Source organism: Delphinapterus leucas, chromosome 19 (assembly GCF_059928025.1).
Source record: "Delphinapterus leucas isolate spDelLeu-1000000601 "Yukka" chromosome 19, BTC_Dleu_Yukka2, whole genome shotgun sequence".
Lineage (NCBI taxonomy): Eukaryota > Metazoa > Chordata > Mammalia > Artiodactyla > Monodontidae > Delphinapterus > Delphinapterus leucas.
Window position 1 is genome coordinate 10,004,418 of NC_143147.1, and position 288,358 is coordinate 10,292,775.

The following is a 288,358-nucleotide window of genomic DNA, read 5'->3' on the forward strand; positions in this document are numbered from 1 at the left end:
TGATCTTGCAGCCTTCAGAGTCATTTACAAAAAATCTACCACAAATACTTGCAGACTATTTGGATTTTGGATCAAATCTTTTAAAATATGAAAGATCGGCGTGCCTTTGGAATACCTTTGTGTGTGTGTGCACGCATGTGATTAGTTATTCAATCAAATACCATCTCCTTACCCATCCACAACATATAATAAAACATAGAATTACCCACAAGTTGGTAAAATATATTTTATTTGTTCATAAAAAGAAATAGTATGAATTACCAGAATTTCATTTTCCTAGAAACATCTTTCTCTGTGTAAAATTAATTTGTGTTATACATAGGACAAAATACTTGATTTAATTTTTTTTTCTTTTTGTACATATTGGTTATTCTAACATCCAGGTTATAGAGGACACACTGCTAGAATGTGCAGTATTCCAGATTACTGGGCTGAATGAAACTCAGTCATAAATTAATGTTACAAAAGTGAGGAAAAAAATCTAACCACACCTTGAAGTTTTACTGACCATCTTTCTTGATCAACTGAAAAGAAAAAGGACATTGACTTCCATGTCAGCATTTCAGACACTATGCGTTTCTAGTTTAGCGGAACCTTCCATTTTCCTTTCTCATGAAGATATCCTGGTGGGATCTGAAACTGCGTTTCTCCAAAGGCCTATAATGTACCTGTCACTCAAAATGACTTCGTAGGAGGATCCCATGAAGAAGACAACTTTTCTTCCTTCATCTTCCAATTAAACGTTTATGATGCAGTTACTACACCTAAACACCCTTCCAGGTACCACTTACCAAGTACGAACACCTCAAAGACAGTGTGGGCTCGACAGGAACAATAACAACCTCCAAAATTTTTGTTAATCTTTTTGTTTGTTTTTAAACAAACTGAGAGGAATAAAGTACCCCATGAATATCAGAGCTTTTCCTGTAATGCGGAAGAAAACCGAAACGTGTTAGGACAAATTGCCAAACCAGAAATGGTGTTTGTCTTCTAGCAGCTAAAAGGTTAAGTCGGTGGCCATGCAGACTTCTCCAGGAGGAAGACACGTGTGCCCTGTAATAAGTATCACGCGATGGGGTGTAACCTTGGGGCCGATGCTGACTCAGGAGCCGTCAGGAACCGTAAGCCGTCAGACTCCTCGGAAGAGATGCACAGGAAGTCTGATTTATTTGTCTTCCACAGAAAAACTCGCTCTAGTCCTTCAGTGCTAATTATCGACATCTGTTTGGATTCAAGGATTTGACCCAGAATAGAATCTTGACTCACTTCAGTGTTCATGACTAAATGACCCTCCTTCTCTCTGAGGATTTCCTGTTTTAGTTTTAAGGCAGGGAATAAACAACTTAATCGAAAATGGTCCAGCTTAGAAAGGCAAGCAGGGCCCTGGAGGGGAGGGAAAAGTTCATGTGCATTTCCCCACTGCTTCGTGGCAAACCCTTCTCTGAACTTTTTTTTGCAAGTTGACATCACGCACCATGTCAGAGCACGAGAGTGGACAGAAAGCGGACAGGGCAGGATCAGGTGGCAGATGGGGGCTGGCTTTGACTTTAAGCGATGTCATGCTGTAATGGAAAAGAGGTGTTCCCAGTTTTATTTCTAATGAGCCTGCTGATTGGAGAAATGCACGATCAATTAGCACCCTTCTGAAGATGTCTTCGACACCCAAGCAGCAAGAGGGAAGAGCCATGCCATGATCATGGGCGTTCCCCTAAGTGCAGGTTCTACACGGCTTGGTAGAGGCAGTAACAAAGCTATGAAATGCACACAGCATCTCAGGAATGCACAGAGCTCCCGCCTCCAGTCCCCGTGCGCCCATCCTCCTATACCTTAGCTTTGCAGCTAAGCACGAACTAGCTACGTCGGGGCTAAAACTTGTGGGCAAAGACAGACCAGATTATCAATAAGACATCCCTTAAAGACCAGTGTTTTGTTTCACTGGCGAGCAAGTCATCCCATAGAACATACCAAAGTGTCCTTTGTAAATATCACAACCCAACCATTTTGACAATATCTTCCCACATATTCCTTAGTGAAAGTATAACACAAATGACAATTCTTTGATATTGCTATACGGTTACCCAGCTGCCACTAGCTGGTCATCACAAATGACCCCTCCAGTGCCCCCTCCACGAAGAGGTAGGTGAGAGAGTTCTTCATCAGCAGCAACAGTGCTGGCACCCCTTCTGCCAGGGCCCGGCTAAAACAAGGGGCAGCGGCCCAGGCTCGAGCGCTTACAGGCAACACGGGCCAGCGCTCCCAGTCTCTTTACAAGAGCCTCTCCTGGTTCTCGCTGTTTGCCTGTTGGCTACAGACCGTGTTGTCTGAGATGAGCTAGGAATTCCAGGGAGGGGAGTTCCAGACATCACACAGGGGCTGGCTCTGCACCTAGTGGCAACTTGGTAGGCTCAGAGGGCGTGGGATGAACCTGGCCCCTTCAGGTCTCGACACCCGGCACCCTTGGTTCGATCCGGTGGTTCTGCTAGCCTAGGGGATTCTTTGGTGTGTCAAAGCGGAGCCGTCTGCCTGGAGAAGGGAACACGATGCACTCGCATGCAAATTAGAAGGGATCGTCTTTATTTCTAAAGCAGCACCCGAGCATCTCAGACGCGGGACCTGCAGAAGGGGGGACTGATATCTGCACACACTTCAAGCCGGTTATTGAACCAGGGATGGGGCAGAAGACGAGGCAGGGGCATCCTTCAGAATCAAAAGGTAAAGTCAAGGGCCCTGACAGGCAGACTCTAAAAGGATGTGGATGTCCCTGCCAAGGTAGTGATTCCCCCGTGTGCTGAGCGGACTTGGGGGGAAAACCTAGCGCTGTGGTTTGGAGTCTACGCCCTTGGATGTGTCAGCATGTCAGCGAGGAAGCTGCTATGTGAAGGTCTGGCAGCTCAGAGCTCCCACAGGTGCCCAGGCAGGAAGGGAGATGGAAGCTTCCGTATGAGGAGGTGGGCAAGTGCATCCAGACAGCGATCGAAGGCTGCATACCCGTAACAACGAAAATCTCAAGTTGTGCTTTTCTTCTTTTTAAATACAATGGGTAGAAAGAAAGAAAAAAAAAAAAAAAAAAAGGAAGCACCATCCATTGTGAGGACAAGAAGAAAATATTAGAAACACTTTGGAATGTTAACAGATTATGTGACTCTCTAAAGAGCGTGGCTAGGCAGCTTAGTGAATTAATTGCTTATGAATTAAAAATAAATTATTATAAAATAGATTTCTGTACATTTTACATACATATAATCTCTCTCAATATTTCCTAAGCCCCGGGTGGGGAGGGGGGCGGGGCGGGAGGGTCTGATCAGTCCCAGCCGAAGTCGTGGCCAGTCATCTGGTAGAACTTGCGGTTGAAGGGCCGGTAGAAGTCGCGTAGCCGCCGCAGGACCTGGCCGTCGATCTCGGGGTGGGGTCTGCCCTTGGTCTTGCCCAGGCAGTGAGGGCGGCCGCTGCCCTCGGCCTTCTTGAGGCAGGGGAAGCCCTTGGTCTGGTTGAAGTAGAAGTGCTTGTCGGAGATGATGCGCTTGAGGCCCAGGAAGTCCTGCACGCGGCCCAGCTCGCCGGCCGGGTCGCGCACCAGCCGCTCGCCGCTCACGAAGAGGAGCTGGCGGGCGGGGAAGTGGCGCAGCCAGCGCTCCAGGTGCTCGGCGTACAGGCCGATCTGGATGGCGCTCCACGCCCGGTCCACGAGGCCCGCCGTCCGGTTCCTGAAGGCCAGGCTCTCGAAGCTGGGGATGTCGGGCCGCTTGGACAGCGTCTGCGTGTAGTCCGAGACGGCCCTGGTCACCGGGTCCCGCACCACCACCAGGAGCTTGGTGTCCTTGGACATGGCCGAGATGCGCGCGGGCGCCTCGCGCGTCACGAAGTAGCTGGGCGTCTTCTCCATGGTGATCTGCCCCTCCAGGGTCCTCGGCATCAGGTCCCTGCGCGGAGCAGAAAGGCACGTTAGGGCCTGAAAACTGAGCTCCTTCCCAGCAGAGGGAGGGTCTTACAGACCCGGAGCCTGAGTTGAGGTACCCACTGCTCCGCTTACTAGATGTGTGACCGTGATCGCGGAGAAGTCGCACAGACGCAAGGCTGTGGACCCCTGGTTCCTCGCGGACATACTTAATGGGAAATAATAACACTACCGATCTCCTACGGTTGTTATGATGATTCAACGTATTAATATACCTCAGCAGCTTAGAAGAGTGCCTGGCATAGGCAGGGAGACTTGTATGATATCTTTCTTAGCATAATTTAAACATAACTACGTAGGCAAAACTGCTCTAACCTACAGGAAAGCTAGGACATGATATTTGGACCAAAAAGCAGTTCTGTGTGGTGATTAGCACTAAAAATCACAGGCATCAATGATGTAAGACTGCGCCTGATTTGCTCCCTGAGTTCCAGCATCCAAATATGTGAAACGGCAGTGATTTCCACCCACTGCATTCGGTTGTTGCGGGGTTGGTAAAACGGAAGCATTTAGCTTAACATTTAAGCACTGTGGGCTTGGACCTCAGACCTCCTGGGTTTAAATCCCAGCTCGGTCACTTATAAGCTGTCTCATTTTCAGCAACTTACTTTCTGGCCTTCTCTCCTCAGCTGTAAGAAGAAAGACGATAACACCAGCCGTATGGGAGTTTAATGAGGATTAAGACAATTAATGATCATAATATGCTTTGAACGCGCCTGGCACACGTCACATATTCGATATCCACTGGCTGCGGCTACTACTCCATTATTACGGTCATCATGACCGTGTTCAGCACACAGTTCACAGCACACAGTAGGACCACGCTGAACATGTATGTGTACACGTTGGTGTGTGCACATCAGAAGGAGATGGTTACCTAATGGGACACTAAGTAGCGGTCACAGATGTACGATCTTCCATTTGCTGTGGGATAGAGATTTCTGATTGATTCCAACCTGGGCCCAGAAATTGGAAAAAAAGACAATTTCCACATCATTTTTGACCAAATATTTACCTCTCAGTAGGGCATTCTGAACTTCCAGCTTCAAGCCATCCCTAATCTACTGAGACCAAAATCCCTCTAGGGAGACATTTATGGAAATGATGATATAAACTCTATTGCAAGAGGCAGAAAGGGCAACGGGCTCCTCCTTCATAGCTAGTTAGAGGAAGCATGCTTCTCCCCGAAGGACTGCCTTGCAGCCCTGCAGCTGCCCCCGGCTTAAGCTAAAGCTGGATTGACCCACTTTGCCCATTAACCACTTAGCCTGTCATCAGGCTAACGTGATGAAGGATTAAAGAGGGGCCCGGCTCTCAACTTATTTTGCATTTCACTCAAAAGCAGATCGAGTTTGATCAAGTCCGAGTTGTTTCCAGTGTTCAGCCATTTGTACCTAGACTGAATCTATAAGAAAGGGTTTAATATTCAGAATCCAAGTGCTACACCGCTATGACTTAAGGAAACCCAACCCGCCAAGTTCTCCAGGGCCAGGGCAGATGGAGTGGGTTTGGGGTCTGTCTTCAGAGGGTCTAAACGCGTAGGAACTTTGAATGAACCAGAGAAGTTCTAAAAGCCTTATCATTCTGATGTTCTCCAGTAGCAAAAGTTGCCCTAATTTTCTTTTTCTGCTTCTTTTCTTTCTTCAGATGGCACGCCTCCTCCCAGGGTCCAGCAAGTGAACTTACTGTTTGAACTGGCAAATCACACAACAATATAGAGGAAGGTTATTGAAATGGATGTAACCCAACGCACTACAGCCGAACAGATGCCAAGACATTGACACAAAGCAGATGGTGGAAGTGAATGAACTTGAACTTCAGAGAGGGGACAAGCTGCAAGCCACATTGGGTTGGGGTGGGCCCATCTCCCCCTTGGATTGAGGAAAACTAGGAAGAGTCAGGGAAACATCCGGTCCCCTGTTTCCCTCTCCTGGGGGAGAATGTCCTCTTGCTTGGTTACAGAAATACCCCACATATGCACACTATTATAAATGAAATAGATAACCAACAAGGACCTAGTGCAGAGCACAGGGAGCTCTACTCAATATTTTGTAATAACCTATAAGGGAAAAGAATCTGAAAAAGAATATAGATAGATAGGTATAGATATATGTATAAGCGAGTCACTGTGCTGTAACCTGAAAGTAACGCAATGTCGTGAATCAACTTTACCTCAATAAAAAAAAAAAATACCTGCACGTTTCCTGACCTCCAACAGCAATCTTTTTTCTTAATTCTAAAAATCTACTTTTTAACCTACATACAGTAAACAATCATTCTTGGTGTCCAGTTCCATGACTTCGGACACATACATAGAAATCTTTAACAACCAGCATCACCGGTTCTATCACTCCGAAATCTTCCCCTTGTGCTGCCCCTTTCCAACGAAGAGCTTAAAGCAAGCTCCTTCCACAAGGCAAATCCCCTTACAAATAGCCCGAGGCTGCCCAAATCCTTGTTTGGATACCCTTGGGAGGAAAATCTTGATTGAAAAGAGAAAATGGTCAATAGAGACTTAGACATTTTGACATCACAGATCTATTTCCTGTTGCTTAAAAAAAAAAAAAAAAAAAGAAGAAGCTACAAGTTTTCATGAGGGTGAACATCCCTGGCCACATGCCTGCCTTTCCAGGCCTCAGCCTCCTGGTCTGTGAATTAGCACCGAAGAGGAGGTTGCATTCTGATAAACTGCTCTGAGGACGATCCCACTGTGGTGTCAGGTTGGTAACTGGCCAGGAAGCCGAAATGCTGCTTCACTTTTAGCTGCTCCCAAAGCCCACGTCCAGCCCCTGAGAATTCAAAAAACAACAGAGCAGCCAGGAGAAACTTTTACACACAGAAGAATCAGGATTTCTAGGAAGGTTACACCTCTCCTCCCCAGCCTGGAAACAACTAACTAAATAAACCTCCACAGTCCGAAATCCACGTGGGGAAGAAGGATGCCCGCCCCCACAGTCCGAAATCCACGTGGGGAAGAAGGATGCCCGCCCCCACAGTCCAAAATCCACGTGGGGAAGAAGGATGCTCGGCCCCACAGTCCGAAATCCACGTGGGGAAGAAGGATGCTCGGCCCCCTTTTCTTTGAGCAGCTGATAAACCCGCAAGTATCAGCAGGAAAACTCCAAAACGCTGGGATCCCCAGAGACGCAGGGAGGGGTGGGGCTGAACAGGTAGAGCGCAGAAGATTTTTAGGTGAAAATACCGAGTGATACCGTCATGACGGATACGTGTCATTATGCGTTTGTCAAGCCCACAGAACGGACATCTCCAAGGGTGGGCCCTGCTGTATGTAAACTATGGACTTGGGGCGATGATGACTGATGTGTCAGTGTAAGCTCATCGTAACCAGTGGACCACTCTGATGGGGGAAGGCTGTGCTTCGGGGGGAGCAGGAGACCTATGGGAATGTGGTTGAACCCCAAATTCACGCGCCGGTGCTCGGTTTCTGGAACTTTGAGCTTTCTGCTTGATTTTGCTGTGACCCTAAAACTGCTCTAAAAAATAAATAAATAGAATCTGCTTTAAAAAAAAAAAAAACAGCAACCCCGACAACCCCGCGATCCCTTCTCTCCTTGGCTTCCTGTCTGTGAAGGATGGTTTCCTCCTTGGGAAGAATGGGGTCGCACACCCTTGCACCCTCAGCCCGGGCCTCAAGCGCAGGTGCAGCACGCTCATTGGGATCCTTTCCTAACCCTCACCTTCCTCTGCGGCTCCAGTCGAGGGCTCTCCCTGGGATGCTGGGATCACGGCACCTGTGACCACTCAGGAAAAAAGAAAACCCTTTCCTCCCAGGGAACACTGAGGGCTGTCAAAAGTAGCACATCTTAACCTGTGACAGGCAAGATCAGGGACTAAACAGCCAACTTCCTGCCTTGAAAATACATGCCAGAAAAACTCAGAAAACGAACAAAAAATAACAAGTCTTCTTTTATGAAAGGATGCCCTTGGGTTCCTGGGATCTGACTGCTCGGATGCCCAAGCCCCTCCCTCATCCTTTCCTCCTCCAGAGGCCTGGCCCACCCTGCCTGGTCCCCAAGGAAGGCAGTTAGGCTGAGGTTAGCTGAGTGTGTCAATCTCCCCATCACAGAGGCCCGGGAAGCACTCAGCTGGCTAACTTGAAAAGGGCAGAAGGGCAGCTGGGGGGTCGCAGGGAGGGGGCATTGCCAAGGAGCAAACTGCAAAGCTGCCGACAGTCCCGAAGGTGACAGACACTGGCAGGGTCGGGGGCGAGGAGAGGGCACATGTCCCCAGAAGCTAGCGGGTGCTCTGGGGTCCCCAGGGTCATTAGAGATCTAATCAGGGGGGTTTCTGTAGTGACAAGTGTGCGGGAAGCTGGTGTCACCTCTTCTGAAAGCGGCCGTGCTCACCATGATACCACCGATGCCACACGGCTGTCACCTCTTCTGAAGGCGGCCACCAATGCCGCACGGCTGTCACCTCTTCTGAAGTCCCATCTACCAGCCCTGAACATCCACCCCAAACTCTTCCCCGGGGCGGTGCCTTTCTACCTTGTGACCTTATAAATTACAGTGGACTTCAGGGGGAGGGGAGGGGGGCAAAGACAAAGGTCCAGCCTTGTAGCTTCCATCCCGACAGAAAGATGAGACACCCAGGGATGAGAAAGGAACTCTTCCTGTAAACTTGACTGCGGACAAGGAGACACCGGCAGCTCCTGAGACTTGTAACTCGAGCTTAAGTTGTAACCCTGGGAAGTTTCTTCTTTAAAGCAGTTTTCTTCCCAGGGGAGGAGTGGGGGGGGGAGGAAGATGGGGATCAGCTCAGCCCCTTCTTATCTGGAACCTTCTTCCTTTGTAGGAAGTCTCTGAGCCCACCAGATCGGAGCTCCCCTTCAAAGGGCCACATCTCCATAAATAATTATCTCCATTTGGGTGAGATGTTTGCATATCAAAGAACTCCTCTGGGAGGGTTTCAAATAATTTAAAATGAAATTGTAAATAGTCTGTTGCTCTCTGTGTCTCTCTGGTCCCCAGGAGCAGCTGGGCTCCCGGAAGTGATGTCATTATTCATTATAAAGTTTACTGGGTCTTTTTACTTTCTTTCTTTCTTTCTTTCTTTTTTCTCTTTTTAAGGTAATGGGTAGGAAAGAAGAAAAATAACAAAGGATGGACTCCCCCGGGTCCCCTCCTTGGCCAACCCTCTCTCCTTTCTCCCCGCCCAGCCCCCAACCCCACTGCAAGGATTTGGCCTCCATTGTCCTAGAATTTCAATACTGCTCAGAAAATGAAAAGCCTTTGAATGCCATAAGGGGGTGGGGCTCAAAAGAGCATCTCACTCCTCTGGGTCAACTCAAGATTCCTTTCATTTTGGCAGAGTCCTCTGTTATAGACCCTGCTTCACAAAGGCCTGAGTTCCTGTTCCTCGAAGGGGCTGGGGGGCTGGGGGGGGTGGAGGGAGAGTTTCAATTAAAAGCTAATAGCCTTTTGTGTCTGCGCTCTGTGGGGCGTTGCTCGTGTTTATCGGACCTCACTGTGTGCGGGCACAAATCATGTGAAATCAGAGTAATCTGTGTCCCGTTTCCTGAAAAAAAAAAAGAAAAAGAAAAAAAATGTTTTTTCATCAACAGAAGAAAGTTTTCTGGGAGGCACACTCTCTCTAAAGTAAAAGTAAAATCAGCCCTGCCATTGGGCAGACAGGGCAGAGCAGGGGACCCAGAAAGGGGAGAGTAGGGCACCAGATGCAGAGGCGGAAAGGCTGCCGCTGAAGCAGTTCTGCCCCTTCCTGCTTTGGCAGATTCTCCTCTGTGTAGACCTGACCTGCTCATCAGAGATGAACTCTGATCAGTGCGGGCTTCCCGTCTGGAACCGTCTCCTTTTCCCTGGGGGCGGTGGGAGCCCCAGCTCTGCCTGGGTTACCTCCCAGGCAACAAAGGGCCAGCCCTCAGGCTGTTACACTGGCTGGTGTGTGTCACAGGCTCCGGTAAATCCTCTCCCAGCTCCCTGCTTCATCCCAAGAAAGTCTGCCTACCCTGTGCCCTGGGCAACGAGGTGCAAATGTTTGTAAACAGGCCCTTACTCCAGAGCTTCTGAGCCATTCCACACCACCCGTCAACACAGCGCGGATGAAAATCACTTCCCCACCAGGGAAGCACCGCCCCCCCCCCCCACACCGCTTCTCCCAGGGCAAGGGGAGGGACTTCCTGGCCCAGCGAAAGCCCTGGGCTCTGGTTCCTGCCCTGCCACTGACAAGAGCCTAAGACCTCGACGAGGCACTTTGGGCTCAGTTTCCTGTGTATAAAAATTAATGGAAAAAAAAAAATTAATGGACTGGGGGACTTCCCTGGTGGTGCAGTGGTAAAGAATCCACCTTCCAATGCAGGGGACACGGGTTCGATCCCTAGTCGGGGAACTAAGATCCCACGTGCCACGGGGCAACTGAGCCCATGCGCCACAACTACTGAGCTCTCACGCCTCAACTAGAAAGCCCGAGTGCCACAAACTACAGAGGCCACGCGCTCTGCGGCCCACAACTAGAGAGGTGACCCCGCGCCACAACAAAAGAGCCTGCATATCACGACTAAGACCTGACGCAGCCAAAAAATAAAAAATAACAAAATAAATATAAAAAAAAATGGATTGGTTTAAAAGGGGGTTCTTAGGCTCTAAAATTCTGTACGGGGACCCTTACAATCTCCATCTCTCCCTCCCCACCCTCATGCCACCCCCTGCTCCTCCAGCCAGCCATAGGTTGGCACAAGTTGGTAAAGGAGAACCTATATAAATATTCGATGATTGAATTGGTACAAAGTGTACTTCAAAGTGTACCTTGGGGGTACAGATCAACTTCAAGAGTGCAATTCAGGTGGAAGTCAATGTCAAGGGTATCCTAAAACTAGGCACTCACTCGTTAGGCAACCTGGTGCCTGGTGGAATAGAAAGGAAAGTAGGGTTCAAGGTCAGGCTGTGTGTCTTCAGGCAAGTTGCCTAACATCTCTGAGCTGTCTCTCTGCATTTGTAAAATGGAGATATTTGTCCTGCTTTAAAAAAAGAAAATGAGATTCAAATGTAGTTCATATGTGAATAAGCTCTTAAAGCAGCAAAACCCTTCCTATGGGTAAGGTGGAATGAACCCCACTTATGTCCCCTCTTTATTATCTCCTTTGACTTATGGCTCTAAATAGTAGGGATATTTCTAGGGAAATATTGCTAAGGAAAAAGAAATTCCACATTGGTTCTTAAATTCAAAGTCTCCTGTAAAACAAATATTTGAAAGAGTCTCCATTTCCTGAAATTCTTCACTTGTGCTAGGAAGGATCCCATGTTTGGACCTTCCTTCTTAGTTCCCTGGTAGGACCTTGGAGACCAAGAAAAACCAAACTCCCCTTCTTGGGTTGACATCACTGAACGGATGTGATGATCCAAGCCAAAGGGGAGCAGGAAATGAGGCAGTGTTTCATATGAACACATCCTACTTTGGAGGGTTCTTTCTCTCTCTCTCTCTCTCTCTTTGCTTCCTTCCTTCTTTCTCTCTTTCCTTCCTTCTATCCTTCTCTCTTTCCTTCTCTCCTTCCTTCCTTCCTCCTTCTCTCTCTCTCTCTCCCTCTCTTTCTTTCTTACTTTCTTTCCATGGCAGAGAATGAGGTTTACCTGAAGTAAAACAGCCCGTTTAGGGGCAGGGGTCCATCCCTGGCTGATGAAAAGAAACAACCCAACTGCGGAAACCAGATTCACAGAATGAAGAGTTGATATAATCCATTACCTTCCTGCTTCCTGACTGCAGGGACAGTAGGAGTTTGGGATGAGAGAGAAATCCCAGTCAATCCTCGACATAAGTCCAAGACAATGGCCCCATCCCTCTCCCTGCTCCCCTTCAACTTTACAAACAGAACTCTACTTTATGGTTATCAACTGAAAAGTTGATATAAAGTATAAAGTAAATTAGGTCAATAAAAACCCCAGACGTAAGTTTGAGTTAAGCTAAACTGAAGGGAAATGAGAGCAAAAAAACTTCCCTTATCACAGGCTTTAAATAGCTCGAGAACATTTTAGAGAAGTAAAGAGGTGCTTTCTAGAGAACATCCTTGGGAGTGTATAAACCTGGAGACACTGCTGACAAAGAAAACCCTGCAGTTTCTTATTTGTACGCCGATAACCAGCAGCAATTATTTCTTCCCAGTTGGTCTGATCTAGTGCTTGAAGCTGATCGGAAGGTGTCTAGAGAAAGGAAGTGACATGGCAAGGCCGATGGAAACTCTGAAGACACCCATCAGGACTTGCCCGGTGGTGCAGTGGTTAAGAATCCGCCTCCCAATGCAGGGGACACAGGTTCAAGCCCTGGTCCGGGAAGATCCCACATGCCGCATAGCAACTAAGCCCGTGCGCCACAACTACTGAGACTGCACTCTGGAGCCTGCGAACCACAACTACTGAAGCCCATGCGCCTAGAGCCCGTGCTCCGCAACAAGAGAAGCCACCGCAATGAGAAGCCTGCGCACCACAAGGAAGAGTAGCCCGCACCCACCGCAACTAGAGAAAGCCCGTGCGCAGCAACGAAGACCCAACGCAGCCAAAATAAATAAATAAAATTATTTTAAAAATAAAATAAAGACACCCATCAAAGTGCCCTCTCTCCTACTCTTCTGGGGTTTCTCAGCTTGTGAAGTACGGAAGCTTTCCAGAGCCAGTTTTCAGGAGGAGAAAGTCGCATCCATTCATTATCACGGTCACCATTTTTTTATAAAAACTTAGTGCATCTGTAACAGATTACTATAGAAAGTCCAACTTGCTTGTGTGTTTCATGTCCAAAGATAGGACAGATGGAAAGTCTTGGAGGCTGAAGCTCTGCTCAAGTGTTCTGTATTACTTGAGCACGTCTCATCAAGATTGTTCAAATTCTATGAGAACTTCCTGATAGATGGTGAGTCTTAAAATTTCCAGCGATTCTTCTGTGCTTGAGACAAAGCGTTCCCTCCCCCCCACTCCACAACTCACACAAGGGAACAAAACTGTAAGCACCAGGGAGATCAAATAACCAAATGGGTAGTGAGAGGGCTGCTAAGAATTACAAGCAAGATTAGCCTTTTACCCTGCATTAGCCCCAGTGAAAAACTAACCCCGTAACTATTTTTAAGCCCTAATGACGATTTCTAAGAACAAAATGTTTGGTTGAATCTTATGGCCCGCCATGTTTTGTTTTGTATTTATATGGACGGTGAATTGTAAAGATTTTTATCTTCAAAGGAAATACAAGAACAAAACCCAGCAAAACACCCAGCATGGGAAGCACTGGAAAATAATCTGCTGGATGAACACATAAATGAATGAATGAAAGGAAGGGAACTAGCAGTGCTTAAGGCTAATGACTAGAGGTCACAATGCAAATATGTAAAGAGAATTGGGGGCAGTCTGGGATAATGAATTACCATTTGGGCCAGGTTTGAAAATGGTGACCATCTCAGGATCCTAATGCTCAAAGGAGTTAATTCTAGAGCAACATTTATGTATCATCCTACCCATTATATTATGTGACACAATTACATTACGAGGCCGTACACATAAAGAAGGTCTTGACCTTGAGTGCTAAGCTACAGCAAAGAACAAGTTCCTTATTTCACCTGTGGAACAGAAGCCAGCCATGAGCGCCTCTCACTTTCGAACTTTGGATGCACCACCTCTTGGGGCCGGTAATAAACCACTTTCTCTAAAAATGATAAGTGGTCGCTGTTAACAACAGTAAGAAAAAAGAAATGACTCTAATGAGCTGATGTCTATTCATTGTCATTTTATATATTATTTTGCTTAAATTATTAAAATTCATTTGCATTCATCAAATGATGGTGGGGTGAGATACTCCAAATGTCTCTCCCCTGGGTCTCAAAAAGAAAACAGACCAGGAACGTGGACGTAGTCTCTCTCACGGATGGTTAAGGAATCAGTGAAATGGCACGTAGCTATCATTCACGGGGATGATTCTTGCCCTCCAGGGGCTTACTGTGTATTTAGAGAGAAATTCCACAAGCAGAAAGTTTGCCAATACATATTGCATTGAAATGTGGAAAAGAAGCACCCAGACATCATGTCCTTTGGGACATCTAAAGCTTCCTTGAGCTGGTCCCAAGGGCGGGTGGAAGTGAAGATATCAAGAAGAGAAGATACCCGAGTGTAAGAACATAAGACAGTGATTGAAACATTGGGCTTGGACTGAAGTTTGTTTGTGGAACGGTGAGAAATAAGGCAAGAAAGATTGGAAAGCAGGTTGGAGTGGTCCCTTTTCCCCTCTGCTCTCACGATGTTCAACATGACATTCAAGCTCCCTGCCCAGGTGTCTCCCTGCTTTTCCCTAAGGACATGCTATGTCCCCTACCTTCCTTTTTCACCCTTCACCCCAGCCATGGGCAAGCAGAGCCCTCCTCCTTCTAGTACATTCCTATGGCACTCATTCCTTCCCCAGGCTGGGCTAGCAATTCTGCTCCCCTCTTAGGACCACCACCCTCCCTGCAAATACACACATGCGTGTGCGCGCGCACACGCACAAACATTAGCATAACCTTTCTCTAGCTGCTATTATAGACTTCGAGGGGGTTGAGGACTGGGCTCTGCCTTATTTGCACTGTGGCCAAAATATATGGCTCTTAGATGAATGAAGGGTAAATGAATAAACGAACAAACGCCAGACAGAATTTGGATTTGATCTCAGAGGCAATGAGAAGCCACATCAAACGTGGAAGGTGAGTGGCTTCAAGACGTATCAGGAGTGGGGGAGACTGTGCTTCCCAGCAGCGTATTTTAAACAGATCTGGGCTTTTAGCTGGTGATAAATTCCATGAGGCTACTGGGGACTGAGACAAGAAGATGTAAAGAAATTTGCAATAGGCAGAAAAGATTACTGGATCTCTCCAGTGGAAAACTGTGCCATGTGTTATCTGGAGCTAGCCTTTTTATTGCCTTTGAGATATTCTGCAACTCTGTAAATTATAGGCAACAACATAGCAAAAGGCAATGTAAGTCTGGACCATAGGCATGCAAATAAGTGCTTTCTGGTGGAACTTCTGTGGGTTTCCTTTTCCACCTCCCACTACATGGAAAAAGCCAGTTTCCACCTATTTGTAATCCATCTCAATGCTCCTTTATGTCAAGGAAACTTAAGTTCTTTTGACTTCTCCTTTGGACCAACGGTAACATCTGTCTGGTTCTCATTAATATTGGGCTGGCCAAAAAGTTCATTCCGTTTTTTCTGTAACATCGTATGGAAAAACCCGAACCAACTTTTTGGCCAAACCAATAATAAGTAAAATAAAATCTTTAACGTGCTCATTAAAGAAATATAAACCTTAACATTATAACTGGATGAGAGTGCTGATTTTACCTTTTGCTTTTAGAAAACTACCCTTTACCAAAAAGGCTGGATTAGCCATGTGCTTTTTACGAGTGCTATCCAAAAGAAGATGTGGTACATAATAGACAATGGACTCAGCCATAAAAAAAGTCATTTGCAGCAACATGGATGGACCTAGAGATTATCATACTAAGTGAAGTAAGGCAGAAAGAAAGACAAATGCCATATGACGTCACTAATCTGTGGAATCTGAAATATGACACAAATGAACCTATCTACGAAACAGAAACAGACTCACAGACGTAGAGAACAGATTTGTGGTTGCCAAGGGGGAGGGGGGGTATGGAGTGGGAGGTTGGGATTAGCAGATGCAAACTACTATATATAGAATGGATAAATAACAAGGTCCTACTGTAGAGCACAGGGACCTATATTCCATATCCTGTGATAAACCATAGTGGAAAAGAATATGAAAAAGAATGTATAGATATGTACAGCTGAGTCACTTTGCTGTACCACAGAAATTAACACAACATTGTACATCAACTATACTTCAGTAAAATAAATTAAAAAAAAAAATAAGAGTGCTATCCACGCCAGTGGCTGTTACCCCGCAGCATCCTCTTTATATAACCCCGTCCCCAACTTAGTACCAAGAACAGCCATGCTTTCTTTTGAGCAAACAGCTTGTTTGAGTGATTTGTGTAACTGAGGTGTGTCTGTCTGTGAAGGCTGCCATGGAGCTGAGGGTCATGTCCACTGTCATTTGAGAGACATTTCTTAGGCCAGTTCCTGGCTCCATTTTATGGCCCCGCTATCGATTCTCCTGTCTTACTCTCACATTTTATGTGTTTGTGGCCCTTTCGGTATCATTCACAAGCCACCTGGAGTATGTGTTCAAGAAGGGCAGATACACAATAAATGCAGTTCCGCAGATCTGAGTGGGAAAGCGGTGTTGGGGTGAAAACCACAGAACGGCTGATTCGAAGACACGCAGACGGAAGGAAAAAAGAAAAGTTGGTAACAGGTTTGAGACGAGGAAAGACCTTCAGTTTGTAAGCAAGATGTACTGAGGGCGGGGTCCTTCTGTGTTCTGAGTTCACCCACAGAAACTGTAGCTTCCCACACAGTGTTCAGGGTGAGACTCAGAACACAAGGCCGGTGTTCATCCCAGAAACGTTATAAACAAACGAGGGTTTAGGTTTTTGTGTCCGTATGTAAAAAGCAGAAACGGAGAGCAGGTGAGCACCACCCCAGTTTCTAAGCTAGAAAAGGTTTTCTGGGTCCAGGCAGGTCAGCCTGGGGTGGGGTGGGAGCTTTCCTGGGAGGCCAGTCGGAGGCCGGGGGCCGCGAACAATGGCCACCTCTCCCTGAGATGCTCAGCGCTATTCTCCATTCACCCACAAAACCAAATAAAGACCTTTAAGCTGCTACTTTCCCAAATGAATTCACTTCCAAATCCCGGGCTGGGAACACGCAGCACTAAGCCCGTGAGCAAACACCCGCTAAAGGAGAGAACAAGAGACGCTCTCTCGGCTGCCCCATTAGCACGTTTGGGAAATTAATCAACTCCCCAACCCCTTCAAAGACATTGTTTCCCTGGGCTGGCTGAGTGCACATCGATTAACTTCTCACGTGGAAGCAGGTAGGACGACCAGCTAACAAAAAGAGGTGTGGAATCAACTCACTGTATAAAGGTGCCCAGAGCTGATGCCCCAACCATCTTCTTTTATTCTTTTTCTTTTTTTTTTTAAATGGAAGTATAGTTGATTTATAATACTATATAAGTTATAGGTGTACAACATAGTGATTCAGTATTTTCATAGATTATATTCCACTTAAAGTTATTATAAAATATTGGCTAGGGCTTCCCTGGTGGTGCAGTGGTTGAGAGTCCGCCTGCCGATGCAGGGGACACGGGTTCGTGCCCCGGTCCGGGAGGATCCCACATGCCGCGGAGCGGCTGGGCCCGTGAGCCATGGCCGCTGAGCCTGCGCGTCCGGAGCCTGTGCTCCGCAATGGGAGAGGCCACAACAGTGAGGGGCCCGCATACAGCAAAAAAAAAAAAAAAAAAAAAAAATATTGGCTAGATTCCCTGTGTTGTACAGTGTATCCTTGTAGATTATTTTATACATAGTAGCTTGTACCTCTTCATCCCCTTCTCCTATCTTGCCCCTCCCCCCTCCCCTCTCCCCACTGGGAACCACTATTTTGTTCTCTGTGTCTGCTTCTGTTTTGTTATATTCACTAGTTTGCTTTATTTTTTAGATTCCACATATAAGTGATACCATAAGTATTTGTCTTTCTCTCTCTGACTTATTTCACTCAGCATAATGCCCTCTGGTCCATCCATGTTGCCGCAAATGGCGGGATTTCCTTCTTCTTCATGGCTGAGTAATATTCCATTGTATATATACTGCATCTCCTTAAGCTGTCCCCATGAATCTGGAATTCCAAGAGATTTCTTTACGAGACAAACAGTGTCTGTCCAAGGAAGGACCCCCTTTCCCGGGGCCCCGCTTCCTCGGAAGAGAGAGGGTTTTCCTCTTACTCAGAACAGAAATGGGTCTTGTTAATGATCATGCCAGAATGTTACCCTCACTGACAGGCTGCAAGTCCCAGAGCTGTGCCCTCAGAGCAGGGTGCTTCCACTTGTAGGGGTTACAGAGAATTTGGGAAAAGAGCTGGGTGCTAGAGTGCACGTGTGTGACATGCATATGAGCCTCAGCACCCAGGTTCAGGGGGATTACAGACTCGCGGGGGCCATCCATGGGCCCAGGTGGAGAGCCCCGAGATGGGTCATCAGCAATGCGCCAGCCATGAGCCAGCTGCTCGACCATCAGAAGCCCAGACGAGGTGGTGTGTTTGGCAGTCAGCGTACTCGGCACGGTGGACACGTGTTCTCCATCCACCTGTGAGGTCAGCATCACAGTTAGGACCCCCAAGCTTCGCTCACCCCCCGATGCTTTGCCTGAACTACCTCCAAATGGGATACGCCTCTGTGTTTTAGTGACATCGATATGATGAGCTGGCATGACAGTGGTCTGCACGTGGTCCTGTAAAGCCACAAAGACACGGCCCACTGTGAGGCTCAACAGGGAAGCCAGTCTGCCTCCAGGCAAGAGTGACTAGGCCTCCTTGTGATCAGAAGATGCGTCTCTCTCTTCCTTGGCCGTTATGAGGTCAACTCTAAGACCCGCGCGTGGCACTTCATCCACCGGAAAGGACTGGGCACTCAGGCTCTCCGTGGGGTGTTTGCTCCACTTTAGAGCCAGCAGAGTGAGGCTGAGGGTGGTTAGATGGAGTTGCCCCAAGTATTCAGCCACGACAAAGCAAGGACTCGGGCTTCAGAAGGTTCAACTCCGAATGTCACGTTCATCCCGGCTCTCAGCAGTTCTAAGAACCTCCAGGATTAAAATGCTCAAATACAGCAACCATCTCTCCAGACCCATCTGACCCATCTATTATCACCTACCCCCTTTCTAAAGAGGCGTCCATCTCCCCTCTTTTTCAGACAATAAAAAAAAAAAAAAAATAGGGGCTTCCCTGGTGGCGCAGTGGTTGGGAGTCCGCCTGCCCATGCAGGGGACACGGGTTCGTGCCCCGGTCCGGGAAGATCCCACATGCCGCGGAGCGGCTGGGCCCGTGAGCCATGGCCGCTGAGCCTGCGCGGCCGGAGCCTGTGCTCCGCGACGGGAGAGGCCACAACAGTGAGAGGCCCGCGTACCGAATAAATAAATAAATGGGGAATTATAAGGGTAAAAATTATAATGGAATAAACATAAATATATATATAAACATATATATATGGAGAGAGAGAATTTAGAAAGTGAAAGCTAAATGTCTCACTGGTTCCCTGCACTTCTGCCCTTTAGCCTCTATTTTAGGAGTTCATTTTTCACCCAACCCAACCGAAACAAATGATATGTGGGATCTTCCCAGACCGGGGCACGAACCCGCGTCCCCCACATCGGCAGGCGGACTCCCAACCACTGCGCCACCAGGGAAGCCCTAGCCCTGGTTTTTTTCAACAGTATTTGTCTCGTAAAGAAATCTCTCGAAACTCCAGTGTCCTGCAGGAGAAAAAGCACTTGCCCTCCAATCCTATAGGACCAACATCACAGACCAGGGCGGCTCTATACGGCTCGCCCAAAAGGCTTTGCTACCACCCTGCTGGGGCCAGGGAAAGAATCAAAATTTCTCACAAGGTGTTTTCAGGTATCTCGGACAGAGGAGCTGACCTGAGGCTACACCCGCTCTGCCCTCCTTCTTCCCTTTAAACAAACCAGGTGTGTAGAAGGCAAAGCGAGCTGGTTCTAAACGTCCAGAGGGCAGAAGTCACGACTCAATCCATCTTTAGAAGCAGTGAGACACAAAAGCTGTGCCAGGCTGAACAACCCACTCCAACCAAGAAAAACAGGCTGATAAATTAGTCTTGGGAAGCCACCGAGCAGAGCCCCCAAGAATCAACTCAATAGGCTGCCTCCTGTTCTAGCCCATTAACTATTTGAGATTACCATCACGCGGGGAGTCGCCTGTCAGCTGGAAATTAAATTAGCCTGGCTATAGACCAGGAATGTCAAGTGGAAAATATCTGATGAGCGATCCTGGGGAAAAACTCCACCACCAAACCCCACCCCGCCAAGCAGCATCCTTCCATCCTCCAAGCTGGGCCCTTCTGTGCAGTGGCTCTTCTGAACGATAAGAAGCACAACACAGCCCAAGGGGTGAGACTTTCCTGGTTCTGGTCTTCAGAGAAACGCACAGTCCACTGGGGTCACTCCTAGTAAAACAGCCAAAGAGGCGGCCTCATGAGACAAAATGGTAAGAAATGTGGCATTCAGAAAGAGACAGAGTGAGAAATGTTCAGATTAGAAAGAAAGGAAGGGGGAGGGTGAAGAGAGGGAATGGGGGCAGGGGATAAACACACATGTGCACCCAGCATCCCTGGGGATGGTCTGTGCGGAGGCATACGCTCCAGTGAGGGGGCAGCAGGCCCTACCTGCACCTTCAGAACAGGTGTGTGCTTGCAAAGCTACCTTGTAATTACCAGGTTTGGCATTTGGCTGTGGCAGCCAAGCCCTGAGCAGCTTCTAAGATTGTTGGAACCCAGCATCCGAGGGGCTGTTGCTGCGCAGGTCCTCGAGCTGAGAAGTGGAATTTCTAATTACACGGCATTGGGCTCTACCCTAATGACGGGCTCCATCCAGGCAAGCAAAAAGCACCCAGCTTAGAGGATGTGGGTCCCCGAGCACATCCCAAGAGGATCCCAGCCTTTGCCTATTTTTCTGGGGGGTGGGGCATATTCTCTGATTACCAGCAAAAGCAATTCCTATTTCACACTATTCAGTGGCACTTCGTAAATACCACTTCCAAGCTGAAATGCTTGCGAGAGAGAGAGGAAAGATGCATAATGAACCATACTAGTTACCCTTTGAAGTCATGATGTTAAAGGCTCACTCACCAAAGCCCTCAGTCCCCCTGACGCTGTCCCACTCGCCTTCCTTTCTCCCCTGCTGGTCCTTCCCTGCGTCCACGACACTTTTTCACATAAACCTCCTTGGCTTTTCACATGTGTTCCTTCTGCCAAGAAGACTCCCCCTTTCTCACATGGTCTGTACACGAACTTCTATTCATCCGTCAAAACCTTGTTCTGCGTTACCTCTTCTCTGAAACCTTTCCAGGAAAGATCCTTCCCCACTTCGAAAGATTTATTGACTCCTTCCTCTGCAATATTTCTTTGCCTTGAGCATCCTTCTCTTTTTGCCTGTATCACACACCGCATGACTTTATTTAGCCGTCTCAACCCCCGACTTCACTCACGAGCTCTGTAGTCAATATCCATGGTGTAGGCCAGGCCCTGTCCCCGCCCTCATTTATGGAACCCCCAACTGGCACCCCTTTACACTAAGAACACACTAAGAACACAGAGAGCTTCTTCTCTGCCCCTAACCTGCCCTCTTTCTTTGATCTCTGATCACAGTGACTTCTCACAGGGACGTGATCCCATCCCCGGGCCCCCAAGATGCCCTTTCTCTTCCTTCCGATCTCTACCCAACATCACCTCTTTAAAAAGGCCTAAAATAGCCCTTTTCTCCCATCACCCTCTCTCCCACAACTCTCCATCCCCTCTGTCTGTTTTATTTCTCTTCATGGTTCTGATCACTGCGGGAGACCTTCTATTTTTATTAGTTTGTTTGTGTATCAGTCTCCTGCCCATCTCCCTAGTAGAATGTAAGTGTCAGGAGGGCAGGATCAGTTTCATCAAATAGGCACTCAATAATAATCGTGAAATGAATAAATCTCTGCATCCCCAGAGCCTGGCACAGAGTAGCTGCTCAATTAATTGACAAAATCAATATGTAACTATAAGAAGCAAAACTGACATCATTGGCCATTGTAATCCAGGGACACCACGAGCTGAGTGAAATCAACTGGATTCGTCCCCAATTCTCTGTCCCCACTGCTGGTTTCCAATGGACACAATCCCCAGGGGTGTCCATAATGTCTGTTTCCCCCAGGTTATCCTCTTGATAGACTCCACTGAGTAGAGAAAAGACAAAGGATTTTACTATGAAGACAAAACAGCACCAAATCTAAATTAGAATGTAACTGGCAAGCAACCAGCAGCTGGAAAATTCTCTACGGAGGTCACATGCAATAAAAATAAGTGGGACTGACTAACCCAAGCACACCGCTGAACCTGAATGGTGCAGTCACGTGGGGAGCATCTCTACCTGCAGCCCAGACCGCTGGGTCCACTAGTGCTGGGTCCACAGCTCCAGCTCCTGGGACCCGTCCCCCAACACAGCTGGGGGCTGAGCAACCACAGAGGACACACACCCATAGGTGCCATGCCCTTGCACTTCCCATCCCCCCCAACCAACATCTCCCAAAGACACCATCTGGGGTAAGATGAGGTGGTTTTGATCAGAGGCCTCCAAATGAATGCAAGCTGAAGTCTCGAAGAAGCTGGCACACATTTCTCCCTGGCAAATGCTCCTTTAACAGAACACAAAAAACCACGAGCCTGTTCCGTACTTCTGTTTCCAGCTGGGACTGGAAGAAAACAACCCTAAAAATGTGAGTGACAGAACATTCCACCAGAGGGGACAGATGGGGAGAGACAGGGCCAGTGCACAGGGCCCACCCCCGCTCACATTGGCACCCCCCTAACCAGGAGCCCTTGGTCGGGCTCTCCTGAGCTCACCCCTTGGCCTCTCGGATCTGTTTCTTCTAAACAGAAGCAGCCCCTGGATCCAAGGGAGATGCAGTTCCAAGCCGGGATTGATCAGTAAGTGCCCCCTCTTCTATAAGCTAACATGGGAGGCTCCCAAGCTTAACTCAGTTCCTCCATGGTGAGTGATGGGACTAAAACTAAACCGCTCCGGGGATGCTGGCAACCAGGAACCCAGTGTGCTTCTCTCAACTTGCCCAGGATTCTCAGACAGCGGCCAGGGTCAGCCCCAGGGAGTCGGGGCCACGTGGTATCTTTCTCCCCTGGTTTCCTCTGCTCGCTCAGAAGTCCCCCCACAGAGGAATGACAGGGCTCTCCCCGACCCCCAGCAGAACTAGGGACCAGAGGAGGAGGTGGACGGCCCTGCCTGCAGACTGTGGCCATTTGGTTCTTACCGGCATCCGAAGCCCAGTTGGGACCTGGGAAGAAGGGCCCTCTTTCCCCCAGAGCCCTGTGGGACAGTCATTCAAGTCACCCAGAGAGGCAACAGGGAAGAGGGGTGTGTGGGTTCTGTCACGAGTGAGGAGGCGTGGCCTGTCCCTTCTCCTGAGCACCATGGGGACACATGCTTGTCCTGGAATTCCAAGAGCCTCATAGAAACCATCAAGTGGGGCTGGGTGTTGATCACCCCAGAAAACCATCTATACATTTTCTTGCTTTCTCTGCCTTGGAAAGACCGAAGCATTTCCTTTTCTTCAAAAATACATTCATATGATTCAAATGCATAATTCATGTCACGTCTGAATTTCTTCAGTATGGGAGGCTCTGCTGCCCCAAAAAGCTTCCAGTGAGCTGAAGACCCATCCTCAACATAACATTCCACCTCCGAGCTGGGCTCCTGGGCCCTCTCCCCATCCCCCCGCATGTCCCCATCACTTGGCCAGGCCTCTCTCTGGGCCTTTCCCACAGAGCTGCTCTGCCCTGAATCCTTTTATCAGCTTTCTGGGACAATCAGCCAGCCAACTCCTATCCATACGTCAAAGCCCAGCTCAACAGTGACCTCTCCTCTGCTCCCATGGTATTTCTCACTTTGTTCTATATTATCTCTCACTATGGCCCTTTAAGGAAGATCGTGAGCTCTTTGTGGCGTCTGATAACGGGTTAACATCTGATTCTCCCAAGTGCTTTCATACTGCTTGGCCCATCCTAGTTGTTCCAGACTGTCTGGTGAATGAAATTAAATCATGGAGGAAGGAACGGTAGACTCCACGGTATCCCATTAGGACCGCCATCTAGACGCTCTGGTCACGACTTGGCGAGAAGGCTGCGTCGTTACTGCCTGATGTTCACAGGCCCCGTAGGAAGAGAAGGTGGGTATTAAGTGTCCTGGTAAAAGCTACGTAACTTTATAGGAGAGGAAGTGTGATAAGAATGAAAAACTAGTCGAGAGTACACCATCCAGGATCCCACTCTGGTGTGAAACTGTTCACCTCCAGATCGTGGGAAACACCTTAGCCAGACACACCCCTAGACCCAGAAGCGAGGTGAGAGGGCCGCACAAACAGGAGTTCGGATTTCGCCAAATACGAGGAAGGGTCCTTGCTAAGTGTGTCAGGAGATAACAAGATCGTTCGAGCAAGCAGAGTGCGTGGAGGGGAAATCCAGATCCTCCTGTAACTTAAGTTTTGTACAAACAGGTAAACTAATCCCCCATCTCTCTCTGTAAAAGGTTCCACTCATCTCCTTTCCCAGCGACACCTAATCTGAAAGTTTCCTTCGTTTCCGGTGCTGTAAAACTAAAGAACACTTTTAAGTGTCCCCCCTTGGCCCCGACACAAAGAGGGGGAAATGCATGTTTAAAAAAAGAAAAAAGCAATTGGCTTTGTTTGCAGCTCAAGGCTGCCAATGTTTCTTCGTGGCCCTGCTGTTACTTCTCAGGATTCCGTGCAGGGCGAGCAGTCAGCCTGGTGTGATGATAACACGCATGCAGACCACAGGGGTGACTCTGGACCAGGCAGAGTGCAAAACAGCTTTGCCCCTTTATCCAGCATCATCAGACATCCTGCTCCGTATAAACAGCACAGCGACGAGTGCTTACTTTTGAAAAGAGACATAATAATCTTCTTGGAAAGCTGAACCAGCAATTAGCCTGCTGGAAGCCCAGCTAAAGAAGCTTGTAGCAAGACCCAGCTTGAAATTCTCACCCATCATCCCAGGAGCAAAGGGGGTGCAGACACATTACATTTGAGACGATGTCCCAGTGGCACAAGTATGGAATCTAACTCCCAATAAGAAGGGGCAGCTGGGACTTCCCTGGTGGTCCAGTGGTTAAGACTCTGCGCTTCCACTGCAGGGGACGAGGATTCAATCCCCCGTCCGGGAACTAAGATTCCACATGCCGAGTGGCCAAAAAAAAAAAAAAAAAGAAGGGGCAGCCTGTTCCAAGGGGTAAAGGTGGACAGACAGAGTCCAGGGTCAGGGGTCAAACTCTTGAACTGCAAGTGACCTTGGAGACCTGTTCTGATAACGTGCCCCGCACCGGCATTCGACAAACACCCCTCCTCAGGTTATCAGTTGGCACTGAATGAAAAGAGGATTCTGTACTCGGGGGAAACGCTAGGTTCAACACAATTAAACAGATTTGGGGGGTTTTCTTTGGTTACAGTACTTATCAGGGCCTTTACTGTGCTAACATGCAACCATTTTTTCTACATCACCTATTAATCCTTCAGAACTTTCTTTCACTGAAGAAACTTGAGGCAGTGCTTCTCAAAGTGTGATCTGTGGACCACCTGCCAAGGGTCCTCGAGGAGATAAAGATAAGGTCTGAGAGTAAGTGTTTAAAGCTATTATAAGTCCTTTGACGTGGCTACAAAATCCAAGGCCCTGATCAAGGAACTCACTGGGCAGGGGATAGATCAGTGTGGGTGTTGGCACCAAAGAGATAAAGTGACTTGCTTGAGGTCACAGAGTGTCCGTAGCAAGGAGCTGACCCTAAGGCTTGCTGACAAGAGGCCACAAGGAAGGAGAGTCTGTTAAAGAACTAAAAAAAATTTTAAATAGGAGGAGCATCCATTAAAAATCATTGATGATGGTGATTCTGATTCTAAATGGCACCCAGCCAACAGACCTCCGCGCATCCTCTCCCAGGATCCCTACAGAGGTGTAAAATGAAAACTAAGTAGAAAAAAGGCTAATGCCAACATCGGACGAGAATGTCCATGAGGAAATTCAAACCTGAAACAGCACATACCTGAAGGAAGGGGGCATTGAGCTGGACCAGGCAGGTGACAAATGACAGAAGCAGGCCAAGTGTGAGACAATAAGGAACAGTGGAAACTGTGTCCAAGGAAGAGAAGATGCCTCCGGTCACAGACACAGCTGTTCTCCAGCTCCAGCCAGCTGCTGCCATGAGAAAGGCAGGCCTAGAACTGTCAGATCCCTTATCAAAAAAAGAAAATCGCGGTGGCGGGTGGGCGGCAGGGAGGAGGGATAGTTAGGGAGTTTGGGATTGACATGTACACCCTGCTATATTTAAAACCCAAGGACCTACTATAGAGCACAGGGAACTCTGCTCAATACTCCGTAATAACTTAAATGGGAAAAGAATTTAAAAAAGAATAGATACACGTATATAACTGAATCACTTTGCCGTATGCCTGAAACTAACACATTTTTAATCAACTATACTCCAATACAAAATACAAATTAAGAAAAACCCAGAAAATCTGATTTGTATGTGAAATCTGCAAACCTGTCAATATTGGCAATGAATTTGCATGTTTTTAACACCCTAAAAATATTCAATCAAGGATTTCATTTATATTAAGTCCAACAACAGGCAAACCAATCCGTGGTGGTAAAAGGTAGGACAGTGGTTATCCTTGGGACAGGGACGGTATTTGGAAGGGATCTTAGGCATGGCTCTGGGGACTCTGGAACGCCTGTTACGTGGGGATGCAGGCTGTGAAACTTCATCAGCGTGCACACTTCTGATTGGTACACTTTTTTATAGGCATGTGAATAAAATTTTACTAAAAAATATATATATAGGCCAGATATATAGGTAAAATAATATGATGTCTGTATTTTCTTCAAATAATACAGAAAAGACAGAATACAGCACTTCCTGGAAATGATGGAGGGAAGTCTTGGGCAAAGTAGAAATTAAGGCCACACGGAGAGGTGATTGAACCAGTGGAAGTCCTACAGATGCTGCGATTTCTCTGGAGTTTCCCCCTGTGTGTGGAGAGACATGTTAACCGATGCCTGAAGTTAGAGGACGTCATTCATAAGGACCAGAGCACACGGGGCTCCTGGCATGGGTCAGGGCTGGTGACCAGCAGGGCTGGCGAGCTATAAGGTCCGAGTTCTGGGCGAGGGTAGGAACTCAGTGGGCCAGGGCTGCTCTGGGATAAGACCGTCTCCTGCCAGCTGCTGGAGACACTACCAAAGTGGGTGTCTGCACAGTGGGGGGAGAGGGTGTTTAGGGTGTCAGATGACACAGCAGATGAAGAGACCATACGAAGTGAGTGGAGAGGGTTTCTGTATCATCTTGAGAACTAAGAATCTGAGTGCCCTGCTCATGGCGGGGCGGCTTCCAGGGACAGGTGAGAGGGGAGATGGGCTGGCAGACGAGGAGACGGAGGGAGCTGAGGTCAGAAAAGGCGCATCAGATATACAGATCTCATCGCGGGAGGAAGGGCTCCAGGGATGACGCCAGAGCCCCGGGTCGGCGCAGGGGTGACGGGCATGAAGACTACCAGCCTCAATGCAGACATCCTTGCAACAGAGACGGAGTAGAGAGCGAGTGTAAGCTGGGACAGAAAAAGAGAGAAAAATAGAACCTTGGGGATATTTTATATGGAAAACTCTGTGTTTGAGGGGAGGAAAGAAACAACAAAAGACATGGCTTAAACTGGTCCGGAAGGAACATCTTGTCACATTTCAGCCACGGAGAGAAGCTCCATGTTGTAGAGTTTGAAGGGCCCTCAGGGAGGCACTGGGTTCAGGACGCTAAGCCACCTACAGATACAGCTGTATGGCCTTGGCCATCTCTGTGAGGTCCCCTTTCCTCCTCTGCAGAATGTGGAAAATCACACAGGAAGTATCACTGCTAACATGAAATGCGAGCTGGCCACTGGCCTGCACACAACAGGCCTCAATCGCTAAGGCGGAGCTATCTTTTTTTCCTATTACATCACCTAGGAACTGACATTCCCTCTCCTTCCTCCTTCTCCTTAGCTCTCTCTGGAAGGTTCCCGGAAAATAAAATACAAAATCACATTTCTTAATTTTGACTATTGAATATGTTATCACACGTACTCTCGTCTCCTTAAAATGGTTTTTAGATGTATTAGTGGTTCAGGAGGACTAATGATTATTTTTAGCCAGTGCCGACCTTGCTTTGAGACCTCTTTGAAGCCTGTAGAGTTTAGTTCACCGACTAACGGGGCACCTCAAGGACAAGTTCACATCTCTTGAACCTCCTTGGGACCTCAAGTGCTGCCCGGGAGAGCCCTTGCTAAAAGTAAATGCTCAAACAGGGCATTTTTAGGGCAATGATACTTTCTGTATGACACTATAATGATGGATACATGTCATTATATATTCGTCAAAAGCCATAAAATGTGTAACATCAAGCGTGAACCCTGATGTAAACTATGGATTTTGGACGACAGTGATGAGCAGTGTAGGTTCATCAATGGTAACAAATGTGTGGCTCTGGGGCTTTAGGTTGAGAGCAGGGAAGCTGTGTCTGTGAGAAGCAGGACGTATATGGGAACTCTGTCTTTTCAATTTTGCTGTGAATCTAAAAGTGCTCTAAAAAAATTAACTCTATATATTTTTAAAAGCTAAGTGCTCAACAAATCCTTGCTGGAATAGGTTAAAAAAAAAAAAAAAGGTCAACGCGATTTATAAGAATGACTTCGACTACAGAAAGAGACTTAAAATGGTCACCTTTCCCTTCCTCCATCAAGTATTTCAAATCAATGACAAAGTGATGAGACCTCTCTACCTTGCTCTCCCACCCTCTACCACACACATTTGGGCATCTATCTGTAAAAGCTCTTCGGTGGGACAGGATGTTTATTTCTTTGTGTATCTGTGTTAACTGGCAGCACCAACATATACTGTCTGGAGGCTGGAACAGTCAGATGGAGGGCATCAGGGACCCAAGGACCAGCACACGTGAGAGGAATGGTTGGGCTGAGCCAGGACGGGTTTCCAGCCAGAGGGGAGGATGGGGAGGGAGACGCCTTCCCGCTGGGGGGTGGGGCAGGCACCGGGAGTGATCTGGAGGTTACAGTTCTCCAATTGTTGGCTGGGTGTGTCTTCTCCTCCAGGGAGACTACTTTAATGAACATGTGGACAAAATCCTGCATTTCTTCAACATCTCCTGCAGCAATAAGCAATATCTTAAGTGAGCTTCCTGCCCTTTTAAGACAGGCCATCTCCTGCACCTCCGAAAAAACTTCCGGAGGACAAGGCTGCCTTATCCAAATACACAGCAGAATTCTCAACGCCACCCTGTAAAGCCCACCCCGAGAAGAGGCATTTTCGAGCTGGGATTCTGCCTGGACAGCACTAGGGGAGGGTCAGCTGGTCAGTGCCCCCTCCCCCAAGCCTCCCACCAAGGCGGCTTCCAGGTTGCCCGGGGAGCCATGCGTTACCACTCTGGGTAGGGGCAGAGGGAAGGAGGGCGGGCGCCCCGGGAGTGCGTGTCTTCGAGGGTCCTAGGGGAGCAGCGGGGATGGGCTGCGGAGGGACGGGCCCCTGGTCTCAGTCTAGCGGAGATTCAGGAATCGGAAGGGGGCTGAGAATTATTTGCTTTTCCTTTCCCTCCTCTCCGATCCGTCGGACTCTTTCCCACTTTTTCTCATCCCGTCACTTAACGGGTCACATTATGGGAACTAAATTATTTTTGGTTATCTTGAATTTGGTTATTTTGGTTATTTTGAATTTGCTGAATCGCATTTTAAGTACCCTTTATAGAAGTGGGTGAATTGAGGATTATATATTTCTTTCCCCAAAAGAGAAAAAGGTGAGGAGCGGGGCTAAGGGGCGGAGGGGGAGAAAGAAAAGAAACGTACCGGTTGAAAACCGACCCCACCCTCTTCCACGCCCAAAATATGGCCCTAAAAAGACAAAGCTTCCAAGTCCGGCTCTGAAGAATTCATTCATTCAGACCCACGTCCGACGCCACGGTTGCAGGGACGGGATAGTCTGACTCCGTCCTCACTGCTCCACCCAACAGAGGCAAACGTTCAGAGAAGAGACACAGAGATCAGCAGATAAGCCGGCCTTGGAGAGCGTTTCAGCATCCGCTCGCCTCCCGGACAGGATGCGCAGCAGCTGGGAAGCCGGGCCTGGTCCGGGCGGGGCGCGCCCCTCTGCCCGCCCCTCTGGGCGGGGCCATCGCGAAGACGGGCTGCCATTGGTCTCCTGACAGCTGCTAGGGCCAATCAGCGCGGGGCCGGGCCCGCCGGCATCACCCTCTGCGAGCGCGGGATGCTAGGCCCAGCTGCGCCCAACAGGTGAGGCGGGAGCGCGGGGCTCGGCTGGTCACGTGGTCGCGGCTGGCGACCCGCGGAGCGGAGGGGCAGCCAGGCCGCTGGCCCCGCCCCCGACACGAGGCGGCACCGCCATCTGCCTCCTCGGACCAGATGCGGGGGTCCCACGCGACCCAGGGGCCGTGCTGACTGGTCCCCGAGGCATGCCCGCCGCGGAGCACGTCCCGCGCCCTCGGCTGCGCGTCGCCCACCCTTACAGAGCCGGGAGTCCGCGCGGACGCCCCTCTGGCTGCCGGAGAGCAGACACGTGGCCCATCGCGCCTGCTGGGCCATGTTGGACACTTCTGTCACCAGTGCCTCCCTCCTGCCCCCATTCATTAAATCGAGTGTGCGTGAAAAATCTGCTTCTTCTACTTCTCTTCCCACTATGTACGTGCGGTTTTTTTTCCCACTCTCCATTTGTTGCCCCAAGCTTCGTATTGCCCAGAACCATCTTTCAGCATTTTGTGGGTTTCTAAGTAAGTGTAACCCTGTTAAGTATTGTGGGCAAAGATCCGGGGAAAAAACAGGGATTCTGAATCATGTGCCCCCAAGTTGCTTGCTGAACGCACATGGAATCATTCACAGTCAAGTCAAAGGGGTTTAAAAGTGACCCCTTGGCACAAAACAGTCTAGCTTGGGCTGAAACGCAATTTACAAAACCAGAGTCTTATTTTAACACATTTGCTATAGGTACTTAGGGACAAAGATATTTTACGCCAAGAGTTTATCTGTTCTGTAACAAATGTATCAATTTAAAGTCACAGTGAATACGTATGTGTATACACACATACATACTTTTAAAATGCAGGTAGAAAATATGAATGCCTTGCTGGCAGTACTCTTTATACCAGCTCCCTCTCCCCAGATCTGGACTCGTAATTTTTAAAAGCAGCTCTCTTTGGGAGGCAACAAACTGCATTCCAACTTTGCTATTTTAAAATGCTTCATCCATGACAAAATGAAGCACATTTTCTTAATGCCCCAGTAACTTAGGCTATTTTTAATATTTTTCAAGTCACAGACGTATATTTGAAGGAATACTTTCAGATATAATATAAAGGAAACCAATGTCACCCTTATCTATGTACAGAGAAAATTAATCGGGGATATTATTAGCACTAGCAGTATTTTCACACAGTCTCTTGGCTGGAATGAAAAGTATTTATTATCATATTAGTAGGCTAGTAATTGCTCCTCGCATCCTAAACTTTTCCCCAAATCTAAAATCAGAAAGGAACATACGCTAATACCAGTTTTATTTGATGTTAGTTTTATTTTGGTATAGTTTGAGAGGAACAGGAGAGCTCTAACAAGGTAATCTTTTAAATATATATATTTTTAATGTTTCATGCTCTACTCCCGAATAGTTTTCAAAGATATCAGTATCTTATTTCTTTCCGGTCATGGTAAATGTTTTCATTTGAGGTAGGTAGCATATTGTACTCATTACCCTTGAAAATATGCCACATACTTGGGGAATTCATTTTGCTGCGATTCCTGACTATCCCGACAGCCTAGCACTGAAATTTCCCTTACTGTCTGAAATCACTGACTGTTAAAAGAGAGAGGTAGCACCCTATCTGGAAACTAAGTCTATTCACAGCAAAGGAAGTGCTCATTATGCTGTGCCTTTAGAGTGGACTTTTTGTGTTTCTGTCAATCAACTTAATTTCCATGTTCATAGAATTGAGAGCATAAAGTATTGAAAAACTACTGACATAGAAAGCGGTGAGCAGGCAGCCTTGGTCACGTATTTCAGTCCTGAAGCTTTAAATAAATGCCACTTCCCTGATTCATAACAATAACCGACTGGTGAATCTTTTTTTTTTTTTTTTTTAAATTCCTGGTGTGCTTTTAATTCTAAATAATTTTAGTGATTCAAAGGCTTATCTTATATAATCAGAAAACCTTACGTTCTACAATGTTTTCAACCAAAAGGTACATCAGCATAGATATTTGAAATGAGGTTTTTTGTGACATATTGATTTTTCAAACTATCTGAAAGCTTTTCTTCAGACAAAAAGTAAACACACCAAACCAGAAAAAAACAGAAGCTGTGACAGCTCACTTTAAAATGGCAAGTAATACAACTTTAGCTGGGAAGAATATCCTTTATAAATATTAGTCTATATTAAATTGTAAATTTTCAATAATCAGGCTCCATTAAAAAAGCAAAATCTAGTTTAGTAGCTTAGTCAAATTGCAGTATTCTATTTTGATACATATATTTTTAAGACATGGGCTGCAACCTGATTTTTAGAGACCTGTTCAATAATAGCATATCATCTGGAAGATAAGTGTAATTTAATTCATGCACTTCAGCGTTTTATTCACCTAAAACAAATAGGTTGCTATTTAATATTGACTATTTTATTAACTCAGAGCATCTGGGAAAACACTTATGATTAGGTTAATTTATGTTATATTTTCCCCTCAACTTGTAAAAGATTAATCAACCATTTTATGGTCTAATTTAGGTGCCTAATTGAAAACAGAGTCCAACACATGCTACACTGTCTTGCTAATAAATCTTGACAGCTTTGTAACATGATGGTTTGTATTTCAAATTGTTGCATATAAATGTAGATTTTTGATCTTCACCCAGCAGCCTGAAGTGAGCTGCATACTTGATTTAAACTCCTGGACTGAAAAAATGCAATTACTTCAAAAAGGATTATCCCCAATCAGATCTTATCTTAAATTTCCCTTAGGGAAGACTCAAACAGTCTTTGCCACCAAGTTTTTAGAAATAGAGTAGGAAAAGAGGGGAGAAATTAGTTTTCTCAGCATTTGTTAAATTTAAAATGTAGGGAAAGTTCTCTTTTGAGACAGAGATTTCTAAAGTCACTGGGTTTCAGATTCTAATTCTAAAGAGCTCTATCCAAGTGTTAGTTGTAATTTTTGTAATTGTCTTCTGGTTAATAAATACAAGTTTTCAGTCTTGATTTGAAGCGCTGTACTTTTTAAAATGAATAAATTCATTCCAAGAGCTTTTGGAACATCTCATTTAACCCTGTATTCTCCCATGTCTCCCAGCCTTAAAAAGGACACATAGAAGAGAATAAATTTACTCTCGGTGGGGACCCTTGCCATGTTTTCTCAGCCTTTATACTTGAGGATATTTTTGTCATTTTAATGACTCCAAGCTCCCATCCAAGTACTAACCAGGCCCGACCCTGCTTAGCTTCCGAGATCAGACGAGATCGGGCACGTTCAGGGTGGTATGGCCGTAGACTAAAGTAAATGACAAAGTGAGCAACCTTCACTGAGGTCACTGGAGGTGCAATAGAAAACTCAAAAAAAACCCCAAAAAACAAAAACAAAGAAACCCCAACAACTCAGTTTTGAATTCATCATATATGACCAACATCACGTTCTGTCATTTAAGCAAGGGAGAATGGCCCAGAGTGACCTCTGGAGCAGGATTGCCTGGGTTGGTGTATCAGCTTTGCCGCTTTCTAGCTGTGAGATCCTGGGCCAGTAGCTTAACCTCTCTGGGCCTGTGCTTCTTCATCTGTAAAAGTACCTACTTCACAGGATGGTAATGAGGATTAAATCTGCTAATCCTGTAAAACTTGAAACAGTGCCTGGCACATAGAGAAAACATTCAGTAAGTGTTAGCTACCAAGATGACTAAACCACACACACACACACAGCACCTTTTTTTCATGTGGCCACAGCATTAAAGTGTCAGCTTAGTTTGTACAACCAAAAATGGAAAGGAGAGTCAAGGTGGGAAAGGAATTTCTGCCACTGTAAAGTCTAAGGAATATTTCTATATAAAAAAATAGTAATTCCACAATATTTGGCTAACGTAAATCTCAAACTGAGGTCATTAAATTTGTGAAAATCTACCAAACTTAAGCCAAATCAAAAAGAGAAACTTATTAAAGAATGTATATACTTAATTTTAGACCATTCAGAGTTTAAATCAATGTTGAATGCCTAAATGTACCGGGTGGGTGTTTCTCCATCTTGGTATGTGTGAGGTTCTCCTGAACCTGTTTGTCCGTTTCTCAGACACCATCACCCCCTGCAACAGAAGGTAAGGGCCAGTTTAAACGGAAGTCCTCATAAGCCACTCCGTGGGGTCCTCGTAAGTACCTGCTCAGTTTGGGAGGCCTGATTCAAGAGTGAGCTGGATGATGAACTGGAAAAGTAAACCCGGAAGAGTTGTCGTCCCAGACTAAAACAAACTCGGGTTCCAGGGCTGATGGACCGTCTGATTTTTGCAGCGGGGGAAGGCAGCGGCAAACCGCCCACCCTCTGGCCAGTGGCGGGTCAGCTCTGCGTGGCCACCACGATAGGCTCCAGCCCACTGCGATCCGTCCCATTGGGGCTGATGGCGTCTAGTTCTGCCACGTGGAAGGAACTACAATCAACTGGGGAGACTTCAAGCAAAGCCGCCCAGGCCCTGGGTTACTGGTTAGGCCCGGAGCCGGGCTGTGTATCAGTCGATGAAATTTACTAACCACTCGTTCAGACATAGGCAAGATCTCATTCTCCAGCCGACGACGACGCTGACCCTCGGATTCAACCATCCATGCCCGTAGTTGTTTAACGCCTTCAAGATGTCTCTCCTGTCTCCTATTTTCTAGCGTGGAGGACTTGCTTTAACTACTTGTTTCTGAACGGCAACTCTGGCTAATTATTATTTATACTCTTCTCCAATCTGCTGCCTGATTGCACAGATGAAGCCGAGCCGAGCACCTCTGGCGAGCAGCTGGGCTGGGCCCCGCGGACTGAACTCTGGGGTGGGGAGGGGGAGGAGGGCGAAGCGTGCTCCCTAGACACCGGATTTTAGGAAAAGCCTTCTGGGTCAGGCTTCTTCTCCGGTGTGTCTGTTTTTCAAGTTAAAACGGCCGCCTTCAAAATAATTAAGTCCACACATTTGCCCAGACATCCAGAATATTCTAAATTATTTTAAAAGTTGTAATTAAGCAGATGGCATTGAAAAGATTCTTTATCCTTTTTTCCTTAAAACAAAAACAAAAACAAAAAACCACTAACGCTGCGGCCACGCCCGGCGCGGCTGGAGCAGCCCGGGATCGCAGCTCTGAGGGCGAGCCGCTGCGTCTGCAGTTCGCTCCTCCAGCCGCGCGCTCCGCGGGGTCACCGCCGCGGGCCCTGGGCCTCCGGGCCCAGACAGTCCGGATCATCAGGGTAGGGAGGCGGCTCGGGAGGAGGATGCACTTCCCGCTCCCCGCGGCCCGGCCAAGCCCCAGCGGCCCCCAAGCCCAGCCGCCCCGCGGGCCGCGATGCGAGCGGCCCCGGGCGCCGGTCCCGCCCGCCCGAAGCTCCCGGGCTGCGCTCCCCGCTGCAGGCGCGCCGCCAGCCTTTCCAGGGCGACTTCGTTCTTTATTCTGCGTTGTTGAGTCGATCAGAAGGAACGTGGCAGGTGGAGGGCGGCCGCCTAAGAGACTGCGCGAATCTGCCTGTGGTGACTTCCACTGCCCAACCCAGGTGCTTCTAGAACCGCCCGACATTAAGGATTCAGTTCTTTTCCTGCCAGTTCCTCCCAGGCCGGCCCCCACTGCGTCTGATCTCAGAAAATCTCCGGCTGCCTCCGGCCTCCGGTGGGTTCTACCTGTACGGGCACCAGTTACAGCCTGACGTCCCGGCCCCCGGCATCGCCATCCGAGGAGGAGGATTGGTGGTGGCAGAAATGACAACAATACGATCGATGACAATAGCTGGCAATTAGAGAGGCCCCCATCTGCCAGCCAGGCAGGCACCTGACCCGCGCGTCGGAGAACCGGGCCGCCCATTGCACAGGTGAGAGCAGTGAGGCCCGCGCGACAAGCCAGCTGCCAGGGCCGGGACGTGGACCCAGGCTCGGGCTCCAGAGCTCGAATTCGCAACAACCGGTGTCGAGGGCCCGGGGACAGTGGGAAGGGTGACTGTCACAGCTGGCTAAACCTCGAGACTTGGGCAACTCCTGACAATAATAAAAACATTAGGACAAAAGGGAGGGGGAGGGCGAGGCTGGGAAGAGAGCGGTTTTAATCCGCTCGGTCAGCCCCCTTTTATCCTCCAAGCTCTCCCGGTCCCCAAAGAGGGGCTGCGGGCAGGGAATGGGGTTTGGTTCGACTCTCCCCTTTTGTTTTCCGAAGTCTCCACCCTCTTGGAGGCTAACTGGGCCTGGAGGGGTGCCGGGGGCTAGAGGAAGTCACGTTTGCGGGACTCGGAGATGGTGACCGGGGAGAAGGGGTGGGGGCCGGTGGCCTGGCCCCTGGTTGGCGACGGGATTTCCCAAGGCCCGAGTCTGGACCGCGGGCCCACCCGCGCCCCACCGGAAACTCGAGCGACCCCACAGCTCACCCCAAAGACTGCGGGAAGCCTTGAGCAGGGGTCGTGATTATGACCCCGAGGGGCCGCTGTCCCTTTGGAACCGAACCCACAACCCGACCGGAGAACCGACTTTACAGAAGCCCCGATCTCTGGGCAACCCGCATTTCTCAATCAATGGGCTCCGAATATTCTTTGCACCCTTTAGTGTCAAGGGCCCGCGGAGACACGCCTCCCTGCCCTGGCTCTCTCAGCACCCCGGCCTGGGAGGCGGAAACGGGAGGGCCGAGCCCCAGGAGCCGCTAAGCCTTCAAAGCCGCGCGCCTCCCGCCGGCTGCAGTGCGCGCCTTTGCCCGACAGGGACCAGCACCGCTCCACGCGCCACGCGCCCGCTGGCTCACCCTCCGGAGCCCAGGCTGCCCGGCCGCGAGCCGGTCTGACCCCCTTCGGAAGGTGAACAGACTCCCCTTGGCCACCGCAGGACGGCGTTGCTCTCACCCCATCCCCATCTGGGCAGCAGAAGCTGCTCTAGAAGTTGGTCTGGGGCGGAGACGGCGACCGGCGGGGCGCAGACCGTCCCGGATCCGAGCGGAAAAATAAAATGCGAACGACGCTGGCTGGATTCCTCTGGGCCGCGGCCACAGTCAGAGGGGTCGCGCGCTCCCCTGAGCACCGTCGCAGTCACTGCCCTCCTTCTTTTAGGAGAGATCGCCCGATTAATCTTTGGGCACCGTGGGCCGCTGAGCCCCCAGAGCTCCTCGAAAAGTTTCTCCGGACTGTGGTGAGAGCGGAGCCCAGCGCACCCCGTACGTACCGCGCTGCGGGCCAGCACCGCGCGGTCGTTGCTCGGCCCCTCCCGGACCCCGGTGGTCCGAAGCTGTACCCTTGTCACTTCCACCAGCACATGCCACGTCTCCCTCCTCTGCCCGTCGGGATCGCGGCTGGCGCCCCAGGCCCCAGCCCTGGCCCTGCCGGGGAAACTCACCGGTACCAGGCGAGGCCCTTGTCGTAGCTGCGGTCGAAGAAGTGGGGCTCGGCGCCCACGGCGCGCACGTCGGGGTGCACGCGCAGGAACTCGAGCAGCGCCCGCGTGCCGCCCTTCTTCACGCCGATGATGATGGCCTGCGGCAGCTGCTTGCTGCCCGACCCGCTGAAGAAGCTAGAGATGGGGCTGGGGGAGTCCGGCGCCTCGGGACTCTGCTCTTCCTGGCTCGCGGCGCCCTCGGCCGTCTCCCCGCCAGGAGCCAACTGGGTGGCTGGCGCCGCCGGGAACGGCAGCCTTGAGGGAGGTCCGTCGCGACCTGAGGCCAGGGCCGGCGGGGCGTGGGCGGCGCGGGACCCCGAGCCCAGCAGCAGCAACCCGGGCGCGGCGGCGCACGAGCCGGAGCACGAGTACAGGAACATGTAGAGCCAGATGCAGAGCATGGCGAAGAGCAGCGCGAGCTTCCTTCTCACCGGTGGCGGGGGCGGCGGCGGCTGCGGCAGAAGCCGGCCGGGGACATCGAGGCAGGATCGGCTGCCGCTCAGGCGCTGCCCCATGCGCTGCCCGCGGGCGCGGCGAGGGTCATGGCTCAGCACATGGCGCGGGTCCCGCCGGAGCCCTGAGCGCGGAGAGAGTACCCTGGACGCCGAGTGGTTCGGCTTATTGCCCCCGCGCGCCCGCGGCCGCCGCTGCTGCTGCTGCTCTTCCCCAGGTGGCGGCGGCAGCTGTAGCGGCGGCGGCTTTTGACATGCTGCCCGGAGGAGCCGCAACTGGAACGAAAGTCGGGTGGCGGCAATTGCTGGTCGGGGGCTGCGACGCCGCGCTCGGGGCCAGCAGAGCGTCTCACTCCCGCGCCCGGGCCCCTCCAAACGGTGCGCGCTGCACGGCCGCTCGCCGGGGCTGCCTTCCCGCGGTCCTGCGAACCGAGCCTTAACTGCAGCCCCGGCGCTTCCCCGCGGAGGCTGCGAAGTAGAACTGCGCAGGAAGAGAGCCGGGGACCCAGGCAGAGTGGGCGGGCCCGGCCACCGGGAGTGACGGGTCGCTCCACCTACCAGAAACACGGAGCACCATGCAAATCCAGCCGCTCCGCTGAGGGTTCGACAGCCAACCGGCTCACGGAACGTGGGGGTGTGGAAAGGGTTTGGAGCAGTGGAGAGCAGTCGGGGGTTGCTATTGGCTGAGGCAAGGGGCGGGCTCCGAGGGGCGGAGCCAGGGGGCTGGTGACAGGAGCAGCTGGAAGGAAGGATGCTGGAGAGACCTAGCGCTGCGCCCCGGCTCCCGCACGCACTTCCGCACTTGCTCCCCAGGAGCCAGCCTTGGCTGTAGTTGTCCCTGTGTGGGGACGCGAGTCCCCATCCAGATGTTTCGCGGGCGGGATCGTGGTGTGTGCGTGTGTTAGAAATAGGGAGGGCGGTGGAGGAGCGAGAGTCAGGCCGGAGATGCCCGCCCACCCCACGCCGGGATTCGGAGGGGGAGGCCCTTCCGGGACTGGCACCGGTTTAGGAAGTTTAAGTGGAAATCGCTGTCAAACTTTTTTTTTTTTTTGCGGTACGCGGGCCTCTCACTGTTGTGGCCTCTCCCGTTGCGGAGCACAGGCTCCGGACGCGCAGGCTCAGCGGCCATGGCTCACGGGCCTAGCCGCTCCGCGGCATGTGGGATCTTCCCGGACCGGGGCACGAATCCGTGTCTCCTGCATCGGCTGGCGTACTCTCAACCACTGCGCCACCAGGGAAGCCCTAAGTCTTTCCTTCTTATTCTTTGCCAGGAGTTGATCTCTCTCCAGCTGCCGGTTAACTGGGGTCGGTGTAAACCATCCTCAGGAAAAATTCTTCCCTCGCTTCCGAAAGTGCTGAGGAAAGAAAAGTCGCGAGAAAGAAGGGAGAAATTAACAAGGAGTTAAAGGCTGGGGGAAATTTTCCTGGTCAAAAAGTGAGTGTGAAAGTCACGTGTAGAAAGTTTTGTCCGGATATGAGGGTGTTGAGGACGTTAGGTGAAGAAAATGTTCTCTCTTCCCATGAATAAATATCAAAGCCAACATTCGCCTTCATTTAGGAGACGGTTCGGTTTGCTGGCCTGTTACACGAATTATTAGGTGGTGTTTTTTTTTTACCATCGATGTTTTTTTCTAAGTCAAACGTCAACTCGGAGCAAATCGATCCCCGAGTTGCACCTCAAGTCCACTCCAAGCCTGTCTCCGGGGTTTTCCTCCGCAAAGTGACTCTCCCGGTCGGGGCGGGGACCGCACTCCGCTGCATTCTTGCCCCGCGTTCCGGTTGGAAGCTCGAGTGCTCCAGTCACCCCGGTGGCACTCAGGAAGTTCTGGATGCCGGCGACCCGGAGGGGCCAGCGGGCCTCCCACGCCTGGCCCCGCGCGGTTCCGGGACAGAACGTTCCTTCCGATCCCGACCCCCGCGCGGCCCCCGGCTGAGCGCTGCCCCCGCTACCTTCCCGGTCCGCGCGGGCGGCGGAACCACCAAGCCCCGGGCACCCTGCTGCGCTGTCCCCTCGCTGTCCCCTCTCGAGGTAGTGTCCCGAGTCCCGCAGTCCCGCCCCGGGCCCGGTTCCCCTCCGTCGGGAGCACACAGAGGAAGCCCGTAGGCCGTGAGCATCTCTGATCGAGAGAGGGGGCGGTGACCCGGGAGGGTTTGGGTGACCCTGCGGCCCCCCACCGGGCCCCCGCGCCCAGCTGTGCTCTGCGCGACCCCCTGGTAACTCTCAAGCCCAAGACATCTTCTTATAGGATGGCTGAGGGGAAAATAATTTAGGAGGAGGATTTCCTCCTCCTTTTATATTCGCAGGGAAATTTTCTTTCCAGTCCTCTTTTCCCCTCTCCTTCTTCGGAAGTGATTTATCTACCGTTAGTTTTTTAATTACATTAACTTATTATAAGTTTATTTTAAACTTCTAAAACATGAGAATATATTTCTGAGCGTTAGCTTAGACGGACTTTTTTTTTTTTTTTAAGCGACAGGGAAAATGTTAGTGTCTCCGAAGGGTTTCTTCAAATTCACATTATTTCGGGGGGAAATGAAGTCCCTCCTATCCTGAGGCGGCTTAGAGTTTGTGGACTTCTGTGGATTTGGGGGGAGGGGAATAGTGGTTTATGATTTGTGCGTGTTCAGGCCAATTGTAGCTCCCACATGGCTAACTTCAGGCCTGGTTGGGTGTGAATGCCATGGTTTAAATTTTTTTGTTTTTTTGATAATCCTAACAAAAATGGTCCCTGTCCTGCGGGTTAGCAAAGTCCAGTGTAAAAGAAAAAAGAGTGAGCGAGTCCGCCGGCTATATTTACGACTTCTTTTTCCGGGGGTGAAAGGAAGGAGAGAGAAGAAGCAAAGACATGGGCATCGGAAATTGCCCGGAGAGTTCCGCGGAGCCCAGCGCCCCCCGGGCCAAGTCGCCGCCGAGGCCACCCGAGCGCGTTCGGCCCCGACCGCCCAGCAATCGGCAGCGCGCAGAGCTGGGCTCCGCGGCCTCATGCGCACGGTGATCCGGACCTGAGCAGCGCCCGGCGGACCGTTACGTGGGGCGGGGCGGGGCGGGCGGAGCGGACCTGCACAGTGACCCCGCGCTCTGACCCTTCCGCCCACTCGCCTGGTCCGCTCGCTGCGCTCTGGAGCCCAGAGACGCGCCCCGAAATCTCCAGGCGTGGGGGCCGCTGCAGGTTCTGCGGAGGCGCAACCCGAGGCCAGCCTGTGCGGAGTTGGTGGCGAGGCTGACCGTGAACCCAGCTGGAGCCTCTGCCCGCAATCATGGCTCAGCAGTCAGGGGTGTCCCACGCCCGAGCCTGGCCGTCAGCACAACGCGGCCACCCAGACCCGGAGAAAGGGTTCCCTTGGATAAACTTATTCAGAAGTTTTGCCCTCGAGAAACCCGCAGAGGAGCGAATTGAATTTGAGCACAACTGTAGGGTTTATGTTTTCTTTCGGTTGGTTTGTTGCGCTTACCTAATGAGGTGCTCGCCTCGGGCCTGGGTCGGGCTAACGTGGCAGGCAGCCCCTCTCCCTCAGAAACGCACAGGCCGCCTCAGGGGCCACCTCCTGTCCCTCTTCCCCCAGGTCCTGCTGCCCACGACCCCCGTCGGGTCACTCTCTGGCCCTGAAATTCCCCGCCTGTAGAGTAGGATACTTGAGCCGAAAGATGCCCACGATCTCTTCCGCCTGAAGGTTCTCTGGTTCTGGGCTCAAGCCCCCGCCGCTCCGCCCATCGACCCTCCAGCTCCCCCGGGGGCCGGCCCCCCAGCTGCCCGCCGCAAGGGTCGCGCTTCCTGGGCTGCCTGAGCTGATGGCCCGGAGCCCTGTTCCCGTCACCGAAACCCTTGTCCCCCCCGCCACGACTCCGCAGCGAGGCGGGCCCCGGGTTGGCGACTGCAGGCTCGCTCCGCCCTGTGCCCCACAGCGCCCAGATGCCCGCCCGCAGGGGTCGCTCCGACGGCTGCGGCGGTGGGGAGAGGGTCGCGGCGCCCCAGTGCCCAGAGGAGGGAACCTGTCCCCGGCGCGCCCCGGACCCACCCTCTCCTTGCGGGGAGCTGCCGGCCAGAGGCGGGCCTTTGCCCGGGCCCGCAGCTCAGGCTGGCCAGGCAGACGCGGGATCTGACACCGCGTGGCCTGAGGGCTCCGCCGAGATGAAACCCTTTCCCAGGCTGCGCTCCAGCTGCACCTCGGGGACCGTGTGCCCACCGGGCTTAGTTGGACACATTGCCTCGCGACGTCGCAGGCGCGCGGCCGTCTAAGAGGAGCCCTCTGCACATCACAGAAGAGGGATGATGGCTCTTGTCTTATGGATAAAAGAAGTTTGGTGCCCAGATTGCTTTGGTGGCTGGTGTCCAGAGGAGTCAAGGTCGTGTGCTGATTCCGGCTCCCTGGCCCTCGTGGCCCCCTGCTCTGGGCCCACAGCTTCCCTGGCCCTCGGCCAAGGGGCAGGGCGTGGTGGGGAGACTGCAGAACAGGTATTTATGCCCCAGGATCCCTCTCCACTGGGTCATCAAAGGCTGGTGGCTTCCTGTCCAGCAAGACACAGCTCCTGCTGGGAAGTCCTCCCACACAGCCTTGCTGTCACCAGGTTCTGGAACGGCTGTCCGCCTGGCCTCTGCGGGCCTAGGGGGGTGACGACACCTCCCCTTTCCAGCGTCAAGGCACATGCCCTCCCTGTGTTCTCCCCTCCAGCATCTTTTAAGTAGCTGCCACATTACCCAGCAGGAGCGTGCCTTGTCTTTCCTGCCAGGACTCTGACTTTGGTACGCCAGGGCTGCATTACTTTCTCTCATCTGGTTCCCAACCACTTACCGGCTGTGTGACTTTGAATAAGTTCCACACCTCTTCTGAGCCTGAGCTCCTCTCCTACAGAAGCCTTCAGCCCCCTCTTCCTCCCCTAAGCTCTCCTGGCCGTGGAAATGCAAGGCCAATCCTCCCTTCAACCTTCTGGGCCTGAGCTGCTGAGTTGCGGGAAGAGATGGTGCCTTAGGGATGGCTGGTCCTGCTTCAACTTCCCCACCGCAGCCTTCCACGGGCACATAAGGGCACAACTCTCCTAAATGTCCCCAGGAGGCCCACTTCCCCAGCTCCTGAGACAGCGTTTCTTACCTTTGATCCCTCCAGCATTTCTCAAAGCCTCTTTGAGAACGTAGATGCTGACTGGGATTGTCTACACATTCCTACCACCAGACATCCACGCACATTAGCACTCACCCAACTCCTTCCTACCCCTCCTTCTTCCCTCTCGTTGCAGTGGAAGAAGCTGCGGGCCAGCCTGACACACAGTGACCCCCAGTACTGCTCTGGACCTCAGCCCTTCTCCCCTCCCATCTCCTTGTCCCTGACACCAGTCTCTGCGGTGTGGACACGGATGTGCCAGCCAGACCCCGTTAGTGAAGGACGCGTTGCCCCAGCTGCGGGAGTGCTGTCAGCACACGGCCTCCGGCTGTCAGCACCTCCAGACTGAGGGCCGGAAGTCACGCCCCTTTCCAGGAGGGCCCCATCCAATGACGGAGCAGGGAGAAAAGGCCTGGTCGTCCCAGCAGGCTCCCGGCATCTCTGAGGGCTTCCTGCCCAGTTGGCAGAGGACGAGGGGCCCGTGTCACAGCTGGGATCGGCCCCTGCCCAAGCCTTCCCCCTCCTCTTCCTTCTACAGGTGTTGGGTCCCAAGGGCATCGCCCAGGAACCCGACCTGACCTGTGTCCCTCCCTCCCTATGGTATGGTTCAAATCAGTATCCAAACACACTCCTATATATGTATATACACAGTGTGTGTATATATATATATATATATATTTTTTTTTTTTTGTCTGTTTGTTTTTTGCTCCTTTTCAGAGCCAAACACACGTGCAGGTCCTACTTTCTCACCTCTTATTTCCTCTTTATAATGCCAGTTATTCTTTTCTAAAAATATTTATTTATTCGGTTGCATCAGGTCTTAGTTGTGGCATGCATGTGGGATCTAGTTCCCTGACCAGGGATGGAACCTGGGCCCCCTGCATTGGGAGCACGGAGTCTTACCCACTGGACCACCAGAGAAGTCCCATCTTTTTTTTTTTTAAACAATGAACAGCTTATGCATACACTGAAAAATCTGTAAGAAATACAGAGTAGAGTATGACTCTCTAACCCAGATCCTCAAGTTTCTCTCTCCAAAGGCAACCACTGTTGCTAAACATTTTATGCAAATACAAGTAAACGAGTATACATTACTGTGTCTTTTTTTCTCAAATGGGAGCATTAAGTAAATAGTAATGCCATGATATGGGTGATCATTCCATGTCAGTGTGTGTGTGTGTGTGTGTGTGTGTGTGTGAGCTTTTAAAAATGCTAACTATAGATAACTTCCATTTGAAAATGAAGGAGTTATTGAAGTAATAAATGTCTCTTTATCCCTGGGAGTACAGTTTCCTAAAAGATTCTGCTAAAGTTAAGAAGAAAATAAAATAACTTTCTAAACTACATATCTTACTTCTAGACAGTATTTATTGACTCCTTGCTTTGAGAAATAATTAACACACTTATATTTGCTTTCACCCTTTCTAAGTTAAAAAAAAATTAACTAGTGTATACTTTATTTCATGTTGTCAAGAAGAACAGACACCAGAGGGCTCACACACACTCCCCCTTTCCTCCTTCCCACCCCCACTCCCACCAAGTGAGGACACGGCAGCAGGTGGCCGTCTGCAAGGCAGGAAGAGAACCTTCACCAGCCACTGAATCGCCCGTCATCTTGATCTTGGACTTCCCGGCCTCTTCCAGAACTCTCACAGTTCCAGGATGGTGAGAAAACAATGTCTGTCGTTGAAGCCAACCAGCGTATAGGATTTTGTCACAGCAGCTCGAGCCGACGAAGACACCCTGCTTCCCCCGGAAGTCAAATCCAGTGGACATGCTTCTGTCTGAATTTTCCATGAGGTCTAAGCAGCATTAGATTCGGGTGACCATTGGGTCTTCCTTGACAGTGCTCACAAGCCACCAGCGTTTCCCCAACACGCGTATCAAATCCTCACCCTTTACCGCAGCTTACAAACCCTCCCTGCTGCAGCTCTGCTGACCTTCCCAGCTCATCTTGCTCTACACGCCGATGACCATGACAGCCCAGCCACACCAGCCTTTATCAGCTTCTTAAATATCCCAAGTCCCCCCTCCCACGCCCATCACGTGCCCTTTGCGCATGCTGATTCCTCTCCTTATAATGGCTCTTTCCCTCCTTTTTGCATGACTGGGCTCCTACTAATCCTTAGTTTTCAGTTTAAATATCACACCTTCAGAGCCCTTGTCTGATCATTTTATCAAAAGTAGGTCTTCTTTGAGCCCAGCTCCACTTCGTTTCTTCCCAGCACTTTCAGTAATTTATAACTGTTGTCGTTATTTTGTTTGTTCATTCACTGTATCACTGTACACCCCACCGCCCTTGGCTAGGAACATACTTGCTTTGTTTATCACTGAACACCTGGCATAGGGCCCTGGGTAGGCTTTCAATGTGTATTTGTTGAATAAATGAATTAGTCTGTAAGGACTGAATTAAAATGCATATAAGGTGTCTAATAACGTGCCTGACACATTGTACAAGTTTGGCAACGATTAAATTCCACCTCAATGAGAATGAGGTTATTTCTACAAAGGTGCTAGGTGTTATTGGTGAAAATTTCAGCAAATTCCCATTGTTTTTGGAAGAAAAAATAGATACACTTTATGGAACCCTTGGAGCAGTGGTTCTCAAAGTGTGGTCCTTGGACCAGCAGCAGTAGCATCACCTGGGAATTCGTTAGGAAAGAAACCCAAAACTCTGGGGGCTGGGGCCCAGTAGTCTGTGTTGTAACAAGACTCCCCCAGTAGTTTCTGATGTGTGCCTGAGTTTGAGAACCATTGCCTTAGCGTATTTTTTTTGTTTTGTTCTCTTTCTATTTTGAATTGTGGTAAAAATACATAACATAAGCTTTACATCTTAACCATTTCTTAATGTACAGTTCAGTAGTGTTAGCTACATTGACACTGCTATGCAGCCAATCTCCTGAAATCGTTTCATCTTGCAAAACCCAAACTCTGCTCCCATTAAATAATAACTCCCTCTTCCCCCTCCCCGGCCCCTGGCAACCACCATTCTACTTTCTCTTTCTGTGACTTTGACTACTGTAGGTACATATTTAAGCAGAATCATACAGTATTTGACCTTTGGTGTCTGGCTTATTTAACTCAGATTATGTCTTCAAGGGTCATCCATGTTGTACCACGTGTCAGAATTTCTTTCCTTTTTGAGGATGGATAATATTCCATTGTATAAACCACATTGTTTATCTGTTTATCCATCAATGGACAGTGGAGTTGCTTCCACCTTTGGGCTATTATGAATGATGCTGCTACGAGCAAGGGTGTACCCATATTTCTTCAAGACCCTCCTATCAATTATTCTGGATATCTACCCAGAAGAGGAATTCCTGGATCCTACGGTAATTCTCTTGTTTCACTTTTTGAGGAACCGCCATACCGTTTTCCATGGCAGCTACTCCATTTTACATTCATACCAGCAGGGCACAAGAGTTCCACTTTTTCCATACCTTGTCAACACTTGTTATTTTATTTTTTCTGATAGCGGCCATCCTAATGGGTGAGTTCACTGTGTTTTTTTCTTTTTAATTTGCATTTCTCTAATAATTAGTGTGCTTTAGAGTACTTTTACACGTTTCTAGGATAACCTTTTTGTAGTTTATAGGCCCTGTTTATAGGATGGCAGAGTACCTGTCGCAACACAATGGGGAATTTTCAGTCACTTCAACGTTTAATATTAAACGTAGAACCCAAATCCAGATTCCTTATCAATGCCCTTAAAATCCTGACCTATCTGTATTTTTCAGCCATCAAAATAGGACCTTTTTTTTTTTTTTTTTTTGTCCCACTTCTACCATCACAGCCGTAAAGGCTGACAAATATGCATCAGGTCTGCACTGAAGCCCACCTTCACAGACTGCTCCTTCCTTCAGGCAGAGAGAGACAGCATGGGGCTTCCCTGGTGGTGCAGTGGTTGAGAGTCCGCCTGCCGATGCAGGGGACACGGGTTTGTGCCCCGGTCCGGGAAGATCCCACATGCCGCGGAGCGGCTGGGCCCGCGAGCCATGGCCACTGAGCCTGCGCGTCCGGGGCCTGTGCTCCGCAACGGGAGAGGCCACGACAGTGAGAGGCCCCGCGTACTGCAAAAAAAAAAAAAAAGAGAGAGAGACAGCATGTCTAGAAAATGGTAGAAACCGCACCCAGGAGTGCAAATGTCCTATAGTCAATTGCTCAGGGGATTGAAAGCGCTTTTGAAGTAGCAGGTGGCAGCCTGAGAGCCTTTGAACCAGATCCTCCTTACTTATTGGCTGGAGAGGAATCCTGTTTTAATTGAAGAGAAAATCTTCAGAGGTATCTGGGGACACCAGTGCTTCTTATAACTTATCTCCCAAAGGTCTGTGTACAGCTCTCAGGTATTTCAAACCGGTCCCTCTTCAAGTGGCGGGAAGTAACTGAGTACAGTGTCGTGTGGACTCTAATGTCACATCCACTTCACTATGGACGCTTTCTCCTCTTCCATTTCCGACCCTTCTTTCCACTTTTCACTTTCTCCCTCTGGAGATCACCTCCATAACCTATTCCTCATCTCCGATTCCCAACAGTCCACAAAGAGGCTGAAGTAACAGATAAGTGAGTTTCCCGTTGTCATAAACGCCACCAGCCATTTCCCTGGCTTTGCTAAGTGCATTACTGGAAAAACTGGCCTTAGGAGGAAGATGGGTTTCCTGTTGACTTCCATTAGCGCTTGATGAATTTCTTAACTTTGAGCCTTTGGGAAACCCGTTTGAAATAGGAACGCCTGGTACTTTTTGTGAAGTAAGAGTATGAGTATAAAATAGTGATGCTGACTTCCATTGGCCACCCATGACAATTAGTTATGACATTGAAGGTGGGCTTTGTCTCCATAGCGGTCTGCCCACCTCTCAAAATTCCAGGGGCCAGTATCAGACTTTCAATCCCGTATCCATCTGAAAGGTACAACAGCACAAAGGTGAATCTACCTAAAAAATGAGGTTGGTTTTTAAAACCCAGAGCTGCCTCTTACTTGGTTTCCCTAAGACTGCGTCCCGAGGAGGTTACCAGTATGCTGAACGTAACACATTGTTCTGGAGTAAAAGCTCTTTGTGGAAACTGTTTGACCATCAGTTCAATGAGTGTTTAACCTGCAGGCTCTGCTCTGCCCACCTTGATTAACTGCGCTCACCGACACCGATTTCTACGTGTCACTCTTCCGCTCGAAGGCTTTCCGTGGTTCTTGGTTGTGCGCACCTCACTCAACTCTGACTTCATCTGGACAAGGCTGTCTGGTTCTGTCACCTGCCATCCTAGGGCTCTCTGAAAAGTTACTAATGTCTCTTGCCTCAGTTTCCGTCTGTAAAATGGGTTGGTAATGCTGTCAGGGCTGAGAGCAATGCCAGACCCGTGCTGGCATTAAAAGGATGCTAGCTCTCCTCGTCACATGTAAATAAATGACTGTCACAGCCCTCTCCCTTGCCCCACTGCTCTCCTCTGTCCTGTCGCTCATGATGGCCCGTGATTCTCAGATGAAGAAGCGGAGAGGGGGCACCTTCGGAACCTCTGGGGCTGAAAACACACTCAGATGTTCTGATCTAACTCACTAGGGGGCACTCTCCCGCCCTCCACCCCCACGGGCATTCCCTCATGAGAATCACGTGAGCCCCTCCTGTTGAGATACCCGTCCTGAAGCTTGGCGGATAGTTTAGACCAAGCCTGGCCAGGTTAGAAAGGACTGAGAGGCTGAGTGAACAGGAAAGCAGCAGGCGCCACTCTGGGCTAGTGGGTCGCTGTTGCCAGATCTCCCGATTTTTCCCAGCAAAGCTAGAAAACTGGATCTTTATGTGAAATTGCCTGCATTTTATATGTGAGGAGATTTAAAAAGTTACAGGTTTGAAATAAAATTTAAGAACAGCCTTGGGGGTCATTAATATCTGAGCCAAACACAGGTAGTTCAGACGGAGGAAATCCAACTGCCAACCTCTGACCTTTACAAACCCCTGTTCCTTCCAGAGAGCTCCTGAGAGCAAGAGGACTTCTGACTCTTGTTTACAGACGCGAGCACTGATTTTCAGCAAAGCGAAGGTCATCTAAGCTGCAGCAAAAGGGGCCAGACAGAGCTTGATCCCCACTGCCTCCCTCCCCACCACGCAAGAGCCTCCCAATCCAGCCGCCTTTGGGGAGACGCCCAGACCGCTTGCGCATGGCTCACGTTCCCCTATTTATACACATCACCATCCATACACCAACTCTCCCACTTCGTGTAAACCCTCCTCCAACCCTGCCCTGGCGCCAGGCACCGTCCCAGACTGATAGTCGGTGGCCAACGAATTCTTGCTGCTCAAAGTAATTAAAGTAATTAAGCACGTTGGGTTACTGCATTAGAGTAATAGCTTACTTAATGGCCACTTAAATACTCTGTAATGTCAGTCTGTGGTCTGCTTTGGAGCCCCCAGATTATAAAGTAAGTGAGTTTCTGGATTTTTCACTAGCTCAAAGCCTTCGCTGATTCATCTATTCATGCATTTATTTGTCCTTTCTTGAGCTACCCCTGTGGCTAGGCCCTGTGCTAGTAACAGAAATGCAGTCCATGCCTTCATACAGCTCACAATCTCCAGGACCATCTTGATAGCTTTAAGTGTAGATATTATAAAGGTATCTATTCATTATAAAAGTGAAAAGGACAGATTAATTTAATACATGGATACACAGGGGGAATTCAGTTGGAAACTGAGACAGCTGTACACAAGGAATCTCTTCTCCCACCCCAGGCCTCCTATTTGGTGGCTCAGAAACAAATAGTTGTTTCCTAAAGCAACCGAGGAAGCCTGAATGATTCCTGCACAGACTTGGCACCAGAGGAGCAGAGATCCAGAAGAGACCTTGGTGAGCCTTTGCCCCATCCAGGAAGGAATTATTGACCTTTGAAGGCAGCATTTCATGACCTTCCATCTGTCTTTGGCCTCAAGGACTCCTGAGTATAAACACAGGTACTACCTAAGTAATGATTCAAGCAATTAGATCCCATTGGGTAATTCCAGAGAAAGTTTGTTTTGGTGAATTCAGGCTTGCCCTACAAGAAATAATAAAGGGACTCTTTCAGGTTGAAATGAGAGGATGCTGGAGAGCCACTTAAAGCTGGATAAACAAATAAAGATCTTTGATAAAAGTAAATACATGGGCAAACATAGGAGCCAGTATTATTGTTATTTTCTACATGTTTTAAAAGACAAATGCGTAAAAATCAAAGTAATATGATGTTGGACACACAGTGTATAAAGATGTAGTTTGTAACAACAGCAACATTAAAGGGGTGGGTAAGGAGTTGTATAAGAGCAGAGTGTGTGCTACTGAAGTTAAGTTGACAGCAATTAAAATTAGATTGTTATAACTTTAAGATTTTAAATGTATCATAGTAACCATGAAGAAAAGATCTATAAATATACACAAAAGTAAGTAAGAAGGAAATCAAAGTGTGTCACTACAAAAAAATCAACTAAACATAAGAGAAGGTAGCAATGGAGGAAGTGAGGGACCAAAAAATCTATAAGACAGACAGAACACAAATAGCAAAATGGCAGATGTCCTTCCTTATAAGTAATTACATTAAATGTAAATGGATTAGACCTTCAAAAAGCAGATACTGGCAGAGTGGATAAAGAAAGCGTTATCCAACTATGTGTTGTCCAGAAGAGCCTCACGTTAGATCTAAAGACACAAATGAGTTGACAGTGAAAGAATGAAGATATTCTATGCGAATAGCTAAACCAAAAGAGAGAGTGACATACTACCATCAGACAAAACAGACTTTAAATTTAAAAACTGTTATAAGAGACAAAGGAGGACATTATATATTGATAAAAGGGTCAGTTCAGCAAGATGATATAACAATTAAAAGCATATGTGCATCGAACAACAGACACCCTCCCCCCAAAATTTGTAAAGCAAATATCGACAGAAGTAAAGAGGGTTATACAGTGATAGTTGGAGACTTCAAAACCCCACTTTCAATAATGGATAGAATCGTCAGACAGATGATCAATAAATATGGGAACAGAGGATTTGAACAACAATATAAACCGACTGGACTTAACAGACGTACAGAATACCCTACCCAACAGCAGCAGAACACACATTTTTCTCAAGAGCATGTGGAACATTCTTAGGATAGACTGTATGTTAGGTCACAAAACAAATCTTAATACATTTTAAAAGACTGAAATCATGCAAAGTGTCTTTTCTGGACACAGTGGAATGAAACTAGAAATCAACGGTAGAAGTAAAATAGGAAATTTTACAAATATGTAGAAATTAAACAGCACATTCTCAACAACCAATGGGTCAAAGAGGAAGTCATAAGGGAAACTTAAAGATACCTTGAAACAAATGAAAAAAAAAAACCAAAAAGTACAGGATGCAGTGAAATTATCCCTTATTAATACTGATGCAAAAATCCTCAATAAAATAACAGCAAGTGAATTTAGCAGTATATTGAAAGGATTATACACCATGACCAAGCAGCGTTTATTCCTGAAATGCAAGGGTGGTTCGAAATATGAAAATTAATCAGTGTAACACATTCCATTGATATAATGAAGGAAAACTAAAAATAGAACTACCATATGACCCAGCAATCCCACTGCTGGGCATATACTCTGAGAAAACCATAATTCAAAAAGAGTCATGTACCACAATGTTCACTGCAGCTCTATTTACAATAGCCAGGACATGGAAGCAACCTAAGTGTCCATCGACAGATGAATGGATAAAGAAGATGTGGCACATATATACAGTGGAACATTACTCAGCCATAAAAAGGAACGAAATTCAGTTATTTGTAGTGAGGTGGATGAACCTAGAGTCTGTCATACTGAGTGAAGTAAGTCAGAAAGAGAAAAACAAATACCGTATGCTAACACATATATATGGAATCCAAAAAAAAAAATGGTCATGAAGAACCTAGGGGCAGGACGGGAATAAAGACGCAGATCTACTAGAGAATGGACTTGAGGACACAGAGGGGGGGAAGAGTAAGCTGGGACAAAGTGAGAGAGCGGCATGGACATATATACACTACCAAACGTAAAATAGAGAGCTAGTGGGAAGCAGCTGCATAGCACAGGGAGATCAGCTCGGTGCTTTGTGACCACCTAGAGGGGTGGGATAGGGAGGGTGGGAGGGAGGAAGATGCAAGAGGGAAGAGATGTGGGGATATATGTATACGTAGAGCTGATTCACTTTGTTATATAGCAGAAACTAACACACCATTGTAAAGCAATTATACTCCAATGAAGATGTTAAATATATATATATATAATGAAGGAAAAAATTTTAAAAACACTCATGATCATCTCAATTGATGCAGAAAAAACATTTGACAGAATTCCACACACTTTCATGATAAAAAGCACACAATCAACTAAGAATAGAAAGGAGCTTCTTCAACATGATAGAGGCTATATACATAAAGCCCACAGCTAACATCCTAACCCTAGCCCCTTCGAAGGGAACTCAGGGCACAGCTGTACAGAGTCGCAGCTTCATTCCTCTGGAAAACAAGGCTTGAGGCGAGCAGCAACATGCTAACAATCTACTGGAGAGGCACAAGCCCACAGGGTGCAGACCAGCGGCCACGGGAAGTGAGGCCAGGGAAGGAGAGAGGAGAGGCTGTACTTTGTGGGCGACTTGGAGAACAGCTTGGAAGAGGTAGGCAGGCTGGCTCGTTAGCCTTCTTTATTTTTATTTTATTTTATCTTTTTTTTCACTAGCCTTCTTCAGAAGAGTGGAAGGAGGTCCACAGGATGGGACGGGGGTTTATCTACCACTGGAGGGGGTTTCCTCCTTCTCTTGTCCCCCATTGGTCAAGGTCCATCAGTTGGGAGTTATTTCCTCAGGATTCCCAGACTGCATCACCTGGCCCTTTGTTGGCTGCAGCAAGCAGCTCCCACACCCTGCAGCATGCTGTGTTTTTCAGATTTGGAAGCTGGAGAGGTGCAGGGGTCTGAGTGGTGGTCTCCCAAAAGGTATGTCCACCTGGAACTTGTGATGCAACTCTATTTGAATAAAGGGTCTCTACAGATGTAATTAAGGTAAGGATTCTGAGTTGAGATCATCTTGGATCAGGGCGGGCCCTAAATCCAATGACAAGTGTCCTTAGAAGAGGATGACATGGAAGAGAGGCCAGTGAAGACAGAGGCAGAGCCTGGAGTTTTGCTGCCACGAGCCGAGGGATCCCCAGAAGCTGAAGGAGGCCAGGGGCCCATCCTCCACCGGAGGCTCGGGAGCCAGCCAGGCCTGCCCACGCTGGGACCTCCAGGGCTGCGAAAGGATAAACTTCGCTGCTTTAAGCCACCAAGTCTGTGCTCATTTGTTACAGCAGCTCTAGGAAACACATACCAACGAATACACCGATGGGGCTGTCCACAAAAAGACCGGGAAAGGAAGAGGGCAGCTTCGGAGATTCGAGGTGAGCAACCGTGTGTCCCGTCCAGCTCCTGCTGCAGACCCGTGTGGAGGGAACAGGGGACCTAGGGACGCAGGCCTGCTGGCAGGTGGAGGTGGGGTGTGAGGCTGGAGCTCAAGCCGGTGGGGAGGCTGAGGGCTGTCAGATCAAAGGGAGTCACCAGTTCATTAAAAATGGACGCTGTTGTCCATGGGGATGACGGCAGGGGATGTGAAGAGAAAAAGAGGGATAAACACAGGGTTGAGATGGTCTCGGGGGGAGCTGAGCTCTCGTGGGAAGGGGCTGTGGGCAGGGATTATCTGGCAAGTATTGAACAGATGAATGGCTGGAGTTTTAGGTGCTGATAATGACATTGAAAAATGTCCCCGAAAGATATCAGGCCCTACTCCCCAGAGACTGTGACTATTACATAGCAAAAGATGTGACTAAGTTAAGGATGTTGAGATGGGTGGGTTAACCTGGGTTATCTGGGTGGGATCTGGCTAAGGATGTACATGTCCTTCTAGGAGAGAGGTCGGGGGTGGGGGAGATGTCACACACACACACACACACGCGCGCGCGCGCACACACACGGGAGAGGGCTGTGTGAGAAAGGAGGCCGAGACTGGAGTGTGATGGTCATGAAGCCATAAACCAACGAACACCAGGAGCCACAAGAAGCTGGAGGAAGCAAGAAAGGATACTCCCCTAGAAGCTTCGGAGGGAGCTTACTCCTGTTGACACCCTGATTTCAGCCCTTGATACCGACCGACTTCAGACTTCAGACCTTTAGAACCGCGAGAGAACACATCTCTGTTGTTTTTAAGCCCCCCGGTGTGTGGCAACTCGTTACAGCAGCCCTAGGACGCTAATACAAATGGGGCGGAAGTCAGGGCTGATTTGGCCCTAAGTCATAGCTCCTGCAGGAAGGAGGGACCAGGAGAACTCAGGGGCACGTGCAGAGGAAAGGAAAGTGGAACGGACGACGATTCAACTCCATACACAAGTTCTGTACCAGATGCTGTTTGACGCCGTGAACTGTACATGCTCACCCTTGAAAAACGAGGACAGAAGTACGACGTATTGAATGTCCAGTACATTTCAGGAGGAAGCAGGGTGAGTAGAAGACCGGGGTCCCCTATAGGAGGCACTGTTGGGTGAAGATGAACTCAGGCGTCGAAACAGAAACAGAAAGGACCTGCGAGGAGGGGGGCGGTGGGAAAACGGAGCCAGACACCCTGCAGGGCAAACCGCACGCACGCCCGTACCCCACACGCGGAAGCATCACCGTTCTGTTTCCAATCTTGCTCTACTTCAGAGCCGTGGGCTGTGTCTGCTCGAGGCCAGAACGGCTGTGGGCAATTCAGGAAAATCATTCGTCAGACAGTTCAGTGGGGCAGCGCAGTACGGAGCAAAGCGCGTGAATTACTTACTCCAGCCCCGTCCCCGAGCCTCCCTCACCAACTTCTGAAATGGCAGGAATCGTACCGCATTACAGATGGGAACTCGTAGAGGTGGCAACAGACCCCTGCCCGGGGGCAGACCCGAATTCAAACTCGGATCTGTCTGCCTCCTAAATGCATGATTTCTCCATCAGTGTGTGGAGGGAACGGATATATATGCTCTTTGAGATTTCTGAAGCAGTTGGCCTGAGATAAGACATGTGTCAGCATGACTAAGACACTTGAAAAGAGAGAGGGAAAATCTGTTGAGAGCCACCTCCCCATATTAGAGACCAGGGGGATCCATGGACCCTCTGAAATAGTTTGCAAAATTGTACAGGCATGTGTCCATTTGCTAGGTGGCAAGGGCCTCAACTCCTACACCTTAAAATACGTTAATCTCGCTGCTCTAGACATAGGGCACCATGCCAGGCTCTGTGAGTAACCATCAGTCTTTCTAAATCTAATGCCAGTTGGCTGCCCATAATCCACAGACAAAGACAGTGCTTTGGGAAGAGGCTATATAAAACTGACATATAAATATGTTTGTTTTACTTCTCAGCCCAGGCAACATCTGTCTGGGCAGCTCTGGTCACACGTAGGTATGATATAAAGATATAAAAGGTGCCCCCCAAAAGGAAACCCAGAAGTTACCAAGTCATTCAGAACTACATAAAGACTCTATCAAAATTCTTTAAAGCCTTGTGTCTACATGCCCTACTCATCTCCCTGAGACTTTCTAAACTGCTAGGAGCCCTTCTCAGTGAGGTGACAAAGGTTAATTAACAGGGCGGCCCCCTCTACATCAGAGAAGCATAGACAAGTAAGGGAGAGAAAGCTTGAGTCAGCGTGGGCAGAGATTTCATCCTTACACATTTGCTCTGACAAAACCCATCTGGATGAGCCTGGGTTCTCCAGAGGAACAGGACCAAGAGGACTGAGGGATTGGCTGGTTGATAGGAATTGGCTCCTGCAGTTATGGAGACAAAGTCCCAAGACCCGCAGTCGGCAAGCTGTTGACCCAGGAGAGCCGATGATACGGTCCAGTCTGCATCTGGGAGCTGTGACCGGTGTCGTCCAAAAAGAGAAGAAGATTTCTGTCCGTGTCTGCTGAGATTGCTCACGTTCCTGCAGCTTAAGAACACCTGTTGGCACTTCAAGGTGGGCAAGAGGCCCTGGGTCCATCCTGCTTCCTTTAACTCTCCTGGAAATGGAGCCAACCTTCCAGCCGCATCCATCTGGGAATCAGGAATTATAATCACTGAAGGGACCGTATCAGATCTCAAGTAATTAGGTGGGAAAATTCATACCAATGTTCCTCTTTGAAACATTTGGCGTACAGGTTGCAAACCGCCCTGGGCCTTCTCCCAGATGGTGGGCACTGGTCTGTGCTCTTGGGGAAGATGAACCAAGTGGGTCAATTCTAACCCTTGGTGTTTGCAGGAAGATGTCCGTCCATCTGTGTTCACTGTCCTTTTGTCCATATGGGCACCAGGGTCAGGGCTTCTGGAGCACATTCCTTGGGGCTCCCAATGGTACCCCTGCGTAAAAGAGAAGCTGGGGGAAGGCAAAGTGGATGCAAGAGTAAGTAAAGGGACGGGGCTGTGGGACAGGCCCAGGGGTGGCCCAGGGTGGTGAGAGCAGCCTGAGACCCAGGGAGCCCCGGGCTGGCTTGGGACCCTCCGCAGAGGGGGCTGGCCACCTGGCCTCCTGCTGTGCCCAACAGCCAAGGTATTTTCAGCTTTTCGATGCTGGGGGCTGCGGGTCTATCCCTGGTCACGTTTGTCTCCAAGTGAAGTGGGTTCAGGGAGCAGATGCACCACCGTCCCAAGCGAGAGCCTGAAGGGGGTGGCCCTCCGCCTCTCCTGCCGCAGCCAGCCCAGAACTCAGCCGTAACACCCTCCTACTTCTCCCGAGACCCAGCTGATCATAGATCAGAACTGGCTAATCCTTTCCTCCCCAGCCGGCCCAGCCTCGGTGTGTCAGAGCTGCTGCCGGAACGCCGGATGCATGAGTACAGACGGTAGCGCCTTTGATCTCCGAGCACGACGACACAGACTTATCAAATGTTTGCCTCTTTCTGCCTCTTCGAAAGGCTGATTTATAGGACGCAGCCTTAGCCTCCCTTCCTTTCTTGAAATATGAAGTGTTCGTGAATAGCCAGGGTAATATTTAACCTCCTGCCAAGGAGGCTTTCGTACTGACTAACAAATGCACTACATCCCCGCCAAATGGACCACATCTGTTTGGGCTCCTCTTTTTGGACTAAACAAATTAGCATGAAAATGCCTCGCGAGAACGCCAAGTGTCCCTTTCTAGACGAGGGGCAGGGACAACTCCAAGGGAGCCCGGCTTGCGGTTGATGCTTTCCTGCCCCGTGTGTCTGGGCAGGAGCCGCGTGGTTGGCGGGGAGCCAGGGAGCACGGGGACCCCAATGCCCACGGAAGCTTAGGGTTGGGGCTACTGGAAAACGGACCTGCCTGGCTCATTCCTGGCTCTTTGATCCCAAGTTTTCCCTAAATGATTCCTGAGAAAATGGAAGTGTCTTCTAAGAAGCACTTTACTTGGAGAAGAAAGCAGCTGACTTTAAAGGTGCTGAGGCAAATGCTCTTGACAGGAACTGACTTAGCTCTGAGGGTGGCCCTGCCACCCTGAAGAGGGTGCCGGCCTGGGAAGTCCCAGGGGTGCGGCTGACTTGGTGTAAAGAGCAGGTAGTAAAACGCCCTGGGTTTTCACCTTGTTAATGGTCTTGTAATAAGTGGACCTTCACCCGGGTCTGTATATAAAGGAGGTCCTTCCTTACGATGAGTCGGGGACCACAGGTGTCAGGCGGTCAGGAGAGGCTTATCGTGGTGATGGGCAGTGGCATCTGAGGGTCCGCATAGCCGCTGGGCACTGCCTTCGCTGGGACCCCTTTCCCAGCGCCTCTCCTAGGCCCACTTCCTCATGGCCCTGACCCCAAGGCCTCTCCGAGGACCAAACTATGGGGTGGCCAAAAAGCTCATCCGGGGCTTGCCAGAAAATGTGATGAAAACCTCGAAGGAACTTTTTGGCCAACCCAGTACAGTGTAATTCCCCTTTGTCCACCCTCGCCTCACCGAGTTCCCCAAACCTTCACGGTGGGAGGGGACGGCTGCGTCCCGCACGCGGGCCGATCGATGTGAACCAGGCCGAGTGGGTCAGGAATCAGCACAAACCCTACATCAGGCCAAACAGGGCCAGCATCTCAATGTCCACTTTCTTTTTCTTTAGGTTTGAACAAGCAGCTGGCTCCAGTCACCCAGTGGCCCACCGAGGAGGCAACCACAGTTACCGGGGGCTTTTGTTTTCTTCTCAAGATATCCCAGGCAGGAAGACAGGGGGGTTTGTTTTTTTCACTTCTGCACCCCAGCACCTCACTCGAGGTAAGTAGTAAACAAGTACTTGTGAATAAAGGAATGAATAATTGTTTAAGGGGTGTCTGCTTCTTAAGGGGAGAGAGCCTGCCAAGAGTGGTGACAACAACAAGTGGAGAGAGATTCTGCCGCCTGGATCGAGCCGTGCCTGATCTCAGCTGGCTGAAATGCGCTAGCCTTTCTCCAGCCAGTGACGTTATAGATGGCTTTCTGGAGCTGATGGGTGACGATGCTTTGCCCCCAGAGTTGGTTTCTTATTTTGAAACACATTGCATTGGAGGGGAAAGAGGCCGAGGACCTCGAAGGTGCAGAGCTAGACCCCCGTTTCCTGTAGGACGTCGGAACGTCGGTCAGAGGACACGTGACACTGTGTCTAGGGCACCAAGCGGGGAGAGGCTTTCACGGCGCGAGACAGTTTGGGTGCAAGCTGGGACCCCACCGTCTGGAAACAGATACCTCTCTTAATGAAGGAAGAGATTTTAGCAAAACATAAAAAGCGTGATGCCAAACGAGGAGATGAACCACCAAGCAAAAAAAAAAAAAGTTAATACTATGAATGAAGCACTTGGAAGACAAGCGCTGAGGTCCAACCCACAAAATAAAAGAAGTTATTTGCACAGTACTGCCATGAATCTATACACCTTTTAAGTTTTTTTAATCTTTTAAAATTTTATTTATTTACTTTAAAAATTTTTGGCCATGCTGCACAGCTTGCGGGATCTTAGTTCCTCCACCAGGATTGAACACAGGCCCCTCGGTAGTGAGAGCCCGGAGTCCCAACCACTGGCGCCAGAGAATTCCCTACACACCTTTAAAATGTATTCAGATATTTTGATTTTGCAATAGTCTTTCTAATTTTGTTATTCGTTTCTCATGTACCATCGTGTCCTTTTTAACGTCCCTCTTTTATTTTTTGTTATTTTATCTTTTCAGCAGAGTTGCCTCCCGGCCAATTAGTTTTGTGGCCAAAGTACCTAGAAGCGGAGGACTTTGGGGAAGAAGCTGGGATGCGCCTTCCACTCCCTCCCTGAGAACTCTCCAGAGAGTAAGCTCCTGGGGGTCGCGGCCGAAGCTGGGTTCGTCCCTTTGTCCCACAGCAGGCCCGGCTCACGGCACGTGGACGGTCACTGGCTCAGCAGATGACAGAGGGGCAGGTGCCTCTCCCCTCACTGGCGCTTTGTTTGGTTTGTGTCTGTCTGTTTGTTGAGGGTGGGAAGGGTGGAGGGCGGTGTTTGTGTTAGCCCAGCTAATGTTCCCAGGATTGTTCGTCTTGTCACCTGGCCCCTCTTTAGGTGTTTGGGGTAGGGTTACTCAGCCAAGCACTGTCTCCTCCAAAGTTTCCTCTGCTCCCCTCCCCTCCCCCCTCCTGCCCATCCCCAGCTCTGTTCTGGGCTTTGCTTTAGAGAGAGGAGCTGTCGGGTACACACTGGCTTTTACCAAGACCCTGGCACTCCATCTTCACCCCCGGCCTGGCCGAGCTGCCGTATCGCACTTGGGATCCTCCCTCTCTTGGCTTCCACTTCCTAGGCAGCCCCCCAGCTTATGCGCCAGGTCGGGGTCCCATTCCTTTAAGCTGACCTGGATGCACGGGCTGGCTCTCACCCGCCGGAGGTGGGTGACGATTAAGGAAGAAGATGGAGCTAGACACTAGATTCTCTGCTAACGCATTTGAAAAAGCAAAAAGAGAGAGCAAGAAAAATCGGGGCCAAGAAGCCGACTTGACTAAGAACTCCTTGCTGGTTAGTCGTTAAGCCAAGACAGCCCTGAAGACACAGGAAAGAGCGAAAATGTACCACACTTTGGAAAACAAAGACCGAGTAACATCAGGAAGGAACGATAGTCATCATCTTGGCTCGACCCTGGCTGTTTTCTTCACAAGACAGGTCGAGAGCTGCGTCTGCCCTGGATTCAGTCACATGGGGCGTGTGCCCTACTCACCCCCCCACCCCGTGCTGGTCCCAGTGGAGCCGAGACAAGTGTCCCTCCGGCCCCAGCACCTGCCCTAAAGCCACCCGCTCATTCCTTTGCTCACTGACGGCACACCCGCCTCGTGATCACTCCCAAGTCCCTTCTATTCTGGGTGCCCGTGGATCCAGCAATGAGAAGCAGACGCTTCTGCCTTACTGGGCTTAGGATCTGATGGTGGGGCAGGGAGACGGTGCATGGACAGGTGAGTAACACCTGCAGGCTGCACACTGACAGGTGCCCCGGGAGACACAGCAGGAATGGTGGGGGGGATGGTCTGAAGTCAGAGAAGGGAGATTCCAGAAACAAGAGAAGCTGTGGGTGCTGGTCTAGAAGCGGGGGTGGGGGGGGCCTCTGGTCGGTGCAGCCCCGGACTGTCCTGCTGGTGGGGTGGGAACGGGGACTGTCCCAGCAGTGGGATAAGGACGGTTTACAAGCCATTTTCTCTCACGAAACCGCCTGTTATAAACAGCTTTCCGAGTCAGTTCCTTCTTGATCCCAGGCTAACAGACCCTGTCCTTCTGACCACAGGGGACTCTCGTAGCCCAGATGGGGTTATTCACTCAAAAAGCACTTACTGAGGGACTTCCCTGGTGGCGCAGTGGTTAAGCATCTTCCTGCCAATGCAGGAGACACGGGTTCGAGCCCTGGTCTGGGAAGATCCCACATGCCACGGAGCAACTAAGCCCACGAGCCACAACTACTGAGCCCACGTGCCACAACTACTGAAGCCCACACACCTAGAGCCCGTGCCCCGCAACAAGAGAAGCCACCGCAATGAGAAGCCCATGCACCGCAACGAAGAGTAGCCCCCTCTCGCCCCAACTAGAGAAAGCCTGCATGCAGCAGTGAAGACCCAATGCAGCCAAAAATAAAAAAAAATAATAATAATTTTTAAAAAGCACTTACTGAGCACCTACTCTGGGCCAAGCATTGCTCTAGACACTGGGGAAAAAGTGCCATGGAGCAGCAGTCAAGTCGATTGCTGGACCCTGTTTGTTTTCCACTTGCTTTTTATTTAGTTGCCTGTCAGTTGACACCACTGATCCTACAAGACAGATGGAGAAAACGTGCCCCGGACACGAAGAGCTTTGTGGATGATCGCTAGCTGGCCGATGATTCCAGAGAAAAAGCAAGGCAACATCCCAACCCAGTTCGTCTTTAAGTCAAAATCTCTTGGGCTGTGAGCATGTCATTAGAAAGGTCAAGAGAGCATTTCCTGAAAACCTTTCTCCCCTGAGTCCCTCCTGCCATCAGTTACAAGTGTCCTGCTGTAACAGGAGTGTGCTGGGGAGGGGGGGGTGGGTGGAAGTCAGAGGACGGAGACCCTGACTCCAGCTGAACTCAGAGAAGTGAGTCTCCCATCACACCTGCGTCAGCAAGCAGAAAAACCTTTGCCCATGGCAGTCCCAGCACTGCCATGGGGCAGAGAAGTGCTGAGTCCTAGCTATTTTCTTAACAAGGCAAAAGGAGTGAGGATGGACTGAGAAAAAATACACGGTCAGAGGGAAATTCAGCTCTGTACATCCGCAGAGCAAAGCACAGTTTCCGACAGCCTTGTTTTTTCCCTCTAGCGTCAGGGCACGGGGCACTCAAAGTGTATTTAAAGCGCAATAAAGGTGTTTTGATTGGGCAAGACAGACCCTATTTTTATGTCTGAAAACACAAACCAATCCTGGGAAGAGGCAACGAACAGCATCCCCCTCACTGTCGGCCTCCAGAGACAGACCCTTTGGTGAAATTTGGTTTTATCCTCAACGGATACAGTGGTTTTACTAAAAGGAAGTTGGTACAATTTTCCCAGAGTCAGAAGGAATAGCGTGTTAAGAATCATGTTTCTTAAAAAGCTAAATAAGGAAACTGGACATGACCCGTTTCCTTGTCATTAGCTTGCCATATTATGAAATAAAGTCCAAGTGCAATCCCGTTTCAAAGCACAGGCTTCTGCTCCTACCCGTGTGGCCCCCCTCCTGAGTCAGGGCCCCCAGCTTGAGTCCTGTCCTTGCAGCCACTGGCCTGACAGGCTGAGTGAAACTCTGCAGATCAGGTCCAGACAGTGCGTCCCAGGCTGGGCTCCTGACATGGCCAGGGAATCACCAGGATGAGCAAACTCAGACCCTCCTGTCTTTAACCTTGGGTCCCTGGGAGGTCCTCTGCACGTGCTCCTTTCTCCCCAGTGGGGTGACAGGATTTCCCAGAGACCTGCCGAGGGATGCTTGAAACACACGGGCTTTACCGTGCGGGAAATGCTACTGGTCATCGGCCAGGGTCAGAACACCCGGCTGTGGAGGTGAAGCCCCGGGACGTCAGGAGCCCAGGTGACCGAGCAGCTGTCTGGGCTCTAGGGCTGAGGGGGTCATGGGAGCGTGAATTCCACGTCCCCGCAGGAATGAAGGGACGGGGTCTGGGGAGGCGGTGGTCTGAGCACAGGGTAGCCCCGGGGAGGTGTGAGAAGCAGCACGGTGGTGCGGTGGGGGTGGGGTGGCAGTGAGGGGTTCCCGTGGAAGGTTCTCATCCTGGGGTCTGAGCACCAAGGAGCTGAGACATCATTGGTTGTGCACACTGCACACTGGGCACTGTATTTTCTGAGCCGGGGAACGACGAGTGAGGAGGTCAGAGAGGCCCCAAGGACCATTCCTAGGGCGATGGTTTTGAAGGGAGGGGAAGGGAGAGACTAGGTGATCCAGAGCAGAGGGTGGGTGTCAGGCAGATTCTTTCGGGAGCGCAGGCTGCTTGCTTCCACCCCCTCAATAAGAAACATCTCCGAGTGGGGCATTCTGCTCTCCTCCCAGCTCATGAAAGTGCGGCAAGTGTTATCGGTTCCACCAGGAACCGGAGATGGGGTGGAATGACGCCACACACACTATGGTTCAAGGTGCTGGTTTATTGCAGCAGGAAGAGAACCGACTCGCTTTACAAATCTGAGGGCTGTGGATGTCCCCGCAAGACACACTCATGCCAGTTCCCACAGTGCCACCTGGATGCAGCCAAGAGGTGATGTTTCAGGTAAGCAGAGACAGAAATCAGATGCTACCTGCAATCGCTGTGGAAAGTTTTGAGAGAACAGGCATATTGCAGGCTCTGTTTAAGTGTTGCATAAATTCCCAGATGGATTCCTTCCGGGGCACTGAGTAACTAAAGTATCCTGTTAAGCTTCAAGACCTTCGGGCAAACGGGACAGGCAGTGGACAAGCAGGTGATGTGGGGGCTGAGCAGACTGCTGGTGACGGAGGCCAGCCCTGTCTGCGGGGACCCATGCGCCTCCCAGGACCATTAAGCACCCCCATCCGGAGTCCAGCTCCTGCTTCCGGCTCTCCAAGCCACTGGACGTGTGGAGGCTAATTTCTGAATTTAGAAGATAGCAGGATGGAAATGTGTTCCTCACTAAAGGGACAAGAATGTGAGCTATGTGGGCCGGCTGGCCCCTTTCTGATTTCCCTTCTCACTCAGCCTTGAGCCGAGCTGATGACCGCAGCAGTGACTAAAGAGGACGAGATGGATCAGAGCCGGAGGGATTTCTAGTTTTAAGTCTAGCATGACCCTTCCAGAAAGAAACGCTCTGACACCTCTGATATTTTAAAGTGAACTTTAAAGATGCCTTTGATTCCTTGGAGTTTCTGAAATGCTGATACGTGATAGGGTGGGCAGTGGGTGGTCCAGTCTGAGATTCCCCAGACAACCGTTTGGAATTCCTCCCGCAGAGGCTGGGCAGCAGCATGTCCTTGGCGTTCTGTTATTGTCTGAGGGAAAATGAGGCTGAGGATGTGTGTGGGACAGAGGAAGGTGGACCCGGGGGCCCTGGCTCATTCACAGGAAGGGGGGCTGCGACTGGCAGCCTGCATTTCTTCTGACAGCCGGCGAGGGACCAGAGGCCACGGAACCACAGATACCAGAGTGCGAGTGTGCACCTCGTCCGGCCACCCCGGTCGGCAGCTGGGGAGTGTGTGTGGAGGGGCTAAGAAAGGAAGGTGTGCTTGCACTTCTACCTGAGGGAGAGGACAAAGTGGGTGGGGTTAGAGGAAGAGCTCTGTAAAGACCCTCAAAGAGAAATGCGCTCCTCACGTAAAACTGCGGAGCCAACCCAATTCTTATTTGGGGAGCATTTTGGATATCACCGTGGAAAGAGTTGTCGAGTGATCACCGAGCACCAAATTAGTTTACAATCTTGTTCTCAACACAGCGACTTCTCTCCTGGTGCTTTGGAATTACCAAAATATCCTTGCCTAACAGCAAAGGGGGGGAAAAAAAAAACAACCCCTGTGCGTCTCCCTGGATGATTTTTGCTCCTCCCCACGCGCCGGTCGCCGTCAACTCTGCGGCCCGCCCGCGTCGCCCTGCGCAGCCGGCCTCTTGCAGGTCAGCATCAGCAGCAGGAGAAGGGGCAGATGCCAGAGGCTGCAGAAGAACAGCTTCCGGGAGCTCTTCCGGTCTGCGTCCCTGTAGAACCGAAAGCTGAGGTAGGAAATGTACAGGTTGATGGGGAGGGCGATGACGGGGAAGGTCCACGTGGTGACGTCCAGGGCGGGGGCCGCGGCGGACATTGCGACCAAGGCCAGGCAGTGGCGCAGGGCGACGCGCCGGCACAGGTCCGGGTGGGTGACCGACATCATGCAGTAGCCGCCCCGGGAGTAGTCTTCGCGGAGGCCCCAGCTCAGCGCGTTGAAATGAGGAAACTGCCAGGAGTAGAGGATTCCTCCCAAAAGACACGCTCCTGCACAGAGGTTTGGGGAAGCAAGACACGCCGTCATCAGAGATCCATAGAGGCACCCTTTCCGACAGCTGCCGGCCCTGGCGGCGCGCTCCCACCCCGCAAGCCAGACTCCCTCGGGTCCTCGCGCGTCTGCGCTTCCCTCTCTGCTCGGAGATGGAGGTGGGCGGGGGTGGGAGGCTTCCCACAAGGCTGAGCACCTGTGGCACCTGACCGCCCCCCGCCCCCTGCGGTGCCAACACCGCGACAACAAAGGGGGTCACGTTCAGGGGCGGCCCAGTCCCAGAGGGCCTTCTGGGCCGGGCTTTTAGCTCTGTTTCCACCAGCCGGCTCGCGAGTGAGGGGCTTGGGCAGCGAGGTGGAAGGCCCCTCCGGGCAGGTGGCAGCTCCCCGCTCAGCACCGACAGAACCACAGTCCTTATGGGCGGCACCGGGGACGCGGGGGCAGCAGGCGGGGCGCACGGCCCGCACCGCAGGGAGGGCAGGGGACTCCCCAGCGCAACCTGAATACGCAGAGCGGCACAGGGGCAGAGGCTCTGCCGTTTCTCAGAACAGGTGAACACCTGAGCACCCTTTCTCCGGAACTGGATCTTGCCCCCAACACGGTGGGGTGAAGGCTGCCAGTTACTGAGTGCCTCCTTCTAACAAAGACTTCTACAGTCACCTCACTTAATCCGACTGCAGGACTTGAGGTAGGTTTTATAATCCTCATTAAGCGAACCAATCAGATGACGCTAAATTCTCCAACAAGAGGTGAAGGAGGAACTCGGCGGGAGCCCGTCTGATTGCAGCCCCGGCTCCCCCGCGGCACTGGACCGGGTCTCCGGAAGGGGCTGCAGCCATTCCTGAGCGGACGGTTCATTCCTCCTCTCCTCACACAGGGCGTGTTCCCCGAGCGCCCACTGAGAGGCAAGCGCGCCCTAGGCACCGCGGATGCAGCGTGAGCGCCAAGCCACGTGGGCAGAGTTCCCCCAGAGCCGCGCATCCAGAGGCCCGCGGCGGCTGTGCAGAAGCATGTGCAAGGGGGGCGCAGGGCACCGGTGCGCAGCGCACGGGGGCGCAGCGCATGGAGCGGGGCAGACGTCTAGAGGAGGATGTCTGCGCCCAGAGAGGAGTGACCAGGCCAGTGCGGTAATCAAGGCCCCCGGGCAGGAGGCGCGGCAGTCACAGCATGACAAGAAGACTAGGGCGTGTGTTAGGATCCACAGAGCTGTACATCAGAACAACAAGGTCGATATTACTGTATGATAATTTAAAAAGTAAATTAAAATAAAGAAGGCAGGCATGTGTCTGGAGTGCAGAGAGCAGCGGGGCCAGGCTCCAGGATCAGCCAGAGGGACGGGCAGGGCCACCCGCCCCCGCTCTGCAGGCGGCGCCAAGGACTGTTCCATCCTAGGAGCAGCAGAAAGCCATGGAGGGGACTTAACGCGTGAGAGTGCACATGTGCGTGTGGCAAGAGGGGCTGAGGAAAGGGGCCCTGGTGAAAGGACACACTGGAGGGGCCCAGGCAGCTCTGGACGGATCACTCGGGAGAGGAGAGGAGAGGAGAAGAGAGATGAGGGGAGTGAGGATCGGGGCGGTGATGGCGCAGCAGGAGAGATGGGCCTGAGAGGGACCAAGGAGGCAAAGGTGACAGGACGTGAGTGCAGAGAAGGGAGGGAGGCGTCGGGAGCGATTCCTGGGCCCAGGGGTGCCCGGAGACCTCGCGCCCTAGAGGACACACCCGGAAGCCGTGCAGGGCAGCTCCTAAGGGTAACTCTGGTGTGTTCGGTCTGACATGCCCTTGGGATATCCACACGGCAAGTCGTGAGGAGGGTCTGGGCTGCGATGCGTCCCCCACGGGGTGAGCCACCTATCCCATCACTACCTGTTTCCTTTCCCCTCCGGGATGTGAATTCCGTGAGGGTTTGTTCCTCTTTTTTTCATCTCCAGAGAGAAGTGCTGCATACCATGGGGCAAAGGGTCCTCCAGCCCAGCCCGGGAGCCCATGTGCACAGAGAACTGCTCCACAAAAGCCATTCCCAAGACCCCCGTTTCCAGCACTGACATGTGAACCTTAGGACCTTCTACTGCCCCTGCTTCCTTCCTCCTCGGAGGGTCCCGGACGCGCTGACTCACTCGGGGTTTCCTGTGTCTCAGACCCCCACCTGCCTCTGGGGCCCCTGATCCGAGAACTGGGAGATTGAGGACCCACTGGAACCCACGCTGGGAAGCACTGTGCTGCAGGGGGCTTGAGCATGTGCACCCACTGTCCTATCTTAGATGGTGATGCAGATCTTCTGAGCCCCTCGTCTGTGGGAATATGTGCAGAAAAACAGGGCGGGGTCTGGGGCAGTGACTGCTAACACAGACCCTGAGCAGGAGAGAACACAGTCAAATCACTGAGAGTCCTCCAGAGAGTAAGCGTGGGCTCCAAGTCCTGCCACGCACCTGCCGGAGAGGATCAGAGGAAGGAAGCCGCTCTTCATTTTGCATCTTTGTGAGTCAACTGACTCCTCGTCAGCCTTCCAATCCAGAAGGAAAATAACAAAGACTTGCCCTTAGGGTCCCTATTTTGGTAGGGTGGCTGTCAAATCCCCTCCAGACCATTTTAACCCTATCTATAACTAGCACATATATACATCTTCATTCATGGAGACACATTCCAATTTGAACAGCAAAAGCAGCTACTGGGACTCCCCTGGTGGTCCAGTGGTTAAGACTGCGCTTCCACTGCAGGGGACGCAGGGTCGATCCCTGGCTGGGGACCTAAGATCCCGCATGCCGTGGGGCCAGAAAAAAAAAAAAAGAAGCAGCTACTATTTGTTGAATCTGGTGGCAAACAGAGGACAGTGTCAGCCACCCACCAGGTACGACCCTGGAGGCCAGAGAGGCAGCGGCCAAAGCGACAGAGCCCTGCACGGGGCCCAGCGGGAGGCGCACACGACGCAGGCGACACTGACGGCTGCTACTCAGAGAATCAAAAGAGGGCGGCAGGATGGGCGACCTGGGAGTGACTGGTCAGGGAAGGCGTCCCCAAAGGTGGTGTGTGAGCCACGTCTCAACTGCACTGATCCTGGGAAGAGTCACTCGTCGTGTCTCTGGGAGACGTGCAGGCTGTGGGGAGGCATGGGGAGTGAGGAGACAGCCAGCAAGGGCGGGGCCGGGTCTCAGGGTACCTGCACACCCGATGGGGAGAGGCATCTCCCCCACAGCAGCAGAGAGCAGGGAGGGGGGGACAGGTGGTTGGGGGGCACTGGAGTGGCACACACTGATGCCTCTTCCTCCGGGGGGGACCCGCACGGTTCATGGTGGAGACGTGAAGGTTCTCTCTGTGGCCGTATCAGGTTTGCCCAGCAGACTCCATCCCCACGAAGGCCTGGAGGCTTGTACGCAGGCCCGCGGAGGGGAATCACGTCCATGCTCTCCTGTTCCCGGCACCTTTCTACAGGCACAGCTGCTCTCACCTCATAGATGAGAGATTAAGTAACTTGCCCAAGGCTATTCAGCACCCCGGCACCGTGTACCAGCACCTTCTCCTAGAAAGTTGTTGCCAAACAGCAACTGAAAACGGTAACAAGGGACTGCCAGGTGGTCATCAGAATGCCAGTGGAGCAGAGCAGAGGAAGGCTTGCTGGAAGGAGAAATCCCATTTATTAAGATAAGAGTGCTGGTGCCTTAAAAAAAAAAAAAAAAAAAACAACCAAGGTTGTTCAATTACAAACACACAGGTAATATTTTTCTTGACAGTGAGCACCCTTGGGGAATTAGCCAAGACAGAAGGGAAGGGGGCAGCACCCAGGTACAAGTGAAGCGGAAAACAGAGCGACAGAAGGAGACTTCTCCTTCGTATTCCGATGGCAAAATAGAGCCATCTCTGGATGTCAGAGGGGCCAGCACAGATGAGGCAGTGTGACTGGTTCTCGGGGCACAGGGCCACTCGGAGGCTTTGAGCGCAGCCCTAGCCCAGGGGAGCCGACAAGACCAAGCTGTGTCCCCAGAGGAATGGCATCAGGGCTCACGTAGAGACGGGGGAGCGGATGGGTAGGTCAGGGCTCAGGAGCTGTTTTGCTCTTGCAATGGCCGAGAAAGAGCCAATTCAGCCAGGAAGCCAGGCTCGAAATGGTTAAGACATCAGGCTCCCACGTGGAATCTTGTCTTTCTCAAAAGCCCTCTTTTTTCCCGTGCCAATTGGAGTATTCTGTTTTGCTCAATACACGTTTTTAGTTATGCTTCTCCTTCAAATAACATAATTAAAAAAAAATCACTTTCGTAAGAGTGGCACGCTGCTTTCTCTGGGAGAGGAAATTGGGTAGGGGTTTGGGTCATGCCGCAGATGAAAGAGCTTTAGACATCACAGCTTAGCCTTCAAGGAGTATAATCATAAAACCCCGCCCCACACAGCTCTCCTCGACGGGCTGCAAGGCCTCGGCTCTGTAAAAGATGTAAAACAAATGACTGTCTCCATCAAGATAAGGCAAGCTAGAACAGGAAGGCTGGAATTAGTCCAGGGGCCTTGGGGGAACCCACCTTCCTCGTGGGGGGAACATAAAGCCCTCGGTTTCCTGACTCAAAGGCTTCACCTCAGCCTCACCCCCACGAAGCAGTCTGTTTTCACTGGGCCCATGGTCTGTGACAACAAATATTTACTGTTTGCCCACTATAGGGCAGGCACGGTCTACTCTCAAGGCCTCTGCTGGAGTCTGGCCAGGGACAGGGACAACACACAAGGGATCACAGCCCAGGAATGTCACCTTCGGTGCAGGGCTTCAGGGGAGCACACAGGAACAAGACCTCAGTCGGCCCTGGAGAGGTCAGGGAAGGCTTCCTGGAAGAAGTGATATGTAAACTGAGATTCAATGATGGTCTCTGAGGTTCAATCCATTCACACAAGCTGTGCGTTTCCTCCTTCTCTGCAATGTGTTTTCTCATTTTCCTACCGGTCTGCAGAATCTTCATACATACTTGGTTTAATCGTATCCAGAAGAAATGTCTGCTTCCTTTCTTTTAATCAAATATCTGTTGGTCTATGAATACACAGGATACGGAAACTTGTGAGATAGTTGGCGTATCTGTGCGAACGGACTCTCCAGAGGACAGCAACTTCCTGAGATCATGATGCCATGATCCCAGCTTGGAGGCAACTCCAGAGAAGGGCCAGGTGTCAGCGGCCTTACTTCCTTCCCTCCACACACAGAAAACAGAGGTGAGCTCGTCGACTGTGCTGTGTGTGACCAGCTGAGGGGAACCCTTATCTCCTGGCACCCTCTCCGATTAGGGGGGCTCCTTAGGTGAGGCAAGGCCAGCCAGTGTCTTCCCAGTGACTCTTGGAAAATACTCTCGGAACATCTCCCAAGCATCTCTACGCCACACCGGCAGGTGGAGACCCTCACCCTTGTCCCCTCTGCTCAGGTCCGTAGCGTACTTCCATCATTTTGTTGGCAAACAAAGCCAAGGCAATCCCAGCCAATGGCTTCCCAACAGGGTGGAGACAAAAATCTCCAAGTTGGAGCTCTGACTCTGTATGGGCTCTTCCAAAACACACTCCTCTGGAATGGAGCTCAGTGGTTTCAGCTTGCTTTCTCTGCTGCCTGGTGGGCTTACGTTCAACCCTTCCCACCCCGACACCAACCATTCACTGCCCTTCGCTGCCCACGCAGGGACTTGAAAAGGAGGAGAGACGCAGGTCCAGCAAAGCCTGGGCTGGGCTCGGGCAGTCCTCCCTCCGTGGACAGTGGGCTCCCTCTCTCCACGTGGCCCTCAGCAGCTTTGGGGTGTCGTGCTCATGTAAACTGGGGCTGGCTGGGGGAGCACAGCCAAGTCCAAAGCTTCATGGTCAGCAGTTTCAAAGCCCTTCTTTCGAGGGTGAACACAGAGGCGCCTGTGGGACAGGTCAGCCTCCCCCATTTGATGAAATTCCACAGCGCCGCAGAGAAAGGGAAGGGACAGGGGCCAGTTCATCAACTGCATGGCGACAAAGGGGAGATGAAAAGTCCCCTGGAAATAGGAAATAGAGTCGGCAATGGCCGCCTGCCCTTGAAGAATGCTCTGGCAGTGACTGGGGAATGATGAAGAGGCACGGCGAGGAGAAGGGATGCTCTCCCTGCCTCCCTCCACGGTCCACTCCAGACGGTCCCAGCCCCGCTGTCCACGCCCCACCGTCCATGCGGAGCCGCCCGAGGTTTCATTTGAAGCACAGTCGGGGGAAGAGGCAGCACAAAGCCCTGACTCTGAGCAAGGTGACCCCTCCCCTCCTCTTCCCCCCGCTCCCCTGGGGGCTCCGAGCCTCTGTGGGTGCTCTAGGAAACTCACCTGCTCCCCACTCCCCAGCTCACACTTGAAGGTCTCTCCCTTTATCACCCGAGCATGAATCTGTTTGTTGAACAGAACTGACTAAATGTGCACTGCGGGCCAGGCCTCACCTACTGTGGTCCAGCTCCTGTGATCCTGCCCAGCTACGCGACCCGGGGGTGACAAGGCCGGGCCTTTTTGTGCCAAATGGTCGCCAATTACACCGCCGACCTCCGGCTCGCTGCGTGTTTCTCATATGGTCCTTCTGACTTTTGTTTCTTCGTCTTTGAAGACAAGAGGCCTCTAAATATCGTTTGGTTTGCTAATATTCCTGTAATGTCTCTTGGTCACTCTGTCTTTAGAAATGTCATTTATCTTAATCAATCTCAAGCTCTAAGACTAGTTATGGAAAAATCTCACACAAAAGGAATTTGCTCGTTTTTGAGTTTGATTTCAAAGTGAGGCAGTGTTTTAAAGGAAAGCTTCAAAAGGGCTTGGGTTAAACAGTGCCTGGTACTTGTTAGCCCTCAATAAATATTTGTGGAATGAATGAGTGAGTAAATTCTATTCTACTTTCTCATCCCAGAATAAAGGAGGTAAATAAAGTGAAACAGTATTTAACATTTTGTAGTTTACCAGCTGAGGCTAAAAAAACTCATTCTCTTTTTGTTACTAGAACCATCCATCTGTCAAATGTCACTTCCTGATAAGAGTCCGTCTCTGAGTCCTCATTTGTAACTGAATGTTGGCTGACATAATTAATGTTGACCACACAACAACATCTGAATTACAAACCAAAGGCCATTTACAAATCTCTTCAAGGCAATCACCAGAAGCATGCCATAAGACCGGGGATTTATTCAAATATAGGAAAGACCCAAGACCGGGGATTTATTCAAATATAGGAAAATAACAAAACAGAATCTGAGCCTTTTTAAGAAATGGAGGTGATGGGAAGAGAGGTGGCTTTGGCATGGGAGAGGGGAAGGGACTTTAACCCGAAGCCTTCGGGATAAACTAGACCATCTCTGGAGGTGAACGCTGTTGAGAGGCTACCATGTGCGGCTCCAGGCCGGGCCAAGCAGGAGCATCTGCTGTCAGGCACTTATCCGCGGTGTGCCCCCCACCCCCACGCCCTCCCCAGGGCGTGCAGGTCACTTGTCTCCTTGCTGGCCACTGCCTGCAGAATCAAACCAAGCATTTCCATTCCTACGGCAGCGAGCTGGCTGCACCATGGGCCAGCCCTCTTATTGGGCCTTCCTGAGTTTTAGTTGCTAAGCATTTTTAATGTTTTCTGCTAACAGCAGTTACACTCCCCCGCCCCCCCCAAAAAAAAGCAAAGTAATTAGGCAGGTGGGAGGAAAGGTCTAAGCCTGGGTCACAAAGGAGAATGGACACAGGAGAAAATTCCACTGTAATGATCACCTCTATTGACACAAAAAGCGCTTTTAGGGCTGGGCCCTGGCTGGGGCTGGCACCCTCTGAAACAAAAATTCCACTGGGAGAGAAGAGCTAGCTGTTCACAGTTCTTTGTGCAGCTACAAAGCAGCAAACACCAAGAACACCTAATGTTTGTTTAGCTTTTACAATTTCCATCCGTTAGTCTGTTTGTCTTCACCTCACCCCCTCCCCCTGCCCACCAATCCGGCCTCACTCGCCCACCCACACTGAGCTGGATTCTGAAGGGTCACATCAAGCACAGGCTTTGGACCCACACCACTGGGGCATCTAGAACAGCGAGAAATTCTTTTCCACTAGTGGTAAAAACAAACAAACAAAACCAACAACAACAATAATGTTGTGGGGAAAAGAAATCAGAACCCCATGGCTGTCTTATGTTTCACGTCTTTACTGGAGGCGGGAAGGCAGCACCATCTCTTCCGTGCTTGGTGCCCTGGAGGTCGTGATTGGCCCCGTGGCCACTACAAAAACCACAGAAAGATCTAGATGCTAAGAAGGGTGCTTCCGAACAATGCATTTCTTCATTCTGTCGGCCGTCTGGGAAGCACGCAGTTTTCTGTAGCTACAAATCTGGTATCTTTCCTCCCATCCAGAGTCAGTTCCTTCGAGGCAGGACCCTGAAGGTGAGGCTTCAGGATCCCCATCATACACGGCCCCGAGCTGCTGCCCCCCAATCGTAACCAATGTCTACCAAGCCCCAGGAAAGGGCTTCAGCCCAAGTCCACCTGGTCAGGGGGACGGCGACTGAAATGAACGCCGGGGCTGGTATGCGGCGTCCTGAGGTGGAGGCACGGATTTCGGTCTGTGTAGACTTGTATGCCTACCAACCCCTGTGCACACACTTTCCGTTTCTTGGAAAGCACTTTCCCTCCTCAACTAAACGGGCCGCGACTTAACTCAGAAGTCACTCGGCTCCGAAGTCTTCCTGGACCCATTTGGGGGCCAATTTAAGAGAGCCCGGAGCCCCCGCTAAAGCTCTCTGCTCAGGGAAATACTTGATCACCGGCCTGCCTCCCCCTGAAGACTCTGAGACATGAGACACAAGTGAGAACCGGGACTGGGTTTCAGTGACCCTGTATCTCTCAGGGCCCCGCACGCAGTGGCGGCTGGGGGGACGGTTCGGGAAGGCGCGAGCCGAGCGGGCCTCTGTCACCTCTGTCACCCACCTCCCCCTCCCTCCCCAGCAGCAAGCTCGACAGAGTTTTCCAAACACTTCTCTCCTCATGGCTGCTCCACAGTGACCAGTTTTTGGAGGTTTAAAGACAAGATGGTTTGGAGATACCACAGAAGAAAGGAAACATTGCTGGCTGTTTTTTCTCAGAAGGGCTCCTTCAAACAAACACGTCCCCAAAGATAAGAACCCAGAAGAGATACAACAACCTCGGTAAATAGTACAGATGACACTGTTAGCGCATCTCTGATAATACCATCTGCCACGCCCTTGGCCCAAATCCCTTGGTATTTCCAGGGCATTCTAACAGTAAGAGCGCTGGCTGGTTCTGCCTTTTCAGATTGGCGGTTCTCAAATGTAGTCCCTGGACCAGGGGTATCAGCATCACGTGGGAACTTGTTAGAAATGCAGACTCTCAGGCACCTCCCCAGACCCACTGAGTCAGAAACTTTGGGGGAAGGGCCCAGGATCCTGAGTTTTAACAAGCCCTCCATCCAGGTGACTGATATGCAGTAAAGTTTGAGCACCATCGTGTTGGACTTCGGCTAGCGGCTGCCACAGTACAAAGTGCAGTTCTAGAAGATGATAAAACTATATAAAATCACAGCCGACTTAGTCCCTAAAATCCAGGAGTAAAAATCTTTCAACTACATTCTCTCAGATTTTGCCTTATTTCTTTGAGTCATTTCCTGCTGTACTCATAGGTGATGCTCAATGTATATCTGGCGATTGACCTTGGAAATACCTTAGTTTTTTCATCTTTAAAACGGAAGCTACTTATCACTGTTTCATTCACCCATTATTTCACTTACTCAATTCATTCAAAGATCTACTGCTTAGCTCAATTTGGCTCTACCTATCAAATTAATGTCTTGAAACTTTTGAAGCAATTGCAAGCATTATTTAAAGTAGCATTCCTCTTTCTGTATAAACCTCACAAGGCTTTGGGTGTGTGATTTGATCTGTGGTAATTAAGGATTCTGGGGGCAGTAAACCATGTTGTCATTGTGTGCCCCACAATGCACCTTCAAGATTTATACAAAAGGGATATAATAGAAGTCAATCGCATAAACTGCAAAACGACCTTCTTTTTGTGGCTTTACAAACCTTTCAGGCTGCTCTGCTTTACACCAGGGTCAGTTCAGGTAGATGAAGGGTCTCGTTTCTCAAGACAAACGTGCATTTTCAAGCTGCTACCTATAAAAGGTACAGCCTGGCCCTGAGCTGTTCCTCATTAATGAGTTTGTATACAAACAATAACTTTGGATTGCAGAAATATTATACCTCAAATTAAAAAAAAAAAATTTAAATATGCCCATTAGCATTTTAGCCAGATCCGGACTGTGGCTGAACAAATAAGGGCTCCACCTGGATGTGCGTCCTAAGTGGGAGGACCTGAAAAGCTTCTCTCTCTGGCCTCCAGGGAGGCAGCTCGAACACATGCTGAAGCCCAAGCTCTTCGCAGGAAACTACCAGGGGCCTCCAGCCTTCAGCAAGAACCTGGGTCCGAGGACCCTGCATGACAAAGGTGACTGAGTTCTCCACGGCCCTGGACTGGACAGCCCTCACATACCTCCAAGCGATACCTGTCCCTGGGGCTGTCACACTTGGCCCTGACCCTGGCCCTGGCTGGGATTCCCTGGACAGAAAAGGTAGTTTCTGGTGCCTTGTTCCTTGTGACAGGTTTGAGGAAACTGAACAGGGCTGTGTCCATCCGGCAGGTAGGTGGCTTGGAGCAGGCATCCGAGGGCTTAGGCAGGAGGACGTGGATGGGAACAGAGCACACAGTGCGGGGCGGGCGGGGAGGCAGAGCCTAGAAGCGCCCTGCTTGCTTTCCAGTGTCTGGGCGATGGCTGGAAAGGCCTGGAGGGCACAGCAGGGGGAGGCTAGCTGGGTCAAGTGTGGGGATCCAGGCTGAACTGAACAGCAGGAATCTGACCAGGAGGTTTGGCAGTGCCCAGGTGGGCTCTTTAAATTTACAACTGAAAACCGGGGGTGGAGGGTGGGGGCGGGAGCTCATTCGTCATCTGGTCCAGGGATGCCAGAGCCCTGCTTTCCCTCCCACTTCCCTCACCCAAGACACAGATCGCTGATGGACCCAGTGCTTTCTCTCTAAGCGGGGAGGCATCTCCCTGTCCCAAAACAACAGCCAGGGAACAACCGGGAACTGCTCAGACTCTGCCAATGAATCAAATCTCACGACCTTCCTTCATCTGTACTAATTAACACCAGCTTTATGATTGAGGGAGACTCAATAACAAGTCAGCAAATCCTCACAACAGCTCCATGAGAAGGGTCTTTCCAGTCCCAGGTGGGAGGCGAGGAGACACCGCGTAAGGAGGTCAAGTTTGGTTCTGAAGGGCAGCCAGCTAAGGGCGGGAGCGCCCCAAACCCAAGCCCCCTCCCCCAGGGCCAAGCCCTTCACCGATGGGCTGACGCCATCTCCCGCTCGCAGGAGACTGGCTTCAGGCTCATCACAGAACAAACAGGCACATACGTTTCAGAATATTATATTCGCAGATTCATGAAACGCCAACATTTACAGGATATTAAAGCCACTGTAAGAGACAATCCTGATAAAGGTGCAATCACCTTTGTAAGCTTCCAAATGGGAACGTAAGAGCTTTTACGAAAACGTTTCAGAAACGTGGCTTCTAGGGCAACGGTTTATGGCCAACAGCCTTTTGATCGCTCATGTGAAAAATATGTACTTACATATATTGCAGGAAACCTCACCACTTCCTTCCTAAGCGTTGGTGAAAAACAATAATTACTTGACTAATTAGACTGTGAAACTTCCCTTACAGATGGTAAAAAGGAGCTATTTTCACCCCACAAATTTACTTGTGACATCCCAGCCAAAAAACTGGAGGAATGTTTCAATGGTTTTATTGTAGACCGCATGAAAAATGTAAGCAAATCATATAAAAATAAATTAGAAACTAATGAAAATAGTCTGTCCTCTCCTAAGAGGGGAGAATAGTCTGGTTCTGGGGAAGCGAAGAGCTGGTGCAGCAGGCCTGCTGACGAGGCAGCATCCACTGTGCCCGGGCCGGCCCTGACACCCACTCCAGGATCGGGACCGACCCCACACAGCACCAGGCCTGCCTTGGCTCCTGACTTTCAGGGGCTTTCTTCTCATTCTACCTGTTGCCCTTTGTTTTCGCTCAGCCCTTCCCTACTGGTGAGAGCATCTGTTCACCCAGAAGCCAGGCTGACACGGTCTCCCTGCAGCTCTACACTCGATACTTCCGACGGCCACAACCGCACACGTGCCAAAGGGTTGGTACTGAAGAGAACGGCATCTACCACCAAGTACCGCAGCTCAGGGAAGGAAGTGGCCTCTGACCAGTGGTGTTAGCGCATGGAAGAGCCCCTGAGCTCACGGGGCCAGCACCCAGGCCCCGGGTCTGTGGAGAGACGCTGAGACACTCACCAGCATCCAGGCTGCCCGTGGCCGCGGTCCAGCCCATGAGGGGAGGGATGGCCCCCACGACGGCTCCCACCCACGTGTTGGCAATGCTGATCCTCTTGAGCGGGGTGTAGCAGCAGGTGTACAGGAAAATGTTGAAGAGCCCCAGAGCTCCCGTGAGTGGGTTTACGCCCCAGGTCAGAAGGGCAACTCCCGGAACTGCACAGCAAGTGGCAAAGGACACAGCTAGCAGCGGGCTGGAAGAGAGCAGGGGACACAGAGCCATCACTTTCAGCTCCAAGCAATCACGACGTGGGGCACAGGTACAGGGAAGCGAGCTGGGGCGTGGTGCTGGCCTGGCTTCTGCCCTGAACCAGGACATCCTCTGGATGACATTTACAACGAGGAGGGACTGGCTTGCAGGAGCTCGGGCTGCTCCTCCTGGCTTTGCCAGCCGGGACTAACAAAGTGAAGAGAGTGGAGGCCGACGAGGCCCGGATTCAACAGGAGGCCCTGCCCCACCTCCCAGGCCGCAGGATGTCCCGGCCTCCCTGTCCTTATCTGAGCAGCAGTGACCGCCCCCTCCTCCCAGGGCTGACGCGAGGGCTGCCCAACACGGCACCTGCTTTGCACATGGTTCTGTTGCACAGCTGGTGGGAAGTTAAGTGATCGTGACAGATGACCCCTTCGGAACCCAGGATTTAGGATTGGGGCAAAAACCAGTGTCTTACTTCTGGAAGCAGTCCTGTCCATTTACTTACTCTTTATTTAAAAACATCACCCAGTTAGTACTGACGCGTAAGGACAGTGTGCCTGAGTACCACTATGTGTAACAAATTACAGGCTCAGCACGGCACCAGCTCTGGGCCAGCAATGAGACACCAGGGGCCGCCCGCGGTGATCACGCTGCCCGGCCGGACCGTGGTTTATGGACACACAGCTTTCAAAAGAGGTGGCACAACGCCCTATATGTAAATTGTCAGATAAAAAGTCTACAAGCCTGGTTCTCAACAGAGCCTACTTTATACAGTGGACTTCCTGGGGCCTCTTGTGAAGGGCTTTTCGAAAGTGTGGAAACTGCATCTACTAGTCCCTGCCCATCTGCATGTTTCTTTACTCCCCTGAAGACACCTAGGGAGGGCGCTTCAGCCTGTCTCCTCCTTGGAGAAGCCACGGCTCACTCGCAGGCCCCAGCACGTGCCCATGGGGACACAGGCGTCATGGGTGCAGCTCCGAGGGGGCTCTGGTTTTAGGGAGGCCGGCTCGCGTCCCTGCAGGCACACGTGTGGGTGCGGCCATGTCCCTAACACTGCCTGTCTGTCCCTCAAGGAAAAGACAAGATGCGGGGGGTTGGGCGGGGAGCCCCCAACCCCTCAACAGACATCCTTCCCTCTTACTATGAGTGGTGGATACCTTCATCTTGACTTCTGCCTCCCATTTTCTCTCTCATTTTTAAAGGTAAACGCTCCAGTTTTGCTCTTGTGTAATCCCCTCCCTGTCTGTCTTTCACCTTCTCCCTCCACTGAGGCACATCCTCACGTCAACGGCCTTGTTCACATTTCTCCAAGGTCTGACCATCCCCTCCAAACCCAACTAGCCTTGACTTCCCCATCCCTCCCTCTGCTATCGGCCCCAACTCTCTCCCTCACACCTACTGAAGCAGATTTCTCTCTGCTGTGACCTGGATAAACACCATGTGATACACACCATGTGACCTGGACCACCTAGCTTCCCTGTAGAGCAGACACACAGTTTTCCAGGGGCACGGGGAGGAAGACGCCTGGGGTCACCTCTCACATTGGTCCAGAAAGTGGAACTGAAATGGCTGGTAAGCAGTGCAAAAATTGTAACTGCTGTTCTTCTTTCAATCAAGTACTTTATAGCTTATAAGAACAGATTTTTTTTTCCCTATGGGACTCTGAAAAGCTAGTTTTATTTGGGTGGAAGAAAAATGTGGCTCATAAACATTTTTATTTTTCCTGAATTGGACCTTGTGGGAAAAAAAAAAGGCTGTTCACTCCTTCTCCAAGGACTGTGGAAGCCAGTTGGATTCAAAGGTATTAGTGTTGTAAAAAGCCCTTTTACAAAAGTGCGCGTGAATTTAATTTATTGAGATAGGCGATTTTACGTGGAAGTTTAGTTTCTGACCCTTGTCGGAATCACAGAAAATCATGAGACTCAAGTTTGGTGTTTAAATCTGTGCTCAGGGGCACGAATGAAAATTGGGTAGGTTGACAAACCATGTAAACAAAAATGAGGATATCCACCCTGGTAGGGACGATCACTCTCAGCGCCCAGATACTCAAGGAACCCATTTCCTTCCTGGTCCAAGGAGCCTGGGGTCGGCTCATGTTGTGGGTAAAAGTGTCCCAATGACTAATTCTGTGAAGTTTCTACTCCTGTGCTTTATTTTTCATAAACATATATGTTTATCAACAGAGGAATGGATAAAGATGTGGTACTTATATACAATGGAATGTTACTCAGCCATAAAAAAGAACAAAATAATGCCCTTTGCAGCAACATGGATGGAACTAGAGATTGTCATACTGAGTGAAGTTAAGTCTGACAGAGAAAGACAAATATCATATGATACCACTTATATGTGGAATGTATAGTCACAGATGTAGAAAACAAACTTATAGTTACCAGGGGATAAGGGGGGAGGGGTAAATCAGGAGACTGGGATTGACATATACACACTACTATATATAAAATAGATAACTAATAAGAACCTACTGTATAGCACAGGGATCTCTACTCAATACTTTGTAATGGCCTATATGGGAAAAAAACCTAAAAAAAGAGTGGATAGTTGTATATGAATAACTGATTCACTTTGCTGTATACCTGAAACTAACACAACATTGTAAATCAACTATACTCTGATAAAAATTTTTAAAAAATAAAATTAAGGGGCTTCCCTGGTGGCACAGTGGTTGAGAGTCCGCCTGTTGATGCAGGGGACATGGGTTTGTGTCCCGGTCCGGGAAGATCCCACATGCCGCGGAGCGGCTGGTCCCGTGAGCCATGGCCGCTGAGCCTGCGCGTCCGGAGCCTGTGCTCCGCAACGGGAGAGGCCACAACAGTGGGAGGTCCGCATACTGCAAACAAACAAACAAACAAAAAACAAAACAAAAAATAAAATAAAATTAGGGCTTCCCTGGTGGCGCAGTGGTTGAGAGTCCACCTGCCAATGCGGGGGACACGGGTTCGTGCCCCGGTCCGGGAGGATCCCACGTGCCGTGGAGCGGCTGGGCCCGTGGGCCATGGCCGCTGAGCCTGCGCATCCGGAGCCTGTGCTCCGCAACGGGAGAGGCCACAACAGTGAGAGGCCCGCGTACTGAAAAATAAATAAATAAAATAAAATAAAATAAAATTTAAAAAAAATTTAAAAAGTACTTACTCTCCCCCCTACATCTGAGGAAAGGAAGGAGAGAGGGCGGGAAAAAACCCATAAAAGTAACATATGTTCATTTCCAAAAATTTGGAAGGACAGAAAATCACACAAAATATTCTAAATTAGCTTTTCAAAGAAACATTGGTTTATAGCTTTCTAGCCTTTTTTTTTTTTTTTTTTTTTTTTTTTGCGGTACACGGGCCTTTCACTGTTGTGGCCTCTCCCGTTGCGGAGCACAGGCTCCGGACGCGCAGGCTCAGCGGCCACGGCCCACGGGCCCAGCCACTCCGCGGCATGTGGGATCTTCCCGGACCGGGGCACGAACCCTTGTCCCCTGCATCGGCAGGCAGACTCTCAACCACTGCGCCACCAGGGAAGTCCTCTAGCCTTTTTCCAATGATACAAATACTTTAAAAATAACTGAAACAGGGACTTCCCTGGTGGCGCAGTGGTTAAGAATCCGCCTGCCGATGCAGGGAACACGGGTTCGAGTCCCGGTCCGGGAAGATGCCACATGCCACAGAGCAACTAAGCCCGTGCGCCACAACTACTGAGCCTGTGCTCTAGAGCCCGCGTGCCACAACTACTGAAGCCTGCACGCCACAACTACTGAAGCCTGAGCGCCTAGAGCCCGTGCTCCACAACAAGAGAAGCCACCGCAATGAAAAGCCCGTGCACCTCAATAAAGAGCAGCCCCTGCTCGCCGCAACTAGAGAAAGCCCACGTGCAGCAACAAAGACCCAATGCAGCCAAAAATGAAGAAAGAAAGAATTACTTTGCTTGGCTCTTTAAAAAAAAAAAACAAAAACTGAGAACACAATGAATTGTGGTTTTGTTGCTTACTCTATTTTCAATATATCTTAATAATTTCCCTATGCAGTTAAGAATTATTTCACACCATTATCGTTAATAGTTACATAGTGGCCTATTCCGTGGATATACCGCAATTAATTCAATCAATATGTCTTTTTGGACACAGCATTTTTCCAGTTTTTAATTAGAAATAATGTTGGGATGAATATCTGATAGACAGGTCGTTGTTCACAGCTCTGACTATAATACATTCTGAGGATAAGTTCCCAGATCACTGAGTCAGATGACATGAACAGTTTTAGGGGTTTTGACTTGTACCCCAGCCTGTACTCGAGAGTTTATACTAGTTTACACTCCCACCAGCAGTATATGAGAAAGCCTATTCCCAGAACCTGTATCAACACTGGGCACGGCGGCATTGAAAACAAAACAAAAGTGAACAAAGTCAGACAAGTTTACTGAGATAGATAGTATTATCCCCATTTTACAGATGAGAAACTGAGACTCGGAACCAGGACCTGTACTCGGGTTTCCTTGCGGGCTCATTCAGGTAACCCGGGGTTCACCCTCTAACTGGTACGTGGAGGGCACTGGTCTAATACCATTTACTGACGCTCTCACTTCTGGGGGCTGCAGGGGGCTGGGAGGCTGGGGTCTTCAGCTGGGAGCAGCCTCCTGTGTGCTCACAGCTCCTTCAGCTCACCCCACTGCCCACGTGGCCTAACTTCCTACTGCATTCCCTGACATGGAAACGACTGGGAAGCACTCCATTTCTTTGAAACAAAGGACAGACCTGGGATGTAACACGGTGAGCAAGATAGACATGGTCCTCATGCTGGGGGTGCTTATCCCACAGTGGGCGACAGTGAAACAGGTGGAACAGTCAAGTGAGGGGCGAGCCTTCCGGGAGCAGGAACCCAGTGTGGGCGGAGGTGTGGAGCAGGCACGGGAAGTTCGGGGGATGCTGAAGCCAAACCCTGATGGACGGATGGGAGGCAGGCAAAGGGCGGGGCAGCGTGCTTTGGGGGCCAGAGGAGTCAGAGAGCAGAGGTAGGGAGGGCCATGGGGAGGTCTCTGGGCAGATGCAGAGTCCACGAAGCTCCCTCTGCTTCTTAAATCAGGGAAGGAAACGATCAGATCTGCTTTTGAGGAGCCCTCTGCCTGCCAGCACGGCCAGCATTCACTCCACTCATGAGAGGTCCGCATTAGGCGTTTTTTTGAGGAAAATGAATCGCGATCACCCCACTGCACCATTTTTATCAAATGCTCAGTTGAGAGAAACAGCACTCAGGTAGCCAGTAGCCATAATCTACCTTCCAGACCCCCAAACCCACGGTGGGTAAAGCAGGGCAGCAGGGCCGGGCCTGCTCCTCCGGGCGGCCTTCCTCGGCTGACCCCAGGGCGATCGCACCGCCGTTTATTAGCTCCTGCTTTTGCCTCTCCTTGTCTCTCCCACGTCTCCTTTTTGTTGACTTTTTTGATCATTTTTGTTACATTTTACATACGTTTGGAAGTTAACAGAAGCTTTGTTTCAAATAAGGCAGAATAAAAGAGTTAAGTAAACAAAGGGCGACCCACAGGGTTTTGGTTAGAATCTTTGCACACAGTGAAAATACATCAGTAAAAGAAGCGAAGGGTTCTTTTTGAAGCTGGAAGTAGGAAGAGGCCGAGCAAGAATAAAGGGGAAATACATCAAGTGGTATCTGGGTTATTTTTTCAAGTTGGATTTATCGTGAAATCCTTAAATATCATGGTGATATTAAAGTTGCTTAAGTTTAGCTGTCTTAATAAATAGATCTATTTTTGATACAGAAAAAGATTAGGAAAGCGCACTCCTTTCTCATCTCGGTTATACAACTATGATTTTCTGCCTTAGTCTCATAAAATGTGCTCAGAACTAAATCTCAGACCTGAAAGGCAATATTGTCAAAGACTGATTTCTTGTTGTTTTAGGTCAATTACTCATTGTACTCTTCCTCTAATCATGCTGCTCAGCCCTTGATCAAAACACCCACCTAGTCTCCCTGCTCACGGGTTTTGGAAAGTATCCCAAACCTGGGGAGAGGCACCCCACTCCCCCTGCCCCCATTATTTCTCCCTTTATTCTTTATTTAAAATCTTTGTTGACATCTTTTTTTCCTCACTTAAATTCCTTAGAAGTTCATCCACACTTCAAGTGGTACTCGGAGGCCTGATTTCTAGAGGTAAGACCAGAAGGAAGGCGAACAGGAGGCTTCCTCGGGTTTCCCTGGGCTGGGGTGACCCGAGGGAGAGGGTCTCGCTGGGACCTGCTGGCAGACCCTTTGCACCTGTGGTTCTGTCGTGAGCGTGGTCTTTGGACCAGTCACAGCAGCATCACCTGGGAACTTGTTAGGAACCCAGGTGATCTGGAGACCCGCTGCTACGCTATCACCAACGTGACGCTGGTCCTACCTGGCCTGCGTCTGGCCAAGCCGACGCAGGCTGAGCCGACAGAACCCTGCACCCTTGTTCTGCTTCCACTGCTGACTGTGCTGGCCTGGTAAGTCGCCCACTTTCACTTGTCTTTACATAAATGTCACTGCAGTGGAAAGCACTCAGCGCTGTGAACTAGATCTGTCATCAGCTAACGCAGGAACTCAGCTGTATCCCTCAACCCCTCTCTGTTCCAAAGACCTTGAATCCAACCTAGTCACGTGGCTTAACACGTTTTGGCCACTGAAAGGGCGGGATGAAGCAAGTGTGGCAAAGTCTTGATAACTGTTGACTCCGGGGGATGGGTGTCCTGGGGTTCAGTGTGCTCTCTCTACCATTGTGTCCCATGGAACGTTTCATAACAAAAATGTTTCCGAAAATGCTTTGATACTCTTTATTCATATTATCATTCTGGTTTCTGTATACGGCATAACTAAGCATGTTGTACAGGAATCAGGTGGTTCCGAGTTCTCTCATGAGAACTCTGATGTAAACTATCTATGTAAAAGTGGGCGAATTATTTAACCTCTCTGGTCCTTAGTTTCCTCAACTGTAAAGTAAGGGTTGTATTAGGAATCTTTTGATGGCAAGATTGCAACCCGAGTCAAACTGGCTTACACATAAGGCTCGGTAACAATACTATGGGGAAGGCAGGGGTTTTACCCCATGGAGCTATGGGACCTGGAGCAAATTACTTAACCTGCTGGCCTCAGTTCCTTCATCTGTGAAGTGGGAGACACGCCATAGAATTGCTTATGAATTAAATGCAATAATGTAAATAAAGCACTTAAGAGTGCTCACTCAAGGTGTTCATTCATTATTCATTCAAATCTCTCACTGCCTACACAGCCAGCCGCTACACTGGGTGTGGGTACAGCAGCCCTGAACAAGACAGAGAGCAGAGTTTAGTCTAGAAAGGAAGACAGACGTTAAACAAACACAAGTACTATGAACTCTCAAGTTGCAACATCAGCTACAAGAAAAAGAACAGGTGATACGAAACAGTTATTAAATAGAGGACTTATTTAAATAGAGCTGGAGGTAGAGGCTGATAAGCTTGCAATAAATTGTTTCCCCTGATTTATTTTTTCAAAATTATAAAGACGTAACGGATATATACTAGAATATGAAAACGCATGTATATATACTCAAGAATGTCAGTTCTTAATCATAAATTATAAATGTATGATGGCTGTGAAGCATGTTTCTAATAATAACAATTAAAATGGCAGAATATTTCTATCTCCAATTATAACTTTAAATTCAGAATTTAATTTAATTACAGCAAATTACAGAAAAATAAACCAGAACCAGGAGAAACTGGGTTGATCACCTGCAAAACGTTTTTAAAATAAATTTATTTATTTATTTATTTTTGGCTGCGTTGCGTCTTCGTTGCTGTGCGCGGGCTTTCTCTGCGGCGAGCGGGCTTCTCATTGTGGTGGCTTCTCTTGTTGCGGAGCACGGGGTCTAGGTGTGAGGGCTTCAGGAGTTGTGGCGCATGGGCTTAGTTGCTCCGTGGCATGTGGGATCTTCCCGGACCAGGGCTCAAACCTGTGTCCCCTGCATTGGCAGGCGGATTCTCAACCACTGTGCCACCAGGGAAGCCCCCAAACATTTTTTTTTAAATGTGTGCTTACACGTCTACCACAGTAGCTGTCATGGCTTTTATTAAGAACCGAGGAGTTATCTCTGTGAGTGGATGTTGCTGGAGTGAATTTATAAAGGAAAGATCAGAAAAGCAGGGGAACGGGGTGTGATACTGCTGCAAAACATTCCTCATTGTCAATAAAACAGAAAAAAAAATGTGTGAATAAGGAAAACAGCACTACTTGATGGGGGCGGGGAATGGTGGCAGGAAAAGATCTAGCAATTTTCTTGAGCTAAAAAATATTCTTTTGTATCCCTTCACTCACTCATGCAAATAGGTTCACGGCTCATGCTGAGGGTGGAATGATGATTTATTTCCAAGCTCACATCCAAAACTGAATTACATTTTAAATTGAGAGATCTTTCTACTGAGCACCAGCGTGAGGTCTTTCTACTTGTGCCTTTCCTGGCCAAGGCTACCGTGGAAAGAAGCTAAGAGATACGAGTGGGAGGGGAATTTGTGAACACATTTCTATGAATTATTTATTCCTCCCATAAAATCTAGTATTTCTTTGTTTAGTAAAGACCAATCCTTAGTAGCTCTATCAACGTGGAATCTATAGAAATTAGGAACAAATGAGAAAATACAAGCTTTAATATGATACCTACTTATTACACTTAAATGTAATTTAAATTACCTGACTTTAAAATAATTTACTGGAGAAATGTGGCCTTTCTGTTTAAGTAATGTGTCAGAGAGGTCTAAGAAATGTTATATTAAATCAAGAAGGCTTTATATTTTAAGCAGCTCTGCAGGTAATTGGTTTAGACAAAAATGAATCTCATACTTCTTGGTCATTTTTCCAGAATAAATGATTTTTAAATTGTAAAACGAAATTCCCCTTCTTCAAAAACAAAAGAAAACTCAAAACCTTAATCAAACCAAGCCAATTTAACTTTAATTTCCTACATAAATCCCACATTTGAGCTCTGACCTGAGTTTTTGGGAAAAGTGTTCACAAATAACTGTTTTGAAAATATCTCTTCAGAACCTTATTTAGGAGTTTTCTATTTCTGAACAAGTCTGAAGTTACAGACCCTGGAAGGGAGCAGGGGACTGATGTAAATTTAGAATTGAAGGAGTATGTGATGACAATGAGGACGCAAAACACACTTTAAAAGGAAATTAGTTACAGCAAGTTTTGAAAGACTATCAGTTACATATAAAATGATGGTAACCTGCTTCAAGAAAAAATTAAATTTTACAACATGTTTAAGAGAAATGCAAGAATAAGTATGTATTTCTGGCATGATTATATTCAAAATATGGGGACTGTGGTACTACATTAAGTAAAACTTTAAGGAGGAAAACAAAGCAGGTCTGAGCTGAATGAGTTTTTGAAAACTGACTGAAGAATCTTATTAATCTAGGGGGAAGATAAGAAAGATAGGTTAGGGGAAAAAAAACAAAACAAAAAACACTCAAAGGAACACTGGCCCACTGTTGACCTCTCAGATTCAGCCTTCTAACTCAGGAAGGAAGTGAACGGTTACCTCTTGAATGACGCTCCATCGATTCAGCTCAAATTAAGAATATGTTATTCGTACGAAGACTCTGGAATTTTCAAAGAGAAGATTCCTATTGTTCGATCTCCTCCATGAAAAGCAAGTTTCTAGTGTAGTGGTCCAATCTCAGTGTTTTCTCACATCCTTGAGGGCGGGACCACCTATGGAATTCCTCCATTACCCCCAGGCCCCGGGGAGGAACACCTAGGCCTGCCTAGGTGGGAGACACATACTTTTCCTTTTTCCTGGTTGAGCCAGATGGTTTAATTCTGACCCCTTCCCTTTTTAATTTATAGGAATCTATTAAAAAAAAAGCAGCTTTGTTCACTTACATAAACTTAGGGTCAGTGAATTGTTAGGAGTCTTTGAAAAGCTTTAATAAAACACAATTTATAAAAAATGAAGCTAGGAAATAAAACTATCCATCCCTACAGCTCTGGAGACTCCTGGGAGCTGCATGCACGTGCAGCTACTTGGACATGAGGGTGCAGATGTGGGAGGCTGCATCTCCTGCACCGCCTGGGACCGGAGCCTTTGGTCCACAGGTCCAAACAGTGTTTGCAAACATGGACATCTGTAGGGACCAGGCTGGCAATGTGAAGCGTAAAGTGGGCGGACTTAAGAAAAAACAGAAGGCGTGAGGACTGTGGGAACTGCTAGTCAGGTTGCGCTGGCGGATTCCACGTGGGAGTGAGCCAAAGAAGCCTAGAAATCTGTGGTTTTATGTTCAAATTTTCTATTTTTAAACGTTGGCAACTGCAGAAAAGCAGTGCACCAAACAAAAAAGTGCCTCCTCGGGATCTGGTCTGGTGGCTGCTGTTTTGCAGTCTGTGGTCTAGGTGGAAGGTCTCTGCTGTCGAGTGCGTGCAGCTCCTCTGCCCCAGGACGACCCCACACCCTGCCCCCAGCGACACTTCTCTTATCTTTGGTGTGGCCGTTTCTCACTCATCCTCCAAATTCAGCCTTGACATCAAAACACGTCCTCCAAGAACATCTTCCCTCACCCCTCTCTCCTCCCTGTTGGTCCCCCATGGGTGGTCCACGTGCCCTCTGCTGTCACAGCACTTCTTGGTCTCACGCTAACCTCCTCTGCTGCCTTGTCTACCCATCCCCGACGTACGCTCTTTCAGTGCGACTCTGTACCATTCATCTTTACATGCCCGGTACCTAAGGCTGGGGCCCAAAATGTTGGCTGAAACAAACCTTTACAAACCAGGCAAAAGAGAGAACACGATCTTAAGACTACTGCTCCCGTAACAGCAGTCAATGGGAGTAGCATTTGACGGTGTCGAATCTTTTCACATCGTCATCTTATTTGAAAAGGCAGGAAATAAAGTGATAGGACATTAGACCAAATGACTCCAGGTTATTAGTAAAAGGTGTTTGCTCCTATGACTTATTTCCCACGTGACTGCAAGGTATTGGCTATGTCGCTACGATACGATAGTTACTCTGTATATTCATGTTTCTTAGAATATCTAAGTATTGTCTGGTTATACAAAGGGGCCTGGGGGCTGAAGGATTCCTCCATCCCCAGGACTGCTGTCAACAAATGCTCACAACTCACGATGCTTTCATAAATGCTTTCTTTTTTTTTTCTTATGACAATGAGAGAAAAGCATGTTAACTTTCAGAAAACTCCCGTGTTCCTCTCATAGAGCCACTGGGATGACTTGTCACAATGACGTGCACACAGGCCTTTTGCTTGTTCTTCCTAGTATGTTTCATACGTTGAATGATTTTATTTTAAGGATAAAGTTCTGTCTGTTAGCACCACTATTATTAAGTTGAGACCAAATCTGTTCTTCTTGCCACTCCAAATGACTTGTTAACACTAAAAAAAAGAAATTTCTACACTTATAAAATGTTTATGTTCTTATTACATTCGCATTATATACACAACGAGAGACTAATCGTAACCACCCAGAAGCTCTGCAGAGCTTCACCAGGGCCGGCTACGTGTCTACTAGACCAGCGTGACGGGGGTGGGGGAAATGAATAACACTCCCAGGTCCCCTGCAGCCTGCAAGATGTTTACATTTGCTTAACTGCTTACTGGTAAAACCTTCAGTAAATGTGAAAAATGTCTCCTGTAAATCCCTATAATACTTCAGCTAAACCCCGTTCTTTAAGTTAATAATGCCAACTAAACAATCCATTAATTTCACTCCGAAAACTCAATCTTCATCATCCATTTCAAAACCAGGTATGGGCTGCCCCCAATTCCAAGTGCTTTGATTTAGCCTCTCTGAATCACCTTCCACTCTGCTCTTATCGCTCTGTCTCTCCGGCTCACAGCCCACACCTCAAGCTTACAAGTTATGGATCACTCTCATCGGAGCCATTAAGTTGGGAAAACTAACGCTGACATGTAGTCTTTCCCTGTCAACATGACCGAGCTGGAAAATGGATAATTCAAAGGAGACGGAATCAAAATAAGAAAGAAGGCCCAGCCCACGCCTGACTTCTTCAGGAAGCTTTCACTGCCCAGCTGGTCCTTATCCGAATCTCCCCTTTCTGACCTCCCGGAGACCTTCTTGTTTGTACCAATTCATTTATTTCCGTCAACACATGTTTATAGGCTGCCCCGTCTTGTCTGCTAAGCATTTTATGCATTTGGCTAATTTTTCCACCCAGATTATAAGCCTTTTGAGCATGATAACAATAAAACTGACAGTGCTGCTTCCATTCTAGGTAATCAATAAATTTTTGATGAATTAAACAAGGGAATTATGTAACTCTAAAATATAGACAAGATACATTTGGCCTTGACATTCTTAAAAAAGATTAATTTTAATTAGGGTAGACCACGAAAAAAGGTTATTACTTAAAAAAATATATAAGCTATGTTAGAAATTTAAGTCTGAAGGACTTCTACTCAGAGAAAGATGTATCCCTCTGTCCTCTTTGAAAACAAACAGGAGAGTGAACAGAAAACAGAAAGCTCCAACTCTGACAGAACCAGGAAACCCTCCTAGAGAAGAGCGCCAGATACAGGAGAACAGTGAGAGCACACACAGGTCTGTGCATTGAGGCAAACGGTGAGCGTCTAACCTCAGGTCTTCCGGAGGCTCTGCCTACAGGTCACAGAAGGGATCTGACGCCAAGTGGGTGCTCTGGGGGTGGGGAGGTGGGCCCCAGTTAGAAGGTGGCCAAGTAGAATGAGGCCGAGGGTGGCTCAAGCTGTTGGAAAGCAGCCCTGGAGGAGTGGCCTTGGGTGCTGTGCCCTGTATCCGCGCCCCCGCCCCGCTTAACTGCCCCCACAAGCCTTGCCCTTGGCCCAGGGCGCTGGACCAGAACTCGGGCCAGCAAGTCTTCTCACACTGGGCCTGGGAACTGGGACAGAGGACTCGGCCGGAAGACCTGGGGGCCAAGGCTGAGGGTTCCATGTCTATGATGAGTCAGTTTAAGTGGAATTGGGACCTGAAGACCCAACAGGCAGAGAGGAATGAGGTGGAAGCGCAGAGAGCAGCAGCCTTGACACGGGGGTGGGAGGGGTGAGGGGTGCCATGCTTTCTGGAAGTCTGGCTGTAAAAAGAGAAGAAAAACCAGATGGAGGGGCTGATTTAACACTCATCTCTGTGACGGAAGGACCACTTGTCCAAATATTAAGTCAGAAGGAAAGGCCCTGATGGGGCAGAGGGCCTGGGAGGCCCAGGGAGCCTCTAGGCCAGGCACCCACACTCTGCAAGCTGCCCTCTAGGGCTGGAGCTTGGGGCCCAGAAGGCAGAAACGGGGCCCCAGCCGCCAAAAACAAGTGTTAGATGCTGACAGCGAAAACCTGTGCAAAAGCACCTGGTCTCATCCTCCTCGGAAGAAACGAGGGCTGTCTCAGGAGGAACTACTGAGGACATTCACTTTAACCACTCCCAGGTCCCCATCTGCCCTCCCCTCCGCCACCCGAGAACTACGAAATCCGTTTTATCCAATTAGGACCAATGCTGCAAGTAAATACAGAGCTTCATCACACAGAGGGCATTCAAGGACACTGGATACGCGTGTGACATGTAAGTGGCAGGCAGGCAGGAAGTTACTGGTGAGAATACAAAACACCAGAAAAACGGGGGGCCCAGAGGTCTCAAATTCCTTCTTGATTTTGCCTCACTCAACCCCGAGTCATCCAGGCTCCCAGAGCCGTGGTCCCCTGGGCGGTGCTGCGGCTATGCCGACAGCCTCAGGGGCACAGATGCAGGGGTGTGGCCCACAGTTAACAGAGGTCAAGTCTGCAGGGAAGAGCCAGTCCTGGAGGTAAGACAGCACCATCTGACCCCTGCAGCCCCTCTCCAGACATTCTTAGACGCAGACGCTGAGCTCTTTACCAAACGCACCGAGACTCCGCGACCAGCGGTGTGCGTAAGGGATGCACCTAAGTGATGTGGGGACAATGTACTCAAGTTCACCAAGTGGCCCCCGAGCCATTAAAAATCATGCCTGGTGCATATGAGGCCCTCAGGATATTCGTGTTATATAAATAATCCTAGGCAGTGGACATAAACACATGGAAGACTCAGTCTTCGTCTTGGAAGAGCTCACAACATGGTAGTGGAAGACGCCCAAGGGCAGGTGTGTAGTGCGCTGAGTGGTGCAGCGGCAGACACAAGCGCAAAGAACAAGAAAGCCACCAAGACCAAAGCCCAGCACCGCGTTACTGCAGCGTGGACAGAGCGATCCGTCCGGGGGCAGCCCCGCTTGGCTGAAGACCTACCCGGGCATGGAAGGGCAAGGCTAGCACAGCTGGCAGGGGTCAGAGAAAGCAGGGCATTTTGGTGGAAAACGCAGCAATTCCACTTAGTGACAATACAACATAAAAGCGTGAATAAAAAGGAGAACAGAGGGATGAAGCTGGAAGGACTAGAAAGGATCAGACTCTGAAAGGCCTTGTATGACATAGTAAAGAATTTAAAACACATTTTTTCCCCAAATATGTTTGGAAGACCCCAACAAGTTTTAAGCCAGACACGAGTGTGATGCTTATCTGCCAGCTGAGTGGAAGATGGATGGAGAGGGGGTGAGCGAGAAAGCAGAGAAGGCGGCTGGGGCACTGCTGTAATCACCCCACAAAACGGAGGATGGTCAAAGGGCAGACGCCAGGGCGATCCAGGTGGTGGAAAAGACACAATATGTTGAATAGTCAGATGAAGGGGATAAGAGAAAGAGAAAGTCTAGAATGAGTTCCAGGTGCCTGACTTTAGAATGTAAATTAACAAGCATAGAAGGAAAAAGAGACTTGGGAGAGAAAATGATGAGCTTACGGAATGTGAGATGCCTCAGGGCTCCCAGAAGAGAATTTCAAAGGGTCCAGGCTCGGAAGAGGAGTCTGGGCTGTGGGCACAGCACTGTGGAGGGCAGCACCTCAGGGGAGAAGTGAGGTGGGAAGAGGACCAGTGACAGGGCGCAGACGGGGGAGGGAGGGGCAGAAAGGAGAGCCGGAGGCCCCATGCCTACTCACCCTTTGGTCCTCAGCTCCAAGACCCCACTCCCTGATGGTCGCCCTGACCTCCTCGGTCTGGGTCAGGTTCTGTGTGCTCCCACCTCCCCTGGGCACCCCCCAGCACAGGTTCTACCGCTACCCCTCCAGTGTCTGGCGTGGGGCCTGTCTGGCTGGCAGGTGTATTCAAAAATTACATTTGTTGAGTGAGCTGTACCTTGGACAGCACTTAGGGTTCTCATGCTTGTGTGCCCCCCTCTCTCCAACGGGATTCCACGAATGGAGCCCATGTCATTTGCCTCTTCGTCACTCTAGCAACCAGCACATCCTCTAAGGGACGACATCCTCCATAAATGCGTCCTGATAATGACAGGATGAACGAAGCATTCACTAACCTGCCACTGGCTGGACCAACTTAACCATGAAAATGGAAACATGCACTTTCATTTTCTGAGTTCCCTTATCTGCCAAGTGTTTTGCTTCCTTTTCCCCATCCCTTGAATCGAATCTGAATTTCTTTTTTATGTTATTGCCTGATAAGTATGAAAATATTTGTATTTCAAAGCAGATTTGGAAAAAGATGAAAGTTCTGCAAACGACTCTACGTTCCTCTGGAGTGTCAAACCCACTCCCCAACAATGCACTTCAGTTTACATGGTTTTATCGATCTTACGTTGTCCCCCCAACAACGCTACGAGATGAACAAGGTAGGAGATACGATCTCACCCTGCACGTGAGGAAGTGGTGGTGTGGGAAGAACCATTCACTGACTTGCCCAGGCTCAGTGAGTGAGATAACGTTTTTCCTAGACTGCAATGACCACAAGAAGAAGATCTGAAGACTGAGATGTTTTCTATTACATACAGTTTTTAAAGATTGCTAGTTCACTTTTTCCGATCATCAAGTTAAAACTCGATTATACCAAATCTGCCTTTTTTCTGAAAAACTGAATGAGTCTTTAAATTCTATAGTGCTTTACAATTTTCAAAAGTTTCACACAGATGTTTTCATTATTTCCTAACACTATGGGATTATATGACCTTCTTGATAAGAACGTCAGCTCCTCTGACGTCTACCTTCACTCTTGCCTTTGAGTCTGCAGATTCAACCTCCTCAGTGGGTTTCGTCACCAGCAAGGTGAGTTCTTGGGAATGTTCTTTGTCTGAGAATGAAAGGGAGCTCTAAGCCCAAGTCTCCCCCGCACAGCGATGACCAGAGCCATGACAGTCTGGCCAGGAATGTCCAAACAAGTCAGCTGACCTTATTTATCTTTTCCAATTTATAAGACATAAAGATATTGAGAGTCATTGAATAAAAAGCTATTTAAAGGGGTCGGTGTGACAATGCCTACCCGCAAACTGATTTAGGTACATCGTACTTTCCATTTATGCTCTTTCTTCTCTTCGAGGCAAAATAAACAATTGGAATTTGTATGAAACAGCCTTAAAATAAGGGAATTCTGTGAACATCACAATTGTCACCGTCACTCCCTTCATGTAGGTGGCATTTGGTCACCACTCAAGCTGGACACTGCTGACAGGGAGAGGGGACACCTCCCACAATTCTGCTGGGACAACGGGTATAAAGCAGGCCCGTCCTGGGTAAGCTGGGAGGACGGACCCCTTGACTTCAGCCCACATGACGGTCACACTCGTGGCAGAGTGCTGTCCCCGAGCATCTCTGGTCACAGCCCTCACCTGGGACGCACTCACACAGGCAGCTGCTCTCCTCTTTCTTTTCACCATGTCGGTTTAACCCTGGGTCAGGCTGAAGGGCCAGTGAGTCCATTCCCCTCCCCGCTCGTGTCGAGGCCACGCACGCACTCGCCGTGGGTCCCACTGGGAGCTGGTGCTTGGTGTCCTGTCTCTGGCTTGTACCCAGCGATGCCTTTGAAATCCATGATCTGCCGCCGCTACAGAAGTCACTGAGGCCGCTCCTCTAATATCATCCAAGTGCCCCTTCTTTCTTACTTTTTAAGAACTAAGAGGCAGAAGTTTGGTCTCCCTGGAGTGGTGTTTTCTTCTCATGGACAGAGAGACTTTTACAGAGAGTTATGTGCAGCTGTTAGGAACTCAGGGTGTGGAGTCAAGTGGACGAGGCCAAATTTATTCATCGTACTTGGATCCCCAGTTTTCTCACATGAGTACTGGGAGGAATTTAAAAGCATCTACCTGGGCTTCCCTGGTTGCGCAGTGGTTGGGGGTCCACCTGCCGATGCAGGGGACGCGGGTTTGTGCCCTGGTCCGGGAAGATCCCACACGCCATGGAGCGGCTGGGCCCGTGAGCCATGGCCGCTGAGCCTGCGCGTCCAGAGCCTGTGCTCCGCAACGGGAGAGGCCACAACAGTGAGAGGCCCGTGTACCACACACAAAAAACAACAACAACAACAAAAAATCTACCTCACAGTGCTATAGTGAGACTTAAATATAAATAACGCGTATAATGCTTTTCATTATGATGTAAGTGTGGTTTCACCAGGAAATGTAGAATGACATTTACAGTTCAGCTTTATTAACTATGTGAATTTGATATGCTTTTCTTGTGATCTTACCATTTATCCCCATTCTATTTTCTGTAACCCCGACTTTCTTTACATAGTTCTCTACTTTACTAATAGCCTTATGAAGCCTCTAATCCTTTCTGGAATAAAGAATAAGTAAGCAATAAGGCACTATTCTCTCTGCCAGCTCTGAACCCTCCCTGTCGTGTTTTTCTAGAAGGGAAGCCACCTAGGAGCACAGAGAAGGCAGCCAGGCACATGCGAACTGCACCGACAGTGCACACAAGCGAAGAGCCCCTTCAGGGAGCTCCCCCAGGTCCTCAAGAGCTCTGAGAACGACCAGTCCAGGCATGTGCTTCTTTCCTTCAGGACTGCTATATTACTTTAACTCCCTAGAATAGAATTTAGTTCACTTAAACAAAAATTTTCAAAAAAAACTGCAATCACTTGAAAAAGATAATGAAAATAAACGTCTACAGTATGTCTGTCAAGTGGATACAACCAAGCTATGGACAAAGGCTGTCAACAGCAAACGACCTTTAAGGATTTCTGCCCCAGATTCACGTCACCGCTGCCCATCAATAACGACAGGGATCACACTTTACCTGCCAAATTGTGACTAAGTCTACAAGGTTGTGCAGATCCATACGGGCCCAGATCAAATGGGACAGTAAACACTAAAAGAGAATTTCAGAGCAAACTGGCTAGGCTTTGGACTTAAGGCCCAGTAGCCGTTATGAATGGGAGAGCCACCAAAGCTGAGAGATAAATGTCAACGGTCGTCTACAAGACTTTCTACTATACCCCTATGGCCACTCATTTATAAAATATCTGTGTAGAAGAAAATAATTTACTGAATTATAGTAAACACTAAATGGCAAGATATTAAGTCTTCAGTTTTAAAACTATGATTCTCAATGCAAGATTTTGCCCCAGACTCATAATAGCTCCTTGTACCTATTTAATAAAATACATCCTAGCTAGAAAAATAAGTCTGAGTCTAGCTTTTTCAGGCCTATAATTTGCCCTCTAGAAGAGCAATTACAGTTTATTATCATAAATGAGATTCTGCCTCGGTCATCTTGCAAACAAAAGATAAGTTACAAGTCTATCAAGACTAATAATCGTACTGTAGCCTCTTCCTTTAACGGAAGGGCACTGCCAACACCAGCCACCAAGGCTGTGATGCTCCTCCCTCCTGGATGTACTGAGAGACTGTGCTTTCCTGGGCGCGAGGAAATGAGCACGCTGGGCGAAGTAAGACGACCTACTAGAAGAATGACGGCCTTTATCTGATGACCATTCCATGCCTAATGGCTGTTTGCTGGGCTTATCCCGTTTCCCTTGGTCCTAAAGGAGTACGATTTCACTGAGGAAAAAAGCCTGGACAGAAATTCCAAACAAGTAGGAACGCACCAGTGATTTCAGCAGTGGCAGGAGCATCGTTTAGCTTTTGAGATGGGTTACAGGGCTTACATGTGCCCTCTAAAACGACTTTACTCAAATCAAAGTGCTTCTGACACTTTCTAAACATAAAGACAGCAGAGAGCTGCATCAGATCTCAAAAAGGGAAATAAAGTATCAGTCAGATATGAGATTTCTGTTCTTAGGTGTTTTCATCTGGATCTACTGCCCTTTTCAATATTTAGATTAAGAACTGAATGGCTGAAAGCAGCAAATACTAAAAATTACGTTTACACAGACATCTGACTCATCTGAACTTGTTTCCTTTATTGTTTTGCTTGATATGTATGATTATTTGATCCACAGTGTTACGCCAATGAATCTGAAGCTCCGTGAGGGCTCCGCCGGGACAGGTGGACAGAGGTTTCTCTGACTTAGAACAGTCATGCAGTATGAACCACTGGCCCTTTCTATTCTTCTCGGCCTGTGCTGCCATTAGACTTTAAAAAATATTTTAAAATGCCGGTTTCGAGGCCTCCAGGAAGTAAAATGTTTAATTATTAACCATTAGTGGTATTAAAATATTTATATGCCTTTTAGTTCTACTTAGTTGAATTTGGTGGAGAGGACAGTAAAGGATGCAGTGCTTTACTTGGGGTCTAACAGTGCTCTCAGCTCATCTGAAAACATAAGGATTCAGACATAGCTTGCTGCTGAGACCCTGTATGGATCTGTCTGAAATCACCTGTGTTAATGGAATGTTTTTACCTTTAGCCACTATGAGCAAAACAAGCCCACGTCTCAAAACCGAGTCTAATAAGGAAAACTATTGCGTCAGTTATTCCCACAGCAAAACTGCCCATCTCAGATCCATTCTGAGCTCTGAGCCCTGCATTTTGGTTAGAGTTGGAGAGCACTACATATCCCCCTCCCCGTATGTCCCTTCGCGGGTGGGGTGTTCTTTTCACTTTACAACTCAAGGCAAAATACTGGGAAATGATTCAGGATGGACAAGCAAATGAATGTTCTGTAACATGGAGGAGACTGACATTCATGATTTTACCTGATCTGTCCACGAACCAGAGGTCTGTTCTTTGTCCTATTCATGTTTGAATCAAATGGAACCTCAAAAAACTGCAAAAAGATTGAAAACAAAACAAAACATTAAATACAGTGTGAAACAATTATTCTCTTCTGCTTTAATTCTACAGTTTTTTTTCACAGTAAATTTCATTTTAATTTTGATACTACAAACTCATACTCTTGCTACTCTCTAGAGAAAAATTCTCCGGGAGAGACACATTTTAAAAAATATATGCACTAATTACCAGGAACATGCACAGTTCTACTTTTACCCGCTTTGAAAACCACGTGTTAAACACACAGTTGCATTCCTCAAAGCCAATGTTTCAGGTTTAGAGCATTAGTGCTGTCCACAATTTCAGAACTTTTCACACATCCCAAAGCCTGTGAATCAACCAAGAACCAGATGACCACGGGAAATGGGCTACTAGAGCCAAAGCCAGGTCTGAAGGGAATAAGATGCCAGATGAAACCATACACAAGTGATGAGGTTACGCCGAGACTAAGGCCACATGCCCCTCTGCCTGGGACAGCTCTCCTGTACACCTGAGACCAGGGTATCACACCTGTCACTGTCTTATGAACACAGCCAAGTGCCCGTGGGGATGGAGACTTAGGTGGCTTCTAGGTCTGAGGCTGCAGGAAATATTTAGTGTCTGGAGCCTTAGTTTCCTCAGCAGCAAATGGGAACAGTTGCTCTCACCTACCGGCGTCGGGCAGTGTGTGACGACACTGCTGCCATGCAGGCCGAGAGCTGCCGCTTCTCCCCCACACCTGCACCCGCCCACAAGACTCCCAGCCCCTCACAAACCCGACCCTTCCTTCAAGACTAAGGTCCGGTTTAATTGAAGCCTGAACCTCTGACCTGATGTGATCCCCTCCTGCTTTCAATCCCCATGGCACCTGCCTGAACCACTTGGAAATGTGGCTGCACCTGAGGTGAAATCGAAATGCTGCAAATACAACAATCACTTGTCAAGAATTACAGAATTTAAAAGGTGATAAGTCTGTTTCTGATTTCACATGATAGCAGTGTCACTCTAGTTGGTAAATGAAAATACAGACTGTCCATTTTTTGGTTCAATCTTTTTTTTTTTAACTTTACTGAGGTCCACTTGATATACAATAAACTGCATGTATTTAAAATATATGATTTGGTTAAGTTTTGACATCTGTACACACCCCCGAAGCTATCACCACACGAAGACACCGCACGCATCCATCTTCCCAAAAGCTCGGTCATGCCCCCTTGCAGTCCCTCTCCCCCACCCTCCTGTCCACACCTCATCCTTAGGCAGACACGGAACTACTCTGTGCCCCTATAGACTATTTGCATTTTCTAGACTTTTACGTAAATGGAATCAAATAATATGCCCTCTCTTTGTCTGGATTTTTTTTCACGTGGCATAATTATTTTGAGATTCCTCCTATCACTGAGTGTATCAATAGGTCATTCCTTTTTACTGTTAATATTCCATGACATGGTAATACCACAATCTGTAGGTCCATTCACTTGTTGCATATTTGGGTTGTTTCTGGGTTTTACCTATTACGAAAAAGCTGCGATGAACGTCTGTGTATAAGTCGCTGCATGAACACATGCTTTTATTTCTCATAGGTAAACACACTGGAGTGAGTCATCGAGGAGATGCATGTTGAAACTACTCAGGAAACTGTTCCACGAGGTGGATTGCCACGTTACCTTCCTGCCACCAGAGTATAAGAGGTCCAGTCCCAGAGCCTCCAAGAACTAAGCTTTGGGTCATCTCTTGTGGCAAGGAACTACAGCCGTCCAAGGACAAAGGGCACGCGGACTGGCCAGCAGAAGAAGGTATTTATAAACACCAGCTACAACCCTGCGACCAGTTGCAGAAACAAGGAATGTAATAGTTCTGAGTATTTTCTCCTTGTTTTACTATAAATATGTTTGTATATATAAACCACATTTTTTATTTGTCTCCCATCCTCCTACCACTGAATATATGCTAGTAATATTTACTCTCGTGCCTCAGTATTGAAGTTACACAGGATCAGCTGGAAGAGAAGTGAACATTCCCCCAGAGATGAATAAAGGGACTTTGCCTCCTCTTTCAGGGAGTGGATCAGTGAACTGTTGGCTGTAAGGAGAATTTCATCATGTTCAGCGTACACACAACTTTTTGCTATCGCCTTATCTGGAAGTACGACTGAAGGGTGTATCCGAGCGCCAGGCCGACAACGGCGAGCTGTGACGGGTCTGTGCCGCGTTGATTTAGCTCACCGGGAACCATGCTGCCCGGAACGCCCTCTCCCCACAGCTGTAGCTTAGGGGCAGCCACGGAAGCACACATGAGATCTGGAAGGTGGGAATGCAGGAGCGGCCATGTTTACACTTGCAAAACTGGTGTGAGGTCTGGCTCTACTGCGGCTCACACGTGGCAGCTGGGATCCGTTGGCTCGCCTCGCTGGCCCGGAGCGGCACGGGGCCCGCAGCTGCCCCCCGAGCTTGTCCACGTCTCGTGATCCTGGGCCAAGTCTGTGTGCTGTTCCATGGTCAAGTGCATGCTCTCCTGCAGGTCAACCTGCATCATCAAAGGTGCAGGCTTGGAAGCAGCAGGAAACAGACTCGTGTTCCAGTCTTTTCTCATGCACTTCTGCTCCTCCTTGCGGATTCCGGGTCACTCCTGCTCTCCTATGCTTTCCTCAGGCCTGGCACCAGGTACAGGGGCAAGAGGCTTATGGGACTGCATCACATCCATGGTCCCACCAGGCCTAATCCCTTATATCTCTCAAGTGGTTCCGACATCCTGATCAAACCTTAACTGATACAGGCCTCTTCTCTAATACTTTCAACAGGGCCGCTGTTTAAAAGTAGTTAACTGTCCAGTATGACCATCTTATGATCTCAATGACAGGCTTCCTGAGATATGTGAATTTCCCATCCTTAATGTTAAAGAGAACTACGCAAATAGGCACTCAATAAATAATTTATTAAATAAACCATCACTGCAAATAAGTATATTTGTAGACTGAACTACATGTTGAAACGATTTACAATTTATAAGTGTTAAAAAATTCTTTGAATGTGTTCAAGTTACACATAATTAAAATGTTCCGCCTGTCACATTCCCTCCCTTCCCCAATATTCAAACACATTCTATAAGTATTTGAACTATTAATTTCACAGGACTAATGAGGATTCCAATTACAAATCACGTTATTTAAATGCTGGTAAGGTGTTATCCAATATAACACAGAAACTTGTATAAATAACTATCTTGGCAGTTCTCAAGTCTGTGTGCGCGCGTGCACACACACACACACACACACACACACACTTAGTTCAGGAATTCTAATGAATGGTTTCATCTGGATGAAAGAAGATGTTGTATTTTCTCTGTTTCTGGCAAGTCAGCCACATCCAAAGGTGGGGACTGAGGACTAGAGCACAGCAACTGAACTGCAGGGTGCCAAAACTTGGCAGTAGCTTCTGACTCCCACGAACGCTCGAATTTATCAGGACAAGCGACATCTGGGTAGAAATACCAAGCTGACCAAGACTTCTGGTTCACTCCAGCGAGGGCTAGACAATTCCTCCGAGCGCATTATGCTGCTTTACGCTGTTTTTCATGCGTTTCCTATAATGCCTTTCAGTGAGGTTCACTGCTTTGGTTTAGCTATTGAAACCACATTCCCAAAACGTAAAGCAGCGGTGATGCAGATGAGAAATTTAAACATTTTAGAACATATAGCTGGCGTGATAATCTACTCACATTTTTCCCCTGTGCTTTGCAATTTTTTCATAATGTTATTATCATTTCAGTTGGCTCCAACTACGTCCGAAGCAGAGAAGTAAAACTGCTACAACTTGTGTTGAAAATAAAATACAAATACTGTCTTACCAACCCTTAGAACACACTGTTCGGCCCGCCTTTTCATATACCCTCGCTGCTTCGAATAACACCCCCAGTGATACGCTTCGGTGAACACACTTGGACAGCCGCTCAACCCAGGCCTGTCCTCTCGGGCCCTTCCTTTAGAAGGCTCTAGTCATTAGGTCTCAAATGGCCATGTCACCCAGTACTTTACCCGCGCCCCCCCCCCCCCACACACAGTGACTGGTTTACTGAGTGGTATCCAATTCAGAGTCTTTCCTTGGGATTTTACAAACCAAAAGCCCAGGAAGGTATGTCCTCCCTTCTCTTGGGTTGCCTGTGGCCATGGAACAGGATAAAGGGAAGTGGAGGACAGGCCCAACACCGATTCCTTGGGTCAAGTTACCTCCAAGGCTCCACCTCCGCCCTTTCCAGTTGAAGCCAACACCATATGGGTCCAGGCCTCTTAGTTCCAACATCCCAATACAGGAAAGGCTGTAAGAACTTCAAACGTCAGAGCAGTGCATTGCCCAGGAGTGAATAATACTTGCTTTTCCTTCAGCAAACAACTTATTTTCTGTCTATGTTCATTTCCAAAAGAAGTTTTTCTCTCAGTCTCTTTCCCTCATAAAAATCCGTCGTTCTTCTGGAATTCATTTAAAATTTCCCCTTTAATCCCGGCTCCCCACCCTACCAGCCTCCACTGGTGACACTCCTCCTAGTTTCTTGCCTCCCAGCTATCCTATGAGCTGTTATATGAGTCAGGCTCTTGGGGCTGCAAATGGTAGAAACACAACCCAAACAGCTCAAAGAAAAAAATGGGGTTTAATTTCTTACTACAGGGCTGTGCCTGCTTTTAGGAATTACTGGGTCCGGTGCCAAATGTGCTGTCATGATTCTGGCTCTTTCCGTCTCTCGCATCTGTCCCGAGTACTCCTGCATGCAGGCGCCTTCCAGGAAGCAGGCAAAATGGCACGGGCAGCCCTAGACTCTCATCCTCCTGGTGACCCTAGCAGAAAGTTTATTTCCTGATACCTCCAAAAGAAAAGTCCAGAACAACCATGGCCATGAAACCTCACAGCTAGGTGATGATGCGACTAGGCTGTGACCACGGGGAGGGTGCAGGTGGAGAGACACAGTGATACTGTATCGCCCTCAAATCGTGAGTGTTATTTTCTCGATAGGAAAGGACAATTCTATTACCAGAAGAAAATGGGAAGATGTTAGGCAGACGGATGCAGTGAAATTATTTCTAACTCACTGTAAAGCTAATGGCCCCAAATCATTTCATCTCACGTCATACCTATAAAATAACTTGCCTACATTACTCCTAGTTTAAGTATCTGAAAGGCATTAATCATTATAAACACAGTAAATAATTTATATTAATCTTTGTCTCATAATCAGTTTGGGGATCAAGAGCTCTGTCTATTTAATAGAGTAGTAAATGGATTACTTTTTCCTCCTTGTAATCACATGAAGATATGGGTCACTATTACACCAATGGGTAAATATTTATTAGATTCCTAGTATCAGATTTGTGCTTTTCTATTATACCATGCTTTTATATTAGTAGATAATTATTATTACTCCAGAGAGATGCTGCTCAGATATAAAATATACTTATTAGCCCTTCTAACAGATAACAACGTACTTACAACACTACTGAATTTTGTAAGCTAAAATGACACAGACACCAAAAGCAGGTCGAAATGTAACTTGGCCCTAGTGATGAACTTCCTATTCCTATTTTGATTAATTACACGCTATGCAAAAAGTAGATGTGTTCTAGAGATGTCTGCAAGTCAGGCTCAGGAAATATTGACTTTGATAACGAGGTGCAACTTTTTCTTCCCCTATGCTAAATAATGGGGGCAACGTTCTTCTAAAGACTCAAAGGAAAAACAAACGTGTGAACCCTGTCGGAGTTTGTTTTTCCATCCATCTTCTCAAAGCTGTCAACAAGTGTTTGTCATTCCAGTATGGCTCACAGCCTCCCAGGTCCAAGATAATGTCTCAATCGGTCTCAGACCAAGTTAAAAGGGATGTTAACAAAAATAAATAAATAAAGCACCGGGAGAGGCACCTTATCCAGCAGGGTTCCACATACCATTACTTTCAGCTTACAAATCAGTTAAGATACGCGGTCAGCCATGGCTCTTTGGTTGTTACCAGTGTTCCATTGCCATACCAAGAATAAACAAATTAAGCGAGACTCGCTGTTCCCATTGATTTTTCCCCACGAGGTATTTGAAATAAGGTGTGTATGTGCTCACGTGGTGCTGGGGTAATGTTCCCCTCCAAACATGCTACTCAGGCCGTCGCTCATTAAGCTGTATTTTAAGGCTTCGCCCTAAAAGGGCACCCAGCACTTATCAGAGGCCTGAAGTACCATATCCTATAAGTAAAAGAAAACTCAGAAAGTTGCACTGGTTTTGACGAGCTTCAGAAATGGTGTTATAGGTCACCCTTTCTCCTCCCAGAGGGAACTCAATTTGTAACACTGCTTTCTGAAAAGAGATGGAAGGAAAACACAGCAAAATATTTACAAGATCTGGGTAGAGAGATGTGGGGTGAGTATTCTTTTTGTATTTTATAATTGTCTATAAAGACCATGTATGTTCTACTTAGGAAAAAGAAAAAGTAATAAAAATTTTTACCTAAATGATACAAATATAAAATCTGGACAGACCTTCGTTAGGTTAGCTAATAAAGAATAACTAAACTTATCTAGTAGAAAGCCAATATCAATGGAGCCTTAGTCAATTAGAATCCTTTTTTTCCCCCAGAAAGAACCACAGGATAAAATGTTGATCCTAAATATTTCTCAAGGACACCCATTTCCCTCCATCCTTGGTGCCGCTCCTTTAACTCAGGCGACCATTTTATTTTGCCTAGATTACAGCAGCCTCCCCACACTTCCTATCTGCATTACGGATTACCCCTACCAATTTCTCACACAGCAGCCAACACGATCTTTTCAGGTACAGACCTGATCATGTTAGTTCCCAGCCTAAAACTCTCCACGGCTACCTGCTGCCCAGGGAATAAAGTCCAGGCACTCACGTGGCACAGAAAGCCCTTCACAGAAGCTCTGGCCCCTTTACCTCCCAGGGCCTCACCTTCTCTCGCCCTGACTGCTCCCCTCTACGGGTCAGAACCTCCTGTCAGGTCCTCAGGGGCAGTCTGCCCTGCCCGCAGGGACCCTTCACGGTGCTGTGCCGCATCCATCATTAGCGCAGAGCTGACTTACTGGTGTGCCCTACATTCTGCTTCTCGTGTGTGCCTCGGCAGTGGAGCTCTGCCCGAACAACCACCGACAGGACAAGAGGGTTCACTTCAAGTTCAGAGTCACCAGTTTCAAAGGGGGCTTGTAGCACTCCCTGGCGAGCCCCCTGGACCTCTCTAGCCCACTGGCTCTGTTCCCCTTCACGGGAGGGTGGGGGGCGAGTTCAATCTGGTCCGCTCTCAACCGATGGGTGCAGCCTCCTCCTTCCCTCCACCTGGGCTGGCGACCCTGTTCCCTCCCACCTCCTATGAAACCTAGTCCATCAAGCACCCCTTTTCTCCACAGAATGGTGTCTTTTAGCTGGATCTTTCCCACCCCTACCTCAACATGCTTCGTTTTCCCCCAAGCCCACACGTCTCCCCGTGTCGTCAGCGAACTTGAGCACAAGGTTAGCATTTGGAAAAGAGAGGACGTGGTCTCTGCTCCTACCGCACATGAAGTTCGGGCCCCTAATCTTAGCCAGCACGGTCAACAGCAGGAGGTGTCCGGGGCGAGGTTAAGAACCCTCCAGAGATCTCGCAATAAGCTCCAAGGGATTTCTATTCTAACAGCTGCCAAGGACCATAATTCCATCTTTGCAAAAATCATTTTTAAAACAGGTCATTCTGAAGGCCAGTTTTGAAGAACAATAAGTAAATGCATTAAAGTCCACTAAAGGCGAGTAATATGAACAGACTATTTAGGTTGCGAATTTTTTTTTTTAAACCCAACTTTTTAAAACTTGGGTCTCACAGATTAAAGGAACCTTTCCTCAACTAGTGCTACTTCATCCTAATCTAATGGGAACAAAAGACTAGCAAATTAATAAAGTCTTGTGGATCCCTCCACAACTATAAAAAAACAGGCATGCTTACTGAAACCATTAATGGTGATAAACTATCAATAATATGACAAGTCTGACCTCTGAAACAGTTCCCTAAAATACTACAAAGAGCTTAAATGCCACCATTTAAAAAAAAAATAGAACATGAACATTTTAAAAGGCAAGAAATAAGTAAAATCACCTTTATCTAGGATCCATGGCAGAAGAACGAAACGATACTCAAAAAGAAAAGGTTATATCACAAGGTGAGCAGTAAAACTGGCAAATCATCAGAGATTCAGCTGCTGCTCTGATACACATCTGGTCCCATCGGGGCAGGGGTGGGAGCTACAGAAATCATTAAGCCATCGGAGATGTTCCAAACAAAGAAACTGTAAAATTCTTAACTATAAAGCAAAGGAAACACACTTAATCCCTCAGGGGTTGCAGTATGTATTTCAACTGGGTGATGCCCTCCCTCGTGAGGACACGTCGATACACCAAAACCTGGAGTAACACAAAACCTCCCCTGTCTGCATGTGGCCCGGAGCCAGCCTGCGCCGGCACCCCGGCCCCTGTTGGTTTAATCGTCGCGTTACTCTACACACCCAGGAGGGGGCGGCAGAGAGGAGGAGGCTGGGGGAATCGGGGGAAAAATGTGTCTCACTCATTCTGCCGATCAGAGAATAAATACCTTAAAAATATAGTTACGCAGGCCTTCTGTAAATGTTCAATAACGTGTTGGAAGATTAACACATTTCTTCTAAGATTACGGTTTATTTTTGAACTTCAGATCCTATATGGCTGCAAAGGGAAATGATTCGTCTTCTGAGGAGACACCAACTACCTACTACTTACTATGTTACCTTAAGCAAAGTGACTCGAAACCACTCTTCAATGACCCCATTCCCTTCTGTCTCTGAGATTCTGTGATGGGGGTACAATTATAGTGCATTTTAACTTTAATAAAGTTTTTCTGCTGCCTATTTTCCCCTACAATCCTCAAACAGTCTCTTACCGATTACCTAAAATTATTTTTAAATAACCTTTTGAAAGTCTTCGTGCTGAAAGCAGGTATATTACAAAATGAGCTTCTTTAGGAACTTAAGTGAAAAAGAAAAAAACTGGAATGGTGAATAAAAACAATGACTACTACATCAAAATAATAAATAAATAATAATGGAAATAATACTTGAATCAAAAAATAAAATAGCACATAAAATATATTGGGGCATTTTCAAAGGCTGAAGAAGGGAACACAGGTGTTATATAAGTAGTCATTAAGTGGAATACTTCCGACAGCCTTTTATAATTGTTTCTGTTCCTATATTCCCACTGCTTTCCTTTCAACCTGATTACTGGACATGCCTTGATTCTGTGTCTGATATATTCAGAATATGTATCTAAGCATAGAATTGGGCCTACAGAGAAGGACCTACAGTTCCTTCACTGAAACACAGGAAACGGCGGAAAATTCTTTTGGTAGGGCAAGACATATGTCATGGGCAAGGGAAGGATACTGGGAAATTTCCCAGAACTGAGAAAAGTTTAAGTATATAACTTCTTTCCTGAGAAGCCAAACAAAAACCCGTGACACGTTATAAGCATGGTTACCGTGTTCTGAGAGTGTAACACGTGCATTGACCACCTTACAGAACGATGCCGAAATAACACAGTGGTTGATCCATGGAAGAAAAGCTTTCCATCCACACACAAAATATTTTCAGTCTTCCTGTTAAAAGCAAACCGGGAAGAAATGTTTCCTTTTCTAAGATATGTGGATAAAAACTCCAAATTACTTGGAGTTTCTAGGAGAGAAAAGATATAATAGGGTTCTGACGTCCACTTTGAGTTTTTCTATGGGAATTTTTTTTAAGTTTTAAATTTAATTAATTAAAAATGGCATAAAGAGAACTTAAATATTTCTAACTTTTCTGTCAAATATCAATATAATCCCAGAAAACAGGCAAACATTTAAAAATGCCCATGAATTACAGTAATTGATATGCGACTGTGAACTTACTAGTATGATCATGCAGCTTAGGTGAATGGCTAAGCTATTTATTTGGTCATCAAATCCCAATACTTAAAGAATTGCAACCGATTACATGTCCATGTAGTTTCTGTCAGCATCACAGTTTTTTGCCTCAGAGGCAATTCTTAGAATATATACGATTTTCTGTGTTTGCACAACTATCCGTGTAAAGTAGCAATCTAGTTTTCTAATAAATATGAGTTAAACGGACAGCATTAATGTCTTAATGAAATACTTCCAAACAGAAAAGGTTTTAATTTTAACGACCACCTTTCTTACCAGTTTTTTTTAATTTTTATTTTTTTTAATTTTAATTTCTTTGGCTGCGCCTCACGGCTTGCAGGATCTCAGTTCCCCGACCAGGGATCAAACCCGAGCCCCCAGCAGTGGAAGCCCGGTGTCCTAACCACTGGACCGCCAGGGAATTCCCCTCCAGTTTCCTTTTAAATACACGCTAATGGGAGGGCAGGCTTTCTAAGAGATGCAAGTACTCCCTTTCTTACTGTTGGTGACAGGAGACAGTGAAAACAGCAGAAAGAAGCCTCCACACTGAGGATGGGTAAAAAAGCAAATGAGGAGGAGCTGGCACCAGGTTAAACTCTAAACGGTACCCAGAGTCAGATTTTACGGACAAAACATGTAAGAACTGATTTGAGTGCACGTCTAATCAGAGATTTTACTTTAGAAATACCAAGTGGACCACCGTTCTCCTATATTTAAAAAAAGCCTTCCAGGGGCTTCCCTGGTGGCACAGCGGTTGAGAGTCCGCCTGCCGATGCAGGGGACACGGGTTCGTGCCCCGGTCCGGGAAGATCCCACATGCCACGGAGTGGCTGGGCTGGTGAGCCATGGCCGCTGAGCCTGCGCGTCCGGAGCCTGTGCTCCGCAACGGGAGAGGCCACGACAGTGAGAGGCCCGCGTACCGCAAAAAAAAAAAAAAAAAAAAAAAAAAAAAAAGCCTTCCAGATCATGTACTAGTCTCTCTTCTGTGAAGCAGAGAAACCCTGAATTTATGTGCCAGGAAAACAGTAAGTAACTACCACTCCCACAAGCAGCCACAGCAAACAGAAAGGCAAACAGACTTTTATAATTAAATCTGTAATGATGAAAAGCAATGTTGTGTAATGAATGTCTTATAAAAACAGTCTGCCGAACTGCCTAACCATTAAGACATTTATTTCAGTTTATCCGTTGACAGTGACTTTTATTCCATAACGACACGTCACTAAAATACTTCTCATTCTTTAAAAGACAGTCTTTACAGGTATAATACAAATTAATAAGACAAGTCACACTGGGAAGAGGGGGTTGGGACTTTGTCAACTGATCTTTAACAGATAAATTAGCACTATAACTTATAATTAGGCTTAAAAATCCCAGACAATATCCACATATGAATTCTTGAAAGAATATATGAGGAACAGCAATAAAGCAGAGTCTAGTTTATACTAGTATAATTTTTCAAAATGACAGCTCTTATAAATATATTTGAGAGGATATGTACCTTAAAAATATATGAGAATATATACCTCATTTTATTTATCATTTATCATAATGTGATGACTTAAAAATTAATTCTATTAAAAGTTTTTTAAAAAGAAAACTACCACCACAAATCAAGATTTTGAAAGCTATGCAACCAAGAAATCAGATGTAACATTGCAATTAAATGAACAGGCTCGCTGAAGATCTACTGACCACATATATTACATGATATTTAATAATCTAAATTTTGTATTGCTTCATAACAAGTCAATGAGATTACTATTAAGGATATAAAACGCCTGAAATTAAAAACAAAAACAGGAATATGAAAATAAGAATATATTATTTCAATATCATTTACAAAAGAAAGAGAAAATGTTCTTATGAAGGGCAGTAAGGAACTCTAAATTTAATGAGTTTAGTTCGTTTCTAATAAATTCCACTTCTGGAACTACATATCAAGGAAATGATATAGAAGTATAGGAGAAAACTACATGATAAAAATTTAAAACGTCTGCTGCAGGGTTGCTTTTAACAAATAAACACTGGAAGAGCACTAAAGGAACGGTTACAATGTGGTAAGACACCTTGATGGAACATCAGGCAGTCATTAAAGATGATAATTAAGACTAATAATCTGGGAAAATGCTTCAAACACTAATAATATAGTTTAGTTTATAATTTGTTCAGAGTGGTGGGTCTATGAATTTTTGCTCTCTTTTCCAATTTTGTTTTATTATAATAATGAGAAAAATAATAAGCACAAAGAGTAAATTAAACAGATGTGGCTACATTTAAAGAAAGATTTGCAGATGGTTTGGGAGTATTTTTAAAAATTAAATGTTACATTACATTTTCCAAACCACATTAAATCTTTTAGGTTTTCCAAAACACATTAGAAATGTAAAAGTTTCATCACAAACGCTTTTGAAGGTTAGTTTGAAGGAGAAAGGCCCTTATAAACATGGCAGGTCAAGCAGACTTAAGAGAAGAGGCTTCTTTTAGAAAAGGTTTCTTCACTTTTAAGAAGTCCTCAAACCTATATTTTCCATAGGTTTATTTGTTTATTCATGGCTGTAGCTCGCTAAGGCCATATTTCTCAGAAGTTTTGTTTTATTTTTACTATTATAGCATACTCTGATTTGCTCAAGAATTTACAGACATTTATTAGTCCAGCAAGCTTACGACTACCAGCTGAAACCATTTCTGATACTAAATATTGGAGGTGACAGTGGGATTCTCCCACGTAGAAGGCCTCAAGTGTGCACATCTGTAGTTTTCCCACTTTGAGCTGTGATGCTGATGAACAAAATACCTAAGTTTGCAATCACTATGCAATTTTATTTTATTTTACTGCTAAAAAATCCACTGACTTAGACATTACAAAAATATAAAGCTAGGTTATTTCATTTGAAACTGTCTTATGAAAGCTTAAATAATAAAATTGTAAAACCTTTTATTTTGATCAGCTTTTTACTTGAAAGACAGTGCACATTCTCAGCTATGGATTTAGTAATGAAGGAAATATATTTCCCATGAGGTGACCAGCAAATCTGCTATGCATAAAATAATTGATGGATCCTGGCTAATAGTGTGAGGGTTCATTCAAATGTTAGCTTCTCACGATAACCAGTCACAACTTGAAGCAGGTGAAAATCTATAGTTAGTTTCATGACTAAATGAATGTAACGGACAAGCAAACACGGAAGAGCAATGGGAAATGCCTTCTTAATACTGATGAGGCTACAGCAGTGCACTGACTTATGCTGAACACATCAGGAATAAGTACCGCTATTAGCTATTACTCACCGAGGGTTTACTACTCCCACGCCTGGGCTCAGTGTTTTGTGCATTAAGCCTTATCTCCTGTAGGTAGGTATTACCATCATCTTCATTTGAAAGTCGAGATAACTGAAACCCAGACAAGTAATTAACCAGGGTCGTAAGGCTTGGATTTGAACCTGGGCTGCCTGAGTCCCTGTGCTCAATCATGGCCCTACACGCCACCCGACACAGGAGGCTTGAGCGTGAGACACGGCTGGGATGAGGATGCTCTGAGGGGCTGTGAGATGGAGACCCTGGCCCCAGATCACAGTCCAGCTCGGGAGATAAGATACTTAATTTATAAAATAATAAGAGGCAGCATGGTAAGATTCACAGAGATGCAGACGATAACTGCCAAAAATAAGGTTCAGGGGTATAATAATATAAAGAATATGTTTCAGGGCTTCCCCGGTGGCGCAGTGGTTGAGAGTCCACCTGCCGATGCAGGGGACACGGGTTTGTGCCCTGGCCGCGGAGTGGCTGGGCCCATGAGCCATGGCCGCTGAGCCTGCGCGTCCGGAACCTGTGCTCCGCAACGGGAGAGGCCACAGCAGTGAGAGGCCCACGTACCGCAAAAAAAAAAAAAAATAATAATAATAATATGTTTCAAATGATTTTATTCTTTTCCAAAAGAACCACTGACATGCTTAACTGCAGTGGAAACACAAAGTATTGGACACAATTCCAATATCCAACAATACGGGCTTAGTTAATGTAAATTTTGTTTTATTTGTATAATGGCATACAAAACGCTTAAAGCCTTTTACAAGCAAATGATATTGAGTGACTTGGGAAGTTCATGATTCGGTATTAAGAGAAAAAAATAAAATTATGACATGCCATATACAGTATAGTGCCTATCTGTGTATGTGTATTGAAAAAGATTGGACAAGAGCTATAAACCAATATATTATAACTGAGGGATGCTATTCCCTCTCTAAGGAAATTTTATTCATGTGTGTCCCTTTAATGATCGTCACTGTATGAAATATTTGAAAGAATACTTCAAGAACATTTTGGTATTAAAGAGCTCTGATAACAATCACAAAACTGTAATTGTAAATCTGCATGGAGAAAAACAACATAGAAATATAAGCAATTTGTCTAAGGGCATGCCGATGAATCTCGATATAAACTGCATTTGACAACTGAAAATAGCAGTGATTTCCCGATACCGAATTGAAGAGATACCCACTCCACCCCAGCTCCCGGAATGTCAGGACTCAAATCCCTCTTTCCTTTTGACATCCCAGAAAGTGTCCTTTCCAGTCTATCTTAATGCTGTTTATTTTTTCTCCGTTCACCCATTTATTTTAAAGTGATTTGTTTTAGAAAGTTCTTACAGTCTGTAGATAAGCATGCATCAGAATCCTAACCACAGTCTTCTAACATTACCCTTAAGATTTTCTGTATTAAAAATATAATAACTCGTAGGGAGAATTATTTTATTCTCCTTATCTTTGTTCAGTGTTTTAAAAGAAGTGTAAATATTTGTTTACTTTCACTTTATATACATTCATTTCCAAAAGGAAAATTACTAGGTTAAAAGCTATAAATACTTTTGGATCTACCACTCAGACATATACATATTGTATTCACTATAATAATCTAATATTTGTTTCATAACACTCACAAACTTACCGTGTGATTAAATGCTATTTGGAAATGTGACTTTTATGATGTTCATAGTATGCCATTATATGGATAAAACATAATTTAACGGAGCCCATTTCTGTATGTTGAAATTATGTCTAACGAATTTTAATACATAAAATACATGCACGTATTTTGATAATTTAAAACATTTCTAGAAATGGAATTGCTGGGTTGAGGGGAACGTACATTTTTAACAATTTTAAACTATACTTCCAAAATTTCCCTCCAGAAAGACTGTCCCAATTTACATTCTCAACAGCCTGAGAGGGCCTGCCTTCCAGCATCCTCGCCAGCATTAGGTAAAACAATTAAAAAAAAAAACAAAAAACCTAAAACATCTTTACTCATTTAATTTCTCATTGATTTAAAAAAAGATTTCTCATTGACTTAAAAAAAAGATTTCAACATAGGATGTAAACTAAACCTTACAACTTTACAAAAAGTCTTAAGTTAATAAAGCGTTGATTGTTAACATGAAGTCATCAGCACATGCAAATATCTGTATGAACAGACTACAGTCATGCATGTTTTTCTGTCTCCTTTCACTATAATTAATTCCAAACACTGTGAATCAAGGTAGAGTTCTTGTTCTGCTAACCTCATAAATAAGATAATCACAAAAAAGAACACCCCAGCAAAAAATGTATTTTGAAGGAGGAGATTCACTCTAAGTTTTGACATGCACATATCAAAAAAACAAATTAAGTACAGCATTCAAACAACAAGAGTCTCAACTGGGCTTTATGGTGAGAAATTTCCTACAACATCAGTATGGTGCAGCCAAGCCAACAGCAAAAAAGGGGGTTAAGCAAACTGGTAATGAATGAAAGCAAATCTAGACTTTTGGGTTAAGTAGCAAGAAAAACATCTAAAAAAGGGTATATATAATTCCCCAGCTTTTCCTTAAAAGGATGCTTATTACTCAGAGGTCAAGTGAATAAGTCACACCTCATTTTTCTGTCATCTCTGAGAAAGAAAACGATGCACATAAACTAATTTTCTAGATTAATGAAGTAATTTTCTATTTTGAATAGCCAAGTATTTATAAAATTAAAATCAGTTTTTGATGGAAATGTTTCTAAAATTTCTCCTATTTCTGAGCTTTCAGAACAATTTACTGAGCCTCATCTGACCTTGTTTGCAATACTCAGGATGCTTGCCTTCACAGGAGATTGCTCGAACTCCTAAGCTTTTAAAAATAAATCACCTTTATTTTTCTTTGTTTTGTTTTACGCCAGCATTTTCTTCCTCTTTAACTTCATCTCTAATCCTTATTACTTTTAATTTTCTGTCATTACTTAAAAAAAAAAAAGAAAAAAAAAAAGGCTAGACGGGGGCGGGGGTGGGGGGTGGTAGGAGAGGACAACCAACCAAACTACTTGATTAAATGCAATCATCAAAGGCAGCGCTTTTAGGGTGTTTGTTCCTCAATCTCTATTCCAAGCCCTTTACTGTGCAAATGCCTTTGCTTCTCTATGTTTGAAAAAGGATTTCAACTGGAGGACAGAGGTGTGACTGACTTGCAATACTGAAATCTAACCGTTTCAATATGGTTGAAATGGGTGAAGGTGGTCAAACGGTACAAATGTCCAGTTATAAAAAAAATAAATCTGGTGATGTGGTGTACAGCATGGTGACTATAGTTAATAACACTGTATGTATATTTAACAGTTGCTAAGAGAGTAGACCTTAAAAATTCTCATCACAAGAGTAACAAATTTGTAACTGTATGGTGATCATTTCATAATATATATAAATAGCAAATCGTTATGTTGTACACCTGAAACTAATATGTTACATGTCAATTATAACTCAGTTTAAAAAAAATCTAAAAATTCTAATAGATTCAGTAATAAGACTATGAAAAACAGTAATTCCATATTTGAACAAAAATTTAGAAAATGAAGATGATGTTCTCTATACACATTTAGAGAAAAACATAAACGTTCTATTGCTTCTGCAATATAATGCTAGAAAGGCTCCACGTCTACGACAGTGTTTTTCAAAGTGCAGTTCAGGGGCCGAGTGCATCAGAATCCTCTGCGGTACTTAATTACAAATGCAGATCCCTGGGCCCCGCCCCTGACCTTCTAAAACGAAGAACATCTAGGAGTGGGGACTGGAGCCTGCCTTTTCCATCAGCTCTGCAGGTGAGTCTTTATATCCATAAAATTTCAGAACTACTAACCTAGAATCTAAAGCCGGTGGCGTGCTTGCGACATGCTAACACACTTTTGTTCCCAACAAAATAGCTGCATGAGCTCCAAAGAAATTTTATCATTACGATAATGGTTAATTACCAAAATTATTCAAAGATTTCAACTTCTGATTTTTAAAAAAAATCAAAGTAAAATGTGTCAACAGAACCAATAAACTAAACTGTGAAGGAAAACAAAGACCACTCCACGTAAAATCTGTAAGAGTCAACTATTCGCAAATGAACAACTTTACAGTATGGATCTTTGTGCCCACAAGGTAATAACAGAGATCTCATCATATATATTATTAGGTTAATTTTAAAGATAATTTTTATATGTATAGTTATGCACAGTTGCTCTTTATTCAGAATGAAAGAAAAAACATAGTGCTATGCTTTGGCCTTGTGGACAGGCTCAAAAAGCATTTTGAAAACACAAGGCGAGTTGGTATCCTGGCTATGATGTCACGTGATGTTTTTGCAAGACGCTACCACAGAGGGGAACTGGGTGGAGGGTATATGAGATCCCTCTGTATCATTTCTCACAACTGCATGTGAGTCTATGATGATCTCAAAATAAAGAGTTTAATTAAAAAAAAAACAAAAAACCCTCCAAGGGCACTGATTTTACCCAGGTCTGGTCAAAGAACTACCGCTTTGGAAGGCATACTTTCTGCTACTGAAGTTAAGTGGCAATGCTGGCTTTTTTAGCTTATTAAGCTAGCTGATTTCAAAATTCTCTCCGAAAGTGAACTACACCACACATATTCCTTGGGAAGAGGTTTAATTTCCTTTTTCCTTTTTATGTGCTTGTGATCCCTTTTCAGAGGTGAAACCATCTGTGTCCCACATACAAAGCAAAATTAGGCATCTTACAGTCATTCTGTGCCTCTGAAACCCTATCTGACAGAGGCGATGCTTTTCATCTTCCAATATGAGCAACCATTAAGGTAATTCTAAGACCCAGTTAATATTTTCCAGAAAACAGACATTTTCTAACACATAAGTTGTTTACTAAAGCCAACAGATACTGTAACTTTGTATTTTTATCTCGATTTTCTTTAAGAGCACATTAACAAGCATGTAAGCATATCATCAATAATATTCCCAAAGGTCACAAGTGTCGGAGACAACTCGATGAAACGTGAAAAACTATACTCTTTAAAGATCTAGATGGAATGGATTGCGAAGAATCATTGTTTTTTTTCCTTCAGACACTAACATTCGTTGAATTTGAAGACATTATGCGGTCTGCATCACGAAGCCTTTTAGTTACAAGTAACTGAAAAACTGTTATTAATATTTATTGTGTAGAAAGGAATTCTTTAACACCAAAGCAAAGAACCAAAGAGAGCTCAGAGACACTGGTTCAAAGAACCGCCGTGAACACCAGGGTTCCTCTCTGTAAAAGTCACGTCATTCAGCATCTAGGTTATTAACATGCTCACAAAAAGAAAAGATTTCTGTATGGTAACACAGAGTCTCACTTATGTCCCATAAAGTCAATGCAGACTAAAACTTCACTAATTAAGACTGTACTAGAATTAATGAAAAATCTGAATTAAAGACTAATTTTTCTTAAAAAGGATGTTTCCTTCCTTGATTTCAATTATGATAAAGGTTTCATGAATTTAAAACTTTACTTAATTAGTCATTTTTTTCATCACCCATACTAGAGTCAGGATGAAACTGATTTCCATTTAGAAAACTTTTTCATTCTACAGAATACCATTTCGTAGTTTTAACAATATTTGGTGTTGGTAGTGACAGCAGGCATTTAAAATGCTTGATAACCAACTGTTTAAGTATCTTCAAATATATTTTGTCAAGTACTCTGTATTACACAATGGGTATAATTACAAATCATGTTTGTTAATTCAATGAATTACACCATTAGCTACAATGGGGGCATATAAACATAGACACAGTGCCCACACTCAAAGATTACTCTTAATAAGAAGAAACTCTTCAAGAACTTTATTATTCTGATTTAATTTGAAAAATAATACTGGATTTCTTCAGAAATATTCCATAATTTGAACCTTTCACAAATCCAGCTAGTACAAATTAGTGTAATTTAACTGCAGCTACAGTAATACAGATTAATGGATAACCAGAGGTCCCCTTAAAGCTTCCTTTAATGTATGAGTCACAAAAGTAATTTATTAACAATTCCTTTATTTAGTCCTAAATATGCATTGGTAAAATATTTCTAATTATTTTTAAAAATACATTCAACAAACTACAGTTATTACATTTTTGATTTTTTGTTTTCACGGAAAGTACAAAAGTAAACTGCAGCCCAATCCAACTAAATGAATACAGTCTAATTACTGAAATACTAAGTTTTAAAGTTTTACTCCATCATTTCTAATAAAGAAAACTAGTGAATAAATGGCTTATTTTTAATAACTTGCAGGGAAATTCTAGGAAAGTTTTTCAAATTCACATTAACCCAAGCTTCATCTGGTCCCTGTGTAAAGAACTTCACAAGCATCACACATCCCCTCAATAAAGAAGCTACAAGAGTTGCCACATTACAAATTTTTAACTTAAAATGTTCAACAAAATCTCCAACTGACTGAACTGTACTGTTTTCTTTAGGAATTAAATAAATCTAAAAGGAACTAAACTCAAAATCAGAACGGTTAAAAAGTTCTAATGACACAATTCTTTCAACATTAGATTATTAAATTTCTATAGTAACAGTGCATAATTTTTCTCTAATACTACCCAAAGATTTTTTATGCTATGATTTAGCATCAGCATAGGCAGAGAATAAGTAAAAATAACCAGGATTATTCTTTGATATAGTTTCTTAGCACAACAAATTTCTTTTTCTTCTTCTCAAATAATTTAATAGGTTAGAGGTTAAAATACATGTATATCCCACAGAAAATTTAACACTTTATCAAAAACTGTTCTACAATAGGCCAATATAATTGTCAGATGGGAAAAAATACATAAAATTTTATTTTTTAAGATTAGGAGAACATTATGGTTAGAAAATTTTTAAAAAACAAACTTTTATGCTCAGATACTATGACCACCATTCATTAAAGTGCTTATAAACCCAAAGTGAGAGAAAGCAGAGAATCAAGCTAACGCATATTTAGTAATACAAGGATCATACCTCCATACCTCCATGTTGTTTAAAATTGATACATAAGTTGTTTTACTTCATATAAAACTTTTTCAGGTGAATGGATTTCACCATCTACACTTATCCTCCTTCGGAATTTAAAATAACAAAATTACAGAACCTGGTTTCATATACGCATCTTAGGCACAAGTGATTGAACAGCTGTGGAAATCTACGTCTCAAATATCAAAAATTCCTGATATAATAAAATGGTGTAAACTTAAACCATCCATTTCTAATCCAATTACTTTATCTCCTCATCTCATCTGCAATGATTTCATGATGTTTGGATAAGGAATGATGTGGCATTTTGTTCATGATTAAATTCTAACGTAGAATGTAGAAATATTATGGAAAGGGAAACCCAAACAAAAGCAAGTTCAAGTATTTTTAACATAACTATAAATAATGAAAATGTATAGATCACTAAGGAAATGTCTATTTAGAAGGCAGGCATAAACAATTCATTTGTTCATCATTTTATCATTTAATCCCCCAGTTTTTTTAGTTGGAAAATGCTCTGAATGAAAGGGACTTTGTCAAAAAGCTACTGGCTTTGGTTTCAGAATCTCCTTCCTAATTACTCTACCCACCTGATGAATGCCAAGATTGCAACACACAAATCAGCGTTCTTTATTATACTGAGTCTGTCCGTCTAACCCTCCTGTGCATTTGCTACTATCACATGGTAACAATATAGGCTGTCGTATAATAATTTTAAGGGAAAAATCTGTTTCATAATTTTTTAATATTACTGCTTTCTAAAGTACTGCCATTAGAATATTTGAAATGGAATGTTATCTGTTTTACTTGCTGCATCCAGCGTATTTTATAGTATAATGTGATCACCCGGTCACATTCAGTGACCTAAAACTATCCCACCGAGCAAAGCCGGGGCCAGGACAGAGCCCTTCTCTCAGTGAAAATGAGCTGAGAATTGGAGCTTCCCCCTCCTACTCCCTTGATTTTTGCTAAGGGGTCCTGCCAGACATGGTGGCAGTTTTAATGTCTCCCTAGCGCCCCAAGAGGGGAGGAAAGGCAGAGGCAGAGGACCTCCCGTGGATGCAGGATATCAGGCCGAGGAACAGAAAGGAAACACAAGCTAAGGCAGGGCTTTCTGCGTCTCTTCTAACTGATCCCCAGGCTCTATGACAGGCTACCCATACCTGCCTCCCAGAGCTGCTGTAAGGGTTACGGAACCGCACGGGTGCAGCATCTTTGTCTGGCATCTGCTACGTGCTTCTTTATTCCCACCCTTGCAACCGGCATTCAACAGTTTCTTAGTTTGAATCAACCTATTCCCACGGAACGTTTGAAATTTCTCCGCCTCACAGACCTATGAATAAATTACCTTTAAACAGCGTTTCACAGCTTACATAATGCTTTCACATACGTTATTTCACTTGAAAGTGTTTTTTCATAGACACAACCTTAGGTAAAATGAGATGGGTAGGTCTGTGCCACTTTTTGCCTCTGTGTATCATATCCTGTTTGGTTGTTCTAGATTTTCTCTTGGGCTAAGATTTAACTGCATGAAACTGAGGTCTTTTGGCTACAAAGACTGTTGATGCAAACTTCTAACCACAACATGTAAGTGATACATAGCAGGGGCCATTCAAAATACTTAACCACCAATAGAGCATGGGCCTGGGGCTAATCCAAAGAGACACTTCCCCCCCTGCTCTCACCCCTGCTCTGATGTCTATGGAGTCCTGGGCGCTGGGTGGGTGGCTGCCTGACTTACCAACCCATAGGTTAACAGCCAGCATCTCCTGAATAGCAGCCCTGCACGTAGGTTTTTATCCCCGTGTTTAAAGTGGACCGTTTAGGTCCAGTGGTATAGACTCTGCACTTCCACCGCATGGGGTGTGGGTTCGATCCCTGGTCAGGGAACTAAGATCCCCCATGCTGCGTGGCACAGCCAAAATATTTTTAAAATAAATAAATAAATAAAGTGGACCGTTGGGCTATATGGGGGGATGCTAGAATGGGCCCCGAGAACTCATTCTTCTAATCTCATATACAGTCTTCAACTCCCTGGATGTCCCTTCTTGTACATTATACATGTTCGATGCCCCTAAAAATGGTCTTCTGTGATATAAACACTTGTACATCAGCTGACAAAATATCTGAGCTATTACAAAGTGTGGTTTTCTACCTCCTCACGTTTGAGTTTAGCTGCGCTATTTTTGTCTCAACCACAGTATTAGTGAAATTATTTAAATATTTTACTGAGTCTTCTCTCATATTTACAAAATGAGTAGAAAACAGAAAATGGAAAGCATAGGGACTAGTGAACAGAGAAACTGAAGAGGAAAACCTGCGCCTAAAGCTTGTGCCCTCTGGCTTTTATTTATTGGATTAAGCCGGGAGATGGTGTATTTGACGGCGAAGAAGATGTTCAAAATTTTAAAGCACTGAGAAAATTCTGGACATAGAGTACTGAAGATCATGTTTAATTAGGAACTGGAACTAAGACTTCAAAGATAATCTTAAACTGGACGGGAGTATTCAGAACCCCTAACAACAAGGAAATTGATCTGTTTACACCTTTATATTTAATATATAAAGCAGCTTTCTTAGGCTTTAAAAACCAGTTTCATGCTTTGTTTTCTAATTATAAAATCAGGAAAAAAAGAAAAAAGATAAACCATAGTACTGATACTCACATACAGAGTTAATACATTTTTATCTCTGTCTCCCTACATATTGCTCTGAATATGCTTTTTCACTTAACACTATAGAGAGAACATCATTTGTGTTAAAAAATTATATATATATATATATATATATATATACACACACATACACACACACACATACATACACAAATAGATCTACCTCATCACCTATAATGACTGCAGAGTATTTCTTTCACTGGACAAATCAAGATGTATTTAAACAATCTCCTTTTAGTTTTTCTTGAGCAGCTTTTTGGTTCTTCTAAATTACAGTAACTACTTAGAAATGCCTTTTGACTTTCTCTTCAATAAACTGCCCTTTTAAGATGTCTACAAATCAATGGCCATTTGGCCCTTCATTTAAATGACTTGAATATATCCAAGCTACACATCACAATGAAAATCCAATTGTTCATTTACTCGAGAAGAATTTTATTAGGCATCTATTATGTGCTGCTGGGGATACAGTAGGGAACTAGGTTCCTGATCTAGGGGAACCACTAGTCAATGAGGGCACAACCAGAGACCAGCCACTGTGTGAGGGCTTTTCGAACACAGCCTAATTCAGGGGTTTTCACACAGTGTTTGAAGAACCCCAAAGTTCTGTGAAGGTCCCTGAAAAGTCTTCTGTTATAGGGAATGCTGGGGGAGAAGAGGAGCAAAGGAGGAGGGAAAAATGGGGGACAGGAAGAAGAGGAGAAAAGAAAGCTGCAAAGGAGAGAGAGGGGAGCAAAGATGAAGATGACAACCAGGAAGATGGCCTGGAGGATGCGAGATGGCGAGACGGTGAGGACCACAGAGACGATGGCCAGGAAGGCAAACGCGATGGTGAGGAAGACGGCAAAGGAGGAAGTTCTGAAACCAACTGACCTAGCTTAACCCTTAGGGAAAATTCTACAGGGTAGATGTTACAGGTCTCAGTTCCTGCGTGAGAAAGCTGGGGTTCAGTGAGATTGCCTGGTGACAAAAATAGTACACCTAGTAAGTGGAGCGGGAATTTGACTCTGGGCCTGTTCTGCTCCCAAACTTCTGACCTTCACCAGGACATTATTTGATGGACTTTGTCTATTACAGATCAGTTGATCATTACAGAGGCAGTGACTAGGCTTCAAATCATCCAATCACTGATGGACATTTACTCAGATTTTATCTTAAAGAGGCAAATCTACTCAGTAACAGTAATATATCTAGTGCCTTTACTTGCAGAAATATTTTACAATTATGGGAGCAATGTCTTCCTAGGAAGGGAGGAATAATCCTGAGGGGGGCACAACACATTCACTCACAGGATTCTTACTTCTTCCGTGTAATTTAATTGGGGACTAAAATCTCTCCATTTACGTCCAAAGGCTTTTACTTCCCTGACTTTTGTTGAAGCCGCAGATTGGCAGAGGCTGACTTCAGCACGTCCACTCCAGCCCCCCAGAAGAAGAGATGTGGGAAGATGCTGGGCTCACAGGTGTACACACGTGGGGTTAAGGAGTATCACAAGCTATAACTTACACGCGCTTCTTAATACACGACTACAGTGTCTCCTGGACAAGTTGGTCCTCAGGCTGAAAAAGGAGAAGGAGGCTTACCACCTTTATTCTTCAATAAATAAAGAAAATAACCGCCAAGCATATCTGGCTGTAGTTTACGCATACTCTTCCCGACCTTTTGCTTTCACGGCTCTGCAAAAGTGGGCTTTTCTGCAGGCGTGCTTCCCAAGTAAGGAGGTCTGTTTTTGTGGAGCACAAAGAACCTACATCTTCACATCTTTTGCTAAAGGGACGCATGGCTTACAGTGCGATGAAGAAAATGATTGAGGTGATTATGAGTAGTTTTCTCAAGGGGCCTTAAAGAAACAGAGTAAAGGCAAACAAAAATATAGGAGGCTGAAAGAGCTGGTCTACCCACATAAGCCTAAATAAAAATAGCTCTCCTACATAACCACTGAGAGCAAGATCCTGGTAAAGATTACAAAAGATGCAGATACCACAGGAAGTTTTAAGCTGATTCAGACAGTATGTGTATAACTGGAAATCAAACAATGGAATTCAGGTAGGAGAAACTGAGAACTTGAGTTAATAGTTCTTCGTGGCAAGGGGCTCATCAGCTGAGGAAAGGTTACATTATTTATACACCAATGCAGAAATATAAAGTACTATTTCATCAAAGGGAAGAAATTTCATTTCTGCAAACTACAACTGAAGCATAATGGACCTGGCAATCTCTTAAATCTAAAGAAAAAGATTTATTTTTACTAACGCAAAATGGGTGTTTTAAAAAAAAAATGTAGAAATACAGATTTTAGAAATGTACCTTGAGATATACTCTTCTTGAACACTTTTGTTTGGGTTCTGTACTCCTGCTGTAACTCGGCCCAGCTGTACAATCATAAATCCATCCATAATGTACTTAACTGCCCCCTCTCAAAGCACCCTCTCCCCTCCTCCACAAACCTTTTTATTTAATTATCTAAATATCTGAGGTGAAAGCATTTTTACAAGAAGTCACCACGCATGCAAAAAAAAAAAAGAGAATCCCTACTATATGCACACCCTATTTGGAGAATTCATAATTTGTATCATAAGTCATTCAATTTTAATGGTTTATTCTGACCAAAAGAATATTTGCAAAGAGTTACTTTCTATCCAGAAACATAAAATAGCATAAAAAGAACACAAGTATTATAATCAAGTCATAATTGAAAAAAAAGATATCTGATACTTAGTATTTTTTTAAATGAATAACTGCAGGAACAGTTTTTTGTCAAATAAGCATGTTCACAGCTAACATGTCGCATAAGTATAGGACAAACTAAAAAAAAAAAGATTACAGCTGCAAATGCTCAAAATTGCAGCATTAAAATGCAGATGAAACAACACAATTTATAATCCTTTCATGTTTTAATCTACTCATAAGCATATGAGTAGTTTTTCATATCTTTGTTTTTAACTAAAAATTCAGTTCAGTGAAATTGCTTATTAAACTATGAGAGGTACCAAAAGGGCAAAATTAAACAGAAAATGTCTACTGTAAAAAAAGAACGAAAAAAGATAAATCAGATTTATACACAGCATTTGCAACAAATCTGAGGTGCTGGCTAGGGCTTCAAGATTCCGTGCTATAATTTAAAACCACACACACACACACACACACACACACACACGACTCAAATTACTATTAAAAATGCAACTTCTGAAAAAATTAAAAAACAAATCTGAGGTGCTGGCTAGGGCTTCAAAATTCTGTGCTATAATTTAAAACCACACACACACACACACACACACACACAAGACTCAAATTACTATTAAAAATGCAACTTCTGAAAAAATTAAAAAACAAATCTGAGGTGCTGGCTAGGGCTTCAAGATTCCGTGCTATAATTTAAAACCACACACACACACACACACACACACACACACACACGACTCAAATTACTATTAAAAATGCAACTTCTGAAAAAATTAAAAAACAAATCTGAGGTGCTGGCTAGGGCTTCAAGATTCCGTGCTATAATTTAAAACCACACACACACACACACACACACACAAGATGCAAATTACTATTAAAAATGCAACTTCTGAAAAAATTAAAAAACAAATCTGAGGTGCTGGCCAGGGCTTCAAGATCCCGTGCTATAATTTAAAAACCACACACACACACACACACACACACACACACGACTCAAATTACTATTAAAAATGCAACTTTTGAAAAAATTAAAAACACTTCTGAAGGTGGTGCTAACTTTGATGTGGCTGTGTTACCAGACTGTTTTGGTACCTGAGGACAAAACAGTAACTTCTCAATAGCGTGTAATTAATAGAATAACAGCTAAGTGTGCAAAAAAAAATAATACTTTTTATTTTTAAGTACAGAATGACAGTAACAATATTAACAGTCTAAATGTAGGGCAAATGCATAAATTCTCAATGAAGCACACTCACACACATACAGTTCTTATTTAATAGAAGTCACTAGCTCAAATGACTCGTTCTTAGTTTTGACCTACCTGAATATAATAAGTAGAATGCATTTACTGCATTTGAATTTTCAATAATCTTAAAACTTCCTCTAGGGAGAGAAAATTTAAAGTGAGTATGGCTTATTTTTATTTATAAATGTTAATGCTTTACCTCAGAATATATCTTACCTCTCCCTCCTCACCACCAGTATGTAAATACATGAGAAAACTGAGGTAAGAATAATAAATAGCTGAAATATGCTTATTATGACAGAGCTGTCGCCAACCCCACTATAATGTCTCAGTGGTATAACTTTACTTAGTGGTAGCACCAGGAAAGTAGATACAGGAAGAACAGTCTTCAGAAAATAATCTATTCAAAACATCAAATTTATGAAAACATACACCTACAGTAGAGAAGTTGGTTTAGTAAAGAAAGCAAATAGCTTAAATTTACCATTGCTCCATCATCTACTTTAAAACCAACTCTCTTTAAAAGAGCTGAAGTTAATTCAAAAGTTGTACCATAGTCTTGGTCAAATTAAACTATTTTCTTTCAAGATTATATTTCAAAGATTTAAATATGAAGCCTCGCACTTTCGGTCCTTTGCACCAAACATGTGATTCTATTATTCAAGGAGAGACGAATTATAGTTATAACAATCTATCTCTTCTAAAGTTAAAAACAAGTCAGAAACCAAATCAATACGATTCAGCGTATTTCAGTAATGCTCATACTGATTAATACTTAAATATTTCCTTGTAATTTTAAACACTAATAAAACATTGCAGAGAACAAAAATATATAGATGTTAATGCTGCAAGAGCTGGAGAGAATTAAACACGAAGTCACCAGAGGAACACTAGCAAGCTCACCCCATGGAATCACACCCCGTCGCATGTCTCCGCCCAACTCCACCCAACAACACTCCCCTCCTCACACACACTCGCATACCAGTGAGCTTAACAAAGTCGATTTTCCTCAAAACAGTAAGACAGACAGAACTGTAACCACTTTCACCATTAAACACACTTGGTTCAATTAAATGGCTTGAAAAATGTATACTAATAAAAGTGTAGAATACCCTATTAACATATAAACACATCTATATAAAGTCTAAAAGTTGCAAAGAGAAAAAGAGTTACTTTCCGCTAATTAGCTGTGGTAACAGGATGCTTATTAAAGCTTGATTTATTTTTAAAATATACATTATACATCTTTAAAACGAGGAAGAGGATTATAGAAATCAAAAACTTTTAAACCTGTGTTTGAATGCCCTAATTCAAGAGTTTATACTGAACCTTTTATTCAATGGGCTGACTAAAGGAATTTAAGTTAGCGAGACCCAAATGGCTTAACTTTAAATGGATATTGATGGAGAAGTAAACATTTGGATACATTTTAAAATAAAGATGAAATGGTAAAGTGCCTTCAAACTAAACATATTTAAAATAATAAATAGAAAGTAATGAAAGATGCATCCTTATAAGGAATCAGAGGGAAAAAAAAAATCCCAGCAATGAATCAACACAAGTACCCCCTTATTAATCGCAGTGTTTTTTGTTAGAAGCATTTTTCTAATTGACACTGAATTAGCATTTACTACCCCAGAGAGAGTTCTCCGTGGCAAGCACTTTAATGGGGGTTGTCTGGTGGCTTCCGCTCGTATTAGAGGTGTAACAAAATAGATTTCGTGCACCGAGTTCGCTGCGGTGGTGCAGGCGGCCCGGGAATGGCTTTCCTCCTCGCCCCCAGGACATGCTGGGCGTGGAGCTCTTGCCCTTGACTAATACCTCAGGTCCTTTAAAACAATGCGTTAATTATGCATTCGCTGCAAGTTCAGACACTGTGCTTAATATGATCAGTGCTGCTGTCTACCCGACTTAAGTACTGACATGTATTTCAAAGACTGAAAGTGAACTGGATGCCTTCAACTACCCAGAACATTCGCTGTGAAGTCTTCTCAGAGGCCTTACAATAAAGATGGAGACACACAGGCCTCAAGTCCTAACACCAGCAGGAGCCCTGGTTCAGTTCTTTAAACTCACAGGCATCCCGTTTGTAATCCGTGATCCAATTTGTTTACCTCCCCGGAGAGCTGCATTTTGTCGTCTGGCTCTGAACGCTGGCCTATGAATATGTTTTAAATTTTACAGCGTGGTTTTTGGTATGGAAATAAAACTTTATTTTTCAATAGCCCAAATGTTTTTCTTTCAATGAACCTCTTTGGTCCAAGGCTAATTCAGCAAAGAATGACTTGAACACTGCGAAAATTACCAGTAGCACCTGAAATCCAATTCTCGACGGTTTCAGGACTTTGTTGCATTTTTATTAATAAGATGACAACGTGGAACAAGAAGGGCATGCTGTCACCTCCTATCAGCTGTAGGAGTGGCGCCTTCTGTTTTCAGCGCATGTTGAAAACTACGGCCTCCGTGAAACGTCTCAACTGGAGGTGACAGGATAAAAACATCCCTGTAGTTATTTTACTGATGTGCATTCATCAGTGACAACCTGTGTAAATACATCTTAAAGATGAAGTTCACGTTTCATTGTTCACATTTCAGGGCGGAAGAAACCCAACCAGCATCTCCTAAATCAATTTGTCACCTGCTTTAACTGGCCATTTTCTATTGGATTTCAAATCAAAGTGAAAACTGATAACACAATAGGAAGAAAAAATGAGATTTAAATAATTCTACATGAAAAGGAACATTTCTAAAATTAAGAACACTTGTTTCAAGTATAACTTATAAACTGGTTCTGATTCAACATTAAACAAATAATCTCCAGCACTGGCCACAGTCACATAATGAAAACACCCAACCCTCAGGAGCCTCCTAAGAGTGGGAAAGGAGACTCCATGCTTTGACAGATAAAGAAACCAAAGCAGAGAGAGGGGAGCCGGGGAGCGGAGCGACACCCAGGGCACAAAGGGTGCTCGGCACTGGACCACTGACGGCAAGACCGCGACAGGCCTTCCCCCCCCCAGCCACCCCCGTACGTATTCCCACAAGTAATCATCTAACAAGCGGGTGCTATGAAATGAATACACTATCCTAATTATCAAGAGGCCCATTAACAAATTACATGTGCAACACAGACCGTGAGGGCAAATGTCCACCAACAAAGGACAGCGGAACTGGCGGCAGCACCCAAACTCATGTTCTGAACGGAATGAGGAAAAATAATCAACTCTGGATTGTCCTATGGAAGTCTTAACTTCATAATTCTACGTTCATTGAAATTAGGGAAAACAACAACGGGAAACTGCTTGCAGAATATTCTTAGGATATGGCTCACTTCACTAAAACTATCCCTCACTTCTCAATCCTCGAAGGAACGGCAATGGCGTGTAATAAACGCTAAACACTAGTCTCTCTAAAGGGGTTGCCCCCCAATTCACAAATTTTGTGCCAAGTTCAAGAGATGAAGCGATTCTTTCTATGGCTACATAGCTGTCCGAGTCTAACAGAGTGGTCACCCTGCAATATTTGATGCAACAACTAACCTATTCACAGCTGAACTGAGCAGAAGACAAGAATCAGGTACCTGATTTATTCTTTAGAGACCCACTGTCACAGTGACAGGAGAGAGAGACGTGAAACCAACAGCATCCAATCGACTGTTAACTGTTGTAAATACTGTATCTGCTTTTCAGTAACACTAACCAAGCCTAGTTTCACAGCTGGGTACCACTGATACACAGGCACCAAAAGAGAAGAAAAGGGAAAAGCACTTGATACTGAAGGGAAAATGGTTCAAGTCCACACATCACATGGTTTGACTTAAAACAAACAGATTAAAGATACTTAAACGGCTCTGAACATACACTGCAGGCACCTGTTGCTCTCAGGCTGCCTGCCCCGCCTCACCCCTGTGAGCATGAGAACGCTGGTCCCGCACAGAAAGCCCTGCTCACACCATCTCACATTGCCTAACTCGGAGAAGAGCGGATTTATTTCTCAATTTCACAGTTTCTTTGGGATACATGATTTACATTGAAATGTAATACCAAATAGACCACAGAAATAACATTTACATTCTCTATCGAATGCCTTTCATTATAAACTGCCTTCCTAATTTTATGATTTGTAAAAATTTTTCTTTTTAATCAGACAAATTAGTTTCGTATGCTTCCATCATGCTCTGGGCTACTTTATCCACACTAGGAAAAAAGCCTGAGTTCTAAAAAAAGTTTTAATTTTCACTCGTGCATCAGTAATATTACCTATGTGAATCCATTCTATACTCAAATAGTCTTAAGAAAATTACTGACTTAAGGCTGCTGAGAAGAGATCTATGATTTGGGGATCCAGATTCTTTATGATGAATTGTGAGCCTGCCGTGTAAAGAAAAGTTCAGAAGCCGTCGCTTCCCCAGATCAAAGGTTTACTGCATGAGCCGTAGAAGAACCAATAGGTTCCGTGACAGAAGAAAAGCTAGAATTCTGAGTTTGAGCTCTGGCACCCAAGGCAGGGTGATTATTTAACTCTGAGCCTCAGTGTCCGGAGCAGTAGAGCGGTACTCATATGGTGACCCCTGTTCCATGCACCTCAGGAAACTGCGGGGAAGATCAAAGACCTGGCTCAGGAAAGAGCTCTGTAAACTGTGAGGTACCCTCGAAACGCAAGGCACCGCAGTATCGTCCTCACTGCCAGCCTTCTCTCCACATCCGTCCCCCTGCACATCCTCTCTGGGGGCTGAATGGGCTTGGCTTCTGCTCTCAAGCCCTTTTGGAAGCAGGCAGACCCTGTGTAGAGGCAACTCCCCCAGAGGCAAGTGCTGGAAGCCTTACCTCGGTTTCTTAGGATTCAGGGAGGATTTAGCAGGTTTCTGGCAGACACATACTTAGGAAAGATCTTAATTCAACACAGTTTACTGAAGCAGCAGTCTCCTGGCCAGTGGACTGTCCAGCACTTGGCTTTCGTGGAGACTGAGAGGCCAGTCTCAGCCATCCCAGCACCGCCTGCCACTTGGCAGGACTTCCCTCAGTTGGTCAAGGGCATTTTTCTTCCTCAGAGCATCCCCACAGCCACTGCCACCAACCAGGACTGCAGTCAGCCCTGTGCCTAGAAAATCTCCGACTGTGGGGTGAGGGGTGGGAAGCTAGAGCAGAGAGAGGTACGCCAAGGCTTAAGGTCAACATGCAGAAAACATCAGAGGAGCAGGTCAGGCCCAGAAATCCACAGCTGGTGAAAGGGCAGCAGGAATCTGGGAACAGGTGCCTTGTGTGTTGATGTTTGGTCAAAGCAAGGTTAGGAATCTGGTGGGTAAGTCAGGGTCAAGAGAGAAGGGGCTCCAGAGTCAGATAAAACTGGAAGGACTTCCAGCTCTGCCATTTGGCCAAATAACCTGAGGCAACTCACTTAACTTCTCTGAGCAACCATTTTCTCATCTGTCCAACGGGGAAAGCAAGACCTAGCTAACAGTGTCGCTACAAAGATAAAATCAGATGATGTATGTAAAGTGATGCTATTATTAGCATCATTATGTTTACGGTTATTTGCAGTGACTCACCGGGAGGCCCTGCAGGCCGCAAGCAGAAAAATATATATATTTAATATATATTTGAATACGTATTTATTCAAAGTATAACCCATTTCGCTGGGAACCAGGGGACACAAGCACTTAGGGGTGGAGGGACGCCTGGGCAGACACAGGGGCAGAATCAGGGTGATCCCTGGCCTGTGGCATACAGCATTAATACTGTTCCAGCAGAGGCAGGAAACAACCCAATACAATCAATCCAGGAACAGATTAGACAGAAGATGGAAGCAGATTACTGGGAACACACCCGAATGGACAGAATCACGTGGAGTGAGGAAAGGAGCAGCCTCTAGCAGGCAACTTTTAGCCCTGTATTTACACTCTGATGATGGTGAGGTTCCTACTGGGAGATGAGTTTTCATAACAGTCCAAGGATACCCACACACACACACCTCCCTTTACAGAAGCAGGCCTCTTATCATCTTACCCCATCCCTCCCTCAACAAATTGAACAACTGCCAATAAAAAATGTCTACAGAAAGAAAAATCAGCCAAAAAGAAGGATGTCAGCAGGCTAGGTTTATTCCCCACTGACATGGCCCACTGTCATCGGGTCAGCAACTAACAAGTTCATGGTCCCATAACCACCATAGTGGAACTTCAGATGAGAACAAGAATGTGTAAGAAATGATCTTTAGGCAAGCAAATCTGTTTCACTTGTAATATAACCTAATTTTAACATTTGTGAAATTTCCATGTAGCAAAAGTTTGGGAACTAACTACTCAAAGAGATTTAAAGAGAAAATTTGGCATTTCTTATAATTTTCTTTCAATTTCATGAAAAAGCACTGCTAATCATTTACTAACAGTTAAAAGTTCAGAAAACATATTTTCTCTGGATCACAGTCTTATTTATAATTGTATTACACTTCTCTTGATTCTCACTGGTTTTAAAATGTTAACCAAAGAAATTATGATAAAACTATGATAAACTACAAACAGTAGGCTAGCATGGACTTGGGAAGATCACAGATGGCAGATACCAACTGCTTCAACAGGGTGACGGCGACCTCACTCCCGTGGCTGCCGGAGCACGCCGAAGGCTTGGCGGTCTCGCATGTCCTAGGAGGAAGGGGACCCTGTCAGAGTGGTGGCTGCCACCCAGGCCGGCGGACACACTTGCACACTAACAGAGTCAAGCTCAAGGTAAATTAATTTCTCAGAACGAAGGCCCTTTTTTTCTCAAATCCATTTCCGTATTATCACCGTCATTTCTGAGTTCCTGTGTCCTACAGTCTCGCTGGGGCGGTGGTAACAACACCCTCACTGGCCACAGGCCTCTAGGCTTTTCCCACGTCAGCGACTCTCCTACTGAATCAGACCTGGACTCCCTCGCCTGGCGATTATGACACCTGACGTACGGCTCCTGTCTGTGGCCAACGACTTCCTCCCGGCCACCTGCCGCTGGAGGCCCCTCCACACCACACGCGTGCATGTCTGCCTGATGCCCTCCAGCTGCCCTGCTCAGGCTCAGCTTATTTCTTCCAACTGGATCCATCGTCTCCTCAGCTTCAAATCCTGCACGGTCTACCAAGCTAAATGTGCTCCCTCCTCTAGAAGCTGGAGATAATCTTTCTTCTATGATATCCTATACAACTTTATTTCTCTTATTTATTTTCTACCTTCAACTGCAGTTTCTTGTGTATATATCTATTTCCCACTAGGCTGTAAGAACAGAAATAATGTTTCATTTGCCTGTCTTGAATGCCAGCACATGACACAGGCAGATAACATTGTTACCATCTGCATTTTACCACGAAGAAATCAAAACATTAGGAAGGTGAAGGCATCTGCTCCACGTCGCACCACTACTAACAGGCAAGACTCACACCTGTGTCCTTAGCCGTCGCACTACGTAGCCTCCCTACTGCATTATTTCCTCTTTCACGTTGATTGCTAGGCTGCTTAAAGCTGAAGTGCCTGAGTTTAAGACATGCATCCCTAAGCATTAACCTTGCTTCTGGCTTAAGTTTTTCAACTGGTCACTCTTTCTTCCTTGTCATGGTTCTCAGAAAGTGCCTGGGAATAAATATATAATTTTTAAAATGGACGTTGACTATCTACTCATAATAAAATTCAGATCATAAAGCCTGAAATCAAACGTGAGATGACATACAACTGGCTGAGGCAGACAAGATATAAAAAGAGAGCTGCAAAACAGGGACAAATAAATTAAAAATATAATTACAGAATTAAAATCAGCCCTAGCAATATTAAAGAACAAAATCCACCCTGAAGGAGATTAAGCCAGTCCCAGGCAGAGCGAGCAGGACACATTCACCCAGACCACAGAAGGAAAGGACCAAGAGATGAAAGCATGGAGGAAGGAAATTCACAGTGTGGAGGGCAGACAACGGAGAAGGAAAACACAACCGACGCCTGCACGGGACGGCAAAGCGTTCCAAAGGTACGGATTCTCCGCATCATAAGGTCTACTTCTAAGGATCTAAGCTGCGGAGATACAAAGCCATGGGGTGGAGAGACCAGGCCTGGACAAGCCTCGGGACACTGTGTCCCAGAGGGCGTGGCCGTCACTCACCATTTCCGTGTGAAGTTTCCCACACCCGCTGCCACCATTTCATCCTCTTCTATGGCTAGTCCTCTTTCCACCCTGGCCACCACGAACGCCACGCCGCGCAACTCCCGCAAGCACCGTGCGCTTCTATTCCGTGGGAACGGCATCTTCTGGAATCCTGCCTCACTGTGGGCCCATGGCTTCCCACCCAGCGACCGTGGGAACAGCTCTTCCTGAACCCATCGCCCACAACCCCTCCCCACTCCCTCAGCAGACGGCCTTAGGACTGGCCCTCATGGCCTCCGGCAGCTTTCTACACCGCTGACCACTCCCTCCCTCTTCATTATGGCCTCTGCTACCCTGCTACCCTGGTTTTCTCCTCCTCTGGTCTCCCCAGTGTCCTCGGCAAGGACATTCCCCCTCCTCGTGCCATGAAACAGCACAGCTCCTCAAGGCTGGGCTCATTCGTGTCCACAGCTACAACCACCACCTCTGGGATGACTCTCAAATTTCCATCTGTAACACGTTCCTCTATTCTGACTTCCAGACCCATAAATCCATCTGTCCACTTGTCATCTCCTCTTGGCTATAATGAAGGTACCTCAAACTCAACATGTCCAAAACTGAACTCATGATTCTTCCATCAAACCTAGGTCCTCTTTGAGTGAATGGTATCACCATCCACCTAATCTCACAAGCTACACCCTAGGAGTCATCCTTGACAACTGCTCTCCCTCTTTCCTCGAGTGTGAATCAATCTGTAGGTGCTGTTCATTTTCTCTCTTAAATATCTCTCCAACTCACCCCCTTCGGCATCACTCTGGTCTAAGCCACCACCAGCTTTTCCCTAGAGAATGGCAAAGCCTCTTGACGGTTCTCGCCCTATCCATTCTGGCTTAAATACCAAATCTGATCAGGTGACCCCTCTAGAGATGCTAGAGCGTTTGACAACGGTTTCCAAATGCTCTTAGAAACCTTACCGTGGCACGCACACCATCCGTGGCCTGCCTCTGCCCTCCTCCCACGCGGCCTCCCTGCACTCAACAGCCCCCTTCCCATCTCTCTCCAGTGACAGCGCTCCAAGCTGTCCTCAACCACGCTCCCTTCTGCCGTGGGGCCTGTGCACGAATTAGCCACTCTGCCTAGAACGCTCTTCCCTCCCCCATTTCCCTGGGAAACTCTCACTCATCTTTCTCAGCTTGGGCATCGTTTCCATCCCTCTCACAAACTCAGATAGTACCAGGCACCTCTCATCTGCAGAACTCACTAAAGCAATCCTGTAATTTTCAAATACAATTTGTGATCATTGAATTACTGTCTGCCTCCTCACTCCCCAGGTATCGGGGAGTTTCCTGGGAACTCCGTTGCCTAGCGACGGGTATATACAATAGACGCTCAGAGGAAGACAAAATAGTTGAAAACAAGTTGAATACCTGAACCAGTTGCTTCAATAAAGGCATAAATTACAAACTTACACAAAATATAGGAAGTGGGACCAGGGGATGTTACCTCGGGGCAGATGAAGAACCCAGAACTACCAGCGTTCGGTGGAAGGGAGACCCATACGCACTGTGGCAAAGCGCGAGGGCAGAGAGAAGGAGTAGCACCCACGCCTGCAATTTCAAGCAAATACTGCACACCCTGCACCGGTGCAGGGACTGTGGCTGGAGAGACCTCTGTGAGCTGAGTGGTGAATAGACGGGGAGGAACAGTGGGACCATCAAAACTTTCCCACAGAAACAGTGGAAACAGTACCGAGAGGCAGTAGAAAGTATGTTCGAAAAAATCCTACTATTAAAAATAAAAGTAACCTTTGGAAAGCATTTGCTTTTTACTCTCAATACCATAAAAGAAGAACTAAAGGAAGACATAACAGCATACTTGTATGGGAAAAAAGAAAACGCTTCCTGAGTACAGGCAGATATAACAGAAAAACAGGTGAGAAATGGGACCTGATTTTAAAGAAACTAAAAATCTAAGCGCTAAGAAAACCTAGGAATGAACATTCAAAAATGGGAGAAGGTCTAAATTTTAGAAATTACATTTACTAAGAATATAAAGTGTGAGCAAACCGGAAAAAAAATCAGTGTATTTCTTTGATTCTTCTATGTGCTCTTCTCCCCTATATTTTAACCTTTCTGAAGCTGGGATTCATCTGCAGATTGGCTGGTCTATCTAGTGCTGTCTCCTGTTATATTTGCACCTTCCTGCCCTCCAGAGTTAGCAAATAGTCTTTAGGAGCTAGGAAATGCTTTTGGATAAGAAGGCTGAATAGTGCAAAGATGTCTGTTTTCCACAAGTAAATTCACAGGTACAATGTAGTTCTAAGGACAACCCAATGGGTTTTTTTCTTTGAAGAACTTCAAAACAAAGATTCTCAACTTCACCTGAAACAATAAACTGATGAGAAGCACCAAAAAAAGTCTTGAAGAAGTGCACTGCAGGAGACATGGAACCTCAGACATCAAAGTACATTACAGAGATCAACTTCTTAAAAGGGTGTGGTTCTAGAAACAACAGAATGAACAGATTAGTGAAACAGAAATAATCCAAATAGAACAGAATGGTAGCTATTTTAAGAGTGGCAGTTCAAAATAATCCTGGGATGACAAGCTAACAATTCAGGACCATATTAAGTTAAATTACCATCTCATAACCTATTGTTTTTTTAAAGAATCCAAATATAGGTAGAAGGTAGAAGGTCTTTCTAACTACCCTTCTCAAGGGAGAAACCTCATAAAACAACAGATTTGAGTATTTAAAAAATGTAAGGCTTCCCTATACTCCAAAATAACATAAATAAAGGGCAATGTCAAGGAAAGGTTCGGAAAAATATTTGCAACAAATTATTAAACACACATAAAGCTCTTACATATCATTTGAAAAGAAAATGTCTTCATGCTAAAATAGACAAAAGACATGACAGAACAATCATAGCAATTAACCAACAAGAAAGTACAATGACTAATACTTGTAATTAACACATTATGAACATAAGACTGGTTTCCTTTTCTCAAGACCTGAGATGAGCGAGATGAGAAAATGTGTTGACCAATGTGAAGAAACTGAACTTGGGGGGAGAGAGGCAGGATGTTCACAGGGGTCTGGGGAGTCCCTGGTGGGTTTTGAGCAGAGGAGGGATGTGAACTCACTTAACGTTTTAGAATGTCACTCTGGATGTCGTGTTGAGAACAGGCTGAAGAAGCAGCAACCCCAGTGAGAGGCTATTCATAACCCAGGCAAGACACACCAGTGGTGGTGATGTGACGGTCCAACCATCCTCCTGTCACTCCTCATAACCTCTACAGCTAAGTGTGTGTGTGTGTGTGTGTGTGTGTGTGTGTGTGTGTGTGCCCAATCAGCATAATTTCCTGATGGACTGAATCTGGGGTTTGAGAGAAAACCAGGGGTCGTGGATGACTCCAAAGTCTCTGGTCTGAACAACCATCACACTGGATTGACTGACAGCAACGGAGATGGGCAGTCAGAGCAGGTTTACGGGGAAAGATGAGAAGTTCAGTTTTAGACATTACCATTCCGGCATCTTACAGAAATCCAAGCAGAGCTGTTGAGTAGACAGCAGGGTATGTGAAGAGTCTGGGCTTCTGTATCTCCTATCTAATTTCTTCCTCTGGTAATGAGGCTTCTGTGAGGAAATGAATCACTGGAATATGTTTTCACTAACAGCTATTAGTTGTAAGCACAGAGAACACATAACTCATTTCATCCACACGTTTTGCAATACCAATTAATGAAGAATAATTTTTTAAAGTCTTCAAATGACAAAGATGAAATTAATAAACACTCTCATTTAGTACTGTATGAAAAAACCTACTGTGCTGTAATAAATAACTTTTACATTGTCATTAACTTAAGCTTGATTCTATCTGCTCCCTTCGTATTATTCAATTTTAATTCAACTTGTTTTATTATAATCTTAATGCTAATCCTTTCAAAGATGGCTAATAAGTTTCCAAGAGAATTTGTACAAACAACAGGATTATCCTCCTCTTTACCTTGTAAAATGTGATTTTTTTAAATAACAGCTGTGATGAGGTTAGAATAACAAAGGCCCAGAGCAACAATGCTGATTTAGGTCCCTTTGACCACTGATCTACCTTATCACTTGAGGGCTCATTTTCTTATTCAACAGCCATTCAGTGAGTGCCGGAAATTAAGATAAACAAAATATGCCCTTGCAGCCAGAAAGGGGCTCAGAGGGTAGTGCACGTTCAGATATGCAAAACATAAAATGCAATCTAATAAACGGTGTCAATAAAAATGCAATCTAATAAACGGAATTATGAGATCAGGGCAGAATGCATCAAAATCCAAAAGAGGTTAAATTAAGCCCTAACATACAAGTTTATGGAAAACACATACTAAACAAATATTGATTAAAATGACCTGAGTGCAGAAGGTTAAATATAACTTAATAGGGGAATGTTTTTGTGCTACCACATACTAATCTCTAATGGCCATAATTAAGAATATCCACTTAAAGTGTTTTCTATCGAATAACTAAGAATTATATATGCTTATGATTGTAATTCTTTGATTGAATTACTTAACTCTGACATTTGCCTCAAACACCTAGAGTGAACCTCTGTTAAATTCAGTAAACAAGGAGCCCTTTAGACTGAGATGTCCCTAATGTCTCAGCAGCCTGTGTATGCAAAACAAAACCTAAGCCTGTAAATATCTCAGAGGTGAAGGAGTCAAAACCTAAGGACAGCCAAACACAAACAGCCAACCAGGTTCCCAAATAAGGCTCAAGCTACAGCCAATCAAATCATTTCCTGGCCTCGCTAGCCTCCTCTCTAGGAAAAGCCTTTTCCTTGGCTCCTGTCTTGGGAGCACCCCTAACCACTTCTGGTTTGGTGCTGCCCAGCCTGGATCAATTTTTGCTCGAAGAAACTTGAAAAATTTAAGATGCCTCAGTTTATCGTTTAACACCTCTTTACAGAGGATTACAGTGTTGATGTCACTGGCTGGCAGCTTGAGACACTTTGTTGTAAAACATCAGTGGCATATCCAGAAACACGTCTTTGACCAATGAACTTTAAAAATGGACGCTGAATTTTTTACTATTACACTCTGCTACGCAGACATTTGGAAAGCAAATTAAGAATTCTACATTCAGTGACTATTTAGGCTTCAATTTGACAGAAATTATAAAAGTAAGGATGCAAACAAGCATGACAATGAAAGTAAGAATGACATGTTTACATCGATTTGACTTTCTCTTCTTGCAAAAGCAACGGCGGATTAACAGGTTAATTCAAGTGATTTTGTTAAAAGTTCGCGCAAATCGTTTAAAGCTATGCTTAGAAAGTAATAAAGATATTTAGAGTATCATACTTAACTTGTATGTGGACATTTGTGGGGGAAAACATGGGCTAATGAGGGAAAGGATGATTAAGACATGTGGATAACTATTTAAATACTTAAGCCAAGAAATGTACTAATATGGAATGGCATGAAATGTAAATTAACACAGGATCTGGTCTTTTAATTTGACAGCTGCTTGACAACTGCAAAATGGAAAACTGACCTCAGACAACTGCAAATAAATGAGAGACGATTAAGGCAAAGAATTTCACATGGAATGATACAATATCCATTGTAGTAACTTCTCACAGGAGGATAGATAAATGCAGGCTGGAATTTTTATTGTCTTTGAAGGTGCTGATACTCAACGGACTTAAATTTCACAGAGAGCTGTCTGTTACTCCATTACAATTAATGGCACTTTCTGAAATGTAACCCCATCACCATCGGTGATAAAATAATTGTAAACACATTTGAAATTTCCAGGTGTTTCTTGAAGCAATTTTCAGTTGACCCTCCTTGACTTTACCTTTTGTATGCTACAACAGTACCATACCCCCTTTCTTAAATTTGGAAATAATGAGCTCTTCTGTGGTACAGCTTGCGAAGACACACGTGTCCAAGAAAGGCAGCCACTTCATCTCCAACCTGAGATTCACCGGCTTGATTCTATCTAACTTACTGAGATATTTTGTGCTTCACTTTTCTTGGCATGATGAAAATAAGGGGAGAAAAGTACATTCCACCATTTAGTTGTGAAGAATTCTGTTTTCAGAAGGAAGATTTTTCTATGCTTCCTTCGTCTTAAAAAAATTTTGGTAAATGATAATATATAAATTGTGTGTCCTATTTCAAAGGCTAGACTTGGGGTGGAGTCCTCAAGGAAAATTCAATCCACTGACAGATTTTGTTTGGAATACACAGGGTTTCAAAAAATTGAGCCAACACTTCACACTGAAAACTCAGGAAATTTCACAGGAAAACCCAAGTGTCTAGCTTGTATTGAAAAACCGGAGGTTCCAGCTGCACGGGTTCTGCATTGATCTGGGCTGAGCACAGCAGCTGCTCCCTGGTCAGGGCACTCACCCTCGAGTTCATCAAGGCCACCACACAGCCCTCAAATGGCAAATAAAACATGGAAGGAAGAGACACCAAAGCATTTGTCTCTGAAGTGGAAAAAATCACTGTGGGTAACTGAGACGAATTCCCTGTGATCACGGAAAAGGTTAAAAAAAAAAAAATCTCACTTCTTAGGCTTGTCTATAATCACTTTCCAGCAAGACTGTTTCCTACAAACACAATTATAGTCCCAGGAACTAGGTAGCCTAAGGGGCTGGGGGGTGCATAGCTGGATCTGCCCCCAGGTAAGTCCCTCCTCACCCCAAGACGCAATCCACAGGAAGACCGGGGTGAATGACGAGGCCAAGCACAGGTTTCCAGTTTGCTTCTTCAGCATCAACCCACTGACTGTCTTCCTCACAGACGGGTTAGGCATCCCCTTTGTGTGCCCTGAACGCCTTAACCACTCACCACAGTTGTGACTTCACATTTATCTGTGTCATTTTTTGATTGACATCCATTTCTCCCACCAAACGATAAGCAACAGTCATCACTGACTCATTCACACGCTGAGCTCCTACTATGTGTCAGACCATTTACTAGGCCCTGGGGGAAGAGCAATAGATAAAACCAAGGTCAGAGGAGAGGGACAGGAGTGCAGAGTGTGGGCCTGCCCTTGGCTCAGGGCCAGAGAAACCTGAGCGGAAGTTGGAGCGAAGCCACGTGGACACCTGTGAGGAGGCAGTGGGCACAAAGACCCCCAGACTCTCGCCAGGAGCGTTACTGGTGGGCTGGGGTGAGGGTAAAGAAGCCACGTGGCTGGAGCTGGATGAGCAAGGCTGCCAGAGGGAGGAGAGCAGCACCCAGGCGGGGGGACTTGGCGTTTTACTCTGAGTCGATCCATCCACACGCCTCTGACATAACTTCCCTCTGTTTGTCCAAGATCTTTATTTTCCCATCACAGAAAACACCCAAAATGTTCACACCAGTCCCAGCCCACAGAGTGCAGCCTCTCTACTGTCCTCAAGTCCAGGCTGCCTTCTGCCCCCAGCCCCCATTCACTCTCACCTGGATGCCCACCGCCAGTTTTCTGGTACCAGCTCTCCACATTTTCGTTGTCTCTGTCTCCTGCTCGGATGCTGGCCCTACCCATCTCCACCTGGAGACGCCAAAAGCGCGGCAAACATTACCTGCCACCCCTCTCCCCCCCACCCCACGCCGCCAAATCCAGACTGCATTATTATTTCTTTGCCAAGACCTGCTCCTTCTTCTGTGTTCCCCACCTGGGCATCATGGGTGGATGGCACTCTATCCACCCACTCCCCCATGTCAGAAATCTACCAGGTGTGTACCCACCTTTCTTTTCCGCACTAGGACATCAAATTAATAATCAAGTCCTCTAACTTGGCATCTCTCCTAACGACGCCCCTTCAAGCTCTCATGAGCTCTACTTGTTATCTGAACCGGTCTGTCCTCAAGCTTGGCATCACAGAAAAGCTGAATCAATTTTTATAGAAAGAAAATCTCCCCATCTCCTTTCCTCAGTCAATAAATTCCTGTTAATAAGAAGTCATAATAATTAATATTGCCTGCCTGCCTGCCTTCTAAGTACCAGGCCCCTCTCTAAGAACTAACTGCGTCATTTACTTTCTCAACAACGTCCTCTGCTGAGACAGGTTCGGTCAACCGCCCGAGTCACAGGGCTCACGGGTGGCAGATACCAAACCTCCACCAGCAGCCTGGTCAGTGAGCCTGGGCTCGACCCTCAGCCTTCCTGGCCTCTCTGAGCGGCTCCCTTGCGTCAGAGAAACAGACAAGATCGCTGCCCGCGCTGAGCTTACAATCAATCACCCAAACGCATCCTTACAATCGTGAAAAGCGCCATGAAGGCACGCTGCCCAGGTGATGCAGGTGGGTACCTGACGCTGCTGCACTGCCTGCTTCTATGTTCATCGCGTCCTCGTCCCTGCCTGGTGTTTTCTTGTTAAAATATTTATCGCCCACCTTTTGCTTTTCCACTTAAACTCCAACAGACGAGCGACCTTCCTGCTGCCGGCACCAAGCACAGTGCCCGGCAGGACACAGGCCTGCAGGAAGCGTCTGCTGAATGAATGACACTTCAGCTGTGATCCTGGCAGACTCCATGATCTAGGACGGGGACGTGGAAGGAGGTGGGGCTGGAGAGGAAACGGACCACGCAGCGTCCTTGGGTCAAAGTCAGTGCCTTCTTCTCCACCCTTAGAGTGCTCGAGAGCCGTTACAGGTGTGATGGCTTTATGACCACCCACCATGGTTGCCCAGCACCTACAGGGTAGTCCGGATGCTTGAGCATGGCAGGCCGGCTGCGATGCCCCACCCCTGCTGAGTCCTTCGGCTGAATCTCACAGCACAGCCCCAACCGGGGCCTCAGTCTCCAGGTCTTCACTCATGACCTTCTCTCTGCCTGGAAAGTTCCCCTCTCACATGCATCTAGCTGGTAAACACCCACCTGACCGTTGGAGGCTCTGGTCCCTTCTTGGGGAAGCTCTCCTGCCCTCCAGAGGGGGCAATGACCACTCCCGGACCCTTCCCTGTACACTGCCTGTATTCTTCCCCTATACTAGTGTGCTTTATTATTCCACTGTACTTATTTACACAACTGTCTTCCCTACCAGACTAGGAGCTACTTCAGAGCAGGGACTGGCCTTTTGATCACTGGCAAAAGGAGCCGATGAACATGCGAGGATCCTTCCCGAAAATGACTTTCAGGAAGAGACGACCACCTGGTACTAGCATTTCCTACTACGTAACTGCACCCTGCTTTTTTGGTCACGGGCAAATCGGAGCCTCTCTCCAACAGGCGGGGGATGCTGGGGAGACTCCGACAGCCTCCCTCCTCCCCGCCTCGGCGATTTGGACTTGAACTCAGCAGAACAAACAAAACTCTGCACGAGTGAAAGCCAGCTCAGTCACATCTTCCTGACTTTCAAAGGCATTAAAGCAAAGTCCTGAGGCCTGATTGTTCACCACGTACTTACGGAAAGCATAATTTTTTAATGCGACCTGACTTTACTTAAGCCAGAGGCATTTGGGATGGCTAAATATCTCTCTGCTGAAAAACTTAAGAACGATTTTTCTTCTTCTGTGAAAACATGTTAGACTTTGAATCCGGGGACTGTCTAATTGTTCCAGGTTAACCGCATGCTTATTTAAATAAGCTATTTTGCCATTCCGTCATTTACTCAAGAGCAAGTGAAAATCAAGGAGGGAATCCAGGCTCAGTCAAAAGTGTCCTTTACTAATACCCTAATTTACAAAATCCCTGAATATTCTGATAAGAACTGAGAATCTGGTCTTAAGATATTTTTAAATTCTTAACATCCCACGTCTTGTTTAATCCCCATTATTTTAAATTAGGAGTTGACAGCATTAGCTTTAGGAGAGAGATCTTTAGTCACGTATCTTGAGCAAGCTGTTTAAGGAAATTATACACAGCACCGTTTAATCCTTCGTATTAGTTCACCTAATAACAGCAATATGAACAGTAGCAATTTTCTAGATCATCAACCATATTTTTGCTAAAAGTGGTATCAGAATAACGTAATTTTACTCAGATATATTAATGAAAATGTTAGGATAATACACTAGACTTTTATTTCAGCCGTAGTTTTCTTTTTTATAAGCTAGCAGGTAAATATCTTCTAGGATTAAAGAAATCTCCGTTGGAATAAAAGCTAAAACTGTGTATTTTCTTAGTATTTTAAGGTTACACAGTATATTTTCAGGTATAAGGATACTCTATATTACAAGTATACATAAATCTTATTAACTACCCAATTTTCTCTTTTGTTTCATCCTATCTTTACGCTCCATCATTCAAATCCTTTAGAATTTCTTTGTTCCCCCTGTGATCACTGCTTCCAAGAGAAATCTGGCATAGGATCTGAAGGAAATGCCAGAGTGACATTTTCCTTAAGATTAATCACACAGGTAAGTAATTTCCCCTTCTTGCCAAACAATATTTTCTAAAACTTCTTGGAAAATCGATAAGACAGGACTGGGTGGTCGTGAAAATGTGAATTTTAGGATTTACTTAATTACTTACATACAAATTTTAAAGGTCTAATACCTTGCCTAAAGCAGTATGGAGCTCCTTTACTGGTTAGAAATAGCAACAAACAAAGGATCCTCAAAAGTCGGTTTGCATCCAAGAGCACAGGTCTAACACATCTGTTCCACTGTCCATCGCCGACACCCTGATTCCTATTCTTATTCAAGGGTCTGGAAGTTCAGTATGGAATTCAGAGTCATCAAATGACTCCGATTTTAAAGTGAAAGTACTAAAACATTGCAATTTTTCACGCGTTAAACCCTAAGAGCAGCGACTAAGACAAAGACAGTGAGTATGAGAGGCTTCCCAGGGTCAGTCCTCACGGTCAAGTTTGACATCAGTGCCATCAGTCAACCAAGAGTCAACCTCACCTAGAAAACAGCGGGGCAGGGAGGCTGGCTCCGAGGAGAGAACAAACAAGCTGAAGAGATTCAGATGAACGAGCTATCAGGAAAGGCAAAACATAACTGAAGACTTGGGGAAAAAAGAAAAGAAAAGAAAGATAATTTGGGAAAAATTCAGCCTGACTCCTGCTGGGTTCAGAAGACAGGGAGCCATCCAGGCAGGAAGCAAGTTTCTAAACCTCCCACATCACAGTCAATCACAACCCGCTGCCCAGAGACACAAGCCAAGAACCACAACTCCAAAAACCTACATTAGTATCACTTCCATTAATTCCATTATGTCTCAATTAAATTCCTGCTTTTGTGATTTATCAACCTTTTTCACCAGTATTTGTTAGATTTACCAGCACTGACTACACAACTCCACATGGCTATGAAGTGGCAGAGGACGAATAATGCCTGCTGAGCCCAAGTCACCACATATTCCAAGACCACGTGCAGGTATTACACGCTTGAAATAAATATATACGCATATTCATGCACATGCACATATTACAGTTTGCAAGGCTAACCCAAGGCTCTTAGTACACTGAGGAAAATATCCCATTCTCTATGTTATGACCCTAACTGGAGATAACTGGACGGTAACCAGATTCTGAAAGTGGGCCAGAAACAGACCACACTTTTATATCAATAACAATAATAACATCTAACATTAGTGGAGCACTTGGCTTCTACAGGGCGTAAGTGCTTCAAATCCTCCCTGTCTCACTAGAGACAGAGACATTGCCAGCCCATGACGGTTCCTTCACCTCCAGGGCTCTGCAGCAAGGATGCCAGTCAGCTGAGGGAAGGTGACTCATTCAGTGGGAACAGCCCTATTCCGAGTGGTGCCCGGACTAACACGTTTCAAGCGAGGGGAAGAAGCAGTGAACTAGGGGCCCACGGCCCACAGATTCTGCTCTCAATTTGACCAGGTTCAGATGTGTGATCAAGCTTTTTCTTCTATAGCACTGGGATGATGCCACCTCAGAGTTGTTGTAAGAAGCAAACAAAATAATGGTCAGTTAAGGTGGCATGTAAATTATAAAATACTGTCTACGAATATATGTTCAAATTATCGTCATCTCTACATTTGCTGGCCAAACTTCACCTAGAGTTATGTGGTTATGAATTCCAATGCCAAACTCACTCTACTTAGATGGACCATGCTGGAGTAAGGAATCAAATGCAATTTAGCAACTATTTGGGGTTATATCAATGCAGGGAAAGAGACTCTGCATTGAAAACGCATTTTCTTTCTTACGTTGCTCAGTAATGCTCATCGTTTGCCTTATATAAAAAACGTATTTAGTTGGAGACTTTTTCCCACATGCTATTCAAAGACTCTGCAAAACTGATCTAGCGCAGTAGCTAATCTGAGTCATCTGAGTAAGCCACAAGTTGCGGACTTCAGAAGCCTCGGAGTGAATGCAAGTTGCCCACCAGTTAAAACATCGAAGTCAAACAAATCACAACATTCAGAAGAAAAATACACTTCTCATATTGATTTTTCTTACACAGACGATATGTTCTATACATCACATCGCCAGTGTTCGCTGACATCAGCCTTCCTCCCCCAGAATACAACACCGAGTTTCCTAACCACTTCTGTTCAACATGGAAGATGAAAGTCAACTCCTATTGCTCAAGGCAGACTGCAGAGTCAAAACAAAAAAAAATCAGAGAAAGGGAAAACAGAGAAAGATGCTTTAGATATTAATCTCATATTCACTGAGAAAACAGGAAAATCTTTATCTGTCTCTCCTCTCACAGTTTAAAAGGCTGTGAATTTTCTTTTGCCCTACCCACCCTATAATTCAGAGCTCTTTATCCAAAGCTCTTCCATTTTACCTTACTTCAGCCATGAAAAGTCTCTCAAGTACTGTCAGTATCAAACAAAAAACAGGTCTCTTCTTGACCCTATTTTATTCACACCTCTTGATCTCTTTCATTTCCTTTCATAAAAATTCTTCAACATTCTGATACACTAGATCCCAAAGATAACATGACCTTATCTCCTTTACCTCTCTAATTATAACCTACCTCTCAGATCTGAAACTCTACTTACATTTTGTGCCTTTCTTGTAATTTTCTCCAAAATAAAGTCTCTGAGAACATCAATAGTTCTTCTTAGAGCTAAGTCTAGGTTATGAATTCATTCATCATTTATTTCATCTTTCAAAGGAGCCATTTTTTGAAATCCCATGAACGTACATTTAAACAAACAAGCTAATACTTACAAAATGCTTAGAACCTTACTTGGCATCTGGTTAAGTGCGAAATAAGTGTCAGCTGCGACTACTGTTATTATGGAAATTTCTTACTACTTTCCCCGGCTTCCCCCATAAATATTCCTTTTTTTCCCAGTATGACTTCCTTTGGAATTTCACCCTCCTGGCCGGCTATATGCTGTGGGAAGAGGTGATGGTCAGACAAGATCAGCAAATCATAATCACTGGTCTCAAGGAGTTCAGCGTTCCCTAGGGATGAGCTACAGATGAATAATTTCACTGCAACACCACAAGAGCCTATTAACCACAGTTAGGAAGTGATAGACTGGGAGCACGGTCACAAGGAAGAAGGGACACTGAACTGTCACAGACAGGAGAGCAATGACCCATAGTTTGGAGGGATAAGGAGGCCGACTTTGGCTCAATAGGAGGAAGACATTCCGAATCATCAGGCTGCCCATCAATAGAGCCAGTTACCCTGGAAGTAAACGGCAACTGTAGTATCCAGTACGCCAGGGATATTACAAAAACGAAAGGGATCCAACACAAAACAAGTCACCAAACTTCTTGAACAATCTACCGACAGCAGAGTAATAATGGAGGAAAATATTCTTGGTCTTATTTGCAGGCGTACACACAGCACCACAATTAGCCTGACAGTAGATCCAACACATAACTACAGAGAGGGTGAAGGTGAGGCAAGCCAGTTGACCTGGGTCCAATCAGTGCACTTGGGAGTAGAAAAGCCAGAACCCAAGCCCAAATCATTTGATACAAAGATGCTTTTACCACACCACATTTATAGTGAAAGATGGAAGGCGTAGGTGGGCTATGAAGAGAGAGACATAGGATTTCTTGTCTAAACTGAGTTAAAAGGGGCGTTGTTAATAATTACACAAGGAACACCAGCATAAACCAGGCCACGTGGTCACCCCAGCCATCAGTGGGCAGTTACGTAAGAAGAAAGGTGAGCCAGAGGCTGCCCGAGGCAGGAGCTGTAGCCAGAATCTAGAGTGAAACCAAAAGTAGAAATCATCAAAGCCGTAGTTCTCAACCAAGTCCCCAAGCAACATTTGGCAACGTCTGAAGACATTTTCAGGCGTCACAACTAGGGGGTTGGTGCTAACAGCATCCAGTAGGCAAAGACCAGGGACCATGGGAAACACCCCAGGATGCACAGGACAAAGTTTTCCAGCCCAAACAGTCAAGAGGGCCAAGACTAAGAAACCCTGTATTAAAAATTAAAAGATCTGACTGTATAAACATATGAAACATCTGCACTTCAAAAACAACCCCAAAAAACTGCAGAAAATATTCCGACCTTCCGTGAGAAAAAGTTAATCCAATCTACGTACTTCGAGACTTCTTAAACAAAGGCAAGCATCGGACAGCAAAATGGGCAAACAGAAATGGCAAATAAGCATTTAAACAGTCTCCCCAAATAAAAAACCACTCTACCTCCTGAGAAATCAAAACACTTTGAATTAAAAGGACACATCTAAGGTCACCTATAAACCCAGCATAGATTTTCTAATACGCAGCGTCAGTGATGAGCTGTCACACACTGCCAAGTGGAAGCATAAGTAGATTTGAAGCAAACAAACAAAAAAAGACCTTCAGGGAAGAAATTAAGCTGTACTTAAAATACATATCTTTTTTAATTTTAACTTTTTATTTTGAAAACGATATATCTTTTAATACAGGGGCACAATTCCAGGAATCTACCTAAAGAAATAGTTGTGGACATGTTCAAAGATTCAGCTACAAGAATTTCAGCTCAGCATTATTTATTTGGGCAAAAATTGAAAATCCCTAAAATGTCAAATAAGGAGAAACCGATTAAACAAATCATGGTATATCTATATAGGACTCTTAAAATCATGCTATATAGCAAATATCGACATGGAAAGACATTCATGACATACTACTTAAAAGAAAAAATATATAGAAAATATACATATTATATATATCATTTCTGTGAGAAATTAATAGGAAGGTATGTGCGTGAAAAAAGTCTGCACAGTAATAACATAAATCACAATGGTAAGTGGTGGATCTATTTGGGTGCTGGGATACAAGCTACTAGAGCAGTGGATCTATCTGGGTGCTGGGATACAAGATACGAGGGCAGGGATTTTTGCTTTTTCTCTGCTGTGACTCACACACAAAACAGTGCCTGGCACAAGGGGACATAAAATAAAAAATGTTACTGTTATTTTTACTTACTTATAGTTTCTCACTGATGTGCAATAAACACTTTATTTTCATCATAATTTTAAATGTTGCTTTTAAAAAGAATAATTCAACGGCAAAACAAAACGTTTTACAAACAGAAATGGAAATAATCTCACCTACCCCAAAGGGTTGTACGGCTTAGATAATAATTTATGTAAATACGCTTTGTAAACTCTAAAGCATTGTATGAATATTAGAAATTAATTATTCTGCTAAGATCATACATTCCAGCATTAAATCATTTTCATATATGCTTTGGCTGGTAGCCTTTCTCTCAGCAATTTCACTTCTAGTATTTTGTCCCTTAAAAACAGAGGTGCGTGTGGCATTACTTGTAGAAGCAAAAAGTTGCAACTGTAGAGGATTGGCTGGGAAAGTTGTGGCACATCCATAAAATGGAATCACCGTTAAAATTCATCCTGTAGAAATGCACTTACTGACATACACTCTTGACCTTTATTTAAAAAATTCATATATGTGTAACATAAGTAAAATAATCCCCAATACAGCTTATTACAACAATATCTGTTATGTCAAATAGCCAAGAGTTGTGATGATAATTTTCTGATAATTCTTATCTTTCAACTTGTTAATTCATTCTAATTGAATCTATTCAGCTTCTTCCTTTTGGTCTCTCGTTTTACAAGATTCGATCAGTCAAAGCCATCTATATAACATTTTATCTTCCAGTCGCTGAATTTTATGGATTGCTTTCATCCTTGGAAGGCATTCCTGCTTTCAAGCTGCCCTATGGCTTTAAATGAAGTATGCATATGATTTACAAAACATGGGTGTAATTCCTTTTTATATTGTCATGTTAGTGGTTTCTTACATATACATGAATCTCTTTATGCATTAGTCAGGACTTCATAAATCAGAAGCTAAACCTCATTTTCCCTCCTTAAAAGAAATGTAAGAACTGTTTTCCAACACTTTATTTTTCCTACTTTCACAAAGAGAGATCACAGAAGCAGGGTATGAAGAAGAAATCCTCAGAACTAAATGAATAACAGCTAAGAGAAGTATTTAAAAAATGTGAAATGTTACTTGAATCCTATTATAAATGTGACGGAAGGACATTTTCTCCCTATAGAATTCTATCAGAAGCTGGAGAACATTCGGGCACACCAACCACACATCTGCATTCTTTCAGTTGAACACCAGCTCCCTCAAAAAGGCAGGAAGGAACTTCCCTGGCGGCCCAGTGGTTAAGACTCCGTGCTTCCAATGCAGGGGGTGTAGGTTCGATGCCTGGTCGGGGAACTAAGATCCTACATGCTGCGGGTCGCAGATAAAAAAAAAGTAGGAAGCGCTTCCTTTTTGCCAAGGACTATTTCTTTCTTTATCTGCTGGCCAAAAACTCAGGCAAATTCTTGTGGCCTTGTGCTCTTTGTTCTGCTTACACTAAAGAAAAGCACTAATGAAAATCGCCTCACATTCCCTTATTTTAATTTTATGAGACTGCTTAACAGCACTAGAACTAAAATATTTCCAACATTATTTAGAAAATACTGTAATTTAAGAAGCTAACTGATACCATAATAACCATGAAATTCGACAGCGGTGGAAATCATTGAGATTTTTTAAGTATTACAAGGCTTCCCAATGAAATCACAGTCCAAGGCAAGAGGAAGGAAGCAATGTGATGGATACAGTAAGATGAAGAAATTATTCATGCGTCCAACAGCACTGATGAAGGGCGGATGCCACGCCCAACGCTGCTGCAAAGGGTGTGAGAAAGTTCCAGAAGAAGAGGAGGACGGCTGTGTGCGTGAGAGGTGGGCCAGGCGAGGAAACCAGCCTACGGAGGCGACAAACGGAAGTGACGGGCACTGCCACTTGTCAGCACAGAAAGAACCTCACCAGTTTAAAACCAACAGAACCCAACTCACCCCCTGCAGCAAACGTACTTCCTACAGACTGCGAACTAACATAGCCATCTAAGCTCATTTAAACTTCTAAAATTTCTAAAACCTTGGTTTATGTTCAGCTTCCACAAATTTCTGCCTAAATGTAAATCATTTATTTCCTCCAGATATTTCTTTGCTACAGCTGAAGGGTTTTTCCCCCGTGATGAATTCTTGAACCACCTTTTTCTTTCTGGTGGTGGTGGGAGCGGAGGCAGGCAGCTCCAACTCAAGGCCATTCTGTATTATCTTTTATAATATTGGGGCATTTCTGAACCATTTGATGCTTATTAGTTTCTTGCTGTTTTCTGAGTCTCCACACTTTTGTCTGAAGCCTCTATTTAAAAATCCGTGTAATTGAAACAGAAGACAGCAGTTAATATCCCAAGGATAAATGCAGTTCTTCAATTTTTAAAAGGAGCCTGAAAACTAGAATGGTTTCCTGGCTTAATCTTTTGACCCAGATTTACAATTACATAAAAGTAATAATTTAAAAACTATTTTGAAACCTAGACCCCAAAATAGCCACATAAATCCATTTTGCTTGTACTGCTTTTTGTTCCAATTTTCATTAAAAACATGTTCATTGTGAAACCATGATCATTCTCTTAGCCAGAGAATATGGGAGGGCAGCAAAGGGTAGGAGCAACTTGGAAGAGATGGCATCATGGTTTACAGGAGGGACAAAGGAGCAGGGCTGTTTGAACCTCACTGTAAGACTGTTTTGAAGTTTAAAATTGTAACAGAAAATTAACTTCATTTGAAATACATGGATCCTTCTCCAAAAAGCTGGTAACACATTGTAAATGACACAATGATGTTAGGCATCACCGAATGAAAACACTCATGTTTTTCAGACTACCAACTCATGCATCCACTCAGCCAAGCCGTTTTCCTGCTGGTAACTTGAATGCCAGTTTTAAAACCGTGCCAAGTCCTCTTGGGTGTTCTGGTGATGAAAATGACTTTCTTTACGTTTTAGCCAAGACTTTTCCACCACAGCATCTTATGAGAAAGCCACAAGGCTGGGGCACCCCACAATGACCAGGTGGAGGGAAAAAACTATTTTAGAGAATTACTTTGATGTTTAAAATAATACATAATAGGGAGGGGAAGATGCATTAAAAATAATGTGCTAATTAATTTTTTGATATATTCTGATTCTACACACCAAGTTTACTGAATACTGAATTTTTGATTTTTTTTTTTTTAAGCTGGATATGCTTGTTTAAAATACACTGCTTTGCATAGTGGTGGTTTAAAACGCAAACAAGTCAAACCAAAGAAAGAACAGCACGTAATAATGTAAGCTCAGGGGAACGTACCTGAAGCGGGTAAGAGGAGAAAGTCTGACGGCCCTAAAACACTTCCTAACCCCGAATCCTGGTCATTTGAGGCAGATACTCTAACACTCTCTCCCCTGAAAATATCTGAAAACCTTTCACCTCAATAGAAAAGACAAATTGATTCTGTGCCCCAGACCTTGTAGGACACAGGTTCACAGGACCTTCCCAGTTACAGGTGCAATTCTGGAAGGTTTTTTTTTTTTTATGTGACAATATCATCATCTAAGAAGTAACAAAATCGTGATCCAGCTGAAAGGTGACACACTGACCTGATTGATGGAGTTGGCAGCACAGGAAGCCAGGCCAGTTCCGACAGAAGTCAGCAGGAAGCAGGGCCAGTCAAAAGGTGCTGGGGCCAAGGCAAATCCGGCTGAGGTGGTGCTGACCACAAGGGCTGCAACACAGAAACAGAGCAGAGCTCGTCACCACGCAGGGCCAGACGGTAACGGCCAAGCAAGCCCCCTCCATGTGAAACAATCCACTACAACAACATGACCTGTAGGCTGATCTTTCATTAAAAAAAAGGTTTTACAAAACATTTTTCTGATTATAAAAACTGTATGTGTTCACTATAGAAAAATGCCAATTTTCCTTTAACTCCATTACGCTCAAGAGTGAAAAATAAGATAGGTATTTCAGATCCAGTCATTCACTTATTCACTCAACAAACATTTACTGCAACCTAACCCACAATCAGTACCGTGCTGGACATGAGGCATTGTTCTGAGCAGGTCAGGCTCTTTTTTGCCTCAAAGTCCTTGTATTTTTTGTTCCCTCTGCCTCTTCCCATAACTGGATCCTTCTCGTCCTTCAGATCTTGTCTTAAATATCACGTCTTAGGGAGAACTTCCCTGACCATCTCACGTGCGGGAGGCCCTCCCCAGGTACATCACCCTTCAATTTCCCTCCCGGTACTTGTCACACTCCAGCGCCTCCATGGAATATAAGCCCGTGGAGGCAGGAGCCCTAGCCATACCTACCTAGCAAGAGATGCGCAAAACTCAAGCAGCACCCTCCTTTGTGGAGGCTTGTCGCTCTTTCCAGACATCACAACATCAACCGCTAAGCCTCACAACAGGCCGTGTTCTAGGATCAGTCATCTTGTTTTGCACAACTCAGCAGCCCTGAACATGGGTTCAGTGGCTCCTCACGTGTCGCCCCATGTGTGGCAACAAGCCAGGACTGGGAGAAGAGTCCTCAAAACCCAGGCTCCTTCCCAGCAGTACCAGAAGAACAAAGGGTCTATGGTGTCAATGCGGGAATTCAAAGGAAAAGAGACAGCAGGGTTCTCCCTCTCAAAGTGGAACTCAGTAAATTGCTTCTCTCCATAGAGTAAATCAGTTGAAATAATTCTTGACTCTATTTTGAGACCTTGAATGTTAGACCAAAAGTAGACTACTGGGCTTCCCTGGTGGCTCAGTGGTTAAGGATCCGCCTGCCAACGCAGGGGACACGGGTTCGAACCCTGGTCTGGGAAGATCCCACATGCCACGGAGCGGCTAAGCCCGTGTGCCACAACTACTGAGCCTGTGCTCTAGAGCCCGTGAGCCACAACTACTGAGCTCGTGTGCCTAGAGCCCGTGCTCCACAACAAGAGAAGCCACCGCAATGAGAAGCCCGCGCACTGCAACGAAGAGTAGCCGCCGCTCGCCGCAACTAGAGAAAGCCTGCGTGCAGCAACGAAGACCCAACGTGGCCAAAAATAAATAAATAAATTTATTTTAAAAAAAGTAGACTACTTATAAACATCTATGGTAGTTAAAAGAGTGTAGAAAATCCATGATAACTTTCTCAATATATAATTAGTAAAATCTAGAGTCACCAAAATAAAAAACAACTTTAGATGTCTCTAAATATCCAGGTCAATATTTTGTATTGTGATTTATAAATAAGTTTTAAAAATCAATTACCACCATAGTGGAAAAGATAGCAACACAGTCACTGAACTGTCAAGCTAAAAATACTGTAAAAAGAAAATTCACTTTGTTTAAAATTGAAAAGGGTATGTAGACACACAAAAGCAGTGTTTTTCTTTTTATTTGCCCCCAGAGCATGACTGGGTAATGGACAATAAACACAGAAAGCACATCAAATTTTTGACTGATGGGTCAAGTGGTAAGTTGAGAAGAGACAGAAAGCAGTTTACAAAAGAATGACAGAGAGAAAAGGACAATGTTTTTTTTTTGGTTTTTGGTTTTTTTTTGCGGTACGCGGGCCTCTCACTGCTGTGGCCTCTCCCGTTGCGGAGCACAGGCTCCGGACGCGCAGGCCCAGCGGCCATGGCTCACGGGCCCAGCCGCTCTGCGGCATGTGGGATCTTCCCGGACCGGGGCACGAACCCGTGTCCCCTGCATCGGCAGGCGGACTCTCAACCACTGCACCACCAGGGAATCCCAGGACAATGTTTTAGTAAGACTTAGCAATGATTAAATTTACAAAATGGAAATACTGCCCCATTTAAAAATATACAAATTGTAAACAGTAATACACATTAAAAAATGTGTATTTTTTTATAATACAGGGGCCATTATTTTTTATAATACAGGGGCCAGTATTACTACAAAGGAAGAAATCTGAATTTTGTAACACATTTCTAAAAAAAAGATCAAAAGCTAACAAAGAATGTATTTATACTTACTTCATCAAAGCAATTAATTTAAAGAAAAAGAAAGGAAAAGAAAATTGATAAATTGTAAAACTAAGCAAAGCAATACTCTCACATAGCACTGCCACAATGGTAATTAAACTGTTCATTGATTTCCTGGGATTCATTACATGGAATCATTTTGCAGCACCAAGATCTCATTAACAGTGAATGTAATATATTCTTTCATTCACAGCACTTGAAATTATATTTTATTTGGTAATCTCGTATTGTCCCTTCACAAATAAACATAAAATCAATGTTGCCAATGAAGTGTGACCCATCTAACAGAAGCCCAGAAGCGCTGTCCTGCAGGCCCAGGGGTGACTCTGGAGGTCCAAGGAAGAGGGATACCCCTACCCCGATGCACCCACTCCCACCTGCCCCTGGCTCGTGGGTGGAGGTCCAGCCCAGTCACAATCACCGCCATGCAGAGACTCAGCAGCCACCTAGGGAGGTGCATGGTGACAAAGGCAGCCCTGACACCTAGCACAGCTGCAGCTCTACCCACAACTCTTTTTGGAACCATCAGGCTGGACCTAAGACTGGTCAGGGCCACGTCCTCCCAGATGCCGTTGCTGACAAGGAGTGACCAGATGCGGTCTCTGGTCTGCCTGCCTCCTCCAGGGAGAAGCTCTCTATAATTAAAAACAGGTTGTTAGATTTTCAAACCGTTGCAAGCAGGCACACCCTGGCTGGCCCAGAAGGAAGCAAGCCTCCCCGTGTGAGCTACCTGAGGACCACATGGCAAAGAAGCCCAGGCGGCCGCTAGGAGCAGAGTGGTCCGGGGACCTCAGACGCAGAGATGCAAAGGTATGAGTTCTGCCAGCGGCCCCCGAGCCCCAGAGGAGAAGCATGGCCCCGGCCCACAGTGATTTCAGCCCAGGGGGACCCTGAGTGGAGGATCCGGCCAGGCCACACTTGGACTTCCGACCTTTAGGAACTACAAAGTAAGAACCCCGTGCTGTTTTAACCTGCAAAGTTTGTGGTAACATGGTTCGCAGTAAGAGAAAACGTGTGATACTGTAACAAGGGTGGCACTTAAGGAAGACTAGACTTCAGGACACAGAGGACTGACCGGAGTGGAGGAAAGCTCGCTCAGGAACCATGCAAAGGCCACTGCAGGGAACCAGGTGGGCAGGGAGAGGACCTGGCAAGGGTGGCAATGGTGCAAACACAGGTGGCGTGAGGGATCTTAAGGCAGTGACATGGGCCTTCAATATGGAATAAGCGGAATGGGTACAGCAGAGGAGCGAAACGCAATTCAGTGACTCCAAGAATAATAAAGCCCTAAAAGGTCAGAGGGAATTTAGGGTCAACTAGTCTCATCTCTGTCCTGATGGAGGAATGGACACTATCCCTGGATCTGGCAACAGGAAGCGGTTTCTCCCCAGGCAGCCCTGCACAGAAGGGCTCCAGCTGTGGGACGGGTCTCTCTCTCTCTCTCTCCCAGATCAAGTCAGGACGACTCCCTCGAAACACCTCCCTCTGGATAGAACCCTTGTTTCTGGAGCAACACCGAGTTAACCTCTCTTAGTACAACCTTCAATCGTGCAAATGCCGCTACCCGCAGCCTCTGTCTCTCCAGGCGTACTGTCCATGGGACCCGCCACGCGGAGCCTCCATGCTCCTGTCCACACTGAGGGACACCTTTTAGAGAAACACTAGTTTCTAGTATAACAAAAGCACTCAGCACAGTGCCTGGCACGTAATAAGGGCTTAATAAGCAGTGCTCTTGGTAATTATTAAAATGCGCTTCAAGATGATGTATTTTTCCAGCCACTATGCTTAGACTTAATATTTCAAAGTGGTGTCTTAAGGAACTCTGAGAAACAGCAAAACACTTCACACAAGCTCCACGCGTCTCTGTCTTAGAACGTCCAGGGGAGTGCCCGGAGTGCAGTCCTTAAGAAATGTGGACTAACCATGATAGTGATAAAAACAAGACTTACATTTGTGAAGCACTTTGCAATGCCAAAGTGCCTTTACATTTATTTAAGTCCCGGAAACACTGCACTTATGGGAAGAAAACGTGAGAACTTTCACTTACATTTGACTTCTCAACCCTCTCTTTTAAAACACACACTCTGTATATCTTAAAATGAATATAATACACTGGTGTAAGAATACATGAATTTTACTTACAAGTAACTTTGCATTTTTGTTATATATGACATATTTATATACAATAGCATAAATATTTTATAAATATACACACGTGCACTTAAAACTCTTTTACTGATAAAGTACACGACTAACAAACTTTGCAGAAGCTTGCTCTAAAATGAAAAGCAAGGCAAGCATTGGTGGGTATTACGTCTGATTTTATACACGGAGATCCAGGCGTCAACCAGCGGCAGTGAACTCAATCTACCGTCTAACCCAGAGTCATACGCTTTAGGCATAATATTTGGCTGTCTGCTTTATGGGATATACTGTAGCAAGTACTCCAAAGACTCATTTTCAGAAGAAAATTCCGCTAAAGGAAGGGAAGATATACACACGCACCACCCAGCTGATCACAAAACCACCACCAGGCCAGCAGGGCTCGCAGGACACCGCGTCCCTGCGCATAACCCACGACGCCCCTGCAGCACGGGTCTCAAGGGGGATGGCCACAAGTCCCAGAGGAGGGAGCCCCGCGCTGCGGGGACGCCCCCTGCACGTCCTGGGTGCACGTGTAGCCAGGCTCCCCGGCTCCAGCTCGCAGTGTGCTTTCCAGGGCAGCCAGGAACCACTGAAGGGTTTCGCCTTTTCCAATAAGCAATAGGTTTTCTCGCAGCAGCAGCAGCTTTGTCAGGAACGGTTTTTTTTTTTTTTTGATAAAGGCTCAATACTCTGAGAACTGTTGGTCTCTGAGCATAAGCATAATGGAGGCGCTTTCTTTTCTGAGATCGTCATTTAGAAATAACTCTAACGATTATATTAACACACTGGTCCTCTACATCCTGCTTTATCTCTGTCTTTCAAGGCCTCGCTATTTTTCAGCCCTGGCCCCAAAAGAATTAAGTGAAAAACAAAACTCCAATAAGTCAATTTGGATAGTTATCAACTCTGATAAAAGATCTGCTCAAAAGATTGAAACCACTGGCTAAATGAGAGTTTGAGATCCTCTATAGATTTCAAATTATCCTTGTGATCTATTACATCTCATTATCCTTGATAGCAGATATTATGCAATATTATAACCCAAATCCTACAAGCCTGTGATGAATCTCTTGAAAGCTCTTTTATGTACAAAGCTGCCCAAGGACAGGCAGTTAATGAATTTGTACGTGGTTTTGTTCACCGGTGGCTCCAAGCAATGGAATGTTTTTGTTAGCAGATCTCAAAGTTCAAAATTATACAACTTAATTCAGAGGCAAGAATTAAGTTTTTTCTGATTTTCAGACGAGCATGTATTTTTACTTGGTAGCTGTACTTAATGATTTCTTCCTCTCTCTTCATTTCTGTTAACACCGTAAGCTTCAAATGGTTCAATGTCTAATTTAAGAGTTTTTAGCCTCCACAGCTTGGCGGTGTTCCGCGAACGTCCCGACGGTTATCTTACCCACACATGTACGGAGGAAGGTGGCGACTTCTACGCTTATTGTTATGTTCAGATGAAAAGTCAATTGATGAGAGACACGGTATTTTCTTCTCAGCCACATTAAAGCCTGTCAATCAGGGGGTAACTGATTACAAACCATAGCCACTTCTGGTTAAAAGATAAAGGCTTTTTAGTGGAGATTTTTAATAACACAGCTGCAAAACTAAGAACTTGCCGGGCCTTCTAGTTTTCCCCTTCCTTTTTTTCATACTCAGTGACCAGAGCTGGTCTTAAAAATCCTAAAACCAAATTAAAACCCCTAACTTCTAATTTACTGAGCAACACTGTTACCAAAATGAAACATTTAAGTACAGTCCCCAGGAAGCGCTGGGTTTGCACCCAAACAGCATTCAGAAAAGGAAGATGAAATTGCTATCTGGTCGGTGATACACATAAATAAAACACATAAATAAAAGCTGTTTATATCCAAGTTAATTATGCAACACCGAGTGAGGCCCTAAGAGTGTTCTTTCAATCACAGTTTTTCCTTGAACCATCAAAGATTTTCTACTTTGTCATCCTATTTTTAGTTTTTCTTTTCAATAAAGAAATTTTTCTTTTCAATATACTTAATAACCAACACTTTACAACCTTTGTAACTAACTAAAAAACGTTTCCATAAAACCGATGCTTATCAAGCTTTTAAGAAGTAAAAACACTTCTTTTGAAAAATGAGTTTGGCAAGAAGAAACTGTTAGTTGAGCACTTTTCATTAAAATAACGAAGATTTTTCTCAGTTTCGTATCAATGACAACAGGTGAAGGTGACACTATACAAAGCAGACAGAGGAAATCTAGGGGCCCCAGGTCATCTAGTTCAAGTACAATACTTTTCAGTCACCACTAAACATTTCAACTATTATATCACAGTAAAATAATTATTTGTAATTAAAAGGCTAAGCTGTTCCAAATTCTACAAATGGTGGCAACAGAGTTCATTAGTTTTCTTTTTTTCCCATCGAGCTTCTGCTTTTTGAGCACCTATTATGGGCAGAACAGGAGCAAGGCCCTGGCAATGCAACAAGGCAGGAAGATGGATGTGGTCCCAGGCCTCCTGGTGCCCACAGGCTGGTGAAGATTCAGACAAGCCAGCAGGCATGACCACAGAGCGTGGGAGCATGTCAGAGGGTGCAGTTGCGGACGGACGCCGTGAGGGAGGTGAAGGGTTCCCGACCGAGTGCCCGCTCACTGAGCTCAGAGGTGTGACCGAAGGCTGAGGAGGAGCTGGCCTGCGATGGGGAATCGGGGAGACGTGACTGCGAGAGGCAGGGCGATGGCAAGGACAAGGCCGCAGGGTGACGGAGCGCCAGACAGACCTACCCTCCTCCCCTGCCCGTGTGAATACAGATAAAAAGCGGGCCCCTGCATATTTTTTTTAGCAAATCACTGATATGTTAGCACTCCCCTTTTCATTCTTAACTTCCCAATTCACTATCCACCCCCTTAAGATATAAAAAAATAATGGTATTGAGCAAAAACTATTTTTAGTACTTAGAGATAACGCTGTAACATTCTTTTAAATTCACTTCTGTAAGTTTTTCATTCCTTAATCTTAATAAATGAGATGCTACCATGTTTTGCTTTGAACTGGAAACCAAGCCCTTGATAATACCCCCAAATGCTAATTAGGCACCTGGGCATTTCTGACCTGCAGGGTTGGGAAGCAATCGTCTGGTCCCCTCCAGAGATGCAGTAACCCGCCCTCCACAGAGGAGGGAGGCCTGCTTGCGTTTGCAGAGTCTAAGAGGACTCCCAGGTGCCACGGTGATGGAGGCGTCTGCTGATGGGGGGGGGGGAGGGTCGGGGGAACAGGCAGAGGGGAGAAGAGGCAATGACAGGTGAGAATTCAGATAAATTCTGTTTGCAGGAAGTTGCTGAGTTCCCACTTGATGAGAACTAAAGCTCTATTTTTTTCTGAAATGGAAAGCAAGGTAGTTTGCTGAGAATGAAGATGAGGTGGTGCAGAGGTGGTGAATGAGTTCTCCAGGTAAGAAGAGCTCCTCAAATATGTTCTGGGGACCATGCCTACCAGGGCCCTCTGTTAAAATATGTTAAAATACAGATTCCTAGGCCCCATCCCAGACCTTGAGGGAAGGGGTTTATGGAGACGAAGCCCAGAAATCTGCATTATAACAAGCGATTCGAGGAGTTTCAGAACCACTAAAGATAGTGAAGTCCCCTAGGATGATGGAATTTGGGGTGAGGAAGAAAACTTAGGATGCCAAAGCCTTCAGTGACTGTTAAATGCAACAAAGAAAGGAAAGAGGAAATTCCATGGGACCACCTGGCTCGTTCCCTTGTTTAGCTCAAGTTTCACTGTCAACCTAAAACCTACACTTTTCAAGGTAGTCTTGGGCTGGGTGGCCTTCCTCACTGTACAGTCCAGGGTTGACAACTCCCCAGCACAAACTAGGAGTCTCAAACGTGTATCTGATTATCAAGACGACAGGGAAAGACTGCCGACAGATGGCTACACGTCCACAACCACCACTGGGAAAGTGCATGTTGAGGTGGCAAAGCAGTCTTCATTTAAACACGTTACATGTGAAGTGCACGTGTGGTGTAGTCCCAGAGCAGACCTAGGGGTGCTGTTCTATTTTCTTTGGAAAATTGGGGGTGAAGAGGTGGGCAGCCCTGCATCCTCTTCCTGGGAGGGGATACACTGCATAATGAGACAGCCCGGGGGGTGCTGTGAGAATACAGAGAAGCTGGATACCGACAGAGTTGACAAGGCTGGACTTCAGATGCTTTGGCTTTTTAAATGATAGAGGTAAGAATTTTTTACAACCTCCCTTTCAGCTGTAAAGCCATGCTGTACAGTCCTGGCCAATGAGATATAAGGAGACATTCCTATCAAAAGCTTCCCTTCCCAAGTAAAAAGGCAGCACGGCTTGAGGGATCTTAGTTCCCTAACCAGAAATCGAACCCACATCCTCGGCAGTGAAAGTGTAGGATCCTAACCACTGGACCACCAGGGAAATCCCTAAAAAGGCCAAGTCTCATAAGGAGGCTTCTGCTTTTCTACACCATCCCCTTTCTTTATTCTTTCTGCCTGGAACATAACATGATGATGGGGGAGTGGCAGCTGTCTTGTGGTCTTGAGGACAAAAGCCACAAGCTAATGACAACAGAGCAAAAAACAGCAGCCAGCTATGTAGACAACATCCTTGAGCACTGGCTCTGGGCTCCTAATTTCAGACTCAAGAGAGTAATAAACCTCTCTTGAGGTTTATTACAAAAGAGTAATAAACCCTTTATTTGCTTAAGTCACTGTTCTTCAAGTTTTCAGTTACATGGAGCTGAGCCCATTCTCAACTCATAGCTTTTCCTCCTTCTCTTCTTTAAAGTCGTCAATGTTTTTTTGAGAATGATTATCATCCACGTGAAATTTATCTCTACATGCTTCGAGCATCTACCACACCTCTTACACTTACAATCAATCCAAATAACATCAAACTGAATTTAAAACAATTATATCAATAGAAAACAGAATAGCCGAGATAAATGCATTTTTCTTCTAACTTAGAACACTGGCTGAGGCATCTACGTGGCCCACTCCTACCAGAAACCAAATGAAATGATGGAATAAAAATGAAAATTGGAGAAAAACCTACATCAGCAATAAATTAAGTAAAGAGAGGATACTAAAACCCTCAAGAAATGTTTGTTAAATACAGTGCAGATGAGTTGAAATTGAAGACAGTTGCTGAGAGCTGACTTATTACTTTCACTATTTGAATAGTAGAAAATTAGACTACCTTAATACCAAGTGGGAAGAAAATGGATAAATATGGGAAATAAAGGCTATCTGACGGGACCCTGTCTTCCTGGCTGGTGTGGAGGGTGAGGGGCCAGAAGCAGAGGCCAGGGTGGACCACGGCGACACAGACCCACTTCATGCAACAGCAGGACTGTCTGGAGGCAGCTGCATCACAGCTGGAGGGAGAGAAGAACAGTCACACCAGAGAGAAAGCAAGGCCTGGCCCAGACGTACTTCTCACAGAGCCGAGGCAGAGATGAATCTGAGGACCTTAACCCAAAGAGCAAGCCCCCCACCAACACTGCTCCTGCACAGCGGGTATGCCCAGCAGGCGGGGGCACTGGGGCAAAAGCTGGGCACAGACACACTGTGTGCTGAGCATGGAAGCGGACGGCACGAGAAACCAGACTTGGGAAGAAGTAGGATGCTGGCTCTGTGGTTTCAAAAACACGTTGGAAAAACCTTTTCAGAGAAAAAGTTCCCTTGCTGGTTGCCTCTGTGTCTCCTTTGGGCCACAGGAATGTTTTACCAGTAATGGAAACTGAGAGCCTCTATCCTCAAGCTTAAAACGCAAGAGAAGTCCAACAACACCATGTCAAACTGGGTGGTAGGTTATCATGTGCTTTTGTGTCTTCAGACAACACTACTTATTAAAAGAGAAGGTCATCAAAAACAGGGTGAGCACAGGGACACAAAAAGATATGCACAGAATCAGAATTTTTTAAAAAGTACAGAAAGCATTTACATTATGATCTGACTTTTGTTTAAAAAGCAAAAATATCTGAATGGCATGTACAGAAAAACATTCTAGAATACACCAAAATCATCAAAATGGTTATTACTTTGAGAGGGTAGACTTATAAGGAGATTCCATTCGTCTTACTTTTCTTATCTATATTTTCTATTTGTGCTAAAAGTCAACACTTACTGATAAAAATACTGCTTTAACATTTAACAAGTATATAAACATTAAGGTATTTATTTCAAAATATACATTAAAATTTAAAAAATTAAAATTCCACTCAACTAATATTTTGATGAAGATGAGAGAATCCTTTACGCAGTATCTGCGAGCTGGTGACTATAGCGCGCTGGCTTCTAAAACCTACAAGCAGTCTACCATAAAATTGTATCCTCTATTCTTGGTTTCTTTTTTTTCTCCTTTTAATAAAAAGCAGCATTCTAGGTTCTGGGGGGAAAAAATCTATACACTGACAGACTGTAGTTTATATCAGTTCCATGGACAGCCTAATCTATTGGGTCCAATAAACGATCTATTTTAGTATTCTGGTCTCAGAAAATGTGTTGTAGCTTTTCAGCACAGACATTACTCAGGAAAAAAATTCTGCTTTTTATTGACACATATTAAGTATAAACTCAGCTGAGTACCAAAGCTTCTTATGATCCTAATCCAAATAAAATTTCTTCACCCCAGTGTGGTCCTTGCAACAAACTCCAAAAACATACTGTAAATAGCTCAGCTGGCAAGAGAAACTCAAGGGAGACATATTATTACTTCTTTATAAACTCAGTCTTACTTCCTTTCACAGAAAAAAAATATCTTTAAATGGCATTATCTCCTGCAAACTTTGGCCCAGATCCTGGCATAAATGCCAAAGCATCATCCCACTGCCACCCTCCTATCCTACAAAGGAAATGCAAAGATGTCACTGTGTGGCTCTTCACTTAAGTCTACAGTTAGTTATCCTCGGCGTAGTTCAGCTATAAACAGAAGGAGGCAAAGAAAGGAAGGCTAGTTCTCTAAAAGTGATCACTGACTCCCAGGTATTTCTGTCTCGGCTATCATTAGCTATAAACGAAATGCCCAAGATATTAAGAGTCCAAAAGAAATCAATTTATAGATACAAGGGATTTTCTTTAAAAAAAAAAAAAATCCTGCTGACTCCAAGACATGTGTGAATTCAAGTAATAAAATAAACAGGGAGGTAAGAGGTCAAATAAGAGGGTCGGGGTCACCCAAAGGGTGCTGCCTCTTTAAATGGAATAAGCAGAAGGAAATGACTTTAATTCAATTAGCTCGTCCAGAAGACTGGGGCATGGAATATATAAAATGCTCCGAGGAGAAATTTATTGCCCAGGGCTTTTCCATCTGTGGCTGCAGGGGAGGCTGCTGCTCTCTGCCCCCTCCGAGATGTGTACCTCGCCTGTGCACATCTCTCCTGTGTGGTCCAGAGCCCCCAGCTGGCTGCTCCCGTGCCAGTGGTGGCAAGGTCTGCTCTGGCTCACGGGAAGTAAGGCGCGAGCTCTCCCACATCCTCCAGGCCACTGGGGCTGGGCCTGGCCCTCTGCCTGTGCAACCCTTCCTTCACTTTCTCGAAGGGTGGTCCAGGACCACCGGCATCACATCATCTGAATGCGTGCCGACATGCAGAGCTTTGGGTCCGGTCCCAGGCCTCTGGGAGTTGATCTCAGAGGACAGCAGAAGCCCCGTCTGAACATACGTGCCACGTATGCTCCTTCGCAAACTGACACCTGGGGACTGGTAAGTCGACAAGCAACATAAATAGAGCACAACATGTACTGTTAAAGAAGGGATTTAGTCATGGCTTTAGATTTCAGACACCATGTTTTAAATATCAAACCCTGCATCTGGAATGCCTATTCAGATATGCAGCACTGTAAGGTACAGAAAGGAACCAGTACAACACCTGGTATGAAGGGAAGGAAAATGTGCCCCCAGCCCCCCCCCAATGATCCTAAACCAGTTATCATACTTTCCTATCTGTCCCTAAAGAAATAAGCATTATGAAACAAACTTTAAGACGTTATTTTAAATTAATAATTTTAAGTACCTCGTTTGAGACTCTAACAAGAAACATTGATAATTAGTTCCTGACTTTGCAGTCTGTCAACGCTGACTTCCTAACTGCCAAATAAAATAACTTCATAGCCAGGCATCTTAGGAGACCTCTACCATTTAAGTGTTGATCACTTCCTTTATGGACTGGCTTTCTTTTGGCTTCCGTGACAAAGCCACTTCCTCTTTCCCTTCCTCTGACCATTTATTTCCTTGCAGACTCCATTACACACTCTGCACAATCCTTAAAAGGGGACATGCCCCAAAGTCCTGTCCTTGGCCTTCTGCTCTGGTCACTCTACACTTGACCTCTGGCAACCCTGCTCACCACCACGGCTTCACAGTCAACCCTACACTGAAGACTGCTTGCTCTTCTGGCCCAGTGGTCTAGCTGAGCTCCTGTCCTTCACAGCCAGTGCCCACTGGACCTCTCCACCTGGATATGCCAGCAGCAACTCGAATTCTGTGTGTCCAAAACTGTTCTCCCCCCAAACCTGGTTCTCCCTTCATTGTTTACATTCTTAAGTCTCAACACAACCATTCATCCAGTCTTCCACAGCAGAAGGCCCCAAGTTGTCCTAGAGCAGGCGCAGCAAACTCAAGTGCCTGCAGGGGCACCCAGGTGACAAAGTTATTTTATTTATTTAAGAAACAAGTGTATAGGTCTTAACATGGTCTCTTCTACACAATTTGCAGATGTCACCCCATTTAAAACTCAGTATTGACCTAGGAAGTAGGTATCATTATTATCCCTACTTTACAGATGGGTAAACTGAGGCACAGAGATGCATGGAACTTGCTCAAGGTCACTCAACCAGTGAGAGAGAGGATTTGAGGGCAGGGACTCCAGCCCAGAGGTCACTACTGTACGTTCTCTCTCAGAACTGGGCTGCGTGGAGGATAGCAAGGAGCACAGTGCCCAGGACCGGGGAAGGCTTGCTTCCCCTAACAGCAGTTAAGACTCCTTGCAAGTCTGTGTCCTAACCCTTCTATCTTATGGCCCCCAGCACTCCACCACGTCTACCTGAGGTTCTGTTCATTCCACTTCCTTAATATTTCTCTTTCTCTCTCTCTCCCCCCTTCTCTCCTTAACTCAGCCCCAAGTCATTTCTCAGTTGACCACCACTGATTTGTTTCCCATCATCCTTGCCTCTCACTAGTCCATGCTCTATAGCTGGGGTCAGCAAACTTTTTCTCTAAAGGGCCAGACAGGAAATATTCCAGGCTTTCCAGGACATAAGTTTTCTGTGGCAATGACTCAATTCTGCTGAGGTAGCATGACACCAGCACAGAACCAACGGCTATGGCTGTGTTCCAATAAAACTTTATTTACAAAATCAGACAAGCTTTGCTCAACAGTGTAGTCACCAGCTTTCTTCGCAGAGAAACAATCTACATTCCCGCACATGTGGGACAATCCCAGAGGCCCTACAAGAAGCAAAGCACAGCAGTGAGCTGGGAGTCCCAGGGCCCGTGTGTTCACTGCCCATCAAGCCCAGCAGTGCAGTCCTTCTTGTTTCCAGAACTGAAATGGAACACATTATCTTACTGCATCGTCACAGGGTAGTAGGTGTGAACACATAAAAGACAAGGAAATAAGCAGGATAAATATTCTGTGTTAACTGCAAATAAAAGAGAGACCATTTTTAGTACAATATGTTTAGGGTAATACTATTTACTATTCTGCGTAAACAGAATTCCAAAAATTTGATTTCAAATCCCAATTAAGTTGAAGAGAGGAAAAATACTAAGAGGGGACCCGTAGTTTCAAAATCATTCCTTTTGGGGCAATAACAAAATTAGCATTTTGTTTAACCAAAAAACAAACAAACAAACAAACAAAAAAACCACTCTCAAGTAAGAATCTGACTAGGCTGGAAAAACAAAGTACCTGTGAGTTTGATTTTGGACAGCCGAGCCAAAATTCCTGGCAAGTCATCCACACGCAGCTTCATCTCTTTCCACTGCTTTTCTTCTTTTGTCTCTGTTCCCACAGCTATAGAGCCTTCAATTACTGGGGTGGGTTCGAGTTCTATCGATTCTTTTTCATTTGGCTTTCTGGACAGAGACAGGCTTGGGGGTGAAAGAGGTCTTATCTCGTATATTTCGGCTTTGGCCTCATCCAAAGATGCTTTTTCAAGGAAAGGAGATGCCACTGGTTCCGGCTTTGGTTTCATTTGCTGGTTGAAGCTTCTGTTCAGTTGTGTGACATACTGAATAAAAAAGGTACACGTTACTAGGAAACCAAGGACCAAAATGCTCTTAAACGCTTATTCAGTAGCACCTTCCATCAGTCCAACTTGTAAAATACCTAAAAGATTTTCCTATACCTTCAAAAATACTCACTGAAGTAACTTGTGTTAGAGTGTTACATGGGACTCACTCTACTAAGAAATATGGAGAATACAATTAACTGGTTTTTCAAATTCTACGGCTTAGAAAATCCTAGGAATTTAAGTTCCTTGAAAGAAAGATAAATTTATTTCATATGCATCTCCCCCAGAATTTCCCTCCATGTAGTACCAGAAACTGGAGGTTTCATATTCCAAATACAATGAAAAAGTTTTCTATAATCAAGAGCCAAGGCAACCTGTTGACTTTCCATGTTCCCAGGTGAACAGTGCATGCAGACATACTCAGTGGGGGACACAACCCAGGGCTCAGTGACCTTAGGGCAGTGGGTGTGGGGAAAGAATTGGATTTTAGAGTCAGATGATCTCTATTACTTACTAGCAAAAGGAGTAACTATGACTAATATCCTTGAGGCACTTTACAGTTTTATATAACATATATCTTTAGAGTTTATCGAATACGTATCTCATCCAATGTTCTCAAAAGTTGTTAAAAAAGATGGATCATTATTAGTATCTCTCGCTTTAATTTTCAGATGAGGAAACCAAGGCTCGGAAATAAACTGACAGAGAAAAGAATCAACAACTAGTTACTTATAGATGCTCCTGGGACTTGGAGCAACCTACCCTGATAACTAGTTAAGCAATTTTTCATTACATCACAAAGACTTGAAATTACATATACTCATCTTAGAAAGGAGTTACAAACTCATGAATGAATTCAGAGTTCTGTTTACATAAAAAAGGCATTAAACATATTTGAGTTTCTCTTGTAAACATCCATTATCCTCGATCCCCAACTTTAAAAGTCTGAACATTTCTGGAAATTAAAATCTCTCATCAAAACAATGTGCTTCATTAAGATTTTAAAAGTTAAAGTGGGCATTTTAAGTTAAAAAAAAAGGTGAGAGAAATGTCAAATAGGACTTCAGAGTATGAATTTGCTATTCTTTCCTGCTTGCACTGAAATCATGAGTTTTTAGCTGTCGTTTCTTCATCCTATGATTCTTTGCCATTTGAGAAAGTGGCAAATGTAAGTTACCACACTGCCGATACCACGAAGTCGACCTGGACAAAAACCTACTGAGCTATATTACCAACGCCCACTGTAAAATGCCCGGCAAATCACAAAGTCAATTTGTTTGAATCTGCTCAGAAGGGCATGTGTTTAAAAGACTTTTGAATACACTGCTGATGTTAGAAAACAGGAAGGTCACACGGTTAAAGCAATTATTTCTGTATTACTGATGTATTCACAGAACTTTAAAGAATTTAAAAAGATGCATCATAACAGTTCAGCTTTTCCTAATTGTGGCCTAGTCAAAACATGCCAGCAGTTTTCAATCTTTTCCCAAACTTAATCAATAAGTTCAAGATCATACTTTAAAACTCAGACACCAGAATTATTCTGGTTTCAGTTAAGTATAAACTGAACAAGGGATTAAAGTTGTGGATAAACTTCAGACCACATGAAATAAAAGTCCTTTTCAAAGAGCACTTCTTAAAACTCTTCGTACAGTCCCCTCATACAGGGAAAGTAAAGGCAGGGAGCACAAAGTAAGGATGGTCTTCTCAACGTACCATGTGCCTGAGGAAGTTAAAGTGCTGAAATGTAACCCACTGTTGATTGACGTTCCTGAGAAGATGCAGGAACCTACGAGGTGACTCCTGCAAGGCTCTCCTTTCTAGATACCAGACACATCCTCCTACCCAGCCTGTAATAGAGAGGAAGGGGGAAAAAATGTTAAAATCGTCAATACTTCTCACCAAGTGATGACTGGACCTACCCAGAAGCAGAGCCCACACCACGGTAAGCAACACATGAGTGATGGGTCAGAACTTTGAAATGACCTGATCCAGACCTGTGAATGAACGGTATTGATCAGCTCTGCTCACCGTTTAAGTGAGTGTAATTCTCCAGCAGGGCTAGGGAACTTTTTCATCTCAGGATCATTAGGCTTTTATTATATCAAATGCTGAAATGACCAAACCATAGATCTTTTTAAGAATAAAATATAAGGCTTCCCTGGCGGCGCAGTGGTTAAGAATCCACCTGCCAATGCAGGGGACACGGGTTCGATCCCTGGTTCGGGAAGATCCCACATGCCGCGGAGCAACTAAGCCCATGTGCCACAACTACTGAGCCAGCGCTCCAGGGCCTGCGAGCCACAACTCCTGAGCTCACGAGCCACAACTCCTGAAGCCCAGGCGCCTAAAGCCTGTGCTCTGCAACAAGAGAAGCCACCGCAATGAGAAGCCCGCACACCGCAACGAAGAGTAGCCCCCGCTCGCCACAACTGGAGAAAGCCCACGCACAGCAACAAAGACCCAATGCAGCCAAAAATAAATAAATTAAATAAATAAATTTTAAAAATTTTTTAATTTTTAAAAAAGAATAAAATATAAAACAATCAGTTCAGTCACTTTTTAAAAAGTATAAAATAAGAAGCAGAATTTTTCTCAATAAATAACAGTAAACTGGAAGATATGTTTCAGATTAATATTTTGGCCATGTCAGGTAAGCCAAGGAAAAGGGAGAGGAAATAGCTCTCAATAAAGTATGAGTCTATGAACCTAGTTAGGAAGAAGCTATTTTTGTTGTATCTGAATTTGGCTTTTAATCATTTCTCTCTAAACCTTCTCTCAAACATCAACAAATCCAATGCTTCCATGTAAGGCCTCATCCTGGGCAAGCCTTCAACAGGACCACAGCACAGACCGCCCCCCCCCAACCTTTCTTTTAAGTCTCTCCTTCCATGGCTTCCATGACCCTAAGGACCCCTGGTTCTCTACCACCCGCAACTTATCAGTTCTCGGGTTCCTGCAGTGGCTCCTCTTGCTGTGTCAGCCACGTGAAGGCAGCTGTGTCATTGCTGTTCTGAGCACTACATACTGTCCCTGAACAAACGTAATTCCAGGGTAATTGTTCATCTTCAACCCATTTCTAGAGTCACTACGCCTCTTTCCATCTGCTGAGTATCTCCACGTGGATGGGTTCTAGTACGTCTCTGAGAATGTTACTCTCACCCTTATCTTTACTCTGTTCCCTACTGCTGATAGAACCATCGCCTACTTGAGATTCCAGGACCACCCTGAACTCCTCCTTCATCACCTAATAATCATCAACTCCAGTCAACTCGGAAACACTGGTCAAATCTGTCCACTACTTTCCCTGCCGCTGAGAGATACAGACCCTTGTCATCCCACACCTGGACTACGGTACAGGCGTGGGATTCAAGCCACTCGCCCTGGCTTCAGTTAACTCTCTTTCCTCTCCAACCCAAGTCCCATAGAGCCAACGGTTTTCTTCTGAAGCCCGGAATACACATCACCTGCCCAAACCTGTACCTATGACTCGCTGTCTCATGCTCTGCACTGCACGCGCCACCGTTCCAGCTCGTGCATCTTCGCTGACGCTGCTTCCTTGCTGGCACGGTCCTGCCTTCCACCCGCTGCCTGTAAAATGTCAAAGTCTCCTTCAACTACCCTATCACTTCACACTGTTTTTGTGTGGCACTTCTTTCTTTCTTTCTTTTTTAAGATTTTTTGTGATTTGGACCACCTTTAAAGTCGTTATTGAATTTTTTACAATATTGCCTCGTTTTATGTGTTGGCTCTTTGGCCGAGAGGCATGTGGGATCTTAGCTCCCCGACCAGGGATGCAACCTGCACCCCCTGCATTGGAAGGTGGAGTCCCAACCACTGGACCACCAGGGAAGTCCCTTGTGGTACTTCTTAATGCAAATATTTCCATTTGTTTCTGCATCATGTTTTTCAGTTCCTCAGGGGTAGGGACTCTCCTTTCCTCCCCTCTGTTACAACAGCTAGCAGAGTGCCTTCCATATAAGAATGAGATGATGTCTGATGACTGGGTCACCCACATCACTCACCTGGACTGTGGGAAGGAGAGCTATCACCACCCCTCAGTAAACATGGCAATTATCTTAGACTGGAGATAAGTCCCTTCTTCACTGGAATCATATTCTCAACCCTCAGGTAAGTATGAAATGCTTATTTTCCACATACATGAATATGTGTTATCTGTATATAGGTACAGGAAGGAACAGTAGTGTTGAAATCAGGCCACTGATTGAAATTTCCTTTGAATTCAGTCCTCCGATAGCAAGGGTCTGTTATCTATTTATTGGATGCTGCGTGTATTTCCTTTTTTGCCTTGACATTGTTCTTTGGGATAATACAATTTCAGTATTAAAAGATTATGTCGAGAAGACATCAAGTTTTATTGTTCTGGGCCTTAATTTCAAAACGAGTTTTGAGTTCCATTGGTCCAATGAGAAACGCACGTTCCTGTGAGGAAAAGAACCACTTTGGAAAATCTCTCTCAAGATTATGTGGGTTAAAACCGAGATTTTACGGGGTGGGCGGGGGGGAAACAGCTAGGAAACTGTACTTTTAAATGATGAAAAAAACACTTCATTTAGTCAAAACACGTCATTATCTCTATGAATCAGTGCCCAGAAATTTAAAGACATTTTGGTCCCATGTAAACAAATGTAGGTTTGAAGATACACATGGCTTATAATAGATGCATTAAAAATCTGGAAACAGGGCTTCCCTGGTGGCGCAGTGGTTGAGAGTCCGCCTGCCGATGCAGGGGACACAGGTTCGTGCCCCGGTCTGGGAGGATCCCACGTACCACAGAGCGGCTGGGCCCGTGGGTCATGGCCGTCGAGCCTGCGCGTCCGGAGCCTGTGCTCCGCAACGGGAGAGGCCACGACAGTGAGAGGCCTGCGTACCGCAAAAAAAAAAAAATCTGGAAACATATGATCTTATCCACTATTCATCATCAACACTGAGTCATGATCGTAGGGCTTTTAAAATGAAGTGCACACGACTTCCCTGGTGGTGCAGTGGCTAAGAATCCGCCTGCCAATGCAGGGCACACGGGTTCGAGCCCGGGTCCGGGAAGATCCCACATGCCATGGAGCAACTAAGCCCGTGCGCCACAACTACTGAGCCTGCGCTCTAGAGCCCGCGAGTCACAACTACTGACCCCGTGTGCCACAGCTACTGAAGCCCACACGCCTTAGAGCCTGTGCTCCGCAACAAGAGAAGCCACCGCAATGAGAAGCCCGCACACTGCAACAAAGAGTAGCCCCCGCTCACTACAACTAGAGAAAGCCCACGCGCAGCAACGAAGACCCAATGCAGCCAAAAATAAATAAGCAAATAAGTAAATAAATAAATAAATTTATTTTTAAAAAAATGAAGTGCACAGATAAGAAGCTGAAAGGTCCTGAAAAGTTTTTAATGGCTATAAAATTCTTTGAAGCTTTAGAAGAATAGTCAGGCATGACCCCTAGATACCTGATACAGTCCCTATTTACCCTTCTGCCACCTTCCCCCCATGCTGCTTCCATATCAAGCTCTTCCAGTGGATCTTCCAAGTGGATCATAGGAGGTTGCACACACCACTTACTAGCAGATCTTTTGGCGATTATGTTCACAGCTTCAGGAAGCTAAGCTGTCTGTTAATTTCCCCCATACCTGCATCAAAAAGACGGGTCCAGCAACAAACCATGTGGACCATATGCAGTCCACTTACTGAACTGGGGAATTCTAAGTAGTCAGGCGGACTTGTCCTATAGGAAGCTGAAAATACAGAACTGAAAGGCAGAAAAGCAGCCAATCTTGAGGAACGCACACTGGAAAAACCTTCCTACAGAGGTGGTAATTCAAGCACTAAGAAAGGATGAGCTCTCTGAGAATGAGTGTCTAGGGTCAGGATCAAACATGCACAGTCGGGGATGGGAGAAGGCAACAAAGAAATTCAAAAAGAACTACAGACCCTTTAGATAAAATGTATCATTATGGAAAATCCCAGTCATACGCAATAGCAGAATACAATGAGCCCCCATCACTGATCCCCCAGCTTCAACAACTACCAAACCTCTGCCAGTCTTGTTTCATCTATACACACTCCCACTTCTCACCCTCCTGCCCTCCTTTTGAACCAGAAGAGACCTTGGAGATCATCTAGTTGAACTGCCTTATTTAATAGGCCCAAAGCGAGTCCATCTCCAACATGGGCCACCAGCAACACATTCGTGACCCATAAGTTATCATCCTAAACTACGGGGGGGAGGGGGGCAAAACAGTTCCCAACCTCCAGTTTAATAACTCCATCAGGAGAAATTTCATTCATTCACATGTAATTATTCAGCACCAACAGTGTACCCCCGGTACTGTGTCGGGCACTGGGGACACAGAGGTGAACCAGAGAGATACCGTCCCTGCCTGCACAAGGTTCAATCTTCTAGTTAGGAGAAACACGTAATAAACCGGTTATAAATAAATGACTACAGACTGTGCTAACCACCATGAAAGAAACAGGGTGATGCAAGAAGAGAGGAGCGGGGGGCTCTCCTTAGATAGGGTGGTCAGGCCTCTCTGAACACGTAACATTTGAGCTGAAACCGAGCCAAGGGGCAGGAAAGTGCATCCCACTTTCAACATATAGCTGTGACAGGTCCTTGGCGTGGAGGGATTATATCAGGGACCACGCTAATGGAGAAAGACAAAAGTCTGGGGGTCAGGGGGTGGTTATGGCCCGCTGTCCGTGGTGGTCATCATCTTTATCATCGCCATCATGACGCTTTATCCTGGAACAAGGCTTCCGGGTTGGGGGGTGGGGGAGAAAAGCACTTGCCCGGTCCTTCAAGCGGGACGTACGAGTAACTTACAAATGGCTAGGACCTAAGGCTCTAATAAGCCAAGAGGCTCGTGGAGCCCCCAGGTTCTACTCCGTCCTCTCTCTCGCAGCCTCCAGTCTCTGAAAACTGAAAGAAGCACCAGACATCGCGCCCAGGGGGAGGAGGAGATGGAGACGGTGCGGACCACCGGGGCCCCAGTGCAAGACTAGACCCTAGCTCCGTGGCCTCTTCACGTCAGGCTACTCCAAAAGTCACTTCCCGCACTGGTGCCCCGCCGACCTCGCCAAGGGCTCCCAAGGTTGCAGGTAGGCGGAACCACGGCGTCACACGTGGCAAAGAGAAGAAAATTCCCCCAAAGTGGTGCCCGAGAACGGGCGCAGTACCTGTCATGACGCGCGAAGAGAGAGTATGCGGGGATGCGGCCATCACGCACGAGTCCGGCGGCCCCCCGGGGTCCCCGCGTCCTCTCTCCTCACCGGCTGCTGGGCGCCGCCATCTTCTTTTCCCCGCCCCCCGTGAGAGGAGCGGGAGCTTCCGGGTCGTCACTTCCGGCGGGCGGGACGCGGAAGTGGAGGGCTTTGGCCTGAGGGGCGTTGACCGACCGCCCGGCTGGAGCGCGCTGGGCTTAGGACACGGGACCTGAGGTACCTTCGCGGGGCGCGAGGAGCGCGGGGCGGCGGAGGCTTCCGAGGAAAGGCCGCGCGCGACGGCGGACCTGCGCCTCCCGCCCCGAGGCCAGCATCCCTGGCCGGACCCGAGGGGCCTGGCCCTTGGGCAGGGCCGGCCGCGGGCTGCTTGCGGGCCGCTTGCAGATACCTCCGGGATACTTTTGGGCCGCCGAGGCGCCGGGAGGAAATGGTTCTGGGGACGGTGCCCCCAGCTTCCAGCCCCATCGGTTACAGCTTTACCATATTCGTTGTCAGATGCGGGGAGCGACGCACGCGGGCTCCTGGCCCCTGAGCCACGCCGAGGAGTCGTCAGGAGCATCTCGGGACGAGGAAGGTGCGTGCAGAGTTTAAGGTTCCAGGCTCCGGAGTGACCTCTGTATTCCTGGCTCCACCTTCTGGCCTCCTGACGTGTCGAGCAAATGACCTAAGTCCCCCGAACCTCGGTTATGTCGCTGTGCGACGGGGATCATAATAGCGTATGTCCCATAGGATGGTTGAGAGAATTAAATGATGTCTCGGCAGTGGGGACCCAGCCAGACTCCTGTCACGGCCAAGAACTGGTAAGTTCTCATTCGTGTCTGATGAGGAGGGCAGGTTTCAGCGCTCCCCGTTTCTTCCGGTTTTGGTGTTGGAGTTCCGCAACTAACAGTGCACTGAAGGAAAAAGATTCGGCATTTGAAAGAGAAGCAATAGGTAACTGGGTTCTAGGAGGGTAATTTCTCTGTCTTCAGTGATAAGGTGATAGGTGGTCACGTGGGTCATCTCGGCTAGCATTGCCGGGCACGTGGGTACCGAGAAGAATGAGACCCCCTGACTGTGTGAGAGCTGACACGGTACCGGTGGGGCGAGAGGGGTTGTCAGTTAGCAAGGTCAGTGTGATGGGGGTGATGTAGAAAGTGCTTCAGAAACCCAGGTGAGGTAGCAGTTCTGTGTGGTTGGTCAGGGAAGGCTTTGGAGATTGAAACTTGGTACTCAGTTGGAGGAACAGTGGATTTTTCCTGCGAACAGGGAAGGTAAAGGATATTCCCTGAAGAGGTAAACAGCATTAAATACTATGTTAAAAGTTTTCAAAACGCCTTGTAATTTTCCATGTGCTCTTTAGAAACGTTTGGTGTTGACATCCACAGGAAAAAGTAACCTCTTTTGAATAACAAGTTAAGGCTCAAAGAGTTTTATTTGCCCAAAGTCACCTAGCTGCTGAGTTCCAGACCAAGACCAGAACCTCTGATACCTGTTACCACGTGATTTCCACCTTGCCTTATGGCCTTATTCACCCAAGCATCTTGAAGAGTCACAGCCTCTGTGATTTGTAAAACACAGAGAATTTCAACCTTGGCTGCCTGTCAGCATCACCTGTAGGGCTTTAAAAATTACAGATGCCTGAGCCACCTCCAGACCTATTAAATTAGAAAGGGTGGGGAATGGATGGAACGGACGTATAATTTTCTTTTTAAAGTATCACAGGTGATTTTGGTACACAGAGCTGAGAATTACTAGATTCCAACTTTTTTTTCTTTGTTTGACAACACGGCTATATCTAAAAGGTTGATTCACATGAGTGTTAATGTTTCATGTACTCCGAAAATATGAATTCCTGAGTTCTCTAGGTTTGTGATAGACAAGAAGTTTAATAGACATGTTCCTCCTTGGCCAACAGATTTTTCTCTTCATTTTCAGTTCTTTCCAAAAATGGGGGCAAGGTCAAGTACATGATTGAATGCATCAGTTTTTATTTATTGAGAGAAACCAGTCAGTGTCATATGGGAAAAAAGGCCTAAATGACGAATACCTTCTGATGAGATTGATCAGGAAGTGCATTCATTTGTAATTAAGTTAGCCTATGTCAATAATCCCAAAGCATAGTCTCCGGAAAAGTAATCCCTGGAGATACTTCCGGGAGGAAGAGAATTCCACTGCCATGTGCGGTGAATTGGCTGCCTGTAGCTGCAAGGGAGGCTGAGAAAGCAGAGAGCAGGATTGTAGTGATGAGCTTAGGCCAGTCACAATCCATCCCCCAGACATAGTGCTGTCTGGAATCAAACCACAGTGATGTTAAACTAAGAAAAAGTAGAGAATGGATTTTGGTTAAGCAGCTAAAAGGGCGTGCCACAGTTTTGTTGAACCTGTTGTTTTCCAAACATTTTGGAAACAAACCCTTTTGTGAAATACCCTGAAAACTTGGGAAGTGCCAGCCTCTCTCACACACACACAGCCAAACAAACAAACAAACAATTTGGGGCTTGGACTATGTTTGTGTTGACAGTTTCCACTTATTCTAAGGTGAATAGACTTCCTGATTTGGAGCGATCTTACTTCATTTGACTTACTTTTCCTGGACAGGTTTCCTTAGAAAACGCCATATACAAGCTCTGCCCTTCAGTCACTGTAGATTAATAGGACATGTAGAGATGGGCCTCAACAGCCATATAACTGCACCTTTTCATCTTATAGATTTGGCAACTGAGGTCCAGAGAGGTTAAGTAATTTACTCTGAGTGATAGAACTTTGTCTCCAGACACCCAGGCCAGCATTTTTCCATCTCATTATATTGTCTTTCTTGTCCCTGACTCTACCTGTGGCATCTTCACTAATGAAATTAAGTAGGGCTTCACAATTATATATATTTCTTTGACTTTGGATTTTTTAATTTTTACATTTCAAGTAAAATAAATATGTTTCTTAGATTTTTGTAGAATATGTTTTTAATTACCTGCTTATTTTGTTTAATATTGCTTATGACAAGAGACATAAAGAATTAAAAGCATTATTTTTAGCTAAAAGCATAGTTTTAATTAGCCCACAGTTACTGAAAGTTGAGTTGTATTCAATTTTATGTTAATGTGGTCATTAAGCACAGTTATCACTTGCATATGTATTTTTAAACGTGATTCTGAATAACCAATGTAAAGCTTTGTACTTTGTCTCTTAAAACTAATGTTATCACGATTTACCTAGATAATGGCTTAGCACTCAGTTAAAAACCAAGCTACCCTCAACTCCCACTTTGTCCTGTAGTGGATTTGCTTCAGAATTTGAAAGCAGAATCTCAAAGTTTCTCCTTGGAGAGTCTGTACTGAATCCAATCTGCATTTTATTCCGTCTGATGTGACTTCTGAGTGGATGCTAACTCTCTCAAAGCCTTGGTGAATTTACTGCAGTAGATACAGACGTAGCTTCCTCTAGGCAAAATCCCAACCTAGTATGCAGGATATAATCAGTTAGCACAGAATTATCCATCTAAAAGCAAAATAGATTTCAGAGCCCAAGGATAGGCAAAGGATCTGAAACGAGTTTTTCCAAAGAAGATATACAAATGGCCAATAAGTACATGAAAAGGTGGTCAACAGCATTAGCAGTCAGAGAAATAAGACTTAAAATCAAATTGGAAACCTGATGTGCTACTGCTGGGAATGTAAAATGGTGCAGCTGCCTTTGAAAACAGTTTGGCAGTTTTTCAAAAAGTTAAATAAAGGGCTGTCATATGACCCAGCAGTTCCACTCCTAGATGGAGAAATGAAGACATACTTACTCAACAATAGAAAGACAGGGTTCTTCCCCTGGTCCCATGATGTTGGGGGTAGCTGGTGACAAGACAGGCCTGGTTTGCTTCGTGCTTGAGGGAGGCCTCCCTCCTGCTGTGAGAAGGCCGATGCTCAGGCTCCTTCCAGTGAGCTGGGCTCCCACCAGATGTAGCTCTGCTCACCAGCGTCAGGGCTCCCACATAAGTGTGTGTGTCCAGAGCCTCAGTGTGATAATAAACTGGCGTTTGCCCACGCTTGTCCTCCTCTGGAGGCTTAGCAAAGGTGACCACTGCTACAGTAGGCAACTCAGGTGTGGGAAGCGTGGAGTATTTCAGGACCCTGCCTTTGGCCATGGCTTCATGGTGGTGATGCTGGGTCAAGTCAGGTCAGGAGACTGGTGTTAATTAGGCAATCGAAAGGGTTAAAAAGAACTCTAAGTGTCACAGAGGTAGCAGCTTCAGAAAGTAGCTACCACCTCTGTAACTGGATGATGGGGAATGAGGTCAGGATTATTACAGTGTGGAAACCGAGAGGAGCAGGCACTGCTCTACTGATGCCGTGATCTCTGCGGGGAACTGACCAAGCTGGATCTTAAGGTGTTAGGAAAGCTGTACGTGGCCTCAGCCACTGCTGCTGGGGTGAAGGAGCACTGGAGTGAGGTGCTCAGGGGCGCAGGCAGATGGGAAGCAGGTGGCAGGAGGGACCCCTGCCCTCTCCATCCTGCAGCATCACTGTCCCATCTTGGCAGAGCCGAGCGGTGAGAGAGCCTGCAGGAGTGTGGTTTGCAGACTCCCAGCTCCAGCACCAGCAGGCACCGGATACAGGGTAAGTGTGGAGCCAGGACAGATAACTGCTGTGAGTTCTTAGGTGAACAGACGTTCCACTGTAAGTGTACAGATTAGGGTTTACAAATCAGCCTCCTATGAGCTTGAATAACCTAAATCAGTTCCTCAGATCTCTTAATAGTTCCTCCAAGGTAACCAGTAAGGATCCTGGTCCAAGGTCACTCCAGTCAGACATTACCCCTCAGCTGTAACCTTTTCCAGCTCTACACCCCAGGGCTGATTCCATCCAGGAGCTTGGTGACATCATAAGTGGAAAGCGAAGTTCAGGAATGCAGGAAAATGAAACAGCCGCAGGGAAATGAACTCGAGCAAATTCTGTTCACTGCCGCGGCCTTCCACCTTCATTAATCAACAGGCCACGATTTTAAGGGAAGCAGTACCTGCAGTCCAGGAGGTGAGTCACGATGGCCTCCAGTCAAACAGAGGGATCTCAGCCACACTTGCCCAGAGTTCCTGACAGCCTGAGAGGCCATGTGACCCAGTTCTGACTAGAGAGAGAGAGGGAGAAACCTGCAGACAAGTTTTCTAGGAAAGACCTCATTCACTACTGAAGGTGTTCAAAGGGCGGTGCTCTGGGCCTTTCCCTTCCTTTCATTCTCAGGAAGCAGGGCTGAAAGTGGAATTTCTGGCACTGAGGCAGCCGTCTCGCAATTGTGAAGTGATAAGGAAACATGCCAGGGAAGGTGGAGTAGGAAAAAGAGAGCCCAGATTCTAGATGAACTGGTTGGGCCCCTGCTCCAAGCCTGGAGCATCTGTCTGCAGACTTACTGCTGTAAGCACCCTGTTCTGCTTAAGCTACCTTCCGGGTTTCCGGTTCGTCGCGTCCCTGCTGGGACATTGAGAGGTAGGGCTGGGGAGCCGAGTGACCTGCACCAGAGCTTGCGGAGGAAGACGGCATGGAGAAGCAACCCAGATCACGCCAGACCGCTGAAACGCAGGCCGTGTCTAACAAGAATAACACAAACTCGACATGGTAGCTGTTTCCAATAGGATATAAACCCACAACGGTTTAAATAAAACAAATACAAGATGCAGTTTTGTGCAGACTAGCTTCTTATCTTGTTGCTTGGCTGTTTACTGTGCACCCGGTTCCTTTGCTGATGTCAAAATGTCCTGCTTCCCCACATCAGGAAAGTATCCCTTTTCTCTTTTCCTCCTCCTTGGAATCTTGAAGCCTCGTGAAGAATATGGTGGAATGCTCCAAGTGTAGCAGGAAACAAATCCTGTTGGGCACTACTGGTTGAGAAAATCATAACCCATAAAGAGCATCCCTAAACACCTAAACACACATTTTTTTATTAGTTACCAGGAACTCTTAAAAATGGTTCTTATATATTCTGGTAAATGACCTGTCAGTGTTATAAAACTAGAGAATTCCAAGGTACAAGGAAATTTGCTAAATGCAAATTAAAGAAGAATCCCAGCAAGGTTATTCTCGGAACAAAAATAATTAGCAAGCTACTAAGAAAGCATAAACATCAGATCTTTTCTAAAATTAGTTATTAGTTCTCATCTATGGATCTTCTTTCTCCCTGCATTTGTACCTTTAAGACAATTGATAACAGGAAATGAAGATGTTGATTTCTTTTTTGAAATAAGTATCAATGCATATTTGCAAAAATATGCCATTTCTTTAGCATTTACGGTGCATTAAGTGCTTTGTCATGACATCATTTACTTTTCTCCAGAACCAAGATGTGTGTCATTCCCATTTTCAGATGAAGAGCTTGAGACCTTAAAAGATTTTAAAAGATTAAATAATTTTTCCAAGTTCACATAGCTAGGAAGTAAGTACCACAACTAGAATTTAAACCTACCTGATTTACAAAGGATGTGTTCTTAATCCTAATACTGGGCCGTCTCCCATATTTTATGTATTATAGAGTCCTCATTATCTGGCATTTTTTCATACTAGAATAGAGTTTCACATTTCATCAAACAAGTGAAGTTATTGTAGTCCGGCCTCAAAAAATTACTTGATTTTGCGTTTTCTGACTTGGGTTCAATTTCCTTTGACCTCAGTTTCTGGGTATATAGAACAGGAATACTAATACCAGGTCCGCCACTTCAATTACATTGCACTTTCAGTACTTAATGAGAGTTCATGTCTGGACACCTTCAAATAATACTCATTCCGGAGACCTACCGAATCAAAAATCTTTGGGGGTGGGCCTGGGAATCCAGAGTTAAGCAAAATGACTTTATTATTTTTTAAAAATCACATAAGCTTTGTGTAAAATGTCAAGAGTGCAGAAAAAGAAAGAAAGCATTCCCAAGAGAAAGGGTCCCCAAGGAAGATGGTGATGGTGATGGTGGTGATGGCGGCCATGATGATGATAACAGCACAGACACCCCCTCTATTTCTTAGATTCTTCCTGTGTCCCAGAATTTACATACCTTGTCTCATCTAATCACATTTCACCTTCGCAGCAACCTTACAGCTAACAGACGATTATCCACATTTATAGATAACGTAATCGAAGCTCATAGTCTGAGAAGTCTGTATTAGGTTCCTAGGGCTGCAATAACAGTACCACAAACTGGGTGGCTTAAGACAGCAGTTATGTAGCGTCCCCCAGTTATGGAGCCTGAAGTCTGAAATCAAGGTATCAGCAGCGCCATGTTCCCTCGGAAGCCTCTATGGAGCATCCTTCCTGCCTTTTCCAGCTTCTGAGAGACCCAGGCATTCAGTTCCCAGGCTGTGTCAGCCAAACTCCCATCTCTGCCTCAGCCTTCACATGGCAGTCTTCCTTCTGTGTCTGTCTTCACAAGGCATTCTATGCTCTGTGTGTGTCTCTGTCCAGATTTCTCTCTTTTAAGGACATAAGTCTAATTGGATGAGTGCCCACCCTAAGGATTTCATCTTAATTTGATTACATCTGCAGAGATCCTATTTCCAAAGAAGCTGACATTCCCAGATCCTTCAACATGTCTTTCTAGGGGACACAATTCAACCCATAATACTATCCAAGGATACAATGGCTAGTAAACTGCAGGACTGGATTTGAACCTGGGTGATGCTAGAGTCTGGCCCCGTGGCCGTGAGCCACCACATATCCTGTCTCGGGAAGACACTCGGGGACGTTGTGCTGCAGTGCCTCGAGCAGGGGGAGGTGTAATAAGTGGGGAGAAAAATCTTGCAACTGTTCAGGAATAATTTATTTACAAGAGAACAAAACTCTGGGTGAGTCTCCGACATTTCCTCTGCAACAGTTAGATGCCAAGTGACTCCACACAGTGTTCTGAGGGGGAAAAAGTTATGAGCTAAGAACCTTATACCCAGCAATTTCTCTTTCAGTGGGACAGGCAGGCGTTCTCAGAAATGCAAGGGCTCAGAAAATATTCCACGTGTTGAAAAACTATTTGAAGATACATTCCAGTGGTTCAGAGGGTTTGAGATTATAGAGACCAGAAAAAAATCTCAAAAATAATTTAGAAACCAACATAGGGATTGCCAGCTTTTAACTGTGTAAAGGCATTTATAACAAATCAAACTACCATCTAGTGTTCATGTAATGACTTCATAAAAGATTGATCATTTTAATGCCAAAAATATTAAAAGAATATAATCTGATAGCTACTTAAATGGAATAGCTTAGCTTTATGGAAAAAATATTTGTATTTAATATATTTTACCCCAGAGGAGCGAAGAACTTTTTCTGTAGATAAGATCTCACCCATGAATGGGTGTTTGAGAATCAGGAGCTCACAGGAACCTAAATAAGGACAAGTGAAAATGTGTTCTGGCTAGCATTCAGGATTTATGCCACTGGGGGGAAAATATGATTTGAAACTGACCATAATCATTTCCATCTTCTCAGGAAAGTTTCAGTGGGAAAATCAGTCTTTGCAGTTGCTACTCCCTTCCACATACAGAGGGTAGAAGGAAGGAGATAACTTATTCCCTCAGCTGACATCTGGGTTTCCACTTAGTCTTTCCAAGTTCTCATGAAAACACCCATGAAAGGACCACTAGTTTAAAATAATGGTTTGCATTCGCACATTTAATTACTTCTCCCTCCCCGATTCTCTATAAAAAGAACATGTCTCCATTTCAAACTGAGGGTTTGCCCATTTGGCTATAATTTCTGAGAATTTCTGCAAATTAGAGTACAGGTGAGGCCAGAGTAAGAGAAGAACCCATCAGTCTATGATTCCTGACATATAAAGGGTGAGACTCATGTATGGAGAAAGAGGAGTGGCCGCCTAGCAAAATTCAACCAGTACCTCCCTCCCCAAACTCAGAGCCAGAGGGGCTGGGAGCCAGGACAAACAGAATCTGGAAGCCAGTGTATCAGGTAGAGACACAGAGGCTGCTTGAAGCGTTCAATCACACTTATACTTGGAATGAGTTCCGGGACTAAGTAAAGGGCAGCGGTGAAGCTGGCTTAAAATTGAGGAAGTGGGTGTGAGTTGGGAAATGCTGCCCTGGAGCCTTTGCCCTAGAGCCCTAGCTAAGGGTAAGCTAGAATGACAATCAGGAACAGAGACTTTGAGGCACCATGGTGAAGTTCTTCCCCCATATCTGTTCCCTTCCTCACCTGCTAGGCACACGGACCTTCTATATGGTATGAAGTAATACTATGGTAAATCAAATCACAATTTCCCTATCACAGTAACTACAGAGATATCAATCCGAAGACACACTGAATAAGACATTTGCAACCTTTCCTAAGGGACTATACAGTGATAACAAGTCCTCAAATCTAAATGACTTGACACCAACAAAAGGGTTTACTTGCTCACTTAAAGCTTGATGCAAGGTGGGTGACTCCTCAAGGCTGCCATCCTCCAAGCAGTAACACAAAGATCCAGGCTGCTTCTGTGTTGTGGCTCCACCTTTCTCAATATGTCCTGTATGGTCACCACCTTATCAAAGCAAGAGACTCGCGCGTACGCATCAAAAATGGCAAATGTCTTTTATACTCCCAATCCATTGCTCAGGACTAATCAAATGTCCCCAACATAACTGCAGTGCAAGGGCATCTGAGAAATGTAGGTAAGCAATGAAACATACGGGTATTGCTCTGCCACAGGGACATAAAAGAAGACTTGGATAAAATGAAAGGCATACCATGCTTCTGTATCAGGAGAGGTAATATTGTAATGATGTTAATTCTCTCCAGTATAATATAGGGCTGTAACATAATCCTGACACAGCACTTAATAAAATAACCCCCGAGTTCTTCAGGAAGAATAAATGACCAAGAATAGCCAAGAAAAGTTAGAAAGTAAAGTGAATATGGCAGGGCTGTCCACCAAGGTGTTAAATGTATTGTGAAGCTCCAGTTGTTCAAATAATTTGGTGGTGCTTGCCCGAGAATAGATACCAAGATCATTGAAACAAAATGACAAGTCTAAGAACAGACCAAAGGGTATATACACATTTAGCATGTTTAGATAAGAGCAGCATGCTAAATAAGTATGAAAAAGAATATTTAGCTGAAGCATTTAGCATAGGGGCCACCGAATCAACACTTGGGAGGAATGTTAAGTCTGTACCTCACACTGAACTCCAAAATCTATTTCAGACGGACTGAAAAGTTTAAATGAGTTAATAGAGGGAAATAAAGGCTTGGGAAGGACCATCTCAGCATGACTTAGGTCAAAGGATCCATAAAGATGCATGCGTTTTTCTTTTAACCTAAAAGTTTTAAACTTCTCTATCCCAAACGACAGATCAAGCTAAAAGGCAATCAAAAATGAGGAAATCAACTGCATCATATATGACAGACAAGGGAGTACCACTATTAACATGTGAACAGCTCTAGAGATAAATGGTAAATGCACAAAATTATATGAATGAAAAGACATGGGTTTTTTTTGATAAACATAAAAATTTCAATATCATTAGGGTCAAAGTACAAATTCAGAAAAACTGGTATAGTCTTCTACCTACTGAATTGGCAAAGACTTAAAAAAGTGATAATTGGTGCTGTCAGGGTGCAGGGTGACAGGGAGTATACATTTGTATCCAGTTGGCCCTCCATATCCACGGGTTCCACATCCGTGGATCCAATCAACTTCAAATCAAAAATATATTTGTTTAAATTCCAGAAAGTTCCTAAAAGCAAAACTTGAATTTGCTACACACCAGCAACTATTTACATAGCATTTACCTTGTATTAGAAGTAATCTAGAGATGATTTAAAGTATATGGTAAGATGTGCATAGGTCATATGCAAATACTACACCATTTTATATAAGGGACTTGAGCATCCATGGATTTTGGAAACTGTGGAGGTTCTGGAATCAGGCCACTGTGGATACTGACAACTGCACTCTCTCTGGAGGGCAATTCGTTAAAAGTCTCCAAAAGTTTCTACCTGGGCATTCTACTTCTAGGAATTTATTCTAAGGAAATAATAATACATTTGTAGAAATAATTATTTATTAAAATCGTCATCCAATCTCAGTTTTAGGAGCAAAAGTTTGAAAACAACCTAAATGTTCAGTAATAATTCTCGGTAAATATCCAGTATGTCTTGACTGAATAAATTGTTTTATGTCCACATGCACAGACATTGTAAATATTGTTGTAAAGTTTGTTTATAGGCATTAAGATGTTCATAGGCTATATTTGAATGAACAAAGCAAACTACCTACAGTATGTTCCTATTTTAATTTTTCAGAGTTTATATATGCCTTAAAAAATTCTAGAAACATACGTTCAAAATTAACAGCAGTCACCTCTGGTTGATAGAATTAAGGCAATTTAAACTATTCTTTTTCATTCTCTGTATTTAAAAATATATGTATTCTACAATAAGTATGTCTCACTAAATTAAAAAATGGAGAAGGTGGAGGGAAAAAAAAACTGTGAGACTCCCAGAGTGGCCACTGCCAGGGTCTGACGTGTGGATCAAAAAAAGAGAATGACTGTTGTGCCCTCATGGCTGCCTGAAAACACATATTTCAGAGTTGGCTGCATGCTTTCTGGTAGCTTTGTATTCCAAGGGCTGAGGTTTGCAAACAAGCTAAGCCAAGTACAGCGTGTGCCCCATCAGGTGGTTTTTGGAGCTCACCAGGGATGAGTAACGCTCGCTCATTTACCTTTGGAGGAGTCCGTGCGGGGCGCCGAGGTGTTGACGGAACCTGCGCTGACAGCAATGTTTATTTATATCTCTTCACCATCATTCACGGCTAAATCGGGGGCTTTCTCCGAATTTGCTCACAGTTTGCATTTGCAGTTCTCTCCACTGGTGATCCCTGGTTGGATTTGGCTGGGCTTGAGCAAATGAAGAGGAACTGAGACGGTGAATGGGGCTGAGCGCTGTGATTCACGCGTGCTAGAGGCTGTTGCTTACACCATACGCGTTGGAGATGCTAAGGTCTCCAGACTTCTGCTTTGCACCTTGAGGACTAATTCACATCTGCACTGCTCATGCTAGAAGATGTTTTAAACTGTGTGACTCTGTGTGTGTGTGTGTGTAGCCAGTTGGGGTGGGGGGAGCCCTCATAATGTTCCAGTTAGGGGTGAGCCGTTTGTATCCATTGAATGTCTCTATGGAACGTGAACACTCATATAAGCCTCTGTTTATTATGGAAAATCTCAAATATATAAAAATCAGAGAGTTGACCCTCCCCAAATAGGGGTACATATAATTGCATCAGCAATCATCAATGCATGGCCAATCTTATTTCCTTTATAATCCCACCACTGTCCTACCCCAACTATTAGACACTGCAAATGCCAGCAGCTATGGAGTTCAAGTTGGAAGTCTTAGAAACTCTTCTATGTAATTTGTGAATTGTGGGGTGAGAGAGAATAGAGCAAAAGATTAGGGAGCCAGATAGACCTGACCTGAAGCAGGCTGGACCATTACAATTTGCTGCTTGGTTGATCTTAGGCCACTTAAACTTTCTGATCCTCATCTGTGAAATGGGAACATAGTACATAGCTTGTAGGACAACTGCATTAAACCCATGGTGCAGTTAAAGTACCAAGCACCATTCTCTGTATCTAGCAGGTCCTTAATTGTTATTTTATTACTAATTCTACTCCTCTATCTAGAGTAGAAAACCTAAAGTATAGAAAGAGAAAGTCCTTCACAATATCAAAATTTCCAAACAGGCTGATAAATAACCGTTGTCCACTTGCTGAGGTCACTACTTAGGAATGAGTACCTTTTGAGAGTAAAATCTGTAACTGGCCATCGTCATTAGTGTGAGCTGCTGCCTTCTCACTGTAAAGGATAAATACGTACCAGTTTTGTCCAAAATTTCACCAACATGGGCATGAACAAATGTTTTTAAATTCCCCCATTAGCTGACCCCTTGTTTGGGTTCAGTGCTAGAGATGCAAACAAGGTGATCGGTGTGCCTTCATGAGTCAGTGTCGATTCGCTTTTCAGCCTAAGTCATCATCCTGCTACCGAGGAAACGAAAACAGAGCAGGTCGGTTGTGATGGGAAGCTAGGGTGTTAGGGAAACGTGACGTCTGAGGAGCTACTTCTCAGGTGGTTGGACCTACAAAGTGAAACAAGTTGGGGTGAGTCAGGGGAGGCGGGGTGCTGGGAGGACGGGACCTGGAGTAGCCGGGAAAACGTGAGCGCATGAATCATCTGGTTGGTGTATGCGGAACAGGAAGAAAAGTCACCGAACTTGGAACTGGGGAGCACTGTGGACAGAAGTCAATAGGCTCTCCAACCTGGTTCAGGTCTGTGTGAACTCAGCAAGGCCTTCCAGCTCAAATCAAGAGGAGTGAGTTTCGGAAAGTCAATTAATTTCTTAACTGCTCTTTCCAATTAATTTCTGACCTGAGGCAAGTCACTCTGCCCTAATAAGTATTCTCCTTATCAGCTGGGCTTTGAGAAGTGGGTTTGTCTATCATGTCGAAAGGGTGTGCCTGTTAGTAACTGTGCTTTTGCAGTGGACACAGAAGTGGGCAGCTCAGGTCCCACTTCAAGGGAGCTCACAGCACCTTCCAGATCCAACTCAGCTTTTGAGCTGAGACCACATTGTTTCTAGAAGGCCCCCAACCAATGACTGAGCATGAGATGAATCTAGGGCTTGGCCATCTCTGCCCGATGTGGGGCTCTTTCAGGGATCCCCATTGGATTAGCCTAAACCTTGTCAAATCCACATGACAATCTGAGGCTCTCCCTGGGAGAGCATCCTGCCTGCTCCAATAATCTGCCCTGAAGCCTAACTCAGTCCCTGAAGATCTACCCGACACATGTGGTATGGAAATAATTCCGAAATTACAAGGAACAGCTATAACAGGATGATAGCAGACTTAAATCATAGATGCTCAAGTTGCAAAAGTTTATGCCATACACAAAACAGCCGTATTTTTAAAAAAGACTTGGCACTGTGATAGTATTCTTTCATCCTGGAACTAACATTTCAGAGTTCTGGTTACAAGCCCGTGTTTCCCTTAGCCAGGAGTTTCGTGACCAGTTAGACAATAACCACATCCCTTCCCAGCCTTCCTTCTGTTCTTTTCTGTCAGGTCCATGACCTTTTAATTTTGCCTTTTTGAAGTGTGCTTTTCTTTTTTTAAATTGAGGTATAGTTGATTAACAGTGTTTCAGGTGTACAACAAAGTGATTCAGTAAAGTATGGTTTTCTTTAAGATTTTCAGAAAAAAGTTGTGTTTTGTTTTTTTTAAAGTGATGTCTTATATATTATCAAGACAAGAAAAGTCTCTGTTGAAGTCATCTGGATCCACACATCTTATTCATTATCCAGTTCAACTATTGGTCAACATTTACTTACAGGGGTCCAGTACTGGCTAGGAATTACATTTTGGTTGCTGATAATGGTGTCCCAAATAAGGTGGTGTAGACAAGAGAAAGTGTAAAGAAATCCAAAACGTGATGGCTTTCTATCAACCAGACTGTGTTAAACTACAAATCCCAGAATGACCTTTCCTGTGTATCTCCAGGTCGAGTGGGTCGCAGAGAGGTTCTCTGGGAGATTTGGAGATAGAAGGGCCATCACAGCCATTGTGTAGCTCACACATGTTGTCATTACCTGCTGACTCACCTTATCACACAATGAGATGAGCCAGCACCTGGGCCCACAGTTGCTCCATCTTTTCTTGGATCCGCCTTCAGCTTCTCTGACACCTGCCCCTGGGCCAGGTGTACCCATTTAGCTCGGTGATGAAGATGCCCAGTTTCTAAAGGATATTCACACCACTAAGGTCAGAGGCAGTGAGATCTGACACTGGTTCAGTCTGTCTCCAGGGACTCCGGGTTGTGCTTGTGGGTCCCGCTTGTTCTCTTCCTCCTCATTTCCATCTTCCTCTCTCCACTGCCTGCAGCCTCCAGCATCAGCATCGGGTGCAAGGACAACAGCCTTACAGATTCTGCTTAACCTGCTCCTGCGATTGCCTAAGGTCCAGACTCTGTAACAGAACACACCCATCTAGGGATTCTGCTTCTCTGATGGGACCTTAGCTGATACGCAGAAGTGGACAGCCCAGTGTTGGAATGGAGGACGCACCTTGTCTTTCAGTTCAGCCATCCTTACCACAAGTGCTTCCATCCTCAGGATGACAAGGTATAGCCACCATACTCTGGTCACTATTTCCTGTTCCTGGCAAAGAGGGGAAGAAGAGAAAGCCAAAAGGGGGTTTTCCTGGAAGCTCCATGTGTAGCCCTAACCTTGGGAACGTGAAGTCCTGACATCTAAACTACCTCTGTGCCTTCAAGGAATATGTGACTGAATAGAGTAGAACCTTGGGTGTAGCATGGATTCTATGTAAATTGCAGATGAAATTCAGTGTCTAACGGTGATGTGGAGGATGAAAATAACTTATGCTGAGCTTTTTGTAAAGGGGAGGGTACACTTCTATGGGGAAAGTTTTCTGGAAGAGGTCACTTTACACTCTGATTTCAAGAAGGTAAAGGATGTGGCATAGTGGAAAGGATAGAGGGAATTATACAAATATGGTGGAGTGAGAGGTGGGAGAAGTAAGAAAGTAAAAATAAAACATTTCTGATTTGAAACAGATTATGCATTTGGTGTTAATGACTGTGTACTCAGGTACTTTAGATTTCAGGGTATATGTCTGAATCTGTGCACATATGAGATGTGCATTTTTGTGAAAGAGAAACTTAAATAATGTGTATTTTCCTTGTTTACCAGAAAGTTTTCTTTGTATAGTAGAGGCTTTTAAGTACAGAAAACATAAGACAAAAAATCTGTATTAGAAAAAAATGTGTCTCAATTAGGAAACGAACTTGATGACACTTCTTAGGACTTTTCCATGACTGTCCCCTTCAAATTATAACTAAGGTGAATTTGGTACAAATGCTGGAAAGCTGAAGAGAGTTTAGAAAAAGCCAAATAGGAAAATTTTTTTTCATTCATCACTTCCATCCATTGCTTTATAGAGAAGGTAGCTGGAGACCTTTATTTACCATGCCTGCCTTTATTTACTAGGCTGCTGCTTATAAAATGGGTCAAATGTCCTATTTTGTTTTAATTTTGTCCTATTTTCATTTGAACTCAAACTAATTTGTTCCTTAAAAATGAGAAGATGAACACGCTGAACTTAGGTACCTTAAAGTATTTTAAGAATTGACAGAAAAATCAGTACTTAATACAGATTATTATTTTATCAAGAAATTATGAAATATTTGTACTATTAGAAAACTTTGTCCAGAATGTACGACTTCAGTATATATCCATTATTTAGTGTCAGGAAAGTTTGAATTTGCTTAAGAACTCCTTAAAGATTGCTGTTCAGAATTATGCCATGAAAAAAAAAAAATCAAACCAATAACCCCACCTTTTTCTAACGAACCACCTCATTTGCCAAGTTAAGAAATATAGAAATATGCACTTAGTGCTGATTTAATGCATGATGTTACATGGTATTAGAAATGTCTGTCTCAGAAATAAGTAATGGTACACAACTGGTCAGAAAGTGTAGCAGGTATGATTCTCAGGCCACAGATACAGGGAAGCAAGAAATGTTTCTTCTTTGGTGTACTTTATTCCATTTTTTTCATAACCACTTATCTTCTAATCCAAACTTCTATTCTACAATGATGGAGGTAACTTAGCCAATTGTGGGTTCATGGCCCTTTTCACTGTGACTTAAAGGAAAAGTTCAACAAGTTCAAGAACTAACAGGATAAATTGAAAAAAATTACTTGAAAAAATATATAAGAAATGTTGCTGACACAACTGGACATCCACATGTGAAAAAACGAATCTAGACACAGAATTTCCACCTTTCAAAAAATTAACTCAGAATGGATCATAGAACTAAATGTAAAATGTACAGCTACACAACTCCTGGAAGATAACATAGGAGAAAATCTAGGTGATCTCGGGTTTGATGATAACTTCTTAGATACAACATCATTTAAAAGCTTCTGCTTTCACTATGAAGAGAATAAAGAGACAAACCACAATCTAGGAGAAAATCTTTGCAAAACACAAATCAGATAAAGGACCAGTATCCAACATGTATAAAGAACTCTTAAAATTGAATAATCAGAAAACCCATTAAAAGTGGGCAAGAGAAAAAAATTTAAAAAAATAGAAATGGGCAAGAGATCTGAACAGATACCTTGCCAGAGATGATATATGGATAGCAAATAAGCATGAGAAAAGATGTTCAACTTCATATGTCACCGGGGAAATATAAATTAAAACAATGAGATGCCACTACACACCTATTAGAATGGCCCCAAATCCAGAACACTGACGATACCAGGTGCTGGTGACGATGAGGAGCGACAGGAAGCCTTATTCTTTGCTACTGGGAATGTAAAACAATAGAGGCACTTTGGAAGACAGCTTCAAAGTGGAACTGACGGTTTCTTACAAAACTAAATATATTCTTACTGGATGATCCAGCAATTGTGCCTGTTGGTATTTATACAAATGAGTTGAAAATTCATGTCCACGTAAAACCCTGTTCACAGGTGTTTACAGAAGCCTTATTCATAATTGCCAAAACTTGGAAGCAACCAGGATGTCCTTTAGTAGGTTAACTGTGGTCCATCCAGACAATGGAATGTTATTCAGTACAAAAGAAGTGAGCTATCACCCATGCAAGACATGGAGGAGCCTTAAATGTGTATTACTAAGTGAAGAAACCAGTCTGAAGAGGCGACATACTGTATCCCAACCATATGACATTCTCAAAAAGGTAAAACTATGGAGACAATAAAAAGATCAAAGTTGCCAAAGGTTTGGGGAGTACAAGGAAAGAATAATAAGTAGAGAACAGAGAGTTTTTAGGGAAATGAATCTATTATTCTGCAGGTTACCATAATGGTGACCTACATGTCATTATACATTATACATTTATCAAAATCTGTAGAATGTGTACCACTGAGAGACGGCCCTAATGTAAACTGTAGATTTAGTTAATGATAATGTATTGATATTGGCTCTTTTTTTTTTTTCTGCCTGCATTGGGATTTCATTGCTGCGCACGTGCTTTCTCTAGTTGCAGCAAGCAGGGACTACTCTTCATTGTGGTGCACGGGCTTCTCATTGCAGTGCCTTCTCTTGTTGCGGAGCACGGGCCCTGGAGTGCGAGGGCTTCAGTGGTTGTGGCACGCGGGCTTAGTTGCTCCGCAGCATGTGGGACCTTCCTGGACCAGGGATCGAATCCATGTCCCCTGCATTGGCAGGCGGATTCTTAAGCACTGCGCCACCAGGGAAGTCCCAATATTGGCTCGTTAATTGTCACAAATGACCACAGTAACTCAGGATGTTAATAATGGTAACTGGGGTAATTAGGAGAAGTGTGAGGAGCACAAGTGAACTCTACTTTCCTCTCAGTTTTTTCTGAAAACCTAAAGCTGCCCAAAAAAAGCCTATTAATTAAAACTATGCCTAATATACCTATTAATTAAAAATATACCTAAGAGTTATACAAGAGAGATTCTGAAGAGAAAATCGAGAAATCTCATATACACACAAAAATATTTCCAACAGGAAAGAAGGAGCAGTAAAGAGGAGCAATAATGAAAAAAATTATGCACGAATTTTTTATGGGAGAAAGATTTACATATTTAAATCAAAGGACAAAATTAATGTTAGGCAAATTTAATAAAAGTACGCATAGATTATCTGAATTAACATTCTAATTTAAAGGAATCTAAATATAATGGGAAAAAATTAAGCATATTTTTCCCCCACAAACATAAACACCAAAATAAAAAGAAGCAATTAAAACATAATTCTGCTGGAAAAAATGTAGCTCAAGTGTTTTAGATCAAGCCAGTATTTTGTATGTGCAAATGTGACAGACACTTTCTTAGATATATTTGGGGATGCAGAAAATATGCCTCATATATGCCAGTCCTAAAAAAATAATGACCAGAAATGTCCTGCTCACTAGAAATGAGCCATAGCAGAGAACTGAAGAATAAGAGACTAATGCATAAAAGAATGGTGGTGCATAATGAAAGCATAAAAATTTCAACAGTTAAGCGATCATTGTTACTAAGTTCAAAAAGCAATGTAAATTTTTTTAAAAAACCTAATTCTTGAAAGAGACTACATCATATGTCATGAAGCATTTACAAGTACCAATCAGAGGACACAAACATTTTAATAAATTCCAAATCATAGGAATTATACAGGCACAAAATGCAGCAATAACACTTTAAAATGTGTTAACACTAGTATAAACACACACACACACAAAAACTTCGTGGCCCTTTACAACTTTCCTAAATAACTCAAGGCAAGGAAGAAATCAAAACAGCAATTTTAGACTATTTAGAAAATAATGGTTCCTGAACCAAGATGGCGGAGTAGAAGGACGTGCTCTCACTCCCTCTTGCAAGAACACCAGAATCACAACTAACTGCTGAACAGTCATTGACAGGAAGACAGTGGAACTCACCAAAAAAGATGCCCCACATCGAAAGACAAAGGAGAAGCCACAATGAGACGGTAGGAGGGGCGCAATCACAAAAAACTCAAAACCCATAACTGCTGGGTGGGTGACTCACAAACTGGAGAACACTTATCCCACAGAAATCTGCCCACTGGAGTGAAGGTTCTGAGCCCCACATCAGGCTTCCGAACCTGGGGGTCCGGCAACGGGAGGAGGAATTCCTAGAGAATCAGACTTTGAAGGCTACCAGAATTTGATTGCAGGACTTCGACAGAACTGGGGGAAACAGAGACTCCAATCTTGGAGGTCACACACAAAGTAGTGTGCGCATCGGGACCCAGGGGAAGGAACAGTGACCCCAGGGGAGACTGAACCAGACCTACCTGCTAGTGTTGGAGGGTCTCCTGCAGAGGTGGGGGGGCGGCTGTGGCTCACCGTGAGGACAAGGACACTGGCAGCAGAAGTTCTGGGAAGTACTCCTTGGCATGAGCCCTCTCAGAGTCCGCCATTAGCCCCACCAAAGGGCCCGGGTAGGCTCCAGTGTTGGGTTGCCTCAGGCCAAACAACCAACAGGGAGGGAACCCAGCCCCACTCATCAGCAGTGAAGCAGATTAAAGTTTTACTGAGCTCTGCCCACCAGAGCAACAGCCAGCTCTACCCACCACCAGTCCCGCCCATCAGGAAGCTGGCACAAGCCTCTTAGATAGCCTCATCCACCAGAGGGCAGACAGCAGAAGCAAGAAGAACTACAGTCCTGCAGCCTGTGGAAGAAAAACCACATTCACAGAAAGATAGACAAGATGAAAAGGCAGAGGGCTATGTAGCAGATGAAGGAAAAAGATAAAACCCCAGAAAAACAACTTAATGAAGTGGAGATAGGCAACCTTCCAGAAAAATAATTCAGAATAATGATGGTGAAGATGATCCAGGACCTTGGAAAAAGAATAGAGGCAAAGATCAAGAAGATGCAAGGAATGTTTAACAAAGACCTAGAAGAATTAAAGGACAAACAAACAGAGATGAACAATACAATAACTGAAATGAAAACTACACTAGAAGGAATCAACAGCAAAATAACTGAGGCAGAAGAACAGATAAGTGACCTGGAAGACAGAATGGTGGAACTCACTGCTGCAGAACAGAATAAAGAAAAAAGAATGGAAAGAAATGAAGACAGCCTAAGAGGCCTCTGGGACAACATTAAATGCAACAAAAATCACATTATAGGGGTCCCAGAAGGAGAAGAGGGAGAGAAAGGACCCAAGAAAATATTTGAAGAGATTATAGTCAAAAACTTCCCTAACATGGGAAAGGAAATAGCCACCCAGTCCAGGAAGTGCAGAGAGTCCCAGGCAGGATACACCCAAGGAGAAACATGCTGAGACACATAGTAATCAAACTAACAAAAATTAAAGACAAAGAAAAATTATTGAAAGCAACAAGGGAAAAACAACAAATAACATACAAAGGGACTCCCATAAGGTTAACAGCTGATTTCTCAGCAGAAACTCTACAAGCCAGAAAGGAGTGGCACGATATATTTAAAGTAATGAAAGGGAAGAACCTACAACCAAGATTACTCTACCCAGCAAGAATCTCATTCAGATTCAAGGGAGAAATCAAAAGCTTTACAGACAAGCAAAAGCTAAGAGAATTCAGCACCACCAAACCACCTCTGCAACAAATGCTAAAGGAACTTCTCTAAGTGGGAAACACAAGAGAAGAAAAGGGCCTACAAAAATAAACCCAAAACAATTAATAAAATGGCAATAGGAACATACATATTGATAATTACCTTAAACGTGAATTGATTAAATGCTCCAACCAAAAGACACAGGCTCACTGAATGGATACAAAAACAACACCCATATATATGCTGTCTACAAGAGACCCACTTCAGACCTAGGGACACATTCAGACTGAAAGTGAAGGGATGGAAAAAGATATTCCATGTAAATGGAAATCAGAAGAAAGCTGGAGTAGCAATACTCATACCAGATAAAATAAACTTTAAAATAAAGAATGTTACAAGAGACAAGGAAGGACACTACATAATGATCAAGGGATCAATCCAAGAAGAAGATATAACAATTATAAATATATATGCACCCAACATAGGAGCACCTCAATACATAAGGCAACTGCTAACAGCTATAAAAGAGGAAATCGACAGTAACACAATAATAGTGGGGGACCTTAACACCTCACCTACACCAGTGGACAGATCATCCAAAGGGAAAATAAATAAGGAAACATAAGCTTTAAATGACACAATAGACCAGATAGATTTAATTGATATTTATAGGACATTCCATCCAAAAACAGCAGATTACACTTTCTTCTCAAGTGGGCATGGAACATTCTCCAGGATAGATCACATCCTGGGTCACAAATCAAGCCTCAGTAAATTTAAGAAAATTGAAATCATATCAAGCATCTTTTCTGACCACAACGCTCTGAGATTAGAAATGAATTACAGGGAAAAAAACGTAAAAAACACAAACACGTGGAGGCTAAACAATACGTTACTAAATAACCAAGAGATCACTGAAGAAATCAAAGAGGAAATCAAAGAATACCTAGAGACAAATGACAGTGAAAACACGATGATCCAAAACCTACGGGATTCAGCAAAAGCAGTTCTAAGTGGGAACTTTATAGCTATACAAGCCTACCTCAAGAAACAAGAAAAATCTCAAATAAACAATCTAACCTTACACCTAAAGGACCTAGAGAAAGAAGAACCAACAAAACCCAAAGTTAGCAGAAGGAAAGAAATCATAAAGATCAGAGCAGAAATAAATGAAATAGAGAAAAAGAAAACATAGCAAAGATCAATAAAACTAAAAGCTGGTTCTTTGAGAAGATAAACAAAATTGATAAACCATTAGCCAGACTCATCAAGAAAAAGAGGGAGAGGGCTCAAATCAATAAAATTAGAAATGAGAAAGGAGAAGTTACAACACACACCGCAGAAATACAAAGCATCCTAAGAGACTACTACAAGCAACTCTGTGCCAATAAAATGGACAACCTGGAAGAAATGGACAAATTCTTAGAAAGGTATAACCTTCCAAGACTGAACCAGGAAGAAATAGAAAGTATGAACAGACCAATCACAAGTAATGAAATTGAAACTGTGATTAAAAATCTTCCAACAAACAAAAGTCCAGGACCAGATGGCTTCACAGGTGAATTCTATCAAACATTTAGAGAAGAGCTAACCCCCATCCTTGTCAAACTCTTCCAAAAAATTTCAGAGAAAGGAACACTCCCAAACTCATTGTATGAGGCCACCATCACCCTGATACCAAAACCAGACAAAGATACTACAAAAAAAGAAAATTACAGACCAATATCACTGATGAATATAGATGCAAAAATCCTCAACAAAATACTAGCAAACAGAATCCAGCAACACATTAACAGGATCATGCACCATGATCAAGTGGGATTTATCCCAAGGATGCAAGGATTCTTCAATATACGCAAATCAATCAATGTGATACACCATATTAACAAGTTAAAGAAAAAAACCCATATGATCATCTCAATAGATGCAGAAAAAACTTTCAACAAAATTCAACACCCATTTATGGTAAAAACTCTCCAGAAAGTGGGCATAGAGGGAACCTACCTCAATATAATAAAGGCTATATACAACAAACCCACAGCATACATCATTCTCAATGGTGGAAAACTGAAAGCATTTCCTCTAAGATCAGGATCAAGAAAAGGATGTCCACCCTCGCCACTATTATTCAACATAGTTTTGGAAGTCCTAACCATGGCAATCAGAGAAGAAAAAGAAATAAAAGGAATACAAATTGGAAAAGAAGAAGTAAAACTGTCACTCTTGGCAGATGACATGATACTGTATATAGAGAATCCTAAAGATGCCACCAGAAAACTACTAGCAGTAATCAATGAATTTGGTAAAGTTGCAGGATACAAAATTAACACACAGAAATCTCTTGCATTCCTATATACTAATGATGAAAAATCTGAAAGAGAAATTAAGGAAACACTCCCATTTACCATTGCAACAAAGAGAATAAAATACCTAGGAATAAACCTACCTAGGGAGACAAAACACCTGTATGCAGAAAACTATAAGACACTGATGAAAGAAATTAAAGATGATACCAACAGATGGAGAGATATACCATGTTCTTGGACTGGAAGAATCAATATTATGAAAATGACTATACTACCCAAAGCAATCTACAGATTCAGTGCAATCCCTAGCAAATTACCAATGGCATTTTTCACAGAACTAGAACAAAAAATCTTAAAATTTGTGTGGAGACACAAAAGACCCTGAATAGCCAAAGCAGTCTTGTGGGAAAAAAGCAGAGCTGGAGGAATCAGACTCCCTGACTTCAGACTGTCCTACAAAGCTACATTAATCAAGACAATATGGTACTGGCACAAAAACAGATATATAGATCAATGGAACAAGATAGAAAGCCCAGAGATAAACCCACACGCCTATGGTCAACTAATCTATGACAAAGGAGGCACGGATATACAATGGAGAAAAGACAGTCTCTTCAATAAGTGGTGCTGGGAAAACTGGGCAGCTACATGTAAAAGAATGAGATTAGAACACTCCCTAACACCATACACAAAAATAAACTCAAAATCGATTAGAGACCCAAATGTAAGACCAGACACTATAAAACTCTTAGAGGAAAACATAGGAAGAACACACTTTGACATAAATCACAGCAAGATCTTTTTTGATCCACCTCCTAGAGTATTGGAAATAAAAACAAAAATAAACAAATGGGACCTAATGAAACTTCAAAGCTTTTGCACAGCAAAGGAAAGCATAAATAAGACGAAAAGGCAACCCTCAGAATGGGAGAAAATATTTGCAAACGAATCAACGGACAAAGGATTAATCTCCAAAATATATAAACAGCTCATGCAGCTCAATATAAAAGAAACAAACAACCAATCCAAAAATGGGCAGAAGACCTAAATAGACATTTCTCCAAAGAAGACCTACAGAAGGCCAAGAAGCACATGAAAGCTGCTCAACATCACTAATTATTAGAGAAATGCAAATCAAAACTACAGTGAGGTATCACCTCACACCAGTCAGAATGGGCATCATCAGAAAATCTACAAACAACAAATGCTGGAGAGGGTGTGGAGAAAAGGGAACCCTCTTGCACTGTTGGTGGGAATGTAAATTGATACAGCCACTATGGAGAACAGTATGGAGGTTCCTTAAGAAACTAAAACTAGAATTATCATATGACCCTGCAATCCCTCTGACATATACCCATAGAAAACCATAATTCAGAAAGACACATGCATGCCAATGTTCATTGCAGCACTATTTACAATAGCCAGGTCATGGAATCAACCTAAATGCCCATCAACAGATGAATGGATAAAGAAGATGTGGTACATGTATACAATGGAATATTACTCAGCCATCAAATGGAACGAAATTGGGTCATTTGTAGAGATGTGGATGGATCTAGAGACTGTCATACAGAGTGAAGTAAGTTAGAAAGAGAAAAACAAATATCGTATATTAACGCATGTATGTTGAACCTAGAAAAATGGTACAGATGAACCGGTTTGCTGGGCAGGAATTGAGACACAGATGTAGAGAACAAACGTATGGACACCAAGCGGGGAAAGCCGCGGGGGGGTGGGGATGGTGGTGTGCTGAATTGGGCGATTCGGATTGACATGTATACACTGATGTGTATAAAATTGATGACTGATAAGAACCTGCTGTATAAAAAATAAAATTAAAAAAATAAAAATAAAGTATAAAAGTTTCATACATAAAAAAAAAGGAAAATAATGGCAATTTCAAAGTTACATATCACAATTAATAGGCCTTGGATCAAGTTGTACTCAGAGATGAATTTATCACCTTAAGTACAATTGGAATAACTGAACTAAGATTTCAACTCAACTTATAATTTAGGATGCAGTCAGGCTCTGCTGTTTACGTGGCTATGACGAATTACTAACAGCAAGCCTGCTTTACGTTTTCTTATTTGCCACTAGCCTTTTCCCACGATGCTAGGACATTTATGGCTGTTCTCGTTATTGCTCCAGCTAAGAATGGAAAGGACCTTGCCTAGATGATGGTTTTCAAGTGCTGATTGGCCAGTGCACACTGAAGGCGTTTGTCATCACTAGATGGGGTTCCTTACAGATGTGTTATTTGAAACTGGGGCTTCATGGGGGATTTTAGGTTTGTTTCTCCTGGTTCTCCTGGTAGCATTCTTAAGGTGTATGCATTGTAACAGTAGGGGGAGAGGGATGAGCAAAGAGGCTGGTGAAGGATGTTTCTTCTTGATGGGACTTAATAACCTACATAAACTTTCAATGTTTATTGCATGGAACTGGGTTTGAAAAATCACATCATCATCTCTCAGGATGGCAGAGGTCATCATAAGGTCACTATCGTTTTTCTAATCTCTACAAACAAGAGTGGTTTCTCTTAAATTACACTGACCTGCAGAGAGGCCACAGTGGGGGTGGTGGGAGGACTCTCACTTTAGGTCAGTCATCAAAGAGCCAGAATTTCATAGTCATGTTCATGACAAGTCAAAAGAGGATTGGAGCCTGTCTGTTAAAAGAGTGCAAACATTACAAGCATGGACATTCTTGTTAGGTACTAAAATAGCTTTTTTCATGTGCACTGCTAGCTTTAAAAAGAGTCACATCATGTTTTCTTTCATACAGAGAAATGCATTATAAGTAGCCATGGAAACACCACATTAATAGGACTATCCTGCAAAGAGGAGAACATTACACATTTTTGGTATGTTGGAAGAAAAGAATCTAATATCTCATCTGATTTTTTAAACTAAGATTGTTTCTAGAATGTCCTCGAGCTCTCTAATCTCCTGTTTAATCTCTTTAATCTCACAAGCGTTATCAACTCTCAGAAGCCTGCTATGCCCTGTGCTCTAATAACTTCATCATTTATCTGGAAAATGTTCTGAAGGTAATTTTCCTTTGCTACATTAAAAAAGAAAGAAAAAGCCTTACCGAGCAAGATAAAGGGAATAACAGATTGTGCTGAATTATGTAAGTCATAGTAAAAGACTAAAAGACTTCTGTTGCTAGAAATTTCTGAAAATCATAATTATCTAGCTTGCCTTTGGTATGCTTGGACCATTTACAAGAGCATTTTCACTCACTGGTTAATTGATTCATTCATTTATTCCTTCACTCCTTAATCAGTTCAGTTAGTTAAGTGCCTACTATGTGCTAAGCATCTATCAGGTCCTGAGCATATAAAAAGCATGTAAAAGACATGATCTTAAGGAGATTATGTGTAGTGAGAGATACAGACAGTGCTCTTAGGGCTAAATCTGGGGCCTACGAGGGCCTAGGGGGAACAACCAACACCATCTATGGGGGTCACAGCGAGGGGCACTGGAGGAACGTAACTGCAGGAATCCAAGCACAAGTTGGGCTGAGCAGGTGGGGGGAAAGAGTGTGAGGGCAACAGGGAGACACACCAGAGCCTAGAGGCACATCTAGAGATTCAGAAGGACCCCTTGATGACAGGGGTGCTGCAGCGTGAGGCTCTGCAGGAAGTAGTGGGGAAGTGAGCCTCCCAAGGCAAGGAGGGTCCAGATCCTGAAGAGCCTTCCCTGTTTAACAGTTCGGATTTTATCCTTAGGGCAATGGAGAGCCTCTGAAGCGTTCTAACTAGCAAAGCAATGTGATCAGATCTGTTGTAGAAAGATGATTTTAAATGCTGAATGAAAACGTAATTTGAAATATGACAGGACAACCAGTTAGGGGATATTCAGCAATGGAGAGGAGATACCAGATGACATCCAGATGAGGGACACCTGTGGCATGAACTGAGGTGGTGACGCTGGCGATGGGCAGAAGTGGATGCATTAGGTGGTTCAGGTAGGATTGAGAGGATGGGGTAGAGGAGGTGGAGGAGAGGGAGGACTCCAATATGGTGCCCCCATTTGTGACTTTGACCTCTGTACAGACTGTGCTTCCATTCACTGAGGAGAAGGGACACTGCAGGGCTGGAAGTTTGGTAGAAGAAGGGAGAGAAGACAGTGAACTCTGTTTTGGACAGACTCACTGAGATTGGAGGTCGAGGTTTCCACTAGGCAGCTGGGTGTGTGGGTCTCAAGTGGGCGGGAATAAAGCCATAACGATGAATGTGAGCCCTGCTGGGGAGTGTTCCCCATCACAGGCTCCAGAACAGAAGCTGGTGTGGAAGAGAATGTTTAAGGGAGGGTGAGCAGAAGGAAAGCCTCTAGCTCAAAGCGTGTGTAAAATGACACCGCAAATGATGCAATCAACAAAACCCAGAAAATGAAAAATCCTGCAGATCTTTAGATTCTGTGGCAATTAAGAGACATAAAAACCAAAAGCAAAGCATGGATCTTGTTGAAACAAACTAACTGTAAAAAACTTATGAGTTATTGGGAAAATTTAAACACTTCCCGGATATTTGATGAGGCATTATTATTAATTTTTTTCAGTATGATAAGACTGTTATAGTTTTTTATAATTTTTTGGCTCTATTTTTTTTTTTTTTTTTTTTTGCGGTACGCGGGCCTCTCACTGTCGTGGCCTCTCCCGTTGCAGAGCACAGGCTCCGGACGCGCAGGCTCAGCGGCCATGGCTCACGGGCCCAGCCGCTCCGCGGCATGTGGGATCTTCCCGGACCGGGGCACGAACCCATGTCCCCTGCATCGGCAGGCGGACTCTCAACCACTGCGCCACCAGGGAAGCCCTGTTCTTTTTTATTGCAGTAAAATACACATAAAATTTGCCATCTCTATCATTTCTAAGTGTACGGTTTAGTGGCATTAAACGCGTTCATAATGTTGTGCAATCACCATCCATCTGCATAGCCCTTTTCCTCTTGTAAAACTGAAACTCTGTCCTCATTAAACATTAACTCCCCATTGCCCTTCCCCCCAGCCCCTGGCGACCACCATTCTACTTTCTGTCTCTATTTTGACTTATCTAAGCATCTCTAGGAATCATATAGTATTTGTCTTTTTGTGACTGGCATATTTCACTTAGCATAATGTTGTGGTTATGTTTGATTCTACAAAAAAACTTTTAGAGATACATATAGTATTGTTGACAGATAAAAATGATGGGATATTTGACATTTAATGCAAAATAATCTTGCAGAGCAGATGGTGGGGGAGAGATTATGGTGTAGATGAAACAAGAAAACAAGAATGGCCGTGAGTTGCTAACTGTTGAGGCTGGATGATGGGTACGTGGGGATTCACTGAACTAGTCTCTCTATTTTTGTGTACATTTGAGATTTTCCATAAGGAAAGCTAAAAATTAAAAAGAGTGTTCCCTGAACTTATGGTTACCAGGGTGGGGGGGAGGGATAGATTGGGACTTTGAGACTGACATGTACACACTGCTATATTTAAAACAAAATACCTCGCTATGAAAAAAAAAAAAAAAGCGTTCCTCCCATCCCCATGGCCAAATTCATGCAATAGAACTGTTTCCCCAAGTGAAATCAATCCACAAAGTATAGGCTGAACGACAGCTCTTCTTATATGCATGAGGCTAGGAACCCAGGCCCCATAGCTCTGGTTTCCATGTAACCTCCATGCCCTGCCTCTTGGCTTCCCCAAACTCTAGTTCTTGCTTAAAACCCTGCTGGTAAATAGATTGCCATGTAGGAAGTGGGTCATAGTAATAGCATCACCAGTGACATACTTCAGCTTCCCCCTCATGCCCTGAAGAGACAGGGAGCATATAGCCCAGTACTGGACACCATATTTACCTTCAAGGAGTCAAGCAAGCTCCCTGGATTTCTTCATAATAGCTGGTATCAGGTTCCACAGGCAATAATCATTCTGCAGCCATCATTTTCATTGGAGAAAAACACACTGCGTTTCTGTCACACAGCAAACAATTTATTGAATATGTTTTACTTTTAATTTTAGCCTTATTTAGTGAACTTTAAAGTCCAGGAAAAATAAAAATGTGCTGTAAAGCGATACAGAGTGTTTTCCTATAGACTCCACACTACCAGTTACATCTTAAATAACCATGATTCATTCATCAAAACTAAGAACGTAATAGTGTACAGTGCTATTCACTGAACTACAGACTTCACTTGGATTTCCTGTCTGTCTACTGGAAATAGATAGACAGGAAATCCTGGAAAAAGCAGAAATGCTTTTTCTGCTCTAGGATTCAATCCAATATCCACATTGTCTTTGGTTATCACATCTCCTCCGTCTCCTCCAACATGTGACGGTTCTCCATCCTTCCTGTCTTTCATGACCTTGACAGTGAAGTGTGCTCATTTGAAAATTAATGTACAGTCATACCATCCTTCAGGACTGCAGGATTCCATGAAAAGCAGGGGGCAGCTAGCCTTACAGACAGCAACTGGTAATTGGGATGATGAAGCAGTTTTAGAAACTGAAACACCCTCTTGTTCCTTAAAACTTCTTTCATCCTCCACTTGCCTTTCTCTCCTTTCCAATCTAGTGAAACTCTTCCAGTTGGGAATCAGCCAAAATGATCATCCTCTATGAAGGAAGAGATTCTATTTACAGGCCAAGTTGGTACTTGCTGGTTTCTGAAGAGGAAAATGCAACACAGCCATAGTGAAAACCTCTCAAATGTTTTTACAGGGAAGGTGATGGCTTGGCCATTCTGCATCGAACGGAGCCCGCTCTACTACAGCCAGTCATGGCACTGGCCCTTGAGATACTCCTTTTAGAGCCAGGGTTGCTCAACCACTCACATTTTCATAAAAAAACTACTGCAACAAAACACAAAACAAACCTGACTTAGCTTAGTGAGAGCTGCTGCTTTATTGATGCATTTGCTTTATGGTCTAAAATGGGGTTTTAATAAATTTCTGCTCTGGTGGATACATTCAGAGCCGACGTATTTTATATCTGGGTTGCTCCTTCCTGCCAGGGCTTAGCATTCTGCATCTCCCTCTGGGTCTCTAGGAAGGCAAAATGCACACTTACCACTACTTAGAATCCTACTTGCCTTGGGCACTCCCAAATCCCAAAATGTATTACATCAAGTGTGAGCAGGTCAACTTGCCCTCACCATCTCTGCAGTAGCTTTATTTTCATCAATAAATTTAAAGGTAAAGTATCAAATCAGAAATCATGCGCAAATGCAAACACAGCGAAGACTCACTAATCTAGACTCCACTAACTCCAAGTCTGTCATGATTATTCATAAGTGGTAAGACGCTTTAAGTAAAAAAATTGGACAATGTCTTTCTCTATGAATTTTCAGTTTGCTCAGGGATAAAGTAGATCTATTCAGATGTCAGTTGCTATTTCAAAAGAAGGATTGATCTTATGAAATTAAAGTTTTTTCTAATATGCTTCAGGATCTAGAGATTTTTCTGTGGTAAGGGATCCGATATTTGATATATTATGGCGTGACGTGATGGTACAATTCATTACTTGGTTGATAATAGATACCATCCTTGAACTAATGGGACCACTTCTTTAAAAGGGATGTACAATTTAGAATTTTTACTGTCAACTGATTTTCTCCTCAGTTGTATTATAAGCTCCTTGAATTTAAGGATTATGCATTTTATATCTTTTGTGTCCCTAACTCACTGTCTTAGTCGCAGCCTCACTTTGGGGCTCAGAAAAATGCCTTACATATAGGAAATACTTAGTAAAGCGTTTTCCTGCAGTATCGTGAAACTTGATTATTCTGAACATACGGATCTGAACCAGTTTAAAGCAGCTAGATGTGCTCTTGTTAGTTTCTTATCTACCTACATGTTTTAAATCCCTCATTAAATTATTTGCTTTATATTTTTCAGTGCAAGTATAATATCAAGATGATTTGACTGTAAGCAACAAAGAATCAAACAAAAATGGCCTGAACAAAAAAGACAATTTGTTACCCCATATTACAAGAAATTTGGGGGTTGAGTGGTTGAAAGGCTGATTAATTTAGAAACTTGGACAATAGGTACCACTTTCCCTATGGTAGCTACAGCCCCTCATCCTTCAGACTTGCTAGATGGCTGCAGCATTGCCACAAAGATGCTCCCACACAGCAGTGCTTCAAGACTGCAGAGAGGGCCTCCTTCCTCTGTCCCTTTCCCGAGGCTCCGCAGAAGACTCGCCTTCGTGTCACATTCCACTCCTGTACTGGTCACTTGGCAGGGGGAACGGATTTACCGTGGTGGCCAAAGACCAATTAAGAGTCACCCCTAGACCATAAAGGGGCCCAATCTCTGGAGAACACTTGGCTGCTCACTACCAAGCAAATCTGGTACCCCTGGCAAGAAAGAGGTGGGTAATACCTACTGCTGGGCAATATGTCCTCCTGGGGAATACTGAGGGGATGCTGTTTATTGAGTTCTGTGTTTTCTCTGTCGTTTACCTTTGTCTTTCTAATTAGGTAAGAATCGCCCACCCTCATAGATCCTCTTTGTAGCTTTCCTCCTTGATAACATAACCCAAGTTTTGTTTGGATACAAGGGGTAATATACTAAAAGAGGAAAGTCCCAGTCCCAGGTGACGGATTAGTGGTGGGTCTAACAGTCATGGTCATCCCAATTCTATTGGCCAATGAACAGTTTAGGAACATCCATGTCACCCTCTTCTGGTCACTGAGATGGAAGTCAAATTCTCCTGAGGGGCTTCTGGGAAAGATTTTTCTACCGTATAAAATAGGAGATGGGCAAGAGGTCCGCTACCTAACGCGCTTTCTGCCTTCGAGCAGCCGCCATGTCGCCACCTTGAGTGGAAGCACTCCTGACACACAGGATGACAGAGCAGAGAGGCAGAAAGGGCCCAAGGCTTGTGGGTAATGGGGAGCAGTTGAATCCTTCCGGCTTCTCAGGTGAGACAGCAGCAAACCCCTGGTTCTGCCATTTGTAGGTGGCGTTTGCTTCTTGTTGCCAAAAACATCTTGGTGGGTGACCTTTCTAGATATATAACCCCAAAACCCTTTACTGTGACAGATGCACTTAAAGGATGTAAAGTTTTCTTTCTTTTTCTTATTGTTTTTTAATAGCTGGTAAGTATGCCTCAGGCAAAAAGGCAAGCTGAAAATATGTATGTATGCATAATTGAAGCTCAATAAACACTCATTTGAAAAGTGAACGAATTGTTCTACAGGTTACTATAATTGTTTTCTCAGGGAATAATAAGTATTTCTCTGGCATTTCCAGGAGCTCACTTTTTATGTCCTTCCTAGAAATGGCACATATTTCTGCTGTTTCAGGATCTCAGATGTTCCTGGAAAACGGTACTTTTCACTTCCCTGGCTTTTCCCTCTCGCAGTTAACTTGTAACTTGTGGTTGCCTAGCCGCTAGTTAGGCATCGAGCATTTGTCCAAAAGTATGTTTCTACAGCACCTTCCTCTCGCAGTGGTACAATACACAAGGCAGTTTACACAGTTCTCCATAGTATCGCACAGGTCATTTGTCCTTTTACTTAAAAAGAAACTTTTAATGTGAACTATTTGAAACACACAGCAAAGTCTAGAAATTTCTATGACAAGTAATCCTGTAGTTGGTACCCTCAGCCACATACTCACATTAAACTCAGGTTTACTGTGTGTTCGCATGTAGCCGTATGTCCTCATGGATAAAGCTATAGAGTTATCTCCGTGCCTCCCCGCCCTCCCCATCCCACTGTCTTGACGATGAGAATAATGACAACAGTGAGGACGATTACGGTAATGATGGCAATAGAAACAGCACATCTACTATATACTGGCCATTATCTGAGCACTTTACATACATTAGCTCCTTTAAAGCCTTCAGCAGACATGTGACATACATACTATTTTTATCCCCCCTTTTCTAGATGAGGGGCTGAGGAAACATTGGTTAAGTAACTTAAACAAGGCCACACGGGTGTTAACCAGAGAAGCCAGGCTTCCAACCCAGGCAATCTGGGTGTCCCATATCCCACCACTATCCCGATGTTGCTGGGGATCCTTATATACTTTCTCTAAATATAAACGCATCCATGATAAATATACATCGGATTTATTTGTATTTTTTTAAGGTATATGATTCGATAACATTTGTGTTTTTTTCCTATTGTGAACCATGTCACAATGAACAGTCACGCACGTATTTCCTTGTGCATGTGTTGCTCTATGGCAAACATCGAGAAGTCTAATTTCTGGTTGGTAGATTTTACACATCATCGTTTTTTTTTAGTTATTCCAGAATTGCTCTTCAAAGTAGTAGTACCAATTTGTAGCCATGCCGGTACTGTATAAGACTTCCCAATTCCCAGTAGCCCCACCCATTCTTGTTAGTATTGGATTTATTGATTGATTATTGATTATTGATTTTTGCCAGTTGATAAGTATGGGATTGTATTTTATTGTTCTAGTGTGAATTTTGCTTTGATTACCAGGGAGGTTGAAGCATCTTCCATTTGTTTATTTGTGCTTCCTTTTTGCTCATATTGTTTGCCTGGTTTTTAAGGAATTCTATTATATTCCGATTATATAAAGCTAGTTATATGGGTTGTATACACCTTATAGTAGCTACTGATTTTCTTTTCTTTTCTTTTTTCTTTTTTGACGTTCTTTTCACTGTTGTCCTGATACACAGAAGTTCTTAGTTTGATATAGTTATATTCTCATTATTTTCTTGTCTCAATATGGTTTATGCTTTTGGCATCTTAAATAGGAATGACAGTACTCAAATGTCATCAAGATAGCCTCCTATATTTTCTTTTAAATTTTACTTTCACATTTAGATGATTTGGGGCTGTGACAAAGAGGTAGATATCCAATTTTACCCTCTTTCACATGAATAGTTGGGCCTATCTTTTCCTATACGGTGATGTCCCAGCATCATTTATTGAATACTCTCATCCTTTGCCCAGTGACCTGAAATTCCATCTCTGCCATATTTCAAATTTCTATATCTAAGTGATTCTATTTCTAAGGTTCCCCACGGCGATATCACATTGTTCAAATTACTACTAACACTTTATAGTCGGTACCAATATGCAAAAGGATAGTCCCCTTTTCTTTTTCTTCTTCCGTCTTTCCTCCTCCCTCTTCTTTGCAATTTTTTAGCATTTTCTTGTCAAGTTCTTTGAAAAACTCTACAGTGATCTTTATTGAAGTTGTATTGAATTTATAAGTTAATTTAGGGAAAATTACAGCCTTTAAAATACCGAACCCTTCCATCCATGAATATAGTAAATCCTTTATTTCTTTCCCCCTCCCATAAGGTTTTGTTGCTTTCTCCATAAAAATCTGACACACCATTTGATAGATTTACTTCTGGACACCTTAAAAGTTTTATTGCTGCTGTTAATAATGTCCTTTAACAATAATTATTGATTTTTGTGTATTGATTTCTAGCAAACTTACTGAACTTTCTTATTAGTACTAATATTTATTTGCAGGTTCTCCTGGGTATTCTATGTAGACATGTATTCTTTGTACTAATTACGTTATACCTTTTCTGCAATCTTTAGCTTTTCGTGTCTATTGTGCTTTTTAAAACTGAGATATAATTATCAACCAATAAAATGCATAGGTCCTAATTATTTAGTTCAATTAGTTCTGACAACTATACACACTTGTGTAATGAACACCCCAGTCAAGATATAGAGCATTTTCAACACTCCAAGACATTCCTTTGCAGTCAGTTCCCACCTCCCAGCCCTAGGCAACCAACAGTCTGCTTTTCTGTGGCTGTCAGTCAGTGTTGCCTGTTCTTGAACTTTATAGCAACGGAATCATACAGAATATTTTATGTGGGTACTGGCTGCTTCTGCACGGCACAGTGTTTTCTTAGATTTCATTTATATTGTTGCCTGCATCAGTAATCCATCCTTGTATGACTGAATAATATTCCATTGTTTGGATCTCCCACAGTTTGTTATCCCATCTCCACGTCAATAGAATTGGGTTGCTTTGAATTTGGGGCCATTATGAATAAGGCTGCTATAAACATTTCAATCTTTTCACTTTTTCTTTTATTTTCTCATTATCTTAGCTAGGACCTGTAGTCTGACATTTAATGTCAGTATTTGCAACGGGCTTTTGAAGACAAACTTCATCAAGTTGAGAGAGTTCCCACTTATTCCTAGTTTACTTGAGAGGATTTATTTATTTATTGGAGGGAGGTATCTTGGTTTAATCAAGAATGATTACTGGATTGTATTAAATGTCTTTCCTGCATCTATTGAAATGATCTTTCTCCTTTCATCTGTTAATGTGATGATGATATTAATCTACCTTCTAAGGCGTCTTTACATTCTTGGATAAGTCTTAATTAGCAACGAGTTAAGAGATTGCTTTGCCAGATTTAAAAAATAATGGGTGATTTCTTACATTTGTCTCTTTGTGCATGTATGAAAGGAGCCTAATGTTTTCAGTTTTGTCTCAAGGCTTAATGGCCCCATAAAATGAGCTGGGTGGATTTTTTTTCTATTTTTCTGAAGCAATTTTACGATATTAAAATTATCCATCTCTTGAAGGCAGAAGTTACCTGTAAAACCAACCAGGCTTGGCGATCGTGCCTGTGTTTGTCTGGGGAGAGCAGCAGGGGGCAGGTGGGCTGATTCAGTTTCTCTGATAGCAACGTGTATGCTCACAATTCATATCTCTTCTTGAGTCAGTTTTGTTGTTATATTTTTCCAGAAAATTGCCCTTTTCATCTGCGTTTTCACGTTTATTGGCATTGTTCATAGTGTTTATCTTTTATTTTTCTACTGTGTCTCTATTATGTTCTTTCTGTTCAGAGTATTGTTTATTTTTACTTTAATTTCTCTTCTTCTGATCATGTTAGCCAGATGTTTGCCTATTTAATTTGCCTTCCAAAAGAGCCATTTTTTTCCTTTTGTTATTCCTCTTGACTGTGTCTTTGTTTGTAATGTTATCAACTTCCACTCTTATCTTTATTATTTCCTTCCTTCTAATTCCTTTGGGTTTACTCTGCTGCCCTGTTCTTTTTCTAACCTTTGATTTACATGCTAAGTACAGTCTTTTCCAATCCTTCTTCTTTGTTTCTTATGTGCATTTAAAGATAGATTTCAATTGCTTACAGTGGTGTACTGGAACCAATGGTAGCCAGCTCATTTTGGGCTGTGAGAGTTCATTTTGTGTATTTCTTCCCAATTCCACCTCCACCCTTGGTTGGTAGCTTGAAACAGACCTGGTGGGATACTTACAGTATGGATGGGTAAACGCTATGAATTGTACCTTCCTTGCCCTCTGCAACCCTCGCCCCCCCCCACACACCCCACCCAACACTGAGAGCCTCTTGGAAAACATTTACCCACACAACACTTGCTGTTTTCCAGACTTTGTATTTAATGTTTGTATTATGATTTGGTTCTAAAATTCCCTTATTTCTTCTTTACTCATTGGTTGCTTAGAAATACATTTAAAAAAAAATTTCCAGTCATAATAAATCATTTTGTTGTTGTTGATTTTTAATTTTATTGTGATGTAGGCTGTAGGGTATCAATTCTTTGGCGTTGGTTCGGACTTGGTTAGTAGCATACTATATGGTCAACTTATTTAAAATATTCCATGTATACTTGAAGACGTGAGTATTCTTTAATTCTCAGGGCTCTACACACCTCCCTTTGATCAGCTTGTTAATTGTAGTTGTCCAAATAGTCTCTATCGTTACTAACTTTTTGTCTGCTTAATCTGTCAATTCTGGGAAAGGAATATTAAAATCTTCCACTCTACTGGTTTGTAAATTTCTTTTTGTTTTCCACCAGTTTTTGCTTTATATAATGTGAAGCTAAATTGTTAGGTACAGTATATGATTAATACGGCTTTCTGATAAAGTTTCCCTTTTATTAATGTGTAGTGTCCTTTTTATCCTTAACAGCATATTTTGCCTTAACTATTCTTTTATCTGTTACTTATGTCAACACAGTGGCTTTTTCCAGTTAATATTTGCCTGGTATATAATAGCTTTCAATCCTTTATCACTCACCTTTTCATTGTATTTTCGGTGTGTTTCTTATAAACAGCATATAGCTAATTTTTTCCCGTCATCTTTACTCTTCTGATAACAGAATTCGAAGTTGCTCTTATTTTCCCTCACTACTTTGAGGCTCTTACTCCATTTCTTCCAGCCTCTGATAATACTGTTAGAAATTCGGCTGCCATTTAAGTTGTTGTTCTATTTTTTTTTTTTTTGCGGTACGCGGGCCTCTCACTGTTGTGGCCTCTCCCATCGCGGAGCACAGGCTCTGGACGCACAGGCTCAGCGGTCATGGCTCACGGGCCCAGCCGCTCCGCGGCATGTGGGATCTTCCCGGACCGGGGCACAAACCCGTGTCCCCTGCATCGGCAGGCGGACTCTCAACCACTGCGCGACCAGGGAAGCCCCTATTGTTCTATTATTGATAATTTATTTTTTTCTTCCTGAATGTTTTGGTTTCCTCATTTCACTGCAATGAGTCTAAGTGTGAATTTCTTTGTATTTCTTATGCTTAGGTTTCCTGTGTTTCTTTAATCTGAAGATTTTTTTTTATCAAGTTTGGATAATTGTCAACTATTATCATGTGAACATCATTTCTGCCCCTTTTTGGAATTCTTGTTAGATATACAGTTGACCCTTGAACAAGTGGGGTTTAGGGATGCCCACCCTCCATGCTGTTGAAAACCTGCATATGACTTTACAGTCAGCCCTCCAGACCCACGGCTCTGCATCCAAGGATTCAAGGAATTCTATTCAAGGAATTTAGATTGTACAGTACTGCAGTATATATTTATTGAAAAAAACCCATGTAAAAGTGGACTGCTCAATTCAAACCTGTGTTGTTCAAGGGCCAACTGTATGTTGAATTTTTTCTATCTATATTCCGTGTCTTCTAAATTTCCTGTCTTCTAGTATCTTCCCATCTGTGTTCTGGGCAGTATACCTAGACAGGCTTCCAGTTCATCAATACTCTTTCCACCTTTTATTTTTTCATACTCTTTAATACCTTTCTTTCTTCATGTCACATTGGGTTCTCCTTCAGATTATTTTTCAATTACATTTTTGGGCTGTAGCTTTCATGTTTCCTTTTTCTGTTGACTTTCATTCACCATGAATCATTTCCCTGTGCATTTTGTAATATGGGATTACAAGAGGGACTTTATTTTCCTTTGGGACTCCTGGCAGCCTGAGTTGTCAAGGGTCCCTCCAGTGTGTTCTGTTTGCTTCTTCTGAACACCCCAGAGCCAGCACAGCCCAAGAGCGATTTTATTACATTATCCTTCAGCGCAGGGATTTCCCACACCACAAACGCAGCGCAGAGCAAACTCTGAACACACAGGCCCGAGATGCTGAGTTTTCATGGGAGAATTATTTATTGATTTAGTCTCCTGATTTCCCAGCAAGAGTCATGGCTGAGACAAGTTCCATCTTGTGTCTCTGGACCGGGCGGTGGGGAGGTGGGGGGTGCAGAGTTTATTAGTCCCGGTTTTCATTGAGTTAGCAGTCCATCAGCGGTCGAATTCCTAGCTAACCAGATTAGATAACTTCCCCCTGACACCACCCTGCACCACCCTGGCTGGGGCATGAGGTCATACACCTACTTCAGCGGCCCACAGCCCGCTCCCAGCTTCTGACTTGTATGCTTTCCCGTTTTGCTCTTGAGCACAGCCATAGACTTTTTGTGTTACGATAAAATATTCATAACATGTAATTTACCGTTTAAACCATCTTAAGCGTACAATTCAGTGGCACTTAGTACTTTCACTGTTGTGCAACCATTCCTACCTTCCATCTCCAGAACGTTTTTTCATCTTCCCAAACTTGAACTCCAATAGCTACTTAACACTAACTCCTCACTGTCCCCCTCCCCCCACCCCCAGAACCACCATCCTACTTTCTGTCTCAATGGACTTGATGACTCTAGGTAACTCACATAAGGAGAATCACACAGTATTTGTCCTCTTCTGCCTCAGTTATTTCACTTAGCATACTATCCACAAGCTACATCCGTGCTGTAGCAGGTGTCAGAATTTCCTTCCTTTTTACGGTTGAATAATATTCTGCTGTATGTATAGACCGTGTTTTGTTTATCCATTCATCCACAGATGGACATTTGGGCTTCTACCACCTTTTTGTTATTGTGAATAATACTGCTACGAACATGGGTGTACAAACATCTCTCCAAGTTCCTGTTTTCAATTCTTCTGGGCACGGATATATACCTAAAAGTGGAGTTCCTGGATCATATGGTAATTTTATGTTTAATTTTGGGGGCAACTACCATACCATTTTCTACTGCAACAGCCATAGATTTTTTAAAAAGCTGTATATTTTATCCTGCATTTCTATATGTTATTAGTGGGAGGCATACATGGGATCCAAGGCTGCTATCTTCCCAGAACCAAAAATCCTTTCTCCTTTAGCTGATATAATTCTTTTTCCCCATATTACTTTTACCCAAATTCTGGGTCTTTCTGTGACTATTCCAGGTCACAGATACTCATTTCAGAATAGCTAAGCTAAAATAAGTCTGTGCAGGCGTATATAAAGTATACATATACCATACATATGGTACGTATATATATATATGGTATATATGTATGTATACCATATATATTGATTTATTTGTGGCACCTGCAGCTGAATGAAGCAGGGGGTACTCCTCTTCCTAATTTGGAAGTACAATGTCTGTCCAGGGGAATGTCTGCTTTGAGTGGATTTGTGTTCACGTAAAGATTTTGGGGTTCTTACCATGTAAGAAAATATTTTATCACTAAACTCTGGGTTGTTTTTTCCACTTAAATTATGTGTCCATTCCAAGTGTATTTCCTAACCGTGAGTTTGCTAAGCCTCCTTTACTAAAAAAATAACCAGGGTTTAATATAGGGTACTATCTAATGAGTGAGGCAAAATGAAATTCCAGTTCTTTTTCTGGAGGTTTATAACGTCATGAAGTTTCTCTGAGCATGCTAAATTCTTCTATACTATCCTCTTTCCTCCAGATTTCGTCTTGAATGTACTGCCACCTTACCTTAAAATTTTTTTCTCTTCCCAAGAAAAGAGTGAGCAAGTCGTAGCACAAGTCGTTTTCTGCTAATGAAAAAACTTCAAGAACATGACTCATTAAATTTCTAGCTATCAAAGAAAATAAAAGTGTATCCCTTTGAAGGGGTGCTTTAATCAAAATTGTATTCACTCATAATTTTAACCAGCGAACCCTTGAATGAAAATGAAAATGAAAAAACTTCAAGAACATGACTCATTAAATTTCTAGTTATCAAAGAAAATAAAAGTGTATCCCTTTGAAGGGGTGCTTTAATCAAAATTGTATTCACTCATAATTTTAATCAGCGAACCCTTACTGAGCTCCTCACACAGCGACAGGTGATGCATGAACAGGACGTGGTCCCTTGTTCACAAATAGTTCAATATCAGGGGAGGCAATTGGGAAAACAAACAATTTCAGACAGTTATTTCCAACAGGGTGGCAGACTTGCAGCTCTTATCCATTGTTCCTTTGAAAACAATAAAAGTCAGGCTAAAATGCAATCACAATTTTAAAAGCCTGTACTGATAAGCTGTTATAAAAATAAGGATTCAGTAGAGGCCAAAATCAAGTGAAAGTAGAAATGTGCAGGGATGAGCAGAGTACTAAAGAATATTTGCTCGACGTTGGTGACCTAAAGCTTTTGTTTTCACAGCTTCAAGGGGCAGAAGACATGGCTTAGGAGCTGCCCAAGGTGCAGTGTTTAATAGGAGACCCCATCATTAAAGCTGGGACTAACCCTTCCCCAAAAGGCTACCCATGTAAAATTGAGTTAGAATTTATCTTGACACCCAGTGGACACCAAAGAAAATTACCTGATTGAAACTGAATGCTGAGTAAAGGAAAGAAAGTGTCCCCTTTGAAACCATGTCTATACCCATCTCTTCCTCACACCGTTTTGCAGGCAAAATTTAGACTAACTGAAATCTTTGAAAAATTCTCAATTCTATAATTTGATTTAAAGTGATCTTGGGTTGGTCGTACCCTCTGGCATCTGGCAAACAGAAACCCAAACCCTTTTTGGAGGATTTCTCTGAAGGAACCCACCTTCAAACTAAACCTCAAAAATTTCCTTTGGAAAAACTTCCAGAAGATACTAATTTATGTAAGAAATACCAAAATAATTATGAAGCAAGTGACCATGACTGAGAGGCAGCAGATAAGGACATCAGTATGAAACATGAAAAGGTTTCAGATACTGGAATTGTCAAAGACAGACTGTAAAAGAGTCATATCTAAAGAAATAAATAAGAGGTTAAACTTATGAGCAAGGGAAAAGAAACCGTGAAAATGATGAAGCAGATTTGAAAAAGTCAAATAAAACTTCCTCTGGAAATAAAAAATATCATAAATGAAATTTTAAAACTCACTGTCTGAATTTAACAGCAAATAAGACCCAGCAGAAGAGAGAATTAGTGAGCTAGAAAATAGATATAAATAAATGCTGGACTACATTACGGAGGCTTAAAACAGATGGACAATCTTTAATCAGAGACCCAGAAGGAGAAGAGAGAATGAAGAGGGAGATGGGAAAGTCGGTGTTTGAAGGGAGGGATGGTGGATAAGAAAATGACCAGAATTGATGAAAGATACCAGTGCTGAGATCCAGGAAGTCAGAGTTCCTAAAAGGATGTGTAAGAAGGAATACCTACCAGGACACATCATGAAAATGTTGAACGCTTAAAGTCAAAGTCAAGATCTTAAATGGAGCTGTAGAGAAAAGACAGATCACCTAGAAAGAAGCTGCTGTTCAGACGGGTGCCTAACTTCTCACCAGCAGCAGTAGAAGCGAGAAGTCAGTGGAATCATATCTTCGATATGTTAAGGAAAAATATTAGTTAATTTAGATGATGAACTGGGTCTTGAAGGAGGAGTAGGTAGCTTAGGTCTCATGTTTTCTCAAGGGCTCAGTCTCCCCTGGGCTTCTGCTCCTTCAAAGCAATCATATTTCAGTGAGTACCCCCGGCCCCGATGGTTCTTATCAAAGGTTCGATGACGGGTGTGCCCTTCTGCTGGTTTCCCTGGTAACCGATGAGCCAACCCCTGTAACTGGTAACCTCCTGCTACCCCAGGAACAAAGACTGCTGCCACGTCCTGCCCACAGTCCGCCACACACAGTGGGGTGTACTTCCAGGACCTTGCTTCGGGCATGTAACCTCCTCCATCCGTTAAACCACCGATGTCTCTGTCGCTGACTCTGGGCTCTTCCTTCCATCTTGAGGCTGGGCAGGCCTGCGGGGTGCAGCCCAACATGAGGGAAGAGCCTTATTGATCCTGGTCTGATTCATTTGGGTCCACAAGGGTTGGGGAAGCACTTGCTTCTTACTGCCTTTTTATCTTTGTAAACATAGTCATAGAACACCAGTTCACAGACTGATAGGTAAATGCTGTGGACTGGATGTTTTGTGTGTCCCCTTCCCAAATTCATGTGTTGAATTCCCAGTGCCCAATGTGATGGCATTAGTATGTGGGGCCTTTGGGAGATGCTTAGGTCATGAGGGTGGAGCCCTCATGAGTGGAATTAGTGCCCTTATAAGGAGACCCCATAGAGTACCCTTGCCCATTCCACCATGTGAAGACACAGGGGGAAGATGTGGGCTGTGAACCAGCATGAGGGCCGTCACCAGCATGAGACCATGTGGGCAGCTTGATCTTGGACGTCCCACCCTCCAGAACTGTGAGAAATAAATTTCTGTTGTTCATAAGCTATGCAATCTGTGGCATTTTGTTACAGCAGCCTGAACGGACTAAGACAGTAAATAAGAAAGAACTTAATTTTTGTTTAATTTGATGCAATAAATTTGGAAGCTGATTTTTTGTTGTTGTTTGTTTTAAATGTAAAGTAAAACCTGGTATGTGACTGAATTCAGGTTAAGTAGAAAATCAAAATAATTTCTTTGAAAATCTCAGCTGCAGTTTATATTTTTTAATTGAAGTATAGTTGATTTACAATGTTGTGTTAATTTCTGCTGTACAGCAAAGTGACTCAGTTATACATATATATATACATTCTTTTTTATATTCTTTTCCATTATGGTTTATCCCAGGATATTGAATATAGTTCCCTGTGCTACACAGTAGGACCTTGTTGTTTATCCATTCTATATATAATAGTTTGCATCTACTAACCCCAAACTCCCAGTCCATCCCTCCCCCATCCCCCTCCCCCTTGGTAACCACAACTCTGTTCTCTATGTCTGTGGGTCTGTTTCTGTTTCGTAGATAAGTTCATTTGAGGCACTTACTTTCTTCTTGATTAAACTTTTACAGAAGAGTCAGTCAACGAAGAAGAAAAAAACAGGTCCAAAATACAACTTAGATAACTGGTGTTTGAAAGAGAGCAGGTTGCTACCGTGTGTGTGCACGTGACATGCGTGTGTATATGTGTGGGTGCATGTGTGCTTGTGTGTGTGTGTGCACAGAGAATTTATTTAGCATCCTCTATACACTCCAGCACACACTGAGGGAAAATGGAAGAGAAATTATTATACGAAAGAAACCTGCTTCTCGTCTTCAAGGATTGTAACATCTATTGGGGAAGAATAAATACCAAATACCTAGAACTCATGAAAACCCCTAGTGTAATCAATCCTATACTTAAGGACTTAGACTGCTAAGCATACAGCCAGGGGTAAGGGAACAGATGGTTTATCATAAAGGCAATGGCAGAATAATTACAGATAGAGATTAGTTGTGTGTGTGTGTGTGTGTGTGCGTGTGTGTTTTGTTGTATGTTGAACACACAGGAACTGGAATTCTAACCAGTTTCCTCTCAATCACCTTTTTATGATCCAATCCACCTGTTATTTGTGTCTTGATGAATGATTTTCTGGTTCTCATAACTCTAGGTGTAATAACCAAGAAACCCAGAAATAAAGGTGTAGAGAAAAGGGCACCAAACCCAAAACGTTTTCCGTGCACGGAACTGTGAAAATATGTTGAATACTCCTAACCAGAGAATGAAGATACTTCACATCACTGAGCTCTAGAAACATTTCAGAAATGTTTGGATGATTTGACTCCTAAACCGATAAGAATTGGTAAATACCAAGCTAGGCCAATGAAAAGAGTTGATAAATGAGAGATTGGCTAGATGAAGGTGAATAAGAACATCTTTGAAAGAGATAAACAATTATGATAAGAATTGTGATAAGAATGCAGGAATTTCATGTTTGAGATGGAAGCCCAGCTCCAGAATTTAGAGTGGTGTGACCTTGAGGAACTTATATAACCTCTGCATGCTTTTGTTTTCTCATCTGTAAAATGGGATTCACTTAAATATTTTTCAGGCACTGATGATAGAATGAGCTGTTTTATGTGCTGGGGCATGACTCTAGGCATTGGAGAGCAGTTACCTTCCTCAGACGGCCGTTATTAAGTTAGTTCATGAATGTAAAGAGCTGGGAACACTACTATCCTCATGAGGTGGAGAAATCAATTCTAGAACAGAAAAAGGGATGGAAAATACGGCAGACTGAAATGAACAGCCTGCTAATGGAATTAAAGCAATGAGGAAAGGAAACAAGGATGCCAAAATAGAATTTTCAATGGAATGGAAAGTAAATTGACGTAAAGAGAACACTACCTGGTCTATAAATGTCAAACGAAAGCCCTCATCCAAAACTTACTTGGCTTTCCTTTCTTCAGTATCCCCTCATTTGGAATATTTACTTGTTTACTTTGAGGCTATATTCATTTCCCAGACATTGCTTAGAGTTGCGTTCACCCTCAAACACTTAATGACTCCCAGGGTCTTCAAACTATAAATTTCTAATTTGGGCATTCAAGATACTTCATCAAATTACTTCTAACCACCTTTTCCACCCTTATTTCTCTTCCTACCCCTATAGTTTGGGTCACAGACTACAGATAATGCCTTTGAATGAGCTGACACTCTTTTAAACCGATTGTGGTATCATCTATTATCTTACCACTTCCTGCTTTATGCAGTTCTGATACCAGAGCTATTTAAGATTATAAACCTTCCCTTTCCAAATAATTGAACAATCTGCTCTGATGAAACTTGCTGTCCTTTTTTTTTTCCCCATGAGAGGTAGCATAATGCCTTGTATACATGATGTGCTTAATAAATATTAATTCACCCCCCTTCCTCCTTAGCTGCACTCACGTTGCTTGCTCATCTTAAAATGATCTTCACCTTTTCTCTGCTTTCCAAAATAATAAGCATTCTTCCAGGACCCACTCAGAAGTCACTTTCTTCAAAGCCTTCCGGTCCATCTCATCACTGGAGAGATGGATCTCTTCCCCTTCAGAGTGTGACTTTATCCAGACACCTTTCAGACCGTAGTTCTCAAATGCTGCCACAGTTCATACTATTTGTGTGGGTGTCTTATGGCTGCGCATGCAGTCCTTAAAGACAATGACTGTTCTCTCAAGTTGTGTACCTTTACTATGTCCACCTAGCACCTTGCACGTAGTGAATAGTCAAGAGATTAAAATCTATGGACTCACTGAAAGGACTGGTGAAGTTGTGGGCAGAGATGGGCCGTAGGAGGTTTGTTTAAGGTCTGAGCGCTGGGGAGAGGCTGTGTAGGGCTCCTTCAAGGCTTTTCTCTAGGCATCCCCTGCTGTCCACCCACCCTCAGCTTGCTCAAAGAGTGAGTCTGTGTTTAGAGCAATGGGATTTAAAGGTCACATTTATGAGCAAATAGCTGTGTTTATAAACTTAGTTTGACAAATAAGGGAGGCTTTGAAATGGATACTGTTTGCTGAAGCCAGAACCAAGTTCCACCAACGGGGCACGCTGACTCTGGTTGTGGAAATGTCCCCCTAACGTGGCCTTCACAGCCCTAACTCCTCACCCACTCCTTTCATGTTTTGAAACGTAATTATTTAAAAGCTCGATGGCATTTTTAGGCATTAGGAACTTTTAGGGGTTTATCTATTTTGCGTCAACCTGCCGTTGTCATGATATTCTGCCCTGTGTCGGGGAAGATGGAGACTCGGGACCTGGCTTGATCTCACCCTGTTCAGATCAGCCACACTCCCAGGCGCTGGTTTACTTTCTCATCAAGAGAGTCAGACACAGAAAGACAAATATCATGGGATATCACTTATATGTGGAATCTAGAAAAAGGGTATAAATGAACTTATCTACAAAACACAAGTAAGGTCACAGATGTAGAAAACAAACTTATGGTTACCAGGGGGTGAGGTGGGGGAGGGGTAAATTGGGAGATTGGGAGTGACATATACACACTACTGTATATAGAATGGATAAGTAATAAGGTCCTACTGCATAGCCCAGGGAACTCTACTGAATACTCTGTAATGGTTTATATGGGAAAAGAATCTAAAAAAGAGGGGATATATGTATATGTATAACTGACTGACTTTGCTGTATACCTGAAACTAACACAACATTGTAAATCAACTATACTCCAATAAAAATTTTAAAAAGAGGGTGCCCAGAAGATTGTGGGACCAGGGCTATTGGTCCCCCTGCAGCCTCAGAGTGTCCTGTTGGAAAGGTTACACTGAGATGGGGATGGCCTGGGCTTGTGATACAGAAGAAACAGCTCAGAGTCTAAAGCTGGAAAGAGGCACCTTCTGACATGAATTGCGCTGGCCCTCAGGTTCCAGCTGCACAGAGGGAAGACTCCAGGTAGAAAATGACCCCAGGAGCAAACAGTCATCCTAGGAAGGGAGGAACCCAACCCAGAGACTGCTGCTACAGGTCCTTCGGGTTGGTTTTAGTGAACAAGAGGTAATTACTCCTTAGTTGCTGAGACAGGGATTCAGAGAATGGAAGATGTTGGAATAATTGGCTAGTGATTCTGTCCAGAGAGATCAGGATGCCCAACCCCAACATTTTAATTTTAAGGAAGTGTGGAAGAGTTGACCATTATGGATGATTGTACTCAATTCTGTGAGGCGAGGACAGCATTTCAAACCACCTTCCAGAATGGGGGAGGGCACATGGGTGTGCCAGGTGAGGGGGTCCCCTTCGGGGAGATTAGTGATGGTCCCAGGATATATGGGGGCTGAGACTGTTATGTCCTCATTTGGTGAGAGAAATGGATAGGGGATGATGATAAATGACTATTCTTTCACAATACTCTCTTGAGGGGGCTCTACATTTTTTTCCCCACAAAACTGCCTCAAAACGCTTAAAGAATTCCACTTTGGAATGTCTTCTGAGCTAGTTTATGTTTTATATCTCATCACTCTACAATTGCACCTCATTTTTAACCAAAAAAAAAAAAAAGTTTCCTGCTCGATCAACCACCTTATTCATCAGACTTGGCTCTGGGTGATTTTTGGTTGTTTCCAAAAATGAAATACACCCTCGAAGCTGAAAGATTTATGTTACCGAAGCTCCTGAAGAAATGTGACTTGAACTCCTCAGAACTCAAGAGGAGTTCCAGATACATTTTGGTACTGAAAAAAAAAATTCAAGTCTCGTTATTTCGCAGTCCAACCACATACATTTTCATATTCTCTTCTCTTCCATTGTGTCAGAAATGAAACTCTGATCCGAATGAAGTATTCCAAGTGCATTAATCAAAGAATTGTGCTCCATCTAGGCATCTATAACTAAATTTCTGTTTCTACAACATCTGTTGGAGAATAAAAGAAGGAGAAGTGGAAAGATATACGTAAGAAGAAAAACAGAGGTGCCTATAATGAAATCACGAAAGAGTGATACATCTCACTTCGTGCTGTTGCGTTCAGGTTGTGCTAGCCGTCTGCATTGTATGTGCAGAGGGCAACCTTCTGGCTTTGTTTTCTTCATGTTACTAGAGTAATGCATATTTACCCCAGAAAATTAGGAAAGAAGGAAAGCAAAAGGAAGAGAATTTAAAAATCATCTATAGTTCCATAGGTAGCTAATTCTGATCTTTCATCTTTCTAGCCTTTATTCGATGGATCACATATTTTGTGGCAGATGTCTTTTTTTTTTTTTTGCTTGCTTTTTTAAGAAAATAACATACAGCAACATCCATAAAACATGTAAATAGAGCAAATTGTGTTAGGCACTAGTCAGCTCCCTTCCCCCTTTCCCTGTAGACAACCACTACCCTGATTTGGGAAAATTCATTTTTTTAAAAGTTTTTCATCATATTTGTATCATCTAAGCCAAAAGTAATTTTTCTTCTCTATTATTATCAGTGTAGAATCGTGGATTTTTCCTTATTCAAGTATATTGTTTTTCAGGCTCCAATCATCCTAAATGTGGCCAGTGGGGGCTTTTTCAAGCAGCTCCTGTGACCTTCCCACACGAGCCTATCAGCTTGAACCCTTCTTTTCCTCTGACACAGCAAGATTTTTCAGGCCCACCTTGTAGGCCCCCTGCCCTGACCATTTCTCTAAGGATCCCTGGTTTCTGCAGTGAACAAGTAATAGTTTTTAGAAATCAAGATCTGGACGGTCTATGCGCTTTGCTTTTGGGGTGCTTGTGTTTCTAGATTCTCTCAGAGGACAGAACTGGGAAATACACACACATAACATATTACGGGGCTTCTTGGGGAAAAAAAACACACCCCTGTGTTTCTCCTTTGTTCATGCACTCACAAAGCTTCTGATACCAGATGTGTGGGTTTTCCACACATCAGGCAATTTTTCTGACACCAGCCGGGTGTCCTATAATTCACTGCAATTTTGACTCTACTTAATGTGGAATTAGCATCAGATCCCACAAGTTAAGGGCTCAGTCCCACAAGACTGCCCCCACTTTTGACACCAATTAAGTCCCAGGTTGCTACCTGTACTTCTAACCATCTGGCTATAAATGAGGGTTCCAACAACCCCCTCCTTGTATTCAATAATTTTCTAGAACGGTTCACAGAAGTCAGGGAAACTTGTGTTTATTGGTTTATTATAAAGGGTACAAATGAACAGCCAAACAGGGACAAGTGGGGAGGAGGGTGTGCAGAGCTTCCACGCCCCCTCTGGGCACACTGCCCTCCCACATCCGTGTGTTCACCAATCCCAAAGCTGGAAAAGAGGTTTCATTAAGAAGAGTAGCATTGACATATATACTCTACCAAACGTAAAATAGCTAGCTAGTGGGAAGCAGCTGCATAGCACAGGGAGGTCAGCTCGGTGCTTTGTGACCACCTAGAGGGGTGGGATAGGGAGGGTGGGAGGGAGACGCAAGAGGGAGGGGATATGGGGATATATGTATATGTATAGCTGATTCACTTTGTTATAAAGCAGAAACTAACACACCATTGTAAAGCAATTATACTCCAATAAAGATATTAAAAAAAAAAAACACTCATGATTGAGTAAATCATTGGCCACTGGTGAGTAACTCAATTTCCAGCCCCTCTCCCTTGCCTGGAGGTTGGGGAGTTGGGGCTGAGAGTCTCAACCCTTTAATCACATGGTTGGTCCCTCTGGCAACCAGCTCCCACCCTGAGGCTGGTTGGGGACCACTAAGAGTCACCTCATTAGCATAAACCCAGGTACAGTTGGAAGGAGCTCATACTGTAAAACAAAAGATGCTCCTCTCACCCCTATCGCTCAGGAAACCCTTGAGGATTTAAAATAAAAGTCTTGTGCCAGGAGCCGGGGACAAAGATTAAATATATATTTCTTATCATATTACAATATCGCAGCTTAACAGAAGCAACAGTATTCTCCTATCTGTTCCTACACTCAGTTCATTTATTTATTTATTGGAGTATAGTTGCTTTACAATGTTGTGTTAGTTTCTACTGTACAACAAAGTGAATCAGCTATACATATACATATATCCCCTCTTTTTTGGATTTCCTTCCCAATTAGTTCACCAGAGAGCATTGAGTAGAGTTCCCTGTGCTACATAGTAGGTTCTCGTTAGTTATCTATTTTATACATAGTATCAATAGTGTATATACTTCAATCCCACCCCCTTCCTCCTTGGTATCCATATGTTTATTCTCTATATCTGTGTCTCTATTTCTGCTTTGCAAACAAGATCGTCTATACCAATTTTTTCAGATTCCACATATATGTGTTAATATACGATATTTGTTTTCTCTTTCTGACTTACTTCACTCTGTATGACATTCAATTTATTGTGACATCACATGTCACGTCATCTCTGGAGGACTCTACTGCGTGCACACTCAGGAGAGAATGAGAATGATGAAAGGTGAATAATGTGTTCCTGTTATTACGAAGATAATTTTCATCTCACAGATGCCCTCCAAGGGTCTCAGGGTCCCCCAAGGCTGACCAGACCACACGCCATTGAGAACGGTGTAGCAGAGGCATCAGCACTGAGAATTACAGGCTAAGGCTTTGAGATCTTTTGTCTTGATCTTTACGGTATTGTCCTTAGAAATGGATCCTCCAACAAACTGTTAAATATCGGCCAGCTCTGTAAAAGTTGAATGAAATCCTAATTTACCTTAGGAACTGCAAACTCGTATATATAACGATTACCGACCCTTTCGAGTGGGACCCCAATGAGGGTCCTCCTGCCCGGTGTCCTTGGAGCCAACAGAACGAGACCGAGTTCGGTTCAGAAGCAAAGGAAAGCGTTGTTCTCGGATCAAAGTACGGACAGGTGCGTGCTCGCTCTAGAGCATGTGCTTCCCCGACCCACAGGTGCAGGGCTGCTTTATAGGGCCTCATGGGGAGGGGCGGGGTTCTGAGGGGGCGGCCTGAGAGCGCAGTGTCGGGCGCAGCGTCTCTGCACACGGCCCGCCGCCGCCATCTTGGGCTGAGTGCCGTGCGCCGCGCTTCTGCGCACGGCCCCGAGCTGAGGTGCAGGTGCAGTTGTTTCCCACGGGGAACTCCGGCTTGAAGGGCCGGGTGGGAGCCCCGTGTCCGCGGCCTGCTGTGAGCGAGAGAGACTGGACTCAGCACAGAGGAAAAGAAAGGTTAGACTTTGTTTTATTACCCAGGTTCTGTTTATCGCCGGGAATTGTTCATGGTGACGAAACTGCTGCTCAGCGTCTCTGGGACCGATCTGCCCCTCCCCCCCCAGGCCTCTCCTTCTGGGGCGTTTTCCGTCGAGTTCACAAACGGGAACCTTTCTCCACACCAGTGCTTCTCAGCGTGTGCACTGGTCCCCCCGGGGGACCCTGAGACCCTTGGAGGGCATCTGTGAGATGAAAGTCATTTTCGTAACAGTAGGAAGACCTCGTGCACCTTTCCTCATTCTCGGGAGGAGGAGCGCAAAGTCCTCGACTTCTTTCCGACTCTCCCCTAGAAGGGCTCTGGCTGAGCCCCGAGCATCTCTCACCTGGTGCTCCCACCTGTCCTCTCTGCTCCCCCCTCCCCGCCCCCAGGTCCATTCTCGACAGAACCGCCAGAGCGATCCTTTTAACACCCAACACCATGCAGCTTTCTGCGGAAAACGATGTGATGCTGATTGCTTTCACTCAAAGCTGACGGCTGAAAATGCCCTTAAGGGCTTCCCTGGTCTGCCCCAACCTTTCCCTGTATGACCCCCTCGGCTCCCAGCTCTCTCCCCACCACAGCGACTCCTCTCTGTTCCTGGAACACCTCAGACCTGCTTCTGCCTCAGGGCCCCTGCCCTGGCGGTTCCCTCTTCTCCCTCGTCATCGTCTCACTCCCTGCTTTTCCAGGCTTTGCTGAGATGTCCCCGTACCACTGTGTCCTACCCTGCCCACCCTATTTAAAACGGCAGGTTTTCCTACACTGGGACGCCTGTCACCCCCTTCCTGTGCTCTGCATTTTCTTTTCCATTTCCCGCCACAGCATTTACACTCTTCTCTTTATTTGGTAATTGTGAGTTGTTTATTGTCTGTCTCGCTCTGCTAGCACATCAGTTCCACATGTCAGGGATTTTGGGCAGCTTTCTTTCACTGATGTATCCCAGGAACCTAGAATGGTGCTTGGCACGTAGTAGACACCGAATCAGTATTTGCTAAACGAATGACTGCATTATACACAAATGCCTCTAAAGAACTAGGATGCTTGGAATATTTGAAGTTGTGATTTAACTAAGACCAGTCATCAGGAATTTGTTGAGCAAATTGATAATCAGAACTCTTTCCTCTGTAAGCAACAACGACTCAAGTAAAAGCTTAAACAAAGAAAGGAAAGAAGAAATTTGTTCACTTATAAAATAATCTTCAGGCATGGCTGGATCCAGGAGTTCAAATGATGTCATTGGGATTCTGTCTCTTTACTTTCCTCTTCCTCTGTCTACTTCATTCCCAGGCAGCCTTTCCCTTTATGGTGATAATGATGCCACAGGCATCTCTAAGCTTTTGTTACCAGCCGCCCCAGCCACCCCATGCAAAGAAAGGTGTATTTATCCCTATTGGGTGCACTTGCTCCCAAGCTCTCTCAATGGCACAGCAAGGGAATGTGTATATACATCTGTATTTATTTCTGTGTCTGGCTCTGTCCTTGAAAACTACTTGTTCACTCTGATCCCTCCAGTTCCAACCCAACAGCACAGGGTTTATTTTAGCCTTCCCCCTTCATTTCTCCGATAGTGAAGCCAGGCCCCCATTTCCTTAACTGATTTACTGATTTGATCAGTGCTCCTGTATGTGACCGATTCCCCCTCACCCTCCACGGCCGAGTCTCTCCTCATGGGATGGCCTCCTCACCTGCTCAGACTCTTGTACCTCGGCCACTGTGTTTCCCTCCCGTTCCTGCACAGGTGCTGGCCCTTGTTCTGACCCACTGCACAGCTTTAAGGCTGAATTGTTCAGGATGTGAAGGGAAGGGAAGGGAAGAGGAAACAGGGCGTCTTTATCTTAATTTATGCCAGTTACCCCAAGAGACTCAGGACCCCCAGGCTGTCCCCAATTTCCAGGACGTGGAGCCAACGAGGCCCCGTGGTCAGTGAGGCAGCTTGCAGCTGCCCTTCGCCTGGCTGCGGTCAGGGATCCTCTCCCCCTTCCCTGGTGCGTTTTCCTCCTGGCTCTTGTTGCTCTCCCCTGTGTTGGTTGGATGGAGTCTTACCCCTCCAGTGCTCAGTGCTGTGCCTGGCACGTGGAGGTATCAGGGAATATTTGCTTGATGAGTGAGTCCCAGGAGAGAGCCGTCCCACGTGGACCGCGGTCTCCGAGTCCACCCCCGAGGGTGGTTGTCCTGGCCGTCCTGAGGCCAGCTAAGGCTTGCGTGCCCTCCATCCCGACACGCCGGCAGGTGGCCCTTCCTCTGGCCGGTGCAGCACCGGTGACATGGGAGCGGACGAGTCGAGGAAGTATAGTTAGCATCATTCATTGCTTATGTCGTACAGGCTGTGAGAACTAATGAAATTTTATGACAGACAGGCAACCACCAGCTTCCCCGTGTTATTTATCTTTCTCGCTTCTGGCTCGGAGCACTGGGTGATTTTTCATTTACATTTAAAAATGCCAAGATGACTAAGCGCAATTCGCCTACTCAGAAAACTAGCAAATTGTATCAACGCACAAGTGTAATGAATAATCATCAGGCATGAGAAATGAGGAGCAGTTAAGCAGGATAGCCTGTCTTATCCCAGTTCCCCTCCCTCCCCCCGCCACCATTTCCACCAGTTCCCAAACGCCAGGGACATGCATCACAGGTTTTTCCTTTGCTCGTATCTGGTGTTTGCAATATGTGCAGTGACAAACAAAAGGTTCTTATGAGTTGTGACGCAGGTACCCATGGCTCAATAGATGTATTTGTAGCAGCCTTAGAGGGATGATGCAAATAGATGTAATCCATGGGGGTTGGGGGGAGGGATTTTTAAAAAATAGAAAATTTAATGTAAGAAGGCATGGAGGTCCCAGGAGACAGGTTAATCCTAGAGTGACAAGACTCAAGATTGTGAGACTGTGTTTACATAACCAAGAGAAACCCGCAGAACGCATTAATCTCAGAGACCCAAACCTGGGAGCTGTATGTACTTTGAAAAATTCTTTTGTATACACGGCTGGTTCTCTTATCTCCTCATTCCTGCAATGTTATCTGTGCTCCCATCCCCACCTGCTTTTGCAGGATCTCCAGCCTCTGCAGTTCCCTGCTCCCCACAAATTACTTCCCCGGGGCGGGGTGGGGGGGCGTCTCTAGAGGTATCTCACATGTGTTCACTAATAAACGGTTAGGTCTCGTGTAACATCTGCATTGTTTTTTTTTTTCTTTATTCTCTGCTGCTCCCGTGGGAATTTGATGAGCTGTATCCTTAAGGCACCAGAGCATCAGCCCCTTGTCTTTCTTCTGGAGCCTTTCAGAGTCTGGAGAATGCTTCCTCTCCACAACCAGTGTTTTCCCAGGGATTGTAAAATTGTGCTGTTTGTGTTCCAGCACCTTCTAGATTTTTTTAGTAAAGAGCTCTGGGGTGGGGAGGCAGAGCTGAAAGGCCAACATTATGCTCTTCTTGACACCCAAGCCCCTGCGTCATGACTAAGGCTTTGTGAGGGGCAGTGCTGCTCTGCTCGCCTTCTCTCTCAGGATGGGCTCCTTCCCAGAGGGCTCCTCGGGTCTTTGTGCACCTTGGCACTGGGAGGCTGGACGTGCCCAGACCTGCCTGGCTCCCCAAAGCGGGCACTGGCTCAGGCTCCTGGTGGCACATCTTGATTCAAAGGGGCGCGGTGGGGCTGGGAAGCAATTCAGACACAAGGACTCGCCCTCAAGGACTTTATTATGTGAATAGACATGCAGTAAATAAGCAAGTGGTAGGGGAGGGAAAGCTAAGTGGGATGAGAGAGGCACAGATAACGGAGCAGAGAGGACAAAGCAGGAATAGCTTCATGGAGGTTTGCCTTGAGACACAAACACCTGGAGGAGGTGACTAGAAAGGAATTCCATGAAGAAGGAGCGCAGGGTGGATATTCCCAGCAGCACAATGGGATGGCAAGGCTTCAGATGGGCCAACACCTACACTGCTGGAGGGAATGTTTGGGGAAGTTATGGTGGGAAGGGGGAGTGAGACTATGTACAGGAGACCCGTGGCCAGTAGCTGAGTCCTCTGTGTCTTATTTCGTATGTGGCAAAATATACCCAACTGAGATAATACACCAGATGGAGCCATCAGAAGCCATCGAGGAGCAGCAGGGTGTGACTCTGGGCCAAGCAGGTTCACCTGGGTCAGTGCGTGTTAGATGATAGGAGAGACTGGGTGGGTAGACCAGTGGGGAGTCTTCTGCAGCATCAGGTATGGGTACAGAGATTGAAGCGTCTTCTCTCTTTTCAACCAGGAAGATGATGGGGTTGGGAGATAGAGCAGGCGGGTATTGAGGTGAGGGAGGAGAGAAGTCCAAGGAGACCCGTGCACGAGCATTTCGGAAGAGAGAACAGCATGCTGTCCAAGAGGCGGAGCTTTTTTTTGGATGGAACATGATGAATCACACCTTCAGCTTTTGTAAGTTGGGTGGGATAAAGACAATGATTCCCATTTTCGAGGTAGGAAAATTATGACACAGATTGGTAAGCGGAGTGTCCTTGCTCACAGGGTACAAGGCAGAGGTGACCCTCAAACCCAGACCTTTGGGTTCTAAAAGCTTTGCTCTTTTCCTTACACACCTGCTAAGTAGATGTACAGAGAGGACAGTAGCAAAAAGGAGTCAACAAAAAGGTGAGTAGTAAAAAATTATGCTATGGGTACGGAAAACAAATGTATTGTCCTGATTCCTGGGAGAGCCATCAGGTAAATAAACTCTCCTAATCCAACCCAGTGAGAAATTTCCTGGGCAAGTGGATCCATAATCCTATGTAAGTCCTCTAAAAAGAGAGACTAGTGAGAAATCAACTCCAGTGAAAAACAAACTGAGAGGAAATAATTGTGGCAGGGCACTGGGCATTCCTCCCCCAGGGTCCCAGGCTGTCATATAAGAAAAGCCATAAAATCCACAATAGAAATTGCTTCACCCAGAAGCTTCTGGAAGGTCCGTGCATTCATAACTAGGACGTCAGTAACAGGCCTATTGTTCTTGGTTATCCTCAATGATAACCAGCTGCTTATGAAGCATCTGTTTTCTGAGAACTTGGACTCTGTCATGGTCTGTTTTACATCTGGGAACGAGGTGGTGGTATGTTGTTTTTCTCTTGGGTTGGTGAGGAGGAGAGGTGGGAAGACACAGGCTTGCCAGTGTCCTGTTTGTCTTTCTGTTTATTGTTGCAACTGGCCTCATTAGGTCAGGCAAGAGCTGCCAACATTTATAACTTTGGCTTTTCTAATTAAAGTTCCCCTGAAAAGGCTACCCCTCTCTTCTGACTCTCGGCAGGAATGTGCTCTCATAACACAGGCATCTGCCCCCTGGACTAACCTTTCTCGAAACCAGATAAACAAAGTAATACTAATAAAAATATCCATCTGTGCTTAAAGATAAATAGAGCATTAATATACCAAACTGAGATCTGGATTCTTTCGGAGCCAGCTTTAATGATATTAGACATCTGTTCCAGCTTGCTTTCCACTCATTTTCCATTTTGCACGTTCTTACACGAAACCAACAGGAAAGCGGTTTGTCTGGGGAAAAAGGGGTGTCACTTGACCACTGTCCTCTTCTGAGGCCACTGCCCCCATAGAGGGTGAGACAGAATTATAAACCGATGATGTGCCCTAACATTTGCCCCCTGCTTGCTTTTTATCATGGATGTTAAGCATGGTGGTCTTTTTTCAATTTTATTCTTGGGTACCAGAATGCCAGTTTATTCATTGTCAACTGCTAGTAGAATTGTGGGTAGACCAGATGTACAAATGTTGGCGTGATAGAGGCAGTCATTCTTCTCCTGGAGTCAAGATGTGAAAGTATCTGAAAGCCATTTGTTTACCAGGAGACCAGAAGGTCTCAGCGTGGAAAGATGGAAGAATGATGGTTTCTCTTAAGGAGAACTGTACTTGGATGGTAGAAACCATACTCTCAGGGTTCCTTTAGCATTTTTAACACTCAAGAAGAATTGCAGGCAAGATGCTGTCATAGGACAACTTTCTCCACTTAAGGGCAGACCTGTTGACCTGGGTTTCTTAGATGTAGTGCTAACTCTAAAGGGATATGAGCAAGTCAGTGGGAGCAGGGGAAAAGATGAATGGGGGCATTAAAAATTGCTACAGTGATGGGGCAGGAGTGCCACTGACTTTTAGTGTCTAAAGACCAAGGATGCCCAAGTACATCAGCGTGAGGGGCAGCCTTGCCCAGCCATGACCTGGCCAGTCCCAAATGCTGATGACACAGTTTTGAGAGGCATCCACATTTTAAAATAGTGGAAGCACTTTTTTCGAATAAAAATCTTATGTAGAATCCCCAAATATAAACCATATTAAAGAAGAGGTATTTTTTCCTGAAGGAGAGGAGGTCCCTGAAAATTTTGGGGGGGAACAGTTTAAGAATCACTATTTTAGGTGCTATCAGATGGGCATGCAGTTCTGATGTTTTCTTTGGTCCTACCATGTGCTAAGAATCAAGTGGTTTAAAATAATTTTCTAAAGCATAATTTTATTCCTCTTAGCATTTTATATAAAAGTTTTTAACTCTAGATAAAAATGGAAAGAATTATAAATACCCATACACGTGACACCTAGATTCTAAAATTGCCAGTGTTTTTCTCCTTTTGTCTCATCACTGCCTCTCCATATATATTAGTTCATCTTACTTTTAAATTCATGTCAAAGTAAGTTGCAGACATCAGTACTTCCAAATGCGTATCAAGCATTAACTAGAGTCCCGTCTCTGTAGTTCTTTTTAAGTGATCGGATTTACGTACAATGAAATGAATAGATCCAGCGCATAGTTTGTGAGTTTTAAAAAATACAGTCATGCCGCTCAAACCCTTGTCAAGATGTAAAACAATTCCATTATCTCTGAAGGTTTCCTGGTAGCCCTTCTCAGCTAGCCACACGCCCATGCTCCATCCCCTCATTCCAGGTGAAGACTGTTGCAGTCCTTTTCACCAGGGATTCGTTTTACCCATTCCAGAGCTTCGTTTGAATGGGATCACCACATCCGTACCCTGACTTCTTTCATGCAGCAGATTGTTTCTGAGGCTCATCCATTCTGTTGCTTTCATCAGCGGTTCCTTCCTTTTAATCCAGGGGGTGGTGTTTTTGGCTATGGACTGAAGGGAACTCTGACTTTGGTGATTCATGATCCAGCACTTCCACACCAGGCCATTCTCATTATTTCTGGCAGAATTAGCTTTGTCTGAACAGCAGCAAACAATCTGTCAGGAGGGTTCATTCAGGCAGACCAGCTGACAGCTTGCTGAGAGCATCATTGTACGTGGTGTCTGAGTGGGCCGGGCAGGCTGGTCGGCATGGTCCGGCAGTCACACCCGCTCTGGGCAGAGCCAGTCAGGGGGCTTGTGGCCCTTCAGGAGCACTGCTCTCTTCTCTTCCCCAGAAGCCAGAAGGTTGGGCTGAATCCTCAGCTCTCTAGAGTTCTTTGTTTTTTTAATTGTGGTAAAACATATGTAACATAAAGTTTACTATTTTAACCATTTTTAAGCGTACAGTTCAGTGACGTTCAGTATGTTCACATGGTGGTTCTACCATCACCACCATCCGTCTCCAGAACCTTTTCATCATCCCAGACTGAGACTTTATACCCAGTAAAGAGTAACTCCCCAGAAGAAATAGTGACACATAGAGAACAAGCGTATGGATACCAAGGGGGAAAGTGGGGGATGGGATGAATTGGGAGATTGAGATTGACATATATACACTATTGATACTATGTATAAAATAGATAACTAATGGGGGAGAACCTACTGTATAGCACAGGGAACTCTACTCAGTGCTCTCTGGTGACCTAAATGGGAAGGAAATCCAAGAAAGGGGATATATGTATACGTACAGCTGATTCACTTTGCTGTACAGCAGAAACTAACACAACATTGTAAAGCAACTAGACTCCAATTAAAAAAAAACAATAACTCCCCCTCCCCCTCCCCCTCCCCCTCCCCCAGCCCCTGGCAACCCCCCTGCTACTTTCTGTCTCTAGGAACTTGACAAATCTAGGGACCTCATATAAGTGCAGTCATACAGTATTTGTCCTTTTGTGACTGGTTATTTCGCTTAGCATAGTGTCCTCAGGGTTCACGTTGTAGCACATGTCAGAATTTGCATCCTTTTTAAGGCTGAGTACTAGTTCGCTGAGTGTACAGACTACACCCTCTTTATGCATTCATTTGTTGGTGGACGTTTAGGTGGTTTCCACATCTTGCTTACTGTGAGTAATGCTGCAATGAACGTGGGAGTGCAAATGCCTGTTTGAGTCCTTGTTTTCATTTCTTTTGGGTATCTATCCAGAAGTAGAATTGTTGGGTCACATGAAATTCTATTTTTAATTTTTTGAGGAGCCTCCGTACTGTTTTCCACAGCAGCTCCACCACTTTATATGCCCACCCGCAGTGCACAGCCTTCCAGTGTCTCCACACCCTCGCCAACACTTGCTGTTTTCTTTGATCATAGCCATCTGGATGGGTGTGACGTGGCATCTCATGGTGGTTTCCATTTGCATTTCTTTAATGACTAGGTAGGGATGTTGAGCATCTTTTCATGTGTGACCCATGCAGATTTTACCTGAGGGATATTCTAAGAGGGACCCGTGATCAAGGTCCAGCAGGACCACACTGATTTTTCTCTTTCTTTCCAATGGGACAAAGTCTGGGGCTGATTATCCACTGAAGACACTTCGTAGCCATCTTTATCATCATCATGAAAGCACACAGTGTGGTAAAGAGACTCATGCTCTACAGAACTCCTTCTCCTACATTATGTCATTCACCTCTTGGGGCAGTTCTGCAGCGTCTTTCCTCTGGGCCGAGCACCTCCTCCAAGACGCCTCCCAGTGCTCACCATCCCTTCGTCACTTCGCATTGTAAGACAGGAGCCGGAGGTGCCCCACGTGATCAGAGGAGTGGTTTAGACCTCTTTGGCAGAAAATCCAGCTCTGGAAACAAAGTACTGGTTTTGGAGTTTTCTTGAAATTAGCCCATCTGTTTAAGGCTAACCCATGGTTGCCTGTGCAGGAGTCATGGGAGATCCCATGTTTCTCCTTAAATGCCATGTGTCCTCTGTCTGACACTGTGATTTCTCTTAGTGGGCTAGTCATTGTCACTGTTGCTTCATCGGGGGTTCCTGAGAACCCTGCTCTCTTAGTGTGTTCTTTCAGTGGGTTTTAGTGGTTCTCCCTCTGGGAAGAGTGAAATTTGTGCATTTATTCACTCATTCATTCAACCATTGTGTATTTATTGCGTGTCCACTGTGTGGACACGCAATAGTAGTTACTATAGTAGTAACTACAGTAAACACTGGAGACACAATGGTGAGCAAACAAGAGATAATGTCTGGTGCCCTGGATCCAGGGAACTTAGGTGGATGGGCCAGGCAAGACCCACTTAACCACAGAGAAAACCCTGCAGGGCAAAGGATGGCCACTTGGGACAAACATGCTTTTTCATCTGCCAGAAATAAACAAGCTAAGTTTGAGGCAAGAGTCCAGAGTTCCAACAGTTACACTGTCCCAAGAATTCAAGGACCCATTCAATTTTTATCACACTGTCTGTCTAACTGCCCTTTAAGTTCAGGTCTTACCTGCAGAGCTGGTGGACTCTGGGTGCCTTGGTGATTGGAGTGTGATCTGTGAGGCACTGAGAAGAACTTTCCAGTGGCTTGAAATTCCTTTAGTGGGGGTGTCAGATATGTAGGAAGGCTTTGTAGGGTACCTTGAGCCGTAAGTGGAAAACTCCACTGAGAGACAAGGAGCAGCTCAGAATCACAGCGAGGTGTAAATGAATTGATTCACTTCTCAGCAGACGTTTATGGAGCGCTCACTGTGCTCAGTGTGGACAGATGCAGAGCTCTCTCCCTTCACGGATCCCTCTCTCTCTCTCTGTATAGAAGCCGGTGAATATAAAAGATTAAGCAATTAATATACAGAAAAAACATTCAGAGATCAAGAGCCACGAAGAAACTAGGAAATGCCACCAGGCAGAGAAGGATCAGGAGTGTAGACGCGCCTAGGTAGGGTTGAGAAGCAGGCTGTGAGAGGAGGCTATGCGGGCACACACTTGAGTGCGACGTTGTGTCAGGAAGTACCAGCAGAGGAGTGGGGAAGTGGGCCGGGAAAGAACACAGCTGGCAGAGGTGTGATGCCAAACAGGTGACCACGCAGGCGCTGGGGAACCAGTGATGTTGGAGCTGTGGGACCAGGGCGAGGCATACGGACTGAGGCTGCTCCTGGGGCCATCAGTTCACTGGTAGGTCCAGCCGGGCCTGCATCTGGGCCTGCATCTGGGCAGAGTGGGATCCAGTGGTCAGAGTGGCTCAGGGGGAGTCACTGATGCCAGCGCCGGGAATCTGGCCTTGTGCATGGGCAGCGTTTGCTTTTTCAGGGATGACATTGCTGGGCTTGTTCTGCAGATAACAAACAGGAGGTAGCTGTGGAGAGATCTAGGGAGAGAGCATTCAGGGCAGAGGGAACAGTGTGCGCAAAGGCCCTTTTCTTGAGAAAGGATGTGATGGCCAGTATGGCTGGAGGTGAAGAGGGAGAGGCAGGCTGGGCTCCCGGTCCCCGCACGGCAGTCTAAGCGCAGTGGAAGCCAGCAGAGGGGTCTCGCTGGCATGCCTGCCTTACGTTTTGTTACCACATCTTCCTTGTTCGATCAAGTTTTCATAGTGTGGGAACGGGCTGGTCACTTGGAGTAATGGGAAAAGAACATCTCAGGCAGCCCAGGGCATGGAAGGCAGAGCCTGAGACAATGAGGACAGCACCGCCCCGCTCAGAGCTGTGGGAAGGGCCTCTGTGATGCAGTGCATCCCGCTCTCAAATGAAAGCAGCCCAGGCGGGGACCCTGGTCTATTCTGAGGATGGCCAAGCCTCGAAGAAGAAGAACAATTAGAAAGTAAAAGGATTGGAAAACGGGGAGTTTCCAGCGGCCATTTCTTTGTGTCACTCATGATGCATTTTGACAAAGTGTGAAGCAGGGAAAAAGCCACGGGATTGCAGGACTGCCTGGCTGGGCCCGCCGAGCAGCCAACGGAGCTCCCCTGCTCCAGGCAGCGGGCTCTCTCCTCCGGTTATGAATTTGGAGCCGAAGCATGCAAAAAGAGATTACAGTTTAGCATTCAGTGCATGCATTCAGTGAAAAATGAGACTGTCATGCAGGCTGGGACTCAATCTACCAGGAAATGGTGGACGCGGGAGCCCTGGCTGCTGAGCAGACGATAGATGGAAAACGCCCAGGCTGGGGGCTCAGGGTTTCCATAGCTCTGGGTGAGAATTTCTTCCTTCTGGCTGTTAAGTCCATCCTTTCTTGTGTCTCTGACCCCACGATATTTCTTTTCCTTTTTGTTTTTTTTTCCTCAGCTTTTTCTCCATTAAAAATGTGTTACCTGGTTTTAAAATTAGGTAAATGACATGAAGAAGGCAGCCCTTTCAGTTCTGTGGCAGAGGGGGGAAGAGGAAGGCATTGAATCAATTCAAACCAAGACAGTACCTTAAATATTATGTAATTGTCTGGAGACTTTAAGCCTCCTCCAGTCCAAACCCCTCCTTTTAGAGACGAACGAGCAGAGGCCCAGAGGACCCAAGTGACTTCCTCAAGTTCCCATGGCCTCCGGGTCGGCAGAGCCTCAGTCAGAGCCTAAGTCTGCGGACTTTCATGCCAAGACTCTTCCTGTGACACCCACAGACTTATTTTTCTCCTTTATTTGTGGGGAAACTTGAGTCACTGGCAGAGTTTATTCAGAGTGCAGACAGTCAGAGCCTTTGGTGTGCGACCAAGCTTTGCTCCTTTCCAGATGCCAGGGCCGTGGGAGGGACGTCATGGCCCATTACCCCTGCTCTCTCCTTTGTGCCGGCACAAATGCCATGCCGCGGCCTTGGCACCGGGGCTGCAAGGGATTGGGTTTGGTGCCCTAGCGGGGCCCGTGGCTTCAGGACAGGGGTCCCCACCCTCAGAAGAGGGAGTGAGACAGGTGGGCTATAAAATGTCAGCAGAGGCAGTAACGTGCGGTGGTTCAGGCTGATCGTCCAGACCCCAGACTTCCTGGTTTTTCATCTTGCCTCTTACTTGCTGTGTGAACGCGGACTGTTTGTTTAACCTTCCCCCCGTAAAGCAAGGATGCAGATATCCACACCACTGTAGTAGTTATTTATTGCCGAAGAGCCTTGCTACTACACACACAGTGGCTTGAAACAACACATATTTATTGTCTGCAGTTTCCCTGGGTCAGGAATCCAGGCACAGCTCAGCCAGGTCGTCAGCAAGACTGAAGTCAAAGGGTCTGGCAGGGCTGAGGTCTCATCTGAGACTTGACTGGGGGAGGATCCACTCCCAAGCTCACTGAAGGTGTTAGCAAAATGTGTGACCTTGTGGTCGTAGGACCAAGGGACTCATTTTCTTGTTGGCTGGTGACCAGAGCCATTTGCTTTCTCAGAACCAGCCGGGGGGGGGGGGGAGAGGCTCCAGCAAGCCAGGCACTGTAATCACACACATGTTATCATGTCCCCTCTGCTGTATTCTAGTGAGTAAACGCAAGTCCCAGGTCCCACCCACCTCTCACTCAAAGGTATGGGTGGGGTCATGACACACAGGCATGAACACAGAAGATGGGGGCCTGGGGTCAGCTTTAGAGTGCGTCCACCGCAGTGCCTCGTAGGGCTCTCGTGAGGAGGTAGTGAGTTAACACACGCCAGGCTCTTAGAAGGGGACCCTTTCTCAGGAAGCACAGTGAGTTGGTTGTGGTGGGGGGGGGGGTGTTACCGTCATCAGAAGGAGATGCCTCTAACTTGTACTTGCTCTTGGAAGGTCCTTGAACAGTCTTCAGGGAATCCGGGATGACAGGGTTCAATTTAAACAAACACCTACAGTAGTTAATAAATGAAAAAATTCCAGTAACCACTCTCACTTAATTTCATTTTCTTAGTTGGAGATTGCATGGCAAGTGGGAAATATGCAGGGTTTGGAGTTTGAAAAGCAGTGAATTCGTAGGCAGCTTTCTCTGGACTACACAAATGTTGGCTGTCATCTTCACTTTCTTCTTAAGCTAGACTTTCCAAATTATTGTGTTGTTTTGTAATTACGAGGTTTATATATTAAAGAAGTACGTAAGGTAGTAAAATTGCCACTGTTTTGTTTAATTTAATTTTTTTATTGAAGAGGTGTAATTGACATATAACATCATATTAGTTTCAGGTGTACAACATAATGATTCAATATTTGTATGTACTGCAAAATGATCACCACAGTAAACCTAGTTAACATCCATCACCATACATAGTTACAGAATACTTCCATCGTGATGAGAACTTTTAAGATTGACTCTCTTATCAACTTTCAAATATACAGTAAAGTATTATTATCAGTAGTCATCATGCTGTGCTTTACATCTCCAAGACTTATTTATTTTATAACTGGAATTTTGTAACTTTTGACCCCCTTCACCCATTTCACCACCCCTCTCCCACCTCTGGCAACCACCAATCTGTTGTTTGTACCTATGAACTTGGTTTTGTGTTGTGTTTAGATTCCACATCTAAGTGAGATCGTATGGTATTTGTCTTTCTTTGTCTGACTTATTTCACTTAGTACAATGTCCTCAGGGTCCAGCTATGTGGTCTCAGTCCAAATTATTTTTGATTGATTAACCCCATTGGTTAAAAATGTCCTATCATGCATTCCAATATATGCATCTTTATTTATATTGTAAGATATGCACAAAATAGAAATTACAAGAGCTTGAGATAAATTAGAGGTAAGCAGTAAACTGTCTTTCTAATCCTGAAGGTTTCCAACCATCATTAGCTCTTACTTCACGGTACTTTGCATGAGGGTTGTCATCAGCAACAGTGGATGTGCATTCACATTTCAAACTTTTGTCAGATCTCATTAGCCCTATTCTTTTGGTTTTTTTCCTCATAGTGTGGCTGACAGAGAGATCAAATAGCAATGAGAGCTGCTTGGCCACTGTTGCTATGAGTCTACATTGTCAGTATTATCGGTAGTATCTTCAGTCCCAGCATCTTTGCAAGAATCCTTTAGGCCACTGGTCTGTTTTGTAAGCATTGGTTTGGGCTGAAATAAATCATGTAGTCATTAAGTTAATTTTACTGACCTCATATGAACTGTGATACCTGAAAGTCTGCTTAAAGTATAGATGAGAGAGGACACCTCTTCCTGTTGTGGACCCATGTATCAAATGAGACATGTCCCATCTTACATAGTGGGCTCGTGATGGTGCCAGAGGAAATCTATATGTTAGAAACTAGAAAACCTTAATTTATTTTCTTTTTAAGGCAAAAATAAATAATTCTACTGTATTGTTTCTATACACAAATGCATCATCTTATACTCCCTTGGGAGATGTACACACAGTTTGGAGACCCCGCTTATATCTCACACCACACAGATATGTCTGCCTCCAGAGTGATTTTTGGCTTTATACAGCTGTGTCTAGAAACTCCTATCCCTCGATGGTTGGTTGAGCTTTTTGATGCTCTCATCATACACCCATAGCAGAGCTGCCAGGTGACCCTGAGCTCTCACCCTGGAAGTGTTTTAGAAAAGCCTGCAAAGTTTGCAGATGTGTCTGGGCCATGAGCCGTGAGGGTCCATCCCACCCAGGCTTTCCGAGAGAGAGGAAAAATGCTGGCAGCCCCAGCAGCCTGCAGGGGCTCTTCCGCCATCCCTGTAAACAGGGTTGAACTGGCCTGCTTTATCTCTCTGTGCAAAATGCAGATTTAATAGGAAAGCGCCCTCGGAATCATCGCTGCCATGTTGGATCTCCGGAGGAATTAGGGATAACAGTTTAATAACTGTAGAAAGAGCTTAGGCGCTTTGCTGTGTCGGGTGTATCTGAGTTAGCTCCTGAAAAACGAACTTGGGACATTAAACCCTTTTATCACTCAGATAGAGCAATACGGGGAAAATCCATTCCTTGGCAGGGGATGAGTTTACTAGCTTCTGAAGGGGGTGTGTGTTTGAATATGATAGGAAGGGAGCATTTGTCAGAGTGGAAGGTGGATCAAAAGGCAAATGAATTCTTTGAGTTAAATAAGGGCTTTAATTTATCCCACTTTGAACTGCTTCACCATCAGCAGAATGTGCTACCCGAAAGCCAGCCTGTCTTTCCAAGGCCTGTGGATGGCACAGGGGTCTCTGTCTGCTAACGCTGCATTTTAAAGGAACAAGCAGCATTAGGGCAGATGGCCAAGGCTGAGGAGGCAAGATAAATGTCTATTTTGCTGGGCCGCAGAGTCCCTTTTGCTAACCTGTTCACCTAGCAGTCTGCAGAAAATAAGAGATTTAGACAGAGCTGGTTCCTTTCATATTACTCAGGTGGACCTGAAGTTATCCAGCCAGACAGAGGATGGACAAATCAGGCTAGCTTAGCCCAGTGATTTCCAAATATGGGTCCACGGAGTTCCAACAGAGGTTGCCTTCTGTGGAAGACTGAAAAATGGCCACAGATTTTATCTATTCCTGTGTTCACACCTTTGCAGTGCACCACCGCAGTTCCTCCCATCAAGAAGTGGAGACTGCGTCTCTGCTCTTTGAATCCGTCGAGTGTGTGGCTTGTCTTGGCCAGTGGAACGCTATCAATTGTGATACAAGCGAAGGATTGAAAAGCATTTGTGCATTAAGGCTTCCCTCCTGAGGCTCTTAGAAACCATGAGAAGGCCAGGCATGTCTGTAGGATGATGAGAGACCCAGTGGTTCTCTCATCTCAGCTGGCCAAACCCTGTAAGCAGAGCCGCCTAGCTGATGGGCAGCAGAGTGCAGATGCCAGAATGACCCGAGCTGCAGTCTGCAGAAGAGCTGGCTAGCTGAGCCCAGCCCAGATTGCTGACTCCCAGAATCGCCAGCGAAGTAAATGGCTACTGTCATAAGTCATTAGTTTTGGGTGGTATGTTGTGCATCAAAAACTAACTACAGGCAGAACTAGGGAGGCTGAGGGCAATCAGTATTCAGGGTTCCCAAGTTTAGTTTCATGCAGAGTAGCTGTGATTTGTTTACTCTTTCAGTTAAGCTCTTGATGGAGTGAAGTATTTTGGGGCTAGTGGCAGAAGGTGGAGAGCCTTTGGTTTTGTCTACAGCATCCCAGAATATTCCTGTTGCTGGAGCCTTGAGCTAGCAGCCCTGGAGCTACTACTTCTGGTTTTGTCCCTTGGAAATCTGGGGAGAGTTTCTAGGGATGGCTGATCTGTCCCCCAGTTAAATCATTCCCTTGTCATTCAAAGGGCTGCACACCTAGTCATCTTCGTTTAGGATCAGTTCCTACCAGGGAAGACAGGAGTGAATCAGCCGTGGATCTGCTGAAAGCTGTTTAGAAGATCAGCCATGTGACTTTGCTCAGCTAGACTTTCATCTTTTGATTGCAGCCATGGATTATTCCCACAATCATATAATGCTGTTACTAATGCCCTAAGATAGGATTTACACTTGAGGAGGAAAGTGGGAGGTAGACTTCCTTTTGGAAGAAGTGAACCAAGAGAAAGGTACAATCTTAGGGGTCTCTGGACAAGGGATACAGATATTCAGTCCTTGTGTAATGTCTTGCTGCATAGGCATGCCATACTACCAGCAGTCTTTAAGTTATTGTATAATAGTCTGTGCAAAATGGACATGAGTAGCTTTTTCTTATCTTCCTTTATTCCTCCTTCTTCTAACAGGGTCCCACTATCCTTCCTTCCACTGCACACAGTCTTAGTGGGACTCTTGTTGCAGGTGCCTGCTCACCCCTGGTCAAGGTTGGCACATGGTCCAAGCTCAGCCCATGAGATGCTCTCATCTAAGAGAGCAAAAGCGATGCCTCTGCCCTTTCATCCTGCCTCACCTTTCTAGAGGTGTTTGCTTCTCTTGGGATTTCCTTGGGGTGCATTTGTTCCCCCTACATAATCTGTAATTCAACAGTATGGTCAGACATTTTAATAATACATCCAAACTGAAATTTTACATGTTTTATTTTAAAAAGGTGTTTTAATATTAAACATTTCAAATAGGTAGAGAGAATAGCAATGAACCTCTATGTACCCATGTCACCCAATTTCTACTGTTATTAACATCTTTCCATTCTTAGCACAATATTGTAAATCAACTGTACTTCAATTTAAAAAAATTTAAAATTTAAAAGCAGAAAAAAAAAAACCCCCAAACCCAAACATCTTTCCATTCTTGAGAAACAGTTACATCTTTATCTTCAGAGATAGAGGTAAATTTTCTTGAAGCAAAAGCTGTTTTTTTTTTTTCCTCCTAGTGAAATTTTGGTTAAATTTGGCCTCTGTGTCTAGGCTCAGAAATCAGTTGAACTGAGATGGTTTCCAAGGTTAACTCTAGACAAAGTCTACTGTTTCATTTTCCCGGCACTAACTCGCCGACTCAGGCTGAGCTGCCTGCTTTTCCTCCTTGTCTACACAGGGGCCCGGTGTAGATGTAGCAATTTTTCCCCTCAGTGTCCTCTATGAAATGGTTGTAATGGAACTTGGCTCCGAGGCCAGCCAGGTAGCATTCCCCTGCATGGGGACTCCTCAGAGACCATTATATATAATCACGCACTGTCACAGGCATGACATGAATGATTATGCAAAACTTTACGCCCAATTTCCAAGTGGCTCCACAATTTGACAAAATGATGTGGCCATTTGTGAAATGCAAGCAAATGAGGGGAAATGGAGGGTATAGGATTTCTGCAGAAGTGACAGACTCATCCAGAAGCAAGCACTCTTCCATCTGACAAACCATACAAAGCAGAAATTTCTACCCTGGTTGAACCAGCCTTCTACAGCGTGAGTTTATGCCCAGCTGTCACTGGGAAGAATTTTGGATTAGTTTTAACCTGTGGTGGCACAACCAACCTGGGCTCGTTTGGGGTGGGATGAAATTGTGCATGTCCCCCCCTCTCACAGGAAGCCGTTCAGGATGGGGGTAAGGCTGCCTTCAAGCTCCCAGCAGCTGGCCACCAAGTGGACACACGTGTCTGGTCACTGCACATACAGGCTTGTGCTCCCTGGCTGGCATCCCCCGAGCTTGTCCACAGTGGAAAGAGTGTGGTTTTATTCCTGCGCCCAGACCTAGGAGTAATTATCGGGGAAGACTATAGAAGTCAGGGCATTCAGATTTAGCAGCATTTACTGGGTCCCCTGTCCTAAGCCACTTCATATACATGCTCAAGCAGGTGCATGCCCTGGGTTGTGCAGGGCAAAGTCGGGCGGGCGAATGACATTCCCTAATGATGGCCAGCAGGCCACTTAGCAAGTATACCAGGGATGGGTGGACTTCAGTGGGGGCAAAATCTGGCCTGGTCACTGGGAGGCAGCTCTGAAGCATTTCTGTGACTCTGATACATTATTGAGCATGTCTGGGCCTCAGTTTTCTTACCTATAAAACAGGAAGACAGAGTAGGCCATCCTGCTCACACCTTTCTGAGATTGAAAATGTTAGCATTCCGTGGTTCTGGGCTATTTCCTGTGTCCTTTCTCAAGGCTGCTAGTGAGGAGCTCCTAGGCAGGGCTACTCCTTCTGTGTGTGGTGACGTGGATTTAAACAAGAAAAGACAAGAAAAAAACCAACATCATGGGAAGGGAATTCTCCTGTTCCCGATACACGGACCCTTCCCTTTCTTATGTGTCCTAAGTTTGATGTGACAGTTGAAAGAGTCAACTGTTTTGAATTCCTGTCATTGGCTCTTTAGTGGACCTTCAGGGAGCAGAGGTTTTTGAAAGTCAAGGGTCTTACTCAGGGTCACAGCAGCCGAGTGGCAGAGCTGCCTGCACACACAGCAGATCTGTGGGAAGATTTCTGGGGATGCAGCCCAGAGTTGAGTCTGATTCTAAGCAATAAGCAAACCCTTCATCTACTGACAAAATGCTTGGTCTTGATAAAGCTCGTCCGTCACTATGTAGACAGGCTCTCCTCATCTCCCATCCACACCCACCCTCTGAATTTGGGATCTCTGTTTCCAGATTTTCTTTTCATGGCATCAGGGACTAGAAAGGGCTCTGGGGAGATGAAAATGTCCCCTGCTTCTTGCTTGTTTCAAGGGCCAAGGTGCAACCATGCCCTCTAATTCATACACCCACCCACGTGGGAGACAGGGCTGTTGGGTCACCTTCTGAGTCCTTTAAATGTTCCTGTAAAGCTCTAACTGTAGGGAACAAAATGTGGTTTCTTTTCAGTTGTGACCTGGAGGCTGGTCGTTGTGCTCAGTGGCGTGTGGTTTTAATTAATCTTCAGCATTTGAACTTTAGCCAGGCTGATGGGGACCCTCAGCCAGAGCTGCGTATCTGCAGATGCTGGGCAGTTTGTGGATGTTCTACATGAGCTGAGAGTTTTCAAGTTGGGCCTCTTTTGTCTTCTACAAATGCCACTAGTGGGGGTGGGAGGAGCAGGAAAAGCAAGTGACTTGATAACATCTTTAGAAACCAAGTAAGGAGCCATTAGGAGGACTAACAATAAATAAATGCGTTTTCCATTCAGTGTCTCTGTGGCAATCCAGACGAGCATATGACCAGGAAAGTGTAATGAAAGCAGTGGCAACTCTTTTGGTGGAGAGGTAATTACAGTCTAGGGCAGCCTGACTGATGAAAATTACACTGCTTATAATAAATTGCCACACAGCTAAGTCTTTTCTGAAGTCCTTAGTATGATTTGTGTTTGTGCACTTACTTAAAACAGCAGGGAACAATTTATAAACATGAGCCTTTTTGGACACTGCCAGGATCGGCATTTACGATTAGAGAGCCTGTTTAAGGTTTCCTGATTTATAGAGAATAGATCATATTTTCCCAACACTCTCATGGTCAATTACAGACCTGCATGGTGCATTTGGTGACTTAAAAGCAAATTTAATCCTTTCTTTTTCTTTTCGTATTTGTGAGCATGCCAAGTCAGGAAAACATTTTCTTTTGGACTGAGGAGAAAGATGTTTCAAAGACAGCTTACTATCGATGGTGTCGATGGGGGTGGGGAAAAGTATCGTGCCTGTCTGTCTTCCCCTGATATAAACATTAGGGACTTCCTTATGGAAATAAAAGTCACTAGGCTGAGTACCTGAGTCCCCAAGCCCTTGTCTCAGGAAAGTTCAAGAGGCCAAATAGCTGTAGTGTCGTTGCCTTTCAGACCACAACAGCCAGTGTGATGGATCAGAAGGAGACTTGGACTGGAAGTCACGGGGCACAGATCCTATACCCAGTTGTGCAGTTGACCAGCTTCATGATCTTTGCCAAATCACCAAGTCTTTCTGGATTTTCATTTTCTCATCTTTCAGATGAGGGTTGGACTCTTTGGGGTCTAGGTCCCTTTGGACAAGAGGTCAATGTTTCCGTCCCAGCTCAGGGGTTCTCAACCCTTGCTGCCCATCACAAACACCTATTACAAATCCTGAAGCCCAAGCCCCAGTCCTGATTAATTACATCAGAAGATCAGGGGTGGGTATTTATATATTGAAAAATAAACGATACCACTCGGGTGGCCTAATGGGCAGCGGTGGTTGAGAGCTCTGCTTTGTCTCTTTGAAATGTCTGGAAGCCTGATGGCCAGAACCAGGGCAGGCTGCGCCACAAGAGCACATTGCCCTGGTCCTTCCTCAGGGGTCCTAAGAACCACATCAACTTCTGCCATCCTGATGGGAGCAGGGCCCAGGACCCACTGCTGCCTGTTCTTGGACTTCTTTCCACTGGGAACACTGCAGAAGATAGGCTGTTGGAGTGGGGCTCCTAGGACAGGTTTTTGGTGGCCGCACAATTTGGAAGCGTGGTCTCAGCAGTCTGCATTTCAGAGGCTTGAGACCCACAGAGAAAACCAGACAGGCCAGGTGCGGAGCTGGGTCCGGCCGTTGAGCGTTCAGCGGCGGCGATTCTCCATCCACCACCATCTTCCTGGCGATTCGAGGAAAGTGATACAGTGATGGGTGGAGGCCAGTCACCCTGGACCCAGGAGTTGATGGTGCCCATCTCCACCCAGTGCTCTGGGTAGTAACATCATATTGGTAGCTTGCACTTGGCCGTGTCCAGGTGTGTTTACAGAACAGAAATTGGCAAATGCTACAAATCAGCACTTTTCCCCGTAAGCGGGTCATTAAACATTTGTTGTCACGTCTCTGAATTGAAGAATTTAGATGCTCCCTTTCTTCCCTGGCAGCTGGGACCTCCTCATATACTCCTGGGAAGAAAAGAAGCCCAGGGTAAATGCTTATATATCAGTTTTACCTCTTGCTGGCAGGTTGTTACACATGGGGAAGGCAGTAGCCTTATGTTTTGCGGGTCTTGAACTGTAGGAAGTTGCCTGAGAGAGTGAGTTTATCCTGAAAAGAAATAGCAGGCATGATCTTTTCTGTGGACCAGTTCAGTTCATTGGGGAGACCTAATATGAACAGTGACACCTGGAGCAGCGCTTGCCCAGGTGTGGTCCCTGGACCCACATCGTCAGCATCCTGGAGCATTTTCTAGAAAGGCACAAATTCTCAGGTCCCACCTTAGACCTACAAAGTCAGGAACTCCAGGGTGGGGCTCAGCAGTCTGTTCCCACAAGCCCTCCAAGTGATTCTCATGCAAGCTAACGTCTTTAGAACCCCTGTTCTAAAGAGATGCATGAGAGACCATAAAATGATGTATTGTAAAAATTCTACAAGGGCAGAGGCAAATAGTTGTGACGCAGCCCATATGGCCTGCACAGCCGAAAATATTGTTGGCCCTTTACAGAAAAAGTTTCCCAACCCCACTTTTGGCTATTATGTGCACACACACACACACACACACACACACACACACACACACGAATATACATGAGTTTGAAGACTCCCCTGCATATTTATAAGCTATTATCACATCTTGGAGGGGTCGTCTTTACCTGTCATCACCTCTTTCTCCCCTCCCACTCCCCCCTCAAAGTTCTGACATCTTTCATTCCCCCAAAGCTACTCTTTTGCCAGTTCATGAAAAACCTTATTATTGGTAAATTCAGGGGACCTTTTGAAAACCCTTAACTCCCTCTCCTTTTCTGCGTTATTTGTTATAGTTGATCATTACTTCCAGTTTGAAACTTTCTCTTTTATTCGTGTCTCTGACACTTTGCTACACTTTCCTGGTTGTCCTCTCCCTTATGGACGTTCCTTCCACTCCCCAGGAAGGGAAATCAGAATATGGCTTCCACTGGCATTTCTTTGATTACTGTTGAAGCTGAACACCTGTCTCAAGGCAGGTGCCCTGAAAACAGACCTGAGATAGGTTGGCTGCCGTGTGTCTGTTGGGGAGGCATCTTGGGGGCACCTCCTGAAAGATGGAGAGCAGAACAGGACCGGGTGGAGGAGAGGCAGAACTGCGAGCTGGGTCATCTTCAGAGTTGTCCTGACTCAAGGCAGGGGGGCCTATGATTTGCAGCCTCTCCTTTGGCCCGTTACTGGGTGTGGGCTGGCCCAGGGGACGGTGTCCCACACCATCTGGGGAGAAACAGCTACCTCTGTCGGAGGAAAGTCCAGTGAGCAACTCAGGCCAACACCCCAGCGGCTGGGCTCTGCTGCTGGGACTGAGCGCAGCGCCTTCAACCTCAGCCTGCCAGCTGTTTATATATTGATGGATGCAGGGCCTTCAGTGGAGTAGGCATGAATCGTGGTTGAATAAGTCACTGAATTTCTCTTTCTTCTTTTGTTCATGCCCTGTACCCAATTTTTTTTTCTGTTGCTGCATTTATCGTGTTTTCTCATTACTTTGCCAAGACCTGCTTACACTTTAAAAACATGAAGTCTTCATCAAATAGCAACATAGTTTCTCCTATTTGCCACTCGCCTTTTGATTTCACTGGTTTCATTTTTGTGATATACAGACCATTCTCATTTTTATATGATCCAAACTACCCATCTTTTCTTCTCTGCTTGCATGTTTAGTAAATCTTCATAATCCCTAGATCAAGAATGCTTACTTCCCCTATTTTTTTTCTGGTTCTTTTTAGGTTTTATTTCTTACATTTTACTCTTCAACCCATCTGGAAATTATTTTGGTTTAAAGCGTGAGGTAGAGATCTAACTTAATTTTTTCTTTTGGAAGATCCCTTTATATCACTTCAAGGGGATGTGGATTCTATTTGGAAGTTGATGGGGAGTCCCCGAAGGAAGCTGAGCCAGGGGCGGTGATGTGATCAGGTCCACTCTCAGGAAGGGCTGGCCGTCCTGTGGCACCTGGATGCACACAGATGTTTTGGGGTAGTGGGCCTTCCTGCCTTTCCCATCACACTGCAGATGGCTTTCTCCACCTTCCAGGAAGGCTGGCTTTGCTTTTCAGTGATTAAAGCAGGATCCACTGACACTTCAGGGACGCATCACAGAAACCCATCATTAATTTGCTGCAATTCAGTACTTGCCAGAAGCTGGCTAGAGACATTTGATGTGTGTAAGAGAGCATTGAGGGCTCATGTTAAACATCCATTCATCCACATTCTTTGAGTTCAAGCCCAGTGTTGAGTTAGCTCTTCAGAAAGCCATGTGTCTGGTCCGTAGTATCCCAGGCCCCTTCAGAAATGCTTCCACTCCGTTAAGATTTAATGCTATTTCCCAGCTTTTATCTAAGGGCCCTGAAAGAAACATCCATTTTGGGAACCTTTCTGTATCTTTCAGAAAAACATAGCAGCTGGGTTTTCTTTGTTTGAAGAAAATATTTTACATGTATTTTCAGATTAAAATTTATCCCAAATTCTTCTTGGAATTTATAACCAAGGGACATGCAAATTAATGATTAGAAGGCTTCTCGGAGAGCTTCAGAGAGGTGTTTTGAACATTCAACGAGTTCGGTCTTAGTTTGGGCTGCTTGAACAGAATACCACAGGTTGGGTGGCTTCAACAACAAACATTTAATTGGAGGTTGGGAAGTTCAAGATCAAGGTGCTGGCAGATTTGGTGTCTGGTGAGAGCCCGCTTCCTCGTTCATAGGTGGCTGTCATCTTGTTGTATCCTCACATGGGCGAGAGAAAAATCATCTCCTCCTTTCTCTTTTCATAAAGGGCATTCATGTGGGCTCTACCCTCATGACCTGCTCACCTCCCACAGGCCCCGCCTCCAAATACCATCACATTACTGGTTAGTATTTCAACATAGGAGTTTGGGCAGACACAAACGTTCAGTCCATAAAAAGCCCTTTGGGCTCAATCCTATCGAGGAACCCAGAATCTGATTCTGACTTACACGGGCTGGGTCTGATCAGAAGGCAAGGGGTCCTGTCTTGGTGGAGGCCCAAGGGTCCCCCTGCCTCATCTCATTCCACCTTCCTCACTTTTTATTGAAGCCTGATTCCATCTTGACTGATGACATCTCCTGTGATCCCAGAACCCTGTTCTGTCCATAGGCATTCACGTGAAATATAACTCCTCGTCCACGTCTTAAAGTCCCTTCTAGCGCTTGAGCCCTGTGGGGTTTGTCTCGGTGGCTGGCGCCAGGCCTGGCTATACTATAGTAGGTGTTCAGAAGGCATTTGTGGAAGGAGTGAATGATGAGGGCATTCATGAAGTTGAAGATTGGATGCAGGGGAGTCCCGAGATGAAACTCGAGACTGGAATTAAAAAGAAAAGTGATCAAAGACATTTTCAGAGTCCCTTGGGATCAGTCAGACATTTTTCATAGTTATTTCATTCCTTTATTGCTTCATTTCTCCCTTCATTCCATCACTCATTTCCTCATTCTTTTTTAATTCACTCACAAAGTAACTTTTTAAAATTTGTTTTGGGTACCCACTCTACACCAGCTACTACAGGGGATGCTTACTTGAAATCTCTAACACAGGGCTCAGAAAACACAGTCTTACAGGCCAAATCAACTCACACCCTGTTTTCGTTTGGCCCCCGAGCTAAGAATGGCTTTTACATTTTAAAAGAATTTTTAAAAAATCAAAAGGAGAGTGACGTGTTGTGACTCATGAAATTTAGGTGAAATTCAAATTTCAGTTGTCCGTACAGTTTTATTGGAACACTGCCTGGCTCATTTGTTTGCATACATTGTCTAGGGCTGCTTTCATAGGATGTGATGGTTAATTTTGCTTTCATAGGATGTGATGGTTAATTTTATGTGTCAACTTGACTGGGTGAATGGATGCCCACGGAGCTGGTAAAACACCATTTCTGGATGAGTCTGTGAGGGTGTCCTGAAGGAGGTTAGCATTTGGTTCAGCAGACTGAGTAAAGAAGATCAGCTTCACCAGTGGGGGTGAGCATCATCCCATCTAATGGGGCCCAAAAGGGCTGAAAAGGTACAGGAAGGGCAGACTCTCTCTGTCTCTTCTTGAGCTGGGGTGTCCATCTCTTCTTGCCATTGGACGTTGGAGCTCCTGGTTCTCAGACCTTCTGACTTGGACAGAATGACACCAAGTGGCTTTCTGGTTCCCAGTTTGCAGACGGCAGATGGTGGGGCTTCTTGGCCTCCATAACCATGTGAGCCAGTTCCCGTAGGAACTCTCTTTCTAACTATCTACCTATCAGCAGAGGAACGCCTAAGGTATTTACTCTCCAGCCATTTGTAGGAAGTGCGTGCTGACCCCTGCTCTTCAGTAAAGGCGGGATTGACATGTACTCACTGCTGTATCTAAAGTGGACAACCGGCAGGGACCTACTGGATAGCACAGGGGACTCTGCTCAATACTCTGTAGCAACCTAAGTGGGAAAAGAATTTGAAAAAGAATAGATACGTGTATATGTATAACTGAATCACTTTGCCGCACCCCTGAAACTCACACAACATTGTTAATCCACTATACTCCAACATAAAATAAAAAGTTGAAACAAAATGTACCAGCTGGCTATCAAAATCATTTTCTGGATTAAAACCATCATTAAAAACATTATTTGTTGAGCCATTAAAAAAGCAGAAACACTGGGCACCTGCCCTGGATGTCCTGGCTCTGAATGGTGAGGGTGTGAAGGCAGGGGAGGACTGGCCAGGGCCAGGAGTGTCTCCAGGTGAGGCTGGGGGTCTGCAGGTGCTTTGAGTCAGACAGGCGGTGGGGCAGGAGTAGGAGAGCGAGGAAGCGGTTGCAGCCCAGGCAAGCACAAGATCAAGTCACAGAAGGCAGCTGAGGCACGACTGGCCCCGGAGGCTTGGAAGCGTCCAGGCGAGCGCATCTTCCCCTGTGAGCAGCAGAGGATCGGCCTCGCCGAGGTAGCCAAGGAGCCACCACCTCACTCCTACGGCAGAAGCTGCACTTGAGTAACGCCGGGCCATAGTCGGGGCTGGGGGTGGGGCGGGCCTCCTGGCAAGTTCATTCACTGCCAAGATCGAGGGAGGCACTTCTTGGAAAGATATGAAAGCTGGAATTTACAACACGAGGAAATGTATTGAAGCTGTTATTAACAGACGCCTCCACAGATTTCGGCCTCAGGGTTGTTAAAGTACTTATCTTTCTGGCATCTGAACACACTAATGCAAACGTGAAATGTATGTTGCAGGAAGGAAGAAATAGAATGAGGGTGGCACCTGTCTCAACTCTTGACTTCATACAATGTCGCTTTATGTGGCGACAACCTGCAGTTTATTCGGGAAGTCTCTCTGTCAAGGGGCCTGACATTCCTTTGTGATTTGAGAGAAGATAAAATCTCATCAGTGCTTTTCGGTGGGATATTGATTTTTATTCCATTTCTCCCTGGCAGATCGAGAAAACTGAGTTCCATGTGTTAATGGAATCGAAGTGGGAATGTTAAATACAGGTGGTTCTACACCATTACCCTCGAGGAACTGTCAAGATGCTTCATTTCCATGTTGGTGCAGCCTGAATATTCCTTTAAATAAGAGGGAGCTGGAACTGACAGCCTCAATTTCATAAGGCAGGAATTTTAAGGCCATTGTGTATTTTTATTTCTGAATGGTTTTATTCTGCTTCAATATGCAGAAAAAGGAAAACATGGCTCCTGGTGGAATATGGATTCTGCCAGAGATGTCTTTGCTGTACAATGTTAAGCAAACTCTTAATATTTAGGAAGTTACGTGAAAGCAGGGAATGGGGTGGAGACATTTTTATTCGAACGGAGAAAAAAAAGATGGAAATAGACCACAAAGAAATATATTTTAAGTAGTTTAGTCTGTCTTTTGCCCCTTTTACTGTTGTAATCGGGGAAGGAAAAAGTAGAAGAAAATCATACTGAAGCAGCCAGGAGACGTCCATTCCACACCACTCTGTCTCCCTCCCTCTGCCACAAGGGAAAAGGATAAAGCGAGACCCTGTATTCTCTGGATGCCTTGCCAGTTCCAGAGTCCACAAGCCTACGCCTGCATCCTAGAAATGAAACTTTGTCTCTCTAACTTGTTCTGATCTCTGCTCTGATCCGACGGTTACTGCCTACATATAACTTATTCCAGTCCATTCTGTGCCTCTGATCGATTGATTCCTAACTGGGTCAGTCTGAGTTTCCCTCCCCTCCCCTGCTGTTTCTGATTATAAAGCAACAACCTCAGCCAGGTGTTGGGTAGTTGCTTTACAATGTTGTGTTAGTTTCTGCTGTACAGCAGAGTGAATCAGTTATACGTATACATATATCCCCTCTTTTTTAGATTTCCGTCTCATTTAGGTCACCACAGAGCATTGACTGGAGTTCCCTGTGCTGTACAGTAGGTTCTCATACAGAGTGAAGTAAGTCAGAAAGAAAAAAACAAATATCGTATAATATCACTTATATGTGGAATCTAGAAAAATGGTACAGATGAACTTATTTGCAAAGCAAAAATGAGTCACAGATGTAGAGAACAAACTTATGGTTACTAAAGGTGGCTGGGGGCTGGGATGAATTGGGAGGTTGGGATTGACATATATGCACCTCTTTCAAATAACAGCTGGGAGCCAGCAAGCAAGCCTTCCCATCCTTCGTACACCCCAAACTTTGTGGGTATCTCCTCTCTTCTCTCCTGATTTCGCTCAAGCTCTGTTTTGCTTATCGCTCTATTTTTTTCTTGCTTTTCCATGCTCTCAAATTGAAGTTCCCTTTTTTTTTTTTTTTTTTACTTGGCGTTACTGGTTCTCATGCAATCTCTAGTGATTTTTGTCTCACAGTCAAGAATAGGTTTTTTGGACCTACACATTTGCTTTTGACCTCTTTGCTGTTGACAGCGTTTATTTGCCAGGTGGGGGTGGGGCAAGGCTGGCAGAGAGGCTGAAGGACCAGGACAGGCTTCATTCAAGGAACACCTCACACGTCCAGGGATTTTCCTGTGATGGTTTAATAAACTAATTTTTGTAGAACTTTTTCTACAAAAGAATAAATTGATGGGTTTCTATGGTATCTAGTTTCATTCTTGACATTGACATAAGAAGACAAGATGCATACTGTTTCTGAAGGGCCCCCCCAAGGCAGCCCTTTGGTGGAGCGCTGTAGCTATTCAGCTGCTCTGCAAGGTCCCCCCGCCCCGCGCAAAGACCAATTTCCGTCTTTACTACCACTGCCTCTTCCGACCTGTTTTGTTCATGTGTTTTTCTCTGCCTCCAGATGAAATCCCAGGGATTTCCCAGAGCTTTTCTGGCTACTTTTCTTTGGGTAATAATGATAATACAACCCAGGCCAGTCAACATCAGAACTCCGGGCTCTTAACTCAAATGAAAAGTTCTTCCCTCCCCCTGCTTGGAGGTCTGCGATGAGAGAGTAGACACATCCAGCTCCTTCCCCACTTCCTCTCCATGCTTCATCTTGCAATCACTGTCTGGGGGGTAGTGGCGAGCTTAGAGGGGAATATCGGGGTCTTAGGTAGGTGGTGCTGTTTTCCCTGGCGTTGGTATGCTCTGGCTGTGTCACAGTGAACATTTCAGCCTCTTTCTCTTGTGTAGTTTTGGGAGGAGTTTCTTTAGAGACTCCCCCCTCTGCTGCTGAGGTCTGCCACCTGCAGTCCCCTTGACCAGGTGATGCTTCATTTTCCTGGATACCACGACTCCCTTGTCTCCTGGTTTCGTCGGTCCACCTTTCTGTTGGGGTCACCTGGTTCCTCCAGGTTTTTTTAGGTGGGATCCGTTTGAAAAGGACTCATGGCTCGCTCCCTTCCAGAAAGAGCTCATGTGACCCAACGTAATACTTAAGCATCCTTATTCCAAACTCTGAAATTTCAGACCACTGCTAATGTAGTTGTCTTGCTCTCACCAGGGCCTTTCCCATTAATTCTTCAGGTGTGAGTCAGGTACTAGTCCCTGTGTCCCCAAGTTCCATGGGAAAAAGTCAAGTCTCTGAGTTTTTCTCCTGAAGTTCCCATCACAGCTTAAGGGGAGGGAGGAGCATTCTACTTCTCTCCCCCTTGGTTAGAGAAAAGAAACATCGCCCCCTCTAAAGAAATCTTTCCTCTCTGATCTTTCTTAACCCATCTCAGAGCTTCCCATCAGTAACCTTGGGGCGGGTGATGAGATAATGCAGGCATGATAATTTTGGGGCCACCCCTTTTACAAGCCTTTTGGAGATAGATGGTCTAGTGCTTCACTGTGAAAAGGGGAGGGGGTCGTGCCTGGCATCTATTCTTCTTGCCCTTGGAAGTTTCTGCTAAAACGGAGGTAACAGGAGTTGAGATAAGTCTCTCTCCCCTGTTAGACTGTCCTAAGAAGCAGTTGCTTTCACAGCCTCTTGCAAGGCAGTCAGTCCTACAGGAAGGAACACTTGATTCCAAGGCTCACCCGATACCAGGTGATGGCCCCCTGAGTAGTAGACCCTTGGCAAGATGCCTTGGCTCTTTTTTTCTGTCCCTGCTTCATCCTGTTTCCCTCACTGCGCTTCCCTGGTGCTTTACTGCTTTCCTATGTAGAGGACCTCACCTTTGCTTTGGGCTCTGCTTTCTGGGGAAGCCAGGCAAATCTAACTAGTACTTGGGAAACTCCTGTAGATGCTGGGAGATTACAAAGTGGAAGAGGAAACATGGTTTTTCTCCAGTGTGTTGAGCCTTTGGAAATGCTAACGAGGTTAAAGTACAGCTGAGGGAAGGCACAGTGGTTGGAAATCGTGGTTGGAAAATATTTCCCTAGGCCTCCAGTCTTAGGACATCTAATGTACTTCCTGCCATTGTTTCCTCTTCCGCGTCACTGATCCTTTTTTTTTTTTAATTTGCTCATGATTTGGGTTATAACCAGGAGTTGAGGAAACAAGGGCTCTTCTCGGGAAGAGTCAAAAGCCTGCGTTGCTAAGTATCATGATCACAGGGATGGCGTCTCCTTTTTTCTTTAACCTCTGTTAGCCCACCCCTGCCCCTCCCCCTCCCCCTCCCCCTCCCCCTCCCCCTCCCCCTCCCCTCCCCCTCCCCTCCCCCTCCCCATACACAGTGAGCTAACAAATCCAAGTCCATGAGAAACTAGGCAAGGCCACTGCAGATGAACTGTTCTCAGTGTCCTGTTCTTTGTCTTTCGGGGCGGATGAGGGGTGCTACTGGTGTACCTTTTTTTTTTTTTAAACTCCTGGCTCTTTTCTCCATTCTGTCCTACAGACACTTCCTAGCTTTCCACTAAGCAGGAGTCCCAAAGGACATAAGGAAGAATTCTGCCACGTTCAAGGTTACTTGATGCCACACTAAAACAGGTATAGGAGCGTCCACACACTTTCAAACACGCAGACACTCATCTACCCACATTCTTGGGTAAATTTTCTCTTATTAAAAGTAGCTGAAACTCCCTGGGGAAATTAACTGTTGTTATAAAGAACAAAGGGGCTGTTGGCCTCGGGCCTCAAGATAAGCATCGGCCACAGGAGATTTGAATCAGGCTCCGAGGAATGCGCTTCCCTGTGGGGGCAGTAAAACCCTGGCAGCTCTGGCCTCCGGCCCAGAGGCACAGCCTCCTGATGCCTTGCGCTGGGATTCTGTTCAGAGATTCTTGGTGTCCGTTCTCCACAGTGGACATGAAGTTTTGATTAAGTCCAGGCAAGAAGACTGAATGATTAAGGAATTTGGGACTACGTCCCATACTACAGCAGGATATTTTGACGTCCACAAAGGCTCTGCCACCCCTTGATTTGCTTCAAGTCAGCATCTCATGAGGGATGCGTGCTGATCCAAGCAGTGTTGGGCAGAGAGCATCACTTTTGCTTAACTAGCATAATTTAATAGCGAAGAGTTAGCAAGTCTGTGGCTTACAGATTCCATGATTCTCTCAGTGTGTAGCAGGAGAAGACGCAGAACTGGATGACAAAATAGTAACAGAAGCATCAGACTGGACTGGTCAGGAGAAATGGGGCTAGTTTTCGCTTGGTCACAGACAAGTGAAATGTCTTTAGCTGCATGAACTTAAGCTTTGCAGGGGGGCCTACATTTATTTATCTGAAAAGTGAGGTGACAGAGCTTGACCAGGATTAGCTCCTCAGATGCCCGTAGGGGAAGCAGGTAACTGATGTGGATGAGGCGCCCAGGTGTCGGTGCGCATGAGCGCGTTGTGGGTGTGGTAGGGACGGTTCTGGGTCTGCTTTCACAGACTCAGTGGAAGCAGGAGTTTCCATTTTCACAGAGAAATTAGAGATCAGATTTTAATGTGAAATCTCCCAATTTTTAAAAGCCAGCTTAAATTATCCCAAAGCATTGTATTGACCAGTCAAAATCTGTCTTTAGGTTATAGCTAATTTTTGGACCATCACTTTACAATCTCTGAACTGAGTCCACATTTTTGAAGTGTCTTCCTGAAGAACAGATGCTAATAGATAGAACTGACCCCCCAAAAAAGGGTCCAGTGGTCAAATAAGCTTTGGAAACACTGGATTAAACAGTTAAAGACGTTTCTTTACTGTGGGGCTTCTCAGAGCCCTTAATATTCTAAGGCTGCTCCGTCCGATATGCAGCCTTTAGACACATGCGGCTGTTGAGGACCTGCACTGTGGCTTGTCTGTATTGAGATGTGCTGCAACTTAAAACGCACAGTGGGCTTCAAAGGGTTAGTGTTACAAAAAGAACATAAAAAAATCTTATTAATTTTTATATATATTGCATGTTGAAACACTAATATTTTTAATATATTGGGTTACATTAAAATATTATTAAACTTAAATTTATTTTTCAAAATGTGGCTCCTCTAAAAAATCTTAAATTACAAAGGTAACTCACATTGTAATCCTGTTGGACGGTGCTGGTCTAATGTATCTTGTGTTCATGTGAGAGGTGAATACAGTATGAGCATTTCCAAAGTTTATTTGACTTCAGATTCTTTTTTATTCAGGGAGCAACTCATGAAATCAGTGTTCCATGGAATATACTTGAGGAAAGTGATTCAGCTCCAACATGTGATCTTATGATACTGTGAGGAGTGAAGGAGCAGTGTTCTGGATTTCTCCTTTGCCTTTGATATTGGTCAGGGGCCCTCACGGCCAGTTCCTGGGGAGGTGGCGCTCAGGGCACCTCAGCACAGTACTTGGCAGAGTTCTGGCCTTCTCGCCTATTCAAAATTTCCTCACCTATTTCTTCCTTAATTTTTAAAACATATGTTTTTCAAATTTATTGATTGACATAAATAATTGACATAATCTAATGTGAGTTCTGACAAGTGGATACACCTGTATGGCTTTCACCACAATCAAGACAGAGATTATTTCCATCATCCTAAAAAGTTCTCTTGAGTCTTTTTCCAAGTCAGTCCCTACCTCTCAGTATCCAGATGGTACAACCACCAGGATGCTTTGTCATCCTGGTCTTTGGACCTCTGATCTCTCCCTCTCTGTCTCCCTTTCTTAATTCCTCTCTCTCTCTCCTTCTCCTTTCCTCCTATCACGAGGATCTAATACAGTCATCCTATTTATCCAGAAATCTCTTGCAGTTTTCCTCCCCATTTGGATCTGTGCTTTTCTCAGCCACTCTAAATAACTGCTCCATTAGCTCAGCAGCCTGTCTTCCTGGAGCTCTGCCTGGTTTCTGTCAGTCTAATCAGGATTTCTATTGAGTGAGGCCCAGTTCCTTCCAAAGGGGGATAAACCAGCCAGGTAGTGAGACACCAGATAGTCTGCCTTACTGAATATGAGAAAATGTGTTTCTAGAGTCCTAAATGTAGTCTAGCCTTGGTTCCACCCTGTGTTCCACTTCCACGGGTTAATTGTGATGGGCGAGCTAGTCTCTGCCATAGATGAGAGAGGCAGATGGGGAGGGTTAGGGCAACGAAAAAGTGAGAAAAGGAGTTAAGACAGGAGGAAGTTGAGGGAATGGTACAGTGGTCCTCAATGTGGCCCGCACATTAGAATTCCCCTGGGAACCTTGAAAATGTAATAGATGTTCAGGCTGAGCTTCAAAGATTGTAATTTCATTGGCTTTACATTAAAAAAAAAATTTCTCCAAATGATTTTAATACACAGACAGTCTTAAGATCCACAAGCACAGTGGGTGGGTTCGACCCAATTTGCTATCTTGGTGTATTTCCCAGGTGAATTGTCCATGGGGATCTTCTTGGATTTAGAATTTTGGCCAGATCTTGGTTTCTGAGCTCTCAGGCTTCATGTGGGCACAGCTGGCAGAACAGCCATTCTCTGCTGGTTTTTTGCAGTGAGCTTAGGCAGAATTAAGACCAGGACAAAGTCTACCAAATGGCATCTAGGTACTGGTGCTGACCCCAAATTGATCCTGACGTAGAAATCATCTCATTTCCCTCCTCTCACAGCCACAGGGCCAGTAATGAGAAGACAGTTTGCCTCAGAATGTCCCTGGGATAGAGGGTGGGAGGACCACATGCAAAGGTATTGACAGGAAAAGAGTAGCACATTTACCGGAAAACTGTGGGTAGTTCAGGATGGCTGCAGTGTAAGATGTGCAGGGGTGGCAGGTAACCAGGTTAGACAGGGAAGCGGTTGGGCAAGTGGATTCACATGTTATCCTGGAGAGGCGATGTGGCCATCACAAACTTTGCACCTGTGAGTCAGGGTACACCTTGATGGTTAGCGAAGCAGTTCTGCCAGCAACCTGTGATGGTGTGGAGGAGAGGTAAGACTGGTCCAGACTAGGGCTGGAGGGAGGTCCTGTCCCTTTTTCTGCTCATAAATATCTATTTTCCTCACACCCCAGGAAGCCAGTCTGATGCCCTTGGTCCTTTAGTCCCTAGAGCTCTCCCCAGCATCAGGACCAAGCTGGGGCCCTGGCGGGAGGCCGAGTTATACATAGAGCTGGTTGAGGAAGGAACGCTCCACTGAGGAGTTAGAAGCCCCAGGACCGTGGGTTTTCTGCGTGGTGGTGCAAGTTTCTGAACAGGGTGCTTGTTTCAGGACTCTGATAAGGCCTTTTACAAGAAAATGCCAGCATTTGCAGTGAGGGTTATTTCCCACAGGAGGGTCCGTCACCGTGGGCAGCTGTGTAAGAGTTCTAACACTGCTGCCATGGCTACCAGCCATCTTTTTCCTCTTGGCATATTACTTTCAGTTTGAGTCCCATACGAAGTCAGGCTGATGCTTTTGGATTTCCTTTGCTTTATCATGAAGGTGATACATCTTCATTATAGAGAAGCTTCACCTTTCTGTGACCCCGAGCACTGGGCCTTGGCGCTGACCTGATTCACCTTCCTTGGCTCCAGATGTCTGCTGCCTGTTTCCAAACCTCGAATCCCACTCGGGGGATGCATTTCTGCTGCGGGCTCTGTGGGATTCTGCCAAAGGGGTATCTTCAACACTCACTTCTGTAAGTTCTGGAACATTTGGTAGAAGTCTCTTCCTTACCTTATATAGTAGCACCTCATAAAGTTGCCCTGGAATCCAGATCTGGTCCCTGAGAAGTCGGTGAAAATGGTTTCTCCAAGTGAGCTGTGGCTGCTAAACAGACCGAGGGCTCTTGCTTGTGTCTGTACGGGAGCCATCTCCTGCCCAGCAGTGTCTCTGGCTCACAGAGCTGGCCTGGCGTTGGCAAGGGTCACAGCCGTCTTCTCCATCCCTCCCCTGTGGACAGGAAGCCTTTTATGAGGTGCAAGGAATCCTCCTCTTTTCTTTGAAGGCAGTCATTTGTTTCCTCAAAGAATCATGCATGGAGGCAAGACTACAAACGTTGCTTCATCCTTGATACTCTGCTTCTAAAAGGTGGCTGCCTAGTCATTATTTGTTATTGTAATTTACATGAACTCAGAAGAGTCTTTGCCCTTAAATCTGCATTGGATCCATGGATGCTCAGGATCTAGGATGGGCTGGCAGCTTTTCCATAGGCTCAGAAGGCTGCCCCTGGCAGGGGTACAGGGAGACACCTGGCCCATCTCCTTGCCTTACAGATGAGGCTATAGACTTAGAGCAGGAACGACACCAGCTTACAGATTCCCCTTTGTGGTCCTGTCCTCAGCCCAGCGGGATTTTGGCGAGGACCAGGCAGAAATTCCTAAGGGCAGCACAGACATGTTATGGGCACAAGTACAGGCCCTCAAAGGGACCCTAATGTAGTCTTTTCACTTCTGTCTGGACCACTGGTTAAAGGCTTCCAAAATTCTCTGAACTTGCTACTTGGCTAGAGCCTTTAGGCCCTGACCCCGAGGGCCACACAGACTAACCCTTGGTTCCCCACATAGACTCGTCCAGACGTACCTTGTGCCGATTTCGGTTTACCTCAGTGTCTGTTTGACTTTCCTCTTCTAAAGGTTTGGTGACTTCCCCTCATTTCTTACCTCATCCCACACTGCATTCTTGTGTTGGGTGCTTCAGAGCAGTTATCATCACTTTTCCTTTGAGCAGTCCTTTTTCAAAATAAAATTTCTGCAGGTGCTCACTAGGTAAACCAGTGCAGATACAAAAGCCTGCTTGACCCCGACGGGCTTCAGGATCACCATTGAATTAGTATTTTAATAACATGTTGAAAATGCTCCCAGGATCCTCCTTAGAGTATCCTGTGTACAACCCAGATTCAGAATTAGGAGGTTTGGGGTTCAGTCCGGGAACCTGCATTTCAAGCATCCCTGGAGATTCTGATGTAGGATTTTAAATGAATTAAAAAAAATTCCAGTGACCTAAATCAGTCAGTCCAAGACCATGTTTTGAGAGATATTCTCATATGGTCTTAAAATGTTACAGTTTTTAAAAATACTGCTTAAGTGGATGGCCGGATGAGGATCATATGATCCATGTTTTGAGGGAACTTAGAAGCTAATAAAAGATGTTGTGAGGTAGATACGTGGGTAAATAGATAAATAGGTAGGAAGATATAACCCCTTTCTTACTGAGATTAAAAAATGTTCTCCATTACAGTTTATTACAGGATATTGAATAAAGTTTCCTGTGCTCTACAGTAGGACCTTGTTGTTTATCCATTCTATATGTCATAGTTTGCATCTGCTAATCCCAAACTCCCAGTCCATCCCTCTCCCACCCCTCTCCCCCTTGGCAACCACAAGTCTGTCCTCTATGTCTCTGAGTCTGTTTCTGTTTCATAGATAATTTCATTTGTGTCATATTTTAGATTCCACATACAAGTGATATCCTATAGTATTTGTCTTTCTCTTTCTGACTTCACTTAGTATGACAATCTCTAGGTCCATCCATGTTGCTGCAGATGGCATTATTTCATTCTTTTTTATGGCTGAGTAATATTCCATTGTATATACGTACCACATCTTCTTTATCCATTCCTCTGTTGATGGACATTTAGGTTGTTTCCATGTCTTGGCTGTTGTAAATAGTGCTGCTATGGACATACGGGTGCATGTATTTGAGATACTCTTTAAACAACTAGAATGTCTGAGTTTATTCTGCTTTGACTCTCTTAGTTGGAATCAAAAAGTAGAACATGGTTCAAGAGTAGTAAGACCCACATCTTTCCGTTGTCTCTCTTATCTGTAATTTGCCCCGTCTAGGTAGCCCTGAGAGCAGCCGCTTATCTCCGTGCTGTCGGGGAGGACTTGCTCCTGAGTAAGAGGAAACAGACCCCAGGCTTATTCACTCTTACAGTCCCCAATGTGGAAGTAGGCTCTGAGAGATGGAAAGAGAGTTTGTTCCAGTAAGTCCAACACAGGCTTATTTCCTTTCCTCCCATAGCAAGGGTAGAAGAGGAGGCTTTGGAGGTGGGGCTGCCTGAGTGACGTGGGGAGGAGCTGGAAGAGCTGGGTGACTGTCCTGCAAACACTAGTTATCACGTAGTACTGTCCCACCAACAGGTATCCCTGGGTCCACCCATCTGCTTGCCTTCATTCCTATGCATGGTGCCTCCACACTGTGTGGCATCCAACTTAACTAGGCTCTTGACCAAAAATTCTTCTACAGTTCCCAAGCTAGGTCTTTCTCCCAAGACTTACTGCTGCTGTGTCAATGTTTCTCTACTTCCGGATGCCTCCAACCCTATCACTTTCCTTCCCACTCTCAGCAAAAGACCCTGCCAGGTACTTCATAGAGGAAATAGAGTCCATCCAGTTTCCACAGTTTCCTTCCATCAAGTCTACAAAGGTGGGTTTACCCACATTCACCCACAGACGTCCTATCCTCCTGCCTTGGAATACAGGAAAATGGGACCCTCTCCTATATGAGTTTAATACTGTGTCTGTGCTCTGCATTGCATTTCTTCCCTGTATCTCCCACCCAACCCTTTACTGGCTGCTTCCTGTCAACATTTAAATGTGCTTGAACCTTTCACCCCTGTATAAAAATGTCTCTCTGCCCCTTACCTTCTTCCATTTCCTGTCCCCTCTCTCCTCAGGCACTCAGCTAGAGGTCTTTTAAAAGTTATCTGTGACTGTTGCCTTCATTTTCTCACTTTTCTCTTACTCTTTTGTTCACTGAAATCTGACTTTTTCTCTTGTCGGCCCATAAAACCGTAAAACTGCTAGGGCCATCCACCGCCTACGTGTAGGCAGCGTCAGTGGACACTTGTAAGGCCTTTGGCAAGAGATCCCCCTGGGCAACATTCGGAACTGTTGACAAGGTTCTCCACCGTGAAACACTTTTATCTTGGCTTCTATGACATTGTACTTCCCTGTTTTTTCTCCTACTTATCAGATTGCATCTTTGAAATCTTTGTGGGGTTTTTTTCTGTTCAGCCCTTAAGATATTGGTGTTCTTAAGAGGCCTTCACCTTTCTCACTCAACACATTTTCTCCCCAATGGTCTTCAACCCCCCTATGTGCTGATAACTGCCATTCACGTGTTCAACAAATAAATATTGAATTAGAAACAAATAGCATGAAAGATAAACACATTCAAAAGCTGGATCTTTGAAAAGACCAACAAAATAATCAACTCCTTTTGAGCCTGAATAAAAAAAAAAGAGAAAGAGTAAAGACACCTAAGATTAGAAATAAGAAAGGCGGTATCACAGATACAGAAGAAATGAAAAGGTCCTTAAAAATTTCTACATCCAACTCCTATGGTAAAACATTTAAAACCCTAGGATGAGGGATGATTTCCTGTTATACTGCATTGGCCAAAAAGTTCGTTTGGGTTTTTCTGTCACATCTGTTGGCCAACCCAATAATAATATAATTAATCAAATTTGACTCAAGAAGTAGAAAATTTGAATAGGAGAAAACTTCCAATAAATGAGATTGGAAAAGTGGTTAAAGAGTCACCATTGGAAAAGGCATTGAGAAAAGAATGTAACATAGTTGAATTCTGCCTCACCTCTAAAGAAGAGGTAGTTACAACAGTAGTTAAACAATTCCAGATCCTAGAAAGTGGTAGAAACCACCTCAACTCATTGCATGCAGCCAGGATAAATACAAAGACCTGAAAAGATAGCACTGGAAAGAAGCTTAAGCTTAACCTCACTAGTGAATATAGATGCAAAAATGTTAAAATATGTATGAGAAAAAGGACCTTGCAATCAAAAGAATGATCAAGTAAAGTTTATTCTTTGGAAATGTATACATATTTGGAAATTCATCAATATACTATACTAGATGAACAAATTAAAGAGAAAGTAGCATTGGGCATAGTAGATTTCTGAAAAGACGTTTAGGATCCATTTATAATAAAACTCTAAAATATAGATAGCAGAAAGGGACTTGAATATAATAAATATAATACAGACCACATTCCCCAAGCCAACAGCAAATATGAAACCATTTTAATTAAATAGAGAAATAATAGCATTTCAGTTAAAATCGGGAACTAGGCAGGGATGATTGTTATCAGCATTATTATTCAGCATTGTTTAGAATGTTCAGGTGAATTCAGTAAAAGAAGGAATGAAACAAATGGTATAAAATTAGAAAAGAGAATACATAAATACATATTTTTGCTGATAAAATGATTACACACCTAGAAACCACAAGAGACTTTTGTAAGAAATAAGACCAATAAATGAGATTGGAAAAGTGGTTAAAGTTGAGCCATCATGTTTCGTTTTTGCTATTACTGATGAACAGTACTTCATTATATGGACACAACAGATTTTATTCATTCATGCTTCTGTTGGTGGATACTTAGATTGTTTCCATTTTATTTTTGTTGTTGTGAATAAAGCTACTATGAATATCGTATACAAATCTTTGTGTGGACCTATGTTTCTATTTTTCTTATGTATCTAGGAGTGGAATGGCTGAGTTGAGAGAGTACACATACTGTGTAATTCCATTTGTGTAAAATTCTAGAAGATGCAAACTAAGGTATATCGACACAAACAGATAAGCAATTGCCTAGGTTTGGGAGCAGATAGGGGGTGGATTACAAAGGGGTATAAGGAGACTTTTGGTGGTAGTGGTAAAATTCTGTACTTTTATTGTGGAAATAATTTCATGGGTGGAATTATCTGTTAAAAATTCATCAAATCATACAATTTAAATGGGTGCAATTTATTGCTCAAAAATTCTACCTCAGTAAAGATGATAAAACACATATTCAGTGTTTTAGTTATTACACACTAAATTAGTTATCAGTTACAACTGTGTTAACATTGTTTACTTTTAAGCTGGGTATTTTGCTATTACCGTATTTCCTTTTTTATATACATTTTTGTTCTGCATGTAGTTAATAATTGCTTTTTTAAACTTGTGACGTTTTCCCTCAGCATAATCAATGTCTTCCAGCATTTTCTAAAGTTCTTCAAAATGTTTCTTTAACATAAATTTCCACATGAAAAATCTGTCCAATGGTATATCATTTTCCTGAGGACATTTCCTGAGGACATTGCTCCTGGAGCCATCCATGCTCCGTCATGGATGGAGATTGCTTACTAATTTGCCCACATACTGATCTGCAGCTTTCTTCCATCCATGTCTTGGGATTTGCCTTCATCTCTCTTTTGAGTAAAGGACCCTCTCTTTCCCACCTTCTTCACTTTTGGTGTGGCATATCTTCCAGGAGTTTCCTTAGACATGGCACAAGAGAAAATGTGTATTTTTTTTAGATTTTGAGTGTGTGAAAATGCCTGTGTTCTACCCTTATACTTGGCTGCTATGTCAGCCGAGTATGGAATTCTAAGTTGAAAATAATTTTCAATAAAAAAAATTGGAAATATTGTTTCAGTATTGCTTTTGAGATATCTGATGTGACTTTTATCCCCTAATCTTCAATCGAGACCTTTTCTCCCTCTTCGGGAACAGGATCTTCTCTGGAATGCTGAAATTCCACAGAAATGTGCTTTGATGTGGATAATTTGCACTTATCATGTTGGTACTTTGGGGGTCTTCTTCGTTTGGTGACTCCTGACTTTCAGCTCTGGGGAATTTTGTGTATTATTGATGTGATTATTTTGTCCTTTTCCTATTCTCTGTTTTCTCCTCTTAGAATTCCTATCTGTTGGTTGTTGGACCTATTGGGTCTACCGTCTAATTTTCTGTTCTGTCCTATTTTCCTCCTGCTTTCTTTCTTTCTCCCATTTCTCAGGGAGATTTCCATTTTATCTTCCAACCCTTTTACTAACTATAAAAACATTTACCTGCCAAATTTTTAATCATCAATAAATCTTTCTTGTTTTACAATTATTGTTGTAAAAAATAATGTTCTTGTTTTATTTTCTTTTGTCTTCTCCTTAGAAGAAAGCTTTGTGAAGTTGTTGATTTTTATTAGTTTTGGTCGCTACTGTATTGCCTGCATGTAGAAAAACGTTTGACACACTATTCACACTCAAAAAACATGTGTTTAATACATAAATTGGCCTCTCTGCAGATATTATCTAGAGTCCTCTGAAGTTGTCTTTTGCTCCCAGTTACTGTCTATTTTGTGTTTGATTGTTTTAGTCTCATGCTGGAAGTTTTCTTCAGATGTCAGAGGATCTTTTGCCTGTCTGTTTGTATTTGAAAGTGAGGTTGGTTCCTTGACCCTAGAATGAGGACTGCTGGGGTTTCCTCCCCACCCAGCTTCCCTGGGTCTGGCTCACAGGGCTTGACAAAGTGGTGAGCTTCACTGCTGGACCAGTGGATTTTTTAATCAGTGACACTAAATACTAGTAGCTGTATTTGCTACTGTATTTGCTATTAGGGGTTTGAGTTTCTTGAAAGGACAATATCTTCATTTACTAACCTACTTGGAGAAAGTACGGGGTGGTGAATAATTTTTGGTCAGAGGAAGAGGGAGAGGAGGCTCCCTGTTTAGCATGTAGACTTTTTACTTAATCCCCATGGTATCACCCTAGACGAGAAGGGCTTTAAATAATAAACAATTGGTCAAATCCAGCCCACCGCCTGCTTTTATAAATAAAGTTTTATTGGCACACAGCCCCACCCATTGGTGTAAATATTATCTGTGGCTGCTTTTGTGCTACGATGTCAGAGTTGAGTAGTTGTAACAGAGACCATATGGCTTGTGAAGCCTAAAATATTTACTATCTGGATATTTACAGAAAAAATTTGCTGACTCCTGTCTTCAACCTGCATCTCCATCTCTCTCTGTCTGGTGGCCCCGTGTCCAAAGCTTCTGTAGTTCATATTCTCTGGAGACTGTACCTCCTACTTCCTAAAGGGGAAGAGAAAAAACGGTTGCTTAACTGTGAGAAAGGAGTGAGAATGGATATCTAGGAGTTTGATTTCTTCTTGTCCGTGCTTTTATGCAAGCCTCATGGTTTCAGCACTCCCCCACAATCTCTTACAGGCTCTGGTACCACCACTTTATTATTTCCTAAAAGGTTCTTCAGGGTGATGATTGGCAAATACTCTGTGAGCCTCTTAGTTTGAGTGTCTCATCTTTTTAAAGTCATTTTCCATGTCTTCATTCAGTCTCTGTCTTCATATATCTTGGTTTAGGGTTCAGGGACGTCTCATAGTTTTACTTAAATGTGTTTCTGTTTCTTCTTCTATTTGTTGACTTAAGGTGATAGAAGTATCTTAAAGTTCAAATGGAAGTATAAATTTCTGATAAGAGCAAAAAGAAACAGATCTCAGAACTCACTATAAATCCACTGTGATAAGAGCAGCATGAAATTGGCACGAGTGTATTGATAGTGATCCATTTAAAATGGATCAGTGAATCCAAAGAGTGAATATAGTAAAGGATCTCAGTATGTAAGATAATTTAATATATGAGTGTTTCGTAAGGGCTTTTTGTTGCAGACAACAGAATTCACTCTAGGTAGTTTAAGTGAAAGGAAGCTTCTAGAAGCTATCTGGGAAGATGAAAGAACAATGGTTGGATGTTATGCAGCCAGGAAGAAGGGCCAATCATACCCCAGACTTTTCAAGCAGAAGTGTCATTGCTGCTACTCTTACTGCTTGGTGTTTACAATATAAGAACTTGAGAAACCTTTCACAGTCACTCCAGGATAACAAAATACCTGCTCTCCTTCGCTTACCAGGGAAATGAGGTCCCCTGTGTGCAGCTCAGTATCATGCTACCCTGTCAGCTCCAAGACTGGCTTGGGTGTGTCTGCCCAGTGAAATGCACATCACTTATGGAGCCTTAGGACAACTGATCTGAGAATGTAGGATTTTAGCCTTCCACACTCTATAAGAAGGTAAAAGCCACACCATAGTTATCTTCCATGATGACAAAGGCAGTGTGACAGCACATCAGAAAGAAAATAGCCTTGAACCCCTATCCCACAACACTAAAAGATCCAGACAAAAAAAGGAGGATATAATAAAATTTGAAAAAAATCCACGAGGACCAGAGACTTAAATGGAATAAACTTAGCAACGGAATTCTTTTTTTTAATCATCTTTATTGGGGTATAATTGCTTTACAATGGTGTGTTAGTTTCTGCTTTATAACAAAGTGAGTCAGTTATACATATACATATATCTCCATATCTCTTCCCTCTTGCGTCTCTCCCTCCCACCCTCCCTATCCCACCCCTCTAGGTGGTCACAAAGCACCAAGCTGATCTCCCTGTGCTATGCGGCTGCTTCCCACTAGCTATCTACCTTACGTTTGGTAGTGTATATATGTCCATGCCTCTCTCTCGCTTTGTCACAGCTCACCCTTCCCCCTCTCCATATCCTCAAGTCCATTCTCTAGTAGGTCTGTGTCTTTATTCCTGTCTTAGCGCTAGGTTCTTCATGACATTTTTTTTCTTAAATTCCATATATATATATGTGTTAGCATACGGTATTTGTCTTTCTCTTTCTAACTTACTTCACTCGGTATGACAGACTCTAGGTCTATCCACCTCATTACAAATAGCTCAGTTTCGTTTCTTTTTATGGCTGAGTAATATTCCATTGTATACACGTGCCACATCTTCTTTATCCATTCATCCGATGATGGGCACTTAGGTTGTTTCCATCTCCGGGCTGTTGTAAATAGAGCTGCAATGAACATTTTGGTACATGACTCTTTTTGAATTATGGTTTTCTCAGGGTATATGCCCAGTAGTGGGATTACTGGGTCATATGGTAGTTCTATTTGTAGTTTTTTAAGGAACCTCCATACTGTTCTCCATAGTGGCTGTACCAATTCACATTCCCACCAGCAGTGCAAGAGTGTTCCCTTTTCTCCACACCCTCTCCAGCATTTGTTGTTTGTAGATTTTTTGATGATGGCCATTCTGACTGGTGTGAGATGATATCTCATTGTAGTTTTGATTTGCATTTCTCTAATGGTTAACGATGTTGAGCATTCTTTCATGTGTTTGTTGGCAGTCTGTATACCTTCTTTGGAGAAATGTCTATTTAGGTCTTCTGCCCATTTTTGGATTGGGTTGTTTGTTTTTGTGATATCGAGCTGCGTGAGCTGCTTGTATATTTTGGAAATTAATCCTTTGTCAGTTGCTTCATTTGAAAATATCTTCTCCCATTCTGAGTGTTGTCTTTTGGTCTTGTTTATGGTTTCCTTTGCTGTGCAAAAGCTCTGAAGTTTCATTAGGTCCCATTTGTTTATTTTTGTTTTTATTTCCATTTCTCTAGGAGGTGGGTCAAAAAGGATCTTTCTGTGATTTATGTCATAGAGTGTTGTGCCTATGTCTTCTTTCCTCTAAGAGTTTTGTAGTGTCTGGCCTTACATTTAGGTCTTTTATCCATTTTGAGCTTATTTTTGTGTATGGTGTTAGGGAGTGATCTAATCTCATACTTTTACATGTACCTGTCCAGTTTTCCGAGCACCACTTATTGAAGAGGCTGTCCTTTTTCCACTGTACATTCCTGCCTCCTTTATCAAAGATAAGGTGACCATATGTGCGTGGGTTTATCTCTGGGCTTTCTATCCTGTTCCATTGGTTTATCTTTCTGCTTTTGTGCCAGTACCATACTGTATTGATTACTGTAGCTTTGTAGTATAGTCTGAAGTCAGGGAGCCTGATTCCTACAGCTCCGTCTTTCGTTCTCAAGATTGCTTTGGCTGTTTGGGGTCTTTTGTGTTTCCATACAAATTGCGAAAGTTTTTGTTCTAGTTCTGTGGAAAATGCCAGTGGTAGTTTGATGGGGATTGCATTGAATCTGTAGATTGCTTTGGGTAGTAGAGTCATTTTCACAACGTTGATTCTTCCAATCCAAGAACATGGTTTATCTCTCCATCTGTTTGTATCATCTTTAATTTCTTTCATCAGTGTCTTATAATTTTCTGCATATAGGTCTTTTGTCTCCTTGGGTAGGTTTATTCCTAGATATTTTATTCTTTTTGTTGCAGTGGTAAATGGGAGTGTTTTCTTGATTTCAATTTCAGATTTTTCATCATTTGTATATAGGAATGCCAGAGATTTCTGTGCATTAATTTTGTATCCTGCTACTTTACCAAATTCATTGATTAGCTCTTGTAGTTTTCTGGTAGCATCTTTAGGATTCTCTAGGTATAGTATCATGTCATCTGCAAATAGTGACAGCTTTACTTCTTCTTTTCCGATTTGGATTCCTTTTATTTCCTTTTCTTCCTTGGTTGCTGTGGCTAAAACTTCCAAAACTGTGTTGAATAAGAGTGGTGAGAGTGGGCAACCTTGTCTTGTTCCTGATCTTAGTGGAAATGCTTTCAGTTTTTCACCATTGAGGATGATGTTGGCTGTGGGCTTGTCATATATGGCCTTTATTATGTTGAGGAGAGTTCCCTCTATGCCTACTTTCTGCAGGGTTTTTATCATAAATGGGTGTTCAATTTTGTCAGAAGCTTTCTCTGCATCTATTGAGATGATCATATGGTTTTTCTCCTTCAGTTTGTTAATATGGTTTATCACATTGATAGATTTGTGTATATTGAAGAATCCTTGCATTCCTGGAATAAACCCCACTTGATCATGGTGTATGATCCTTTTAATGTGCTGTCGGATTCTGTTTGCTAGTATTTTGTTGAGGCTTTTTGCATCTGTGTTCATCAGTGATATTGGCCTGTAGTTTTCTTTCTTTGTGACATCCTCGTCTGGTTTTGGTATCAGGGTGATGGTGGCCTCGTAGAAGGAATTTGGGAGTGTTCCTCCCTCTGCTATATTTTGGAAGACTTTGAGAAGGATAGGTGTTAGCTCTTCTCTAAATGTTTGACAGAATTCTCCTGTGAAGCCATCTGGTCCTGGGCTTTTGTTTGTTGGAAGACTTTTAATCACAGTTTCAATTTCAGTGCTTGTGATTGGTCTGTTCATATTTTCTATTTCTTCCTGATTCAGTCTTGGCAGGTTGTGCCTTTCTAAGAATTTGTCCATTTCTTCCAGGTTGTCCATTTTATTGGCATAGAGTTGCTTGTAGTAATCTCTCATGATCTTTTGTATTTCTGCAGTGTCAGTTGTTACTTCTCCTTTTTCATTTCTAATTCTATTGATTTGAGTCTTCTCCCTTTTTTTCTTGATGAGTCTGGCTAGTGGTTTATCTATTTTGTTTATATTCTCAAAGAACCAGCTTTTAGTTTTATTGATCTTTGCTATTGTTTCCTTCATTTCTTTTTCATTCATTTCTGATCTGATTTTTATGATTTCTTTCCTTCTGCTAGCTTTGGGGTTTTTTGTTCTTCTTTCTCTAATTGCTTGAGGTGCAAGGTTAGGTTGTTTATTCGAGATGTTTCCTGCTTCTTAAGGTGGGCTTGTATTGCTATAAACTTCCCCCTTAGAACTGCTTTTGCTGCATCCCATAGGTTTTGGGTCGTCGTGTCTCCATTGTCATTTGTTTCTAGGTATTTTTTGATTTCCTCTTTGATTTCTCCAGTCATCACTTCGTTATTAAGTAGTGTATTGTTTAGCCTCCATGTGTTTGTATTTTTTACAGAACTTTTCCTGTAATTGATATCTAGTCTCATGGCGTTGTGGCAGGAAAAGATACTTGATACAATTTCAATTTTCTTAAATTTACCGAGGCTTGATTTGTGACCCAAGATATGATCTATCCTGGAGAATGTTCCATGAGCGCTTGAGAAAAATGTGTATTCTGTTGTTTTTGGATGGAGTGTCCTATAAATATCAATTAAGTCCATCTTGTTTAATGTATCATTTAAAGTTTGTGTTTCCTTATTTATTTTCATTTTGGATGATCTGTCCATGGGTGAAAGTGGGGTGTTAAAGTCCCCTACTATGAATGTGTTACTGTCGATTTCCCCTTTTATGGCTGTTAGTATTTGCCTTATGTATTGAGGTGCTCCTATGTTGGGTGCATAAATATTTACAATTGTTATATCTTCTTCTTGGATCGATCCCTTGATCATTATGTAGTGTCCTTCTTTGTCTCTTGTAATAGTCCTTATTTTAAAGTCTATTTTGTCTGATATGAGAATTGCTACTCCAGCTTTCTTTTGGTTTCCATTTGCATGGAATATCTTTTTCCATCCCCTTACTTTCAGTCTGTATGTGTCTCTAGGTCCAAAGTGGGTCTCTTGTAGACAGCATATGTAAGCGTCTTGTTTTTGTATCCATTCAGCCAATCTGTGTCTTTTGGTGGGAGCATTTAGTCCATTTACATTTAAGGTAATTATCGATATGTATGTTCCTATTCCCATTTTCTAAATTGCTCTGGGTTCGTTATTGTAAGTCTTTTCCTTCTCTTGTGTTTCTTGCCTAGAGAAGTTCCTTTAGCATTTGTTGTAAAGCTGGTTTGGTGGTGCTGAACTCTTATCAACTTTTGCTTGTCTGTAAAGGTTTTAATTTCTCCATCAAATCTGAATGAGATCCTTGCTGGGTAGAGTAATCTTGGCTGCAGGTTTTTCTCCTTCATCACTTTCAATATGTCCTGCCGGTCCCTTCTGGCTTGCAGAGTTTCTGCTGAAAGATCAGCTGTTAACCTTATGGGGATTCCCTTGTGTGTTATTTTTTGTTTTTCCCTTGCTGCTTTTAATATGCTTTCTTTGTATTTAATTTTTGACAGTTTGATTAATATGTGTCTTGGCGTATTTCTCCTTGGATTTATCCTGTATGGGACTCTCTGTGCTTCCTGGACTTGATTAACTATTTCCTTTCCCATATTAGGGAAGTTTTCAACTATAATCTCTTCAAATATTTTCTCAGTCTCTTTCTTTTTCTCTTCTTCTTCTGGAACCCCTATAATTCGAATGTTGGTGCGTTTAATGTTGTCCCAGAGGTCTCTGAGACTGTCCTCAGTTCTTTTCATTCTTTTTTCTTTATTCTTCTCTGTAGTAGTTATTTCCACTATTTTATCTTCCAGGTCACTTATCTGTTCTTCTGCCTCAGTTTTTCTGCTATTGATCCCATCTAGAGTATTTTTCATTTCATTTATTGTGTTGTTCATCATTGTTTGTTTCATCTTTAGTTCTTCTAGGTCCTTGTTAAACGTTTCTTGCATTTTGTCCATTCTATTTCCAAGATTTTGGATCATCTTTACTATCATTATTCTGAATTCTTTTTTAGGTAGGCTGCCTATTTCCTCTTCATTTGTTAGGTCTGGTGGGTTCTTATCTTGTTCCTTCATCTGCTGTGTGTTTCTCTGTCTTCTCATTTTGCTTATCTTACTGTGTTTGGGGTCTCCTTTTTGCAGGCTGCACGTTCATAGTTCCTGTTGTTTTTGGTGTCTGTTCCCAGTGGCTAAAGTTGATTCAGTGGGTTATGTAGGCTTCCTGGTGGAGGGGACTAGTGCCTGTGTTCTGGTGGATGAGGCTGGATCTTGTCTCTCTGGCGGGCAGGTCCACGTCTGGTGGTGTGTTTTGGGTTTCTGTGGAGTTATTATGATTTTAGGCAGCCTCTCTGCTAATGGGTGGGGTTGCGTTCCTGTTTTGCTAGTTGTTTGGCATAGGGTGTCCAGCACTGTAGCTTGCTGGTCGTTGATTGAAGTTGGGTGCTCGCGTTGAGATGGAGATCTCTGGGAGATTTTCGCCATTTGATATTATGTGGAGCTGGGAGGTCTCTTGTTGACCAGTGTCCTGAAGTTGGCTCTCCCACCTCAGAGGCACAGCACTGACTCCTGGCTGCAGCACCAAGAGCCTTTCATCCAAAGGCAGGAAGGAAAGGAAGAAAGAAGAGAAGAAGGAAAGAAGGAAAGAAAGAAAGAAAGGAAAGAGGGAGGGAGGGAGGGACGGTGGGAGGAAGGAAGGAAGGAAGGAGGGAAGGAAGGAAAAAAGAAAGAAGATAAATTAAAATAAAATAGAGTAAAATATAATAAAGTTATTAAATTAAAAAATAATTATTAAGAAAAAAATTTAAAAAAAAACGGACGGATAGAACCCTAGGACAAATGGTGGAAGGAAAGCTATACAGACAAAATCTTACACAGAAGCATACACATACACACTCACAAAAAGAGGAAAAGGGGAAAAAATCATAAATCTTGCTCTCAAAGTCCACCTCCTTAATTCGGGATGATTCGTTGTCTATTCATGTATTCCACAGCTACAGGGTACATCAAGTTGATTGTGGAGATTTAATCCGCTGCTCCTGAGGCTGCTGGGAGAGATTTCCCTTTCTCTTCTTTGTTCTCACAGCTCCTGGGGCTCAGCTTTGGATTTGGCCCCACCTCTGCGTGTAGGTCGCCGGAGGGCGTCTGTTTTTCGCTCAGACAGGACGGAGTTAAAGGATCCGCTGATTCGGGGTCTCTGGCTCAGTCAGGCCGGGGGGAGGGAGGGAGGGGTACGGATGCGGGGTGAGCCTGCGGCGGCAGAGGCTGACGGGACGTTGCACCAGCCTGAGGCGCGCCGTGCGTTCTCCCGGGGAAGTTGTCCCTGGATCGCGGGACCCTGGCAGTGGCGGGCTGAACAGGCTCCCCGGAAGCGGGTTGTGGATGGTGATCTGTGCTCGCTCACAGGCTTCTTGGCGGCGGCAGCAGTAGCCTTAGTGTCTCCTGCCCGTCTCTGGGGTCCGCGCTTTTAGCCGCGGCTCGCGCCCGTCTCTGGAGCTCCTTTAAGCATTGTTCTTAATCCCCCCTCCTCGCGCCCCAGGAAACAAAGAGGGAAGAAAAAGTCTCTTGCCTCTTTGGCAGGTCCAGACCTTTTCCCGGACTCCCTCCCGGCCAGCCGTGGCGCACTAACCCCTTCAGGCTGTGTTCACACCGCCAACCCCAGTCCCCTCCCTAAGCTCCGACCGAAGCCCGAGCCTCAGCTCCCAGCCCCGCCCGCCCCGGCGGGTGAGCAGACAAGCCTCTCAGGCTGGTGAGTGCCCATCGGCACCGATCCTCTGTGCGGGAATCTCTCCGCTTTGCCCTCCGCACCCCTGTGGCTGCGCTCTCCTCCGCGGCTCCGAAGCTCCCCCCCTCTGACACCCGCAGTCTCCGCCCGCGAAGGGGCTTCCTAGTGTGTGGAAACCTTTCCTCCTTCACAGCTCCCTCCGACTGGTGCAGGTCCCGTCCCTATTCTTTTGTCTCTGTTTTTTACTTTTTTTCTTTTGCCCTACCCAGGTACGTGGGGAGTTTCTTGCCTTTTGGGAGGTCTGAGGTCTTCTGCCAGCGTTCAGTAGGTGTTCTGTAGGAGTTGTTCCACGTGTAGCTGTATTTCTGGTGTATCTGTGGGGAGCAAGGTGATCTCCGTGTCTTACTCTTCCGCCATCTTCCCCTCGTCCCCTAGCAATGGAATTCTTATAAGTACATCCTAAACTACCTCCTTAAGCAAGTCCAGAAACTGTAGAAGGAAATATTCTGACTACATAAAAGTGAACTGTTGATTGCAAAAAAAGATGGCACAAGCCATTGTTATTCCTAGTGTGGGGGGCGGACCAGAGCCAATCTGTAGTGTGCTACCAACCAATGTCTTGGTAAGTGCACAGGCTGAGAATAAGCATTTATAAACTTATGCAGCAGTTTAGCACTGCCATGACATCCAAATGTGTGATTTTGTATTGTATGAAACATCTATCTGCTATGGATTCGAGATTGTAAAATACTGGTGCTTTGCCACAGAGACACTGAGATGCACTGCCATAAACAAAGTACATATACGTGTATGAGCTCTGGAAAAGAGTTATTTGCAATGCAGCTGACAAAATATTAAAATCTGTAGTATATATGAATTATACAACTGACATGAAAAAAGTGAAAGAGTGGACCAAGGGATTAGCTGTAATTCAGAGACGTGAAATCCAGATGTAAAATCATATGTCATTTGAATTCGTGAGTGGTCAGGGCTATGTTTTAGTCTTCAGACTTATAAAAATTGGAAAGAGCCATAATACCTATTGCTAATGCAGGTATGGGGAAATTCTTACACATTGCTAGTGGAACTGTGAATTGTTACCACCTTTTCAGGAAACAAACTTGCCAGCACCCATAAAAATAAAAATAAATTGAACGTAATTCTTGACTCAGCAGTATTCTTCCTGGGAAACCTATCCCATCAAAATAAAAGCACCTGTATAAGTAAGCATATCTGTTCAAAGATGTTTATTGCAGCCTCATTCGTAGTGGCAAAAACCTAGAAACAAAGGGCATATCAGTAATAGGGGAATGGTTGAAGAAATTATAGCCCATCCACCCCTGGGAATCTTATGTAGCTATTCAGAAGGATGAGTCAGAATTACACCAGTTACCTTGGCAGGGTTTTTGTGACGTATCCTTGAGTGAGAAAAGATGCAGAAAACGTTTAATATGATCTCATTTTAATGAAACCGTCAATGGAAAAAATGCTGTGTGTGTTTTTACATCTGTATATATGTTAAAATATACTTATGAAAAAATGGAGAAAAATAAAAAAATATATAAACTAGGTTGTTAACATGGGTTATTGTGGGAGGTGCTGGTGAAAATGTGGAGACGCAGGCAAGAGTCAGAGGGGAGGCCAGAGAAAGCAAAGACTGTATTATAAATCCCATCATGCATGGGAAGGTTCAGTTTATGTAAAAGTGTCCATTTGGTGTATACACATAAAACATTTTCTAACACAGTCTTTACAAAAGATGAGTTAGCTTTGTAAGTACTACCTTGTAGAGATGACCATGATAAAATGACAGTAAAATAAGTCAATAAGGAAATCGATCAGGAAATCAATAAGGAAAAGGTTAATATCTTGGTAGAAAATTGTTCAAAGGACACATATAGCAATTCAATAAAAGGTAAGTACAAATCACCAATTACCATGTGAAAAATGTGCAACTTGATCAGTAGTCAAAGAAATGTAAGTGAAAATCCTATGAGATGTTTTTGTCACATGTCCGGGTTTGAAGTATTATTAAAATTGGTAAACCTTGGATTGAGGATGGCATTCTCAAGTATACTTCGAGAGAGAATAAAAATTAAAACAAAGTTTGGAGGGAAATATCTGTAATATGCCTCAAAACATGTCTTATGGCACTGATGTTAATTTCTCTTCTGAAATTTCATCCTGTCAATGTTAAGCATGTAAGAGGGAAGAGACTTTTTGTCTGTGAAAGGACGCCTATCAAAAGATGTTACTAAATGAATGAAGTAACAGAATCCCAGTTTTATGTATAGTAGTGAAACATTTAGAACTGCCTAAACATCCAACAGAAAGGAATTAGTTAAATAAAGAACATACAACCATATAAAAATATCTATTATAGAAACATGCTTATGACAGGTTGTGATTAAAGAAGACAGGTGAAACAATGATGTTAAAGTTTTGCTGATTTTCCAGTCAAATATTATACATCGATATGTAGAAAAATGGAAGAGACAAACAGAGAAATGTTAAAAAGTAATGGATGATGGGATTGTGGATAACATCTTGTCTTGGTGCCTTTCCGTGTAGTTTCCAAGTTTTCTGCTTTGAGCAGTAGTTTTAATTAAAAAGAAAAAAAGATGTTACAAGCGTGTTAAAAGGCTATAAAGATTACCATCTTCTGAAGTGCACTCAGAGGGAGACGAGCAGGTAGGAGCACTGTGCCCTGTTCAGGAAGAGAGCCGGCCGCCGAGCCGAGTCACTGTCCCAGCATCACTTTGGCATATGAACTCTAACCTTCAGCTTTCAAAGCTGGAGATATTATCACAGGTAGGTCATTATTTAATGGCTTGGAGGTTATTTCCGAAGTCCCTCGTGGGCTGCTATAAATGATTAGTAACATCATTATTGCTTATACATTTGTGGGCCAGCCTAGTATTGCTTTATCAGCACTGACTCAGGGTTTTTATAGGTAAATGGCTCTCAACTTGGGGTACCCTAACCTCAAGAGGTGCACAGTGGTGGTAAGCTCTCCGAACTATACTTTATGTACATAAAAGTGTCAGAAAAATTATGCGTTTACCTTTATAATACTGTATGGGCTGACAAAGCCTTATTTTAATTGCCTTTGCTTTTTTTTTTTTTTTTTTTTGCTTTTAATAGAATATACAATTTTCAGTTGATACATTGTAATGAATTGGTCGTTAGAATGGTTTTTGATAAATAATATACATTGGGAAAGTTGATTTTTTACTAAATTAATAAAAGTTGGGGTTTCAGAAAAGCCTTTCAAACCTGGAATCAGATTTTTTCCCTGGCTCTAGGGCTATTCTGATAGTTGTACTTAATATCCAGGCTCAGCCACACTACTGAAAGTTGTATTTTAACCCCCCTTATAGATATGAACTTCAGCAACAACTTGAAGTGATATTTCTGCAAGAGAAGAAACCATAGGGAAGGTCTCATCTGACTTAGCAAACATTCTCTATTTTCCAAATGGGCAACAGGAAGAGTCACGAGGTCCTGATTACAGAGAGAAAGAGGCTGCCAGAACCCACATTTTCTGTTTCTTACTTTTTCACTTCTCCTTGGGCTCTGGGGTTATTTCCCTAGAAATAACAGGCATGCAGAAGGTGACAAACACTCATGCACACACATGGAAAATCAAAAAGGGTTAGGCAGAGATAGAGAGGGAGGGAGAGAGAGATTTCTTGTATACAGCATCATCTCGTGTAATTCTTTCTAGACTTCTGTGAGATTGTTGCTGTAATTAGTTCTTTTTAAACAGAAGTGCTGAAGCACAGAGAAGTTAAGCAACTTGCTTAAAATCACACAGCTAGTCAGAGGCAAAGCCAGGATTTGAACTTGGGCAGTCTGAATCCAGAGCCTTGGTCTTAACCCCTGTCATAACAACATCACATTTCTATACCCTGAAAAAAGAAGTCAACCAGAAGCACTGTGAAAACAGCTCCTTAATAAAGTGACTAATTCTGGCAACTGGCCCAGAGAGGAGATGGGAAACCTATTTAGTTTTACTTCCATGACTGATACATATCTTGAAACTGAGTTTCTTGCTAGAAGATTTAAAAAATTTTAATTGTAAATGCTGAGGAATTAAAAAAAATCAGCTAGCTGAAAATTCTGGCTATTGTTCATCATCAAGCATATTATATTTTACAGAAAGTATTTTTAGCCAATCTAGCCCCCGAATTACATTAGTAGAGCCTCAGTCCAGCCAATTGGGGTTTTAAAAACATTGTCTGCTCTTGGTCTATTCTGTAAGTGGCCAAAACAGAGAAAGAGTTTTCAGTGTACTTCCTTTACTATTTTCTGAGTGTTTTTGAGTTATGTGAAAAGTGCTGTGATGTTTCATCTGTAGGAGATTTAGCACTGGAAATAGTATTTTGACAGTCCGAAAGAACCCTTCTAGATGGAAGTATAGATTTATATCTCAAACTTTCAAGCAAAACTTTCAATAAATGAAAAGAAAAAAATCAGGACTTCCCTGGTGGCATAGTGGTTGAGAGTCCGCCTGCCGATGCAGGGGACACGGGTTCATGCCCCGGTCCGGGAGGATCCCACATGCTGCGGAGCGGCTGGGCCCGTGAGCCATGGCCGCTGAGCCTGCGCGTCCGGATCCTGTGCTCCGCAACGGGCGAGGCTACAACAGTGAGAGGCCCGTGTACAGCAAAAAAAAAAAAATCGAACAGTTTTAAAAGTGAAAATAGGATGGCTGGTGGCTGGTTAGTGTATGTTTGTGTGTTGGGGGTTTGGGGGATGAGAAGGGCCAGTGGGCAGAGCCTGCTCTGTTGATTTCCCTAAGTCTTCATTTGGGGCAGCCAGGTACCTCAGTATTATACAGCATTTAAAAAAAATTGTATTGAAGGATAATTGATTTACACTGTTCTTAATTTCTGCTGTACAGCAAAGTGATTCAGCTATACATATATATATTCTTTTTCATGTTCTTTTCCATTACGGTTTCTCCCAGGATATTGAATATAGTTCCTGGTGCTCTACAGTAAGACCTTGTTGTTTATCCATCCTATATATAACAGTTTGCTACAGCAGTTTTTTTTAACTGAAGAAATGAAAGAGTTCCCAAGTGTAGCCAACAAAAAGCCTTCATCAAGTCAGTAGAACTTTTCAATCAAAATGACAACAGCCTCTGGTCTGTCTCTTGCTGGAAATAGAAAATGTGTGGAAGGGGTTTCACCCTCTGGGCACTGACCACAGAGTCCAGTATCTTGTTATAATTTTATAAAAGTCAAAGATCCAGCCACTTTCATGGTAAACATGGCCTTTCCAGCATCCTCCGTAAATGGTACTTGACTCTTGCTGAAGGCATTCATATTGTCAGGCTCTGATCCTGTGAAAGCCCTTCCTGACAGCATCTGTAAAGGGCTTGATGAATAAAGGGCTGGATCCAGATGTGAGGACGCAGCCTTTTCTGGGCTGTCTCCTCTGTGAGCCCTCCCATCCTCAACCTACTGCCTTCCCCGTCCCGTTTCTGTGAGCGCAAGATGGCAGTAAGGCACAGCGCCACCGTCCCTTGTCATCCTCTTCGTCAAGGCCATCAGTGTCCTCCACACTTAGGAGTTCACCGGCCCTTTCTCATCCCTCAGCTTAGTTAAACCATCAGCAGCATTCCCCCTCTTGCTTTGAAAACAACCACCACCCTCTCTTCATTTTCCTCCAGACCCACTGGATGTTTCCTTCTCTACTGACTAGATCCCTATCATCTTTCCGCCTCATATGCGGAACTGCTTCAGAACTCACACTTAGATCTCTTATGGTCTCATACATTAGGTGACCTCACTCTGTCCCATGGCTTTAAATACCAGCTCTATCCATGACTCCCTAATTTATATTTCCAGTCTTCTCCTAAACTCGAAAATCTCCGTATTGCCTATCTGACATCAGTGAATATCTCATAGTCATACAAACTGAGCATATCTGAAATAAAATTCTTTTTTTTTTGTACTCATCCCTAAAACCACTTTTTTCTGAGCCTTCATCATCTCCATTTAAAGAGAAAACAAAAACAAAGTAAAACAAACAAGCCTGGAACCATCTTCCTAGGTGTTGGCCATCATTCAAGGAATTTGACACACCCTTTCCTTTCTGACACAACTCATGTTTAATCCATCGTCGAATTCTGTCTTTTCTACCTTCAAAACAATATTGGGGGAAAACATTTGCTTACACGCTTTTGCCCTATCCTAGGTTTTCTCCACCTCAGCATCGTTGCCATTTGGGGTTGGATAATTCTTTGTTGTGGAGGCTGGTTCTGTGCATTCGTAGGACATTTAGCAGCATCTCTGGCCTCTGCCCACTGGATGACACATTCCTTCGCCTCCAGTTGTGATGATCAAGAGTCTCTCCAGACACTGACAACAGGTCCCCTAGGGCAGAATCACTTCCAAGTGAGAGCCGCTGCTCCACCCCCAGCAACCCCATCTTTCACCTGGGTGATCGCAGTGGCCTTACAGCTGGCTTCCTTACTGTCTCTCTTGGTCTCATATATTCTACACAGTAGCCAGAGTGATCTTTTTTTTTTAATCCAAAATGTGTTTATTGGGATGGTTTCCCATTAATCTTGATTCAGGGTGCTTTTAGTGCTGCTTCTGTCTGAAGGAGCATCCTTCTGTAAGCCTTGCTTTTCCTCCTGTAGAGGCTGGCAGAGGACAATAGAACAGCCAACACATAAAACTACTGTTTGTGCATGGCTAAAGACAGAGGTGATTTTATAGCATCCTGGGCATTTCACGTCCACGAAATAGGAATTGGGGCTGTACACCAGACGCTTCTTCTGGTGTTTCCTCTTCTCCTCTTCTGGAGAGGGATGAGGGAGCTCCTTTGTGAGAGGCATGTTCTCATGGGGAGGTCATCACCCCCGCAAAGGAGAATCATCTTTTTTTTTATACAATTTTTTTTTTGATGTGGACCATTTTTAAAGTCTTTATTGAATTTGTTACAATATTGCTTCTGTTTTATGTTTTGGTTTTTTGGCTGCAAGGCATGTGGGATCTTAGCTCCCCGACCAGGGATCAAACCTGCACCCCCTGCACTGGAAGGCAAAGTCTTAACCACTTGACCACCAGGGAAGTCCCGAGAATGATCTTTTAAAAAAACCATTCGGATGATTTCACTCTTGTTGGCGGCCATGGTGATGTGCCCTCAGAGGGCAGGATGAGAGAAGGGTGTCTGGGAGACAACATCGACTGCCACACCCTGGGATCTGCCCGCGTCCAAGCTCTTCTCAGCTACACTGTTCGCAGGCTGCTCTGGGCTGATGATGGAGCACGGCCAGGGCCTCCGAGCTGGGCTGTCGCTGACTCACACGTGTGATGCTTTGGAATTTCCCAGAGCTATATTCCAGTTTGACCAATCTTCCTCCCCTTCCTCCTTTCACAGGTGCCAGACTTACATCGTGTTTTTAGGTCTGTCCTAACCTACTCTGTCTCCCTAGCAAGCCATCTCCCCCTTTATCCTCCCCAGGTGTTTTCTCTAATAAACCTCCCTGAATGTCTAATTCCATCCTGGCCTCTCCTTCTCAGAAAAATCCAAAAACTCCCCTGCTCAGGACTTTCTAATGGCTTTCTTCCTCACTCAGAACGAATCCCATAGTCCTCGAGGCAGGTCACAAGGCCTCGTGACCTGCTGATGCCTTCCTTGCTGATCTCAGCTCCTGCAACTCCACACCTGTTCACTTTGTTCTAACTGCGCTGGTTGTGTTGCTATTTCTTAAAGACACCAGGCTCCTTCTTGCCTTGGTGATTTTAGCATCTATTCCCTCCCCCTGGAATTCTATTCCCCTGGATATTCATTTGGTGAACTTACCTGAAGTCTTGGGTTAAGAATCACCTCCTTAATGAGGCCCATCCTGATCACACACTTCAAAACTGCCACGCAGCTCCCATTTCCCCAGCACCTCAGTGTTGTTGCCTGTACTTTTCTTCATTGCACTGATCACTTTCACTCTACTCTATTCCATTCCATTATGTCTGTTTTGTTCTCTGATACATTTCAAGTACCTGGACCAGTGCCAGCACAGAGTGGCTAATCAATAAATATTTGTTAAATGAAGAAACCAACTTAGACTCTAATTCCTTATTTGTATGTTTCCCTCATTAAACTAAGACCTTTTTTTCCATTTATGTATTTCAATTAAAAAATTTTTATTGAAGTATAGTTGATTTAAAATATTATATTAGTTTCAGGTGTAAAATATAGCGACCCAGTATATTTATAGATTATACCCCATTTAAAGTTATTACAACATAGGCTGTATTTCCCTGTGCTGTATAATATATCCTTGTTGCTTATTTATTTTGTAAGTACTGTTTTGTACCTCTTAATCCCCTATCCCTATCTTGCCCCTTCACCCTTCACTCTACCCACTGGTAGCTGCTAGTTTGTTCTCTGTATCTGTGAGTCTCTGTTTTGTTGTATACATTCATTTGTTTTATTTTTTAGATTCCACATATAAGTGATAGTATAGAGTATTTGTCTTTCTCTGTCTGACTTATTTCACTCAGCATAATACTCTCTAGGTCCATCCACATTGTTATAAATGGCAGAATTTCATTCTTTTTTATGGCTGAACAATATTCCATTATATGTATATTATAATACCTATACATATACCACACCTTCTTTATCCATTCATCTGTTGATGGACACTTAGGTTGCTTCATATCTTGGATATTGTAAATAATGTAAATAATTTGACTTAATCAGAATCTAATACTTTATTTGTATATGTTTCCCTCACTAAACAAAGACCTTGAAGACAGCAACCTTTGCATTCTTGATACAGCAAATGGTATTGGGGATACTAACCCATAGGGTTGTTTTTAAGATTCAGTGGCACACCAGGTACGAACTGCCATCCTCTGGCTCAGTAAATGGTAGCTGTAAATAATATAACGGAAAAAACACTAGCGCCGTCTAGTAAGCAGTTGCTTCATTTTTAAAAATAAATTAATTAATTTCTTTATTTTTGGCTGCCTTGGGTCTTCGTTCCTATGCGCCGGCTCTCTTTTAGTTGTGGTGAGCGGGTGCTACTCTTCTCTTCGTTGCGGTGCACGGGCTTCTCATTGCAGTGGTTTCTCTTGTTGCAGAACACGGGCTCTAGGTGCACGGGCTTCAGTAGTTGTGGCTTGTGGGCTCTAGAGTGCAGGTTCAGCAGTTGTGGCGCATGGGCTTAGTTGCTCTGCGGCATGTGGGGTCTGGCATGTGGGATCTTCCCAGACCAGGGATCGAACCCGTGTCCCCAGCATTGGCAGGCGGATTCTTAACCACTGTGCCACCAGGGAAGCCCAATTGCTCAATTTTTAAGCTACCTGTATTGCAGTTATTTTTTAGTTTTTTGTTTGTTCATTTGTTCTTTTACTACTAATTAGTAATTCTACTGGTGTGTACATCAGAGTGTCCGTTCCTCAATCCTCAGTTTATTACAATTAATCAATAAACTGCTGAAACAAAAAATAAATGGTAGTTGTAAGAAAGTGCTGTTTCATAGGAGAAGAAACAGTAATTTGTGTGGGAGCTTAGAGAATGAAGCACTCACTTCCAACTCTGGGAGAGAGTGCAAGTGTAAATCTGAAGATTTTTTTCAAGAAGCAACATTTGAACTGAGGTCTAGGGAAGAGGAAGTCTGTGCTCACTTTTTCCACGATATTTTTCTTTCTTCTGAGGGGAAGGGATGCAGATTCGATCAGACGCTGAACCATGGGTCATGGATTGTCTCACATTTCCTGGTGGGTCTGGTCCCAGAACACTAAAGTAGGTCAAGTGCATGAAGCGGCATTCTCCATCCTTTCCTGCTTTCATCTATCTGAGATTCTGTGGGTCTGGACATCTTATTCTCCTTCACCTCTATCTTATCCTGCCTCCAAAAGACGCATAGGCTCAATGGATAATGTTCCTCAGAGGATGCCATATATTTTTAAAATTTTTATTGAAATATAGTTGATTTACCATGTTGTGTTAGTTTCAGGTGCACAGCAAATTGAATCAGTTATACATAAGTAAATAAATAAATAAATATATATATATATATACTTTTTATATTCTTTTCCATTATAGGTTATTACAAGGTAGTGAGTAAAGTTCCCCGTGTTACACAGCAGGTCCCTGTTGGCCATCCACTCCATGTATAGTAGTGTGCTTATTCTAATCCCAAACTCTCAATTTATTCCTCCACCAGGCTGCCATATTTCTTGATAGTCTCTTCCTCTCAAGAATCTCTGCTTCCTGCTCACCACATCCCCATTTCAGATTGACTGACCTATGGTAAGATCCAACCGTGGTCCTAAAGCAAAGTAAAAGTCTGTATCAGTTCTCTAGGGCCACCATAACAAAGTACTGCAGGCTGGGTGGCTTAAACAACAGAAGCCTGCTTTCTTATAGTCCTGGAGGCTGCAAGTCTGAGCTCAAGGTGCCTGAAGGGTTGGTTTCATCTTTGGCTTGTAGATAGTTGTCTTCTCCTTGTGTCTTCACATCATCTTCCCTCTGTCGATGTCTGTGGCCAAATTTCCTCTTCTTATAAGGATAGCACTTACGTTGGGTTAGGGCCCACTCTGGCAACCTCATTTTAACTCCATTACCTCTTGGAAGACTCTGTCTCCAAATACAGTCACATTCTGATGAGTTAGGACTTCAGCACATGAAGTTTTCAGAGGCACAGTTTATCCCATAACAAAGTCCTATTTAGAGCTTGAATCTAAGCTGGTGTCCCAGTCTGGTTTCCCAGAAGCTCAGAATAAAGTGGTACTTCGAGCTCCTCCCTGTCATTGTCTCTTTGTGCATCTCTCTCTGGAGCCCTCTGTGATGCAGAAGTGACTTATGTGTAGCTGGATCCACTGTCCAAGTACCACCTGTCTTTGCACCTCCCCCCTCCCCAAACACTGATGTCGCCTTTGAAAGGTGCTATGATTCGAGTACATGGAGATGGTGGAAAGCAGCTGAGCCCGCGGAGTCAACGTTACCTTCACGGCTGAGACTAAGGGGAAGAACCTGGGGCATTTGCCTCGTGCAAAATCCAAGAGAGTGCCGAAACACTCAATAATCAAGATAATATTTTAATGCAGTGTTTAAAAAATCGAAATAGTGCAGAAAAAACTATTGACAAACACAACATCAAGTTTTTGAATTCAGACAGTATCCATGACAATCCTTCAATTGCTTTTAGACAGGTGTCCTTACCTACTGAGAGCCTCTATTTCTGGATTAAAATCTTGCTGTCTTATAGGACATGGTGTTTAGATCTCTGCACAGTCTGCCATTTATTCATTCAGCAAACCATTTGTTTATCGAGTATCTACTAAGAGCCATACAGAATAGGAATTAAATATTTGTCAAATTAATAAACAAGCAAAAACCTAATTACAGTTGTTTTAAAGACACCCCCAGGGAGACTCTACTGTGGTAGCAAGAAGAAACATTGACAAACTGGTGGGTGTCAGGGGCTGGATTGCATGATGAAGGACACTTAAAATAGGTTTTTCATTTATTAAACCAACAAATATTTAGTATGTGCTAGTGCATGTCAGTTAAGCATTTTAAAATTTTAATAGGCAGAAGGATCTAGAAACTCAAAGTACAAGTTGTCAGTATTTATAAGAGCATCCATTTCATGGAGGAATGCATCTTTGGTGAATCACTCTAAAGAAGATATTTACTGGCTACGTATCACAGCATTCCTCCAGCTGGGCATCAGCAGTAACTAGAGAAGGAGTGGGCAGAGACAGCAGAGACATTTCTTCTCTATTAGTCATGACAAATGAGAGAAATAAACCGAATTGGCAAAAAGTACAGACTCAGTGCAGTGGTGAATAGTTCAGAGAAGAAGATTCTCATTTGGATATGAAATTCTGAGCCTGCCAAGCTCATAGGAAATCTGCAGTTTGCTATCAGTTAATCTCTACTGTTTAAAGTTTTAGGGAGGGAAGGAAGCAAATTGCATCCCTTGTTCGTAAAACCGAATGACCACTTTCAACCCCCAAAAGGGGAGTATTTGGCAGATGACGTTTAAAGTAATTTCCTGGAGTGCTGTGGAGCCAGTGCTGACACAGAGGTAGCTACGGGTCTCTCTTTGTGGGAAGGGGATGCTATGGGGAAGAAGAGAATTGCCCTTCTCTCCTGGGATAAGGGGATGAAAGAGACGGGGTAAGGAAGACGAACAGGCTAACCCAGACAACAGGCAGGAAATTAGGTGTAGTAAACGGTGCTATAAGGACACTGCACGGAGCAGTGGTGTGGATGGACCCATTGAACTGAACTGAAATGACAACTCAGCTAACACTGATGGAACATCTACAGTGTGTGAGAAAGCATTCTGGAATACTCAGGGGATTCCAAGGTGAGCAAGACACAGTCCCTGCCCCTGAGATGCTGATGATAAACAGGGAAGAGAATGACATTCATGAATCATTTTAATACAAAACAAACTCTGGTACATACTCATATAAATATATAAAATATGTTATCTATAAGCTATACAAATAAGACACATATGTATATGATTTTAAATTTATATATGCGCATATATATAAATTTTAAAGTGTTAAAGATCCACGTGGGATCTCCTTCTCTGGAAACTGAAATTGTTCCAAGCTAGTGCACGGCACAGAAAAGAGACACAATGCAAGGAAACCGGTGATGTCCTCAAGAAACAGTTGGCATAACTCACCTAGGCTGAATCCACAGGGCAGTACTATGTCCAGGCCCATTTCTCAAAAGGATGCTGTGAAACAGTCCTCTCGTGATCAAGTGAGATCAAAACACCAGTGAGACGGTCCTGGTTAGTTCTCCCACTGTAACCCCCAAGCCACACATTCTGCTGGGTCACAGACTTGCTGATTGCCCAGCCTTGCATTTGGATGAATCACAGGATGGCCGACTTTGGTGCTTCATGGAGACCAGGCTGGGGGCCAGCAGTCCTGATGCTCTGCATTTCTGATGGCAGCCCCTCATCTGTCAGCCTCGGCAGCATGAGTGCTGGGGGTCGAGGTTCTTACCTGCTGAGGTGGACAGGAAGGTTTGGCCTTGTGTCAGGGTTCTTGTTTCTATGGCTCTTGTTCCCAAAAACATGTCTTCCACAGGGACACTGGCAGGAGAAATGAACTGTCCTCGGCATCCTATACGCTCTACTTTGTCAGAACAACAAACACAGCTCGATACATCGGGGGCTTGTCTTTTAACCTCTGCCGGTGTCTCTGGCTTTTACATGACTGACCTGGGGCTCCAGGCTCCAGACAAATGGGCAGATCTATTCCCAAGACACTGTTTGTCCACCAGTGTCAATATTGGCAAAGGTGGGGGGGATGGATTATAGAAATCTAGCTGGTCAAATCAGTCTTTGGAGGGAAGAGAATCAAAGACCATGTCAACGCCGATTTGACTGATTTTTAACCTCTTGGACAAGTCAACTCAGTTTCAGAGAGTTGAACCCACTGGGCCTGGAAATGCAGGCAGTGGGTGCCTCTTGAGGCAGGTCTTGGGCGTGGAAACACAGATGGACCTTTAAGGCCCACCCAGAGCCCTGGTGCTACACAACATGAAACGAGGAAGCTGCAGATGAGCCATCCTGCTTGGAAGTCCCTGTGCCTTGGGACGTCCTAGGATGCTTTTGCATCATTCGAGGGAAATGGTAGAATTCCCAAGAACAGCCAGCAACACCCAGCATGGTGCCAGATAGCTTCCAATTTCTCCAAATAATGTGAATTTTCTAACTGAGTAATTTCTGTTGGCACGAATAAAAGAATGGCTGAATATTCTAGGAGATGTTTCTTGCTCTTTCTTTTTAACTCTTTTGCCCCTGCCTTATTTCTTGAAGTTTATTGGATAAGGAACCAAGTTGGTCACCGTCCTTTATAATAACAGTACCTGTGTACAATGAATAATACTTGTACAGTGTTCACAAAGCCCATGGGGACGCAGGACTCCAACTAGCTCTCCTCTTGAGGTTAAGAAAGGGACTTGCCACAGATGCTTGCTGTAGTCTGTTCAGGGGAGAGTCATCATGATGAAGAACAGTTTGGAAAGCAACCAATGTAAGGAAAACTTGGAGGTATTGAGGCTGTTTATCCTAGGGAACTCATAACACAGCAGCCGTCTCTAGTTGAAGGATGACTTTACATTATTCCAGGACCAGCTTTTCTGCAGGTTGAGCTGTGCGGAAAAGATCACGCTCGCGTAGAGCACACAGAGCTCCCCATCACTGAAAATACTAAAGCAAGAGCAAGTGACAAGGTGTATCGGGCTGGGGAGAAGATTGCACTCATTGGCCTTGAATG

General features: G+C 44.8%; 2 protein-coding genes, 1 long non-coding RNA gene and 1 pseudogene across 4 annotated transcripts; 1 reads left to right on the forward strand and 3 right to left on the reverse strand.

The window, feature by feature from the left end:
• Positions 1–212: 212 nt before the first annotated feature.
• HS3ST3B1 (heparan sulfate-glucosamine 3-sulfotransferase 3B1) lies at positions 213–38,433 on the reverse strand. Its single transcript, XM_022560861.3, has 2 exons — positions 37,254–38,433; positions 213–3,920 (listed from the first exon to the last, which is right to left on the reverse strand). Exons 1-2 carry the CDS (start codon positions 37,805–37,807, stop codon positions 3,302–3,304), a joined length of 1,173 nt encoding a protein of 390 aa, XP_022416569.1. The 5' UTR covers positions 37,808–38,433; the 3' UTR covers positions 213–3,301.
• A 24,464-nt stretch (positions 38,434–62,897) lies between these two features.
• Positions 62,898–173,950, reverse strand: COX10 (cytochrome c oxidase assembly factor heme A:farnesyltransferase COX10). Of its 2 annotated transcripts, XM_022560934.3 has the most exons (7): positions 173,080–173,949; positions 167,604–167,737; positions 165,563–165,884; positions 151,131–151,255; positions 97,274–97,344; positions 77,080–77,312; positions 64,228–64,744 (listed from the first exon to the last, which is right to left on the reverse strand). In XM_022560934.3, the coding sequence occupies exons 1-7, from the start codon at positions 173,681–173,683 to the stop codon at positions 64,341–64,343; spliced, it is 1,893 nt and encodes a 630-aa protein (XP_022416642.1). In that variant the 5' UTR covers positions 173,684–173,949; the 3' UTR covers positions 64,228–64,340. The 2 variants fall into 2 exon arrangements, with proteins under 2 accessions (XP_089756439.1, XP_022416642.1); XM_089900313.1 differs by lacking the exon at positions 77,080–77,312 and having other exon boundaries at positions 62,898–64,744; positions 173,080–173,950.
• LOC111167754 (uncharacterized) lies at positions 173,226–187,994 on the forward strand. Its single transcript, XR_016388838.1, has 3 exons — positions 173,226–173,340; positions 173,620–173,924; positions 174,467–187,994. It is a non-coding gene; the product is annotated as an uncharacterized LOC111167754 (long non-coding RNA).
• A 92,675-nt stretch (positions 187,995–280,669) lies between these two features.
• Positions 280,670–281,136, reverse strand: LOC111167753 (small ribosomal subunit protein eS27 pseudogene; annotated as a pseudogene).
• Between the last annotated feature and the right edge of the window lie 7,222 nt (positions 281,137–288,358).

Bases quoted from the DNA above. Each gene is read 5' to 3' on its own strand.
- HS3ST3B1 (XM_022560861.3), bottom strand. From the start codon at position 37,807: ATGGGGCAGCGCCTGAGCGGCAGCCGATCCTGCCTCGATGTCCCCGGC. The intron at 3,921-37,253 runs GTGAGTTTCCCC...TGCTCCGCGCAG, and splicing joins AAGGGCCTCGCCTGGTACCG to GGACCTGATGCCGAGGACCC.
- COX10 (XM_022560934.3), bottom strand. From the start codon at position 173,683: ATGCTCCTGACGACTCCTCGGCGTGGCTCAGGGGCCAGGAGCCCGCGT. The intron at 97,345-151,130 runs GTCAGTGTGTCA...ATCTTTTTGCAG, and splicing joins CTGCCAACTCCATCAATCAG to TTTTTTGAGGTTCCATTTGA. The intron at 77,313-97,273 runs GTAAAATCATGA...GCTCTCTTCCAG, and splicing joins CTGGTTCGTGGACAGATCAG to CCCGCTGCTAGCTGTGTCCT.